General features: G+C 38.2%; 1 protein-coding gene across 5 annotated transcripts; it reads left to right on the top strand.

Annotated features, from left to right (window-relative positions):
* The first annotated feature begins 69,447 nt into the window (after positions 1-69,447).
* On the top strand, positions 69,448-269,833 carry Trpc4 (transient receptor potential cation channel subfamily C member 4). 5 transcript variants are annotated; one of them, XM_004660026.2, is made up of 12 exons: positions 71,167-71,364; positions 134,228-134,632; positions 169,270-169,788; positions 217,893-218,229; positions 234,178-234,317; positions 243,985-244,298; positions 251,657-251,852; positions 255,775-255,969; positions 265,904-265,945; positions 266,057-266,146; positions 268,412-268,538; positions 268,791-269,833. In XM_004660026.2, the coding sequence occupies exons 2-12, from the start codon at positions 134,255-134,257 to the stop codon at positions 269,111-269,113; spliced, it is 2,661 nt and encodes an 886-aa protein (XP_004660083.1). In that variant the 5' UTR covers positions 71,167-71,364; positions 134,228-134,254; the 3' UTR covers positions 269,114-269,833. The 5 variants fall into 5 exon arrangements, with proteins under 5 accessions (XP_045011220.1, XP_004660083.1, XP_004660081.1 ...); XM_045155285.1 differs by lacking the exon at positions 71,167-71,364 and adding an exon at positions 69,448-69,830 and having other exon boundaries at positions 268,412-269,833; XM_004660024.2 differs by having other exon boundaries at positions 268,412-269,833.
* The last annotated feature ends 18,525 nt before the right edge of the window (positions 269,834-288,358 follow it).

Here is a 288,358-nt window from a genome sequence, read left to right as displayed (position 1 = left end):
CAGAGATGTGGAAAACAAGTTGCCATAAAGGAATATGATTGCATGGCCCTCCTGTAGCAAAGACAACATAGGGAAGAAAACAGAATTTCCCTAAGTCTTAGTATTCCATGATGGATTCAAGACCATCCTACACTAACATACCTTACCTACGAGAAGGAATAATTAAGCAGCTTCATGGAACTGAAATTAGTCATAATAAACATCAATAGAAAGTTAAAAAAATAAAGAATACAGTTTCCTAACAGTATGGACCAAAAAGAGCTATACAAGTAAACTCAGGAAACAGGCAAAGATAAATTGCGCAAGAGGGCTCTGTCAGTGGAGCCAGCAGGAAAGAGAGGATAGTATGGGCTACTGACTACAGAAAACATCCCCAAACTTATAACAATATAACTTTTGGTTGAAATGAACCCAAGAAAAATAATCATAAAATAGTCTACATAAAATGTTATTAAAGAAATTTCAAAATATTATATATCAAGTATTATCATTTACTCAATTTCAAAAAAAGAATAAACCAGATACTGTAATTTTACTTAAACAATACATAGTCTCTCTATTTTTACTCATAGTATATGCATTTATTTAGATAGCCGATGGGAGAAAATGTCATGAGGTCCATATATCACATAGCTTCTATCTATACAGTGATCAAGTAAAAAGTGAGAGTGAAGATGTTTGCTAGTCATGGCCAATTATTAGTATTAACAGTTTTTTTGAAGAGAGAGACAGAGAGATAGGAGAGGTAAGAGAAATAGCAGGAGGAAATTTATTTTCATGGAGAATATTATTTTAATAATAGCAGACAAGGTAATTTTTACATCAGTCTCTTATTTTTTTTTTTCTAGTAAACTACCTGGCAACCTTCTTTTATGAAATTGGATTCTGAATAAACATCTTTTGGACATTGTAAATCAATTGCTCGTCTGTTTATTTCATAATGTGATATGCATTTTTATCCACTTTGCCTAGCTTGATTTGCTGTCATTCATTCTCCAGGTGTCAAGGGGGAAAGTGATGCTTACAGCACTCAGGTGTCATTGGGCTAGCAAATTAGCCTGCCAGCAATTCTACTAAGAGAGGGCAGCATCTGAGAACTTGAGTAATGGAAGATATAGCAATAATTCTGAGGCAGTCACTCTCTAATCTTTGTTGGCAGAGGCTTTAAAAACTGCTTAGAGAGTTAATTAGGCAAATTAAATTGGCTGACCCTATTGAGGGTGAGCCAGACCTGGACTGAGCCCTGGGCATAAACATTCGCATCCTCTCCCTCGTGCAAGGAGACACATTTCAGACCCTCTCTAATATGAGTAATACTCATATTTATTTAAATTAATTAAGGGCAAAAGAGTTTATCTTCAGATGAGTCACAGATAAAACAGCAGGAAAATCAACATGTAGTGAATTCTCTTTATATTATCTAGTCTTTTGTAAATTAGGCAAATATTCCTGAAGTACTGAAAGACATAAAATTATGCACATAGAAATGCATAGACAAATATAAAACTAAAGCATGCACATATGTGCATCATATTCATATATATAGTATGCAAATATATGTATGTTTGTATACGTATATATGTATATATGTATGTATGTATATATATATATAGTTTAAGAGAGAGAGAAGAGAGATGAGATAGAGAGAGAGAAAGAGAGAATGGGTATGGCAGGGCCTCCAGCCACTGCAAACGGACTCCAGACGCATGTGCCACCTTGTGCATCTGGCTTACTGGGGAATCGAACCTATGTCCTTTGGCTTTGTGGGTAAGTGCCTTAACCACTAAGCCATTTCCACAGCCCTGTATGTGTATATTTTGAGGTAACCTATGAGTTTATGCATATGTGGCATATATGTAATTACAATGTATACATGTCTGTGCAGGTATAGATGAACAAAGACAGCAGGAGAGAGTGAGAGTCTTAGCTAGTACCCATGAACAGTGTTATCTGTGGCCAATTATATGTAGATAATACATTTCTGCTATGGTCTGAAGGCTTGTACCCTCTCTGAATTCATATATTAAAGTCTAATCCCAAATGCAATGCTATTGGGAAGTTGGAACTTCAGAAAAGTGTTAGTCAAGGAAATCTGAGGAATGAGGGATCATCCTCCTCGTATGCCATGGGAAGATATAAGTATAAGGCTCCACCTACAAAGCAGATATCAGCCCTATCAGACAGCCAGTCTCTGCTCCCTTGATCTTGGACTTCCTACCATAAAGAATTGTAAGTACTAAGTTGTTATCATTTGTAAACTGTTCAGTCTTGCTGTGTTATAACAGCCTAATGTGACTATTTCCTTATTATCTAGTCACCACTATTCTTGACTATTTTCCCAGGATATGATGATATTAATAAAGTGCTCTCCTATGCTGGAAAGAGTGCTCAGTGGTTAAAGACATTTGTTTGCAAAGCCTGCCAGCCAGGGTTCAAATCTGTAGTACCCATGTTATGCCAAGTACACAAAGAAGTACCGGCATCTGGAGTTCATTTACAGTGGCAAGAGGCCCTGGAATGCCCATTCTCTCTGTATGTCTCTGTCTGTCTCTCTCTCTCTCTTTCTCAGCTCTCTTCTTGCTTACAAATAAATAAATAAATGAATAAAAATAAAGTAATATGCTGCAAAGATTACTTATGCTGTGTTAGTAAGCCTCACTTTAGATGATTGCCATCTAACAAAAATGTTAATTATTGGATTCCCTGAATTTTTTTTTTTAATATTCACTTCTAAGTCCAATTGTTTTGGGCACTACATTGGTATACTTGAAATGTAACTTGATTAAGAAACATGCAGTTATCATAATGTAATTCATGTATGAAGAGAAGTGCCTTCAGCTGGGCTCTGTCACCTATAGTGGCCCTGTCCAGTATCACGACAGTCTGTGGAATCTACCTCTGCTTCACCAGCCTTATAGCATGAAGAGCACTGACTGGTTCCAGAAGGTCTCTCAAGTGCCAAGAAAGAATCCTTATACAAATACCTATCTATTCAGTAATAGTTGGTCCAATGAGTCTTGCTTATAACATACATTGTAGGTGTGAATGTCAGTTGATTAACATGTCTGGAAAGTTGTGGAGAACTCTTGAGGCATTTTCAGATGTTAGTTAATTTGATAATCCTTTCACAGGTCTAAGAATCTGTCTCTGGAAAAGTAGACGCTATACATTGTAGTTCCACATCAATAGTCATTGTAATACTGTTTAAAATGTTCAATGTAAATAGGCACAATTGGAAAAAAATAGAAAACCATAAAATATCTATGTGATCAGACATCATTAAATAAAATGTAATGGGGGTGTTTATCTGTGTGTAATGATACGGGGAAATAGTAAATAATTGAACTAACACATGGAAAGGGAAAAATTATTTCTCATATTACATCCACACATATTCACAAATACATACCCAAATGTGTGCACACACAAGCCCACAGAGGACGGTCTGCTTTATTTACCTGTAAATTGGTGACTCTTTGTTTCTTCATCATTGCTTTCCTTCTGGGTTCATTTTTCGGTGAATGTATGACATTTGTGTAAACAGAAACTTTTTATGAAATAATAATACAAAAATCATGTTCATATGAACTGCTGTGTTTGCTTTTTGTTTATCTCCTTCTAACATGAACTATTTTAAGTGGAATAAAATGTGCAATGTCTCCTCTGGACCAGAAATACTCATATTCAGGTAAATAAAATCAGTTTTGAATAGTAATCAGCATTATTTTAGTAATTTAACCATTTTTTTGAAAAGGCTCAGAAATGAAATGACCTTTTCTAACTAAGTGCATGCAGGCATTGTCACAGGTAATGATGGTGTTATGTAAGCTCAGTTTCCACAGCATGTCTTCAAATGTGCATTCTACTAACTAGCAATTTTCCCAAACAGGTTTTTGGTTGTTTTTTTTTTTTTTTTTTAACTTTCCTATGCCACCGTTTTTCCGTTTTGTAAAGCTCTGATCATGGAGCCTCTCTGAGAAAGACTGCGTTCAGTTTGAGCTCAGTGGGTAACAAATGTTTGTTCGAGGACTGAATGTGCTTTTTACTCTGAGTATCACCATGTGCTTCCCTGCTTTGGAGTCATTTCCTCCAATTCAATGCAAATTCTTATAATTTTTTCCTTAGAAATAAATGCCATTAAATGTCCTATTTCTCTGCTGTATGTCAGGCACATGGTACTACACCATATGCCAGGGTTTTTTTTGTCAGAATTTTTTAAAAAATCTATTTAGCCAGAGATTAACTTCCAAATAGCCAAAGTAATGAGCTACAGAAGAGGCTGTAGTATGTGGCAGAGAAACTAGAAACAACAAGCAGATGTCTACCCACAACAGATATGCCATGGCCCTTCATCTCGGCGGCAGTGCCTGTTCTTGGCCATTGACTTCTTGCATGTAAATTGGAATACAACTATTTAATCCAAACTGCTATCATTATCACTTTTTGCATTTTAATCGTGACTGAATCTGACTTAGTGAGATTTCATATAAGAATGTAAAAGTTGATGTTTTCTTGGTAAAGGACTGCTAGGAGAAGTTCTCTTTTTCAAACTGGACAAAAATAACATTGTGCTTGCTAGAGGCCATTGAAAATGTCTTAAGATGGGCTGGAGGGATGGCTTAGCGGTTAAGGTATTTGCCTGCAAAGCCAAAGGACCTGGGTTTGATTCCCCAGGACCCATGTAAATCAAATGCACAAGGAGGCACCAGATTTATCAATCCCAAATCTATTAGTGATATTACAGAATGGTCACACACTTCAAGGGATTCCAGTCCTGGTCTTTTATCTGTTACACATCATCTTACCTAAGGATAAGTTGTTTACAGTGGCTGGAGGCCTGGGTGCACCCATTCTCTCTCTCTCTTTCTCTCTCTCTTCCTCTTTCTCTGTCAAATAAACAAATTAATTAAAAAAATTTTGCTACAAAATTATGAAAAGTCTTAAGATTTTAAACTATTTAACTAATTTTGACAGTACATGATATATCTTGATTACATTCACTCCCAATGTAATCTCGTGTTCTCCCCCCGCCCACTACTGCATACGTCCCACCTTCCCAGGGTCCTGCTACAGTGATGTCCTCTTCTTTCTTTCTTTTTCTTTCTTTCTTTCTTTCTTTCTTTCTTTCTTTCTTTCTTTCTTTTCTTTTCTTTTCTTTTCTTTTTTTTTTTTTTTTTCTTTTTGATGACTCGGTATGATTAGAATGTCTTGTGCCAGCAGGATTGGGAGAATTACACACTGGAGTACGTGCTTCTTATCAATGGCTAAACCACTGAAGACATTGTTTTTCAGTCTAGGTGTTTATTGAATTAATGTGTAAGGAAAGTTAGAGAACAGTAGATTAAGAAAACAATTAGAGGCCTGGAGAGATGGCTCAGCAGTTAAGGTGCTTGCATGCAAAGCCCAGTGACCAGAGTTTGATTCTCCAGTACCCACATAAAGTCAAGTGCACAAAGTGGCTCATGCATCTGGAGGTCCTTTGTGGTGGCTAGAGGCCCACGCACACCCATGCTCTCTGTCTGTTTCTCTTTATCTCTTTCTGCTTGCAAATAAATACATAAAAATATTTTTAAAACTTAAAAAGAAACCAATCAGAAATTTAAAAAATAATTATTTCATGGATGTTTTAAAGTTCTCATCTGCTCAGCAGTTAGAGACACTTGCTAGCAAAGCCTATTGGTCTGAGTTCAATCCCAGCACCTACATGAAGCCAGATACACAAACTGGAGCACGCACCTGAAGTTCATTTGCAGCAGCAAGTGGCTGTAGGGTGTCTCCCTTTCCATATCTCCTTTCTCACAAGTAAATAATAAGAAGAATAAAAATAAGTAAGATAAAATTCTCATTTATCTTCAAAAATGAAAGTTATGTGGTAAGCCTACCCTTAGGTAAGATGATGTGTAACAGATAAAAGACCAGGATTGGAATCCCTTGAAGTGTGTGACCATTCTGTAATATCTCTAATAGATTTGGGATTGATAAATCTGGTTAAGAAGTAGAACAACAAAGCAATAAAACCAGTGCTTCATTCCTACCACTCACTTCCAAGGGCAATCAAGTGAGTGAACTAAGGAAGACTTTGTTTTAGCAAACACTCCTGATGTTCGTCAAAGAGTTACTTTAAGTGTTTTACGAGTGTTAGCTCATTTAAGCATCATAACATTTCCATATTACAGATGAGGAAGCCAGTGAATAGAAGAGTTCTGTGACTTCATTGGGGTCAGAACTAGAAAGAGGTTGAAGAGGAATTAGAAACCACTATATGAGCTCCAGAGACCCTGGTATTTTCCTCACACTAGGCAGGGCCCCCTATTTATCTCCCCAGTGATCCCGACACAGTTCAAAGATCTCTACCGTTTCTACTGAGTGTTCAAAAGCGAACATCCCTAATCCTGTCATGGAATATCTACTACCTTGGAATTTATATTTTGAAGTTCTGTTTAAATTCTTATTTAAAGAGGAGACACATGATATAATATCCAACATTGAAAGATGTTTAAAAAATATTGCCTGTTTGATAAATGCAAAAACTCTCTAGAAATGTACAGTACCCCAGAGCCAACATCAGTCATTAATGTGCTTCAGAGACAATTATTTTACAACACTATTAAAGTAAGACTTTTGAGCGATGCAAGAACATGATGGGGGTGGAGAGTGATGGATGGATTCAAGATACCCTTTTATGATGTATTCTTTTATACTTAAGATTGTCTTGGCAATTTATTTTATAGTGGGTGGCTGACATGTATGAGATTAGAAGAGGTTATGGATGTTGGAAGACAACTGTATTCACCAAATCTTAATCCAAATATAAGCATTAGGAGTTGGGTCTGTGCAATGTCTTCCAATTGATAGTGACATGAATCCTGTGAAGACCAAAGAATAAAGTGAACCATGAACATTACACTGTTTCAAATATGCCCTGAGTTTCATTTTCATCACTTGCTTTCATTTAGGATTTTGGCATACTTCCCAAAGTTTACTTTTTGGCTGAGCTTTCTTAATCTACAGATTATGTGAATTAGAAGAATAATATGCCTCATATTTGTGAACGATGTTAAATATTTGGCTAAAACCTAGGATATGAGTCAGGCCCCCTGATAAGCCTTCACCCTGATATGCATTGAGTTCTTTCCCCAGCAGCACAGTCTGAGTGTGGATAATTCGCTGTGTCACCACAGAGGACGGACAGGGCAGGCTATGGAGTAATCTGCTTGATTGTACAGAGAATAGCTAGTAATTTTGCTTAGAAAGAATGTAGATTCAAAATAGCCCGTTTTGTTATTTCTTATAAACAGTGTTATAGATTCATATTTCCACAGATGTAATTTTTCCCTGCCACTAACCTTTTAAACAAACCAGTGCCCTCATACTCAGTGCAAGATTAAATGATTTCTTTCATTGCCAGATCAAATAATGTTTCCCTTAAAGTGCCTAATTCACTTCCAAAGATTCTATTGCCAAGTCATTTTTTTTTTTTATCCCTGTCAAGTCTAAAGCTCACAAGAATGGTTGTAATTTTGCATTTGGTGTTCCTCTGTCCAGGTTCATATGTCTGAAGGGTTATTAATTAAGGAGGCCAGGACAAATTCTTGGAATCATTCCATTATGTGACATTGAAGAAATTTATTGTACTTTAATTGGAGCTAAGGACTATCTGGTCAATCACATAAATGCATGAGGAACCAAAATAAAATCCTGCTGAAGTATTTGTGGACAAGAATAGAAGGTTAACACAGAACCGTCGGCACAAATAAATACCTCTCTGCTTGTGGATGGATAACTTGAAAAGACCACACCTTGAAAATATATCAAATAAGCCTAGCTTAACACCCTTGTGGGGCTACACCCAGCACTGCCGAGTGTGGCTTGTCTCTCAGGCAACTACATGCCTGATGACAAGCTGTGACTCTATTTCTATCCAACATTACAAAAAAAAAAAAAATCATTATATAGGTTTCCTGACTTGGAAAATGATTAAAATTCAAAATCTGCAGTATGGATTCTTCTGAATCCTTATCACTTTGTGCCATCAAACAGTCAAAGTAGTAAGTCAGAACAACTGTAAGTTGGGGAATCAAAAATATGCTTTATTTTTATTTAGTTACTTGTTGTTTTGGGTTATTTTCTTTTTCAGGTAGTGATTCGCTTTAGCTCAGACTGATTTGCAATTCACTCTGTAGCCTAAAGCTGACTTTGAACTCTCAGCCATCCTCCTACCTCAGCCTACCGAGTGCTGAGATTAATAGTACACATCACCATACCTGGCCTCCTCTGTATTTTTCCCCTTTGAAATTATTTCATTAAATTTTCAATGTACAACAGTTTGTTAACTCTATACATGCTCTTAAATTTTCCAAGGGAAAATGTTGTCACTATACACCATGATCCTGGCTAATAGCTTTTCAATATTTTGAGAAAAATCTTTAAAAAAAAAAGTTTCACCTGAAACTTACAAATTTAACATTATCGAAGAAGAGAATTTATGGACCTGTCCCTATTCTTTGGTGCTTTTTTCCCCCTCCCCAGAGGAAGAGTTTCTAAAGTTCTCTCCATTGCAGATTTGGTCATTTCAGCACCATTTCCCACAGCAGAGAGGAGGAAGTTCTCCATGGACAAACTTCAGGAAATCTGCACACAAGTCTGGCACTGCTACTTTTCCTCATCTGCATTGTATTTGTGGAATTTATATTAATGATAAGCTAGTGAGTAATATGAGCAAAGACAATATGCACAGTAGTTAAGCTCAGAGATTGCTCATCAAGCTCTGAAGAGGAAAGTAGGGTACTTTATGAAGTGTGAAGCACCAATATGCCCATCAGTACAGAGTACCAGGAGCTGCTACCTAACTGTGTAAGCTCTAAACAAAACATGAACTCATCATAAAAATACACCCACAATTATCTGTAGCCTCTTCCTTTTATATTATTAGCTACTCTCCAGCAAAGCAGCTTACCACTGGCAAAAACAGTGCCAGACACTTGTTTCTTATGTGACTGAACAGCTTAAAAGAATCTTAAAATTCAGTCTGCAAAAATCATCCAATGTGCACTTTTGTTGACAGTCTCTTTAGCCTATGTTGATTATTATGGCAAATGATACAATTAGAATAGCATTAAACTAATGGCTGACTATTTGAAGGAACTGCGTCATGATGTGCAAATGAAGATGATCGCTTCAAGACAGATCACAGCACACACTGATAGCACATAATTCTTGTTTTTTTTTCCTCTGCATTATACATTCAAGTACTCAGAGCAAACAATCTTCTCCCTGATATGAGTGGCAAGTAAAATCTTACTGTAAGGCAAATTTTCCAGATACTTAATGTACAATTCTCTATGTCCTAATTATTATTATTAATTATTATTATTATTTGTTTCTTCAAGGTACAGTCTCATTTTAACCCAGGCTGACCTGTAATTCAATATGTAGTCTCAGGATGGCCTTAAACTTGCAGTGATCCTCCTACCTCTGCCTCCCAAGTGCTGGGATTAAAGGCATGTGCCACCATGCCTGGCAAGATGATTATTATTTTATTTTTCAGAAACATTCATGTTTGGTAAAATCCTTCTGAACTGCATTTTACTTTTCCATGAATTTAGCTTATGATTATTGTATCTCATAGTCTATTTTAACTTTTAGAAGCTGTTCACTCTGGGTAAAATAAAATTTCAGGGGGCTGGAGCAATAGCTTATTAGTTAAGGCACTTGCCTGTGAAGCCAGAGGACCCAGGTCCAATTCCCCAGTACCCACTTAAGCCAGATGCATAAACTAGAGTTTGTTTACAGTGGCTAGAAGCCCCTGAACTAACTAACTCTCTCTCTCTCTCTCTCTCTCCCTCCCCTCTCTCTCTCTCTCTCTCTCTCCCCCCCTTCTTTCTCTCTGTGTCTCTTTCAAATAAATAAATAAATATCAAAATACTTCATATACAACATTATTAAGGAGTTGTATGAAGGAGGCAGAGCAACGCCATGACAGGCTTCCAGCAGGGTGGCACTGCCCTGACTAGGCCTAAGTTTCAAGCTCTGACCTAAGCAAAGGGCAACCGCCCTGACATATGGTCAGGAAAGATAACTGCCCAAGGGCCTGAGTCAGCCCCTAGACATGCCTGAGATTTGCCCAAGACTTGTCCCTTCTACTTTTCTGCTCCAGCCAATCAAAAGCATACAAATGTTATTGCTGCTTGCTTCACCAATCACAATGGAGGTTACCTAATCAGCCTGGAATTCCCCTAGCCCCGGCCAGCCTTAGGACCAATCAAAAGAATACAAGTACAGTTACTGTTCAAGCCAACCAATCATGTTAGAAATCCTCCCTTTTTTGTTTGAGCCCAAAAAAATCATCTCTTGGTTGCCATTTGGAGCTCTTGAATGGACCCACTGCATTGGTGAAGTCTGGAGCCCGAGCTTAAGCAGGAAATAAAGCTCTTTGCTGTTGCATACATGTCTGACTCATTTGGTGGTGTTTGGGAACTCCGCAATCTGGGCACAACATTTCCCAGTATGTAATGCACATTAGAAATGGAAATGTACTTTTACTAGTCTCTCAGATTTCTTTATTTCTTCTGGCGAGCAGCTGGTAGGTAGTCAGGTTCCTGCTGACAGTTCTGGTCTGCAGGAAATCCTCCTATCATTTCTCATAGCCTCTATCCACCATGGCATATACATAAAATTATTAATGTGATATAATCACTAATATGACCTAAAAATAATTTGTCGTCTGTGACAGTGTATTTAACTCACTTCCAAGCTCAGTGATCTCATTACTACTTATTAGGCTTCAGGAATGTTCCAGAAGCTTGAAATTGAGTCACAATCATATATTCAAGTCAGGGTGCTTCAATTTCCGATAGTAATAACTTACACAATCTAATTACAAGGCAAAGAAGTGTGTTTGAATATATAACTGATGTTATTGATTCTTGGAAGTGTAATTATGACTGTGGGTTTCCTTAGGATGAAGGTCAAAATATTCTGAAGATGCTAAATACTTGAATGGGAAGATCAAACATTGTAGGTTCCTTTCTAAAAAAAAATATATATATATATATATATATATATTTGCAAGCAGAGACAGATGAGAGAGAGAGGGTGAATGGGTGTGTCAGGGCCTCCAGCCACTGCAAACAAACTCCAGATACATGTGCCACCTTGGGCATCTGGCTTTACATGGACACTGGGAAATCAAACCCTGGTCATTAGGTTTTGCAGGCAAGCACCTTAACCACTCTTTTCTTCCCCTTGTAGATATTTTTCAAATCACAGAGACAAGAATATATTTACAAAATTAAATAAAAACCTCCATTTGCACAAGAAACTGTGATGATTCTCAAAATAATTACATCACAACATGCGGTAATTCATTGCATGACAAAGGCTGTGTAAACTCGGGTATTTTTTCCATCCTTACTCCAGATTTACATTTACCTTAGAAGCCCCAGAGAAGCCCTGAAGGGATTCCTGTGTTCCAAAGACAAGACAACTTATCAATTGCTCCAGAAAGTCTCTTATTTAAAAATTCTGACTTTTTGCTTCCAGGGCACACATACTAATTTCTACTCCATACACATCCTTTGTCTCACCAAGCTGAGACCTCAGAGCAATCCTCCCTACCTCCCCTTCTGAGTATTCTGACCCCGCTAAGGCCGTATCCTCCTCTCTGAGAAAGCTGCAGAAATTCGGACTTGTGAGATCCACACTTCCCCTATTCACCTCAAGGGACTTTAATTCCACAGTTATTTTTTCATTCTCCTAACCCTATTTTGTGAGGGAAAGAAGCTAAGCAATGTCTGCTAGATGTGGTCATATAGCTCTCATAAACAGTCTTGGCAAGCAGGTTCGTGAGAAGTGAGAAAATCATACGGTTTACTGAGTTCAAAAGAGAATGAGCAGTGAGGAAATGGGAACGGTAACTGAACTATTTCCAGAAACTTTGCTATAAATTGAAGCTAGAAAATAGGACAGAAACTGGAGGGAATGTGATTTACAGCATGTTCATATGGTGACAGGAACAATCCAAACAGAAGAAACAATAATGCTGGAGAGAATTTTAGAAATAAAGCAGGAGAAGCTGAGATAACAGGGTCAAGTTGAGGTTGTAGCCCTCCACAGGATTATGGAGTGTGTCCTATGTATGGTGACAAAGTAAGTAGGTGATGAGATGCTTTGCTGTAAAATGAGAAAATTCTCTTTATTTCTGATTTTTCAGATTTTACAAAAAAAATGTTAAATCTAAAGACATAAGAAAAAAGTATTAAAAATACAATGATATGGTGGAAAGATTGGTGGCTACGGTTTGGAACTAAGTTCAAATATCTCCTTTAGCATTCAGTCATTGCATGGTTGAAATAATATTCCTTAGACTTAATTCATCTCTCCTATGAAATAGAAATGTCATTCACATCCATTCTAAGTGTTCAGTCACTGCAGCGCATTTTGCTGCCTCCTGACAGAATTGTGTACATTTCCTCTGTCATCCTGGTCACCTGCTATGTACTGGCATATCAACCTCCTCATGAGAATCTATTGCTTACAAGGTAGATGGACGAAAACACCGGTCTGGTTTGTGCTTTCAAGCATTAGCATATTAGCACATAATCTGAATCATTAGTGAGGCAGTCTTGTTTTATTCCAGTTCTTTAGTAAAACAAACACACAAGCTCAGGATTTGTAGTTCAAGGACCTTTTCTGAACTCCACCCTCACTACAACTCAAGGCATAATAAAATATGATTGGCTAATATTAGCAAAATTTATATAATTTTGACGACTTATCAAGTCTTGCTGAAAACATATTAATACATTCAAATATTAATATACACTAGTAATTAAGAAGTATCAGTGTCCTTGTTTTACATATAAGAAAACAGAAGAAGAATGGGGGAGTGTTGTGGTCGTAAGCTCTACCCTGCCATGCCCCCCTTACAAACTAGATCTGTGAGTAGATGGAAGAGGAGAGTAGAAGTCTGTAGATGAGGGAGTAGATGCAAAAGGAATAAATTTCAGAACTTTGTGTTTATGATATGACTGGCTCTCACGTGGGCTTGAACATGAATCAGATTTGAAATACTACTTTTGCAAATCTCTTAAATAGTATGCAGAATATGAGCTCAGAGTGTGGTAATTACATAGCAGGAGTTTATAATTGGGGCAATCAGTAGAGTTTCATCATACTCTAAATATTCTTGGTAGCTGAAAAGGAAGTCTTGATAATAATAGATGCAATTTATTGAAAAGTTACTATGTGGCAGACACCAAGTTATAAGCTTGACACGTATTATCTTATTTAATCTGCACTAATTCTCTATTGCATTGTTGTCCCCATTTGAGAACAGTGGGTATCGTGTTCACTGTGAGCTGTGATTTAGCAGTGCTGAGACAAAGTCCTGGACCTACTTTTTGTGTTTTTTTGTTTTCCCATGATGAGGCACATTTTCCGAAGCTGCCATGTAAGATACAGGAGAGATCAGAAAGAACAAGCCAAACAAACACATGTTTTTCAAAGAATATTACTCAGGGCTCTCTTTATGAACCTGTTTGCTATTGTTAAAAACAAGAACACTAATAATTCCATCATGTCAGGTAGCGATGGGAACATACATGAGTTTGTATACAAGAAGTGTACAAGAAGCTCAGCAGAATATGAAACATTACTACTGTTAACATGGACTGTCATAAGTGTGTGGATATTTAATATATGAATGACATTTCTAAGTACATAGCTATTAAGATTCCTAAGACTAGAAAAGAAAGGAAAGCACAAAAAAGGAACAGATACCTCTGCTTATAAAAACAAATCCCTAAAACAAGTAATTTTTCACAGTCCTATCTGAGATGTGCAAAAACAGTTATCCCTTGGTAGCAGTGCAGAATGGGATTAAGAAATATTTATAAATACCACAGCCAAAGAATCTTCACATAGGAGAAAGAGTATAGCAGTGTTTGCACAGAGCCTTTACACATGTCTTCACCATACTTTAAACCACTTCTAAATTACCTACCATGCCCAATAAAAATGTAAATGTTATGCAAACAGTTGTATGGTATATAGAACAATGACAGTGAAAAATGTCTATGCATGTCCAATGCAGATTCAGTGATTTTTTTTTTGTTTCCACATATTTTTGATCTCCAGAGACAGAATCTGTAGCTACAAAAGACCAATGATACAAAGAATTGATTATTCATGTTGAAGAATAACCTAGTAAATTATTGTTTATGACTACAGATATTTAAAAGGGGTTTGTAATTATACTTATTGGTTTTCCTTGTTACAGAATAATCTAATGAAAGAGTAAGAATAATATTGTATCAGTACCCTATCTTCTTACATTACAAGAATATGCTGTTATGTATTACAGTGATTTTTTTATTCTCACTATGAGGAACTATTCCACCATAGGCTTAAGAGAAATAGCACCAATTGAAGAGAGACTTAAATCTCTGAAACCATGAGCCAAAACAAACCTTTTTCTGTATTCAGTTGAAAGTGAAGAATTTTTCTTATTCCTCAGTTATTTAGTCATAGCAAATTGACAGACAAGGAAAACAAAATTTAGAAAGATGTAGATCTTACCTGGCTGGCTCAGTAGTGTGACTTTATATCAGAATAGTGTCCAGCTCTCAAAGTAATGAATCAGTAAATATTCTTTTTTACTTTTGCATTTTTAAATGAATTTATTTTTTATTGACAACTTCCAAGATTGTAATCACTATCCCATGGTAATTCCCTCCCTCCCTCTATTTTCTCCTTTGAAACTCCACTCCACTCTCCATCATATTCCCCCCCCCCCCAGTCAGTTTCTCTTTTATTTTGATGTCATGATCTTTTCCTCCTATTATGATGGTTATGGATACCCAGGCCATTTTGTGTCCTACCCTTCCTTTGGCTCTTACCTTCTTTCTACAACCTCTTCCACAATGGACCCTGAGCCATTGAAGGTGTGCTTAAGGTATTTCAGTGCTAAGCACTCCTCTGTCACTTCTTCTAAGCACCATGGTGCCTTCTGAGCCATCCCAAGGTCACTGCCACTTAAAAAGTGAAAGTTCTCTAACCAAAAGTGAGGGTAGCATTAATATATGGGTATGAACATTAAGAGATGTGCTTACTGGACAGTTTGGTGAGCATAGTATATACATTTAGCCAGATAGCAGTAGATGTTACACCCCTGGGGCTCATGACTATCCCTGTTGTAGCTTTTCAGTATCAGGGATGTGTTTTCTCCCATGGAACAGTCCTCCAGTCAAATTAGAGGGAAGTTGGTTTCCCCTATAACAGATATGGCACTATTGCACCCATTTGCTCATTTGGCCTGGCTGGCCATATATAAGGCTTGCAGTGTCCACTGTTGAGTATCTTCACTGGTGATTTCTCTCTCTTCCATTGAACTACATACAGTGTGGACTTTTTTCCAGCTTTCTATCAGCTGGCTACATGGAGGTGGTTTCCAACTCAGCTCCAGCAGGATTTCTCAGTGACCTTGCAGCCCAAGTATGTGGAGTCTTTAGCAATATGGTCTTACCATCTATTCTGGTGGGAAACCAAAGGCCTTGGCAATGTCTTGTAATGTTTTGGGGGCTTCAGGGACCTCCCTGATCAACAACTTACTGGAAGGTATCCCATCCCTGGCACTGAAAATTTTCTAGTAACAATCTCTGGCTACTATGTGTTCCATTGTCCAAAAAATAGGTTTCCATATGACTTACTTATATCCTCATAGAGGCAAGAAGAAAACAGGAAAAACCTATCACCAACCACATTTCAGGTTATACTGAGGAGTGAAGTTCAAACACTGGAATAGAATTAATGATTATAGTAAAAGTAGTTTCATGCACCAAGTGATAAAAAATGATATAATTTATGAACCAAATAACTTCAGACTTTGGTGCATATAAAATGAAAGTTAACTAAAACTTCTAGAGGAAAACTAAGGACCATGCTTTAGGCTATAGGCATAGGCAAGAACTCTGAACAGAACTCCAAAAGCTCAGGAAATAGCCCAAAGTATTAAAGAATAAAATTAAAAGTTTCTGCACAACAAAAAGAACACCCTCAACAAAGTGAACAGACCTGGTTCGCCCTTGTACTTATGATTCTGTTGTCCCTTTCTCTTCCTCTCTCTAATAAATTAAAATTTAAAATAATAAAACACCAACAAATATAATAAAATGCCTATCACCATGTGGGCTAATGAAATGAATAGAGTGTTACCTAAAGAATAAATACATATGTACAACAGATAAGTTAAACCGTGTTCAAGGGGCTGGAGAAATGGCTTAGCAGTCCGGGTGTTTGCCTGTAAAGCCAAAGGACCCAGGTTCAATTCTCCAGAATCCACCCACATAAGCCAGATGTGCAAGGTGGTACATGCCCCTGGAATTCATTTACAGTGGCTGAAGGCCCTGATGCACCCATTCACCCTCTCTCTCTCTCTCTCTCTCTCTCTCTTTCTATCTCACTCTCTCAAATAAATAAAATAAAAAGCATTCAACATCCCTAGCCACCAAGAAAATGCAAATGAAACAACTACTGTGAGGACGCAGCATTGCTGGTGATGGTAGTACAAACTAGTACTGCCACTATGGAGGTGTCTCAAGAAGTTAGAATTAGAACTTGTATAGGATCCAGCTATGCCACTTCTGGACATACATCGTAAGAACCCTGCACTCTACCAGAGAGATACTTTTTTTTTTTTTTTCTTTTCAAGATAGGGTCTTGTTCTAACCCAGGCTGACCTAAAATTCACTATGTAGTCTCAGGGTGGCCTTGAACTCACTGTGATACTCCTACCTCTATCTCCTGAGTTCTGGGATTAAAGGTGTGTGCCACCATGCCTGGCTCAAGATACATGCTTATTGTAGCTCTGTTTATAATTACTAATAATTGGAATAAGCCGAGATGCCCACTGACAGATGAATGGATAATGAAAGCATGAAAATACATTCAATGGGATTCTATCCAGCTGTGTGGAAAATCAATTACAAAATTTTCAGGAAAATGGATGAATCTGGTGAAGTGTGACATAGACTCAGAAAGTGACATAAATGAAGTGACATAAACTCAGAAAGTTCAATTTTATATTTATATATCATATTTAATCTGATCTAAAAGCCTTAGTTTTTTTTTTTTTTTCAAGATAGGGTCTCACTCTGGCTCAGGCTGACCTAAAATTCACTATGTAGTCTCAGGGTGTCTTTGAACTCACTGTGATGATACTCCTACCTCTGCCTTCTGAGTGCTGGGATTACAGGTGTGCGCCATCACACGCTGCTCATGTACTTTCTATAATGACGTGCATGTAGGGAGGAATGTGAGGGCAAAATGTATAAAGTTAGAATCATGGTTGTAGGCAATGAAGACAGTGGAGATAATCGTTGGTTGGGATGGTGGCTTTCAAAATTTTTCTTGTGCCAGGGATTCTTGGAAGGCTCACTTAAGGGGGGGGGGCAGAACTTAAATTCCTAAATGTACACTTCTGGTAAGTTCCTAGGTGATACACACATTGCTGGTCCCCACAGCCACCAGCTCAGAATTACATGTGATCCATAGCAGGACAGGAAGCTGTGGGCTGGTCTATCAGTCTAGTGTCATTTTCTGCTTATTCTTTCATGGCATCCAAACAGGTGGCACCCTCAAATCCCCAGGAGGCTTCTTTATCTGTACACACTCTATTCAAGACATAGTAAATTCTACTGACCCTTTTGTTATAAGATTATTTTTCCCTGTATCCACGGGGATCTGGCATCTCTTCTTATCACATCCAGCAGATTTTAGAAGTGTCCATCTTTTTCTTTCAGCTTGATCACCACTAAATAGTTGCTTGCTTTGATTTTTTTGCCATATTTTTTGTGTGTGTACATGTGTGCATGCGTGTGCCAGGTTCTCTTTCCATTATAAACAGAATGCCAGATTCTTGTGTCAATTTTTGTGTCTCCCTTTATGTTAGTGGCTAGGGAATTGAAACCAGGTGGGAAGATTTTCAAGCAAGCACCTTTACACACTGAGTCAGCTCCCCAGACAGTACATTGATATATTTTATGGAAGTAATAATAGAATTAACTATATGCTTAATTGTATCACTAGAAGGGATAAAAATATAAATGTAATTAATAATAAATACAATTAAAGCTCATGTACGCCATCTGGTACACTGGAGACTGCATCTGCCATTCACTCACTATCAGCCACTGAGTTCTCCTGAGAGCATGATGAGGTGGCAAATCCAGTGTCATTTTACAGATTGAAAGCAGGTCATCAAAAGTAAGTGAACTGACCCAAATCGGTCACCAAGTAAGCATAAGGAACACCATTCAAAAGCAAGCACCTCGTAACTGAATGCAATTACCTCTCTAATTTTGTCTGATCAACAGTATCTGTTATCTTCTTTGTATTATGTTTTATATTTGCTAGATAATATGATTGAGAGAAATCACTTCTCAATAATAAAATGAGTCATTTACTATAATAGCCCCATAACAATGATACAGTTATAAGTTTAATTTCACACATGAGGAAATAACTGTAAAGGTTGATTCATGAGCTAGTTCCAGCTCACATGCCTGCTATGTGCAGAACGGAGATCTCCTTGGTTATGTTCATGAAGGGTCCACCCACAGCTCCAGTTGCTGCATTGTTTGCTGCTAAGGTGGGACACAGGTCAGCAGCTCATTATGCATTTCACGTTTTTTAATAAATCAAAGTGAATAATTATTTATAGGGAAAATTTATTTCATTTTAATTTGAAGTGAGGGTTAGGGGAAAATTTAAAAGATACCCAGCAGTTCCAATTTTCAAAATTGTATATTATGTAATTTTAAGACATTGTATTTTTCTAGCGTGGTTTGGTGGGCAAACTACTTCTAAGTTCATAGATTTCATTTTGTCTACGTACAAAATTGGTGAAAGTTTTCAATTAATTGAAAACACACACACATGTAATGATTCCATTTCTATCTTAATTTTAGTCTATAGTGAGTTGTGTTTTTTTGCATTTCATGATAATTTCATCGAGAAGCTATATTTTTTATAGAAAATACATGTTTTAAATATTTTATTTTTATTTATTTATTTGAGAGAGGGTAAGAGACAGAGAGAGAAAGAAAGAGAGAAAAAATAGGTGCTCCAGGGCTTCCAGCCACTGCGAATGAACTCCAGATGCATGCACCACCTTGTGCATCTAGCTTACATGGGTACTGATGAATTGAACCTGAAGTCCTTTGGCTTTGTAGGCAAGCACCTTATTCTCTAAGCTATCTCTCCAGCCCCTAGAAGATACACTTTTAATTGAACAAATGTGTTTCTTAAAACTAATAATGAACCAGCCTTATCATGAAGTTAGTTTCCTGACCTGATTACCAACATATTCATGTGGAAACAAAAGTAGGTTTGCCTCTTTAAAAGATTTTTTTTTAAAAATATTTACTTGAAGGCATTATTTATTCATTTATGTGAGAGAGGGGGAGAGAAAATGGGTGTACCAGAGGTTCTAGTCACTGTAAACAAACTCCAGATACATGCACCACCATGTGCATTTGGCTTATGTGAGTGCTGGGGAATCGAGCCTGAGTCCTTAGCTTTCACAGGCAAGTACCTTAACCACTAATCCATCTCTCCAGCCCTAGGTATACCTTTTAAAAATTGACTGAGGAAAGATGGTTCTTAGGCTTTAAAGGTCCCACAGGAAACCTCTTGGGCATTCTGCCACACAGCCTTTTCATGCTTACTTAACCACATTTTAATGCATGTACCACACCTAACAACCATTTCCTTCTACGGGAATCAGGAGAATTCCATGTTGAATTCAATCTTCAGAGCCTAGACTTGCTTGATTATTTACTAATGGGAGTCTGCTTTTTTTTTTTTTTTTTTTTTTTGAGGTAGGGTTTCACTCTGGCTCTGGAATTCACTATGGAGTCTCAGGGTGGCCTCGAACTCACAACAATCCTCCTACCTCTGCCTCCTGAGTGATGGGATTAAAGGTGTGCACCACCATGCCCGGCAATTTTGTTATTTTTGTCTAAACTCTAGTCAGTAACATAGTCCTTAGCATTTAATACATGCCTCTGGGGCTGGAGAGATGGCTTAGCGGTTAAGCGCTTGCCTGTGAAGCCTAAGGACCCCGGTTCGAGGCTCGGTTCCCCAGGTCCCACGTTAGCCAGATGCACAAGGGGGCGCACACGTCTGGAGTTCGTTTGCAGAGGCTGGAAGCCCTGGCGCGCCCATTCTCTCTCTCCCCCTCTATCTGTCTTTCTCTCTGTGTCTGTCACTCTCAAATAAATAAATAAATAAATAAAAATTTATAAAAAAAAATACATGCCTCTGATGTGTGGTTTTGAAATTTCCATGACAGAAGAAATTAGGGTGCTTGACAAAAATCTTTCAATATGTGAGCAAAGCTAGAGAGGGATAAGTAAGAACTTGGGGTTTCCATGAAAGGGGATTCTAAGGGTTCTAATCAGACCATATGAACTTCACCTTCAGGATCTCATTACCTCCCCAAAACTCCACCTCCTAGAAGTTCTACTCCATTAGCAACTATAGTGTTCACACATACATTCTGATGGAACAGAAACAATCATCCAGTGACGTGATGACATGATGTCAGTGATTTCATTTAGAATATGCAGTCTAGGGCTGGAGAGATGGCTTAGCGATTAAACGCTTGCCTGTGAAACCTGAGAACCCTGGTTCAAGGCTCGATTCTCCAGGACCCGCATTAGCCAGATGCACAAGGGGGCACATGCGTCTGGAGTTTGGTTTGCAGTGGCTGGAGGCCCTGGCACACCCATTCTCTCTATATATATCTGCCTCTTTCTCTCTCTCTCTGTCACTCTCAAATAAGTAAAAATAAACAAAAAAAAAATTTAAAAAAAGAATATGCAGTCTATTCATAAATTAAAAGTTCAAAAAGTGTAAGTGGAACTATGAAACCATTCCTTCCATCCTGGGGCCCACAAGTCTAGTCTGACACTTGATCCAACCCATGCATGTACAAAAATGCCCTTGATGGGGCTGGAGGGACGGGGTAGCGGTGAAGGAATTTGCCTACAAAGCCAAAGGACCCTGCTCAATTCCCCAGGACCCACATTAGCCAGAATTACAAGGGGGCACATGCATTTGGAGTGGCTGGAAGCCCTGGTGTGGCCATTCTTTCTCTCTCTTCCTCTCTTTCTCTGTCAAATAAATAAATAAAATACCTTTTTTTTTTAAAAAATGTCCTTGATCCATGCTGGTTTCTCCAAAAAGAGTAGGTAGTTTTTCAAGAGCTTTCTTATATGCACTGCAAAATATATGCATGTAACTTTTATTTTTATATTATTTTATTGAGAACTTTATTGCATAAACATATTGCACACTGGTCATGTCCACATCAGGTTATACACTTATGTTCCATTTCCTCTGCCCTTATTCCATTGAGGGTCCTCGTCAGTAGAGTTATCAGTAATCACTATGGGTTCATGAATGGACCACTCAGTCTGTTTACGGAACAATGCCTCAGAGTTCACCTTCCCACCCTATTGCTCTTACATTCTTTCCATCCCCCCTTCCACAATGTTCTCTGAGTCTTAGAGGGTGTGTTCTACGTCTCCTTTGGTGTTGAGCTCTCAAGCAGTCTCTGTTTTTTTTTTTTTTTTTTTAAGAGCTTTAAATCTCCTCAGTGTTTTCTGCTACCTCCTTGGAGGCAGTTTGCCAGCTAATGCTGACAGCAGCGCTCATATTTAATTCTCCAGTCCATCTGTAATGATTCCTGGGCCCTGGCAGGTATGATGAAGATGACACACCTCCTGCTAAGAATTTGACTTTCTAGTCTTGTCATAATGATGGCTCTTGGGTCTCTCTGGTATCAGTGCCATTTGTGCAAAGCAGATTCTCTAGTGAAGAGTGAGAACAGCACATATCAAAGGGGATAAACATCATCCTTTTGAATACTGTTTGATGGATATAACCTATTCTTTTAGAGAAAGGAAGGCAGGAGCTACACTCTCAAGTCTATGACATTCTAAGCCGTAGTCTTCTGACTTAGTTCTCAGTACCTAGTGTGAATTATCTCCCACTGAGCAGCACTTGCATCCAATGAGAGAGCAGGTGACTTCCCACATAGCCTTTGTGCCACTATTGCACAGGTGTGTACATTTTGCCTGGTTGGTTGGTTTTGTAGTTTGCACGGATCCACTGATGGGTCACGTTGTCGGGGACCTTTCTATCCCCGCAGCTCGCATAGCAATTTCCAGCACTATGGGTGCTAGCCAGTAGGGAGCTGGCTTCCATCTCATTGTCAGCATGGTATTTCACTGTCCTGTGACCACAGCCTTCGGTTTCTTCAGCAACCAGGTTTTACTATTAGATCTGGTGCTTTGACAATAGCCTGCATTGCTTTGTTGACCATGTGGGCCCACTCTGACTAACAGCTCGGGGTTGGGAGTAACTCAATTATGGGATTCGGTTTTACCGCAGTTGCCCAGTGATTTAGAATAAAGCTTGCTATGTCCTTTGGGTACATCTGTCCAAAGCTTGCCCCTTCTCTCTTACTACTTAATAACCAAGAGGAAGGATTCCATGGTGTTCATTCATGCCATCATTAGTTTTGTCTGTCTTTACCACCGTCTCCCTCCTTTACCATCTTCCTACTCTGTGTCTCTACTTGACAGTCAAGTGTCTCCTCTCTGGTGTTGTTCTATAATATGTAATAAATATGTAGAGTATGATAGATAAAATAATTCTGGGACAGATAATGAATTTTATCATATTTAGGTGTTTTTCAGTTTTACCAGTCAAAAACCATAAGAAATGTGTTTATGTAAATATACATTACCATTGAAACACATGTGACCATCTTAAAGTCAGATATGCACGATTAGTTTAAAAAAGAAAATGAAGCTGGGCACGCGCCTTTAATACCAGCACTTGGGAGGCAGAGGTAGGAGGATTGCCATGAGTTCGAGGCCGCCCTGAGACTCATTGGAGAATTCCAGGTCAGCCTGGGCTAGAGTGAGACCCTACTTAAAAAAAAAAAAAAGAAAGAAAGAAAATGAAAGGTTTACAGATTTCATGCACAAAGACAAAACATAAAAACCATTATCATGCACAATTATCTTAGATAAGGCTACATCCATGAAAAAAATGATCAAATATAAAATAATCTGGAGTAGAAAACTGAATTTTTTTCCTTGCATATGTTGAAGGAATGTTGAGGATAGACGAATACTAGCAAATCACAAATCAGAAAATTGGAAATCAATAGTAAAAGTAAATCCAAAGCTTTTAATATAAAGAAGTGGCTTAGATACCTTAAATCAAATATTCTGAAAGTAAAAGTAAGCTAGAAATTTTTTAAATAATCTAACAGAATGGGCACCTTAAATGAAATACTCTCAAGGCAAAAAAAAAAAAACAAAAAAAAAAAAAAACAGAAGAATAAGAATAGAATAAACAAGATCTTTACAATTTTCTCAGAATAAACCCAGGGACCAAGAGTCATTCAAGGAAATACTGAGCCTTAGAAGGAGCTCATCAACATCTACCCAAGTTCACTACAGAAGGCTGGGCACAAGTGCCCCTCTCTGGAACCTGGTACCATAGCAGGTTATTTCATCTTTACACTGGATTATCCCCAAATTTCCATGATTACGTTTCAGAAACAAATAACCGAAAAAAACCACTTATCTCAAAGATTACATGAGATATTTTATTTTATACAATTGTCTTATATAAATATATTTTATTTCTGGGTCAAGTGTGAGTGATCTGATCACCTTCCACAAGAGAGGCATGGCACAGATTCCAGGGTGCTTGTCGTGCCTTCTGCCATGTGAGATATAGCATTCCTCTCCCCGGAGATGCAGCCCAGCAGACCCTTCAGAGAGCAAACCCACAGCCTTGGTCAGTGCTGAGCCATGGAGACTTTACTTAGGAGGTCACAGGAAGACAGAAGAGAAGAGTGTCCCAAATATCCCAGCAACCAGCTCAAGTACATGTCCATGGGACAGCGACTTTCACCTCCAGCTGTTCTTCAGAGTCTTTTCTTGTCTCACTCTGTCTTCATGAACCCTGTCTTGCTTTCGAACATGATGCTTCTCCCTTGTTATGCACAGCTCTGGCATCTGCCTACCTTCTTAACCCAGGAATCCACAGCCTTCTGCAGGGATAGCAGCTCTCATGATGGAGAGCATTCTCCCAGCAAGAGAAACTTTTTTTTTTCTAAGTGTGCATATGCACACCTGAAATTACAGCACTCAGGTGGCTGAGGCTGGAGGATCCAGTAATTACCACTGGCCTGGGCTATGAGGTGAGCTCCAAGTCAGCAAAACCTATAAAGTGAGAACCATGGCTGGGTTATTTACAAACTGTAGAGATTGTATTTTGTGTTTACATTTCAGTTCTGTTGATCATTCTGTTTGTCCTCATGATGACGTCTGGTTTTGCCCATAAATATTACCTGCTGTGGGATTTGAACCAGGGAATGACCTTTCTTGTTTATGACACTTTTATATGCCACCTGAATATTCGCATGAGTGTTCTGTCACTCCCTATAGGAATGATGTGGAATGTGTAGATTGAATGACATAACATTGCCAATTTAAACAATATCACATGTTCAATCCATAAACAGGCATTTCTTTGCTTTAAATGGAATGTTCCTTCATTTATTTAAGAAATCTGTTGTAATTTTCATTGTATAAGTCTTGACCACTGTTTATTTATTGTTCATTTCTCGTTTTTAGAGAGAAAAGTACTTTGTTTAGTGTATTGCAAAGACAGCAGTGGGCAAGGAGGTAACAGAAGCATCACATGCCCAATTCTCTTTATTCTTATATACATTTTCTTAGTTTTATTTTTCAGAATGCTCACTCCTAGAACAGGAATATGTGATGGACTTATGCATGTTATTTTCTTCCTAGTTTTGTTGGATTTGCTCACTAGCAGTGAAAATCTAGTCTGGATTCTACAAGATTTTTCATGCATACTGTCAGGTAATCTAATTCATGTGGGTGGATAGCTGTGTTTCCCTCTGTATCTGAATCCTTTAATCTCTTTAATTATTTTTTGTTGTTGTTGTTGTTGCTTTTGGCCACTGCTAAGCCACTACTGACACCACCTACAGCCAGTGCTCTCTGTGTTCCTGCTCCTGGGCAGGCCTGACACCCTCTATCTGCAAGTTCCATGGGAAGCCCATCTCTACCAAGTCTGGGTAGGGTTTTCTGCAGCTAGACCTCCATAGCCCTGAGTCTCCAGGAAATGCTGGGGCCACAAGAAGATACTTGGCAATGTGAGATCATGGAGTCAAGTGCCTCCGCAGAACCTCTTTCAGGGGTGTTGCTCAAGGGAGCTCTTTTTCATGACGTCATAGGTAGGAAACAGCTATAAAAGTTACTTTTCCATTTAGGAGGACCTCATGCTCATTTTTCTATTATTGTGACATTTAACACAGAGGGTTCTGGCTGATACTCAGCTTTGCCCCTCACACTGTGCATGAAATGTTCCCTTGGACACTGCATCCAGAGCTGGAGGATGTTGACCTGATTCCAGAGGTGCCCTGGGACTGGCCCTAATGTGTAGCCAGGACATGTGAACACAGACCCTGGGAATTACTTATGGATACACATTCCTGTTATGCCTCAAAGCCACGACTCTCCCGTGAAGGTTCCCAGGTTGTAATTTTATTTGACAGCTCATTGGCATTTGAGAGGTGATGTAATCACAAAAAACTCTAACTTCAACAATGGACTAATTCATTGAAAAGTGCCTGTATGAATAGACTACTGCATGATAGGGTCTGGTAAGAGGAAGGAGCTTAAAGGAGTGTCTTAAGAGAACTTCTTTGTCTCTGGCCACTTCTGCTCCACCTTCTGCTGCTCCCAACTGCCACTGTGTGCGCAGCCTCCGTCTACACAACACTCTTGTTGCCATGACATTCTGCTTTACTAGACCCCAATAGCCATGGAACAAATCCGCCATTAACAACCATCTGAAGTCACAGGTCACACTAAACCTTTTCTCCTTTTTAAGTTCTCATCTTGCCTATTTTTCCAGAGAATCAGAGCTGACAACCCCAACACTAATAAACTTGCTGAGGACTGAGTAAGATGGGTCCCTGCCTATGGATAGATGAGGGCACCAGGCACAAGCAGAATGAGTCACAGCCCAGCCTGGGCTCTGGTGGTGAGAACAGTGGGCACATCACATAGCAACTCTTTCTGCAAGAAGCATGGATGCTCAAGCAGGTCTCAAGACATCTTGAGAGAGCCGAGAAAAGAGACTGGCTTGGGGCCTTTATGGCATGAATATCAGGAGAAGGGTTATGCACATAGATGCAGTCTTACTTTGGTTGCTTATCCCTCAAATGCCAATGGTGAAAACTCTGGGGCTTCATGACCAGCTATGGGACAGAAGATAAGAGGACATGAGTCTTAAAACTTGAGTAGTTAACTAATAAAGTAAGATGTGCCTCCCATTCTCCTCTCTCCTTTCCAGAACACCCTGATTGTACTTTTCCTCCCACTCCTAGGTTGAGAGTCTGGTCTTCTTTTGCCTCTGTGGCTACCTATGCAGTGACTGGGATTTCTCAGCTTATTTGAAGGCTCACAGATGGCATAGTGACAACTTCTTATGGGATTCCAGGAGCAACAGTAGCAAATTTGGGAGAGATAATAACCTAACAGAACTATTTCTCCTTCAAAAATAAGCTGTACTAGGGTACCCATGGCATGCATACAATATGAGGCATTGAAGCCAAAGAAAAGACATTCTGTCTCTAAGATTCAGGAACATTCTGAAAAAAAGTTGCTTAGAGAAGCATTAAGTAAACTTTCAATTACATTCCTGGAAGATTTGTTTAGAACATAGACTTGGATCTGTTTCAGCAATTTGAGAAAAATGAATAAAGATTTTCAAGCTCCTTTCTTACAGTCTATTGGACAAAAATATTCCTGCATGGACCCTTTCACAATTACATTGTTCCCACCACAGGCTCCTTGTCTTTCAGAATCCATCTAAGCATCTGGCTTCTGTACTGTTCATAAAAGAGCAAGACTGTGATCACTACCCTTGGATGTAAGACCCAATCCCTAATGACTCTGCAAGCACCTGTACCATCTTCCAGGTAGCCAATTGCTCTTGGTAGAGGACTAGGAATATCACAAGGTACCATGTTGTAGGTATGTTTTCCTTTGACCACGTTTCATGTCTCTGCCATTTCCTCCTATTAAATAATACATGTCAGAGCTATGAAAACCCATTCAGCATTGATGGTCCATTCTTGGAAGTGACCCAACACATCTTTAGGCTACATGCTTATGTAGGGTATTCATGTGGCCAAGGGGTTCTAAAGAGCCTGGGTCTGATCTGAGCCCCAGTGTCCTTTGAAAATGACCTGGAGAAGATTTGTGTATGTAGAGGTTCTGTGTCTGAGCATCAGGATTCTTGGAAAGCTTGACTTGGAGAAGGTGTCTGTGTCTTGCCCAAAGTCCTGTTTGTGGAGCCTGTTAACTCAGTAGTGTTGATGTTTCCTTTGAAATCTGATTTCCATCTTCACCCCTCATGGAAAACATCAGATGCACTGTCTAGATACCAGCTATAGACAAAGACTGAGGGTATTTCCCAAACACTGTGAGCAACTAATGTAAGCTTTTGGGGAAGCAGGGACTTCAACTGGTAAGGAATTTGAGTCTTGGCTCTGGATCAGCTAGGGCACGTAGTAAAACACATCCCACCATACAGACAGACATCCAGGAAATGGGTCATAACAGTAATCAACACCAAGCAATTAGTGTCTGACTTTGACACATCAAATGTACAATGATGTTGTAATCACTGTGAAAACCACTTCAACAACACCAGAAACCACAAAATTTCCTCCCAGAGGAACAGAGAGTGAAATGAGACAATTAAAAAAGAAACCTAAAACAGAATTTCAGTAATTGCAGGAATACTACTTGCTCTAAGTAATACATAACCATCCAGGCTGGATAAAAACACAATCTAATTCTATGTGTTTTATAAGGTGTATCTCTAACATATAAAGAAGGTGCAGAAAGCTTCAGAGAAAGTATGAAAAGAAGTTGCATATTACACACTAAGGAAAGCTAGATGTATCTGTGAATATTGCACAAATTATTTGTTAGGCTGAAATGTGTAACAAACCTTGTTAAGATCAAAAAATACTATATAATATTAAAATATTGTACTTTTAGAAAGATACAATGTTTTTAAGTTTAAACACAGAAAATTATGTCATCTAATGTTACAAATGTGTTGTTTTTTTTTTTTTTTTCCCTCAGAATAAAAACCTGAGTTTGGCTACCTCACATCTCCATTAAAGCCAAAGGCATCAGCTTGAAATGATAATTCTAGCACTGAGAAGGCCGAGATATGAGGATCCCTGGGGCTTGGTGATAGCTAGTCTAGCAAAGTTGATGAGTTTCAGGTTCAGTAAGACGCTTCTAAAGAATAATAAGGTGGAAATAATTGAGGAAGACCCCTGATGCCAACCTCTGGCTTACACACACACACGTCCAAATGCACTTAGGCACATGTGTACCTATACACATATAAAAACACATATGCACATGTATACACACCACACACACATGCAAAAATGAAGGGGAAAAACTATATGGAAAAAAAGTGTGATAGAAAATGGCAAAGTGATTTTTCCTAAATGTTCCATGCATGAATACAAAGACATTTGCCTAACCATGCTCAATTCATTATAGCTAAGAGCTGGAATCAACCCAGATGTCTAGCATAGGATGAATGGATAATGACATTGTGGTATATTTACACAATAGAATTCTACTCAGCAGTAAAAAATAAAAAATAAAAAAATAAAAACCACTTTATATACTGTAATAGAAAATGGGCAGAAGCTCTTTATATTAAAGCCTTTTTTTTTTCTTTCTAAGAAGTGGGTCTTCCCTCTGTCAATCTTGTCCTGTGTTTCAGAACCTCCTGTTACATGAAACACCTAATCCTTCATCACGCTTCCCATTGTATTTCACTCCCCTTTCCCATTTTCCCTAGCCCCTGACTTTGCATGTTCATCAGCCTAAGTTGTTTGTTTCATCTTCAAATGCTACTTAACTGAATCTAACCAAAAAAAATTTATAGCTTTTAAATGCCTACTTTATTAAAGCGCTGCTGAATTACATCATAGATTTAAAGACAAGACATTTTCAGATGGCTCCAAAAATGTGTAGAGAAATAGAATGACCTGTGCATTTTTTCCCTGAGTTGCTTGGGTGTGATCTTTGTGACAGAATGTCAATGTAAACTCAGACTAACAAATCCTAGAGACATTAATGTTCTTTTAATGTTTTAACCTGTTTTAATGCTTTCAAGGATGTTAAAATGGTTTAATCTATTTTCATGCCTTTACTTGTGTAGCAGACAGATTCAGGTTCGCTGAGATAAACTTCCAGAGCAGGCACAGTTATGGAGGAAGGGATATTTATTGAAGCTTACAGATCCAAGAGAAGTTCCATAATGGCAGAAGAAGCTGGCCTGCCTTTGCAGGCCCAAGCAGACAGAGAGAAGCACAAGCCTAAAGGTCAAAAGCCACAGCACACTTCAGGAACTCCAGCTTGGCACACTTTGCATATCTTTAGATTGAAATCGGGAAACCCATCACCACAATTTAAGATGCAAACTACAAACAAACAACTGAATATATTGGGGGCCATCTATTCTATTCAAACCACCACAACTTGCTTCACTGCTGGAGTGGCCCACAAATTATAAGAGATTAACTGTTAATTGTCTCTAAGACTACAGCTACAAGATTAACATACCAGAGTTCCTGCAGGTAGTGAGACCCCAGGAGATAAACCATGTCCTCACATCTCAGCCAAGGCCTAAATGAAACCACAGAGGATCTGGGGAGAAGAGTAAGGGTGCTGCTTCCATGGTGAGCTTGACAATCAGTGCCAGGGTGAAGGAGACAGATGTTGAGGAAATCCAGAGGCTCCTAAGAGCTCATCACTGATGTAGACTTAAAACACACTCACAAATGCTCATAGAATGTTGCAGAAGAGGGGGCTGAAAGATTGTAAGAGCCACAATTGGAATGTCATGCCCAGAGGCATTGCCTCCTCCCCTCCATAACTGACTGCTTCTCCCACAATGCATCCCCATGGGGGATACCAGCAACCCCACAGAGGAGGGCCAGGGCCACCAGCAGAATGGGGGCAGGGAGGAGGGAAAAAATGGCACTAACTCATGATGTATCCATACAAAGTGACATATATTTGTGTGTGTGTGTGTGTGTGTGTGTGTGCGCACGTGCGCGCGTGCATGTATAGTTTTCTAAAAAATCTAAACTGTTTTAGTTTAACAATAACCATGTTCCACTCTATTGTTAAGCTATGTATAACCAGTTTTAGCCAAGATTTTACTTAAGCAATTATCTTAGTCTGATCTCTCAAGCTTACTGCTTATATGCAAATTAATTCTCCAGGCATATTCCCTGCTTCCAGATGCAACCTTATACTCAAATAATCTTCATCTCAGAGAGATGGTCTCAAATTCTAATGCTCTGCTTCCAGCCTTCCCTGGATAATTGGTACCCACACAGGTATACTGACTAACTAATGACTTTTTCAAGCAAATTCCAAGATTTTATGCTGTCTTAATTACTTTCTCCTTATAGACACTTGTTAGATCAAATCAATTGACTTAGATTTGTTGGTAGGAATACTGTATCCAGGGCTGTCAAACTGTTCTGTCTATACTTAGAGCTGTTAGATACCTAAAAGGATAAGATATGCCTGCTTTCTATGTTCCAGATATGCCCTGCACTATCAGCCGGCAACTAAGCTTAAATGCCAAATAGAAAGACTTTATATCTTTGTTCCATTCTTTAAGTAGATCTGTTTTGTTAACCTGATATGCTCTGGAATTCTTTAACTAGATCCTTAATGTTCACCAAGTATACTCTGTACTCACACTTTTTTTTTCTCCTCCAAAACTAAGCTTATCAAGGTTATATCTTGTACTACTTTAACAAAAGGGATTATTTAAAACGCAAACTGCTCTATATCTCCTCCAGATCATAACCACTTGTTCCACCCAATGGTCTTCTTCTAAATTAGGCAGTACGTGACTTGCCTGTCTCCAAATTGCTCAAACAGTGGGCATGCTTTCCTCTAAAGGTATAGAAGTTAACAAATACATATTTTAGACAGAAACACCAAGATGTTATCATGCTTCTAATTGCTTCAGATAGCAACATTCTAAGTGCCTGCTGTCCCTCTATAAAACTGAGTAATTTTACATGTCTCTAAATATCACTAAGTCACATTGATAACTGCTAAATATAATACATGTGTCTCCTATTAAGATTTCACTTAAAGATACTCCTAAGTATAGTTGATTTTCTGGGTTTCTTTTCATTGTCCTCCAAGGCTTAGCCAATAAGCATAAAAACACCCCCAAACCCCTTGCTGCCCACTTCCAGCTTGAAGAAGCCAGATGTAGTGGATGTCAATTTTCCAAATTATTTGGGCCTCAGCTCTTAAAAGGAGACATTGATAGAGATACCAAGTTAGGCTCACAGGTCAAGAAAGACTAACTCACTTTCCTTTTATGGTAATAATATTAAAAATGGAGGAGTCATTCCCTTCCACCCACAGGGCTGATTCTAGAAATGTGTCCTTCTAAATTAAAAGTGTTTAGAGGACATTACTATTAAAGAATATTTAGTTCATTGAGATCACATTAGAGATAATATTAAATTCCACAATCAAAAATTCAAGTCTTATTAAATCTAATCCTACTTCTAAGATACTTTATACTTCTGCTGGTGCTCATGAAAGTTACAAATTGAACTCTAATAGTGTAAATTAAACCTTTATTGTAAGAAATGTAAGTACATGTTTTCCATTAGATCAAGCCCTGAGTGTGACTTTTGGTCCACAGCAATAAAATTTCTTTCCTAAAATATTGTTCTTACCAACTGAAGCCTCTAATAATCCCTGGCTAAGGTTATATCTAAATGCTTGCATGTTTCACCAGTGGGTAAATCTGCTATTGATTTGATATAATGCCTACCTCTCTACCCTTGGATATTGTTCTGATCACACACCATTTTGTGGTAGATAAAAATCTCACTTGTTTAATAATGTGTTCTTGGGCTTAGTGGTTAGGTGCTTGCCTGTGAAGCCTAAGGATCCCGGTTGGAGGCTCGGTTCCCCAGGTCCCACGTTAGCCAGATGCACAAGGGGGTGCACGCGTCTGGAGTTTGTTTGCAGAGGCTGGAAGCCCTGGCGCGCCCATTCTCTCTCTCTCTCTCTCTATCTGCCTCTTTCTTTCTCTCTGTCTGTTGCTCTCAAATAAATAAATAAAAATAAATGAAAATAAATAAATAAATAAAAATAATAATGTATTCTAATAGACAAAATTAGACATAATCATACAAAGTTCACAGTTCTTATGCCTATATAAGCTGACAAGAATAATCAAAGCCTTTAGCATTTCTAGCCTGATACCTTTTCACTAATTTTTCTAAAAATAGCTTGCAACAAGTAAAGGACTTTTATTTAATTATTAGTGTCTTAGTTCAATTAACTCCTTTTATCCAAGTTAATGCCTTCTTCCTTACTCCTACAGAGCTCCTTGTTTCCTCTCTTGAGTTGATACTTTCTGGCTTAGGTATAATATTTGTCTTTTGTGTCACCTGTAAATGTCATGTCACACACACAAAAGTCATATGGATGTAATGACTGGCTCAAAAGGGCTCATAGACTTAGTATGATCCAGGGAATAGTGGCTCTGGTCAACATTACTCTTCTGAAGAGCTGCTCCTAGGCCTGTCCAGCATCATCTGTCAGATCCTGAGAGGGAACTTCCAACCTACCTGGGATAACACCCTGTCTTGTGCACAAAGTGCAGTGTCATTTCTGGCAAAAAGGGGGAACTGAAGCTGTAATTTCTAAAAGCAACACCTATGCTAGTAGAAGTTCAAGTACTGTAGTTGTGGAAAATTAAATGCTGCCTGTCCAGAGCTAACCGATCATGGCCTGTGTGAACCCCATCGGATAGCTACTTTCCTGCCTTTCTGTTTGCGACTTGACAAGGATTTGACCGGCTGAGACACTCGTTGCTCTGCATTAGAATTCCCCTTGCTCTATTAACTTCAAAATAAACCTATGCATGTCTCTGAGATGTAATTCATTCTCATATACGGCAGGACTTCCCCATACCCACAACTCAGCCTTTTGTTTCCCTCTAACAGATTCAGTTATTGCCTCTTTAATAACCATTCTGTATTCATGGGCCCCTCTCTAGCCTCCTGTATTCCCAGATGCAGACATCTTTATACTGATAGATAGAGGCCCTAAAGCCCTTCAAGAAAAGACTGCAGCACAACTCCATCTCAGATGACCACTGTTCCCTGAGGCTTCTTGCCTACCCACTTGTTTCTTTATTTTATAACCAGAGATGCTGGAATATTAGTCTCTGAGCTCTCCCTCCCAAACTAGATTTAGGTTTCAAAAAGCTGTTCCTACCCCCTAAACTGAGTCTGCAGTCTGGAATCCTAATACTTTCTGTTATAGTAATTCTTAGGTCAGTCTGTGCCTGGATGAGAAGAGACAGCTCTTCCCTTGGAAACAAATACCTAGAAATCCAAAATGGAGATTAAAGTCCACCTTGTCACGACTTGGGATGGTATGGAATCTGTCATAATTTCCCATCTCCATTTGAAATGAGCACCGCATGCAGTGTCTGGATAACCCACACACAGTGGACTGGTGTAAGACCCTCTCTTCCCAGAAGACCTTAAAACCTTCTGTTTACTCTTTCTAGGATTCAGAGCTCCATTCCTGTTCTCTTTTGCTCTGAATCTTGCCAGCCTTCTCTGTTGGCATTAATAAAACTGTGGGACCCAAAAGAAATTTTCTTTGTGGTTTTCTAAATTCCGAACCTCACAATTTAGAACTACAGAAGATGCAATCATTGTAAGGATACATTCTCCGTATGTTTCTGTCTCAAAAATTTCAAAAGAATAAACCACATACTTCACACTAAAAATCAATGACAAAAATTACAGCTAGAAAACTCTCATTTGTAAATAGGGGTAGTACTTTCCTACAAAAAGAACAGGACATAAGGAAATAATTATGGAAATCAGAAAATATTTTAAAATTATGATTAAATATGAAATGTCAAATTTTCAGATGCAGTTAAAACCGTGCCTGGGAAAAAGTAAGACCGTTGTTGTTTAATGTCAAAAGAGTAGAGTCATAAAGTCTATAAGTATATATTAAAGTATATTTAAAGTATATATTAAAACCTAGAAAAATAAATAATAAAATCTAGTAGTTTAATGAAGATTGTTTACATAACTACTATACCAGAAATCCATGGTGAAAACCCATTTGCATCCACAGGAACATACTTTGTACTTTTGGCTGTAAATAAGTTGGATAAAACTGTCTTATTCATAATTCCAGCTAGGGGAAGGAACTAGTACTGAAAGACATAATGATCAATTCTGTCTATAACTGATGTTTAGGAAAAAGCACTTTTCTCTGTTTCAAACAGTCAAACACTGATTTGTGAGAGACAATATTAACCTAAACAGTCACTTTACAAAGTCATTTTGAGACTTGGGTTGAGGTGTTATATTCTGAGCACATGTTGTATTCATGAAAAACAAAAATATGGGAGAAACTTCTAAGAGAACCAGTATGTTGGGGACTTCAAGTAGCAACAAAGGATGCTGAAAATGTATGTTACTTTTACTTTGGTCAAATTTTTTATGAACCAATTTCTTAAAATTCTGTATATTCAGTCTTGGAATTAGGAATATCTGTATGGATAATACATAATTAAAAATGTAATTCTGAAATATTCAATAACTAAATTTGTTTTCTGGAAAACATCTAGTTTATTGCATCCAATTTACATATTACATTAATCTGGCAAACGTTCTAAAAACAGTGTTTAAGCTATTTTAGTTCTAGAACTTCTTTTGCTTTTCTTCAGAACATAAAAGAAATGTGATCTTATATTAACCTTACATAACTTCCTGTGAATTGTGCCTTATTAAACATTGTTCCTCATTTTATTAAACTGTTTTGTTGGAATCCAATTCTGTATTTTGAAAAAGTAGCATTTTATTTCTAAACAAGCATTTAGTTTTTTTACAAAAGGTCCAAAATCCTTATAATGCCTGTAATTGTTATATCATTGTTTGTCTGTTGAATTTATATAATATGCAAATCTATAAATTAAAAAAATAAACATATTAGATAAGATTCTTTCTGAGCAAGTTTGCAAAAGAAGAGGGAAATAAAGCCAAAAAAGTAGAAGGTTATAATAAAGCCAAGAAAAAGAACAAAGATAATGACTTTCAAAAATAAACAAAAATGAAGGACATAAAACATCAAAGACTGAATCCTTGGGAAAACTATTAAACTCAGAACACTCTGGCAAAAGTGGGAAGAGAAAGAAAAAAAAAAAAACATAAAGAACTGGAGAACTTGGCCAAACATTTCATGGATATTAAAGACAGAATGCATTCTATGCCAAAATATTGAAACGTCACATAAAGGAGATCAGATCATCTCAGCGTCAGAGCACAGGCTACCCCAGCTCTTATTAAGAAGGCGAGGCGACCATAGTGTATTTCACACTCCTTACTCACCTCATGCTGCGCTGGGAGCCTGGCAGACTGGGCAGACCACACAGCCGTGCCTTACACAGAGATCACAGGCAGAACTCAGCAGCACCCAGGATGTGGCTACTGTCTGGCAGGCACTGGAGAGCCGCAGGCCGCAGCTCCAAGCTGCCGACTCCCTGCTCTTTCCCCTCTGGACGGGTTCAGAAACATAACAGGCCATGTCTTCTCAGTGTCAAGGAGACGTTTTTAACCATGGTTGCTCTTGATCGTAGAGATTACTGTTGACCATTGGCACCCTCACGCCTGGTGCCACTGTGAATTGGAGTATCAGGAGGAGTGCGTGGCCTGCACTGCCAGCCTCCCCAGACTGATGGAGGGAACTGTTTTTGACTCGCTTTCATGTCTCCTTCAACACAGTAGTTAGACGCCCTGGGAGGTAGCGGATCCTTTGTAGGCTTGTGCTGTCTACCTTCCTGTGAGTCAGGAACGCAAGCTAGTTCTGCGGAACACACACTTCTTCCTCCTCATGGAGCACGCTGGCGTGTGAACACACGGGACGTGCTGGTCTTCTCACAGTATCTGGTGTGTGTGTCCCTGACTGAGAGGGCCTCCCCATGCCAGCAGCGTGTGGGCCAGAGAGGGGCCGGGTTGAAAGATCACACACAGGGAGAGCAGCGTTCAAATCCAGCCTCTGCTGTGCAAAGTCCAATGTGTCAGGGTCTCGCTGTCCTCTCTAGCACTGATCTGACTGCAATTGTGCTAGTAAAATCCTCTGAATTACATTAGAAACACACACACACACACACACACACACACACACACACACACACACAAACAGATACTTCTTCCTAGTCATTATAAAGACAAACCCCTAAACAGGATTTTTCATTTTCCACAATGCTATCTGAGGCATAAAATCAAGTCAAGGACAGTCATCCGTTGGTACTACTGAGGGATCAATTCCCAAAAGAGTTGTACACAACACAACCACAAATGTTCAGGTCTCATAGAAAGGACGTAGCAGTATTTGCACAGGACCTACACTCATTTCCTCCCCCTCTGTGAAAAATCTGTACCTGTAATACTTGACAACATGTAAATATTATGCAAATAGTTGTACTAGTTACAGAATAATGACAAGAATAAATCCCTATACATATTCAATACATATTTAATTGCTTTGCTTCCAAATATTTTTCCTCTCCAGAGAGAATCTGAAGCTACAAAAGACTAATGTTATAAAGAACTTATTATTCCTGTAGAAGAATAAACCAGTAATCTACTATTTGATTGCTATAGATATTTTGATCGTGTTTTTGCAAATATATTTTACTCATATCTGTTTTTCCATGTTTCGGAGTAATCCAATGAATGAGAAAGAAAATAATATTTAATCAATATCCTGTTTTACTTTACAAGAATATGCTGTTATACATTACAGAAACTTTTATTTTCATGATGCTTTATATATAAAGTATTCCTCAAATTTGGGTGAACCTTCTATAGAGAGTTTCCCAAGACACCATGAATTGAGATGTGGGACAGTAATTGTAAGACAAGTTAGCAAACTGATCATAAAAATGGATTTAATTGCAGAACATCACTATTTCTTTTTGACGTTCTAATCAACCATCCAAATTGCCAAATAAACACTCTGGATAGAATCCAGAGTGATATTGTAGCCAGTCTCAGCCCATCTTCTCATCACCTTTTCTCTATTGATTAATTTATTTTTTTGTTCTTTTTTTATTTTGAAAATTTATAGAAAAGTAATGTAGCTTCAAATATAGAATTGAAAGCAAGTCATGACTGTAAAAAGTGTTTAAGTGCACAGAAGTAATAAAACTATCTCCTTTCTAGTCAGTCAAGGACCTTGGCAGACAGAGACTTACACTCAATCCCTGTCTCCAAGAATGCACAGGCTCTCAAAAGTGGAACACAACATTTCTACTCACAATCTATTGGCAAAAATAAAGGCAGGTCTTGAAGAAAGTGAGATGCATAAATGTCTCCAATATTTGCCCACAAAATATTCATATACTTGGAGAAATGACCTTGATATAGCCTGTACCTATTCAGCAAAGCTGGTCTCTGCCCTCACTTGGATACCAAGGTGAGTTTCTTGGTGTAGTGGTCTCCAGCAAAGGAAATGGAAGTAAAGAGCTGTGCCTTCACACACCAGGCTCCCATATTTTATCTTCTTCAGTGGTAACAATCTTAGAATATTATTCATTTATATAGGCTATGTATTGCACAGTGTAGTTCAACAATGAAAAGAGTGGATCTCAAAGTTTTCATTATTTAAGAAATAATCTGAATCAGTGATCAAATTGTTAAAAGAGATGGGAACCCAGCTGCTGGCTCATGGTTTTGATTCCAATCCACCCCCCGCCTTTTTCTCTCCCTCTCAAATTTCAAATTCTCCTCAGCAACTATGAGACTGGATGTCATTTCAAACTTTCATATTAAATTTATACTTTAATATAGACTATGAATGAAATCCTGAAGGAGTCCCCAGTGAATGAAAACATTCATTTTATTTTCTTAATTTTCAATTTGTAAATAGGCAGGTGGCTAACAAAACCTCTTAAGGTGGGTGTGCTGGCACATGCTTGTGATGCCAGCACAGGGAGACTGAGGCAAGAGGAACAAAGTTTCAAGGCCAACCTGCACTACCCCGAGATGCTGTTTCAAACACAAGGAAATGGTAAAGCAAATAGAAGCACATCTCTCTAGATAAGGAGCATCTTGCCATTGTACAGTGAGGGAGTGTTACTGTTCTGGAACATATGTCTATGTTTTGCCTTAAGACAAAAATGTGATTTTACCTATGTGCACCAATTTCATTTCTGAGCAAAGAAGCTGAACAACAACAACAAAAAATCCTTGCAGTTGGGTGTGGTGGTGTATCCCAGCACTTGGAGGTAAGAGGTAAGAGGATTGCCATGAGTTCAAGGCCACCCTGAGAGTACAGAGTGAATTCCATGTCAGCCGGGGCTAGTGTGAAACCCTGATTATTATTTTTTTTTAATCCTTGTAGTGACAGCGACATGTTCATAAGGCCAGTAAGCAGCTGTTACTTCAATCAAAGGTGTACTATACATACATGCATACATACTTACTTACATACAAACACACACACACACACACACACACACACACACACACACTCCCAAATAAATAATATGAGCACTCAGAAAGGACTTTTTCAGTCATTGCCAGGCTGCTTTTCCTCTCAGCTAGTGGGCTGTTTCTAGAGAGGAGAAATTGTTCATTGTTGGTGGTCTACATTTGCAAGCCAGCATTCATTTCTCTGTTGGACCATGAATCATCTTCTTGATTGAGCTTGCTTTCTTCTGAAAACATTCACATGTGGCTTGCGGGGGAATATTCTCGGCCTGATAATGATATATGTCAAGAGGCAAAGTAGGATTACCTCTAAAGAAAGCAAAGGTGGGTGGACTAGGAGACCACTCACGCTCCCACACTCTGAAGAGGCCTGCCTCCTCCTGTGCTGTGCTGGCCAGCCCCGCCCCGCCCCCCCCCCCGTTTGCTCAAGGGGTCTTCAGGGGTGCTCCCATCCCCAAGCTCATGCTGTGCCTAACCCACCCCTATTTTCAGCCAAGTTCTTCAGATCAGAGTGAGATTCATGGAAGAATCTGAGAAGCAGTTTGTTAGCAGCATTTTTTGTACAGCAATTTATAAAAATCAGACCGTGACAACCTTTCAAGAGGCTCCCAGTGACCTTGGCACAAACTTGGCTCCTAAATCTTTACATTGTAAACAATGATGGAAAGAGGTTAGGATAATGGCAGTGAAGAAAGCCTGACATTATGTCTCCCCCAATACTGACTTAATTCTATTTCTCTACTTGAATATTCAAGAATTCATCCAACAACCAACAAAGGTATTACCTGTTGGATGTTAAGTATATATTCCTTAATATTTACTTTTAGCTTAACATCAATGGATTATTATACAAATTATTCATATTGCCAAATGTCACCTATTGTTTTCAGCATATTAATGAATTAAGATTCAATAGAAGAAAAAAATGAGCTTACTTAACACTTTCTTGGAACCAGAGAAATGGAATGATTACTTTCCAGCATTACTTGATTTCTTTATTATTTTTATTGTGGAGTGTTACATAAGGTTATTCTAATGCAAGTATATAATGTACATTAAGCACAACCCACTACCTTCCCTTTTCTCTTCCTCACCCTCACAGTAGTCCTTGCTCACCTCAACAGTGGTGCTTCTGCTTCCATATCATGGGTACACATATGATTTATATACCTATAAAGACCAGGATCCTCATGTGAGGGAAAATATGTGATATCTGTATTCTGAGAGTGATTTCTCTTAATATGATTATTTCTGTTTCATCCATTTTTGTCCAAATGACATTTCATTCTTTGGGGCTGAGCAAAATTCTACTGTGCATAGAATCCATGCTTTCTTTTTCCATTCCTCTATTGATGGACACTTAGGTTGTGTCAGTAAGTCAGCTCTTGTGCATAATGCTGCAAAAAGCATTGAGGGCCAAGAGTGGTGGCTCACACCTTTAATCCCAGCACTCAGTAGGCAGAGGTAGGAGGATCGCCATTAGTTTGAGGCCACTCTGAGACCACATAATGAATTCCAGGTCACCCTGGGCTAGAGCAAGACCCTACCTTGAAAAGAAACAAAACCCAAAAACACAAAACAAAACAAAAGCATTGATATACAAGTAATGTATCTCTATGACTGGTTGCTTTGGAATCTTTGGGGTAAATTCTCAGGAGGGTTATAGCTGGGTCTTAAATAAATTATGAATAGAAGGAGCATATATCACCATAAACAAAGCACATGTGACACACCTACAAGATTCATACTGTATGGAGAAAAACTGAAAACATAAGTTAGGAACAAAACAAGGCTGTCCACTTTGTCCACTCTCGTTCAATAGGGTGTTTGAAAGCTTAACATGAGCTGTAAGACAAGAGAAGTAAGTAAGAGGGGTATAAAATGACAAGAAGTAAAAGCATTGTTACTTGCTAATGCCATGATTCTATACATAGGAAACATAAGAGACCCTAAAAGATTCCACTAGCAAACTCTTTGATCTGGTATACACTTTCAGCAAAGTAACAGGATATAAAATTAACATACAAAAATCAATACCCTTCCTATATCAAATAACATGCTTAGGAAGAAATTTTAAAAAATGATCCCTTTCTCGAGGAAGAAATTTTTTAAAAATGATCCCTTTCTCAATTTTCACAAATAAAATAACCAGGAATAAGCCTAACCAAGGAAGTGCTTTGCTATCATTTTAACAAACACTTTTATTTTGAAATAATTTCAGACTAACATTGAACTGTACAAAATAATACAGTGATGATAAATTTTCAGTGTGAGGAACTCCCCATGATGGATTCTCTAGTGACAATGTCAAAGTCTTAAGAAATAAAACAAACAAAAACACGTTTAACAGTTCCGGAAATGACTCTAAGAGCAAGTGACAAAAGAAGAAGCCCCTAGTCACAAAAACCTAAAGAAAGTATTTGAGAAAGGCAAAAATCGACAGTATTTGAACTAACATCACTTTCTCCCACCGACCTTCCCACCTCAGAGAGGCAGAAGCCCTGTGTGAAAATGCTGCGGCCACTCCCAAGGGACTCTGCCATCCTTGCTGCCTGGTCCAGTGAGAGCCTCTCTTTCCAGGAAGAACAGGACTTTCTCACCTTGCATCCCGCTGTCAGATACCTATTGCCTCAGTTTGTCTACGGAGGCCTCTGGATCCTCTTCCTCCACCCAGGGCCCTTAAGGAAATGGCACTTTGTGTTACATGCGGTGTGCTGAGAAAATGAGAAGCTGCAAACGGCAGTCTCGGCCTGGGTATGATGACTCCTCGCTGACTGCTGTGTATCTTCACTTCCAGCCCTGGGCTCCAGAACCACCGATGTCACTGGGGAGCAGTGGGGGGGGGGGGCTTGCTCTTGTCCTCACCGCATGCTCCAGAGCTGTGTCAGAGATGAGTTCTGGCTACAGAAGCAAGCCAAAGCCCAGAGAGCTTGTAACCACACTCCTCCACCCACAAAATGAAAGGAACGTATTTGAAACACAGGACGGACATAGCCTGGGAATGCCTGCTAAAACTGGGCAGGTGACTGAGAAGGACAAGGTATGGCATCTCAAGAGAAGCACGCATTAGAGAATGGACGAGCCAGTGTGCAGGAGGGACCATAGGGTTGCAGAGCAGCCTGTTGCTACCTCCTACAGAGAGGACACCCGCGACAGACACAGAGGATGAAAGGAAGAAAAGCAAGTCCTCCTTTCCTTTTAAGACCCTAACTTCATAGGTGAGGACTGGGCCACTCAGAACCTAAGCCTCACAACACTGCATTGGCTGTTAAGTTTCAACATACAAATTGGAGGGAACAAACACTTTCAGATCACAGCAGAGAACAATTGGAAATAAAATAGCTTCATATAGTTTTATTACTTAAAGTGATTCCTATCAATAAAGTAATTCTCCCCCCCCCCCCACATCTTCCTCTCCTCTCTGAAACATGGCAGCATTTTGGTTATTCACATATAAATTTATTTCTCAACTTCTTTACACAAATTGCTTAAGAATTTACCACTGTAATTATTTAACAAAGCTGCTTTTTCATTTATAAATTATTTCACATATCAGTTTATAACAAAATGACTTGACCATATTTGCTGCATGAAATATTAGGTCACTAATCTTAGATCTGAGAAGGAGCCGCAGTATCTAGGGCTGAGGAGCCTATTTTGTGTTTCAGCTTTCCATTTCTATGAGGAAAATGCCCGAAATAACTGATAAAGAGAAAAGGTCTATTTTGGCCCAAAGGCTTGAATATTGCAATTTAAGACTGAAGGAATATCTGCTTTAGGTTTCTGATGGGCATGCTAGATACAAGTGATAAGAGCTCAGAGAAGTAGCATGGCCTCCATGTCCAAAGAGCAGAGACACAGGAGCAACGTGATGGAGTCCAACAGTCCCCTTTGAGGGCATACCCACAGTGACCTAAGGACCTTCTTCAGGGATCCTCCTGCTGAAGGTCCACAGCTTCTCTCAGTGACACCACCCTGGGGACCTGTTGGGCATATTTTCCCAGAACACAGAACCCTCAGGTAAGCTACTCCCCAAGCTAAGTTAAATGCCTTATTATGTCCCATTCAATTCGTTTTAATGTTTTTTATATTTAAATATTATTTGAATGAGAAACTAACAGGGTAAGTCAGAAATAGAGAGTCAAGGAACCTGACTAGATTTATTTTCTATTTAGTTATTTATTTGAGAGAAAAGGAGAAGGGTTTGGGGAGAATGGGCATGCTAGGGCATCTAGCCACTGCAAATGAACCCGAGAGGCATGGGTCACCTTCTGCATGTGGCTTACGTGGATATTGGGGAAGAAGATGTGTGACTCAGGATATCTTGGAAATGTCTTCAAAGTATCTATATAGATTTAAGGAACCCAATATGAGAAAACAGCACAGCTTTTGGTGTTTGATTGTCACAGGCAGTGCTCTGGTCATTTGTTCAGAATCCAGATTGTCACAAGTAGTACTAATGTTGTACATTCAGAAGCTGGGAAGAAAACACTACACTGGAGCAATTTCCAGAAGGAACGGCTTTGACCCAGGAACATCTGGTGAAACCCTTACAACCTCCAACTTTCCCTTAAAAACACTGAAGTATGATAGAGCCTAAGACAACACAATAAGCTGAAAATAGAGGTAAAGTCTACAATATGGGGATAATCATCAAGACATTACAATATTTAACTTGAAGACTCATAATATTAGGAACATGATCTTGGGAACCCTGTGTTAATGTCATCAAAGGTCCCTTAATGGAGATGTTGCAAAGCTGCAAAATTAGAAGTTTAGGAAGTCAGAATTCAGCCAATTCAGTTTCCTTTTCATTTTATTTTTCATAAATAAATATTTTCATTCCGGTGTGTGCATGTGCTCACATGACTGTGTACATGGGGTCTCTTGCCAGTGCAAACACTCACTAGACATATACACTCAGCTCGGCAAACATGCAGGTAATCACCAGCTGGGTCCTTCCTCCATCCTTGTCTCTGTTCCTACCAGCCCATCCACTCCTCCTCTGACTCTGACCCCTTGGGTGCTCTTCTTACAAGGATGGGTGATACAGGGTCCATTCGGACACACCAGTATAATCTCCCCATCTCCAAGCCCTTCAATTCATTGCAGCTATGACGTCTCTTTGGATATACAAGGTGAGACTCGTAGGTCCCAGGGATCAGAGCTTGATCATTCCTGTGGGCAAACGTTCTGCTGAATACTGTGACTATAGTGCAATTTCTCCGGTAATGATGTATCAGGAGTGACGCATGGCAGAAAGCAGTCCCCACACTAACAAAGCAGCCTTGATGATGTTTAATATCCATGGAATGAAGACATGCTTCTGTGGTGAACACAGACTTTGCAACTCTGAAATACAGATAGACAGTGAGCAGAAACTACAGGATTTTCCACCCTGGACATTTTTCTTCAGTTCTGTATTTTTCAGTCTCATGTCACTCCCCACTTAGTTGGCAGAAATTATTGTGAAACTCTTGAATTGATCTGGAGGTGAAATGTATATTTTCTTTTCTTAAACATTTGCAGAAACATTAACAATGTTTATGTTGGGGATCATTGTCCAAATGGTTAACACTCCAAAATGTCTCAAATCCAATTAATTGGGTTTGTTCTGACATTTACAGTTTGCAAATTAGTTCCTTTAAGAATGGTGTTGAAACAAAGAAAAAAACGACCCATGTCTGCCCCTGTGCCCTGGTTCTCTAAGGTTCTACAGGTTTGCTTAGGAGAATATATATATATATATATATATGTATGTATGTATATATATAATGCTGTTTCTTCTGTCTGCTTTTCTTCAATACAGAAATAAACATTTTTTCTTGCTTTTATAAATCCTCATGAGCTAAATGTGAAGTACTATGACAAAAATATGAACACTAGCTGTGTCTGTCGATAGCCTGATTTGTTCTGTTTCTATTAAATAAATACATCATTTCCCTCATGAGAAACAATCCTGGAAAGTCCCTTTGGGGTAGCTGGTTATAATCTGCCTAGGACATTGGGAAACTGAAATATGATGAGCACCCAACTGCAATGGGTCAAATTGTAGGAATTTAGCATCAGAGAGAGGGGTTAGCAATTAAAGTATTTGCTTGCAAAGCTAAAAGACCTAGGCTCAATACCCCAGGACCCATGTAAGCCAGATGCACATAGTGGTACATTCATTTGGAGTTCACTTACAGTGGCTGGAGTCTCTGGAGTGCCCATTGTCTCTTTCTCCCTCACTGTCTCTTTCTTTTTTTCTCTCTTTCTATGTGCCCCACCCCTCAAATAAGTAAATAAAATGTTGTTTTTCAAGAAAAACTCTGCAGGACTTTATACAGAGTGGAGAAGATGATGGTACTACTCTTCAGAGCTCGTCACCCAGTGGGGACTTCTGCAAGGAGAGACCATAGAGGTGAGCGTCTGTGGCCAATGTTCAGGTGTGACTCAGATAGATGGAAGTTCGGCAAAGCATGAGCTAACATGCATAGGAAAGGGGAATGCTTGTCTTACGTGCTTGGAGCATGGTGGTACCTGAGCAAGTTAGTGTGGGGAGCAGTGCAAGACTGCCTCTGTGGATAGGAGGCATCATGCAGGGGACTTCGGGCATTAGAAGCTCATCAAATCGTCTGGACCCTGATGAGTGATGAATGAGGAAGGACATGTGTGGCAGAGAGAGACGAGAAAGGGATAGAGAGAGAGACAGAAAGTGTTAGAGAGAGAGAGAGAAAGGCAGTGCTGAGTGAGCACAGTCTATGAACTGATAATTTTCTCCTGAAACAATTTTAAAAAGACTCAATGAGAAACTTTAGGTGCATGTTGAATCTCCCATTAGCTACTTAGTAAGGAAGTTAGTAGATATTTTTGAGCTGAAATATCAAGACGAATGCAGAGATTATTGTCCATTGGATGTTATATACCCTGTGCTCAGAATGTGAATTTCTACCTATCTTGCAAATAGCTCTGCAGTTAGAGGTGTTCAGATTCTTTTGAATGCATGTGTTTTCCTGGTGGAAGTTCATCGTGGGACATGCCTTGGAAGTAGTTGATTGTAATCTGCTTTTGACATTGAGAAACTGAAAAAAATTAGGGGCACTAAAGCAATTTTATGTCCATGGTAGACAAATGAAAGGAATAGAGTTACACAGGTAGATTTATGGTCTGGAAAAAGCTGTCATGAAATTGACGACAGCCATTTCTAGGACTGCCATCTTTGTTTTGACTGGTCTACTATTATACCAACATGGGTCTTTTCTTCTTCTTCTTTTTAAATATTTTCTATTCAGCATGCAGAAATTTAAGTATCATTCATTCCAGTATGGTCAAATATAATTTGATTTAGTTCTCATCCCTCCTCTCCTTACCTCTACGCCCCACAACTACCTAATTCCTCTCTCCCACAGAACAGTGGCAACTTTTTTTTTTTAAATCTTAAAATGACAGAATAAAATTGTATATGACATTGACCAAATCCTGTCAGAACAACTTTAACTCTACTATAAAGGAGCTATAAGTATCAGTGACATGTCTCATGAGCAGAGAGTTCTTGAGATCTGTCTTATCCATGCTTTCATAACTGCCATCTGCCTTGTTCCTTAATTGTCTGTGCTCTGTTGAAAAAGTGCTTGAGGCCAGCTGCAAGGCTGATGTGGTCATAAAGGCCACTGAGGACAGTTGGTTCAAAGCAGCATGGTAAGGAGAGTTAGTGAAAAGTCTGCTTTCAGCCAACAGCAAATCTTAGAAACTGCAACTTGATGGGTTACCCAGAATCCTTGGAAGACGAATTCTGCTCCTGGTTTTACCAATCTTTACCCATTGTGGCAATAAAGTGGCAGCTTCTTCAAGATGAGCAGTACATGTGACTTCTAAAGCATTACATCTGGACCCACAAGAGAATTCTGCTTTTAGAGTAACAACAAGTTAAATGAAAGCCCTCAAGGTTTTCTCTTCACCTCAGTGTGCTTTTAAGTTTTCTTTAGATTCATGAGCATATTGTGGTCTGACACTCCTGAAGAAGAGAGAGAACATACAACAGTATAGAGATAAGAATGCTCCTCAGGCTATTGCATTTCTATGGGACTAAATTCCCTCTAAACCATTTATCTTTTAAAACTATACAAGTTATCTTAAAAAATTAATGTCCTGAGACAAGAATTTACTTGAAAGATTCTCTATGACATACAGACATAAGTCATGTTCTTCAGCCATGAGAATATTCATGGGGATCAGATTGTGCCCACCTAAGTGCATCTCACTCACACAGGGTCCAAAACCTGGCCTGTGCCCTCGCTGGTAACATGTCCACTGTTAGCAAGGAAGGTTGTCCTTGAGTGACTCATAACATCCATTTTATCCTTTCCCCTTCTGTCGTGGAGGTATTGTAGGCTGAGTACCCTTAATCTAAAAATCCTCACAATGCTTTTATATCCAAACCTTTTGAGCACAGATATGACACAGGTGGAAAGAGAGTTCTAGACCTGAGCTAATAATTTAAGTTTCAGTAAAAGTTTAAAAAAGTAGCTTTCAGATTGGCTGTATAAGGTGCATATGAAAGGTAAATGCTTAAAGTTATTTCAAAATCTGAAAACTATCCAGACTATTCTGGTCTCAAGAATTTGAGATAAGGAATACTCAGCCTATGTGTTCAGAATGTAAGCTTAGAAAATTATACCAATTTACTCACTGTTATATCCTTGCTTATTCAGACCTCAGAATTATTTCCAGTGTGTTTCATTTTGACTTTGAAGATAGATCATAGATTTGGGTTTGCTAGAAACATTTTTCCCCCCTCTAAACTCATTTGCCTGAGGCCAGCTAAGAGCCCTATTCTTTCTTGGCCCGTCAAGTACTTCCACGCATACTAGGTTAACAGGTAACAAACAATGTTGTGTTTAGCATGTATCTTCTGCAAGGTTTCCTCTGGGGTTTGCTGATCATACTGGATGCTTCCCTGTGTTATGGGATGATGTAATATTTAAAAGCTTCTAAAAGACTCAAAGCACCTGGGGGAAATGTTATGCCATCTGGAACAATTTTGCTACAGAAGATAAGTGAAACTTTGTAATGTTGTTTGCACTATACTTTTATGTGCCCGTGGCTCCTACATGGGCAGGCAGGGATGTGTGTTCTGAATGGATGCACCCTTGGCTTGCTGATTATGACTGTGGTCTTCACATTCCCTTCCCCTTCCCACTCCTACCTCTATGGCAGTGAGGAAGCAGGTGGCAAGATCCAAAGCCTGTTTTGCCCGCATCTGTCTCTGCGACTTCTCAATCAGTTCTCAAGTATGAGAAGACAGCCAACACAAATCACAAGGCAGTCTCTTTCCTGAAGAGCTCTGGGAGGCCATGTCCACACCTCTCTCTTACTATCACTGGCTTAACCTGGTCTTAAGGAGATAATATTTCATTGAACCCACACTCAACAAGGAAAAGAGCTCTTTGAAAACTTTTGGGCAAAAAAATGATGTCATATTTCCCTTGCTAGTGAATGTGATAGTGGGTGGAACCAGGTTTAAGGGCTGACTGCTGTTTCCTCACTATGATGCCCTTCTATGGCTGCAAGCAGGCACTTGTGAAAACACACACACACAAACACACACACACACACAGCATGGCTGCTCAAGAGCCTGGTTCTTTCATGGGAGAGTATGCTGGGCTTCTTACTGCTTTTAAAGCATGCTCCCTGCCTCTGCTTACGACCTGCCTACAGCACATCATCACATGGATCATGATCAACTCCCTGACACCTTGTACAATGCCTCAGCCCTTCTCAAGATTTGTGCTAGAACACTGTGCAGTTTATAAAACTCCCTTTGACAATATGCAAATGGTAAATTAGAGTGACCGAAAATCCAAATCCTTTCCCTTTTTAAAAATTTATTTATTGACTTTTTGTAAAAAGGTTGTATACCTACCAAAACTAAACCCAGATGAGATAAATTACCGGACTAAAGCTAGATCATCAAATGAGATTGAAAAGTGCAAGTAAAATTCTCCCAACCAAAAAATAAAGTCCAAGTTGGGTGTGGTGGTTCATGCCTTTAATCCCAGCACTCTGGAGGCATAGGTAAGAGGATCGCCATGTGTTCAAGACCACCCTGAGACTACACAGTGCATCCCAGGTCAGCTTGGGCTAGAGCAAGACCCTACTTCAAAAAAAAAAAAAACCCAAAAAACAAAAAAAAAAAAACAAAACCATCAGGATTCACCACTGAGTTCTACTAAACTTTCATTGAAGAACTAGAATGAAAGCCAGTATTTCTCAAGTTACTCCAGGTAGCTTCTTTAAGTGTTTTGAGTATGCTGATATAAAACCAAGCCATATCTTATCCCATAAAAATTGATTTGATTTCTCATTTATTTGTCAGTAGCTGTCATGTAGGCTGGTGAACTCTTTTGAGTACCCATGCTAATTGTGAATGGTTATGAATGATTATGAAGAACTAAGGTTTATGTTTATATCATTTACTTTCCCCCTCTCTCTCCATATATAGTATTCAGCTGTATATAATCAGACATTTTAACAGGATAGGAGTTGAACTGAATCCAAGCAAGCATTGCCCTGCTTCACTAGTGCTAAAAAAGAAAAAGAAAAAAATTAAAAAGAGTAGGATTAATTAATTTTATCAGTTTACTATAGCAAGGAAAGGTTCTAGAAGAGGTTAGCATTTCTAATGGAAGGTGATTCTTAGAATTCCCCATCCAATGTGAAGAATATATTTATTGCCAGATAAAATAAAATAACAAGCAAACAGCCTGCTGAGGTACAGTTGTCATTTGTCTTACATCGACCTATTATTGTTCCTCATTGGCTGGAGGTTTAGCTCCTGATATTGGCTTTGACTCAATTGCTATGTTGTTGGGTTGTGCTCTTTGGTTAGGTAATAGGGCACTTACACATCAAGCTATGTAAAGAGTCCATGCTGGACCAGATTTTACAGCTTAAAGTACAAAGAGAATTTCAGGCCAAACTTAACATAGGAAATAACTAGCATTACTATTAGAATAATAAGGAAGTGATTAAGGAAATATTGTACCCATGTGGCAGATAGTCATGAGGTCATTCACAAGGATGGAAAAGCCTATAGACAAGGAAGACATGAACCTATAGCCCAAGGAACACCAGATCCTCTGGAAGCTAGGGAAGAGTTGCATAACAAGTTTTCTCCTGAAGAACTCAGAATGGACACATTCCATACCTCAGTCTCAAGCTTGGAACCATGTGAACTGTAAGATGATACATTTTTGTTAGGTTACCTAGTCAGTAACACTTTGCCAAAGCAACCTTAGTAAAGGAATAAACTTTATTTGATCATGATAGCATGTTAATCACCTATGAAACCTGATATTTTTATGTAGGAACTTTATCAAAACCTTTGCACACCTAATACATTTGCTTCATTCACTTTGATCTTTTCATTTGATAATCTTCATTATTTCCTGGTATGTAACAATCCTATGGTATTCTCTTTGTTCTGCTGCCCTTACATCAACATGGTCCATTTTCCCAGAGCAGTTTCAATGTTTCTGTTATCTGCCATTTTAGGTATGTTATAGAACATAGTTGTCTGCTAAATTTCTTTAATTTGAGAATTTCTTATGCTAATTCTTTTTTTTTTTATTGTATTGCTAGAACTTGCTATGTTATCTCAGGTCACGAGAGAAGATTTGGCATCTGGAATGCCTTGTGCACATTAACCGAGAGTCTCTTTCTTGTTCTTTAAACTGGAAGTAGATACTGATATGAGGGCCTCATAAGAAAAAATATATTTAAAAAGTGACTTGAGAACTTGCATTTTATAGATGCTTCTCAGTGTTTGCATGATTCAATAAAATTGTTCATGATGATTATTCTTCATGACTTACTGATGTTTCAAGGTGCATTCTAGGTGATGGCCTCTTCCCACACAGTCACAAGTTGCCACCGTACTTATCCCCTGACACAGCTGTACCTCTGTTATGGCACATAGAGCCTTGGGTTTTATATGGAAGTTTTCCCACTAAGATGTTATTCATTTGCAGGACAGGACTAAGCATTCTGTATTTATTTCTGGAACAATCTTAAGACAGAAGCAGAGAACATTAGAAAGGCATTATAATCAATGTTAATTACACGTTTCTTTCTTTGGCTTAATACAAATTCAAAAGAACATGCTTTCCCTGAAGCCCAGAGGCCATGTTATAAGGGTTCAAGCAGATAAAATTAAATCACTTCTAGAATTTATGCTACATCTTTTCTGAACATGGTAAAGCACCGCATTACACATTGTTTTGTCTGTTTTCTTGAAAGTTGTGCCTAGACAGTAAATGTTACAGATAAATTATTCCTGATTTAACATTTTAGTGACTTCCCAATGTAAGATGGCAAGTTGATGACCAAGTTTTAAATAAATACAGTCTGGCCTCACTGTAATGTGTAAAACAGCCAAGTAGAAAAACACAATTTCTAAAGAAGTGATGCTCCAAATTGTCATGAGAAACCAGGATGATGGGACCTACTCAGTGGAACAAGTCACTTGTGATCATTAGCCAACACATGCTTGTATATCAATGGCCATGTGAAGCCCTGCCAAAGTGCAACTGATTTAACTTTGCTTAATTTAGGATTGTCCAGAAGATTTAATTATGTGTTTCATGGCATATTTCTCTCCAAGCCTAACATGAAGTCAGTTTGAAGTGGGGAATGTTACAGCCAAGTAAGCCATGATAACATGGGAACATAATAGTAGACTCATAACCAGGTACATGATAATGGTACTGGAGCTATCGATGTTCCCTAGTAGGAGAAAGAAGGAAGGGTGACAAGAGCCTCAGCGGTATTCCACCTACTCACTCCCCTGTCCTCCTCCGTAGATGCAAATGTTCTCTGGGGAAGCTGGAGAATATAGGGAGGGGAAGGTTAACAATAAGGGGCACTCTTTGCTGCAGCTTCTATGAGGTTGCCATCCAGGATGGGGTGGGATTTTGAGGTGATACAGCTATCCTTGAGTTACCTATGCTTCTGTAAGTAACTCCTCACTCATGTGCCATAAGCTGCCCCAATAAACTCACTGGCTCACCAAAACTGGATTTTGCTACAATCATGCATTGGTCTGGCTTCTGACCCCTATATGGAGTATATACAAACATATGTGTTTACATTTTCCTAAGGAAGACTTTTACTACATAATGCTATGAAAGCTGTTTTCCTTGTACAACCTCATAATATTAAATAGGACTAGTAGGCAAGGAAAGTCACATTGAAAAACATCCTGCAATCTCTATAGTCTATTTGCTCTTATTTATTTTCTTTAATATTTTTACTTATTTGCAAGCAGTGAAAGCGAAAGAGGGGGCTGGAGGGATGGCTCAGTGGTTAAGGTGTTTGCCTGCAAAGACAAAGGACCCAGGTTCAATTTCTTAGGACCTACGTTAGCCAGATGCACAAGGTGATGCACCCTTCTGGAGTTTGTTTTCAGTGGCTGGAGGCCCTGGCATGCCCATTCTCTCTCTCTTTCACTCTCTCTCTCTCTCTCTCTCCCTCTTTCTCTCTGTCAAAAAAAAAAAAAGAAAGAAAGAGAGGAGAGAGAGAGAGAGGAGAGAGAAAGAGAAAGAATGGACATGTCAGGGTTTCTAGCTGCTGTAAACAAACTCCAGATGCATGTGCCATTGTGCATTTGACTTTACATGGGTACTGAGGAATCAAACCTGGGTCACTGGTTTTTGTAGGCAAGTGCCTTAACCACTGAGAATCTCTCCAGCCTTATTTATTTCGTCTGTTTCTACAGATCTTTGCTATCTGGGATCTTTTGTGCTTGCATGAATTTCTGTTTTTTTTTCCCCCAGTATGCCAATGCCAATTATTTCTAATCATACACAAAAAATATTCTAGAATATATGCCAAAATGGATGAATCTAGGCTTCTTAAATCCAATACACAATAAGCCTCCAAAACAGTACTGTTAGTCAACTGAAGTTTTCCATCCACACATGCACATATAAACTCAACACAGGAACACAAATTCAGGCACATGTGCACATAAGCTTCAAAAAGTACACAGGATACCACTCTAATTATGCATTATTACTCCTCAATACACTGATGTATTTTTATTAAATTATTTGGCTTGCAAAAAAAAGCGATGTTCCACCTGCATTTTAGAGATTATTCGTTCTGTACACAGCATTATGGTGGAAAGATGGTAGAACCCTGACCTCCCAGATTCAAATTACAGCTCTGACACTAGCTTAGGGCCTCAGACCAGACACCCCAATCTCTGTGCCTGCAATGGCCGAGCCTGATAAGAAAGATCCTAGTCCACAGGATGGTGGAGGAACTTGTAAAGATTGCCTATGTCATTTCACTTGATGCAAGGCAAGGGCTACCTAATGACTGGGTGTTCCTATTTTCTGTCTTTGTTCAAAGCTTCTCTATCATTTGCTGTCCTCTCCTGTGTCATCTACTCCAAGAGCTTCCCTTCCTTCATGGTGGAGATTTTAGTTTATTTATAGAAAACAGTCATTATTTCCTCAGAATGGCTTATTTAATAAGGTATATATATATATACACACACACATATACATATATCTGGGCATGGTGGTGCACTTCTTTAATCCCAGCACTTGGGAGGCTGAGGTAGGAGGATTGCTGTGAGTTCTAGGCCAGACAGAGACTACATAGAGAAGTTCAGGTTAGCCTGGGCTAGAGCGAGACCCTACCTCAAAAAAAAAAAAAAATTCTGAGAGCATAGATTATAATGAACAAGAATTACTTTATGCTGGAATATTTGACAAAGGTTACATACAGATATACAGATAACATCCCATTAAAATTAAGATCTTCATAAACCATGCATATAGCTTTTTCCTAGGAAAATCAATGCAGCTCAAGAAACTTAGGGGCTACAACCTGTTTTATCTGCAAATTCCTTGCAGCCACAACTTATGATCCAAAAGTACCATCCTACTTCTATGCAGGGAAGATTAAGTTTTTGTTGTGTGCTGTTAGCTTTGTGAAGTACAGTTTTCAGGTCACATCATATTGTTCTATCTCTGCAAGCATTGTCACATCCTATGTAGTGCATTAAGTTAGCAAAAATGGGTTTTATTATATAACCATCTGGTCCCCAGGTGGCTCTGGACACTACTGTCGCATAAAGTATTAAGTAGTGCAACTGATATTTAGTACTAAGAGACCCTTTAGGTCCCTGCAAGACCAGCAGTAAAGCCTCAATGATGAGTGATCTCATAAAGTGCCCCATTTTCCTTTCCTAGTGGGTGACTCCATTATTCTGCTTTCCTACTTTTTTATCCCCACTAGGATATGGCTAAGCCTAGATTTCTTTCTTTTTATTAAATCACTCAAAATAATATAGAGAAAACTTGTTGAAAAATACATTCAGATCTACAGGAGTAAAGAGGTCTTTATTTCTTAAGGGAAAAGGGTAATATCTTTTTTTTTTTTTTTTAAGTTGGCACAAGACATTTAGGTAACATTCTTTCTCGCCTGTTCAAGTACAATTTATTTTTTGTTGTTGTTGATTCCTCTACCTCCTTCCTCTTTTGTCCTTCCTTCCTCCGCCTTCCAGCTCATTGCTTTATGCTTACTTTTGGTGACGGTTTTATCTTTGTAAGCTTTACCCATGTTTCCCCTCATATATACATAATGCACATCTTGCAAGCTAAGACTTGCACTTCAGAGAGAACATGCAGCTTGGGTCTTTCTGAGTCTGAGTCAATATGATTCTTTCCACATCCATCCATTTTCCTGCAAATTTCATTTTTCTTTAATGCTAAATATAATTCCTTCTGGACCACCTTTTCATTACGGGCTCATCCGTCAATGGGCCTCTGGACTTATTCCAGATGCAGTGAACATGGACATGCCAGCCAGTATGTCTGTAGAGGAGTATGGAGCCCTTGGGGTTATACTCCTGGGAGTTGTATGCCTGGGTCTTACACAAGTTGTATTTCTAACATCTGAGACACCCCCATACTGACTTCCATAGTGGGTGTACTAGTTCGCACCCACACCAGCAGTGGATGAGGGCTCCTCTTTCCCTACATCCTTGCCAACATTGCCCGTTTACTTGGTAGTAGCCATTCTACTGGGCTAAGATGGTGTCTCAAAGTTGTTTTCATTTGAGGTGGAGAGATGGCTTAGCGGTTAAGCGCTTGCCTGTGAAGCTTGAGGACCCCGGTTCAAGGCTCGATTTCCCCAGGACCCACCTTAGACAGATGCACAAGGGGGTGCACGTGTCAGGAGTTTGTTTGCAGTGGCTGGAGGCCCTGGCATGCCCATTCTCTCTCTCTCTGCCTCTTTGTCTGTTGCTCTCAAATAAATAAAACTGAACAAAGATTTTTTTTAAAAAAAGTTGTTTTCATTTGTGATTCCCTGATGGCTAAGGATGTGGAACATTTTTTTAAAGTATTTGTCATTGCTTATTTCATTAGCCCATTTGGTGATTGGCAGATTTATTTTCTTGCTGTTTAATTTTTGCACTTATTTGTAAACTCTGATCCTTAGCCTACTCTCTGAAATATAAGTGGCAATATTTGATTCCCATTCTGTAGGCTGTTTCCTTTTTTGTTGTTTTGTTATTCAGAAACTTTTAAATTTTATGTAGTCCCATTTGTTGACTCTTTAATCTGTTTACTTTGCTACACTTTGTAATTTTTGTCTCAGTTTCTGCTCTTAATTTAGAATGCAATTAATAACTCATCTTTCTGTTTTTCTCTCTTTAAACATACAGTTTGCTGTTAATCATATGATCATTGTCTAACATGATCCCATTCTTGTGTCTTTTCTACCATAACAGAATTAAATAAAGCAATTTTCTAGAAAAAGTCTGCTGTCATTTTATTGTTTAACAAACCTGAGTGGAAACTCGTGGAATGTACTGAGCAAAGTGCAATTAGCTTGGCATTACTTTATATAGGATTATGCTTCCAGTTGAGAGTTAATTAGCTTTTATGATTGGAAAGAGACTTGAATTAAATACGTCTTTCAGAGCTTTTCACACAGCCACATGTGCTAGAAGTCAATATGATCTATTACTCTGCATGGTATATAAGATGGGCCCCTGTTCTTTGGTGTTAATTTAATAGCATAAACTAGAAGCTGGAAGATTGAACAAGGCTCAAGTGAATGCCGCCCCAGGGCTTCTGGGAAGTATATGTTAGTGCACAATAAGTCATTGCCATTTAAATGCTTCGATGTTTTTATGCAGAATAAATAGTTAGCTGTCTCTCTTAAGCTAAAAAGCTTACTTGGAGATTTAGATGATCGTGAGCCAATTACATTGATCACATTGCTACTGTGCGTGCTGCTTCTGAATTGCCATTAAGAAACCTGAGCTCAGACAAGGCCCACTGCTTTGTGTTAGCAGGAGACGATTATCCAACCAGAAGAAAATTTATCTTCTCATTTCCCATTTCTTTTGCCAAGGGCTGTTATTCACACTAAACCACTCCTCTATCTTTCAAATGAAAATGTGGATTGTTGCCATTAATGTATATTAAAGAAGTTTTCATAGGTCTGTTTATTTCAGTTGTTGATTTAAATCTATAAAATGTAAGTAAGGATGATTCTGACAATTTGCAGAGTAAAAATGTCTTCTAAATGGAACTAGATGGCTTGTGACTGCTGCATATCCAGAAAGATGCTTCACAGGCAAAGGATTATTTAACTCTTGGCTTCTCTTTTTGAAAAACCATGTTTTTCCCCTCTTTTATTCATCTCATTGAATATCAGCAATTGCTTGAGATGAGAAAATACATATTACTCTTTAAATAGAGAAGAAAAAATAACTTTGAAGTTTTTATTTTACAACGCTGCATGCAATTCCTTGCAATGCTCCAGAATAGACTCGATGGGTACAAAATTAAATAATGCAGGCCTTTTTTCTAGGCTGAGGACCTAAGCTGGAAATCAGTTAGGGTTCACACAGGGAATGACAATACTGATCTTTTGGCCCCAAATAAACCAAGATTGTTTGTTGTTCCTACATTCTTTTTTTTTTTTTATATGTGTGTGCATACTGCATGTATACACACACCAGGTTATCTTGCCAATGCAAACTCTTGTGCCTCAGGCTTTATGTGGAGGGCTGTGGTAATGGACTAGCAGACTTTTCGCGCAAGTACGTGTCACCGCTGATCCAGCTCACCAGCCCTTGTTGTTCTGACATTCTTAATGGAGACCTTAGAAAATGCTAAAAGGGAAGTGTTAGGAAGGAAAAGAAGCAATTAAATCTGGAATAAATGATCACAGATAAGAAACATTTATTAGGAGTCTTGTAACGCCCCTTCTCGCCTCCCACAGGCTTTTGCCTTTTCAATACTATTAGATTATAAAGCAAAACAATGGCAAGGTTTCAAATGAGTTAGAGTAGATAAACAAGAAGGCAATCCAACCCAAGGCAGAGGCTGGGCAAAGGAAGCCATGTGATCATGCTGTACGTTTCTTCATCACAGTTATTAAACCATTAAGGATGATATCCACATGACCGGTGACATCCCATTTCTAAGTTTCACAGCTGCCATCTACCCTAGGCTCATACATCAACTAGTATTTGATTTATTGCAGATACTCAGAGACACACATCCATCCACATTAGATACTGAGTCTAAATGGAAATCATTAGTCATGGTAACCAAAATAAATAAATGAATAAATATAAAATAGAAAAGAAACTTGGGAAAATTTTTATAATCTATATCAAATGTCACCAATCTGAATTCAAAAGAAAGCAAATGAAAAAGCCAAGCTTTCTTAAGAAGGCTAAAAGTGGGTCTCCAGGGTTCATTTTAAAAAACATTTTTTAGTAAGTTTTCATATATGTGCATGGTGTATTTTGATTATAATTTTCTTTCATTATATTTCTTTGTCCTCCTTGCCTAACTTCCTCATCTTTCCAATCAGTCCCTCTTCTATTTTGATGTCTATTTATCTCCATCCTTAGCCTCCATGTCATTCATGACAACCTATCAATGAATCCGATATTGTACAAGTCTTGTGTAGATGATGACAGTCACTCTGAGGTCACAAATGTAAAGGCCACTTCATGTTTGCAAGACAGTGTTCCAAAGGTCTCTTTCCCATCCTCTGGATCTTAACATCTTTGTACCCCATTTTCCTTGAGCCTCAGAGGGTGTGATGGCAATATATCATATAGTGCTGAGTTCCAATGCTCATTTTCTTTTATATCCTTTTTTTTTTTTTTTTCATTGTTGGTGCAAGCCCAACAGACTAGCCTTTTTATGGGAGAGAACAAGAGAGAGAGAGAGAGAGAATTGCATGCCAGGGCCTCAAGCAACTGCAATCAAACTTGAGACAAGTGTGCCTCCTTGTGCCCAGATGTGACCTTGCCCGGCTTGTGTTGCTGTGCATCTGTCTTATGTGGGACCTGGAAAGTCAAACACGAGTCCTTGAACTTTGCTGGCAAGTGCCTTAGCCACTAAGCCATCTCTCCTGCCCTGTTTTCATTATTTTAATTAATTAATTAATTTATTTATTTATTTATTTATGGGGGGGAATGTGACAGGTCCTTTATCCACTGCAAATGAACTCCAGAGCCATGCGCCACCACATGCATCTGGCTTGCATGGTTTCTGGGGAATTGAGCCTGGGTCCTTGGGTTTTGCAGGCAAGCACCTTAACCACTAAGCCATCTCTCCAGCCCCCGATGCTCATTTTCTTAAGGGAGACAAAGATCTGTAAAGGAAACTAGGAATTATGGAGGAGACATTAAAGATTTATTGTTTTAAGTAGTAGGGCAGGATGAAAGAAACACAGAAGCATGGGAGGTCTGCTTGATAGATTTAGGCAACACTTCTTCCAGAAGTTATTTATGGAGAGGGTTATTCTCAACCAACTAGTTCTGGAAGGATGCCAAGAGTACTGGCAATAGCCTGTATTGTTTTGGGGACCTCCTTGACTAAAAGCTCAGTTACCAAACCCCTAGCACTAGAAAAAATAAGTTCTTATTTAACATGGCTCTGAAAATTCAGTTAACCTGTGAAATTGGTTTTGTGTGGCTCAAAAATTCCTAACTATATTGGAATCTAGTATTTCACATGAATAACTTAGTTATTTTCTTAATATCTTTGTTCACATAAGCCCTCCATTGAAAAATTGTCTGCTTTGTCCTCCATCCATTTAAAAATATTGGCATCTGGGCCAGCAAGTTTTATGATAGGATTGTCGGTGAGTTGTCACTTTTCAGTTAATCCCCAAAAAATTTAGATGTAGACTTAGACAGTTAATGGATTTTGCCATTTAATAAATTATTTTAATTTAATGCCATTTGCTTGCGTTTATTTGGAACTGTTACATTTGTAAGCAAAACTGTGAGGTTATAAATTTTCTCCACAGCACCATCTATAGGTCCACTGTGCCTTCTTATGTCAGCCCATACCATTGCTTTCTCACCAAACTAGTTTACTATAAACAGTATTTTTGTGTGTCATTATTTTCTTATTTTAAACCCAGAAATTAATAAGTAACTGTTCTCAGTATTAATGACATGAATTTAACATTTCCAATAAGAGACTTAAGACCATTCTCTCAATGACTTTCTGGAAAGAGAGTAAAATATACAATATATATATATATATATATATATATATATATATATATATATATATATATATATATCCCCCCAGGTAGTCCCTTTATACATGATGCCAAATAGCTTTAAAATAAAATCATCATTACAAAATCTGAATAACTTTAAATTTTTAAACTTGAGTTCATTTTGTGTTGACTCTTATTTAAATTTTTTTCCTGCCTTTTAGGAATAATTCTGTAACACATAATTAGTGACCTTTCCTTTCCTGGAATTGTCTTCTGGTTACAACATTATAATTTGTTAGTCTCCATTTGTAAGAGCACATTAACCTTTGTATGAAATTTAAAAGATTTTCATGCTCCATAACCTGACTCCATATCTTTCTTATAAGTTGTTTGGCCTAACATATATAAGTGTAAAGCAGCTCCAAACGCTCCCTCACACAGCACAATTATAATAGAGAAACATCAATCAAGAGGCATTGCACAGGATATTTTACAACTTTTCCAAGCTTAAATCTTAAATGCATTTAAAATGCTTGCTTCCATATTTCAGTCATATCTGTGAAGAGCTCAGAGTCAAGAAGTAGTTTTAGGTCACACTGGGAAGGCACTGAAAAGTCATTAAAACAGAAGAAAGAGATTCTGAAATCTCGTACAGAGGTTGCAGGCCCCATGCAGAACTGTCAGTCACTAGTGATCACACCTCACAGCTGCGATGCTGAGTACTCATTTTTACATAGGCTTGTCCTAGTGCGAGCTGCTGCAGGACACTGCTCTTGGTCCTCCCAGATAGCATTTAGACTTCTCTGTTCTCACTCTGGTCTGTAGTTGACAGGTTGACGCTATCTTCTATTCATCTCAAAGCCCTGTGTCCTTGATCACTTCATAAACGATTAGGCTCACCCACTCTCTTTCCTTGCATAATTCATTAAAGAGCTGTTTTGGTATCTTCATTATGATACTATATTATGGATCCCCGGATATAAATTGTGTACTTCTTTTTTCTTTTCATGAACCAGAATTAAATGGCAACACCATGGAAGGCACACCATTCAAAAATCAGCGTTTTTCTTATATTATATGTTAATTAATAGTATTATATATTATTAAAAGAGTTTGAAGCTACAACAGCACATGATAGAAAAAATAACACTGGAATAAAATTTGAAAGCCAAAACGTGTGCTTAAGTAAGATGTAAATATACTTCAATGTAAGAAAGATAGGTTGAGCGATGGAAAGATTGCTCAGTGGCTAAAATGCCCGCAAAGCCTAATGACCTGATTGGATTCCCCAGTATCACATAAAGTCAGATGCACAAAATGGCACATATATATTAGAGTTTGTCTGCAGTGGCTTGGAGCCCCTGGCGTGTGCTCTCTCTGTTACCACTCTGTCTCTGTCTGCTTGAAAATAAAGAAGTAAAAGTAGCTTTTAGAAAAGAACAATAGTTTGATAGGGGAAAAAAAAAAGTATGTGTTTCTGTATATGTCAAGGATGTTTCACTTACTATGACAAGTAATCTCTATTGTCTACTTGATTGGATCAGGAATCAAGTCAGCGATACCTTTCTTGGGCAGGTCTATGATGGCATTTCCAAGAAGAATTAACTGCAGGGAGGAGACCTTCCCCCAGAGTGGGCCTTCAAATAAAGAGATTCCAGGAAATAGAGACCCCTGTTGCCTGGCTTCTCTTGATGCTTGCTGGTAAGTTCAACTACCTTGTGGTCCTTCTTTGTCATTGAAACCCAGTTTCATGAGGCTTTGAATAAGAGCTGATGACCAGTGGCTCTCCAGGGACCCTCGAGGCCATCAGCATCATGGTGACATTGCTCAGGCATTAGCCTCACGGACTGAGCAGCTACCATGTTCTCAGCCCCTTCAGTGTGCAGACAACAGCTATTTTTGGATTACTCTGCCTGTAACATGGAAGCTAATGTAGCAAATACCCTTTGTAATATGTATTTTGTCAGTTCTGTTACTCTATAAAACGCTGACAGACAACCAAAAGTTTGTGAAATGATCATGCTATTGCTTTGAAGTTGAGAAACCTGAAGCTTTCTAAGTTTAGTAAACAGGCTTAGACCACACAGCTTTAATAAACTCTATGCATGACACCTGACTTGAAGAGATGAATCCTTGTTATCTTTACAAATAGATTTTACAATGTACTGGCATTAGAATCCATTAGAAAATCAGCTATTGTCTTGAAATTCAACAGTCCAAGCACATCCTGATGCTCAGGAACTCCCACTAGGCACCCTTTGCATATCTTTAGATTGGAATGTCAAGCCCACCACCACACCTTAGGGCTGGACTACCCAGTGATGCCTCCTCCATCCAGGTGACTGGAAATCCAAGAAGTTTTAAATAAACTCCTGAATCTAAATGGGGGCCATTTATTCAAACTACTATAATGACCAAACTAAATATTTGTCTTCTTTCCATTTCTACCCTGAAATTATAATTTATAAAAGGAAATAATAACCCTATCAGTCAGACGCCTTAAGTAGCTTTTCATATTACTCAGCGGTAGAGCAGTGGGTCTAATCTGCAGTGATAGAGTGTTAGGAGTCAGGGCCTGTTGAGAGATGAAGTTAAGTCCCAAGCTCTCTAGTCTCACGGTGCTGTTATGGATAAAACTTGTGATGCAGGTTCTTTTTCTTCTTCTATTCTGCCGTAGCAGGATACACCCCCAGGACAGTGCAACATTCAATGTACCATCTTGGAAGCAGAGAGAACAGGCCTCAATATGCACACACCTTGATCTTAGACTTTTTAGCTTCTACAGCTGTGAATGATAAACTTCTTTAAAAATTACCAAGCCTCAAGTATTCTTTCATGGCAAAAGTAAGAAATAAAGCAAATAAAATAGAAAGTGCTCTCAGTGACCTCATTTGGACTAAAATATAACTAAAAATGCAAGTCTCTCTCAAATAATCTTAATTGAAGTCATCATGCTCTAGATATCACCTATGAAAGATTCATCAGTAAAAAGAAATAAGAGCTGGAGAGATGGATTAGTGGTTAAGCGCTTCTCTATGAAGCCTAGGGACTCTAGTTGGAGGCTTCATTTCCCAGGACCCACATAAGCCAGATACACAAGGTGGTGCATGTATCTCGAGTTCATTTGTAGTGGCTGGAGGCCCTGGCGCACCCATTCTCTCTTCCTTTCTGTTTCTTTCTTTCTCTATCTGTCCCTCTCTAATAAACAAATAAACAAAAATTTTAAAAATATACTAAAAAGAGATAAAAACCACAACAGAGATTAAAAGCTATGTATAACAAGCTTATTCATAATTTATATTCAGTAATATTTTAAGATGTCCTTATATTATCACAAAAGCTAACCTGATTTTCTTTATTTTTTCTGTGGACATCAGTAGTCTACACATACATATTAAAGAAGGAGAAGAAAATCTAATGCTGCATGATGCATTTTCATTGCAAAGGTTAAACCTTCCAGGGAGTGTGTCACATGCATTCAAAGAAATTAATATATCTCTGAGATTTTAAATGGAAACGAAATGTTTCTCTGAAAAACTTAGTTCCATTCTTTGAACAATGCTTCCAATGATGACTAAAACATTTATTTTGAAGCTGTAGGTAAAGGTCTGGAATTAACTTATTTCATGACATATACAGCAGAAAAGTTACATTTCTAAATGCCTTGATTTCATAGGATTTATAAATGATTATAGGGTAAATTTGTAAATTAAAATTTTTAACCAGTTTTCTTTTTTTCTGTATGTTTTATATTCTAACTAACCAAAGGAGTTTTTATAACTCAACACAAAGAAATCATAGACTTCACATTTTATATAGATTCTCTGTATGAATGGAACCTTGTGATATATCTTCAAATTTTTTCTCATTTGAGTTTGTAGACTAAAAAATCTACAGTTTATGGCCTTCATATTCAAATAAAAATTAATTAAAATCCTCAAGTGGAAGCAAGTACCAGTGTTTTAATAAAGATATATATGTTCCAGTATTCACATAAAATAGAAGTCTGTATGTATCAAAACCCACATTGAACCATGTTCCCTCCTTCACAAAGTAAAATCTATAATGTCCTATAAGTTTTCCCATGTGAATAAGTAAAACATATATATGTATATATATATGTGTGTGTGTGTGTGTGTGTGTGTTTTACATATATATATATATATATATATATATATATATATATATATATATATATATGGAGAGAGAGAGAGAGAGAGATGTATCTGATAATCTAAGCATGTTAGATAGAAATTCAGAAGCTAAGGATGGGTCTTTAGGTTGGGGTTGTTGACCAAGAAGATGCCCAGCTGTCTGCACTTGCCTAGGACTAAGGAGGCAAATGAAGACTTTTAGTCATAGAATGGTTGAGGTTCCCTTGTTCGAGATCACACTTATAGAAAGATAAATCCAAAATTCAAACCCAGCTGTTCTAACTCTAGAATACATGCCTGCCAACACTACAATATCAAACAAAAATCACAAGTCCAAAACCTCATAAAAGATAAGATATTGGCTTTCCTACTTCTGAGGGCAAAGGAATATATGTATGTTGAAATCCCAAAGTCATTTTATATGAATCAGAATTGAAGGTTAATTTGTGTCATTACTTCCCCTGGCATCGTGCTCTTTCCTCCCCCATGGGAGCAGGCTTTTCCAGCATACAGAGTAGAAGAGACAATCCAGGGCTGAATTGCTCTTTTAGTGCTGAGCTGCTTAAATTTACTCTTCACTCTGCTCAAAATCACTGAGAAATTGAAAACCTCCACTCCACTCTTGCAAGGATTCAATCAAAATAAGGCTTAACTTTTTTGAATTGACTCCATTTTATTAACATTTTTGGAAATATCTTCAATCTCTCTGAAAAGTCAAAAATCAAATACATATTGATCTAAGATTAAAAACCACATATAGTGCTTATGATGATTGGAACTACGTGCAATTGACATTCATCAATTTGTATTGAATTACATATAACTATATTAGACAGTTATCATATTTTTAGTTTTAAAATGAATATTCTATAATAGAATAATTATGTATTTTGTCCAACTAATGCAACCAGTGAGTTGCTAAGCTGCAATTCTAGCTAAATATCCCTGCATAATTGGTATCTTCACCACTGTATCATACTTGCCATTTCACCTACTTTAAAGGTCATTAGTTCAGTTGATGTACCTTTCATTGACAAACTGAAAACAAAATGCTGATCATTCATTAACATCCTATCATTGTTATCTACATGTCATTTCATTTCCTGACATATTATATTCAAGATTTTCAGGTAACAGAGAATCATTCCACTTAACATGCATTTATTTCCTCAGAAAATGAAATCTTCATTTCAAAAGCTTAAAATCACAGTTGAAGGTATAGGTTAGTGGTGAAATATTTGGCAAGCATATGAGAAAGCCCTATTTTCAATTCCCAGCACCTTCTCACCAAATAATAGTATAGAATCTTGGACATATGATTGTTAAAAAGATTAACTTTCTTTGATATTATGCAGTTTCCTCTTGTTTATAAAAAATGAGAATAGTGTTACATTAAAGGCCAGGTAAAATATTCCAGAATAAAATGTAATCTGATAGATAGCACCTTCACAGTTTCTCTTGAATTTCCACAAAAATTATGGCAGAAAAAAAGTGATTCCATAAGAATGCTGATTTGATATAAGACTAACTTGCTGTGTGGAGAGAATATGGAAGGGTTTACACTACTGTCACAGAGGCAAGATGGGTTGGAAAACAAAACTGATGTCATCCCAGTGCATTACTTTGGGAACTGTGTAAACCCTGTGCTCATGTGAGCAGTAGAAAGGTCCTTTCATCAGTTACATGATCTCCTTTCCCTTTAAGAAATAGTATGTATTATCTCCACTAGAATGTATTCAATATATATTAAGTAGATTTTCACACTAATTATGCCTGCTCTTGGAAGAAAATCATACTCTAGTATTTTCATTGTAGGTCAAGGAAGGTGCAGTAAGTGCCTGAATGTAAGTAAATGGGAGTGTGAGGAAGAATAGGCAAAAAAAAAAAAAAAAAAAAAAAAAAAAAATGAACTGCATATCAGCAAATGTCTTCAGGTTGGAGTGGATAATAAGAATACCTGAGCTCAGCAGCCTGTATTTGAGATAGAAATGTTTCATGTGTCATGTAGGATAGACTAGGAGAATGGGACAGGATGGTAAACAAATCAAGGATGAGCACTGTGAATTTTAATGTCAAGGTAACATTTATTAAGCATTAACATTTGGGCATCTTTGGTAAGGTAATTTTAGTGTCTTAGCTTATTTCAGCCTCTGTAACATCTGAACCCAATCAGTCATAGAACGAGGTGTCCAACACCAGCCTGAAAATGATGAGTAATTGGCAAGTAAATAAAAGGATAGGGAATGAAATAAATGGCAATTTGAGGCTAATTCATAGGAATGGCAGTACACATGGAATAGAATAGGAAGCTCAGATAAAGGCTTCAGCAAAATAATTTGGATTATCATCAACCTGTGACATTATCAATCAGTATGAAAAACAAATGGACTCATGATTCTCTATAATAAATAGTGCTGGCCGCCTATTTTTAACAGAGACTTTCATTTTCAGTTAATGCATCAGTGAAAGATTCCTGCATATGCTGTTAAATGTAATAGCAATGTTAAAGCAAAGCTGATCACCACTGTGTCTTGAATGTAAAACATTTTTGTCCTTATAAGAAGCCCATGAGATATGAACAACTTTATCAGTGTTTTAAAAGAAGATCATGCAAAGGGGAAAGTGTCAGAGGGGAGGGAGGGAATTACCATGGGATATTTTTTTTGTAATCATGGAAAATGTTAATAAAATTTAAAAAATTTTTTTTAAAAAAAGAAGAAGATCATGGTTCATACTAGTTTGGAAGCATTAACCAAGGTCACGGATTGGTGTGTTCTGTCAGCTCAGACTGCATATGCCCATAAATGAATCTTCAATTTTCAATATATCCTGACTGCCCATATTTTCCTCTATTTTTCAAGATGTTTTCAATCATCTTTCTGATGAAGCCAAATACTCTTCTAGTCATCTTTTACCCTTCTCAACCAACTCCTGCACATGAAATTCTGGTGGCTTGAACTTTCAAATGGATCTTGAGTCTACCCCCGCATCCTGGAAGTTCATTAGCACTGTATCTCCTGGTTTACTTCAGTAACTTTCTACTTGGGTTCCTAACTTCTGCTTTGGTGTCCTTTCTTTATTCTTATTATGACAACTAGACTATTCCTTAAAAGCATGGTTACCCCTCAGGTTCTTTCTTTCCCCACAGGCTGCTCTCCTATGTGAACACATAATCACCTCTCTAACTTCCAAATGCTTGCTCAGATGTTCCAAGGTTAATGAAGCCTACCTTAAAGACTTGCCAAAATTGCAACGTCTGTCACTGTTTATCTACTCAAAACTTCTTTAATCAATCACTAACATTTTATGTATTTATTTAATATATTTATTATGACTTAGTTTTCTTCAAAGGTATATGTTTTATAAGAATGTTCTATCTGATGTATATGCAGTAGTATAAAAAAAAGATGCCTCAAACGATTTGCTTTGAATGCTATAAACATTTGTTGAGTGAATTCTGGGACTGGAATGTCAAACATAGACAATATGATTTCAGGGCCATGTAATTAATGACTAAACCATTCACTTAAAATAATGATTTCCACGTGTGCTACTAAATCATTCAAAAATCATTCAAAAATAAGTAAACAAGTGAAGGAAGCAGTGTGGGAACATGAAGTCACTAAAATAAGTCATCAGAACTGTGACTGGATAATAGTTGTAAGAATCAAAGCTTTTTTTGAAAAAAAAAAATCTTGAGCTGGAGAGATAGCTTAGCTGTTAAGACATTTGCCTGCAAAGCTTAAGGACAGAGGTTTGATTCCCCAGTACCAATATGGTAGTTTAAACGTATGGCCCCCAATATATTTCAGATTGTATTAAAATTTGTAATTTAGATCTACAGCCACCTGGCTGGAGGAGGTGTCACTGGGCAAATCTTACGTTCTAGCCCTAAGGTGTGGTGATAGATTTGGAATTTTAGTTTAAAGCCATTAAAAGTGCCTGAGTTCTTTCTGGGTATGGGTTTAGACAGGTCATGGTGATGGACTGTGGTTTGCAGTAGAGACCCAAAGACGTTTAGATATACCAGGACTCTCTAAGGGCTACCATGGAGGCTATTGACTAGAAATAAACATTTTCTCTGGCTAATCAGCCTAAACTGAAGGGGCAAAATCAAAAAGTACAAAGACTCTCAGTCACTGGTTATAGCTAACTTAAATTACAGGTGTTTAATGTTCGCTTGATTGTTATTAAATTTACATTTTCCAGTTTCTCCTTGCTATGCCTAATAACAGTTAAAAATGTTTGCCTTGTGCCTTTATATGTTAAATGTACATAACTTGTTTTGATTTTACAAGATTCACAACTAAGAGACAATCTTAAATCTCAGGTAAGACTTGGATTTTAAAACTATCTTAAGTTGGTAATCACTGTAAAAATTGCACACGGAGCCTGAAGTCCATTATGAGAGGCCTCCAGTAAGCCCTTGCCCAGAGTGAGTGAGGGCCCCACTCAGAGAGTTGAAATGTGGCACAAACGCTGCAAAGACGTGCTCATTTTCCCCTATTTTTCCAAAAGACCATTGTTGTATATATGATCATATCACCATACACAAACATTTACCTATCAGAAAATATTATAGCAGTGGTGTTGTGTAGGCATGAATTTACAAAATGGAGTGTGTGTGTGTGTGTGTGTGTGTGTGTGTGTGTGTGAACGAGAGAGAGAGAGAGAGAGAGACTTTGCCTCTTCTAGTTTCTGGCAGAATGTGCTTCACACACTTTACACATGCTACATTCCAGCTCTTCAATGAATGATAATTGCAAAAGAAACTTGAAATTGATTTCTTAAGACAATTATTTTCCCAGTCTCAGGATATGTTTTGTGTATAAACAAGCATTACAGATAATTGTCTTAGTGCCATCAATTTTTTTTTGTTGTTGTTTTAGGGTTAGTTGTTTGTTGCTAATTTCAAAACAAGAGTACTCCTTTGTTTTCTTGAATCAGCTACTCTAACTAGATCCTTAATGAGCAAATAATATTTGATTGTAAATTTCTTTGACTTCAATGAATTGTGTTTTAAATGGAATGCAGGTTTGTGAAATGATGTAACTCTACTTTTAAATTGTTAAAACAGTTTTCTCTCACTGCTAATGTTATGCACTTCACTGGACTGCTTAAATACATTTCAATTTTTTGTAATTGCTGATCATTTTATGCATAACATGAATCAACAATCAGTAATCACATGAAACCATTACAAAGGAGGCTTTGGGATCACCAGAAAACTCTTATGTCCATGGAAATACAGCTGATGCATGCTCTGCTATTCTTATGCTTTTTAAAAATTGATTCATAGTCCTTCCTTAGCGAAAAAATAGGCAAAATTAATAAACCATCTACCACTGATATTGTTATTGAAAGGGCATTTACTATAAAGGTCCTATAAGAGGCAGAAGGGACACTTAATCTGCAAAGTCAAGTTCATCCTCTCTGAGTGGTGTGTTGTCAATAATCTCCTTTCTTTCACATCTTAATGCATGAGGAGGGGCTCCAGTCATCACAGCATAGGGAATCCTATCTACGAATGTTTAATTCTTAAAAATGCACACTCAAACATAATATGTATAGTTTTGCAGATAAAATATCCCATCAATTAATGGTTGCTCCACGTGTTTCTTAGACATTGATTGCTCATTGAGAAAACAGATTATTTTACGAAAAAATAAATTAAAGTACTTCAGTTCATATATCACATAAACACATTCTCACATATATTCTCATCTCAGGTAGTAAACGAGCTTAGATTTATTTAAAGTTTATTACCATGTCTACAGATAGATATGCTGTGTCAGGATATTTTATAAAGTCCATAGTTTAATACTAAGAACAGTAAAGAATGCTTAAAGATGTTTGTTAACGTAGGTGACAAAAAGTGAAAAGAGATTCAGAGAAGTAAAGAAAAATTGTTTTATGAGAGTCCCATAGGCCTCAAACAGGTTTGCTTAGGTAATCCAGATCTCAGTGTGTTGGAGGGATGTCCAGGAAGTCAGGCTCCTGCACATTTCGAGCAGCGGAGCCTTGACTAGGGAGAAAGAGGATCTGAGGAGTAACAGTGATTTAAAAGGAAAAACACATTGTGCCTGTCCCTCAAGTGGGTGAGAACGACGTGTCCCTCTGACAGCAGCCACCACTGCCAGGACCAAACAGCAACACCCTCATCTCATCTGAATTTCTGGACCCTGAGGCCGGGAATAAAACAAGAAGGGGAATTCTTTGGTTTTTGCACTCAGGAGTCTGCGTGTCGATGCTGGCTGGCTGGTTCATATTCTCCGCAGAATATTCCACCGAGTGGAACTGGTCCTTATGATTGGCACAACACCGCTTCCCAGCAGCTGTACCACCAAGCAGCCTGCCCGGGAGACCTTGGCCGCTATCTGTTGCTGGTGCGTCAAAGCGAGGAGGCTCCATTTGGCACGCGAGGGGTTGGAACTGGGGCGAGGGGCGTGCAGCTCACTCCAGGGCGCTCGGATCTTGAAACGAAATCCATTAGAAAAGGCAGAGTCGCGGGCGGCGTGGTGGTGGTGGTGGGGGGTGTTACAATCGCTCGGTCCCTAAGATTCCGCCTGGATGCCTCTATTTTTCAAATTGCCTTGTAAGCGTTTCCTCCGGGGGAACCGATCAAGCCGCCCCTGAGTGTGCGTGACAAGCTGGGGATTCCCGCGTGGTGGTTACAAGGAAGTTATTGCAAACTTTCCCTATGCACTTCTTCCCTGTAATGTTCGTGTATGAACCCCGCAGCCACTGACCCACGGATAACCTCATACACCGAATCCCCGGCGTAAGCGCGCACTCGCCAATTCGAGCGGCACACTGAAATTCACGCACGCACCTGCGGCCACCGAACCTGGCTCTCCCAGGCTGGCCGGCGACTCGGCTCTTAAGCTTTGGAAACTTGCTGATTTTCCTATGCCACTTGGAAAGCCTGAGCTGAGTGAGGGCGGGTGGAGCGCTGCGCCTCATCATTTATTCATCGCCACTGTCTGGATTGTGGACAGTCGCCGTGGCGAGCCGCATCCAAGCACTTGCAAGGGAAGTCTGACACCTTGCGGACGCGAGAGGGGATGCCAGGAGCCCCGGAGGGCCACGAGGGAGGGAGGGCACAGCCCTGAGAGTTGCTGGAGGTGGGAGTGAATTCCCTGCCATCCCTAACTGGCCCCCCTTCCCTTGGCCTCCTGGGTGCATGGGTGTTTGTTTACTAGGGTGGGAGCAAGGCTTTTCAGTGCTGGGTGCTGGCACAAAATCCAACCCCAGTCCCACATCCCTGCCTGAGCCAGTTTTGGAGGTGTGTCCGGCGCGGGCTTGGTCATCTTCATCATCCTCGACTTGGCAGGGTGGCAATGGGAGGGTGGTGACCTCCTCTGCCCACTGGCTGTCCTGGGCGGAGAGGTGGCGGCCGCTCTCCCGCCGCCGCGCGCGGTGGAGACCGAGCATCAGGTCCCCCTCCGCTGCCTCCCCGGAGCGCCGCGTGGGACGACGCGCATCTTCCTGGGCTGGAGCCGCTCGGCTGCGGGTGGGAAGGCGGGTGCCTTCCTCCTCGGGGCGCCTCGCCGTGGGCACGCCGACTTCACCCTGCGGGCTGCCCGGCTTGTCGGGGCGGGGTGGGCGAGGCGGTCCTCCCGGGGCGGGAGCTCACCTCCTCCACCCCCCCCCAGCCTACCCCCCCCCCGCCGCCACAGGCCCGGCCCTCCCCCGCCTCCCCTGCCTCCGCTCGCGAGCATCCTCACTCCGCCCAGTTCCGTGCCAGCTGCGTGGGCTCCGGCTTCGTGCGTTTTCCTTGGAATGCTCCAAAAGTCGCCGGCGACTACGGAAATCCCGTCGGGAATCTACAGGCTGTGTTTGACCCGGGGTACTGCGCCCGCGCCTCGCCTCGCCTTCCCCGGCCGGTGGGATCCCACCAACCCGATTGCAACTTTGCAGGTACGGAATGTAGCGGGAGGAGGTCCAGCGCCTCACCTCCCCTGCTGGCCTGTTCCCTAAGTTTCCCCGAGCCACGGGCAAGCCAGCCCCTTCCTGGGAGGAGGGTGTCTCGGGGGGTGGGGGGTGGCTAGATCCGAAGGGTCCTGCGCCTGGGCTTTTTTTTTTTTTTTTTTTTTTTTTTTACAAAACTGGGTTGAGGGGAACAGAAAATAGATTTGCGAGGCTTTCTGGGGCTGACCCATGCCAAAGGGGACTTAGGGGTCCTGTTGAGCTTCCCCCTGCGTCCGGCTTCCTAGCGGAGGACCCGGCGAGGAGCGAACCCCTGCTGTGACTTATATGGTAAACAAAGGCGCAGCCTCCAGCCACGGTGCTGAGAGCGCGGTTGTTCTCAGCCTCCCGTGCCTCGGGGAAGATGGGAATCTCGTGGTGTCCCGGGGCACAGAGCCAGCGAGCCCCTGTGGCTCTCTGGTCGCCCAGGCTGGGGCCGTGGAGGGAGGAAAGTGAGCGGTGTCCCGTGAGTCGATTCCCCTCTGCGTCACGTTCAGCCTCTGTCAAGACACACTTGCACCCAGGCTGCTGCGCTCCTAGCTCCACTGGCCAACGAGATTCTCCTCAAGCCAAGAGATCCTGTGGCTTGCTGGAGAAAACCTGCTGCGATTCGTGGCTCGACTTGTCACAGCTCGGTGGCCAGGGAGAAGAGAAGAGGCTGGAGTGCTGGGCACTGGGACTTTTGATCGGGGCCCGGTCCTGAGTTCGGTCCCCACCGTGGGGTATTCCCGTCGCAGGGCTTCGGAGGGAGGGAGGCCCTTCTCAGTGAAATTCCTTTGCTATAGAACGCTGCAAATTACTCCAGGAGTAAGCAACCAGGCCAAAGGAGACGGAAGAGAGAGGAGCAAGCCTGAGTTGTGCCATTAAAACGGAACCTAGAACAGACTTGTAAAACTAACACAACAGAAACCTCCAGGGCTCATAGCTTTTCTGGCTTGTCTGTCACAGTAATAGCAACGCACACATTTTACAAATTCTTTAAGGGAAAACGAGGCTTATTGGAGTCTTTTATTTTTTAAGTAAAATTCTTAAGACCGTGAGAGTAGAAGTTGGTGGATTATGTTAAGTCACTGAAACATCCTCTGTACTTAACATTGTATCTGTAATGCTTGCTCCCTTTTATTCAGCACAGTAGATGAGGAGGCACCCCATCTGGTGTAGTTAAGAGAAAAAAAAGTTTAGCTATTGGGGTAGCTATCAGAAATTCAAAATTTGTATCAAAATTCAGCATGACGTTGTTAAGGAAGCGTTTGAACGACTCTGAGTGGATGCCGAGCAAGGGCAAATGGTTTTTATGAAAGTGTGTGTGAGTGTGTTGATGCGGGTGGAAAGAGAAAGCATCCTCATTGTTTCCCAACAGGAGCCCTGCCTGTGGTAGAGCTCAGCTCAGAACTCAGACATCCCACAAACCCCTTCATTGTGGTCCCACGAACAAGAACGGAATTCAACAACAAAAGAATTGTAACAGGCAGGTGAGACTGATGCATTAAAGTGTCCTAATACTCATTGAGTGCGTAAATAAATACACAGTTGGGTAAATTTGATGAAAAGATTTCCAATTCCAAAATTAGAAAAGTTCTTCAGCGGGATTTTAAAGAGATAGGAGCATTCATCAAGTCATAAAGTACCTAAGCTAGACAAAGGAGAAGTATCTCTTTAAGAAAACCTGTCAGACATTGGCAGTGTTCCTAATATTCATTGAGATGGTTTTCCAATGAGTTGTGTATAGTAATTCTTGCTGAGCTAGGTTACCAATATTAATAAGCTTCACATTTTTTTTCTAATTTTATATGAGGTATTTTTCTATTGTATTTATTTTTAGGAGATCAAGATCAAAATGTGTAAAGCAGACTATTAAAAAGTTTGGCTTCTGAGTGAATTTTACAACCATTCGATTTATTAAAACAGCCAGAGACCAAACAACTTCTCATAGAACATAACCTAATCAATTCACACTTGCTATAAATATGAAATAGAAACATGCTTTTTATTTTCTCTGATGAGAGAAAAATGTAGGCTTTTCTTGTACTGTATATGCATTTCAAACTTTGAAAGTGGATAATTAGAACCAACATTCTCATCCAGGAAATTGAAGTTGAGTAAAATTGTCACAACATCTTATGCTAAATAACTTGTTATATCATTTGAGGACATATGGATATAAATTAGATGGGCTAATTTGAAGTGCTAGGATAATTGTGTCAACATTGGCACGAACTGGATGATATTAAGATTTTTACTTGGAATAATTAGCTTTAAAAATATCTGTTCCTGAACTCTAAGTTGAAAACAGGAACAACAGAATCATTGTTTTTCTTTTCTGATACCAAACAATAAAATCATCTGATCGTATGGCCAATTGCTATCAAATTACCATATTTTTATCATGATTCAATTTCTAATGAAAAGCAACTATTCACTTTAAAACACGATCTTTTTATCTCCACTAAATTGAAAAACAAAGCTTTCAAAATATACTTCGGTAGTATTCTGTCGTTACTCTTACATGTTTAATTGCTAAGATAATTTATGCTTATTCATTAAGGCAACATTATAATTAGCAACTGAAGATTCAAATAATCTTTTCCCTAATTAATGTAGGTGTTAGTTCAAAAATAAAGATATGCACATATTTGTTCAATAGTAAATTTATTAATAAGAGATTTTGTAAATGAAGACGGGTCTGTGAATGAGACTGGGAGGCAGTAGATAGGACCATACAGTGAGGCTGAATGTTTTCTCATGAATATATCATTGTTTGGCTGAAGGATGAAAATTTAGTCATTACATTTCCTTTTTTCTGAAATCACGAATGCCAACTGTTTGTGTGCTCAGATTCTGATGACACTGTGACTTCCTCAATTGTGTTGCCAGAGCTATTGACTCATCTAATACTCATGAAATCTCAACATGACCATTTACTGAAATGTTTGCTATTTAAATGAAATTGAGGAGACAACCTAAAATAAGCATCTGGTCTTACCACCTAACTTATTCTCCATCTCCTACTTTTCTTCCCTCCCAATAGATATTAAGACCCTGGCTCAGTTTAACTCAACTGTATTCGGGCACTTCTTTCCATCTTGTTATGAGGAATTACTTAAAATTAACTTTCTTCTCCCTGTGTTTTCTATTTCTGACACTTCCAGATGCACCAAGAATTCATATTTTAAGAATGATGAGAATATTTTCATCAGTGATAGACATATCATGGTTGTCTTATAAATGAACACACATGTAGACTCGATCGCTGTGAACATCAGTACAATAGCAACAAAAAAAGTCATTATAGAAACATGCATTTAGGGAAAAAAGATACTCATTAGAAAAAATGCTAAATGTTTAGAGATCCTTCTACTGAAAATATACTAGTTTAAAATTACCCTTTTCCATGAATTATTTGACAAACACAGAGGTGTTTTAAAGTTTTTGAACTACCTGAGATGCTTCTAAAAGTTTAGCTTAATTTAAGTAACACAAAAAACATAATATAGTATTTGCTGTACTGTAATAACTAAACTCTCCATGATGCCCTTTAATAATAGTCCATGTCTTTTTCTTTTCTTTTTTGAAAGTCATAAATGCCATAAGGTAAGTGTGTCTTTTTAAAAAAAAATGTATTTATTTATTTACTTACTTATTTGAGAGAAAGAAAGAGGTACCCAGAAAGAGAGAGAGTGGGGGAGGACGAGAATGGGTGTGCCTGCGCCTCTAGCCACTGCGAACTCCAGAGGCAAACATCACCTTGTGCATCTGTCTTACATGGGTACTGGGGAATCTAACCTGAGTCCATAGGCTTGGCATGCAAGCATCTTAACAGCTAAGCCATCTCTCCAGCCCAAAGTGCTTCTTTGGAGACAACAAAATATATACATAGGCACAGTTTTACACATAAAATTAGAATAACTTTAATGCTAATTCTAACATTAACTTTAAAATATGCTGTGAACAGCTTTATCTAGCACAATGCAATCTTTCTGAGAAATGGTTAGTGCAATGAAATGAATGATATGCATTCATTAAATTCTTCCTGTAATTTGCTATTATATATTTGAGAGATGTTGGAAAAGTTATCCTGAGTGACTTCTAACACCAAATGCTGATGTTTAATTAAGGTAGAGCAAAGGAAGATGAAAGAAGGAAGGGGGCAATATTTATAGATACAAATGATTATTAGCCATTGTGCCGGATACTTTTTATCTGAATATCTACTTTGCATCTGAAGTATTATTACTTTTAGCCAAAAATCTAAGCAATAATTAACTTTCAAACATCACAGTTCTACTTTAAGGTGAATCAATTATTTGACTCTATGTCGCCTTGATTCCAAAACCCACATTTTGTATTTGGCATGTGGTGCACACCTACAACATAAGCATTTGGTGTCTGAGGCAGAAGGATCATGATCTCAAGAGTAGCCTGAGCTACAGAGAAAGAGATTGTCTCAGAAGACCCAAAGAAAATGAAACAAACTTGAACTCTAAAGATCAGCTTTATTTCATTCTTGTGGCTTCTAAAATAAGATTAGTAATCTTTTAGCATGATTCATATCTTGGTTATATTCTTCCAACTCTTCATTTCTTTAATTTTTCAAATACTATAACATTAGGGCATAAATAACTGTTCCCTTCATGAGGAAAGAATTTGAAACAACATCCTATTAAGTAAAGCTCCTTCAGCCCTGAGGCTGAGTAGAGATGGGTGAACTGCTCGGGCTGCTTCCTTGTTCTTTTCATACTGATGACTGAGGATTGAATCCAGGGTTTTGCTCATGCTAAACATACTCCCCCAACAACCTTGGGATACACTCTAAGCCCTTTGTTTCCTTCTTATTCCTAAACATGCATGCAGTACTTATGGAATGGAACATCATGTTTTGGTGTTTGTTTTTTTTTTCCCCCCTAGGTAAGGTCTCACTATAGATCAGGTGAATCTGGAATTCACTATGTAGTATCAGGGATCCTCTTACCTCTCTACTTCCTGAGTGCTGGGATTAAAGGTATGTGCCACCACGCCCAGCAAAAATCACGTTTATTTTTATGAATAAAATTCAAAGATGATATTTTTCCATTAGTTAGAAGAGTACCATTTGTTAAACAAAAGTTTTCATTCAAAATTTATACCTTTAGTGACTAATAACATGTCTTTGTTTATTAAAAAATCATGTGAGGTTTATATTGCTTGCGATCAGTTATGTAGTGTGGTAACGGGAGCATTCTGGGGAGGTGACTCTGTGGTTAAAGGTGGTTGTGTGCAAGTCTTCTGACCTTTTTTTTTTTTTTTTTCCTGACTTGGGTTTGATTCTCTTCAGTGCTCACGTAAAGCTGGACCCAAAGTGGCACATGCATCTTTTATCCCAAAGAGTCTATGGCAATGGGAAGTGTAACCAGGAGAATTAGGAAGCTAGCAAGCAGCAGTGGGAAGACAGCCTGTCTCAAAAGACTGTGGAATGAGAGAAACACCCCGAGGTTGTCCTTGACCTCCATATATGTGCTATGGCACACGACGCATCATACACATGCACACATACATACACACACACATACACATACATGCACACAAATAAATAGCAAAAATAGAAAAAATGTTAAACTATGAAGAGTGCTTTTATTTCCTTCTGCTGAATTTTTAATTATTTTAATGACCCTTGGTATTCAATAACCCGTATGATAGCTTTCATTTAATAATATATTTTAATATTTGTTCAGATTTTCTAAACATATTACATACATTTGAAACTGATGCGATTATGTACAAATCTAATGAATATGTGTGTGTGTGTGTGTGACATCTATCCATTCAAGTATATATTGACCACATAGTAGTAAAAAACAAACAAACAAACAAACAAAAAAACCCTAAGGAACCAGTTGAGCAACCTGGAACATTCAGGCAGGCCTCTATCCACAAAGAATCACTTTGTCCTATGTGTTTATGGTCTAAATCTTCTCTAATCACTGAAGCCTCGTAAGTGTCCAAAACCAAGATTACTGACCCTGAAAGTTTTTCCCAGGTGTTGGAAGTAAAATTACAGACAGAGCCCTTGTTATACAGTCTGGTAGAATGAGTAAAGTCTGTCCTCAGCACTACACTGCCTTAAAAAAAAAAAAAATCAAGAGAATGCTCAAAACTGTATGACTTTGTCACTGGGTTAGAGTGGCATGAGTGCTGTTTGGTGATTGAGCATAACTCCTTATGTCATGCACTTATAGAGCCAAGCCATGCTTCTCAAGGCTGACCTTTAGCAGGTTTATGTATACAATGAAGCCAAGTTATACTAAATAGTGTTGCATTTACATGAATGGTGCAATAAGTACCATACTACTTCTTACAATACATAAATGATTTACCCATGGCTACTTGATATAACGTCAAGCCAGCCAGGTATTCTTCATATCTGTCAGAGAATTGGAAAAAAAAAAAAAACCTGACTAGTGATGCGCTTTCATTTAAATGCAGCTGTGTCGGAACACTTAAAGGGTTTTGTTCAACTCTTCTAGGGGAGAGGCTAGAAATGACAAGAAAATGGACAGATTACTTCTCAGGAATGTGTACTGAATGACAGAAAGACATTGACCCCCTCCAGGGGTCCTTTGATTCAGGTGCTCCCCCTAAGGTCGTGTTGAGGGTTCAACCTTTTAGTCTATCTTCCAGGATATAGGCTTCTTTGGTACCAGTGAAATTTGGGTTCAGTTTTAATTTTTATTTGTTTACTTTTTTGTTTTTGAGGTAGGGTCTTGCTATAGTCCAGACTGGCTTGAAATACACTATGTAGTCTCAGGGTGGCTTCTCACTCACAATGATCCACCTACCTCTGCCTTCCAAGTGCTAGGATTAGAGGCGTGCACCACCACACCTGGCTTGGGCTCAGTTTTCTGTCACCCCATCACTCTCCTCCCCCCAAGCCCTTCCCTTCTTATTGTCCAGGCCCTGACATGCCTATCACATATGGCAGCAACTCAAGCTGTTCCAGGTTAGGAGCCGCAGATGAGTGAGGCCATGTGATTGTGTGAGTTCACTGAGTGTGATCTGTTCCACATTAGACCACTTTTCTACAAGTTTCAATGTGTCATTTTTTTCTTGCTGCTGAGTAGAATTCCATTGTGTAGATATACAAAATCTTGGTTATCCACATGACCAATAATAGGCACCTGGGTTAATTCCAGGTCTTTTCTATTATTAATTGAACAGCTATAAACATGGTTGAGTAAATGATTCTGAACTGAGGCATAGCCTTTTAGGGTAAATGCCCAGTAAGGGAATAACAGGGTCTGTTGGTAACTCTAGATTCATCCTTTTCAGGAGTCTCTACATTGCTTTCCATAGTGATTGTATCACCCTATACTCCCACCAACAATGAATGAGGGGTTCCTATTTCTCCACATCCTGGCCAACATTTGTTTTCATTTGATTTTTTAATGTTTGCTATCCTGACTGGGGTAAGGTGGAATCTCACAGTTGTTTTAATTTGTATTCCCGTAATGGTTATGGATGTTGAACATTTTCTTCAGTGTGTGTTAGCCATTTGCAATTCTTCCTCTGAGAACTCTGAGTCCTCTGCCCCACTTTTGGAATGGGTTGTTTGATTTTTTTATTATTATTATTTCATTTTTGAGTTCTTTGTAGATTCTAGGTATTAGGCTCCTATCAGTGCTACAGCTGGCAAAGATTTTCTCCCATTCTGTGGGTAATCTATTGGCTCTGCTTATGATGTGTTTATGCAAAAGCTTTTTAGCTTCATGAGATCCCATTGGTTGAATATTTTTTTTTTAAATTTCCTGACCTACTGGAGTTTTGTTCAGGAAGTCTTTTCTCACTCCTATATCATGGAGAGGGCCTCCTACTTTTCCTTCCAGTAGGAATAGAGTTTTAGGTCTTATATTGAGGTCTTTAGCCCATTTGGACTTGAATTTTATGTATAGAGAGATGAGTGGATCTAGTTTCATTTTTCTACAAATGGTCATCCAATTTGTCCAACACCATTTGTTGAAGATGCTGTATTTTCCCCATTCTACACTATTGGCACCTTTGTCAAAGGTCAAGTAGCTGTAATTAGTTACTTGACCTAAGGTCTGGGTCTTTAATTCTGTTCCAATGGTCTATGTTTCTGTTCTTAGTGCCAGTACCAGGCTGTTTTTGTTACTATGGCTTTGTAATATAGCTTTAGGTCAGATATGGTGATACCTCCAGAGGTTTGTTTTCCCCCCATCCCTGAGGATATGTTTAGATATCCAAGGCTTACTGCCATTCTATATGAATATTCAGAACATTTTTAAATCTCCATTAAGAAAGATGCTGGTATTTTTACTGGAATTACATTAAACGTGCATATTGCTTTTGTTAGCATTGTCATGTTCACAATATTAATTCTACCTATCCAGGAGCATGGGAAGTCTTTCCAACTTTTCAAGCCCTCCTCAATTTCTTCCTTGAGTTCTTTTTTTAATGTTTTTATTATATATGTCTTTCAAACCCTTGGTTAGTGTTATTCCAAGGTATTTAATTTTTTCATTGTTGTTGTTGAAAATGGGACAGCTCACTGATTTCTTTCTCTGTATATTTGTCCTTTGCATATATAAAGGCTACTGATTTTTGGGCAATGATTTTGTATCCTGCCACTTTGTTGAAGAAATTTTTAACCTTCAGAAATTTTGAGATTGAGACTTTCAGGTCATTTATGTAGAGGATCATGTCATCTGCAAACAGGGCTAGCTTGACTTCTTCCTTTCCAATTTGAATCCCTTTTATTTCTTTCTCCTATCTTCGTAATTGAGCTAGTACTGTGTTGAGGAGCTGTGGTGAGAGTGGGCACCCCTGTCTTGTTCCCAATCTCAATGGGAACTCCTTGAGTCTTTCCCCATTAAGTCTTATTTGGGCTGTGGGTGCTTTATATATAGTCTTTATTGTGTTGAGATATAAACCCACCATGCTTATTCTTTCCAGTGTTTTGATCCTGAAGTGGTGGTGTATTCTGTTAAAAGTCTTCCCTGCATCAATTGAGATGATCAGGTGGTTCTTATGGTTAAATTCATTTATGTGGTATATTACTTTGATCAGTTTCCATATGTTGAGCCATCCCTGCATCCCTGGGATGAAGCCTGCTTGATCAAGTTGGATAATGCTTTTGATATATTATTGAATTTGGTTTGCAAGGATTTTTGCATCTTTGTTCATCAGGGATACAGGCCTAAGTTTTCTTTTCTTGCTGCATCTCTGTCTGGTTTTGGTATTAGGGTGATGCTAGTTTCATAAAAGGAGTTGGGGAGGATTCCCTGGGTTTCAATTATGTAAAACAGTTTGAGAAAAACTGGTTTCCATTCTTCAATGAAGGTCTGATAGACTTCGGCTGAGAAGCCATCTAGTCCTGGACTTTTCTTTTGGGGGAGGTTTTAGATGATGTTTTTGATCTCCATGGATGTGATATGTTTATTTAGGAGATTAATCTCCTCTGAGTTTAGATTTTATAGGTGGTATGTGTCTAGGGATTCATCCATTTCTTCCAGACTATCCAATTTTGTAGAGTAGAGGTTTTGGAAGTTTTCCTTGATGATTCTTCCAATTTCATGGATATCTGTTATGATATGTCCTTTTATCAATTCTGATCTTATTAATTTAAGGCTTTTCTTTTTTTTCTTGATCAAATCAGCCAGGGGTTTATTAATCTTGTGTATTTTTCCAAAGAACCAGCTCTTCATTTATTCCATTTTCTAATTGTTTTCTTAGTTTCTAATTCATTAATTTATGCTCTGATCTTGATTATTTCTTTCTGTCTGGAATTTTAGGGTTGGTTTCTTCTCATTTTTCCAGTGCCTTTAGGTAGACTGTTGGTTATTAATTTGATCTCTTTGTCTTTGCTATAAAGGCATTTAGCACTATGAATTTTTCTCTTAGGACTGCCTTCATTGTGTCACATAAGTTTTGGTAGGTTGTGTTTTCATTATCATTCAGTTTCAGGAACTTTACAGTTTCTTTTTTGCTTTCTTACACAACCCATTCATTGTTTAAAAGTGTGTTGTTTAGTCTCCAGGAGCTGGAGTTCTTGATGTGTCGCTTCTTGTTAATTACTAGTTTTAAAGTATTGTGACCTGATATGATGCAGGAATTTACTTCAATTTTCCTGAATTTGTGGAGGCACACTTTATGGCCTAATATATGTTCTATTCTGGAGAAGTTTTCTTAGGCTGCTGAGAAGAATGTGTATTCTTTAGATTTGGGGTAGAAAATTCTGTAGATGTCTGTTAGGTCTAGTTGATCTATTATGTTGTTGAACTCCATTGTTTCCCTACTTGGATGGTCTGTCTATTGATGATAGCGGAGTATTGAAGTTTCTGACTATGACAGTATTGCTGTTTATTTTTGTTTTGTTGTCAAGTAGATTTTATTTATAAACTGTGGTGCACCTGTGTTTGGCACATATAGATTTATGATTGTGATGTTCTCATGTTGGATCATTCCCTTGATGAGTAAGAAGTGGCCTTCTTTGGTCTTTTTGGTTACTTTTGCTTTGAAGTCTATTTTACCAGATATTAATGTAGCAATACATGCTTGGTTTTTTATTTCCATTTGCTCGGGATAACATTTTCCAACCTTTCACCCTGAGGAAGTGTCTGTCTTTAGTGGTGAAATGGGTTTATTGAAGATAGCAGATAGAAGGGTGCATTTTTTAAGCCTCCCTGATAACTTGTGTCTTTTGTTGGGTAAGTTAAGACCAATGATATTTAAGGTTATTATTGTGAGGTTTGAATTAATCCCTGCCATGATGAAGTGTCTTACGGGGTTTGGTGCTTTCTTGTGTTTTGTATTTTTTTGAGCGTGGTCTAGTTTTGGTTATGTGTTCTTGTTGGCTCTTGAGATTGGTTGTCTAACCCTTCTGTGTGGAGTATTCCCTCAACTATTCTCTGTAGGTTTGGCTCAGTGTTCATATAATCATAGAGTTGACTTCTTTATGGAAAATTTTCCTTTCACCACCTATAATGAGGCAATATTTTGCTGGGTAGAATAGCTTGCATTGGAAGCCATAGCCTTTTAGACTTTGAAGTGTTCCATTCCAGGCTCTTCTGGCTTTCAGGTTTTCCATCAAATAATCTGATGTAATTCTGATGGGATTGTCTCTGTATGCTGTGACCTGTTTCTCTCTTGCTTCTTTTAACACTCTTTGTTTTCATTTTAAGTGTTTTAACTATAATGCACCTTGGAGAGTTTCTTCTTTGGTCCTGTCTGTTTGGTGTTTTATGGGCTTCTTGTATCTGGATGGGCCTCTCTTTTGAGAGATTGGGAAAATTTTTTTTTCAAAAGTCTTATTGAATATGTTCTCTGTGTCTCTGGCCTGGTTTTCCTCTCCTTTTGGTATTCCCATGACCTGGATGATTTGGCATTTTAGAGTATCCCACAGTTCCCTCATATTCTGTTTATTTTTTGAGCTTAGCAAAGATTTTGTCCTCCTTATCAATTTCTTCTGTCTTGTTTTCCAGGTCAGAGGTTTTGTCTTCTACATGAAAATGTAGAATGTTGGTGAGGGGTTCTAGAGAGGTTTTTAGAAGCTCTATTTGATTTTTGTTTTCTGTTGTGCAATTTTGTATGATGTCCATCTCATTTTTGAGGTACGATTTCAGTTCAAGTTCTGATTTTCTTGATGCTTCCTGGAATTCACTCTTATATTTGATCAAGTCTTCATTAAGCTTAATCAATTACTTGTTGAGATCTTCCATTTCTTCACTCACCTTCAATTCATTAATATCTCTTTTGAGAGTTCTAACATTTTCTTCCATCAGGTTAAGCCTACTGTCAAAACCTGAATGCTCTAAGATATGATTCTGTTCAATCTCATTGATATGCTTGTTGGTTTTTTGATGGTTTGCTTCCAGTTCAGCAGTTCTTTTCACCTGTGTCTTATTGGTTGCTGTGTTTTCATTTTGGAATTGAGTTGCTATAGCTTTCTCAGTGATTTCATTGGAGGCTTCCATTGTAGGACTATAAATCTTTGGTGGAGATCTCTTAGGTTTTTGGCTTTTTTGCATTTTGGTCTATCCATTTTGGGAAGATGCTTTATCCTACAGAAGAGGAAGCAAGATTCTGTCCTTGTAGCTTCTTTGGAGGGTGTTCTGTTTTAAATGTGAATTGGACTGGTGTACTGGTGTACGATGGGATTATAACCACAGATGTGAAGATTGTAGAGATTGCAGGTACATCAAAAGTACCTGGGAGCTCTGGCCTACTCACTCCACTTGCATGTATGCTTTTGCACGCAGTGATCATAGGTTGGGGAACCAGGTGCCAGGAAGTTAAGAGAACCAGAGGCAAGAGGTAAGGTGGCCCGTGCATCCTCTGACTCAGGTGGATAGGGATGTAGGTACCCAGTGGCCAGTCAGGATACCAGAGCAAAAGGCCTGCTTCCATAGCCCCCGCAGGTACCAGGACTCCCCAAGCCAGGCTCTGTAAGACCTACTGGGACCAGGGAAATTGGAGGTGCCAGGGAACAGATATCTGGCCTACTCACCTCATGCCATGCCTACACACCTTATGGCACAGGCTACTGGGATCAGGTAACTCCAGAATTTTTCACTTCTTGAGTGTCATCATATTAAGTAATTGGAGGATCCACCTCTATGCCTCTGACATCTTCTGAAGTTAAGGAGAAAGAATATTTGAAGGCATGCGCCTGTGTGTGCTGGGTAAAAAGAAAGTGTTGGCAGAGGAAATAGACTCATTTGCTTATTGGGTTCATTTTAACCTCACAGCTTAACATTTTGATTTGCAATGTGCAATACTTGGAGAGCTGAACTGCATTTTCATTTAGCACTCCAACACGTTCTTGGAACAAAGTGAACCAGCAAATGATTTTGCCCTTTCATGAATAAAAGAATCTTTAATGAAAAAAGCATTTCATTATTAGAGTACTTATGATAAATATTTTCCCATCATGGAAAGTCATCAACAGTTTCAACTTGAAGAATAAAAACTGTTTGGGATCCTGCTGTACTTATCAATAAACCCAGGACTTAAAGCACGACTTGATAAAATACTGAAGGGCTTTCTTACCAGTATTTAAATTGGTATATACAAAAATGTTCTACAATCATTTATTTAAAAAATTCTCCTTTTAGAATAATATTTGATGGCAATAATTGCTGTCAGCAAAAACACAGGGGAGTTTTTAAAAATTATTATATGTCAGTCTCTACTTTCTTATAATGCGACTAATCTTAAGCATCAAAATATTATCTTCCTACCTTTAATATGCAAGTAGATTATGAGTCAAATATTTAAAGATTATTAATGAGTTTCTCTACTCAGAAAATGCAGTGCAATTCAGTTGACTTGAGGTGTTTCACAAGGTGTGACAGAATTTTTTTGATAATTTTATTCATAAATAAATACATATGAACCAGATACAGTGGCTGCTCAGAGGAGCTCATAACCCTTTGGTTCTCTTGCAACTTCAGTAATCTCCACTGCATACACTGAATCACTCCTTTCCTTGTGGATTGAGTTTTCAGATCGCTACTTAGTCCTGCATTTCAGGGGCTCCCTAATTGCTTGGGGACTTAAGGCAGAGGAGTTGCTGTCAACAGCTGCATGTTCCTCACTGCTTCCACCATGCCAAGCCCTTCCCAGCATGAGAGCATGACGGGGGTTTGTGTACATGAGCACCTAGTAAATTGCAATAAAGTTCATCTGGCCATAGTGAGATGTCACTGCTATTGAATTCTGTGGAACTCCACTCTTAGTTTTGTATTCTTTAGATTATAAACAATGAATGAAATACAATATTGCTACATTATTCCTTGGTGTGCAGGGGAGGGTACTTAGTCTCGTGCTTAAGGAAACAAACAAACAAAAAAAGATCCATTGTTTTCTTTGTTCCATTTTGAAGAGAAAATTATTACATGGTGGGGTTAAGGTTCCTAGCCAGTCTCATGCTCTGCATAAAAGTGAGTGCTCCCTGCAATCCTAAGGAAAACACTAAAACTTTCACTACCTGACTATTGTCATATATCTAAAATAGCAAAGTTCTCAAAATATACTACTTATATTGATGATGATAACTATAGTTAAGAGTTTATATTTTTAAGGTTAAGAATTTAGTCTTAATTTGTGTAATAAAAATATTCACTTTATTTTCTTGATGCTGCAGTATTTTGAGTGTTTCTCTAATTGCTTGAAATACATAGATGAGCTTAACCAAGACAAAATTGCTTATCTCTATGATTAGTGAGATATTTCATTTCTATTTTTTACCCAAGTAGATAAAGTAAATTGGAAGGACAATATATTTATCTTTGAAAGAATTAAACTTTCTTTGTTCCAGACACATACACATTGTATGTTGAAGGAAACTGTAGCTGAGTAGATTATTTTGTTCTCCATAAACAAGTATTACTATGTTGTATTTTCTATTTTAGCTTTCAAGTTAATTTTTAAAGACAATTCACATACTCTTTCCAGCAATCCTGCATTCCTACCTGTGCTGCTTGGTCTCACTAAGGGTTTGTTATGTTTGTGTACCTCTTTAGAGTATGTTGACAATAAATTTTGTTTTTATTGATGAATTTTCTATTTCTTATTTTAGTTATAACTTATTTTCACTAATTAAGGTATTCTGTGTTGAAATATTTTTTTCAATATATTTTGATATTCAATTGATATTTGACTTCCATAATTTCTGTTAAGAAATCAGCTATAGTTTGGACTTATTTAATTGCTTTTTTTAACTTTAAGTTGTTTTTATGTTTTCTATTAGCATTTATTGTAATCAGTGATAAAATAATTTTACCCACAGGGTATATTTTTTTATTTATACTACCAAAGTTTTATAGCACTTTTAAAATGTAGTTTGATATAGTTCACTATTTTTAGGAAATTCAATGCATTGTCTATGTTTCTCTCTGAGTTTCTTTTGGGTATTGTTATGGTGCTAACTTTCTATCCATAAACCTTCCCATCATTCTTTTATATCTGATGTTAAAACTATATTCTTGAGTTATTAACTTTAGTCATTGAGTTCTCATAGTGTTCATATATGATTCATTTACTTGTACTTTAGAGCCGTATTAAACTTTCCCTTGTGTTATCTATTTTATGAATATTCTTGGATCTCTCATTTACTTTAAAGTATGACACTGATTACTGAGAAGGTTATGTGCTTCTCTATTTTCTTATTATTTCCTTGGAATATTTCTTTCTTCTGAAGTTAAAGATAAAAAGGTCAAGAAGTAAAGCTTGTCTTTAGATAGGACATAGCCTATTATCATCTGGAATCTAGAAAAGGTGAGCAAGTCATTTTCACCTCTAGATTTGAGTGACTTGAAGCTGGATAGACTTTGCAGAACTATTTGTAGCCCTTTTTTTGACTCTGTTTCCATCCTATAGGATGCAGCTACCTGAGGACTTGACTGCTTATTGAAGCCACTTCAGGTGAAGGCTATGTTCATAGCTCCCTATTACTGCAACAAATGTCTGGGTTGTAAACAAAGAAGGATAAGATTTGTTTCGGTAGTTTCAGTCCATTATTGATAGGGCTGGTGGTTTAGACCAGTCACAGAGCATCATGGCAGGAACACAGAGCAGGGCAATCTTCTTAGCCCAGGTCCAGGAAGAAGAACAGAAAGTGGAGGAGATCCAGGCCCCAGAATCCTGGTTCACAGGCATACTGCCAATGACTTCAAGACCCCGCACTAGGTATTATCTCCTAAAGGTTTTGCCACTTGGAAAATACTCAAGATCTAAACTATACATCAAGGTATTAGAATAATAAATGTGGTCTTCTTGGCTTATTGTGAAATGAATTGCTGAACTCTTTGTTCTAATTTTCAGCAGTTTTCTGTCGTTTTTGGAGAAGCTTACAATTTTTAATAAATGCCTCAAGTGAAAACTTATTGAGTATGACATTTCCCTCTGCCTTCTCACCAGAATATTGGAACTTTGTGTTTCCTTTGTAAAAGCCAGGAGGGAAACATGCCTTGTTGAAGCTTATTTCTTCTCTTTGTGGTTTTTATCCTTCTAGAATTTTGGGTCTAGAGCCCTAGTTAACTCTGAAACTCTTCTTTAGGCAGAAACTTGCCTTTTTATTCCTATTTATCTAATTATTCTTATTATTTCCACAAAAAATGTGAGTCCACTACATATTATTTCATCATAGTCAGAAGTAGAAACCTTTTATAATTTTGACATGAATTTTAAAATACTTAATCTAGAGTTTTAAAATTGCATTCCTATGGTACAGTGTTGGTATATAATACAACTCACAGAGATGACTATAGTAATAACATAAAAAATAAGTCATTGTTTTTATTGTGAACAGAAATTTCATACATGAAAAATAATTTTTTTAACATGAGGAACTGAACAATTATTTTTCACATTTTTTTGTATAAAATAATTACTGAAAACAGCTATAATAATCTTGGATAAGCCAATTTGAATTAAGTTCCAATTAACATCTCTTTCTATGGAAGTAAACATCATGAACTAAACTAAAAGGTAGAGGTAATATAAAGAAAGCAATAGCAATTTGGTTTCTTTGTCATTGAGGTGAAAATTTTCAGGCCTGTGGTTTCCTGAGTAATCATCATTTCTCCCATGATGGGGTATTGGAAAGTTCTATGGCTCACTAGTATTGGTGGCAAAAGTATAACTGGTTATTATCAATACTGCCTAAGCCTTGATATACTACATTTCTTTAGAGAGTTTCTGAAAATATTCAATATTATATTGAAATCACATCAACTATGAATCAAGGTAGTAGTATACAAACTTGTCTCTCCATCATTCTCTCTGACTTTATCAGCAATATCATTACAACATATAATTTATATATATGACACATGTATTCTGATGATTCAAATCAGACTCTATTTGCACTGTGCGAAATATGATTTTCTTTTGCATGTTTGCTTATTGGCCATACCCACAACCCCCGCCCCCCATATATATGCTGCTATTTAAAAGTGTGTCACACAGATATAAGACTGTGTAAGGGGGCTACTATATTGCTTAAATAGATTTGACTATGGCTGCATTAAATGTTGTGTAGCCTTTTTCTCAACACTGATGCAACTAACATAGATTGTCAGGGCTAAACACTCAGTTGCTAGAGATACCAAGTTTCTTACACCATTTAGAAAAAACTTTGGACTATAATAGGGCCCTAGTATATGGCTTCCTCAGGAGACAGTAAGAAGTTAAGATACTGGACTCATTGCTGGTATTAATATCCCAGAAGGAAGGTTACACGAATGTTACTATCATTAGACTCAAATATGATGCCATGATCACAAATGGTCTTTAGCATTACACCTTCCACCATGGGTAGAAGTCTTCCACATGGCCATCAAGTATGTTTTCTCTAATCTTCAGCATAACCCCAGCTAAAGGTACATTTCCTTTCCAAGGTACAATCTGACTATCAATTCAAACTCATCCCAATTGTATGCTACAGTAGCTTGTGTTGGTGTGCTCCACAGTAGTATTCCTTATGTGAATGAGCCACATTTCCACATCAATTGTAACAACAACATGGACAACCTGAAAACTACAGTCATCCAGAAACTCACGTTACTGTTGAGACACCCTCCTATCAGTGACCTGGGTTTGTGTGGTTCCCTAAGCCTCCTTCCCAGGAAGTCATAGATGTCATTTAGCTGTGACACATCAGTTCTTGTCAGTGGTCTGTGGAGGGGTCTCAGCCATGCTCCAAGTACATCGGGAGGGGTGAAGGATAAACACACTTTCCCAATAGCTTCCTAGCACCATGTGAAGTGTGTCAGAGTTGTCATTTCCCATGACAGTCCTTGAAAACAAAGACCATTTTTGCAAATCTTTAGATCACAACCCAAAAGGATCATCTTATTTCTACTTTACATCTATAAAGATGCAGTTCCCTCAGTTCCCAATTCATCTTGAATTAGCGCTGCTTTTCTTTTCTATAGACGTTATAGATGTGCCAGAAAGCCACTATGGCACCTTTTCTAAATACTAGGGACCAAGTGTATCATATCATGAATACTTTGAGCTGCTTGAAGGATATCTGGATATTGATTTCCATAACATTATAATTAGCTCCCAACTGGATCTTTCTTTCATCAGCTGATAATATAAGTGTGTGTCATATTTCTGTGTGTGTGTGTGTGTGTGTGTGTGTGTGTGTGTGTGTGTGGTGTAGGAAATTCTAGTGGGTTCAAACTCTGGTCTTTCCATATAGATCACAATGTGCATCTACTCCCATCTGCTTTAGTTTTCTCTCTACTAAGACTATACCCACTTATAGACATCAAGATAGGCAATGAACAAATGACTAATTGAGGAATCTACATACCTGTCTTCCTTCATGGACTTTTCTCCCCATTTCTTCATCTCTCCTATGACTGCCATGGTGATCTGTGTATGATATTGATTTTAATTTCTCTCTATAAAGACTTTTGTCTCAAAACCTTTTATAGATAATAATGTGCACAATGAGTATTTTTAATTTTTAAAAAAATATTTTATTTTTGTTTATTTGAGAGAGGGGGGAGAGAGAGAGAGAAGGGAAAGAGGGAGATAGAGAGGAAGAGAATAGGCACTCCAGGACCTCCAGTAGCTGCAAACAAACTGCAGATGCATGTGCCACTTTGCATATCTGCCTCTATATAGGTCTTGGGGAATCAAACTTGGGTTTTCAGGCTGGTGCCTTAACCTCTAAACCATCTCTCCAGCCCCACAATTACTATTTTTTTTTAACAGACCTCAATTTTAATGCACAATTATGTAATGACAACAATTATAAGGCCTTCTGAATTAAATCTTCCTTAAGATGTTAAGTAGCTGAGTATTAAAATGCTGCTGAGCTTAATTTTCTCAAGTGCTTTGTGAGTTTGCACATAACTGATATAAGGTCGTCTCTGTAAACCTTTTAGTTTTGTTATGCCACCGGGTTGGAGCTTACAGTCACATTGCAATTACCCCACTATGAGCACCATGCCAAGTAGCCGGCTTCTGTCCATAATTGTGGGCTGATCAGGCAAAAGTATGGGACCTTTGATGAGCTCTCACAACTGCTTGGACTATATATATTTTACAACTTTTTATGAAAACAACAGATAAACAAGTATAGCTAGCATTTAATAAATGATTAGCCTTTGGTAGGTCTAGTGCTGAATGGCTTCTTGTATAACTAGCTTCATAACACCTATTATCACCCTTATTTTTTTAAAGAAACTAAACACATAAAGGCTTAGTTAGGATGGTTGGCTGTAGGAGAAGCATAGCCAAGGAGGCCCTGGGGAAGAGGCCCTGAGATTAAAGCACATGCTCCACTGCTACTGCCCCTGTGAGCCAACCTAAACCCTGCCTAAACCCCTGGACACCACTGGTGCAGGAAAGGAGCCAATAAAAAAGGGGCAACACATCGGGCTGGAGAGATGGCTTAGCGGTTAAACTCTTGCCTGTGAAGCCTGAGGGCCCTGGTTCGAGGCTCAATTCCCCAGGACTCATGTTAGCCAGATGCACAAGGGGGCGCATGCATCCAGAGTTCGTTTGCAGTGGCTGGAGGCCCTCGTGTGCACATTCTCTCTATATACATATCTGCCTCTTCCTCTCTCGGTCTGTCACTCTCAAATAAATAAATAAATATAAACCAAAATTTTTTTTTTTAAAAAAAGAAAGAAAGAAAAAGGGACAACACAATGCCAAACAAGGAAAGGACCAATGGGAAGCGGGGAAGGGGTATATAGAGATGCCTGTTTTCCTCAATAAAGGAGTCTTCTTTCAGCTTCTCTCCTGACTCTGGGAGTCTGTGTCGTTGACTCTGCACCTTCTTACCTAAACCCCCAAGAGCTGTTGGTGGTGGTGGGAGGGTCCAGCAACAGTAGACTAACTTTGCAGCTCACATATTTCCCAGGTATTTTAAGGCTTTCTAACAATTTCTAAAGTATTAACCTTTTAGAGATATTGGACTTAAGTACAGTTGTACAGTGCCTGGGGAATACTGTTTTTATTTCCTCCTTGTATTTCTTATCCTACTTATGAATGTACTATTTCAAAAAATTGCTAGAATTTCAATGTTTGTATCCTCAATCCCTCACCAAGACATTGAAATAGAACCCCTAAGATTATTGGATTTAGAGATAGGGAATTTTTAAAATATTTTTTGCTTATTTCTATTTATTTACTTGAGAGTGACTGACACAGAGAGAAAGGCAGATATATATAGAGAGAATGGGTGCACCAGGACCTCCAGCCACTGCAAATGAATTCCAGATGCATGGGCCCCCTTGTGCATCTGGCTAATGTGGGTCCTGGGGGATCGAACCTCTGAACCAGGGTTAAGCTTCACAGTTAAGCACTTAACCACTAAGCCATCTTTCCAGCCCTAGAGGTTAGGGATTATTGATGTCATTAGATCATCTGGGGATAAAGCTTTGTGAATATGATTAGGCCTTTAGTACAGAGGCCCTAGGGAACCCTCTTAACCCATCTCCAGTCTACAAAAATTGCAAAGAGGAAACATCATCTAAGTGCTAAGAAGCTAGTCCTTAGCAGAAACTGAACTTGCTGGTGCCTTCATCCCAGTCTTCAGAATATCCCAGTCTCCAGAACTGATAAAAAGAAATTTCTGCATTTTTTTAAATCACATCATCCCAAGAGGACAAAGATGGGACAAATCATCAAATCCTTCTCTTTCCCTTTACAGATATATTTTAAGACTTCAAATATATTTTCTAGCTTGCAGTTTATTTCCTGATTAATCTTTGGCTAGGCACCAGTCTTAAAAGTTAGAAATCACTAGTTGGATTTCTACATTTGTATTTTCTTTTTTTATTTATTGCGTGTCACATATGGCAAATTATATAATGTACACCTTTTTGAGAATGGTTCCTAGCTCTTAGCTTGTCTGAGATCCCTCCAAGAGCAGTCATTAGGATACATCAAACATTGGTTTCTTTTTTTTAAAAAAGATGAATATGCATGAGACATTGTGTGTTTAACCATCCACCACCTACTGAAGGTCATCTGGCACATTTTCATTCTGTTACCAATAAAGTTGTCATAACCACCTGAGTATAGGATGTCTTCATTCATCTGGGATACCTTCCCAGATTGCAAATACTGAATCATAACGTACTTTAAAGTTGTGTTTTTAATGAACTGATGTTTTCCTGCATGGCTGGACTGCATTAGGGTCTCACCAGCAATGCACAAATGATCCATGTTTTTCACTCCATCACCAGCAACATTAAGTAGTAATGCTCTCATCTTAAATTTCAGATATTCTTTTATTAGTAGTATTTGGTGGTATTAATATGTAATTTTAAAATCCCATAAATGCTGATGAGATTAGTTATCCTTTGGGATGTCTTTCTCCTCTCTTTGTATCACGTTTAATGAGGTGTCGCTTCTTGCCTTTAGTACATTGTCATTTCTGGTATGGATGTTTGAGAAGTTTTCATATATGATACATATTTATTATATATGCAGTTGGCAAATGTTTTCAATTGTGTAGCATGCTATTTTATATGGTTATCAAGGTCATATGAGGAAATACACTAATTTCATGATGTCCAACTTGTCAATATTGCTATCTCACACCATCTTTTCTTCTTCCCTTTTTTGGTGCTAGGGATTTAACCTACAACCTGAGGCATACTAGACAGACACTCAACCACTGAATGTCATAAACTTGATAATGTTAAACAAAATTAAAACACATGAAGATTGGAAAGTAAGAGTTACAATGAGAAGAAAACATTAAATCAAAATCTATGACTATTACTTTACAAATAACATTCTAAAATATGTAATAATTTTGACCAGATAACTATACTTGACAATTTTTACCTTAAAACATCTGAATTCCTTTTATGTATTTTTTTTTTCATGTGAATTCATATGATTCAACATAATACCAAAATAATTTCATGCTTCCCTCAGCATTAGAGAGAAGAGGTAGAGGAGAGATAGAGTGTAAAGTGAGCTAGGTCCTTATGACTCTAGCCAATAATGAACAGAAAACTGTTGAAAGAATCATATTTTAAAAATATTCCTATAAGAATACCCCTTACAGTGATCAAATAGTATACTAAATTTCTCTTTGTAGATCTCTAAATATTTTAACTAACAACACTGCACTCTTTTTTTCAACATATGCAGTAAAGAGTTCTTACTGTGACTGACCCTCCTCATTTGTATTTCTGACTCAAATGTGATTGTTTTGTAGGGAATTACCTTATGATGAAAGAATATTGTGGTTGACTGAGTGTGATTAGTGGCAACACTGCAGAGATAGGATGCCATCATTACACACTGTGATGACTCTTCATTGTCAACTTGACTGTGTTTAGAATCACCTAGGGTACACACCGTTAGGCATGTCTAAAATTGTATTTCCAGAGAGCATAAATGAGGAGGGAAGACTCAGCTGTCAATGTGGGTGGTGCCATTCCATGGATGAGGGTCCTGAATTCAGTAAAAAGGGGCAAAGGAGAAAGCCAAAGCAATGCCAGCATCTCCTGCTTTTTCAGTTCTGATCCATTGGTCTATGAGAAGTCTCAGGACATGCTTCATGAACCTCATGAACCTTAATGCCTCAGTACCATCACCTCAAGCCATAAGCCAAAATAAACTGTTCCCTCCTTAAATAGTTTTATATCAGTATTTTGTTACAGAAGTAAAAAGTAACTCAGGCATATGCTTTCATAATGACTGTTGTTTGAAATGTGTTACCCACTTCAGCTGTTTGTGAGAAAGTGATTAAAAACTTCCAGGTAACATGTTACATAGATTGTATATTGAATATCATTTACCACCTAAGTTAACTTTGTGTAATTATTTGCTGCCTCTCATCCTCATATGTCTTTCCTATAAATTGAGAATAAAAATACCTACATATTAGTGTAATTGAGATATTTCAAATAGTATAACACAATGCTTGGAATATAATAATAGTTCCTTACTAAATGTCAGGACTGTACCTAATGATTTACTGTTAAAACTTAACCATGAAAATTAAGTTATAGCTCACAAGCTGTTTCTAACTTGAATAATTCCAACTTCTACATAGAACTAGTATTTTCTATAATAACTAGAGATATAGGCTAACCCTGGATTCATGTTTTTGGCAAAATAAGAAATAGGGACCTAGCTTGATATCTCAATGGTTGAGTCCATGCCTAGCACACAGGAGAACTACAGTTTAATTCCCCCAGTCCTTCTTCCAAATAAAGGCATGGCATTTATCCTATCATAATTTAACTTATGCTTTCTAAAAGAAGAGGGATGTGGTCAGAGTACAATTTTATTTTATTTTACTTATTTATTTGCACGGAGAGAGAGAGAGATAGAAGAGAGACAGACAGACAGAGAAAGAAAGGGCATGCCAGGGCCTCTAGCCACTGAAAACAAACTCTAGATGCATGTGCCCCTTGTTCATCTGGCTAACGTGGGTCCTGGAGAACTGACCCTGGGTCCTATGGCTTTGCAGGCAAATGCCTTAACCACTAAGCAGTTTCTCCAGCCCCAGAGTACAGTTTTTGAGGCTAGGAATCATTTCAGCCTGTTGTGTGGCAGAGTGAGGATGCCTTGGAAGAGTAAGAACCGAAGGAGAAATGTGCATGGTGGCTCTCTAAGAGGGTGTGCATCATTAGAGGGTGTAAGGGCTCTCTGTCATGGAAGTTTCTAGGGATTCTACTCAGCACTTACTTCTGATAGCGATCAGTGTTCACTGAGCACATGCTACCTGTCAGACACAGTGAGTCATTTGTGTGCTTTACCTTATTTCATTATCACACTGCCTTTGTGAGATGGATTCAGTTAAGATCTGAACAAACAGTAGCTAAGGGCATGTATCAGACCTAGTGTAGTTGCCGTCTCAGTTTTGAGTCATCCTAGCCATGTCACCTTGAGTAGATTATTCAGTGCCTCAAAGATGCTGCTTCTATTAATGGAGAGTTTTTTTTTTATTAATTTTTATTTATTTTAAAGTGACAGACAGAGAAAGAAGCAGATAGAGAGAAAAAGAGAATGGGCACTCCAGGGTCTCCAACCACTGCAAACGAACTCCAGACACGTGCGCCCCCTTGTGCATCTGGCTAACGTGGGGTTCTGGGGAACCGAGCCTCGAAACGGGGTCCTTAGGCTACACAGGCAAGCGCTTAACCACTAAGCCATCTCTTCAGCCCAAGAGTATTTTTTTGATAATTCATAACAATAAACAAAGATTCAGAGTGCTGCAACAACTCATGCATTCAGAGAGTACCAATTTAGAACGTTTCTAGGTATTCTAGGCTTGCAGGTTGTTACCTTCCAAAAGTCTTTTTTATGTCTAGAACAATAAGGAGAGTTAAAAATGAGCTATGTGGAAGAATGAACTCCTGTTTGTACTTGTCTGTACGGGAGCATATTGCACACTTGATTCTAAGTGTCCTCCAAAGACTCGTGTGTTGGCTTGTTGAAGGCTTTGTCCTTGGCCGGTGATGCTTCTGGAAAGTGATGGAACTTTTGTTGGTCAAGAATAGAATACAGAAGTCAGGTCGATGTGGGGCGACTTTTCAGAGGATTGTGTGACTCCAGCTCATCCTGTTTTCCCTTTGCTTCCTAGCTGCTCTGAAGTGAGCCATACACTTCCCACAGATGTGTCCTTACCACCATCGGCTCAAGAGATTGTGCATTGAAATGTGAAACCATGAGACAAACCATTGTTTCCTCCTGATGACCTGTCTACCTTGGGCAACTTTTTGGTTCTCATTCAGAGAAAGCTGAATGACAATAAAAAAGGGTCATTGCTGTAGCTGTTCTTGACAGCGTGGTTCATGATTCTGTAGAGTTGCGTTGTGGAATGAGTTCAGGGAAGCCTGGAAGAGCAAACTGCAAATAACCCAGAAACCTATCAGTAAAATTGAGTGGGTGATTATGTGGGGGACTCTGAGGACCAGAATGCTTACGGGAATCCGACAGGAAAGGCTGTGCTTACGAGGATTCAATGGAAATTCATTGAGAATTGGACTAGAGGCCTGTGGTAGATTGGATAAGATGCCCCTATTAGCTGCAGCTGATGGTAATTTGAGAGGTGGATCCTTGCTGGAGGAGGTGTGTTGTTAGGGGGTGGGTTTAGGGGTTTTATAACCAGCTCTCCCTTGCCAGTGTTTGGTTGACTCTCCCGCTGCTGTTTTCTATGTGCTATGGCAGAGGTGTTGTCCAGGTTCTGATCATTTTGTGCCTACCCTGCCATCATGAAGCTTCCTCTGAAACTGTAAGCCAGAATAAACCCTTTCATCTTACCAGCAATTTTTTTTTTTTTTTTTTTTTTTTTTTTTTTTTGGTCCCAGCAATGCGAAAGTAGCTACAACAAGGCACTTCATGTCACATTCTGGCAAAGAACTTATCTACATTTTGGCAAAGAACTTATCTACATTTTGTCCAGGACGTGAAATTTTGTGGGACCCTAAGTTAAAGGTCATAGTTAATCTTGTGGAGAAATTTCAAGGCAGCAAAATGGTTATGCCATGGCATAGGTACTTATAGATTTATTTATTTTTTTTTTTTTTGCTTGTTTTTTCAAGGTAGGGTCTCACTGTGGTCCAGGCTGACCTGGACTTCACTGTGGAGTCTCAGGGTGGCCTTGAACTCATGGTGATCCTCCTACCTCTGCCTCCTGGGTGCTGGGATTAAAGGCATGCGCCACCACGCCTGCATGTATAGATTTTTAAATCCACATTTACAGTGAGAACCAGGCAAAAAGAAGAGCCAAAAGTTTTGAAAAGCTTGTAGTTCTGGAAGGAGAGAAGGGTATTTAAATTTTCAGCCAGGGAGAGTACAGTGGCCAAGAAGATCGGCTCCATTAAGAAGCCAATGAGTGTTTCCTCCCTTTAAGTTGTTCCTGTCAGGTAATTATTGGATAAGAAAGTCAACAACCAATACACATATGCCAGTCTGGATCCCATTATATTGAGATTCTAGGGCACAGCCCATTGATCTGGTACAGTACAAAGCCTGATTCCAAACCATTTTACAAAATGCTGAAGTACAAAGTCATTGATGTAGAATTAAAGTTGGTCCTAGGGTATCTTTTATTGATTTATTTTAATCATTGAGTGATCTGAGGTCATAATGCCTAGATAACTATTACATTGCCTGTAGTACTGAAACGTCTGCCATGGTTTCTTCTGTATTTATGTGTTTGTAACTAAGAACTTAGAATTTTCTACCTATTTGAAAAGAGAAAGTATCAACACGATTCAGTTGAGCTCAATTTATCTTTTGTCCCCAAGTGTTTCTGGAGCCACTCATGAGAATGGAAAGGTCAGCCAACCGAAGCAGATAAAAGTCACTAGGAACATTGAGAAGATAACTGTCAGTACAAAACAGACTTCCCAGAGGAAAACAGTGCTGGCATTTTTCATTTAGCTTTGTTTTCTTCCATCAGCAGTATGCAGCATATATAAGAAAAAAAAAAAAAAAAAAACCCCGATCCTGAAGTAATCAAGTGTGACAGAGAAACCAGTCAGTATCCCCTCAATGTGTTTATCTAAAAAGACCATTGTGGAAGCCAAGTCAAAGAGAGGAGTGAGAGCACTGAAAAGAAGAGCATGGAAGGAACACATTCTTGCATAGATGAGGATAAAGCCTATGGGAAAAATTTGGATTTGTATGCATTATGTAAAAACCTGCCTTAAGAAAAAAAAAATCTAAGTAGTCCAAATCAAATGAAAGTAAATCTGACTTCCAGTATTCAAAAACATCTGATTTTCCATAGAACAATAAGAATTAGGGTCGAGGGTTGGAGAAATGGCATAGTGGTTAAGGCACTTTCAGGCAAAGCCAAAGGCTTGGTCCGGTTGCCCAATACCTTCATAAAGCCAGATGCACAAAGTGGCACATGCATCTTGAGTCTGTTTGCAGTGGCTAGAGGCCCTGGTCTGCCCTTTCTCTCTCTCTCTCTCTTTTTCTCTCCTTCTCTCTCAAATAAATAAATAAAATATTTTAAAAAAGTAATTTGGGAGAAGGATGTGTAAGAGTAAGTTAAATGCTTTATTAATATCATACTTGGCTTATTGAAAATTGGATGGCTGTGTGAAACATAAATAATCCAATTTTTGTTGTAAGTGGAGTATTTGCTGATATTTATGTGGCATCTAAGACATGTAAGATATCATGTACATGTGAGACTTCCCCAGGGAAATTGGTCTAGACGCTATTTATGTTACAGTCTAGCAAATAGATGGGGTATATTTTGTTCATATTCTGAGACTATGGAATGCTGAGCTTAAATGAAACACAGTGCCCAATTTAGGAGAGGTCAGTTATCATCATTAGTGATAATTCTAAGTTTATAAATGTAAGTATAGCTGGATTTTTGAAATGTATAACCTGAGGTAAAATGTGAAGTATATTTTTAAACTACATATTTTATTTTTGTTTCTTTGTAAGCACAGAGAGAGAGGTAGGAGAAAGAGGGGGAGAGAGGGAGGGAGGGAGGGAAAGAGAGAGTATGGACACACCAGGGCCTCTTGCCACTGCAAACTGTGCGTATGGTGTCATGTGGGTACTGGGGATTTGAACCTGGGCCATCAGGTTTTGCAAGAAAGTACCTTTAAGCACTGAGCCATCTTAACAGCCCAAAATATATTATTTAAATTGCTAGTTATGGTCCAAATATGAATTGCCCCAAGAGTATTATGTATAGTACCCAGCTGGTGTTGCAATTTTGAGAGATCAGTCATAGCTGGAGAAAGTAACTTCTCATCAGAGATGGGTCCTTGAGGGTTTCTTGTCCTGACCCCTCTCTTTCTGCCTCCCTGAGCTGAAGAGGGCTTCTGCTGCATGTTCAGGCCACTGTGGTATTCTGTTCAAGTGCATGGGATCATATAACTGTGGACTTATGCCTCTAAAAGTCATCAGCCAAACAAACACTATGTTTTCAGGGGTTTTGCCACTGTGATGAGAGTCTGACTACCTCAGGAAGTTGATAAGCACAGATCGGTGTTATTGCTGTCATGAACTGACAATGTAGTTTCTAAGCTTTTGGTCCATGTTTTCCTGAGGAACTTGGAAATGTTTGTGAAGCAGGCTGAACGTTTACAGAATTCTATAATGGAGACTGATGGAGATTCCGGTAGAAGCCCAGAAGACTTGAATGGCGATAGACAGGAACACAGTTAAGGCTGTGCACTTGAAGCCTCACAGACAAATGAGAACTCTCCAGAGAAAGTGGTTGGAGACTATATATGTTACAATCTGGCAAACAAATTGTCCATATTCTGGGACTATGTGAGGCTGAGCTTAGATGTGACAGAGTACGCAACTCAATACAGAACATTTTTCAAAGACAGAATATAATGTAGTCTGTGGCATGGTTAGTAACAGTTGCCTTTAGACAGGTTTACAACAAGAACTAGAAACAAAAAGGAGAATGGAACAATGTTAAAAACATCTAAGTGGGCCAGTTGAAGAGAACCTTGTAAGTCATGGAGGAGAAGGAAGAGGTTTTTAAATCACCATTAAAGGCGGGGCATGGGTATTTCACTAGCATACCAGGAAATATGTTTTCAGGCCACTTGGGGTTCACAGCTGTAAATGTGCACATTTATTGGACTTTCCCTTAAAAAGAGGACACTGACCAGGCATCCTGCTTCCACGTATAAGAAAGTTTTTCATCATGTTCACATCAGAGGAACTCAGAGGCCACTAGAGTTATGGTCCAAGGGGGGCCCCAGCCACTACTTATGCTGGTGACCAACCTTGACATTATCTACACGTTGCTAGTTTTAACAGGGTCCAAAGCTGTAACAGGTACAAGGATATAGATTATTCCTACCATAATCCAAAGGATGCACTGAGAAGTCAGATAATGGGTTGTAGTAGTTTAGAATCCCTGGGAGCAGCCACTGAGAGGTCATTGCAAAAGCTGTGAGGGTGGAGCCTAAGTTTAGTGAGACCCTTGGAGATGCCACATGTACCAAGAAAAACCAGGGGCAATAAGCGGAGCCTACTACAAAACACTGGCTACTGTCGGCAGAGTGGCAAGAAGGCGACTATCCCAACCTGTTGGAACAGTAATCGATACGCCCCAGCTCTCAGACACGCAGCTGCGGGACTTAATGCCTGCCCTGCTGTGTTCCATTCTTGCTTTGGTCAACCCCTTCCTTTCTTTCACACCATTCCCTCCTGTTGAAAGGAAGTTGTTTGCTTTGCTTCATGGAGCACTGGAAGTATGTAACTTGCTTTTTAAATTTAATGGAGGCTCATAGGTAAGCGTCGCCTTGTGTCCCAGAAGAATATCAAAGTGAACTTAGAGCACTGTTGGAACTGAAGATTCTGAGAATATGTAAAGATAGAGAAAATGAATTGAATGTATTTTGTCTTATATGATGGCCCATGCATAAGTCTTTGCAATGTCTTTAAAATGCCACTATTTAGAGCTAGAGAGATGGCTCAGCAGTTAAAGGCACTTGCATACAAAGCCTGATGGCCTGGGTTCATTTACCTAGTACCCACGTAAAGCCAGATGCACAAAGCGATAGATGTGTCTGGAGTTTGTTTGCAGTGGCAGGAGGCCCTGGTACACCCATCCTCTCTCTCTCTCTCTCTCTCTCTCTCTCTCTCTCTCTCTCTCTCTCTCCCCTCTCTCCCTCCCTCCCTCCCTCCCTCCCTCTCTCTCTCTCTCTCTCTCTCTCTCTCTCTCTTTCTCTCTCTCTCCCTCTGCATATCTCTCTTAATATGAAGTATATCCCCCCCAGACTCATGCACTGAAGAATTAGACCCAGATAATAGTACTGCTATCTCTAGAAAGTGGAGCCTATCTGGAAGAAGTAGCTTGCTATGGAGGACCCTTTCTGTCCTCTCTAGAGACAAGCCTCCATAAAGCAAAGAAGCAGCTCCATCACAAATTCCCACCATTAGGATGTTCTAGGCCCAACTGAATGGAACCGAAGGGGGGAAAAATCCTCTGAAACCATAAGCCAAAGTCTCTTTTCTCCTAAGGTATATTTTCTGGTATATTGTCACAGTTACTCCTCCATTCTGTTAGGTCCCTCTTTATCCCATGCTGCAAACAAACAAACAAACAGACAGACAAAAATTCATTGATTTATTCAAGTAGTATAGTTCTGGTTTCCACAACTCAGTCTTACTCATTTCCTATTCTGTAAAAATCACCCCTTTGTTCAAAACAACATTTTTATAAGTTACAGGTACTAGGAAGATGTTGATCATTGAATGAATTAGCAGGCAAAGTTTTAATCATTAGAATATGTTGCAGTGGCTGTGAAGGCATTCTAGTACACCTCTATCAGGAAAATACCATATAAACATAATACATCAAAACTGAATATTGATCAATGATATACTTTAAAAAATGACCAATGCAAAAGGATGATCTTCTTCAATGGCTGTCTGTCTACCTTATAGTTTGAGACAGGGTCCCTCACTGGACCTAGAGCTTACCAGTTCAGCCCTAGTTGAATGTCCTAGTTGCCTTTTGTCTCAGTGTTCTTGAAAATAGGGTTGCAGTGTCTCACTGCACCTGGCTTTCTCAGGGATGGGGAGATCAAAATTCAGGTCCTTATGCTCCCGTGGAGAGCACTTTACCCTCTGCGCCCTCTCTCTGCCTCCTCACTCCCCTGCCCTCAAAAACTCTCTGAAGCTAAAGTACAAACTGGTAATGAAAAAGCTTAATGAAATGACAGTGGCCAGACGTGGTGGCGCATGCCTTTAATGCCAGCACTCGGGAGGCAGAGGTAGAAGGATCGCTGCGAGTTTGAGGCCACCCTGAGACTCCATAGTGAATTCCAGGTCAGCCTAGGTTAGAGTGAGACCTTACCTCGAAACAAACAAACAAACAAACAAACAAAAGACAGTGAGACTAACGCAATGAGATAGAAGAACTGAGGAAGGAAGTGAAAGTAGAAAAGGAGAGCAGTTACTAGGATTAGACAGAAGTACCACTGAAACAAAGAAATGGGAATTCTTAGAAAATGGAAAAATCTAAAATGTCAACAGCCTCAAATAAAAAGTTGACAAGGCTTAGATGCAAAAGAATAGATATAATACAAATACAAGGGTACAGCTATAGATGGATATGTGACCCTCCCCCCATATGAACTTGAATTCGGTGTGAGTGCTTCAAGCTTGCTTCAAATTAGAATCTCAACTTTCTAGTCTATCATCGTTAAAACAGCAGTATAGTATGGTTTGAAGCCAGTCTTTGCCCTGTCTCAAAATCTCAGTCTTTTCATTGGAGGTGTTTGCACATTTTAAGTCTTTGTTAGTTTTATTCAATAGTATTATTAATATTCTTGCTTAAGTACAAATTAATCATCTTGCCATTTGTTCATTCTTTGTTCCCTTTCTTCTTTCCTTGTTGCCTTTTAGATTAAATTTATCTGTAGTGATTTTTCTTTTTCCAGGTTTGTAGGCCTATAAGCAGTGATAGCCAGACAAGGCTTGCTTATCATGGGCAAGGCCCTAAGTTTGAATCACAGTACCACAACCAAAGAAATGAACAAGTAAAATGGTTATAGTTTCATTTTTGATTTAGCTATCTTAATTTATAAGTGTTTGTTGTATCTATGTATGGTGTTCAGAGTTATGTTACAGTGTGTTTATCTTGTGGGATGATTGAATCAAGTGTATCAATATATCAACTTATATCTTTATTATTTCCTTGGGGAAAGAATATCTGAAATCTACTTCTACCAATCATGTGTGCTGCATAGGAGATCACAGCAGTATATTTCTCTGCCTAGCTGAAACTATGTAACATTCAATGAATGACTTCCTTTTCCTTTCATACCAATGCCATCCACCAGCCACAACCTCTAGAAAAAATCATTCTGCTTCCTTCTGTGATGAGAAAATAAAATCCATCCTTTTGCTCTTTTGAAGAAACTCACCTCTCTCTCTCAAAGACAGACACTACCTAAAGTGGTTTGAATGTGAAGTGTACACCATAGCCTCACGTGTTTTTTGATTGTTTGGGTCCAGGAAGGTTGCAATTTGGTAGGTAGACCATTTCTGGAAGAAGTATGTCACTGGTGGTGGACCTTCAGGGTTATTAGTCAAATTTGGCAGTGTTAGCTAGCTCACTCTTGCTGCTACCTACTAGCGAATTTGTCGAGATGTAATAGCTAGCCTCAGTCTGCAATGCCATGATAAAAATTACCCCTTTTTAAGACTGTAAGCTGAAATAAACATTTTCCTCCCATATGCTGCTTTTGGCTGGGTGTTTTGTCCCAGCAATGAGAATTGCTCTATTAAAGTGAAAGGCTGGTAAAAGATATTCCGAGCAAATGGAAATAGGAAACATGGAGGTGTGATGATACTAGTGGCTGACAAAATGGACTTCAAACCAAAATCAATCATAAGAGATAAAGCCACTTCGCAGTGATCAAAGGAACAAGTAACCTAGAGGACACTAGTCCTAAGCATATATGCACAAAGCACACGTGAACCTAGTTTTGTAAAACAAAATCTACTAGATACAAAGTCAGAGATAAATCTCAACACAACAATACCCCACTATCACCAATGGACAGGTCAATAGAGACAGAAAATAAACAGATAAACAGTAGATTTAAGGAACACCATAGGTCAAACAAACCTAGCAGTGGCTGAAGGCCCTGGCATGCCCATTCTCTCTCTGTCTCTCTTCTCTCTATCTCTCTCTGCTTTTGTAAATTGTAAATAAAAATATAAAAAAGAGAGATTACTCTAATCAATAAAATTGGACACATTATAGCAAACATGAATGAGCATCATAAGAACATACTTTAAAAGCCTGTGTTTCACAAAATTGGAGAATTTAAAAGAGGTAAATAAATGTCTCAACAAGCACAACCTGACCAAGTTAAATGGAAAAGAGATAACTAATTTGAACATGGCTAGAGTGAGCAATGAACCTGAAGCAGAAATTAAAATTAAAAATCTCTTAATCATAAAAAACTTAAGTCCATACAAGTTTACCACAGAATTCTGTCAGACATTTATAAAAGATCTGAAACTTCAGATTACCTCATAAAATTAAGATGGAGGGGATATTCACTGACTCCTTCTACGAAGCCAGATTGCACTAATGGTGAAACCTGACAGAGACATTCAAAAAAGAGAAAAACTCTAGACCAGTATGCCTAATGAACAGAGAGCCAAAAATTCTCAATAAAATTCTTACCCACTGAAGAACATATAAAAATATCATCTACCTTATTCCAGTGTTTTACTGATTTTAATTCCTTTTGGTCATCTGCATTTCCTTCTGCCTGAAAGAATTCCTTTAATATTTCTCATGCCTACTGAAAATGAACAAATTGTGATATGTTTATTTTAATTTTCTTTTTTTTTTTGTTGTTTTGTTTTTTGAGGTAGGGTCTCACTCTGGCCCAGTCTGACTTGAAATTCACTATGGAGTCTCAGGGTGGCCTCGAACTTGGTGATCCTCATACCTCTGCCTCCCAAGTGCTGGGATTAAAGGCGTGCGCCACCACTCCCGGCTTATTTTTAAATTTTAATAACTTAATATAAATTATGTGAAATTTAGTCAGTCATAAAGCCCACCATCTTAAAGTATTAAATTCAATTCCTGGGCTGGAGAGATGGCTTAGCGGTTAAGCGCTTGCCTGTGAAGCCTAAGGACCCTGGTTCGAGGCTCGATTCCCCAGGACCCACGTTAGCCAGATGCACAAGGGGGCGCACGCGTCTGGAATTTGTTTGCAGTGGCTGGAAGCCCTGGTGTGCCCATTCTCTCTCTCTCTATCTGCCTCTTTCTCTCTGTGTCTGCCGCTCTCAAGTAAATAAATAAATAAAATTCAATTCCTATTACTATAGTCACACTATTGTAACCGCCAACTAATTTCAGGAAATTTTTATGACCACAAGAGGAAGTCTTATAGCCACAGGCTGTCATGACATAATCCAAGGCTCTCAGGATTGACGTCTGTACTTTCCTTGAGGGATTTATTATCTAGATATTAACACTTAGATCTTTGATCTATTTTGTGTAAAACTTTTTATAATGTGTGGAGTACAAGTCTAACCTCATGCATTTGTATGTGGATATCTAGTTATCCCAGAACCATTAATTGAAGGCTATATTTATCATTGAGTTCTCATAACATCTTTGTCAAATACAAATTGTTCAGGGGTACACACGTTTATTTCCATTACACATTAATTGTGTTCCATTGAAATACTTCTAACATCACTCCACTACATTTTTTGTTACTGTAGATTCTTAGTACATTTAGAAATCATGCAATGCAAGTCTTATAATTTTCTTTTAAAATAAGATTTGTTAGCTGGGTGTGTTGATGCACAGAGGTATGAGGAAGGCCATGAGTTCAAGGCCACCCTGAGAGTACATAGTGAATTCCAGGTCAGCCTGGATTAAATTGAGACTCTACCTAGAAAAAACAAAATAAATCAATAAAATAAAATAAAATTCATTGATTGTTCTCACTTTCTTAGATTTCTTATAAATTTGAGAATTGACTTGTCAATTTCTTTAAAAAAATGAGCTGAGATTTTAATACAGATAGCATAAAATCTAATTTTGCTTGTACTTTCATAGATACATTGGTACAATGATTTTTCTTACAATATGCCTGGATGTGGTACCAGGGTAATATCAACCTAGGTTGAGTTGAAAACTGTCTCTTCTACCTTCAGAAGTGCCAAGGGGGGTGTTGATCCATTACTTGTTTACGGAACTCATCGGTGAAGCCGCTTCTTGGTGGAAAGATTCAGGTTTCTGTTCTTTTCTTTTTGTTAAACAATTCATGTTTTTGCTCATTTATTTTTACTAACTTAGGACTTCAACTTTTTGTTATGAGTTCATGAAGACTTACTGTTGCTGTTGAAGTTATTTTGGTAGAAATGTTTTACTTTGTCTAGGTTATCTAATTTGTTGGCACACTTTTTAATGCTTTTTACTTTTATAAAATCAGTAGTCGAACCCCTTGTTGAATTATGGGTTTTCTAAGTTATGTATTCTTTTTCCTTTGTCAGTTTAGCTCTTGGTTTTGTGATTTTATTTATTTGCTCATCATTGTTTTATTTATTTATTTTGAGATGGGGTCTCACTCTAGCTCAGGCTGACTTAGAACTCACTCTGTAGTCCCAGGCTGGCCTTGAGCCACAGTGATCCTCCTACCTCTACCACCTAAGTGCTGGGATTAAAGATGTGCACCACCACACCCAGCCTTAAGCTTTGTGATCTTGAAACACAAACAACAAAACTCAAACAGCATCGTGTTTATTGATTCTCCCTATTGTTTTTCTCCTGTTTGCCTTCTGTTTTGTTTAGTTTTCTTATTTTTTTTTAGAACAGATGTTATATATTTTATTTTATTTTTATTTATTTATTTATTTGACAGAGAAAGAAGGAGAGAGAGCGGGTGCTCCAGGGCTTCCAGTCACTGCGAACAAACTCTGGACACTTGTGCCCCCTTGTGTATCTAGCTAGCGTGGGTCCTAGGGAATCGAACCTGGTTCCTTTGGCTTTGCAGGCAAGCACCTTAACCACTAAGCCATCCCTCCAGCCCTGGTTTTCTTATTTTTGTAGTTTATTAAGGAAAGGGTAGTGTATTAGCAGCTTTCTTTCTCTGTGACCAAAATACATGTCAGAGACACCTTAAAGGAGCAAAGGTTTATTTTGGGCTCTTGATTCCAGGGCTTCCCATTCAGTCCACTGTAGAAGGGAAGGATGCTGAGAGCAGCTCTTTGAGAGTAGTTCTGTGGAGGCCCTCAGAGCCTACGGCAAACAAGCTTCACACAGCAGCAGACAGGAAGCTATGTCACAACAGGGGAGACTATAACCCTCAGGGGCCCTGCATGGTGACCTGCCACCAGCAAGGCCCCTTCCACTATGGTATCAGAGTCTATGAAACAGTGTTGTGAGCTGGAGGGAGAGCATTCAAAACATGAGTCTCTGTGCATGGCATTTTAGATTCAAACCATAACTGTTAAGTTATCAATTTAGCACATTGTGTTTTAAATAGGCATTTACAAATACATGTTCTCTCCTAAGCACTGCTTGTCCTTCGAGCCATATGCTTTGGTATGCTATGCTTTCACTTAAATTCATTTCATTTCTTTTGATTTCTTCTTTTGAATATCTATTGAGTATTTAGGACTATGCCATTTAATCCATATGTATAAATACATACATGTATTTATTCATATATGTGTGTATGTATGAATCCCAAGAATTCTTCTGATTTCATTCCTTTGTGATTTTTTAAAATTTTATTTTAAAATACATTTAAGTGAGTATAAAGTTCTAGATTGACTCTTTTTCATTTGTTTCTATATTTTAGAGATATCACCCCTGTCTTCTAAGTAGCATTGTTTTTCAATAAGGAAGTTTTTGTTTCATCTTTGTTTCTGTTCGTGTGTTTTTGTATTAGTTCTACTTTTTTCCCAAGTATTTCTAATTCTTCCTTGACGTCGTCCTTCCAAGCTCAAATTAACAGCATAGTTGGGCGACAGGATGTGTGCCAGAGTTCACTGATGCTCTTTTATTTCTTAATTCTGCTTTTCTCTGTTGATTTGCATAATTTCTGTGACAATGACTTTAGGATTGGTACTTCCTCTTAGCATCATTCTGCCATTAATTTCATCCAGTACATTTTGTTTGTCACATATTATGATGATTTTTTTCAGGATTTCAGTTTCATCCTTCTTAAGATCTTCAGTGTCTCTACTTAACAGTTTGTTATTTGGTGTATAAAATATAATTATAAAAATTATTTTGGTATATTTTAATATCTCTTGCCAGTTCTAATATATTTATAAATTCTTGGTCAGTTTTGAGTCATTATAACCTTTCCTCATCCTAGGATATATTTCCCACCATATTTATATGCATAATAATCTTTGATTAGGTGATAGACATTTTATTTTGTTGGGTGCTCCATATTTTTACGTTCATATAAGCAATCTTGTGTTTGGTTCCACAGCACAGTTAAAATTTGTGGAACCAGCTGGATCTTACTGGATCTTGATTTAATAGCAGTTTTAGGCAAGCACTAATTGTCTCCTTGTATCAAAGCAGGGCCCTTTGTAGTCTACATAAAACCCCATGAATTATTAGGATTTCAGAGGCTGGCAGGAGTGAACAGCCACTACCTCTGACTCTGCCTGAGTGCTCAACAGTGTTCCTTTAAATCCTCTTGTATGATTCCTTCTGCCCCAGGTCTCAGGCAATGACTCATAGGTGTCCTGAGGAGTACTGTGCTGAGGAATAAATACTGTGGTGAGGAGTACCATGGTTTTGAAGAGTACTGCGCTGAATGTGGTGGAGGGCCCTCCAAAGACACCTAGATTCTCCCTTGTGCATCTACCACCTTTCTAGTACCCTTAGTCTGTGACGTCCAGCCCAGTGGCTCTGTCCAGATACCCACTCTCAGTTCTGACTCTGTAATGGACACATTGCCAGGCTCCTTAGGAGATGTTCTCACCTGTGTTACCACAGCCTTTCAGCAGGACCCTTGCCCTTCTGTGAGGTGAACATATTACTCCTGCCTGAGCATCCTCTGCACTGCCACTGTCACATATTCTCCTATTGGGTATCTTAAAATTTATTGTAGTGTTTTTACAGCACATATATCAGTGCCTTCATGGTTTAAACAAAACTCAGGAACTTTACTATGCAGAAAACTTTTTTTGGTAATTATCCTGTTCAAATATGGTAGCTAAGGCTGGAGTGATGGTTTAGTGGTTAAGGTACTACTTGTGAAGCCTAAGGACCCAGGTTCAATTTCCCAGGACCCACATAAGCCAGATGCATATGGTGGCACATGTGTCTGGATTTCATTTGCAGTGGTTGGAGACCCTGGTGCACCCATTCTTTCTGTCTACTTGCCTCTCTCTCTTTCTCTCTCATATAGTAGATAAATAAAAATTATATTAAAAAATGAAAATCTTAAAAAAATATGATAGCTCAAAGTTCATTGCAAAAAGTTAATGACCAAAACCACCACAGAAAAGGGATATAAAAATTAGAAAAGTAATAACGTTTTATATTGGCTAAGTTAAAGAATCTAAACTCTTTATCACATGTTTTGATTATTATAATCTGCATTTACTTAGGCTTATAAAGATTTATTCTCCTTCAAAGAGAGAAAATCCATCCTTGTGATCTTGTTCCTAACTCAGTACACTGCAACATGCGTGATTTTATCAGCTTGCTGTTTTGAGTGAGAGGAAAGTCAGTATTAAACTGTTAGAATCTCTACCAAAGCTTCCTACTCTATGTCTTTAAGTTTGCATGAACATACTGTCCATGACATATACTGGAAAACATAAGTCATCCCCCTTTAAAAGGAAAACCTAGTTCTGGAGAGATGGTTTAGCTGTTGATATGCTTGCCTGTCAAGCCTGAAGACCCATGTTCAACTCTCCAGATCCCACATTAACCAGATGCACAAACATGAGGCAAGTGTAAAGTCGTTCATGGCCATTAGGTGGCACAAGCATCTGGAGTTCAATTGCAGTAGTTGAGGCCCTAGCATGCCAATTCTCTATCTTTCCTCTCTCTCTTAGAAAGGAAGGAAGGAAGGAAGAAAGGAAGGAAGGAAGGAAGGAAGGAAGGAAGGAAGGAAGGAAGGAAGGAAGGAAGGAAGGAAGGAAGGAAGGAAGGAAGGAAATAAGGAAGGAAGGGAGGAAGGGAGGGAGGGAGGAAGGAAAGGGAAAACCTATGTGATATGTCTGTGAAAGTCTCACCCCTCACTCAATGGGGGTGGCATTTTCAGGCTGAGTTCTCTGTCACAGATTCTGAGAAGGAGATTGGGACATTTGTTCAGGAATACCTTCCATCTAATCTGCTGGAGGGGAGGAAGGGAAGCAGGACGGGTGGAGTCAGGAAGCTGTGATGCTGCTCCCAGTGTCTCATGATTTGGGACGTGGTGGCTGGCCTTTATACTCTTGAACCAACCACTTACTGCTGATAATCCCATCCCATGAGTTAGAGCCCTGGGCAGATGCTTCTCTATAGCTTATCCCATTAAAATATGGTAGCTCAGGCTGGAGTGATGGTTTAGTAGTTAAGGCACTACCTGTGAAGCCTAAGGAACCAGGTTCAATTTCCCAGTACCCACATAAGCCAGATGCACAAGGTGGCACATGTGTCTGGAGTTCATCTGCAGTGGAATCAGAGGTTAGAGCTGTTTTTGTCCATAACCATCAATTGACACAGCAGTGCCTTCCTTGAAAAGCATCAGTGTGGTCCACCCTTTGCCACAGTTAGCACAATCTCACCAGGGGTACTATTTCTGAATATTCTGTGTTCCCATTTTTTGCATTAGCCATTGTACTAGTTGCCATTTCTCCCACTCTGAATGACTTAGAAGTATTTACCAGTATGTCCTTATGAGATGAATATACTAGTGTTTTCCTTTTTTTTTTTTTGTTTGTTTCATTTAAGAGCTTTTAAAGGTGCCTGGCTTTTTGTCACTACAGTGAATCATTTCAATCTAACACTAAGACTGTAACTTAAAAGCACAGCTCTTAATACAGGGAACATTGTTTCCTTCCTAGTTGTGTTTCTTGCCTTCTTTAAATTCTAAAGAAGTCTTAGGCAAACAAAGGAGATAGGTAGGAGAAGAACAGTCTTTTTAGCACCTGTCAGAGTGATATGTGTGAAAAGCTCATTTCGAATATAAGTAAACACACATATTTGAATTCAACAATTTGCAACCCTTAGGCAAGACACTTTTTAAAAAAAATATTTTGTTTATGAGAGAGAGAGAGAATGGGTGCACCAGGGACTCTAGCCACTGCAAACAACCCCCACCCCCATCCACACACACACTATCTTGTGCCCTTTTATGTGGATACTAGGGAATTGAACCGGGGTCCTTAGGTTTCCAGGCAAGTGTCTTAACTGTTGAGCCAGCTTTCCAGACCTAGATGCTTTTTTTTTTTTTCTCTTGAAAGATCATTTCTTACTTGTTTCAGATACATCACTTACACAATGAAGAATAAGTGCTCATTGTTCATCCTGGAAAGATAAAAGATATGTATCTTTCTCTTAGTTTTTATTTCAGCATATCAATGCAGTGAGCAGATACTGAGCTAAGGGAAGCTATTCCCTTTATATATTATGGTACCTCCAGACCAGAGCCTTTTCCATAGCAAATTGGGGTGATCTAAAAAGAGAACCACACCCTGAAGCTTACAATGTTTCAAGTTGCTTAGTTTGCTTACTTTGCAGGAAACTATGAGGCTGGGGAGATGGCTCATTGGTTAAAGGTGCTTACTTGCAGAGCCTTCCTGCCAGGGTTCAATTCACTGGCTGTCCTCATAAAGCCAGATGGGCATTTATTTGCAAGGGCAAGAGAACACCATCCCCCACCCACATAAATCAAAACTAAACTAATTTTTATTGTGACTCAATTTAAATGCAATAAGGTAGAGTACTTGTCTGTCAGTCTCTTAAATCCAAATCATTACTATTATGATTTGTTATTATCATTTTGTTAGTGGAGGCAAAAATACAAAATGGCACTTTTAAATAGCCATATTTTATGGTGCTATTTAGTTTTTATAATTTTCCAATCTGGATACTGAAGTGGAATGTTGAAAATCACTCTGCCATAGGTAGGTATCTAGTGCTAACCCTCAAGGGCCTTCAGGAAAGGATGTGTACACTAAGAAGAATTCTTGCTCATGGTATCTCTGTGGGAGAAAGAAAGATGCGATAATGTGTGTTTGGATCCTGAAGTTCTTCTCATCTGTGGAGATTGATAGGGAAAAGAAAGATAGCACACAGAATAATGACATTATTTTTAGACAGCATCAGAGTATATCAGGTGCCCCAGAAATCATGTGATAGTTACCATGAGTAACTGCATGGAGACCATTGTAGTTAGGATTTTCCTTAGATGATTCTCTGAGAATAGGGACTTAAAACCCCCATTGTAAATGTGAGATGTTTTTCATGGATACAGGTGTAGTGAAGCACCACAGAATCTCCTGGAACAATTACAACAGAAAAACAGATTGTAGTTTGGTTTAACTTTTATCTTAGACATGGCAGTTATCTTGTTCCTTTTGATTTATACTGAAATGGAAGTGAACTCGTGGAAATCACACCAAGAAACGTATTCCAGTTGACAACAGTTCAGTGAATCAGATGTGAAGGCGGAGAGAGAAAGTTTGCTGCTGAGCAATGTATCATGATCTACACCTGTCATGCAGTTCTACGGATGCTGAGGTGGAGGATGGTTAGTTCAAATCCAGTCTAGGCTGCATCATGAGACCCTATTTTTAGAGGAGCAAAATAAACAAAATAATCATGTTCCACTGATTTCTGAGGTTTGGCGGTATTGCAGTCAGCGTCATTGTCATGTTGCTGGACAAATACACAACCAGAAGCCGCTTATGGAAGGACAGGGCTTATTTCAAGCTTACAGTATCTAGTGGCAACACCATCAAGGCAAAGGAAGTTTGAAGATAAAGAGTTGCCCTCAGCAGCAAGCTGTATGGTCAGAGCTCCAACTGCTTGCTCTCCATACACCTTAGGGCTGGACTCAAGAACCGCCACCAGTGACACAGCTCCCATAGCAAGGATCTTCCTGCTAGGGGCCTAAGGTACAAGCTCAATTTAAATAAAAGTCCTGAGTCTCTGGGGCCATGCACTCAAACTATCATAGTCAAACTACCACAGGCACTCTTAATTGTTTCCTATTCATAAATGCTAACCACTTTGGAAGGTTCAATCCACTGCTAAATTCACCACAATCATTCCATATTTTTTAGCCAGGAATGGCGGTGCGTGCCTTTACCCAGCACTCAGCAGGCAGAGGTAGGAGGATCATCAGGAGATTGAGGCCGGCATGGGACTACAGGCTGAGTTCCAAGTCAGTCTGGTTTAGAGAGAGACCCTACCTTGAAAATAAAAGAAAAAAAAAGAACCATTCCATATTTTGAATCTAAGAGGTATTTTGTCCTCATAAATGTCCATTAGGCTTATATTTGAACACATGAAACTAAATATTGGAATCATTTTTTTCTATAAAACTTCCAATTACCCAATTTTATGATGTGAACTTGCTGCTTCTGTAGTTTTTGTCTTATTCTGACTTTCCTCTCTGATTCTCCCCATTTTCATTTAGAAACACATTTTGTTGGTATTAAGAGAAGTGAGGGATTTTCCTTCAGTTAGGTGATGCTTCGGCAGTAGCATTTCTCCAGTTAAAGGCATCAAGGGGAACTCTTCACACAATGAAAAGTCAGAGAATGATGACCTTGATAGGCCAGTGGAGCCATTGGGAAATGGACCATGGTTTGCATGGAGACCCAGAGATGTTTTGGATATATCAGGACTGTAGAAGGGCTACCATGGAGTGCTGTTGGCTCAGGATGAAAGTTTTCTCCTCACTACTCAGCTCAGCTAGAGGGGAGTAATCTGGAGGCCATCAGCCACTGGTTATGGATATTAGACTTGAACTGCAGATGTTTGATGGTTGTTGAGTTTTCATTGGTCCAGTCTTTCCTTGTCATGCCTTATAGCTATTGGAAATGTTTACTCTGTGGCTTTGTATGTTGAAAATTTATAATTTGTCATGATTTTACAAAACTCAGAGCTAAGACAATTATACATACATACATACATACATACATACATACATACATATATATATATATACACACACACACACACACACACACACACACACACACACACACACATATAGGCCCAGGCCCCACCTAGCCAGGCATGAAGAATTTAATGCTTGTCAGAGACATTGCCCCATAAGTAGGAAAGAAATGCTTGGACTTATGCTTCAAGAAGTAATGGGTACTGAACGAAACCTTCCCCAGGAAAGGCTCGTGGAAGGCAGACAGGTGTGGTTCCATCAACACAAATGTTTTCTTGTTGTGTAAGAGGACATACAGTTCACTAATGCCAGGGAAAGTTTGCATTGTCCTGCTTCAGAATTAATCAGCATTAATTTAGATGCAACCCAAAGACAGTACAGACTGCCTCTTGTAAACCAAGTAATAGTGTTCATTAGTATACATGTAGTAGAAGTAGAAGAAGAAATGATAGGCACATATAAATAAGCTTCTGGTGGGAACAAGAAACAGTTCAGTGGGAGAGGGAAAAAGGCAGGTAAACAAGGTTGTATATGATCAAAATGTAATATGCATAATTGATAAAGAATTTTGTTTAAGACCAGCTCTCCATCTTCCATAGTTCCTTTTAGTTCCCACTGAAAAGCAACAGGGTACTGGTGTAATGCATGATTTCCCATCAGCTCCATCCTTACCAGGGAAATACCTTCACCTCTCAGTACTTCTAATCATGTTGCCCTTTTGGAGTGGTCAGAGTAAAGTGAGATAATATATTTGAAACACCTGACAGACTGACCAGAACATGCCAAGTTCCAGTGTGTATCTGCATTCCCTCAATGTCCTCTGAAAGTTCCTAATCCATTCCCTTCCCCAGAAGAGAGCATTTTCTCAGTACAAGCAGTATTTCTAAAACATCTCACTCATTAACAATGCCTCTGTAAGTTTTCACCTTTCCAGGCAGTTTTGACTGTTTATCTTATGGACGGTGTTCCTGGGAAGCCGCCCTCAGTTCACTAGAAGTTGTTATAATCCCACATCAGCAAGGTGGTCAACTGTACTTTCAGTGCCACTGGGCATACATCCCTAGGCATTTCTTCCAGGATGCCAGCAATACTAACCATCTTGAACACAGCAGGGAACCCCACTCCTTTCAGCCTTGGAGCCCTGGCTCGGCCTGCTTGCCTGAGCCGCAGTCCCTGCAGCCTTCTCAGGCTTCACCCTTTCCCTAAGCAGGAGCCCCAGTAGCAGTGAACGTCCAAGCAGTCCTGTTAGCGTTCCTCTCTTTCTACATTCCATCATGATATACAAGTCTAAAAACAGTTCACACGTCTGGCTTACTGGCTTAATGTAGGCTTTCAGCCTTTTTCTCTGCTACCCAGTAGCTACTCAGTGTGTATTTATTGAATAGACAGATGGAGAATTGCATGCTTTCAGGTGAAGGCTGATGTTCTTTAATGTGAGTCCTGGGGGCCAGAACTCATGTCCTCTTGCTTCTGTGACAAGCACTGCACCCAATGAGCCATCTCCAGAGGCTCTAAAACTTAAGGAATAGAAATGAAATGTGTGCTTGTTAAACTCCAACCTGCATTTAAATAGATACTTGATGGATGTCCTCGATAAATATGACAAATATTTTGAGAAAATAAGGATTCTCCCTCTAATAATCTGTTAGTCACTATTGTTCATGTGCTTTGGATTCTATGTAATCTGCTTTGGAATGGTCACTTCTTAGTCCAGAAATGTTTAATAGGAGCCATAATGTAAGGCTTCATCCGCTCTTGCAAATGACTCAGGTGAGTAATTTGATTAACTCATCCCCTTGACAAAGCAGAATCAGGTATTGCAGGGACATAGCAGGAATGTGGGGGCCTGCCCAGTGGTCCTTGCCACTAAGAGGCATATGATAATTTAGAGCAGGGGAGAAAGGAAGAAAATTAGTGAATTTAATGGTGAATATTAGTGCCCAGATAAGCTATTGCCACAGAGAAGGATGAGATATGAAGACAGAGAATGAAATCACCTGTGCCTGGAAGGAAGGGGCAGGCAATGTCCTCGAGACTGGGGACGCTTGGGTTGATGTTTGATTCAGTGGAGATAACCAGCTAGACTTAGTTGAGTTGGGCATAATCAAACCACCCTGCTGAGTAAGCTGCACCATGCTGCAGCCCTGGTTGTCTACAAACTGCTGACTTCCTGATTTCCTCAGGTCCTCTTTCTTGTGTGTCCATATGTAAGAACTTCCTTCCCCTCAACTCCCTCACAATGGGCAGGTTAAAATTTTCCTCTTTGTCAAGGAGAAAACATTTTTCGGAGTCCACCCAAAAAAAGTACTATTACAAAAAAGTCATTGGCCTTAAATATATCTCACCAACACCGATTATTGCACATTTCCCTAGAATTCTACACACATACACCACCTCTCCACAAGGAAAGAAAAAAATGTTCCACTCATCATAAACGTCACCATTACAATGTGTAATATATATTGAAATCTTTACAATATTGTTTTAGTGAATCTATTACTTATCAAATAACAATTTAATGGTACTCTTGTGTAAAACATTAATTGATTTCTGTACTCCATGATTCTTGTACTACTGACATATTGTGATTTGAAGGAGTATTTTTCATCATCATTAACATAATTAAAAGCTCTATGCATTTTTGTAAGAAATCTGGCTCAAACTTTGCATCTTTTATTCTACATCTTAATTAGTAGGTAGTTTTAGGAACTTTGAAAAAATATAATTGGTAAAGAAGAAGGGAAATGACCTAATTTTATTTTAGAAAATATGTTTGATCCAGAGATAATATTAATGGCCCCAGATATATAATATTATATAAGTGAATGATATAAATAACTGAAGATATAAGGGGATAAATTTCCCTAATAATGTAATTTAATAATGTAATTCCAAGTATACATTATAGGAGGAATGAGAGAATAACCATTAGAATGCAACAGTTGCAGGAAAAAAAAAATGAAAAATGCTGAAATCAGTGGACAGAATATTTGGAACCAGGATACTAGAATTGTCATAGAGTATCTCATTGCATATATTTATTGCCATGATGGCCATAATTTATGCAGCACCTCTTTAATGATCCTGCTTTCGCAGATGAAGCTCAGTTCCCCGATCTTGACAAAAAAAAAAAATGGACTAATTTATTTACTTCTATTAAATGAAAGAATGTGGAGGAAGCTTCCAGCCGCAAACTTGGCTTGTGTGATCAAGGTACTATCCCCAGAAAAATGTCATGTTACTGTCATACATTGATTCATTAAGCTGGCTGCATTTCCTTGGTAGCATCCTTCCCCAAATCCATAACCCGAATTCAATTATCGGAAGGATCAGAAAAACTTAAATAGAGGGAATCACTAATAAATACCTGGTGAGTATTCTTCAAAAGTATTAAGGTCATAAAAGAAGGAAAAATTTGAAGAGCTAAGATTGGAAAAAATTAAGGAGACACAATAACAAAATGCAATGTTATATCCTATGATGAATTGCATGTGTAAGGAAAATAAATAAAATATGTAATCCCAATAAAGTCTATAGTTAAGAGAATTACACCAATTCTTACTTGCACTTGAAGAATCATGCCTATAAGGGAACAAAATTGTGTGAAGCTAAGGGTACAGGGACCTCTCTGTTCTGTCTTTACAACAGTTTGGTACATCTAAATTTATTCCAAAATTAAAAAAAGAGAGAGAGAAAGAGATAGAAAGAAAACAGTGCAAACATTTTAAAGCTTGTTCCTAGCATAGATTAGACATTCAACAGCTATGTTTCAGATTTTGCTTATTTTTGCAGTGCAGAGGATGGAGCACACAGTGCTGCTCCACCGAGGGGCACCAGCACAACAAAGCCTTCCAAGTGAATACATCAATGCAGAGGACATTTTAATATTTTATCTACTTATTTGAAACAGAGACAGAGAGAATGGGCATGCCAAGGAATCCAGTCACTACAAACGAACTCCAGACGTATGTGCCACATGCATCTGGCTTATGTGGGTCCTGGAGAATCAAACCTGGGTCCTTTGGCTTTGTAGGCAAGTGCTTTAATAGCTAAGCCATCTCTCCAGCCCTCAGAGGAATTTTTTAATTTGTTATTGTTGTTTTGTTTTACATAGCCTATGAGTTTGTTTCTCATGGCCATGAACATGTACACTGGAAATAGCTTATGAAGAAAAGTGGTTTAATTCAGTTTTCAGTAGCAGAAGGTGGAGTCTATCATGGGGCAGAAAGCACTGCAAGCTGGAGTGGAAAGCAATGTAATACGAAATAGTAGAAAGAGAAAAAAGCAGTATGTGGAGACAAGATATGAAATTCTCAAGGCCTTCCCCCAGTGTCACACTTCCTCCTGCAAAGAACAGCCTCCCGAAGTTCCCACAATCTTCCTAAACAGTGCTACCCACTGGGGATCAAGTATTCAAACATGTGAGTCGAGGGGAAACATTTTACATTCAAACTACCACATTCCACTCTTGGCCCCCATAGAATTATGGTTATTTCATATGTAAATGGTTTCAGACCAACTTTAAAAGTCTCTGTAGTATTTACTAATCTCAACATTGTTTAGCAAAATAAAGCCTTATCTGAGAGTCAAGACTCAAGGCAGTCTCAACCATGAGTGCTGTAAAATCAGAATACAATTTGCATGCTTCCAATATGTAATGGCACAGAATTAACGTTCCCATTTTAAAAAGGGCCAAATGGGAGTACAGCAAGGAAGGATTGGCCCAAAATAAGGTTGAAGCCCAGCAGTTAAATTCTAAAATTTACAATTATATGTCCATAATATGCTACTCATTATGAAATAATCTGGACTCTAAAAGGCTCATGTCACTCCATCCCTCCAACTGTATTACCTGTGCATCTTCCTGGGTAGGATCTGCCCTGAGCCTGCAGTTTTACACAGTATATTTCCTATGGTCTTGACATTTTTAAAATCTTGGTCTATCAATTGAAATTTAGGGACCACCATCAGAGCTTCATGCAGTGGCTTCTTAGGGCCTCTTTGTAAGGATTTTAGCTCTGTCTCACCTTGCTTAGCCTCAGCAGCTCTCTGGAACCATGGTATAAATCTCTATGACCCATTCTACCTAGTATTTTCTGTTTTTCTAAAAGAAGTACCAAGTGGGCAATGTTGCCAAGTTCTGCTATGAGACTGGGATGAAGCCTGGGACCCAAGGAAAATAGGTGTAACCACTTCTGTACGCCAGCCTTGGGAAGGAGAGACTTAGTACTGCATTCTGCCTTGCATGCTTTTTAAAAGAATTTAAATTCTTAAATATAGATTCTTTGAGAGGTTGAATCTTGCCATGAGGGCATATATTTTATTATCCCAATGCTGAGCAGTTGGGTATCTTTAATGGTGGCAATATTTCTAACAATTACAGGCCAAGTGACTGTAGTTTCTGTGCCCATAATAATCAATTGGCTCACATAGTACTTTCTGCCTTAAACTTTATTTTTTTAATATGTTTCTTTCCCGTACTTTGTTCTCTTTTATCGTAGATCTGAATCACAGTAGCTAAGAGAAGGGAAGCCACATGCTCAATGTTATTCAGTCTTGAATTTTTTTCTGTCAAACACATTAGTCTATTATTTTTAAATTTATTTATTTATTTATTTATTTGAGAGCGAGAGACACAGAGAGAAAGACAGAGGGAGAGAGAGAGAATGGGCACGCCAGGGCTTCCAGCCTCTGCAAACGAACTCCAGACGCGTGCGCCCCCTTGTGCATCTGGCTAACGTGGGACCTGGGGAACTGAGCCTCGAACCGGGGTCCTTAGGCTTCACAGGCAAGCGCTTAACCGCTAAGCCATCTCTCCAGCCCAGTCTATTATTTTTAAACTTCACTTACGTTCTCAGGACATGGGCAGAATGTTGCCAAACTCTTTTACAGACTATTATGTGACTACCTCTAGCCAAGTTCCTGATAGAGTCCTTTTCCTCCGAAGCCTCATTGTGAACAGAACCTCTATAGTCTGCATTTCTCTTGGCCTGTGGTCTTTCAAACTCTCATTATTATGATTCATGAAGCTTGTAGTACAGCATTATTAAGTTTATCCTGTCCAAAGTTCTAAATATTTTGACATTCCTTCCATAATCCAGTTCCAAACACTAAGAATCACATGGAGAGGGGATATCATAGCAATGACCCCACTCCTGGTACCAGTTTTCTATATCAGTTACTTTCTCATTGCTGGAACAAAATTCTCAGCGAGAAACAGTTTATGGGAGGCAAAGGTTTTAATTCTAAAGGGTAGATACATGTGGAAGGGGGGACATAGCAGACCAGAGTGAGAAGCAGGTATCATATTGCTACAGCAGCAGATAGAAAGGAGAGAGAGTGAGAGAGAGAAAAAGAGAGAGAGAGAGAGAACAGCAGCAGCAGGCAAACACAGCCCAAAAAAAACAAAAACCTCTGAGGTCTACCCCAGTAACACTTTTTTACAACAAGGCTCACCTAAAGTTTATCCAATCTTCTCAAACAGTTCCACCAGCTAGGGGTTATGTATTAAAACACGTTAGGCTATGAGGGACATTATTAACTCAAACCACCACACAAAGTATTGAATTATCTTTATTGATTTATATATGATTCCAAATCTTCCTCTTTCCAAGCTATTTCCTTTAAAAATAGGTGCAGTTATAAGATTTTTAGTTTTTTCTTGTTTCTATTTTCTAAAATGAGCTTCTATTTTTCTCCCACTGAGATATTTTTTAATCATTCACAATCTGCCTCTGTGTTACCTCTCTGTGAAGCACCTTAATTACCTATAAATCTTCCTGAATGTTTTTATTTTAGCACTTATGATATTATACATTATGTGTTTTCTCAACACCTGTGTCAACTTGCTAGAAGGGAGAGTCACATCTTTATTTCTTTAATCCTACTGTCAATGCCTAATGATAGATATTGAATGAAATTCAATAAAGTGTAATCAGATGAGTAAATGGACTAAATTATTAACTATTCTATTTTAAGTTTTTACTAAGTTATATTTCACTTGACTATATTATATTTGGCTATGTACCATTGGATTAAAATTTCATGTCTATTTCTCTCTCTTTTATTCTTTAACTTAACAAATGCCCATAGAAAAGTTTCCTTTCATTAAACTCAATTTAACTTTCAGGAAATAAAAAGGAATTGATAACTACAAAGACATTAGATCATTTAGAAATAAATTAGGAAAGGGCAAGTTAAGCTCTGCATACATTGCAGGATGCCAAGGGCACTGTGTTCAGTAGCTGCTCATCCTTCAGCAGTTTATTTCCATTTATTAACATTTATAAACCAATGCCTGTTTACTGTGTTTACTTATTATATAACATGCAATATAATCATTGAAACAATTTTTAGTAAATGTCATATCTAATATTATAAGTATAATTATATACAAAGAATACTGTGGAATTTGCATAACAAAGTCCATTTTACCTATAAATACATATGTTCTTTCATCAGTAGATAATTATAACTAGAATATCAAGTATCTGCTTGCAAATAAGATACTATGTTGACACAATGATTAATAGATGGAATTGTGTTCTAACTTTAAATATGTGATGCCTACTGAGATTCTAAGAGGCGTCTAATATTATACTTCAGCATTCTAAATTTGAATGGGAAATAGAAAACCCATAAGGGATGTATCAATTACCAGTGCCCTCAGAAAACTAAATTTTATAATTTTAATAGATCATAAATTGTTTACAAAATTAATAAACCTAAGATGTTGTGGAATCATCTCTATTGGAAAGTAAATACATATTAGTAGTTTAATTTTTCCATTTTCCTTAAGGAAAATGGGTCCCCAAGAGGCACAGAAAAATAGCTAAAGTGTAAGAGCTGTTACTAACCAGTTGACATTTGGAAGGATGGTTCTACTATACGGGCCATGGCACTTCTGCATCCCTTAATTCAATACCTTAAATTACTATATGCCAACTCATAGAATAATAGGAGAGTTTTGACTTAAAGAAAATTATAGTTTAAATGAAGATTTGTTGGAAAATAAACTATTTTACTTAAATAATCTTATATTCACAAAGCACTCAGAAGTATAGTGTCTAAATAAAAATGTTGTCATCTTTACAGATAAAAACTGTTTCATGTATAGTCTTAACTATTTCGATGCCAATTGACTAAAGTAGCATTTGCATTACAAATTCGTGCCACATAGGATTAATTAATTTATGATCACATGGATTAGTGACTGTAGAAAGCAATGAACTCTCTTGATATCAGGCCCATTATAAGTTTGTATATAACCAAGTCACCTATGAAAGCTGTTTTAACCAGAAAACTAAATTGTAAAAGGTTCTAGGTGATGCTGAATTCCTTTGCATAAGATAACTCTGACAAAGAATGTACTAGAACTGGGGATTTGGCTCAGTTGGTAGAGTACTTGACTATTGATGCAGGATTTGGGGTTCAGGGAGGGCATGTGAACCCTGGTGTTTGGGTCCTTATCCAATTTTCGCAAAGAATTGGTAAAACAGACCAAAGCCCGGGTAAATTATGTTTTTTTTATTGTAGAAGGAATTAAGATCAAAGGAGGAAGTTAGCTGAAAGACTCAAGCCAAAGGAGAATGCTCCTCCTTGCACATCTGGAAATGGAGAGGGGAGATGGATGGACTCTCCATCAAAGAGAAAGCTCTGGAGAGCTAAAAAGGATCTGGAGGAAGCAATGCATGAGAGCCAAAAGGCCTCCTTCACAAAGAAGACCAGAGAGCATTAAGAAATAATAAAGGACCCCAAACAATATGCATGTAGGAGGCAAGCAGGAAAATGCCCAGGCAGAAGAAAGTACCACCTCCACCCCCAATGCAGCAAGGCTTGGAAGATGGAGGGAGAGAGAAAGAGAGAGAGAGACTTACACACTGGTATTCTGATGAAACAACAGGAAAATAAAAGAGAGAGCTTTCACACATGTTTTGGCTCTTTTATATGGATCATACATTTAATTAGGATGAGCATCATAATAAGATGCTGGTATGTAAGAGAAAGACCTGATCGATTGATAAACTCAAAAAGCTGACTCAGGAGGGGCCAGTACACCCAGGTGTGCTGAGCTGAGGAAGAAGTTACTGCCTGGGGTACTGCTTGCAGCCATCCTAGGTGACACTGGATCAGATGTATTTCCTAGTCCTTTCCAATTACTATAAAATAAATATATTTGAAAGTAGTACTCATAATGTTTTACCTGAATAGATAATGTGTTTGATAAACAGTTTTACTGAGAACCCCAGTGATATATAATGGTAAGATTACCAGTCTACAACAAAGTGTAGGCTGGATCAGAATATGCACACTTATAAATTCCAGAAAGATTTACCAAGCTTGATTCTGGGAAGATGGTTTGCTGTGCATGCATAAGGAAGTGAGTTTGAATCTCCAGCATCCATATAAAAGCTGGGTATATTGGCATGCATCTGTAATTCGACCCTGCAGAAGTCAAGAGAAGAGATCCCTCTGGCTTTCTGGCTAGCTTGTCTAGGTAAGTCTGTAAATTCTGGTATTGATGAGATCTCTGTCTCAAGAAAATAAAAGATACAAGAGTGGTATAGGCAGACACTGAATGCTGACCTGTGACCTACACATGCAAACGCACACATCTGCATGCCTGTGGGGCAGACCTGTGAGGTCTTTGCAGGTTATGCTTGCAGGAAGGATTAACTGAGGGAAGAGGACCTTCCTCTCAGAGTGACCAGCTCTTTTGGGGATGGTGGACTGTGTATAATGAAACTCCAAGAGAACACAGTCACTTTTTCACCTGACTTCCCGTGCAACTGCCTGGAGTGTGCTTTTAACCTAGCTGCCTTTACTACTCACTTGTGATTGTATCTACCCAGGTTCTGCTATTCTTCATGGGGATGGGAACCAAGTTTCATTAGCTTTCAAACATGGACTGAAGATTAATGCCACTCTAGTAATCCTCCAGGCTTCCAGTGCCAGATAGGGACTGCTGAGGCATTCAGCCTTGTAGACCGAGGTGCTATCAGGATCTTCAGAGCTCAGCCTACAGATAGCTATTGTTGGAAAGCTCAGCTTGTATCCTGTAAACTAATCGAATAAATCCTCTTTATAATACAGATTCATTCTATTGGATCTGTTCCCCCAGAGAAGTTAAACTAATACACTAACTATTTTCAGCTGTTACTCAGTTAAATTGACCCTGGTACTCAAATCCTTTCTATTACATTCCCTTCAAGTGTTGAACACTGCCAACAACAGGGAGAACAGTCTTCACGACTGGTCAGTTTTTCCACATGTTTTAGCACTTAAAGGTCACAGCTTTGTTGAGATGAAAACACAGGCTATAAATGTTGCCTGTTTGTTTGGTTCTAGCTTTTGGTGTCACGAAAAGCAATTCAAATACCATTTCAACATGAGAGTGCTATAAAATATTAAGCATAGCTAAAGGTTCATTTTAACAAAAAGACCTTTATTTTCTAATTAATGTGTGCTTAAGTTTTTCATTGAAATGTGTTGTGTTCTCATAAAAACTTATACATGAAAAACAACAGTATCACTGATTACCCATGTGTAACATTTTTTAAATTATGAATGAAGTTACATCCTTCTTAATATAGACTATTTGATCACTGTAGGTGCATTCTTAAATGTGTTTAAAAGTTGACCTGGACTGAGGCTGCAGAGATGGCTTAGTGGTTAAGGCAGATGCCTGAGAAGCCTAAGGACCCCAGTTTGATTCTTCAGGTCCCACATAAGCCAGATGCACATGGTGGCACATGCATCTGGAGTTCATTTGCAATGGCTAGAGGCCCTGGCATGCCTATTCTCACTCTTTCTCCTTCTCTAGGTCTCTAATAAATAAATAAATAAAAATAAAATCTTTAAAAAAAGTTGATCTGGACTGGATAGATGGATTAGTGGTTAAGGCGTTTGCCTGCCAAGCCAAAGGATCCCGGTTTTATTCTCCAGGATCCACGTAAGCCAGATGCAGAAGGAGCACATATATCTGGAATTCATTTGCAGTGGCTGGAGGCCCTGACATGGCCATTCTCTTTCCCTGTCTCTCTCTCTCTCTCTCTCTGCCTCTTTCTCTCTCTCAAATAAGTAAATAAATAAAATATATTTTTAAAAAGTTGATCTGTAATTACCACTTATCATGATATGATTATTTTTCCATGACAGTAAAATATAACTCATATTATTTCATTATCTGAACACATGTTATTAAATACATATTCCTCACTTCATTTAACAAACAGACAGCTTTTTTGTAAAACTTTTAATTCTCTATTTTTCCCAATGACAAACAATAGTCATGTTTGTTTTAGTGGATACATTATTTGCTTGTAAAATAATTTGAGTGTACATTGTTGGAAAAGCTATTCTTAGGTAAATAACTTGAACCTGTCTAAAGAGGAACACACTTATTTCCTTCCTTCTAAAAGCACACTGCCAGCAATATGCAAGAAGAATTTTCACTGTATTTTTATTTCTGGTTTTGTGTACTCATTTATCTGTAGTCTGATTACATTTAGCATGTAATATATTTTATCATACTGATAACCATCTCACTTTATAAATCAATGAAGTCAAAAGGTTTTAAAATGCCATTTGTCTTGGTATCTCTTATTCTCTGAGGAGCTGCTCACTTTATTGTTTGAGTCTTAGTGGTTTTTCTTTTCTATTGAGTAAACCCTGACATCTTAATTTTGAATAATTCCTCAATTATTTTTTTTTAATTTTGTGTATTAACACAATATTACGATTTTTTTCTTTAGTTGTAGATACAGTGTATACAGTCATGTTGGTTCCATCATTAGCCTGCTTCCTGTGTTCCCCCCTCCTCAGGGACACTCCTCATTGGGGAATATGGTGCATTGTGGGGGTAGCCATCAGTTATGGGTAAGAGGCAATGTCTCTGTGCATAATGACCTAACGTGTGGCTCTAACATTCTTTCCGTCGCCTCTTCCACAAATTTTCCTGAGCCATGTTGGGTTCATTTCTCATCTACTTCAGTGATGAGGTCTTTGGAGCCTCTGTGTTTCCAGATATCTGGTTTGGTAGGAATTGAGTATTCTCTGTGTCTATCTCCTTCACCCTTGTGTTGGTACCAGGTTCACCAAGGAAGCAGCACTCTTGCTCATTTCCTCATATACTCTTAGTTTCAGCTGGGGCCCTTTTGAGGTGTGATGGGCTGGTTTTCTTCTTAGAATCTGCATCCATTTGGAAAAAGAGAAGCAAATTCTCCAGTGGAGAATGAAGTTAACACCAGATAAATGGGATAACCTTTGTTTTCTTAGAGAGATGTAGGCCCTTCTTGTAGCCCATGTTTGGTGGAAGTTTGATAATGGAGAGCAGGGTCATTTTTAGATATGGTTCTGACTTGATTCCCAGCTCCAGCTATGGGTTCCATTCCACTGAGCAGATCAGTGAGCCAAATCAAGAGCAGTTGGTTACCCACCATGGCTGTGTGCCACTATTGCACTTGTGTGAGCATCACATCAGGTTGTTTGCTCCTGAGTAGTTTAGCCCATGAGTTTCTAGGACAGATGTGGGTCACTCTACCCCAGTCGCTCATGAGGCACCTTCTGGCACTAGACAGCTAACTGTCTGGAGACTGACTCTCTTCCAGATTCCAGTCAGGTCAGTCCATATTATGTACCAACAGCATATGGTGTCTTCAGCAGTAGGATCTTACCACTAACCTTTGCTGGGTCATCAAGTACTCTGACAGAAATCTGTCTTCTTTTGGGAAACCTTGTAGGTCTCTTTCATCAAGAGCTCATTGTGGATGATAGCCACATGATGGTACTGGGAGTTACAGATCAGTGCCCAAGAAGAGATGGAAGAAAAAGATAAGTAAGATAAAAGATATATAGAGAGAAACAGGAGAAGATTAAGGTTAGTCTTCGTCATATTCTCTCCAGGGCCTTGTGATTCAGGTGTTCCCTCAAACGGCCAGGTGAAGGTTCAGCCTTTTAGTCTGTCATTCAGGATGTAGAATTTCATGATACCATTGCCATTTGGGTCCAGTTTTGTGTCCCCCACTCCCACCCTTCCCCTCCCCTTCCACCCCACCCACCCTAAGTGAACTCACCCAATCACAGAAAGATAATCATCATATAGTCTCAGTCATCCACTGCTCCTAACCTGAATCTACCCGAGATGCTGTCGTACCTAATAAGCATCTTGAGGACTGTACACTATTAATAATTTTTAAATGCTGTGTATGCACAATTCTTTCTCACAAGCTCTTCATTGTTTTCCATCAGAATACTCTTCCATCACAAAAGAATGGACTCATATTTCTAGCATTTTGTTTATTCCAGCATTTACTATTAAGGCTATTTAGAGTCATATTTCCATAGATGCAGCAAATTATCCATTTCCAAAAGTTTTGAATTATTTCAACATCATTTATTAATTTTACACTATCTCAGTCTGATGTGGCTGCTTCTTCTGTCTCTGACTTTATCCATCTCTCACTCAGACTCTCCTGACCATCATTTACCATCACTGCCAGCAACAATAACAACAGCTAGAATTGAACCATATGGTATCTTCTTACCTCATCAGGAATCTGCTCAATGGTCTATTTCTTTAAAAGACATATATATGTATTAAAATTGTGTATATGGGGCTGGAGAGATGGCTGAGTAGTTAAGGTACTTTCCTGTGAAGCCCAAGGACCCAAGTTTGAATCTCCAGAACCCCTGTAAGCCAGACACACAGGGTGATACATGCATATAAGGTGGCACAGGACTCTGGAGTTTGATTTCAGTGGCTAGAGGCCCTAGCACACCTATTCTCTCTCTCATAAAATATTTTTTAAATGGGCTGGAGAGATGGCTTAGCAGTTAAGTGCTTGCCTGTGAAGCCTAAGGACCCTGGTTGGAGGCTCGATTTCCCAGGACCCATGTTAGCCAGATGCACAAGGGGGCACATGTGTCTAGAGTTCGTTTGCAGTGGCTGGAAGCCCTGGCATGCCCATTCTCTCTCTCTGTCTCTATCTGCCTCTTTCTCTCTCTGTCTGTCACTCTCAAATAAATAAATAAAAACAAAAAAAATTAAATTTTTTTAAATGTGTAGATATTCTCAAATTAAAGCATTTAATATTATTTTACTTATCATTTACTTATTATTATTAAAATATTTCTTTATTTCTGATTTGAATGAGAAACTCACTATTACAACCACACACACACACACACATACAGTTCAGAAACTAGAGGTCAGTTGTTGGCCTCATGAACTCTCAATGTGTTGATTCTCATGGAATACATTTTATTACTGAAAAAGTCATTTTGAACAAGGTTATTTTATCTTTCTTGTCTGTCAAGTAAAGTACTTATTTTCAAAATATTATGGTCTCTTAAGTCTCATGTAATAAATGCCTTTTAAGTAAAAGTCATCTTCTGCATTTGCCATCCTCTTCAATATCTGTAATAAAAATTTGGAGATTCAGGGGCTGGAGAGATGTCTCAGTGCTTAAAGGTACTTGCTTGCAAAGCCTGACATTCAGGGTTCAGTTTCCCAGTTCCCATATAAATACAGATACAGAAAGTGGCACATGCATCTGACATTCATTTGCATTGGAAAGAGGCCCTGTTGGGCCCATTCTCATTCTCTCTCTCTCTTCCCTTGGAAATGTGTAAAAAATATTTTTTAAGTGAGATATTTATGAGCTGTGGTGATGGTTCAACACTTAAAGACACTTGCTTGAAAAACTTGCCCTCCTGGGTTCAATTCCCTAGTACCCACAAAAATGCAGATGAACAAAGTGGGGCATTCATCTGGAGTTTGCAACAGCAAGAGGCCATACTTTTTTTTTCTCTGTCTCTCTCTCTCTTTATCTCTCTCGTAAATAACTTACATAAAAAATGAATATTTAAAAAATGGTACATTTGGTATTCAGCTTGAAGTTTCATCACCATTCAATCCTAAAGGACTTTAATTTTAAAAAATAAGTATAATCTTGATTTACTTCATTATATTCTATGATATACTCATATTTTAGTAAATGTTTTTGTTGCTGTTGCTACTTCATATCTGATTGTACAAAATGTGCAAATGAAACCTAAGCATGTGTGGTCATGTCCTGACAACAAATTCAAGGCATTATTTCTCATCGTGAGGTGACATCTGGAAACATGGCTTCTGATTGTGAGCTACAGTAGAGGAAGGAGGGGAAGTGGGGAAAAATAATTAGACTTTAGCAATGCTCACGAAAAATTGAGATTTCTATTAATTTCTTTACCTTTTTCTTGCTTGGAACACATTCATTATGCCCTTCTACTGCAGAAGTAATCATGTCCTCGTGCATTAGATTAATATAAATAACTAGAATGCTTTTGAGGGTTATTTTTATTTGCATAACATGTTGCCTAATTACAGCTTTCATACTTGGTAACATTTACAAAATCTCTCTTGGTAGTAGTGTCAAATTATAGCACTACTATTTCAAAAAATTATTTCAACATATTTATAGAAAATATATTTTAGACAAAAGCTAATACTTCAAGATTTGAGTTTTTAATCTATTTTTCCCATCCATTATCTCAATCTTTGAAACAAATCAGGGCAAGGGGCTATTTCATTTTTGATGTTATAAAGGGCATTGCAATGAAAAGATCTTTAACTTCAGTAACTTATGTGGGGAATATTTTTTTCTTGATCCAGAGAATTTATTTTGAAAGTGTGAAACCATAACCAGCTTTTATTACAACACTTCAGTCGGGGTGTTTTCAGCCCTCAGTCTCCTTTTCTTTCGCTGTTGCACAATTCTGCAGTTGCTGATAAGTGTGTCTGCTCAGGAGCTCCATCAGCCTTATCTGTACCCACTGACTGCTACTGAATTCAGACAGCACCATTTGAGAATGTTAAGCTTGAGGTTTTGCCCTTCTACTAGTAACTCTGCATCTGAATAATCACAAAGAACAAGGTTATATATTAAAATTTTAAATAAGCTCCTTTATTTTATTTCTTTGAAAATTTTACACACATGCACCCAAGTAATCTATTTCAATCATATTAGCACCCATTACACGCTCTTGTCCCCTTCCCACTCCTGCTGAACCTTTTTTCATCTCAACTAATCCTGCTTATTCTTTGATGTCTGGTTTTCATTTTACTTTATTATATTTTATTGATTCACTGAGTTTAATTAGGGCCGCTTGCATAAGAAAGTTTGGGAGCTGTTTTATTTATTTATTTTTTTTTTTTTACCAGAGCATGGGCAACTTAATAACCTACCTAAGTGACAGAGCACTGATGAGAATGTCTCTCTCTCCCCCAGGAACCATTAGCTGCCAATAACTCCTCCAGAAATGTTAGGACCACATGAGCCGCAGCACCATCAACAGCAGAATGTTGATGGGCCCAGGCTTGTGCAGGTAAAGTGCAGGCAACAAGAGTTTCTGTGAGTTCATGAGTACGAGAATGGCGTCACATCTACGAGACAGCATTCAACAGCACTCTTCACCATCGTCTAGCTCTTATATTCTTTCCACTGCCTATTCCACAATGGGTGCCGAGCCCTGGTGGCCATGAGTGAGTGATATAGACATCTTGTATAGGGCTGAATACTCAATAGTTAATTGTTCTCGGCACTTTGACTAGTAAGTAATGAGGTCTCTGAAGCAACCACAAATCACTGCAAAAAAAAATGTGTTATGACCAAATCTGCGAGCAGCACTAATCTATGGACATAAGCATGAAAATGAAGATGGATTGATGGGCACCGCATGTCCATTTAGCAAATACATAGCAATAGCTTCCCCATAAGGGTCTATGAACTCACCAGCCATGGGCTTTTTACTAGGCTTACAGTTCCAGCCAGGCATGAGTTCTTTCCCATGGAATGGGCCTCAAATCTAATCAGAAAGTAGCTGGTTGCCCCTGTAACAGACAAACTACTATTATTGCAACATCTTGTCTGGCTGGTCACTGGGATGTGTGGCGCATAACCGGGTAAGACTGTTGATCAGTTTTCTTTCTCTGCACAGTACCTCCCAGCACTATTAAAGCTAGCACCTGGGGAGGGAAGCGTCTAGATCAATTACAGCTGTGGATCCTGTAACTGAAGCAAGTGGTATCTTCGGGTACCATATTTATACCATATAGTTATGGTGGATAATCAAGGAACTGGAATTCTTTATAGTAACCTATGGCTTTTGAACTCTCCATGACATTTTAGGGTTGCCATCATAGCTCTCTTCCTTGACCCCCTTGTTGTGTTTTAATATTCCACTGTAAATGTTTGATTGAATTTATTTAATACATATACATTTTAACTGCATATCAGATCTATCCAGACTTCCTCAAGCAAATTCTTACCTTTTTTAAGGTGAAATATTGAAATAGATCAATAAAGGCTCTCTCTCAGCTTTGGTTTGTCTTCTCATTCCTTGATGTTTATTTCCTAATTCTATAGATGCAAAAGCAGGTTATGTGACATAATATTTTCTCATCAGTTGACCTCTGAAGTACAATGTTGAGGAGAATATGTCTTTCAGGATATCACTCTTAAAAGTGCACTTGAATAGGTTGTATTTTATAGAAGTTCACTGGATTGAATGAAAGAGAAATCTAATTTCTTTACCCCTCTCTTACTTCCCTTTATTCTTCAATATCTGTTTTCTACATTAATCTCTTATTATTATTGATATCTTCTATATTGAAAATGAGAAGTAAAATGATGTTCCTTGTCTAATTACTTCTTTGGTAGCATTATTAACACTATTAAGTAAAGGTAATAAAAATATTTTCCTATTCTCAAAACTGTTTCTCAATCTTAATGAATTGTTAGTTGACTAAATTTTGATATGCATGTGTATGATTTTGTATATATTTTAATTTTAAGCTGCATTTCAAGTATGATACATTTAAATGCTTATCTCACATAAAAATATGATTGATAAGAAACTTTGAAAACAACAATGATGCTTCTCTTATTCCAGAATAAGGTAAAACATCCTCAAAATATAATTAGTGTTCATCTGAGTAACCTGCATGCTTAAAATTAATAGATATAGATAATTTTCATACTTGGACAAAATACTAATTGTAACATGCCAACAAGGATCACATTATTAAATAAGGCTCATATACATTGATTCCTCTGCACAGATATTTGCAAACACATGATAAATAATCTAGATGCCAAAGGATAGAGCTTAACTACTTCATTAATGAAATCATGAATAATACAAAGCAATCTGAAAATAATCCATAGTTCTGAAACTGTTAAGAACAGATTAATTCACTCATAATATGATTATATTTATAAAGAAAAATTAATATGAATGTGTACATAATTAGTGTCTCATTTAATATACATATGTCATGTATACTTAAAAGCATAAGCATATTTTATTTAAAAATATCAAATAAATTAGTTGAAATAACAAGTCTAGAATTCAGAAGTAGGTGAAATAAAGGAATTGTATTCAAAATTCATGTACTTTTGCTGTAAATTTATATTACTAGGTTGAAACTATAAAGCATAACTTGCAGAGACATACTCATTTACAACTGTCTTCAGGTAAAATTATTTTTTCAGCTTCAACTGCATCTTTACTGTGACTTCCAGATAATAACTTTGATAATGAGTACATTCAAACTGATAGTTTATTTTCATCACATAGAGGGGTCAGAATTTTTAAAATAGCATTTTCATAACATACTCTCTCTGTTTAATCTTTTTTTTCCAAGTCTTTCATTCGAAAGTTCAACTATACAAACTCATCTTGATAATTAATATCATCAGTACACATCCTTTCTTCCTCAATAAATTCAGTAACAAACAAAAATAAAATAACATTCATTGGATTCAAAAAGCTAATTCACTGACAGTACTGTTTTAAAAATATTTTATTCATTTAGATGTAAGGAGAGAGACAGCGAGAGAGGAGGGAAAAAGAGAGACAATGGATGCACCAAGGACTCCAGCCACTGCAAGCAAACTTCAGATGCATTCACTACTTTGTGCATCTGGCTTTGCATGGGTACTGGGGGGCCAAATCTGGCATTGCAGGCAACCACCTTAACTGCTCAACCATCTCTCTAGTCCAGCAGTAGTACTATTAATTCATACTAACTTTGATGTAAATACTTAATATGAAGAATTGAAACAATGACAAATGAAAAATATTTTTCCAACATAATGATATTCTACAATCATAGAGTATTTTATTTTTTTAATGTATTATTGTTTCTTTATTAGAAAGAGAGAGTAAAAGAGAGAGGAGGGAGAGAGCGAGAATGGTCATGCCAGGGCCTCTAGCTACTGCAAATGAACTCTAGACACATGCACCACAGTGTGCATCTGGCTTATGTGGGATCTAGAGAATCAAATCCAGATCCTTAGGCTTCACAGGTAAGGACCTTAACCACTAAGCCATCTCTGCAGCCCTGGGTATTTTCATTATTAGAAAAATTGACATTGAATGGAATATTTGAATATGCCTGATCCAAATTTGAATCCTCAAAGATATGCCTTCTGGTTTTCAAAGTGCCTTGCTAGAAACAAGATAGGTAGGTAGGTAGGCAGGTAGATGATATATAGACAATAGATAGATAGGATAATGTTTTTCAGTAACTTCCAAAACTCTTAATAACTATCTAATTAATGTTACTTGTAATTTTTTAAAATTTTCTTTTGAAAGTAGGGTCCTACAATAGCTCAGGCTGAGCTGGAACTTACTCTGTAATCCCAGGTTGGCTTCAAACTCATGATGGTCCTCCTACCTCTGCCTCCTGAGTGCTGGGATTGAAAGTGTGTGCCACTATATCTGGCCCTTTTTTAAAAAAAAAAAAATATATATATATATATATATATATATATATATATATATTTACAAGGGGAAACAGAGAAGGGAGACGGGAAGAGAGAGAGAATGAGCATGCCAGGGCCTATAGCTCTGGTGAATGAACTCCAAGTACATGTACCATTCTGTGTTTCTGACATTATGTGGGTGCTGGAAACTGAACTTGCTTTCTAGGCAAGTGTCTTAACTGCTGAGACAACTCTCCAGCCCTTAATTGTAATTTTTAAGACAATTTCCCAGCTCTCTACCCCTTTTATTTATCATAGATTATGACTTTTAGCTTCTTTTTCCAGGTAACTGAGTAAAGATTGAATCTATTTCCATTGTTCAAGAAAATTATTTTTATCTTACATTAATGAATAAATAATAGTGTGTCATAGCAAGTTTTGTGCATAACCTAAAGAAAAGAAGCTAGCTCTAACCCTTTCATTTTCTATGTGCATTTTCAGAGATAAAGGCATAGTATGGCATGAAGCATGGCCCAGTTCTATTATAAAAGAAATGTCAACGCCCCATACAGAGACCGCATCCCACTAAGGATTGTCCGAGCCGAATCCGAACTCTCGCCATCAGAAAAAGCCTACTTGAATGCTGTTGAAAAGGGAGACTATGCAAGTGTCAAGAAGTCCCTTGAGGAAGCTGAGATTTATTTTAAAATCAATATTAATTGCATTGATCCTCTTGGAAGAACTGCTCTCCTTATTGCAATTGAAAATGAGAACTTGGAGCTCATTGAACTTCTGTTAAGCTTCAATGTCTATGTCGGCGATGCCTTGCTTCATGCTATCAGAAAAGAGGTTGTGGGAGCTGTGGAGCTATTGCTGAACCACAAAAAGCCTAGTGGAGAGAAACAGGTATGTGTTAAAGTGGTTCTTATTGTGCCTGTGGGATGTTTTGTTAGATGTTCTAATCCCCTGAAATTCTAATACAAGCATGAAATTCAGAACTGTTGTAAGAGAAAGCTACTATTAAACATATCTTTCATTTCCTACAACTGTAACCTCCTCTTGTACTTGAGCCCTGGCAGATCAGATACAATTGGGAGACCAGAGGAAAAATATATAGACTGCTCATAAATCATTGACATCTCAATGCAGTGTGCCACATATTACATTGTGGTTGAATATGTATGGGTGCTTTCTTTTAGTCTCTCATTTCTAACATTCTACGCTCTCAAATTGTAATTTGTTTGATTATTTTCCTATGTTACCCACTTGCTTGTTTCAGGTTTCTGCATTTTACTGCAAAGGTGAGTTATACCATCTGATTTTGATTGTCTGTTAGCACATACAGTCTTGTGAATTTTTTTTTTGGTTGTTTTTTGTTTTTTTGACGTAGGGTCTCATTCTAGCCTAGGCTGCCAGGCTGACCTGGAATTCACTATGGTGTCTCAAGGTGGCCTCGAACTCATGACGATCCTCCTACCTCTGCATCCCGAGTGCTGGGATTAAAGGTGGGCGCCACCATGCCCGGCTTCTTGTGGGTTGTTTTAAATTCATATTTCAAGAAATAAACAAAAAAAAATGGCTATTGGGTAGCAACTGATCCCTGACTATAGGCTATCAAATTTGCTAACAACAACAAAAAGTGAAGCTATAGCTCATTGCTGTGGACAGAAAAATAAATGGAAATGGCACAGAATCCCACAAGCAGTGTGGTATGTTTGTCTGTAATCCTGAGTTTTACCACAAAAGGAGTGGAGTAACTACAGACAGGAATGTGTCTTTGTGTAGGGGGTCTTTTGTTTGTTACTGCCCTGTGTCTCAAAATTACCTTGATCCTGTTGCTTTAAACCAAACTCTCCACTCCCATTACAATGGCTAACAGGTTACTTGCAAAAACATAGCCCATGCTACTGTGGTCAAAAATCTTTTAAAATAAAAATCTTATCAAATGTGTTACTGGAGTAACGGAAACTCCTGCCATATTTGATAATGCAAAATACCCTGTCTCTGGAAATGATAGATTATTAGGAGGTATTACAGTCTTTTAAAACTAGCTCTGCTGTGGCTACCCTTATCTTTGCTTTCCTATAGGACTTTTGTCAGGGTCTTTGCCATTATTGGGATGGGAACTGTAACTGACGATGTCCTTGTCTTTTGAAAAGCTTTCCTTGTTTTTGGTGCATTCTCACATGTTGTTGTCCTTCACACCTTCCTCTGCCCCAACCCCAAACTTTGATAAAGCGGCACTCCAAATAATAGTTCTCTGCTTTGCCACGTTCATATCATTTCATATATACTGTGGTTTACCTTGGTAGAGTGGACAAATATTATAGATAGGAAATTCTGCTCCTCCCATTGGTCCTTGAAAACTTGAGGACACCTAGATTGGAGTAGACAAATAGTAACAATATCTAAAGATATAGTGGCTATTATATGTTCACCACAGAGATTTGGGGGCCTAGACAAACATGGGTAGACATCTGTTTTGTGCATGTGTGTGAGGTTAAATGCTACTCCCCTAATGTTAACATTCTAGCCTGTATCAAAAATACCTGAGTGAAATCAATGGACTGGTGTGGTTTGGAACATGATTTCAATGATTGCAGTTCACAGCTGCATATGCTGAATCATAACAACATGGCAAAGAAGATGCCATTCATTTCATGGTGGCAAAGGAGCAAAAAAAAAAAAATAAATAAAAAAAAAGAGTAAAAGACATGGGTCAGGGAAGAACCATGCTCTTCAAGATCATGCCCTGAATGGTATACCTCCTCCAAATGGGCCCCAACTCCTAAAGTTTTTATCACTTCCCAATAGCCCACTAAGTTATGAACCCAGAAGTGAAATTATTCACGCAGGAAGTCAAAGCCCTCATGATCTGGTCACCTCCTAAAGGCCCCACCTCTGAATATTGCTAGAATAGATGCAAAGTTTCAACATGGAAGTTTCTGGGGTAACATTTAATAACCCAATCCATGACATTTAGTGACCTTGTGATCTCAAAATTACTTCTACGATCATAGCCTTGAAATATTTGGATTTTCTAATAACAATGTATTACATTGTATACTTGCTTATCATATGTCTATAAGCAACCACGAGTCAGATGTTGAGACTCTAGTTTGCAGTATTTTAGATTGCATGAAGTCTGTAGAACAAAATCGCTGCTATGTTTTACATGTTGTTGCTAAAGAATACCTTCATTATGTTTTCTAGAGATCTTTTGAGTGTCTCTTTAGACAATGACATTTGTGCTATCCAAAGAAATTTAGCGTCTGGAGAAGGTATCTGCCACTATGAGAGTGTTTGTTGGAAGGTGTTCAACTACTGAGTCTCACACGTAGGTCCTGGCTCCTTACAGACACTACATCTGGACCCTGATTATTAATAAAAAGCAGCAATGGTTTGCAATGTGCCAGGACTCTGAAGTATCCCAGACCAACTGTTGCTGGAAGATTTCTCTTATATTAGTCTGCTGGCCAGAAATTTCTTTTCTATTTGTGCATTCTAGAATTCCATATTGGTGAAGGAACAGAGAAACACACACACACACACACACACACACACGTCTTTTTATTTGAACTTTACACTTTATTTTATTTTATCTTATTTTTTGGTTTTTTCAAGTTAGGGTCTCATTCTAGCCTAGGCTGACCTGGAATTGACTATGGAGTCTCAGGGTGGCCTCGAACTCACGGCAATCCTCCTATCTCTGCTCCCCAACTGCTGGGATTAAAGGCGTGAGCCACCAAGCCCAGCTTGAACTTTACACTTTTGAAAGAGCAATCCTAGATCACCTCAGGGTTTCTCATATAGTATACAATGAAAATAAGGTTCTACTAATCTGAAATGTGTATAGTATATACAGTGTAGGAAATAAAAAGATATGGTCATGGCTCTGTTAAGCCTCATTCGTGCTTAGCTGTGTATCTGTTATATTCTTTTTTGTTGTTGTTGTTTGCTTTTGTTTATTGAGGTAGGGTCTCTCTCTAGCACAGGCTGACCTGGAATTCACTCTTTATTTTCACGCTGGCCTCAAACTCACGGTGATCCTCCTACCTCTGCCTCCTGAGTGCTGCGATTAAAGGTGTGCGCCACCACACCTGGCTCTAATGTGTAGCTCAGGCTGGCCTAGAACTCCTGATCCTGCTGCCTCTGCCTCTTCAGCAATATCCAACCAGCGTGCACCACCACATCCGGCTATCACATTCTTAGATAATGCATCACTTAGGCAAAGACAACATCTTCTGGACTGACAGTTTCTATATATCACTATGATATAGGCAACAAATATGTTACGAGAGAGGGAGAGAGAGAGAGAGAGAGAGAGAGAGAGAGAGAGAGAGGGAGGGAGGGAGGGAGAGAGAGAGAGAGGAGAGAGAGAGAGAGAGAGAGAGAGAGAGAGAGAGAGAGAGAGAGGGAGAGGGAGAGAGAGAGGGAGAGGGAGAGAATGGCCATCATGCCAGGGCTTCCTGTCCCTGCAAGCAAGCTCTAGATGCATGTGCCACTTTGTGCATCTGGCTTTATGTGGGAAATCAAACCTGTGCAATCAGGCTTTGCAAGCAAACACCTTTAACCACTAAACCATCTCTCCAGCCACAGCAAATATGTCTTAACAAGACATTTTTTCTCATGAAGGATAAGGCTTAGATAATATTTGTGATTGTAAAAAGCATTTTGTGTAATGAATCCAATTTACAGTTTTAAGGTTCATAGATGCACATTCATCCCCAAAGATTTTGAAACACATAGTTGATAATTTTATTGAGATTATTAGAGCCAAGTTTAAAATATGAAAATCATATTCTACTAAACACAATAAATATAACTTAAATTTTATAAGGAGGATATAAAATAAAACCATACAAATATAGTTATTACAGTTTGTACTAAGATCCTAAAATATGAGAACTGTGTACTAGAAATATATCATTTACAAATTTGTCATCTATTGTCTTTTTATGAAAATGGATGCAGCATTTGATGGCATATTCAAATCATGAGGACTGAGAGACGAATAATCTTGAGTACTTTAAAAAATATTTTTATTTTTCACTTACTAGAGATAGAGAGGTGAGGGAATGGGTACTCCAGGGCCTCTAGCCAATGCAAATGAATTCCAGATGCATATGTCATCTTATACATCTGGTTTATGTGGGTCCTGGTGAATCAAACCTGGGTCCTTTGGCTTTGCACGCAAGTGCCTTAACTGCTAAGCCATCCCTCTAGCCCTTGAGTACTTTTTAATTTTCTTTTGCTTGGTCTGCCAGGTTTAGTGTTGGATACTGGTGACAACATTCCTATTCTTGAGACAATGTGGTCCAATTATAGAGAGGAGACAAATACCATTGATATATGAATAAAGGCAGTCACAATGAATGTGGTGGAAGAAAATCCCTGTGATCGTTACAAAGTTGAAGTGACTAGATTGGATCCATGCACAGTAGTTATGGGTAAAAGACACAAGAGCAGGAGGGGAACTCAAAGGGAAAGAGGGGAATGTCTATGGTTTACACCTTGGGAAATATAACCACACTGATTGAAATAGACTGTGAAAAAATGCCTAGCAGACCAGATTGGGTATATTTAGTTTTAATTGAAGTTGATATGTGAGATAATTAGAAATATGGGATTTACTGGTGTCTGGAGGAGTTTATAGATGAAGTTGAGCACATCAAAGCAAGCAAACACTCTGACCTTTGCATCTTGCTTCCTGTCCTTGTTTAGATGTCTGTAGCTGTTAGTACATCAACTGACTTCCTCAAAGTCGTTTTCAGTGAAAAGATTTATTTCTTTTTCCAGATGAATAGGGAGGGCATAGGTGATCATGTATCTCCTTCCATATTTAATGTAGATCTTCAGTTTTGCATTTTTGGGTTTTCAAAAAAATTGCCATAAAAGTTAAAAGACCAATTTGCACAATGCAAAGTACAGATAACTTGCCGTACTCTACGCTATGTGTAAAGGTGGGACATTATGTGTTCTCAGGATCAGACTGTCCAGCTGGCATCATCACACTGCGATTTGCTCCTTCTCCTCCTCCTTCTTCTTAGTATTTTACTGAATTATCCTTCAAACTTTTTGTACTTTACCTTTCTTTTTTTTTTTTTTTTTTTGTTTTTGTTTTTCGATGTAGGGTCTCACTCTAGCCCAGGCTGACCTGGAATTCACTAGGGAGTCTCAGGGTGGCCTTGAACTCACAGCAATCCTTTTACCTCTGCCTCCCAAGTGCTGGGATTAAAGGCATGCGCCACCACGCCCGGCTGTGCTTTACCTTTCTGTCTCACAGGATATCTGAGGATGAATACTTAGTCTCTTCTTTTCAGTCCATTGGTTAGTTGACTTTTAACTGTTTCTAGCAGATAGCTTCAAAGGCCAGATGCGATTTCATTTTTCTGCTGCCGCAATCACTGTTTATCAAGGGTGAAGCCTGTCTCTCCAGTCCTCATGTACATCAGGGATTTTCACTCTCGCCATCCTCAGAATCAATGGCCAGGCCAGTTAGACCACTGGACCCTATTTGTGTAAGTTTGGGATTATATTCTGGAATTTGTATTTCTAACAAGTCTCCATTTGGGGAAGTTGAGATTTGTAGGACGCTGAAAACTGAAGGATACCTAAGCCTGGCTCCATTAGCTGAGATGAACTTGTTATACTACCTGGTTTTTCAGTGGTGTTCATTAATTCCCTTGATTATGATTAAGTCATATCTGGCATGAGAGTTTCCAAATTTTAGTAATATTTATATATTGCCCTTTCCTTTGGATAAAAGATATTGCAAGCTGGGCATGATGACACAAACCTTTAATCCCAGCACTTGGGAGGTAGGAGGATCACCTTTAATTTGAGGCCAGCCTGAGACTACATAGTGAATTTCAGACTACATAGTGAATTCCAACTACATAGTGAATTCCAGGTCAGCCTGGGTGAGATTAAGACCCTATCTGAAAGAGCTATAAGAAAGGTATTGCTATACGTCATGTATCATTTCAACAGTTAAGGTCCTGGGTGCATATTCATTGAACACATTTTTATCTTAAAACCCTGTTACAAAGCTGGGCATGGTGGCTCAGGCCTTTGATTTCAGCACTTAGTAGGCAGTGGTAGGAGGATAACTGTGAATTCAAGGCCTGTCTGGGACAAGAAAATGAATGCCAGGTCAGCCTGGGCTAGAGTGAAACCCTACTTTGGAAAAAAAAAAAAATCAATGACAATAATAATAACAAAAAAAAAGTATTACAAAGTATGTAAGGATTCTATAAGTGGGGCAGGTCTGAGAGATCATCTAACCCAATTGTTTGAAATTCAGCTTGCATAAAGTCAAAGCCAGCCATCAACCCTAATAGAGTCACCATAACGGTGATGGTGACAGCAGTGGCGATAATGACTGCTGTGGTAGTCTGTCGGCTTGCCAGTAGCTAGGGTAAGAACTTGACTCTTCCCTTGTTCTTATCCCGTTGTAATGTTTATATCACCCTATGAAGTTAGGTGCTATTTTTATCCACTGCTTAATGGATGGGGGAAGTGAAGGGACATAAAGTGTTCAGTGACAGTTCCCAGATCCGAAAAGCCAAGACATTTGCTGGACGCCATGGTCCCTGGGGAACCATCAAGTTCCTTGAGCTCTAGCTATGGCATAACTTTGAATCATTAGTTAATGATTCTAATTTAGTATATGAATTATACAGATTTGAATGGCCTTCTAGTTGTACATAGTCTGTATCATTTCCCCGAATGTTACAATGCTATCTTTAATTGAATTGTTCATTAAATCCTAATTGCAGTTCCACACATTCTTTGCCATCGTCATGGCCTGAAGGATAACACTGGGTCTGTAAATTGTGAAGCTCTGGGAAAGGATGTGCAGTGAATTGACAGAAAGGCTGACCTGCAGCTCTCTTCGCCACTTCCTAATTTGAGGAGTCTGTACGTCTCCCTGGGCATCCCTTGTATGGCTGTTAGTCAAGGTGATAATCTGCTTCTTAAAGTTCAGTGATTTCACATTTTCTACAGTTTTTTTTTAATATATATGAGGCAACGTGTGATGCCAACATAACATGTTACTGTTATAGCTATATTATGTCGTGATCTCTGTCTTCCTCCCGACATGTGAATATATTTATAACCCAAAATATGCTGAAACATAAAGCATTGGCAATTTACCTTCCAGATTACACGGCTGCTCAGTTCATTTGAAAAACATAATCACTGGAAGCAGAAAGCCGGCCAGGGGAGAGCACTGGGGAGCTTAATTCAGTCTGCTTTGTTCTTTCCATTCCTGTCATGTAGGCCATGCTTTCCTCTTTTCAGCAGATCTGCCAATACAATTTTTTAGCTTTAGCAGTATTCCCTATTATGGAATCAGAAAATCAAAGAGTGTGAAATGGAAGCTTGGTATTAGCATGTTAATTCAAAAGTACGTCCAAACCAGAGCTATACTGTTATATAAAAATGCCATTCTTTTTCCAGTTGAGATGGATGCTAATAAATATGCAAGTGGTTACTGGGCAGAGAACTGCTCTTTAAACACATATAATCTTATTTTTCAGTTTGGCTTAATTTACTTTCTTTTTCAAGAATCAAATATACCGCAAAGCTTCGCTTTTAACTCTCGCATTCATTGGATTTCCCTCACTTGGTTTTGGGACAAGTTGTTTACTTCTATAGTCTCGTCTATTTTATCTAGTGATTATTAAATTATGTATACCAGTACAGTGTCAAACTGTAAGTTCTTACACACTTGGAATCCTATGCAGAATGAGAGCTGGAGCTATTCTTCATGACTGGCCAAGTTGAATCTTCTCCTTTCCAGTTGTTCTCACTCTGTCCTGCCTTGGATCAAATCCTAGACACCGACTTTGCAAGTAGACAATGTCAGTCTGCATACAATAATAGTATAGGAGACTAACAGGAAAACCACAATTTGGGGACCGTCAGAATTCAAAGGGGAGAAAGAAAGAATATAGGGAAAATGTAAAGATGTCACTTCTCAAGCCAGATGCAGATGCTTATAATATGCCCAGGAAAGTAAATACTCAAAAATACTAATATTACGCCAGTTGTCCTTAGTTTCAGTTGGGCCCCTTCTGAGGTATGGCAAGGGTGATGTTTTCCTGTGAACTGGATACCAGCACAAAGGGGAAGGAGATCAATGCAGAGAAAAATCAACTCCTACCAAATCAGAGAGCCAGAGCCTCAGAGGCCCCCACCCAACACCTCAGCACTGAAGCAGACCAAAAATGAACCCAACATGGCTCAGGGAAATCTTGCGGGAGAGGGGGCGGAAAGAATGTCAGAGTTACATGTTGGGTCATGATTTTCAGAGACATTTATCATACTAATAACTGGGGGCTAACTCCACAATGCACGACCCATTTTCAATAACAAGGAGGGTCTAATGGGAGGGGGTAGACCACAGATGAGCCTAAATAATGGTACCAAACTGCCTGTATTTACTGAAAAGAAAACTAATAAATTAAATTAAAAAAATACTAATATTAAAAAAGTAATTTTTAATGTTTTGGGGCTAGGGCAATATCTCAGTGGATAAGAATGCTTGAATGTGCAAGCATGAAGACCTGAGTATAACTCCCAGTGAATGCACAAAAAGCCAAGCAGAGTTATGTATGCTTGTATATTTGTGTTCCTGGTGATGGCACACACACACACACACACACACACACACACATGCACAACATACACACACACACAAATGCTGCTAGTTTTCTCATCCCAAAACATTTGTCTCATTATAGAATGTAGCGAGACAAGTAAAATGCTAATATAAGAAATCAGTGTATGGAACCAACTAGCATATAAGGTCAGTAAATATCTCAAAGTTTAATTTTTTTATAATGAAAAGTAGTCTTAACAAGTACTTTAAAAGAATCTAAAAAAACACAAATTAATTATTCTTATTATCCCACAGCAAGGAATTAAAAGCTGCTTCAACATAGAGCATAGAGTGTTTAGTCGACTGGCAAAGGGCGATTGAGAGATCTAAATGCTAAATGAAGTAAATTTTGGAAGTTAAATTTTGCTACACTATTAATATGATAATGTAGCTTCAGCTGGTTCATAATTCTGGCTCATAGGATAACATGCCATTTAACCTCCTCAGTCACATTGAAGAGCAGTAATAATCCTTTGGAAACACCCTGTTGCTCTTTCCTCTCAGTTTAGCACAGGTTCTGTGAAAGTCAAAGTGTAGATTCTGTGGGAGCCCACAGAAGGGAGGGGACACTAGCCCACAAGAGGGGGAGGATTTTCAGTCCATTCTAAAAAATAAGATATGAAGCAAAATAAGAACTAGGGGTGGGGCAGTGCCTCAGTGGATGAAATGTTTGCCATGCCATAGGCATAGTGGCATCTGCCTGTAATCCTAACATTGGGGTAAGAGTCAGGGGCTCCCCGGGGCTGGCTGACTTGTCTAGCTGAATCAGTGAGCTCTAGTTTAAGCAAGAGATCCTGTCTAAAAGAATAAATTGGACAGCAATTGAAGAAGACACCCAATATCGACCTCTGATTTCTACAGAAGCTTGCAAACAGAGAGACACTTACACACACACACACACACACACACACACACACCCTAAACACAATCCACATGCAAACACACACATTTACCACCTCTCCCTCCCAACATACAGTGCTTCCAGCAGTAAAACGAAGCTCTAGGTGTCTATATATTTCTATTCCACAGTGTAGCATGAGAGGATCTCCTCAGGTTGTTGGCACAAAAACAGGAGTCATGTATATTTCTTGAGGGTAAGGGAGTGAGAAGAGTGAGGAGACTTAGAGGGAAAATGACTTTAGATATAAATCCTCCTTAAAATGTCAGGAAGCTCAGTTTGTGGTTGAGCCTTGATTGCCTCCTTTGTTGGAAGAGGGAGACTGGATCCCAGCCTTTGCTAGCAGATGGCTATGGAGAAGAGACAGTTAATGTCCAGAAGGCCTCCAAAGTGCATAGTGTATGTCAATAAGCCTCTTCTCCTTGATGCTGTAGAAACTTGCTGTATTCTTATACTCAAGCATCTGTACTTATTGACTTAAAGTTTATATATTCATTGAAGATGCTGTGGTGCTCAAAGCACACACTTTCCAATGTGGGCTTTAGGGTAAAACTTTTGGGGGTATTTATTATTAAATATCTACAATATATTAAAAATATCTTGGGGCTGGAGAGATGGCTTAGTGGTTAAGCGCTTGCCTGTGAAGCCTGAGGGCCCCGGTTCGAGGCTCGATTCCCCAGGACCCACGTTAGCCAGATGCACAAGGGGGCATAGGCATCTGGAGTTCATTTGCAGTGGCTAGAGGCCCTGGCGTGCCCATTCTCTCTCTCTCTCTCTCTCTCTCTCTCTCTCTCTTCCATTCTCAAATAAATAAATAAAATGAACAAAAAATATCTTGGTGGTACCAATTGTGCTATTTATATACTGAGTATGTCCATGACTAATAAAACGAATAAATAAATAAAAAGAATATAAGAGCCATGGGGCAGGAAGGAATATTCAGAGGTATATAGTCCTCCCCACAATGACGGACTGCAGTTCTCACAATTCACAATTACATGGTGAATACCAGCAATCCCAATAAAAGCTTTTTTTTTTTTTTTTTTTTTTAATTATCTTGGGGCTGGGTGTGGTGGCGCACGCCTTTAATCCAAGCACATGGGAGGCAGAGGTAGGAGGATCTCTGTGAGTTTGAGGCCACCCTGAGACTACATAGTGAATTCCAGGTGAGCCTGGACTACAGTGAAACCCTACCTCAAAAAACCAAATATGTTATATAATATATAGAGATATTATATATATTTGGGGAGAATGGACAGATGGCTTAGCGGTTGAGGTACTTGCCTGCTAACGCGTAAGGACCCAGGTTCAATTCCCCAGTACATAAGTAAGCAGATGCACAAGGTAGTATATTCATCTAGAGTTAAAATTTGCAATGCCTAAAGGCCCTGGAGTGCCCATTCTCCCTTTACCCCCCTCTCTCTCTAATTTATTCTCTCTCTTAAATAAATAAAATATTTTTAGAAAGTCTCTTGATTATATCTACAAACAATAACATGGTATTTCTGTGAACAATATAATAACTGAATCGCTTTATTAATTGTAGTAATTTGAAAACTAGCCACAGTGGTAATTATGTCATTTCATCATTATAATTAATTGAATACGTATGGTGCTAATAGTCATGGGAGTTATAAGACTCATGTTGTGAACAGAATGAGCTGTGGCTGTTTTTAACCGAACCCTTTCGCCCCACCATATTGTCATTCTGTCATTAGATGCAAATGAAAACTCTTATTGCTCTAGTGTCTGAAACATGAGCTAATGAGGGATTAGGCAGGGCAGACTATTAAGGTTTCTTTTCAAAAGTGTTTTTTAAAGCATTTGGAAAACGTTCTCATCTTCATTATAATTTACTTTTTTCCATGCATTTTCTCGATTGATTGATTTCTAGACACCAGTTTTCTACATCACTGTTTCTTGAATTATTTACTAGAAATGTCACCAAAAATCCCAGACTGTGTGCTTTGAGCACACAAGAGCTCATTGGCAGAATCAAGTGGAGTGTGAGGGCTTTGGTAACTGGGAAACAGTGATATAGCTGTAAATGTGTTTGCTAGTTGCATAACCTACTCCACCTTAAATGAAGTGATGGTGGGTGACAGGGTGGCTTGAACTTTGCAGGAACGTCACCTCTTTCATGTGTCACCTATTTGTAACCTTTCTTCCTGCTTTCCAGAATCTCTGATGGAATATATATATATAGTGAGAGAGAGATTTAAGTTTTGTCATTAAACAACATTAGTACAGCCACATTTTTGTGCAATAATGTCCTTAAATAAAGTAATAATTTAGACATTAGATTTTATATTCTATGTTTTTCCCACTCCCCTTAACCTCAGTGAATTTTTAATCTTTAATCACTGGTACACTTAGTACTTTTTTCAAAAAACATGCATAACTAGAAAAAAACCAAATAGGTACAGGTGAATTACAAACATAGATTATGTTTATCACAGCTACCACAGCTCAGGAGATAATGACTTTTTTGTTTTACCAACACTAGAGCAGTAAAATCTGAGACCATTCCACAAAAGTTCTTTATTTCTCACACTTATAAAAGAAAATTTAACTTAACCAAGTCATCATTAGTAGCTAAACTTAACTATTTGTCTCTTGGTAACTTCTGGGGTTTGTGTCCAGACCTCTTTTACATATTAAAACCTGTGGGTAATCAAGTTCCTTATAAATGATGGTATAGCATTTACATGCAACTGACATACTTCCTCCTTTATAAACTGGATCATCTCCATGTTAATGATAATACCTATTGTCTTTGGACCTGGCATATCCTCAAAGCCTGTATGTTCAAGATGTAGTTCTCAGTTTCTAGTGGAGCTGTGAGGTTGTGGAAACTTTAAGAGCTAAAGTTCAAGTGTTCATGAGAAGTCTTCAGGTTACTGGAGACCTACCCTTCCTCTCCACTCTCTCTTTCTCTTTCTTGTGGTGAGATGACACTCCCTTCTATCGTGATGTACTGCTTCACCTCAAGCTCAGACGAATACACCAACCAATCAAAGATTGAATCTCCCACACTGTAAGCCACAGTAGACCTTTTCTCTTTATATGTTTGTATATCAGGCATATCTGTCATAGTCACAGAAAAACAAAATAAAGTTTAATGAGATATTAATGTCACATTCACGGTTGTTATACTTTACTATTTGAGAAAGATGATAAGGAAAATGTCTGGGACAGAGGCATTTTATTTTATTTTTGTATTTATATTTATATTTATTTATTTGCAAGCACAGAGAGATCGAGAGAAGAGACACACAGAATGGGTACACCAGGACCTCCAGCTATTGCAAACAAACTTCATGCGCCACTTTGTGCATCTGGCTGTAGGTGGGTACTAGGGAATTAAACCCTGGTCCTGAGCTTCTGCAAGCAGGTACCTTAACTGCTGAGGCATCCCTCCAGCCCCAGAGGCATTTTAAAACGTTTTGTTTAATTTATTTTATCTTTTAGTACTGTATCATTTTCTTTATTAAGTAGAACTTTGTGTGAACACACCATGTTTTGGTACCATCCTTTCCCTCTTTCCTGCTTCCAGCCCACCTAGAGCCCTCCTCAGTGGGGTTGCAGTACTCTCCATGGGGTTGTGGATTATGACTTGGGAGAGCAGCAGTCAGTCACTGTGGGGGAGATGCAATGCCTCTGGATATTTATACCCACCCTGTGGCTCTTACAATCTTTCTGCCCCTTCTTAGGCAAAATTTTCTGAGCCTGAGTGGGTATGTGTGTGTGTGTTTTTTTAAGTTTATTTTAGGGGTAAGCTCCCAGCTGCTTCTGGATTTCTGCTTTACTACATCTTCCATGTCTATCTCCATCACCCTTGTGCAGGTTGATAGGCAACAGCACTCTTGCTCATCAATTCCCCTGTGGTTTCACCTGGGCCCTCCCGGCTGATGTGTGAGGGGTGGGTGGTTGATCTCCTCTGTTCTTGCCACCTTCTTTTTAAAAACAAAAACACGTTCTCCAATGGAGAGTGAGATCAGAATAGGCTGAACGGGATAAGCATTGTTAATTTAAAGAGATTTTGATGAGTGTAGCCTCTCATTTGGCCAAAAACTAGTAGGAGCTTTTCATGGAGATCATTATTTTGGTCTCCATAGGATTCTAGGTTGGTCACCAGCTCTAGCTATGAGCTCCTTTCCACTGAGCTAATCTCTGTGCCAGTCAGAAAGCAACTGGTTATCCACCTAGGCTGGGTGCCACCATTGCACAGGTGTGTACACCTTGTCATGGTGGTTGACTTTGTACAGCAGAGTCCCCTGCTTGCTCACAACATTATTGGCCATTTCCCCCCAGTAGCTCATGTAGCGCTTTCTAACACTATACTGGCCCAGCCATCTGGGAACTGTCTTCCTCCAAATTCCAGCCAGATCTCTCAGTGTTGTGCGTCAGCAGCACGTGGTGTCTTTAGCAGTAAGGTCATCCATTTGACCCCAGGCCAGTAATCAAGTGCTTGTCAGAAGCTTGTCTCGGTGGGATTTTGTTTTTATTAATTTTAAAATTTTTTTTATAATTAACAATTCCATAACTGTAAGCAATATCCCACGGTAATTCCTTCCCTTCCCCCACCTTCCCCTTTGAAACTCCACTCTCCATCATATCCCCTCCCCCTCTCAGTCAGTCTCTCTTTTATTTTGATGTCATCATCCGTTCCTCCTATTATGACGGTCTTGTGTAGGTAGTGACAGGCACTGTGAGGTCATGGATATCCAGGCCATTTTTGTGTCTTGTTTTGAGCACGTCACAGGTCTCTCTGATCAACAGCTCAGTGTGGGTTGTAACTGATTCTGGCACTGAGAGTTACAAGCCACAGCCAAATGCTTTAAGACCAGGACCCTTCTTACCAGAAAATCACTCATATTCCTATTAAGGGTCATATCTTTTTTCGGGGGGGAGGGACAATGACTTTCAATTGATGGTTGGTTGAATCCACAGAAACAGGAGGCCAATTGGGCTTCTCTGCCCTTCTCCCGTGCAGCTTCCATGTACCCAGTGCCAGCTTCTTACTGGCAGAGCGCCCCCTTACTGACTTTGGTAGCAGCCTTAAACACTTACCAAGCACTTGCCTAGCAAGCTGAATAATGTAGGTAAACATGTTAGGAACACATGCAGATAGCTGAGTATGGCACCAAATGAACTTTATTTTTAGAATGTATTTTCGCCGTTTATTTGATTGCTTTTGTTATAGCAAACTGTTATGGATGAGGAAATTGAAGCTCAGAGAGATTACATAACTTTCCCAAGAGAGATCTAAGTACCTTTTCTTGACTCGTGGTCTTTCCTCTTCCTTTGCCAAACATCCTGCGTTTCTGCTCTTCTCAGATCCGATAGTCTGAGTACTTGAGGTCACGCAACCACCTTGAAGTCAAAGTTGGCTTGTGAGCAGCAGAGGAGGATCTCAGCATGTCTGTGACTACAGAACTGTCCTGAAATTCCTTCAGCCAGAAGCTCCTAAGGAATCCTAAAAGCATTAACAAAACTTGCTATCTGGTTTCCTCCTAGATCGGTGTAGGAAGGGCCTGACTGTGCTACGGGAGACAGCGCTGGCACACCGAGACATTGCTAGCAAGAGGGAGGTGAGAATGGCACATTAGCAAGCACGCAGGAGATGAATGTCATGTCGAGCAGCGCACACGCTGGGGCTCCAGAGGAGGCCTGGCACAGCAGGGTGAGGGACGCTGCCAGGAGCTTGTTTCTGAACTAAGAGCTGAAAGCTGAGGCTGCAGAGACAGACACTGCCACCCATGCTGGAGGAAGGTACTCTAGAGGCAACACAAAACTCTGCCTCATCTGCATATGAGATGGATTATGAAAGACCAGCGGAGTTGAAGTGCCCAACAGTCTCTGCCATCTGATCCTGCAGACTACTGTGTCGAGACAGGTGCTACGGTCTATCCCTGTAACCAGGACACACACACGCACGCGTACACACACACACACACACACACACACACACACACACACCCCACTTATATGTACCAAAAATCACAGATGGAAGAGACCATAAAGGCAATCCAGTCCAATCACATACAGTGTTTATTGTTTGCTACCTATTCTTTTTCATAATGATTTTTTACTAACTATGAACTTTTACTGTACGAACAGATCATGTGTTTGTCTTACTCATCCCCTCTTTCCCACCTCTTTCCACTGATGGTCCTCCTCAATGGGATTATTGCTATTCTCCGTGGGGTTATGAATCAGATCGGTCACTTGCTGTGTGGAACAGTGTGTCAGGATACTTCCTTCCCACCTGTGGCTCTGAACAATCTTCCACCCCCTCTTCCACAATGTTCCCTGAGCTTTGGTGGGCATGTGAGAAGTCTACTTTAGTGTTGAGCTCTCTGCAACCTCTAGATGTCTGCTTTGATGAGATATGAGGGTCCTCATTGTGTATTCCATCCTCCCTGGAGCAGGTGCTCATGTTTAAATCACCACTTCCTCTGTGGTGTCTCCTGGTTCCTGGCAGATGTACTAGAGGTAGCTCGTCTCATGCTAAACATTTGGCTGTCTTTTTTTAAAAATATATTTCATTTATGCATTTGCAAACTGAGAGAGATAGAGACTGAGAGTGAATAGGGATGCCAGGGCCTCCAGCCACTGAAAACAAACTCCAGATGCATGCGCCCCCTTGTACATCTGGGTTATGTGGGTACGGGCACTGGGGAATCAAATCTGGATCCTTAGGATTCAAAGGCACATGCCTTAACTACCAAGACATCTCTCCAGAACCCCAACCCCCAGATATCTTTTCTTGATGTATTAATGGATCTGGGTTCTCTCAGGTTTTTTTCTGCTGTCTTTAAAAACAAAATACAACAAAACACAGATTCTACAGCCCTGATAGAGCAGCATGTATTAAAGGAGATAAGAGGCTCACTCATTTCTTCCTTCTTTACCTCAGCTACAGCTGAGCAACAAAGACAAAATCTCAACCCAGAGAGGAAAATAGTACTGAGCGAAATGTCTTAAGTGGAGTTCCATGCTTTGAATCTTAATTGTTCTCCAAAGGTCTTCATGTGGAAGGCTTGGCCCCCAGCTAATTCCCCAGCTAATGGTGCTACCCAGAGGTGGTGAAATCCTCAGAAAGTACATTGCAGCAAGTCAAATCACTTGGCATGTGCCCTTGGAGAAGATAACAACCCTGGCCCCCACTTTGTTTCTCTCTTTGCTTCCTAAGCTCTCAGCTTCTCTCTTCTCTGCATTCTCTGTATGATGTCCTACCCCAGCAACAGTCCACAGTAAGAAGACAAGTTACAATAGAATGAAATATTTGAAATCATGATCCCAGGTAAATAATGTCCTCCATTTGACTTGATTTTTTCAGGTATTTTTTCCACAATAAAAGAAAGCTGACAAACTGAGCAAAGGTTCACTAAGAAATCATTTATTCCTTCATTTATTCCATGTTTCAAAAATATCCGGCTTTACGTGACTACTAGGGAATTGAACCCAGGCTTCCAGGTTTTGAAACAGGCGCCTTAAAAGCTGATCCATTATTAGGCTGAGGAAAGGACACATCAAGTATATTGCATTTGATCCTTTTTAAACTAAATTTGGTGTCTGACCTGGAGGTTGTGTGTTAAATTATGTGTTCTAGAAATACTTATTCCGATGCATTTCTTGTAACACTCAGTGCTCAATTCTCTGAACCAAAAAGTAAAGAGCCAGTGTCCAAACTTGAAGTCAGAGAAAGATGGAAGAATCTGTTGATAGTACCCTCCTCGGACACACATTCCCACTGTTTACAGGAAACAGAACCTACCTTTTCCAGCTAGGAAGAAACTGAACCTTAGAAAAATAGAGAAAATTCACCAAAGATTACCAAGATTTTTTTTCTGAGTCAAGCCTAAAATGTATTTTTTGCCTACAATGAAATAAAATATCTATCACATTTATCATTTTAATTCCAGCCAAAATGTTTTTCACAGCGAGGAAATACAGTGAATATAAATTAATGTTGTAAGCTTTGCTTTCCCATTATAAAGAATGTGCATAATGGAAAAGTTAGATCTGTAATCCAGATGAAAGTGGGTTCATGCTCTAATTCCACCACTTACTACTTGGATGGCCCAATAATAATTATTTAACTTGAAACATAAACTTGTAATGGTGATTTCTCACATTTGTATTTAGGGTTAGAGTTGAAATGTTCCATGTGAAGTGATTTAATTTATTGCTGTTATCATCATGATCATTAATTCCAGAACTAAGTGTGCTAATTTGATCTATGCTTAAAGATTACCCTTTGTGCCATGCTTTTAAGTCATTGTGGCACAATAATTTAGAATGCAGGAAGCCATCTTTTGAAATCTGGGGACAGAGCCTCTAAGGACAGGCTTGGTAGGTATCCGTTTCATGATGAGGCAGTTAGTGAATCTCTGAGAAGTTGAATAGATACAAGAAACTTGGCCATGATCTCAAGGTATCTAAAAGCCAGGATAAAGGAAATATATGAGGCTTATAGGACTAAGTAAAGCTTAAATATAATCTAAACAGGCTATAAATCAATGAATTAAATGTGGTTTCTTTCATGATAAAGAAAAAAAAAGAAGGAAAAGCATGATGAAGGAAAACGACCAAGATGACCTCATAGTAAATGGAGTTTCCTCAATGGATATTTTAGGAAGTCAGATTCCAGAAGAGAAACCTAAAACACTGAAATTCTGAGCTGTGAGGCCAGTCAGTCTCTGTTCAACTGTCACTCACCTGTTCTCTCTTTTATTAAAAAAAAAAATTATTAAGGCTAAGTGGTTAGGACACTTGCCTGAAAAGCCTAAGAACTCATGTGTGAATCTCCAGGTCCCACATAAGCCAGTTGCTCAGTGATGCAAGCACGTAATGTCACACAAGTGCACAAGGAGGCACATGTGTCTGGAGTTCGTTTGCAGCAGTTGAAAGCCCTGGTACACCCATTGTCTCTCTCTCTCAAAATAAAATAATAAAAATTATTAGCATACAGCTGGACATGGTGGTGCACGCCTTTAATTCCAACACTCGGGAGGCAGAGATAGGTGGATCTCTATGAGTTCAAGGCCACCCTGAGACTGCATAGTGAGTTCTAGGTCAGCCTGGACTAGAGTGAGACCATATCTAGAAAATTTTCTAAAATAATTTATTAGCATACAAAGAATTAGGTTTCATTATGGTGCTCTCAATTCATTGTTTTGTTTCCCTTGACCCTTTCCTTCTCTCTCTTCATTCTTATACCACCTCCCAAATTACCCTCCTTTCTGCCATCATAGAACATGTTTTCTTTTGTCTTTTCTCTCTTCTTTTCATCTCTTATGCCCATTATCTCTTATCTTGAACACTAGTCTTTATTCAGTCTCATATATATATATGCGAGACTGAATTGGGTGTATCTCCAATCATCAAAAGCTAGAATCTGCATATGACAAAGAACATACAAATTTTGTCTTTCTGGGCTTGGGTTGCCTCATTTAGTATAATTGTTTTCCAATTCCATTTATTTTCCTTTACAGCTAAGCAAACCTCCCTTATATATGGACCATACTTTCATTCTCCAGTCTTCTGTCTATGGACATCTAGGTGGATTCCATTTCCTAGCTACTGTAAACAGAATAGCAATGAACATAGTATACAAGTATCTATGCTATCAGGCATAGAATCTTCTGTGTGTATTCCCAGAATGTGGAAAGACCTTTTCCCTCTATTCTTTTGGTGGTTATTGATATCTAAAATACATTAAGAACTGCAGAAACTAAACACCAAAAACTCCTCTGACAATGGGGCAATGAAGAGAAAATTCTCAGGAGAAGAAACAAATGGCCAACAGATATTTAAGAAAATGTTCATCATACTTAGCCATCAAAGAAATCCAAATTAAAACCTCTTTGAGATTATATCTCATATTAGTCATCAGTAAATCTAATGACAGCAAAATGCTGTTGAATTTGTGGGGAAAGAATTCTTCACTTTTGGTGGGAGTGTAAACTTGTATAGCCATTTTGGAAATCAGTGTGAATTTTTTCTCAGAAAGCTAAAAATTAAACTACCATATGACCCAGCTATATCTGTTCTCTCTTTTTTTAAAAAAGCTATTTTCTTTAGCAACATTAAATCATTCAACTTTGAATCAGATGAAGGTTACTTTGAGCATATATTTTTAAGGAAAATATTACTACCTGGTGAGTTTGGAGGCTTAAAATACACCATGCATTTGTTTTCAGCATGTCGTGAACTTGCACACTCCCAGACTATAAATTCTGTCTTCATTTTCCAGTAGAGTGCATCTTTTTTAACCTTGGCAATATTAGTAGAAGTTTTGTTTAAAAAATTGTAAAATTAAGAGTTTCTATACGGGCTGGAGAGATGGCTTAGCGGTTAAGTGCTTGCCTGTGAAGCCTAAAGACCCCAGTTTGAGGCTCGGTTCCCCAGGTCCCACGTTAGCCAGATGCACAAGGGGGCGCACGCGTCTGGAGTTCATTTGCAGTGGCTGGAAGCCCTGGCACATCCATTCTTTCTCCCTCTATCTGTCTTTCTCTCTATGTCTGTCGCTCTCAAATAAATAAATAAATAAATAAATAAATAAATAAATAAATAAATAAATAAATAAAGAGTTTCTATGAAATTGTTATACTTTTACCTGATTACTAAATGGTACAAATGCATTCTTAATGTCCCTTCATTCATATTAAGTATTACCAAAAGATGAGCAAAGTTGTGACTCACCATGCGAAATATATACATATCTATATACACAGATGTGTGTATTGTTTAAATCTACTTTTCTGTTGAAATCAGAGACAATACTGTCTTACGGTTACCATAAGGCTAGTATAATCCAATGATATTATTGTAAAAGTTATTTTACAATGTATAACTAGTATTCGAGCAGGAGTCATTTTAGATTGCCACAAACATGTTGCTTCAGCATTCAGCCATTCATATTTCTATACACATGCATACACACACACACACACACGCATACCACCTCTCACAGACATACATGATGAAGAGAAAAAGTCAGGAATTCTGGGGCTGGAATGTTGGCTTAGTGGTTAAGGCATTTGCCTGCAAAGCTAAAGGACCTCATTTCAATTCCCCAGGACCCATGTAAGCCAGATGCATAAGGGGGCGCATGTATCTGGAGTTGGTTTACAGTGGCTGGAGGCCTTGGTGCGCCCATTCTCTCTCTCCTCCTTTCTCTCTCTCAAGTAAATAAAGTTGAAAAAAAAAAAAAACCATTTTAAATGTCAGGAATTCTGACAATGGGTTGCTATAAGGACTTGCAAATTCCAAAATATTTCATTCTTGAATGTAATGATTTGCATTCACTGCTAAAGGAATTCAATAGAATTGAGAAGACATATGTCATCTCCCCTTCCTATGAGCATTCCTTAACATCAAATCAAAAATCCCCATAATGTTTTCTTTTCTTTTGAACAGAGTTAATATGTCAAAGGCGATCTATCCCTACCTAATGAACCCTAAAACCTGACTACGCAGTTAAAACTGGTTTTATTCTCATTGGCCCCACAAAATTCCTTGTTTTTCTAAGCATTATCTCTTAGAAAGTACCTGAGGAGAACCCTTTTCAAGTGACAGCTTATTTTTGAGGCATTCTAGTTTTACATCAGTTTTTTTTTTTTTTGAGGTAGGGTCTCACTCTAGCCCAGGCTGACCTGGAATTCGCTATGTAGTCACAGGGTGGTCCCAAACTCATGACAATTCTCCTATCTCTGCCTCCCAAGTGCTAGGATTGATGGCATGCATCACTATTCCTGGCTTTGTATCAGTAGTTTTCATCCTCATGACTAAATTTTTGTAATCTTTCTCTAAAATGCTAACCAGCCAGTACATCATGCACTGTTGTCTTAATTTATTTGTTAATTTTTCTTACAGGACAGTTTGTTCCTTGAATGTGTTTCCTCCTATGGTTAATATAATCAATAATACATAACTCTTAGATGTTTTTGATGCTGTATCCGGGTTTTTAGACATAAAACTGCTTTTCAGTCTGTTGTGCTGTGATGATGTTATAGGTTTAATCTCTTTAACACCTTAAGAATATCTGAACCAATTTAACCATTAGGCACCAGTTAAACTACAACCAAATATCCTTTCTTTCCACTGGCTACATAGTTGCATACATTCCATTCATATCTTAGATACTAAGTAGCAATTTGGAGATGGATAGGTAGAAGGATGAATAGTCATATTTTAAAAAAAATCACCATTGTGGTAGACAGTTGGCTTAGTGGTTAAGGCACTTGCCTATATAAGCCTAAGGACCCATTTAAAAAAAAAAATCATCATTGTGCTAGACAGTTAGCTTAGTGGTTAAGGCACTTGCCTATATAAGCCTAAGGACCCAGATTCAATTCCCCAATACCCATGTAAGCCAAATGCACAAGGTGGTGCATGCATCTGGAGTTTGTTTACAGTGGCAAGAGGCTCTGACACACCCATTCTGTCTGTCTGTCTCTCTCCTTTTCTCTCTTTCTCTCACTCTCGCATTAAAAAAAAAAAAAAAAGCAGATTGATAGTATGAAATCCTATGGTTCTATATTTGTTCATTCAGGTCAGTGCCCTACTTGAATGAATTAGTGCTGGGGCACAACAAACAATGTTGGGAGATAAAAATTATTTTATTTGGTTATTAAGATGTAAGCAACATTAATGTTCATCATAGCAAAAATGCTCACAGAAAGTAAAACCTGGAAAATAATTGAAATGACAAGGATAGGCAAAGTTGATTAATCTGTTTAATACATAATGATTTAAAAACAAACTACTATTTGTATGGATATATCATGTATGGATACCATCTTTTTCCTCCTCTCTGCCCCCATTCCACAGGGGGCTCTACTCATTGCAGTTGCTGGTATTCACCATAGGGCTATGGATTATGCATTGTGGGAGCGGCAGTCAGTTATTTCAGGGAGACAGTACCTCAGGGTATGACATCCCAACCTGTGACTCATAATCTTTCTGCCCCCTCTTCCACAAAACTTCCTCTGACCTTGGTGGGTCTGTTTTAAGGTTACTTCAGTGATGAGCTCTTAGGATCCTCTGGATTTCTGCCTTGGTAAGTGTTGAGTATCCTCAGCATCTGTCTCCTTCACCCTAACATTGAGAGTCAGGCTCACTATGGGAGCAGCATTCTTTCTCATCTCCCCACTTCCTCTGTGGTTTCAGCTGGTCCTTGACTGAGATGCCAGGGGTGGTTTTTCTCCTCTGGCCTTGTTGTCTTCTGAAAAAGAAAAACAGATTCCCCAGTGAAGAGGGAAGTCCGCATAGGTTAAATTGGGTTGGTGTTATTAATTTAGGGAGAGTTTGATGGATGTAACCCCTCTTCTAGGCAAATACTAGTGGGAGCTTGACAGTGGAGAGTGTAATTTTGTCTCCATAGGATTCAGTCCTGGTTCCCAGTTTCAGATATGGGTTCCTTTCCACTGAGCAGATCCCTTAGCCAATCAGAAAGCTCAATAACCAATGTTACTCACCAGTGTGGGTTAGGCTGTGTGCCACCATTGCACTGGTGTGTTCTCCTTGTCGGGCTGGTTTCTTCTGAGTAGCTTAGACCCCTGCTTGCTGTTGGCCACTTTCCCCCAGTAGCTCATGTAGCGCTTTGCAGCACTAGACAGACCAACTCTCTAGGGACTGGCTCTCTTCCTGATTCTAGCCAGGTCTCTCCATGTTCTGTGCTGGCAACATATGGTGCACACTGCTGTTTAAGTGGCATACAATTCTAATCTTGCATAATGTTTCTAAAACTGTGAAATACTATACCCTTCCCATAAAACGCAAAAAGACAATATGAGAAAGGAAAATTAGGTTCATTTTACTCAAAAACATAAATTGGAAAATATATTTTAAAAAGCTATAGAAATTCGCTACTGTGATAGAAAAGGGGAAACACGTGATTCCCACTAGAGATAAGTGAAAAACAGAATCAAAACATTTGATAGGGCTGGAGAGATGGCTTAGCAGTTAAGTGCTTGCTGGTGAAGCCTAAGAACCCTGGTTCGAGGCTCAATTCCCCAGGACCCATGTCAACCAGATGCACAAGGGGCCACACGCGTCTGGAGTTCATTTGCAGTGGCTGGAAGCCCTGGTGTACCTATACTCTCTCTCTGCCTCTTTCTCTCTCTGTCACTCTCAAATAAATAAATAAAAATAAGCAAAAAAATATTTGATAAAGTTTATATAAAAATAACAATACAAATACCTTAGAAATATAGGAATGCAACCAGCAAATAACATCCCTTATATCATTAAAATAATAACAGAAAGCTACTGCTTACAATATTCTTAATAGTGAAATATTATAAACATCTCTATTCTTTTCAGTAATTATGATTTTTCACTTTTAGCCCTCATTTAAAATTCAAACAGGAAGTATAAAAATATAAAGAAAGGAAGAAATGACCTATCCAGATCAAACAAAACATAGTTTGTGGATAATTTATTAACTTGAATAAGAAATCTTTGAAAGTCAGGCTGGAGAGATGGCTCAGCAGTTAAGTGCTTGCTTGCAAAGCCTGATAACTGGGGGTTTAATTCCCTGGTACTCACATAAAGCCAGATGTACAAAGTGGCTTGTGTGTCATTTATTACTGCAAATGAGGGCCTGTCCTGCTTTATGTGGGTAGTGAGGGGTTGAAACCCAGGTGGCAGGCTTTGCAAACAAGTGCCTTTTACCATATCTCACCAGTCCCTTCCAACACAATTTTTGAGATAGGGCCCTCCCTGAACCTAGAGTTTACCAATTCAGCTTGAAGTCCTAGGTAGCAAGTTCTAAGAATACTCTTTTCCCCACTAATTCTGTATACCGCATGGTCTTGCTTTTAGATAGTGTTGCAGTTAGGTTCTCATTGCTGGTAGAAATCACACAACCAAGAGCAGCTTGTGGGGAAAAAGAGGTTTATTTTGGCTTACAGGCTCGAGGGGGAAGCTCTACGATAGCAGGGGAAATGATGGCAAGAGCAGAGGGTGGACATCACACCCTGGCCAACATAAGGTAGACAATAGCAACAGGAAAGTGTGCTAAACACTGGCATGGGGAAACTGGCTATAACACCCATAAGCCCACTCCCAACAACACACTCCCTCCAGGAGGCATTAATTCCCAAATCTCCATCAGCTGGGAATCTAGCATTCAGAACATCTAAGTTTATGGGGGACACCTGAATCAAACCACCACAGGTAGAGATCCAAATTCAGGTCCTCATGTCTGTACAGCAAATGCAGTGCTTACTGTACCATCTCCCCAGCCTCCCCAATGCTATCTTTAAATCAATAAGCACCACTTCAGCCACATTCCTATGCCCGCATACAGAGATAATATTGTTGACTTGTGCACTGGAGTGGTTGGCTCAGTGATTAAGGTGTTTTGTCTCCAAAGCCTAACGACCTGGATTTGATTCCCCAGGACCCATATAAAGTCAGATGCACAAAGTGGAACATGTATCTGGAATTTGTTTGCAGTGGACAGAAGCCCTGGCATTCTCAAGTCTGTCTGTCTCTATTCTCTCTATCTCTCTGTCTGCTTGCAAATAAATACATAAAATATATTTTTTTAAATATTAAGTTGTACCTCCAAGACCATGAGTTCTTCTATGCTCCCCATATCTTAAGCCCTTATTCTAACCTTTCTTTAGGCCCTCACACCTTGTGATGTCACTTCTTTCATTGAAATCCAATAGTCCATTGTCATTGTGGCCTGTCGTTTATCACACAAGCATTCCCTCATTCCCTGCTACAGTTTGGATGCTTTCAGAAGCCCTGTGTGTTAGAAGCCTACTCACCATTTCATGAGGCAGTCACGAGGAAGTGGCACCTTTTACCGGTACAGCCAGTGATAGGTGCTAGGTTACTGGTGGTGTGCCCTTGCAAAGGATTATGGGGTGTGAGTTGACTATTTCTGATTCTTTAACATGAGATTCATGCACCACATGTTTTCCACCATAATGTGCCTCATAGGCACAAGCAACATGGCTAATTAGTTGTGGACTGAATTTTCCAAAACTCTAAATGAAAGAAAACCTTTCATCTTTTTAGAGTTGATCAGCCCAAGTATTTGTCACAGTAATAGAAACTGACCAAAACAGTCCTCAGTAATACTATCCAGCAAAATTCCATCTCTGGGTTAGCCTAGTCTCTGTCTCCTGGGTTTTGAAATGAGGCAGGCAGAGAAGGCTGAAGATGGGCACATAGCCATGCGGACTAGTTTCATGCTAAAGGCATGGCTGCTTCATTTTCAGTGAGGATTTGTATGTCTCCAGGATTTGTCCCCCACTTTCCTGAAATGTGCACCAAGACTATGAACTATCTCCCCTCCTTTCTCGTGATGCCCTTTGTTGTCTGTTCTACTGATGAAATCAATCTCAAGAGAACATCCACATGCCTCCTCCACCATGGCTGCCACCTACCTAAATATGTGCCTTAGCATTCCAGACTTCACACTTCCCATGTTCCTCTCCTACATCACTGTCTATTTTCTCAATACCCTTTACAGGTCCTTCCTCATCTTCTCAAAAACGAAATTTTGAAATGTCAGAGAGTTCAAGTTTCTAACCACTAGTTTCTGTCTGTACTCTTGCTAAATGGCATTCAGGCTCATGGCTTTAAATACTATTTGTATTCTGATAACTGTCGAATATAGAGCATATACTTTTTTCTAATATTATTTCCTATTTAAAATGGCAACACTAAGCCCTGAAGTAATCATGTCCCCCAGATGTCTTCTCCAGAAGTGCACTCAGTAAGCTGCAGCTCATCCATGACCTCCGGGTGTGATTCTTCATGTCGTGTCAATAGTGTTGCCATTAGCAACTTCTGCTGGCTTCTGACTTTGAGTTCAGATTGTCTCTTTTCACATTAGTCCATTCCAAATACAGAAGCCACACTGGTTCTGTTACAGGTGGTTATATGGGTGGTTCCATTACTCATAATGTCTCAATGCCTTTCCACCTCACTACACATTAAGAGCTGAAGTCCTCAAAGTGGCTTAAATTCCGTCTACTGTCATCACCTACTTTATTTGATGTTGACTTCTGTATGTGTCTACTGCTGTCACCTGGGCCAAAACCCTAAATGTGCTCATGCCCAGGATTTCTATACTTGCTGTTCCCTCTTCCTGGGCCAAAACCCTAAATGTGCTCATGCCTAGGATTTCTATATTTGCTGTTCCCTCTTCCAGAAATGTTCTAACCTTTGATACAAGCTTAGCTTGACCCTTTTCCCATTCTGTTTTGTTCTGCTCAGGTTGTCTCTCAGTAGTAATGCATCCTGTTTAGCCCACATACAGAAGCAATGTCTTCCCACCCTACACTAGTCATTTCTTCTACTTTAATTTCTCTATGACCTTTATAACTTGATGTTCTCCCATTTTTTTAATGTATTAATTCACTTGTTTACTCAGATTGTTTTTTTATTTTTTTTTCCTTTCACTATGGAATTGAAGTAGAATTAAGGTAAGGATTTTATCTGCTGTGTACACTGCTGTATTCCCAAAGGCTTAAAGGTTAATGATATAAAATAGGTTCTCTGGGCTACTATTTGTTGAGTAGTTGAAAATGTTTGTTGACTAGCTAGTCTAGACAAACTGCTGAGCTGAGGGACCTTGCCTCAATATAAGAGGTGGGGAGTGATTGAGGAAAACACCTGATGTCATCCTCAGGCCTCTATACACACACACACACACACGCACGTGTGCCCACACACACGTGTGCCCACACACATATAATCATGCATATCCACATGCACACCTATACTATACACACATACGCACTTATAAAACAATAACTAGGGGATGGGGAGATTGCTTATTGGTTATGGCACTTGCCTGCAGAGCTTAACAACCTGGGTTCCATTTCCCAGTACCCACCTAAGCCAGATGCACAAAGTAGTACAATGCATCTAGAGTTTGCAGTGGCTAGAGGCCCTGACATGCCCATACCTTCTCTCTCTCTCTCTCTGTTGTAGCGGGGGTGGAGGGGCGTCTGTATCTCTCTGCTTGCAAATATATATATAAAATAACTAAAAATTGAAAGAAACCTTGTCTTTATGAATACAATATTCAACCTTAGGTTGTCCCTTCCCTTCAGTCTATTTTACATATAAAAGCAATTTTAACATTTCTCTAGGTTTTTATCCAATATGAAATATTTCATGATTACCATTTAGGGATTGTGTATAGTAGTCCACAGTGAAGGAATAAATGCCATTTCGGGAGTGAGACAGATTACATTCTTAATAACAAAAAGCATACCTTCTAAATCTTGACATGCTTGCTTATGAAACGGGCCTTGCCAGAAAGTTATTGTTCTACCTTTCAGATGAATCAAGTGCTATAATTGGGACTGTGTTTATGTGAGGAGAAACAAATGAATCTGGCAAAACTGAACAAGACAGTTTTCTTCTCATTCTCCAAACTATCCCAGGACTGTCATGCAGCACTCGTACCTCACAGCTATTTAGCGTTTATCATAGAGATCAACAGGCTTTCACATTTCATTTTATCCCAAACCTGTAGGTATTAACACTGAAAAGTTCTTGATATATGTCCCCACAATTCTTATTCTATAATGAGAATATTTGAAATAAACGTTTACATTTGAAAATGGGTAAGTGCAAATGCAGATATGTTAACTGGCTTTGTCATGTTCCTGTAGCTAAAAGTGGTTGAGGCAGGAATTCATATCTTCTTACTCTTAGTGATTGAGAAAATCTCGGGATGTCACTGTTGTCTTAGCAAGAAAACATATAGTCTATTGAAGAACTTAGATTCCAGGGTCAGTCTACATGCATTTTTGTATAATCACAGACAAGCTCCTTTCTTCCCTAAGGCTTGTCACTCTCGTCTCTATAAAAACAGCATAATACGGGCTGGAGAGATGGCTCAGAGGTTAAGCGCTTGCCTGTGAAGCCTAAGGACCCTGGTTTGAGGCTCGGTTCCCCAGGTCCTGCGTTAGCCAGATGCACAAGGGGGCGCACACATCTGGAATTCGTTTGCAGAGGCTGGAAGCCCTGGCGCGCCCATTCTCTCTCTCCCTCTATCTGTCTTTCTCTCTGTGTCTGTCGCTCTCAAATAAATAAATAAAAAATTAAAAAAAAAACAGCATAATACTTGCCTCCAAAAATGATTTTTAGGATTGAATCACCATGGTTTGGCAAAGTCCAAATCACTTTAAAAGAGACTTTCAGGAAATGAGAGATACAGTGCATAAGATACAGTGGACCTCCTCACTGTTCTTACAGACTTCTTTTCTAAAAGTGTTTATTTCTCTCTTCTTCTGGAAAATTAATATTTTTTCTTCTTCTTGTCTCTGTTGATAGCTGTTTAATAGAAATGGAGTTTTATAAAGGGGTGTCAGGACATAAAATTGGTGAACTGTGTACTAAATGTTGTATTTGGATAAGAGGTAGGAAAAAATGGACAAACCAACTAGAAAATTATGAAAGATTGCTTGCTTCTGTGGTGATCAGGACACTGGATTTATGCTGAAGTGAGATCCAAAGTAGATGTGGTGAACATATCTGGCCTCCTGCTTTATAGCAGTCTTTGTTCACCAAGTGACATAGTTATGATAGAGTGAAATAATGCCAAGGGCATGTCTGGTATAAAGTAGAGTCTCAGCTAATGTTTAATGGAGCTAAAATAAGGAGCCTTTATATGAATAATTACACTGAAATTCTCCAGTATTAAACAGGAGACTTGGGGAGCATCCCTCCAAGAATGATGAATGCAGCATTCCTTCTATTTCAAATACTAAGCACTGTCATGCTTCACCCAAGGATGCATTCTTTGTTCAAATGTTTGCCTTTGGGGGCTAGGGAGATGGCTCAGTGGGTAAAGGTGCTTACTTATAAAATGTTTGTCCTTTGAAAAACATTCAGATTATCTCCAAACTTATATCATGACAAACAATCATGCAGTGTATCCATGGCTCGGGGACTGGAGGCTCTGTGTATATACCAACCTCCAAAGATGCTTAAAACTTATACCAAAGGCCAAAGTGTTTGTATATTAACAACACTATACTCTGTGAGCTTTAAATTGACTCAAAATTATTTATAATATCCAATGTAAAATAATGCTGTTTAATTAGTTCTAGTGATCATTGAAGTGACAATGGTAACATAAAGATTCGAATGTGCCAATGCAAACATGACTTTTAGGAATGTTCTCAGTATGTGTTTGGTTTAATCTAGATGCAGATAAGAGAAGTCACTGTGGAGAGAAATATTGTCACTGTGCCTGATATTATGCAAACAAGCGCCTTTAACCGCTGGGTCCTGTGTAGCTATTATGTGTGAGTTGTTCTCAGAGGTCAAAACTATGGATAATATGAGTATCAGGTACTCTCCACAAAGGATATGCTAATTTATGTTCCTCTAACGCACTAAGAATGAGAGCGTCTATCCCTACAGAACTTCACACTTGCCAATATGGAGGGAGAATAAATGTATGCCATTATCGTTCTAGTTTTGCTTTTTGTGAGTGTTAATATGAAAGATGATTTGCTTCATTTCTGACCTCTGATTTCCTTCTCTACAAAATATCTGTTTATAATTATCCATGCATCCATTGGGCTGCATATAGTTTCTTTAGATTTGTAGATACTCTGGGTAAAATAAATAGTAACTACCCTCCATATACTGGAAGTGTGTTTTACTGTCATGTTGTTCTCTGAGTTTGTCCGTGAGAGTTTTCAGCACTGAACTCAAGAACTGTGTAGTGACATATGCAGATTCCAAAGCAACGCTTCCTATCATGCCTAGAGCTCACCTCAGCCCTGAGGCTGGGCAGTTGCTCTTCCATTGTCTTCAAAAACTGTGTTGCATTTTCTTTTTTATATTTAAATACTTTCTCCACCTCAAATTTACTGTTATAAATTGAGTTAGAGGCCTAATTTTGTTTAGGTAGAAAACTGTTCCAGTACCAACAAATAAACTAACTGCTTTCCCACGAGAACAGAAATCCACTGTGTCACCCATGAAGTTGTTATATACAATCAGCAATGATAATTCCGACCAGAATGCTGCTCAGGTGATTCATGCTTCTTGCCATATTCTTGGATAAGATTCTGGTTCCTGAATTTTAGACATACGTATTAAAGAGATGTATATATACATACATATGCTTCCATATTAGCTAATACTATAATTTCACAAGTTTTGCAATAAATTGATTCCAATGAAATGAAATCGTGTTTGTTGCTTATGTTTTTAATAAAAAAAAGACAAATTATGATATTAAGTCTTCATTGCATAGTATCTCCTGATATTTGGTTATTATTCCCCATAGTAATATTTGAGATTGTCTCTTGGGTTTTATTTTTCCTTATTAACAACTACTATATGTTTTTCATCACATTAATACTATCAATTTTTCAGAATTTTATATATTACTTACATTGCAAATCTAGAGAAATATATTGGTTTTGTACACAATTGTTGTATTAAGCCTCACTAACATATCTAACTGAGAGTCCTTTGGTTTTACAAAGTACGTGATCTTATAAACCATTAGAGACAACTTTGTCCTATTTGTTATTTTTCTAAATTTTATTTTGATGTGTACAGTTAAATGAATTTAGAAGGTACAGTGGACACTTTTTATTCAGATATGTACGCATACTGTAATGATAGAATTAAGATATTTAGTATATCCACCACCTGATTCATTTGTAATTTCTTTGGGGGACAATGATTAAATTATTTGTTGGTCTTTCTTTTTGGAGGTATGGTCTCACTGTAGCCCAGGCTGACCTGTAATTCACTATGTAGTCTCAGGGTGGCCTTGAACTCAAGGTGATCCCCCAACCTCTGCCTCCCAAGTGCTGGGATTAAAGGCATGTGCCACCATGCCCAGATCCACTTAAATTTTTTGCTCTTTTCTTTCTTATTCTATAACTCTGGTGCTTTAAATACATTCTTTATTTCATATCTAATTAAGAGAAAGATTAGACTATGGATGATATTTTATGTCTTGGATGCACCAAATAATAATATGTGAGTAAATTTATTTTAATCAGTACAACCTATTTCAATATTAGAGAATATAAAGCAACAGATACTCTTAGATTAGCTCAATGTCATTTCAGGAAAACTTTCACTTAACATTTTTTTGCTTTAGCATGTTATATAATTCTATATTTGGGTAAGATATTATCTTCTAGATTTTAACACCTGTACCACAGATTGGTGTTTAGTCACTTTACAGTGAATTACTTGGGTGGCTCTGAGAATAGTAACTGCCTTCTGAGTTAATGGAGTCCCCATATATGTCAGTAACCTTTGGTTCTATGAGACATTAAAAATGATACAGTGAGAAGTGTGACTAATGTTTTGGTAAGGATGAGAAAAAGATGTGAAAAAAAAAACATTAATAAAGACTATATAAAAGGCCTTACTTCAAAATAAAAATATAGATACTAGTTGCATTTCAGGATACTTTTAATTGCCTTCTATTTAAGTTGTAGAATACTGGATGAAATGTAATTCAGTAATTTGTAGTTGCAATTCAGTGACTTGGATTTTTAAGTGATTAGAGTCTATCATTTACTTGTTAGCAATTTGGGCATGTTTTTCCATGCATGTTTGTTTGCTCAGATGTAAAACCTCCTTGTCTATGGATTTTACTGCAGCTAAAACAAGTGAAGTACAATGTGATTTTTATCTATAGAGCTATTCTCATGATGTTCACATCTTAATTATGAAAAATTGAAAATTTGAGAAACTTTGAAGTAAAGAAAATATATTTTCATCATAATAAAGACCGATTTTGGCCTATTTGTTTTGCATGTTATGCACACATGGTCCATCTGTATCTAAGGAAACTCAAGTGGAAAGACAATTGGTCTTCTTTTGAAGGTGTTGAATGACAGGAAGGAAAGGGAGTGAGACAGAGAAAAGCTAGAGAATGAAATGAAAATAGAGAATGGAAAGGGAGGAGAAAGCCTGTCTTCTGGGGTTTCTGAATGATTCTGAGAGTAGAGCTTCTATATTTAAACTTCTTTCAAGTCTGAGTGTTCAGCCCATAGCAGATTTGATAATCTGCTGATAAATGTTGCAGCCATGGACCCAAAATGGACAAGAGTCTCTGATTGACTGTTTTGATGACTCTCAGTATGTCCACCTTTCATATGTCACCAAATAGCTTGAGGGAACTTCTAACCTTACCATTATGTCCATAAAAATTGTTTGTTAATAAAAGTTTAATCTGAAGAGATGGAAATGCTAACTACTCTTTATCATTATATGTCTTATCAATTTACCAGACTAGACTACCCTGTTCAGCTTGATGGTTTTGAGATCAATCCCAGGGCCTTGTGCCTGCTGAGCAAACATTCTGTCACTGAGCTACATGCCCAGTGCCAAGACTTCATAGACTGACAGAAGTAAAGCAATAGTAACAGATCATTTTAAAAGTGACATTGGTTCTAAGTGGGCTAATAACTGGTGAAAGTAACCCATCCTGTCCTGACGCTGCTTTTAATCCAGACTGGCCTCTCCCTGCTTTTGCCTCACCCTCCCAAGAACTAGGATCACAGGAGTGAACCACCAAGCTTGGCCTCCGCTTCCGTCTCTGATTCGATTTATTCTACCACACCCTTCTGCCCTCTGCCTGCCTATCTTTTAGTCCACTTTCTGACCAAGTTGACATAGTCAGTCGCAGCTCCCAATTCTGTTGCTCCAATTATGCTTCAGAGTATAATAGTTGCCAGGCAGTTTCACCCATATACTACCATTCAACTGTTTAGTTCACCCTTCAAAAATATTACCAAAGTAACCGTGCGACTTAGAAAGTATCCACTGCATATCTTTGTATTTGTGCATTTGGCTCTAGGCTGTAAGCCAGTGACAAGTTTAAAATGAATAACTATGGCCATCAATTGCAATACAAAACGTAAAGAAATTATTCGCATTATCATTTAGTGCCCAGTTCTGGCACGGGAGCTTAAGACTGTGTTGGTGGCACCTGTTCTGGAAGCTTCCTGCTATCTCAACTCGAGGTAGAGAAGAAGGGGAACAAAAGGGCTCCATGCAGAAATGCACAAATAACCTGCGTTTTGACCCTCTACATTCCGACCATCCATCCACCCCTGCATTGTTCTACTCAGACCATATTGTAGGCAAGAAAATGCTCTAAAATAAAATTACATAGCATTAAAAGTAGTTACGGGGCTGGAGAGATGGCTTAGCAGTTAAGCACTTTTCTGTGAAGCCTAAGGACCCCGGTTCGAGGCTCGGTTCCCCAGGTCCCACGTTAGCCAGATGCACAAGGGGGCGCACGCGTCTGGAGTTCGTTTGCAGAGGCTGGAAGCCTGGCGCGCCCATTCTCTCTCTCTCCCTCTATCTGTCTTTCTCTCTGTGTCTGTCGCTCTCAAATAAATATAGAAAAAAAAAAAAGTAGTTACATATTTGAGAGGTACTTGCTAGTCATGGAGTATCTCTTGCCCTCTGCAAAATATGCTGGAAAGACAGATGCAGAGTGAACACATGAGGTTTCAACTTCTGCTCTAGGTGGAGGAAGGCAAAATACAGTGAAAACATATGAGGAGGGGAAAAACAAAAAACCAAAACATGGAGGAATTAAGGGAGGAGCCACACAGTTTTAAAACAAGTCTTATTTGTTTCAGAATACTTCCTGATTATTTAGGAAATCAACATCTGTGAGAAAGAAAAGCAAAGATAATCCACTAGAAAATCAGTTGGGAGTAAGAAAGGGTTTATCAAGTAAACAGTTTCCATAGCCACCTATTTTAAGATTAAAACAAAAGTGACATGTCAGATTGCATAAAGCGAGATGTGTTCTCATATTGGAAAGTTACCTTTTTTCTTGTTTTTGGAGAAAGGAATAGAATGTGCTTGTTCTGCAAAAGATTTATGATAAACTTGCTCAGCCCTGGTGTAATGTTATGTGGAATTCACAGGCTTCCAAAATGTTATTCCTCACCTCTGCTCTCTCCTTCTTCCCAGGTGCCGCCCATACTCCTCGATAAGCAGTTCTCCGAATTCACTCCAGACATCACACCCATCATTTTGGCAGCCCATACAAATAATTATGAGATAATAAAACTTTTGGTCCAGAAAGGTGTCTCAGTGCCCCGACCCCACGAGGTCCGCTGTAACTGTGTTGAATGCGTCTCCAGTTCAGACGTGGACAGCCTCAGGCACTCTCGCTCCAGGTTGAATATCTACAAGGCCCTGGCCAGCCCCTCTCTCATCGCACTCTCCAGCGAGGACCCATTCCTCACTGCCTTCCAGCTAAGTTGGGAGCTCCAGGAGCTGAGCAAGGTGGAGAATGAATTCAAGTCAGAGTATGAGGAGTTATCCCGACAGTGCAAACAATTTGCTAAGGACCTCCTAGACCAGACTAGAAGTTCCAGAGAGCTGGAAATCATTCTTAATTACCGAGATGACAATAGTCTGATTGAAGAACAAAGTGGAAATGATCTCGCAAGACTAAAATTAGCCATTAAGTACCGTCAGAAAGAGGTGAGTATTGCCAAACGCGATCCATCAAATGTGACAGAGTCTAACCCACCCCAAAGTAAATGCTATTCACAAAATCAGTGTTGCATTTTACAAGGTTTTTATTCACCTGTAAGTCAGTGGCTTTTGTTGCTTGCCAGATTGGTAATTACCACCACAATGAAGAGTGGTGATAAATGGTTCAATAATTGTTAATGGCTTTTGGCATCTGTGTTAAAACGCATACATTTACTTGTCATAAAAGTGAAACCTAATGAATTTTATAAACCCCAGCACAAGCATCTTGATTGCTATTTGTAAGTCTTGTAACTTTAGAGGGTCATGCAAAATCTCACTGAATTTTCTCATCTACTTGATGGATATAATTTTATACTATTTCATACATATGTATATATCCATTTGATACATTTTCTTTACGGGTCCATAGGAAGCATGAAAAGTGGGGGGGAGTTGAAGGCAAGTTATAGGCCATTATACTAAAATGCATTATTAGAAATTATTAATAAATGAAAAGTCTTTAGTCCAGTGGCAGATGAAACTACTACTTTTATTGCTATTTACAATGACAGTTTTGGAAGTTATAAATAAATGAAGTCATTGCATCTATTATACTTTGATAGCATGAAGTTAGATAATGTTATGGTCCTTGATTTGGAGGATCAGGTTTTAAGATCTCTTATCTCCTCATTTTTGATTGTTCTTTGAGGAGGGTCTTGTTAAGGGATTGGTTGGTTGGTAAGGGATTGGCTGCAAAAGTCATCTACTCATTTTTGATATGACCTTATGCATTATGAATGGAATAAAATTCCCAAGATGGGCTGGAGAGATGGCTCAGCGGTTAAGCGCTTGCCTGTGAAGCCTAAGGACCCCGGTTCGAGGCTCGGTTCCCCAGGTCCCACGTTAGCCAGATGCACAAGGGGGCGCACGCGTCTGGAGTTCGTTTGCAGAGGCTGGAAGCCCTGGCGCGCCCATTCTCTCTCTCTCCCTCTATCTGTCTTTCTCTCTGCGTCTGTCGCTCTCAAATAAATAAATAAAATTAAAAAAAAAAAAATTCCCAAGATATTTAAGCACAATGAAGAACAAGCAAGCAGTCTGCCTTTCTTACCTGTTAACTTCTCTGCAGTTATCCCCTCAGCCTGATTCTTTGCCAACACTGAGTATGGTCCTGTCATCATAGCTGATTGATCTCTGTCTTTTGCCCCAATAACTTTCTGAATACCAAGGGAAAATATTCTTAAATACTTTACTGTACTATAACTTCAACGATGTTAATCCACTAAAGTGTCTGAATTCTTATGAAAACAAAGTCCAAGACATATTTTATTATGAAAATTTTATATACTTATAAGTGTATATTTACTTAATTCATTGCACACATTTTGGTCATTTATTAATTTCTTCATTGATTATATTATGTAATTTATGTCTCATAAAACATATTCCAGGCAGTTTCCAGAGCATTTGGTCGTACATGAAGTCATGTTTCTTCTGCAGACCTTATCATATATGAGGAGACAACAACAAAATACATTGACCCATTAAATTGACCATTCAGGGCTGGAGAGATGGCTTAACAGTTAAGGCATTTGCCCAAAAAGCCAAAGAACCCAGGTTCAACTCTCCAGGACCCACATAAGCCAGATGCACAAGGTGGTACATGCATCTGGAGTTTGTTTGCAGTGGCTGGAGGCCCTAATGTGCCCATTCTTATCTGCCTCTCTCCCTCTCCCTCTTTCTGTCTCTCTCTCTCTATCATTCTACCTCCCTCTGTCTCTCAAATAAAATTAATTTTAAAACATATTTTTAAAAAATCAACCATTCACATTTAGCATTTGTTCTCAAGTTCTTTGCATACTTTATAAAGTAGCTCAGGTTTAAAATTTCTTAAACAAGAAGTCTAATATCTATTGAACAGTTTCAGTTTATGGTCAGGTTTGTCGAGAGAAAAGCAGCTAAAGGCATTTGACCATTTCTAGCATGCCTGTCAAGATGCCTGTACTTTTCTGTTATTGCAAAGCCATGATCTCAGAAGGTAATTAACGCCTGATAATATACCAAGATCAAGGAAGGGTAAGACATGGGGCAAAAAATAACTAGTAAGATTCTTTGAAAGAAAAGTTTTGATTTTAACATTTTTATTGAAAACTTTCATACATCTATATAATGTGTTTTCATCGTAATCCCCTCCTCTTGCTTCTTTTATCTCCTTTTCCTCATTTTCTTTCCATGGTAACCCTTCTTCTTTCCAGTTATTCCCTCTTCTATTTTGGTGCCTTCTTTTTGTCTTGCTCTCTGCCATAGTGCATGGCAAGGCATTGATGGGCCCAATGCAAGCCATGTGCAGGTAGCAACAGCTACGGTGAGATCATAACCATAGCACAGCTTCATGCTTATGTTCTTTGTAGCCCCTCTTCCATAATAGTGAAGAAAAATTGTCTAACATCCCATCTACTTTCTCTCCTTTCATCTTTTGAGATTTCAATAGAAAATAAAGCAGATGACAATAAATTCTTAGTTGTGGAAAATCCAGTATCACATAGCAAATTCCCCTGTTACTGACAATATTCACAAACAAAGCAAATTGATATTATTATTAAAAGATCAGGAATATAGCTTTATTCACATCAACATCTATGAAATTATATAAATTCTGTTTCTTGAAACATATTTCTAGATTATCCAGAAAATATTGACTTCAAATTATTTGATTTAAGAGTTTCTAGTTAGGCCATGTGCCATAGACAAAAAAAAATTCTGCCTTAGCCAAATGCCTTGCCTTACATCATTTTACCATGGGTGTTCTTTGGCTAGGTCTAAACAAATTTGAGGTTGTTTCTGGTATTTTTTTTTTTTTTCATGCTTAGAGACACTTTCACATCAGTTTGTATAGTAACTAAGTCATGGCCAGTCTTTAACGTTCATCTCTTTTCTCACCCCTCCTGGGAGCATTCACAGGAGTAAATCTTCTGTAATGGGTTTGTTTGGGGAGGTTCCTGAACCCCAAATCTTCCTCACTTCATTCTCATTTTCTGGAATAAAGACCCTCATTATATACAAAGCAAGGGGTTTCTCATAGGATTTTCATTACTTTGTCTGCTAACCTAATAGTAATCAAAAAATATTTAGAGAGTTAAAAGGTTGGCGGTTATATAAGGAATCTAACTAACCATTACCTTGAAGAATACTTTGCTTTCTTAAAAAAAAAAAAAAATCCACCAACTCTGGTTTGGTAGGTGTTGAGTATCCTCAGTGTCTACCTCCATTAACCTTGTGCTGATATCAGATTCACTAAGAAAGCAGCACCCTTGTTCGTTTCCCCAATTCCTCCGTGTTTCAGCTGGGGCTGGGGTGGAGTGAGCTGGGTCATTTATCTCCTCAGGTCCAGCTCCCATATGAAAAAGAGGAGCAGATTCTTCAGTGGAAAATGAAGTCATCCAGAGAACCAGAGACCTCTAAGTGCCCATCACTGAAGTAGACTTAAGATGTTCCCAACATGTCTCAGGGAATTGTGCAGAAGAGGGGGTGGAAAGATTGTCAGAGCCACAAATTGGGACATTTTTCACAGAGACATTGCCTCCCCACCCCCGTAATGCGTCACCCACAATTTTCATGGGGCCGACCTACATCCCCAATGAGGAAGACTTCTTCAGAAAAGAGACAGGGAGGAGGGAAAGGATGGTACCAACATGTGTTGTTTACATACAAAGTATGTCCATATCTAATTTTTTAAAATATGGAAAATAGCCACCATTATATATTTCTATACTGATTTGGTTTCTAATAATGCCTTCTCCTCTACACTGTGTATGTTAAGAACACTCCTGTCATTTTCTTCGCTCCTACTGCAGCACATGACATACAGAAGATTTGCAGGAGTGAATATCCCAGAAGGAAATTTCAGAATGTCTCAGTTCTAGACAGCTCCTTGCTTGCTTATTGCCTGATTACTCTGCAGTGTTAAAAGTAATAGTTATTCTATGAAGTCACATATTAAAACAAATTTTGCCAGAATTTGATTGCATATGTGTTCTGGCATTTCTGTGATATCCAAAAGGAAAGGCATGCATTAAGTGTATTCCATAGGTATTCTTACATTTTCATCATGTGTGGTTTTAATTCTAAACCTCTTTTAACACTAATGACACCATAGTTATATGAATCATGAGCTGATGAAACAAACATCATCTGTGGCAATGCAAGACATTAGGTTCCGGGTTGCATGTTAGCATAGTTTGTTATAAGGCAAATCTATTGTTTCCTGGTTATTTTGTGTGAGAATTCTGAGTCATGGAATATTAAATAGCATTTACTGTTCTGTTTTTAATTGAAGTTGGGGCCTAAATAAAAATTCAGATCTCAACTATAAAAACCGTAGTTCACTTTGGCCTTTTACTTATGTGTGCCAAACGATAATGCTTTAGGTCTCATTGTGAGATGCTAGAAGCCACCCAAAATAAATAGTGTTACGTGAAGCTGGACAAGATCATGCACCCCATATACCCAGTACAGATGGTCTTCCTGTGTATTAGGTCATAGTGAGGCATGACTGATGCATTTCTTAAACAAGAAACTTTTCCTTTGATCTCTGGCATGATTTTTGTACATGTAGAATTTATGGGAGTTAAAAATTATTTCTATGCTGACAATCCTAATATTTGTAAGATCTGACTACGTATAAAGACCTTATACATTCCTAAATATTTTTTACAGCAAAACTCTTACTTAGTTTCCAGTTTGCATGTTTAACATTGTGAAACACTAACTCAACCTCCAAGTAGATTATGCATTGACTAATGAAAAGCAGTGAAATCATTTATTTTGAAGGAAAGCATTATAGTTCAAGCTCCTTATAACTTTTTCAGATTGAAGTGAAAATATAATTTCTGTACAGTAAGTAGCATGTGTATATGTTTTTAATCTGCTTTCCCTTTCGCAGAGGTCTGACAGTGGCATTACAACATTACTATTAGCTAACCTGTGGTGCTAATCTGTGGTGCTAATCTGGGTTTTTGTCTTCTAAGTTAATAAGGCTGGTAAAGCACTTGAATATCCTGATGTCTTCCATAGCATGTGAACCAAAGTGATTTTAATATTGCTAAATTATATGTCTTTGAAGAGCCTCTGCTGAATCTAAGTTTGTGGTTTAAAGTGTCTTGATTTATTCAAAATTCTATTATCAAGAACTAAGACTGGGGACTGGGGAAATGGCTCAGTAAGTGAGATTGCTTGCTAAGCAAGTGTAGGATCCAGAGTTTGATCCTCAGAAACCATTTGAAAAACTTGGCAGGGGTTGGAGAGATGGCTTATCAGTTAAAGGTATTAGTTGGCAAAACCTGCCTGCCCTGGTTTGATTCCCCAATACCCACATAAAGCCAAATGCACAAAGTGGAACATGCATCAGGATTTCATTTGTAGTGACTGGAGGCCCTAACATGCCCATAATTTCACTGTGTCTTTATTGCCAAAAGAAAGTTGGCTCAGCAGTTATTATATTTGCTTAAAAAGTCTAAGGACCCAGATATGATTCTCCAGTACCCATGTACATCCAGAAGCACAAGGTGGCGCATGCATCAGGAGATTGTTTGCAGTGGCTAGAGGCTCTGGCGTGCCCATGTTCTATCTGCATCTCTCCCTGTCTCTCTTTCTCATAAATAAATAACACATTTAAAAAAAAATGTTTCATATTCTCTGCCAAAAATCTACTGAGCTGAAATCCCTAGAGATGCCGTTATGTAATTTTGATAGTAGTTGAGGGAAAATAAGGATTCTGTATACACACACCATAAGGATGTATCATTACCTAGCACTACCCTTAAGATATAAGTACAGACAACTCAAGGGAATATTGTATCTTGGCCTTTGCATAGAACCTTCAGTGATGTTGGTGAATTTTCTCTCTGAGATACAGTGGTTTCTGGTCGCTGCTCAGAAGCTAAGCAGAACCTATGCACTGATTGCAAGTAGCGCTGAAAAGTTAGTACTGTTAGACATTGGTGCTCATGGAATTTTACTTGGATCGAATCCGGTGTAGAGTCTGCACTGTATCTTTCACATTTTCTTGTTCCTGGTGAATACAGTTCCAACGGAACACAGACAATAGAATTTGGGGAACATGTCCCATGCTACAGAGAATTTGTCCCAGAAACAAATGATTCTTGTAGAAGAATACTAAAAATGGTAAAGAGAGCAAACCTAGGGACAAAAATGATGACAGATGGTTCATGGTATTTTCCTCCTTACCTGGGATTTTTCTTTTGCATTTTCTTTGACTCATTCTTATCAGCAAAGTTGGTAAACTAGGCATTTGACTTAGATTTGATATGATTTATTATGTTCTACTTTTATGTTTTAAACTATTTTGAAATTATATTTGTCTCTCTGACATCACCTTAAATAGCACTTTGTCTAGGGATCTTTCCTTTTAGATGTCCCCAAGACACAATTAATTATCACTTTCTCTTTTGTAGATCAACAGCATTGCTGCATTGGAAAGTTGATTTTCTTTTTCTTGTTTGTTTTCTAAGTGAACACCTTGCCTCTAAACAATAAGCTACCTTCTAGCCATTGTCCATATTGCTACTAAAGTTTTCTGCTTTTTATTTTATTTTATTTTGTTTTGTTTTATTTTATTTTATTTTAGCAAAGGTGAAGGGAGAACTCTTCCATCCTCATGGAAGTCAGTGGGTCACTATGAAGTTGAGCACGTGAGTTCTGTCAAGCATATCACAGCAACCACCACGAAAAGTACAAATGCTAGAACAAATGCCGGCCAGGACTTGTCTTCACGGCACGCCTCCTTAATCTTGTAGAACCTCTTTCTGCTCTCCTTACTGCCTGTCTGCCATCTTCGTCCTCCTTCCGTGGCAGCAAGATTGTAGCCTACCTAGCTGGCTGGCAGACGCCCTGCTCCTGCCTCACATTGCCAGGAATGATTCCCAGAGTTAGTGTGTATTTCTGGTGATAAAGTATATTTTATTTTGTATTTTTATTTATTTATTTGAAGTAGGTTCTCACCCTAACTCAGGCTGACCTGCAATTCACTATGTAGTCTCAGGGTGGGCTCGAATTCACGGCCGTCCTCCTACCTCTGCCTCCTACCTAAGTGCTGGGATTAAAGGCGTATGCCACCATGCCTGATCATGTATATCTTAATGGGAGTGGTTCTAAGTACTAGTTATACAAATAGTATTATTTCATGTTGCCTTGCTCCTGGTAACTTCTACAAGAGCAGGATGTAGACAGTGGTCGGGGAATGCCCCATACCGTGCACATTGTCTCAGACACAAATGAGTCTGTGATGTCCTCTTGAACAAATCATCCTTCACGTATCTGTTTTCTCAGGTCTAAAATGTGTTTCCTCCCAAAGGTCAGAAATTTCCCTGGGAATATTTGCCCATGAAAGAGTGGTTATTATGATGTATAATTAAGATTTTTGTTATTAGCAATGTTTTGGTCTCTCTCTTCACCAATACCCCCCCTCCATTCCAAAAAGCTAATCATGTGCAGGAAAATGCTTCACATCATCATTCTACTGGATGATAAACAGTGGGGAAAGTTGATGCCCTCATTCAGTATGTTAATGTTTGTGATAAGTATTCATCTATTCCTCATGGCTTGCATTTCCATTCTGAATATCAAAAGAAGTTGATCCTTCTTACTATTAGTATAATCAGTGCTCTGAGCCATTACATTTACATATACATTATCATCAAAAAAAAAAAAGATGATGTGGTAATTTTATCCCAGCCTCTAAGATTTTTAAATCTCTAAATCTCCCCATTATAGGCTTTCATAAGCAACTCACATATAGTGTCCTACACACCTGATTTTAACTTGTCCTCCTGAATATATTTTAATTGTATTTCAGGTAGTTACATATGCCCATTAAACCTGACTCCCCAGCTCAGAAACAGGACCCCCAGTATTCTAGCAGAACATACAGGAAGGCTAGTTGATATAAAACATACCACCAAGGCTCAGGGAATTTTGCAGAAGAGGACATGGAAAGATTGTAAGAGCCACAGGTTGGGATGTCATGCCCAGAGGCCTTGCAACCCCCCAATAACTGACTGCTGGTCCTACATGCAGGGAGGAGGGAAAAGATGCATCCATGCAGTATATGTGTGTGTGTGTGTGTGTGTGTGTATATATATGTTTATTTGGTTTTTTGAGATAGGGTCTCACTCTAGTCCAGGCTGATCTGGAATTCACTATGTCATCTCAGGGTGGTCTTGAATTCACAGCAATCCTCCAATCCTCCTACCTCTGCCTCCTAAGTGCTGGGATTAAAGGCATGCACCACCACACCTGGCCCAAAGTATGTTCATAACAACAACAAAGGGATTTTAATACACAAAACCATGCTAAGTTGTATAAATAAGCATGAGACCTATGAAAGGGGCTAAGAATCAACTTGCTTCTGGCTCACTTTTCTCTGCCGCTGCTCCGCAGCAGAGCACTAGCTAGTGAATCCGGAGTCCCTGCCTCTTAGCTCCTTCTGTGCACACACTCTCCCTGTTGCTACCAAAGGCAACGTGGATGGCAAATTCCCTGATGCTTCTCACAGTTCCTTCCTAAGGACCACACATTTCTGTGTCTGCCACTGTGTAATGGAGGAAGCAAGTGCTTGTCAGGACTTGTCAGGCAGCTGACATAACGATGACAGGTCATTAGGCATTTAATTTAACACTCAGTTTTTAGAGCTTGGAATTTAATCTCCAAGGGTTTCTTTACAGCTAATTAAAGGACACATAGCCACTTTCTCCTAATTCTTATCTAAACGCAGTTGCTAATTTTCTACATTGCACAGCAAAGTTTGAGATTGTATATGTCTCAAACAGCTGAGGAATTTATCCTTTTCCACTACCTTGATGAAAAAGTAACAGTTTTACATCCTATAACAAAAGGACCAAATCTTAGCAGATAAGTAGAAAAAAAATTAGGTAGTTTATTTCTGAAAAGGTGTATTTTCTTTATAGTCACAGACACAAATGTGGATGAGCAGTATTTTCAATGCAGGTTTTATTTGTTGTGAAAAACCTCAGGCTAATAGTATCTTTGAAGATGTTCCCTGTCTACTAGATGTGTTCTCTTGGTCCTCACATGAACTTCTTGTCTGTACAGCTTGGCGCCTGATCTGCTGGTCCTCATTGTTCAGATATCATCATTTACCCTGTCTGTATGAAGAACCATTTATCCTGTTTGTTTTGCACAGGTGTTCACATTAAGTGTGTATTTCCCTTGTCACTCATCACTGAACAAAGTTACTGGCTGCCACTTTTTTTGGATAGATGGATCCCAGCCTGCTTTCCTTGGAAAAGTAGAACAATATCATAGGTTTTCCTTTGGAAATTGATAAAACACAAACATTGTAGTTCTGCAAAAATGCTTGGTGGTTTTAACATCCAAACATCCACTTGATTTTTCTAATAGATTTTGCATAAGAAAGAAATTTTTAACCGTGCCTCGTCTGCATTTTTTTTCAAATGTTATTAGGTCAAAATATTCTAAATGGTGGTTATTTTATGTTTTAATAGGTTGAAGCAGAAATATATAGTAAAACTTGTGAATTGATAATACCTGTGTAATAATTTTGTGATTTGTCCTTCTGGCACTGAGTACTGAAGTTGTTACAGATGGCTTCTAGGTGGTCAAGAACAAGGTAATAGTCAGAATTTTTTTTTTTCTTTGCATTGTACTCTTTTCCCGTTACCGACATGTCAGCATCAGGGAGCAAAACAGCGGCACCTACTCTGCAGCAGCAGAAACTGAGCTTGGAACTTCCTCCTCCAGTACAACCTGAATCCATCTGCCAGGTGTTCCTTCCTCCTCCAGTGTGCCCTTAATCCCTCTGCCAGTGTGCACTGCATTTATATGCCAGAGGCCAGCTCCCTGTTTGCTCATAAACACTTGCTCTTCATTTTTCTACAGCCTCTTTTCAGTGTCAAATGATGGACACTATTGTCATTGTCATGGCATTCTCTAAAGCACAGGGATCTTTTCAGTCAGCTCTGAGCCATTAGCCTTGAAGTCTCTTCTCACTTCCTATTCTAAATCCTCCAGGGTAACCCCTAGGGTGACACTAGAAAGCTTATGGGGAGCTTCCAGGTCATGAACCCAGGAGGAAGCTGGTGGAGAGACTGGGTCTATCCGGGAGCTGCTAGAGAAGGACAGATACTGCTTTTCTTTATATCCAAGTCCATAAATGCTGGAGTGGCTATGTGATGCCAAAGACCCAGGGAGAAAAATGAGAAGACTGCATGCACTAGGCTTTCTGTGATTTCTTCCAGAGGTTTCCTGCAACTTAGAGCTTTAATCTTGTTTAGATAATAATGTAAAGTTTCTTAGATCTCCTTTCTTGGAGCCCAGGGAAACGGTTCTCAATTTTTCCTGAGGGATGTGTGTGTGTGTGTGTGTGTGTGTGTGTGTGTGTGTGTAAGAGGCTCAAGGAAGAGGAAGTACCTTAAGTTTCAGTGGAAAATTAGCAGTCATCTAGGCAAATCTGTAGGAAATAGATTCTGAGGAAGAAGCACTATGTAGCTTCATGGATAGCACTTTAACATCATCCATTCTTTCCTCCCCCAAATCTCATGGCCTCTGCTCTCATTTTGCCTTAACTGCCATCTGTGGGTGGCTCCTTTGTTGTACGTTGGCTTTATACACTCACCTTTTCAAGGGAGGTTTCCAGACCACACAATCAACCTAATTTGTATTCTCTTTCTACACCCATGCATTCATATCTCCCTCTACCTGCAACTGAGTATCATTTGCCTAGTCATGAGTATGATTGAATGCTGAGAATAGTTCATCACAGGGCATACTAAGTGCTAAATAAATCATTATACAATTGAGCTGGACAGAAATTTAGATTTAACAGAAAGAAGAGATCATAAATGCAAGAAACTCGGGTTTTACATACTGGCAAATTTGATTATGTCTTAAGTGTATGAGCTATCGTTATTAGCTTTTCAAACTTCTAAACTCGGGTTTTGTTTTGTTTTTCTGTCCTTTATGTCAAAGTTAAGGACAATTTCTAAGATTCTCATTCGAGAAATAAGAGAATCATTTCTGATTACACCCATTATCTCCAAAAGCTTGCTAGGGTAGGTGAGAGATGTGTGCTGAGCAGGGGTATTTATCCTGTGAAATCAAAGGCTGTCTTGGACACTTGCCTAGCTGAGAGACTAACATGCAAGGAACTCTTTCTGTGGCATGCAATGTTTGTCAAAAGAAGCTTCCCAGCTTCCATCTGAGCATTGTAAATTACCTGAGCTGCCTGAGTATCCTGAGGTCACCATCATGTAGAAGCAACTGGCAGACAGGCTTGCCAATAGTCTCACCAATACCAGTCCTGGATCCCTGCCCTGCCTGGCAGAACTTGTACAGAAGCTGTGCCATAACCTTCTCCTCTCACTCAGTACCCGCGCTCACTTTGGGCTAAGCCCTTCTCTATTGGGGCACTGCTCACTCACCTCTTTTGACATCGCATGGGGCAGAGAAATCAACAAGTTATGCCAGAGCCAACAAAATTATGAGATATAAGGAACTGTAATTGCTGTTTTAAGCTGCCAAATTCTGGAGCATGGATAATTAGAGCCCTTGTGTAATCAAAGCCTGTTAATTGGGTTTGTCAGTTATATTTCCCAAATCTTACCCTGTCTTCCAGCCATATCCTTCCTGCTTTGTTTTGAGTATGTATTGCTTACTTCTCCAGCTGTTCCAACAAATACCTGACAAAGGCAACTTAAGGAAGGAAAATATATATTTTTTGGTTTGCCATTCGAGGGGATCCATCATGGCAGAGGTGATATGGCAATGGGAGTGTGGGATGGCTGGTCACATTGTATCCACAATCAGGAAGCAGAGATTTGACTTGGTTTCTCCTTTTACATGCGGTTCAGTAGCTCCAGCCTATGGTAGGAATGGTGCTGTTCATTTAGGGTCAATGTTCTTCCCTCAAGTCACTTAATCCAGAAAACACGTAGAGGTTTGTCTTCATGGTGATCTAAATTTGGTCAGATTGACAACTGAGATTGACAACAGAGTCATAGCGTGTGTCACTCATTTCCTTAGTTCTATGACCCTCTTCCTATGTGAGTTCACTCCACTCCAGAATAGCTAGTACATTAACATTATCCAACCCAAAATCTTCCATTAGAACATAAAAAACATTGTCAGGCTGTTTGGGGGTAAATTCTGTAACATAATATGGCCCCTCAATCACTGCTCACTGCATAGTTCCGTGACCTCCGGTACATTCACATTGCTGCTATAACCACCACCACTATCATTTTTCAGTGATGCAAAGATCCCCTGTGTATCTACCTTGACCTTGGCTGCTTGATGGTGAGCATCATTCAACTTTCTGTCCTTGAATTTGATGAGACAGTGTGTGTAAATGAAATATTATAGTACTTTTTTTTGTGAATGGCTTGTTTCACTTAGCATGATATCTTCAAATGTCACCCATCTTGTAGTATGTATCAAAATCCCATGGGCTGGAGAGATTACTCAGTGGTTAAGGCACTTGCCTGCAAACCCTAAAGGCCCAGGTTTGACTCCCCAGTACGAATGCAAAGCCAGATGCACTAGGTGGTACATGCATCTGGAGTTTGTTTAGATTACAGTGGCTATAGGCCCTAATGAGCCCATTTACCCCCACACATACATACACATCTATATCTTTCTCTCTCTCTCTCAAATAAATAAATAAATAAATTTAAAATTTTTATTCCTTTCTGATATTGAATGATATTCCATAGTAAATACATATGTTACATTTTGTCTTCCATAACCAATGGTTATTTATGTGATTTTTAAAATTTTTTTTGGATTATTCTGAATACTCCTGGTATAGCATATTGTTTTTAAATATTAACCTAGTTCTCCATTCATTACTTTGTATGTTCATCAAGTCAGTAATCCAAGGTCACTAAGAGAGTATGTCATATGTGGATCCTGGCTGGTTGTCTTCCCTCGTCCCTTGTTCTTTGTGGACTTGCATTTTCTGCTCAGCTGTTTGAGAATTCTCCTATTTCCTCTCCTGTATTATGTTTTGTGCATGCTTCCCTAGTGTTTTGTGAGTTTGACATGCACCTCTTACCCCTGGTCACATTCCACTCTTTTCACAAGATTCGACCTCCCCTCCTAGGCTAGTTTAGGCTTTCCTTGTGGTTCAAGTACAGTTATTGCGATATATCATAACTCATTGTATTAGATCTCTCCTGCTATGAGACTGTGAACCCCTTGATGATAAGAACTGTGACCTTTATGTTGCTATGTTTAGCAAACACAATGTCACTGACACTTTTAGGAGCACATTGTGTTTCAAGAGTGTATGTTACCTTTTGTTTTTTTTTCTTCAAGTCAAAAATCTATTTTTATAATGCCTGGGTGACAGTCTTCCTAAGGGATTTTGTGTTACAAGGAGGACTTGACCATTTTCTTCATGGTTCTTTATGTATATACATAACTCTGGGAAATCTACAAGAAGATACTAGAAACACTGGATATTGGGGAGGTTCTCCTTCAATAATATTTAGGGAAATATGTAAAAATATAATTGCTATGTATAACTTACTTTACATTCTTATAATGAGAGAATTAGGTAATTAATTGTTGTATGTAAAGTTAGAGTGCTTTGAATTACATTGATTTATGTCATTTGATTGCCTATTTATTTTGATATTTATCTGTTCAAATGTAGCTGAAACTATTGTTAATTAGCATTGCTCCTTTCTAGAAGCTCCAGCAGGAAGCTGCAGTACTATTAAAGTAATGCAGATGGTGTTGAAGAAAACCACTTCAATTTCACTGATCCTATGTACTTTCTTATCTTTTCCATTATGGTTTTACTTTTGCTCTCTCATTTGTTCATGAACCACTGGTTACTGACAAGTCTCTGGCCCACACTGGAATATGCAAGAGGCAGCATTTGACTTTTTCAGAGTCTCCCTTAAGGAAGAATGGTTGTTCTCGCAAGATACCGACCAACATTTGTCTTGAAGCCAAGCCAGTAATGTGGTTTCTGCATGTGGCTAGACAGAGGTGTTAGGACTATGGTCAATCACTTCAGTGTAGACAGTGTGTGAATATGTAAGAAGGCCTGTCTTCCAAAGAGACTGGAGAACTCAGAAACCTAAAGAATACTAATAATGCCATAGCTAGTTAAATTTTAAATGTCAACATTTTTTCACTTATAATTAATTGGAGGAAAATCATCTGGGGCTAAATATTTTTTTTTAATTTTTTATTATTATTTATTTATTAATTTATTTGAGAGCGACAGACACAGAGGGAAAGACAGATAGAGGGAGAGAGAGAGAGAATGGGCGCACCAGGGCTTCCAGCCTCTGCAAACGAACTCCAGACGCATGCGCCCCCTTGTGCATCTGGCTAACGTGGGACCTGGGGAACCGAGCCTGGAACCAGGGTCCTTAGGCTTCACAGGCAAGCGCTTAACCGCTAAGCCATCTCTCCAGCCCTGGGGCTAAATATTTAACATGCTATATCACTGCCTTTTGAAACAAAATATCCATAATGTAGTTAACCTGAACTAACTCTGTACTTCAGATGGGTACCAGTTTTACTCCCTGCAGCCTCATTGTAATTGTAGGGCTTTGAGATATTCACATTCATAGCCACTGTTGCCTATTTGAAATTTTGGCATCATTATGTTCTGTTCACGACGTCGAAGCTGCATTGCTCATCTTTCCACCTTCAGCTGCATCTCCCTGCAGCCCAGCTGCTCTGCCTTTCATACCTATGTGCTTAGCCTCCCCCACTTTGGATTGAACAGCCCAGTAATAACTCCAGGTCAAAAGATAGAAGAAAGGTAAGGTTGTTTAGAACCGGAAAACTCATATATGAATAGATTACATGTTAACAATCTTAAAGACATCTCCTTTCCTTTCGTGGGCTTTAGAAAGATCAAGTTTGCACAAAGAACATTTCTGAGAATTTAAAATGAATGTTCATGGTAACTTTTAACAATCCAAACAATATATAGTTATTTCTATAGAGCTATAGGAAGCCTGTAGAACTTTTTTTCTTAGTTTTAAAACAGTGTTTAATTTTCTTGGAAATTACTAACAGATGTAAATGGGAGACATAGGACTCACATTTAAAGGATAATTTAATTACAATTAAAGTATAAAAAGAGGTTTTCTTCAAGTTTTTGAAATGCATTGTGATAATATATTTAACATGTAACAGAAGTGTTTAACATATAGTAAGTTACACAGCATGGAATAAAACACCCTAGTCTGACTCCAAATCTATCTGTGATGGGAAGAATACATTTTTTAAAATAGTCCTGACTTTCCTTGTCAGGTCATTTTTATGTTCATAATCGAAGATCTTTTTCACTGCTATATCTCATTTAAAACCAGAGATGGTCTTGGTTCACTGGCTGCCACTGGCTCTGTCATGGCCTCTGGGAGAGATGGTGTTTAATGGCTGCTTTTTGTCTTGAGTTTAAATATTCTATTGTGGTAAAGTACACACACACACACACATATGTGCCTATCTTAAAGTTAAGCAACACAATTTGCATTCACAGTATTGGGCAACCATCACCACCGTCAAGTCCTAAACACTTTTTAATCCTGCAAGACTTCATTCATTAAATAATAATTCATTTCTCTCCCCACCATTTCCTGAAAAGTATGTTCTTACTGTCTTTATAGTTTTTACAATTCTACACACTTCTTGTAAGTCAAATATTTGTCTTTCTGTAATTGATTATATCGCACAGACTTTATGCTCACATATTGTGGAATGTATCAGAATTTCCTTCCTTTTTAAGGCAGAACAATAATCCTTTTTGTACATATACCACATTTTCTTATCTACCCGCCCGACTGAAGGACACTTGGGATGATGAATAAGGGTATGACGGACAAATACTTCTTCAACAGCCTGCTTTCGGTTGTTCAGCATTTACCACTGGCATAATAGCTGGATCACATGGTGTCTGTTTTTGTATCTTCACCAAGCATCATGTTGTTTTCAACAGTGGCCATATAAATTTAAATTCAATACCAGGGCTGGAGAGACGGCTTAGCAGTTAAAGGCACTTGCTTGTGAAGACAAATGACCCAGATTCCATTTTCCAGGATCCACATAAGCCAGATACATAAGGTGGCACATGTGTCTGGAGTTTATTTACAGCAGCTAAAGGTCCTGGCATAGCTATTCTCTCCCTCTCTCTCTCTCTCTCTCTCTCTCTCTCTCTCTCTCTCTCTCTCTCTCTCCCTTTCTTTCTCTCTTTCTCTCTCTCCCCCTCTTTCTGTTTGTCTCTCAAATAAACAAAATAAATTTTAAAAATTTAAATTAAATAAATCAATCCAGTGCTAGCAATTTCTCCATACCTGCTAAAAGCAGTTGTCAACTGGCTTGAATCTTGTAGCTTTGACATCAGCCATTCTAATGAGCACAGGTTCCTTCATTGGTTGCACTGGCATTTTATTAATGATCATTGACACTGAGCATCTCTTCTTGTGTTTGTTCAACATTTGTATTTAAGTTCTTTGCCTACTTTTGAATCAGATTGTTGTATATTATTGCATATGTCATTGTTGAATTTCAGTAATTCTTTGTATATTTGTGAACACTGATGCCTCATCATATATTCAGGCTGATCTTACAATTTGCGAAAGTTTTATCCCATCCTATGAGCTGCTTTTGTGATGTGTGAAAACCCTCTTATGATGTATATATTTTCAAATTTTTATGAAGTATAATTTTTCTACTTTTCTTCTTTTCTTCTGCTTCTTTTATAAACATTTTAAATTCTAACATTACTTTTAATATTTATTTATTTGTTTATTTGAGAAAGAGGGAGGGAAACAGAGGGAAAGAGGGAGAGAATGGGTGCACCAGGGCCTCCATGCACACCCTTGTGCACCTGGCTTATATTGGTCCGGGGAATCCAGCCACGTCCTTTGGCTTCGCAGACAAGTGCCTAAACTGCTAAGCCATCCCTCCAGCCCTGCTTTCGGTTTATATACAAGCATTGTTCCCAAGCCTAATGCTAATTAGGAAGGTTGTACTCCATCTTTTCTTCTAAGAGTTGCAGGTCTTATGTTTATGTCTTCAGTCCATTTAGAATTAATTTTGTGCATAGTAAATGTCAGTCTTCATTTTTTTTTTTTTTTCATGCATATGTCTTGTTTACCCAGGGCCATTTGTTAGAAAGAACTTTTTCTTGGCACTCTGGTTAGAAATAATTAGATCACATGTGTTCATACTGGGTTCTATAATCTGTTTAATTATCCAAAATATCCATGATTAAATATGTTTTGAGATCAGAAAGGGTAGTTATAACCTTAAGCTTTGGTTTTTTTTTTTTTTTTTTTTTTTTTTGGATGGTTGTTTGGCTATTGGCTATTACTTGAGATTCTGTATGATATTGGGATTGATTTCTTTTTTAATTTACAAATTAAAAAATGTAGACTTTTTATAGAACTTTCGTTATGCCTATGTGTTGCTTTGGGTGTCTTTTTGTCATCTTAAAACTGTTATTATTCAGCCGGGTGTAGTGGCACATGCCTTTAATCCCAGAACTTGGGAGGCAGAGGTAGGAGGATCACCATGAGTTCAAGGCCACCCTGAGACTACAGAGTTAATTCCAGGTCAGCCTGGACCAGAGTGAGATCCTACCTCGAAAAACAAAAAACAAACAAACAAAACCCTGTTATTATTCAATACAGGATCATTGTTATGTTTGAAGTTATTAATTTCATTAGTTTCTTTTAGTAAATAATTTGTAGTTTCCATTGGCACACATTGTCCATTCTTGATTAAGGTAATTTTTAACATTAACTTCCTGCCCTTTAAAGTCAGGGAAGGATGGAAGACAAGCTTAATAACTGGAGACTACGCTGCACTCACACATGTGGAAGGAATACGTACTGTACACGACAGAGGAAAAAGAAAGGGTTTTCAATGCTTATACCACAAATAAATGATAAATATTGAAGAGATAGTTATTTTAACCTAAATTAAACAATGTACACATACATGAAGCCATCTCCTGGCAGGTACCCATCAGTATGTATATTTTTATCTAATACAAACAAATGAGATGTAAAAATGATCTGATGAGAGGTCTAAGGTGACATTAATGAAATATCAAGAAGAAAATGATATCGTTAGGAAGTAAAATATATAAGTAAAAGCAATACTGACCTTGTAAGATTCATGGAAAGATGATAAACAATGTATAACCATGGGAGAATGTATAAGTCACTTTTCTCATTCTGACAAAAAACACCTTCTGGGAAGGAGAATTTATTTTTGACTCATTGTTTGAGGGCATGCAGTCCATCATGGCAAGGAAGGACTTACTACAAGCGACTCCATGGTGGCAGATCTTTGATGGACCAGAAAGCAGAGAGCTTAAACTAGAATTAGGGACAGCCTATAGTAAACTAGAATCCCCAGTAAACTAGAATCAGGGACAGACTCTATACCCAGTGCCATTTCCAGCAACTCACTGCTTCCAGCTGGTTCCCACTTCAAAAAGATTCCACAACCTTCCCAACTAGTGCCAGTAGCTAGGGGTCAAATTTTCAAGCATATAGGAGACATTTCATATTTGTGGCATAATGAAGGCTACAGCAGGGGCTTAGCAAATGGAATACTGCAGTATTACCTTGTACATAGATTCATGTGGCCATTCTAAAATTGTTGTAGGAAAGATATTAATCTATGTTCTGCTATGGTAGCAATGTAAGTGCTAATATGGTAAAATCTTCCTTGAGAAACATTCTCTGCCTAAAGAGTCATAAATTAGAATAGTCTACAGCTTGCATTGTTTGTTATAATGGGAGATTTAAATGTTCAATGAGAAAATAAAACATTGAAATAAAATTCCTTAGAAACACATCTTTTTCCTAAATTATTCACAAATGAACCACCACAACAGTCTTTGAACATTTAGTTTTATTTTCAAAGATAAAACAATAGTTTTAGTATTCATCCAAAGCTATCTATCTCATCAGCCATTCCAGAATGCTTTCTTTTATAATGCTTATGGAAATAACAGTGAGGACAGGTGTAATGCATATCTGTTGGAGTTCTGCAACAAAAATAGCATAATCAGGGCTGGAGAGATGGCATAGTGGTGAAGGTGCTTGCCTAAGAAGCCTCAGGACCCAGGTTCAATTCCCAAGTACCCACGTAAGCCAGATGGACAAAGTGGCACATGCATCTGGAGTTCATTTTCAGTGGCTGGAGGTCCTGGCACACCCATTCTCTCTCTCTCTCCCTCTCTCTCTCTCATTCTGTCTCTCTCTCTCTTTCTGCCTCTTCCTTCCTTTCTCTCTCATTAATAACTAACTAAATAAAACAGTTTTTAAAAAATAGCATAATCTGAAGCCTAAAGATTCCTCTTTGAAAGACCTTTCAAAACTGATGTGAAACAGACTTTACGTGTCACTTCACAACATCCCACAGGGATATGTTACTTAATAGTCTGTTGTATCTTTTCAAAAATTAAAAGTTCAATAAATAAGTAAATTTGAATTCATTGCAGAATTTGGTAATCTTTTAGAGACAAGAGTGGCTATAGTTTGGCATAAAATGATCTCAGAGTCTCTAGAGTCTGGGTCACTGGCCTGCAGCACTGTTAGAGTTGGAAGAACTTTTAGGAGGTAAGCCTTCCGGAAGGTAATTCTACATATTGAGACCCTAGCTCCTTACTCTCTTTAGCCCCTTGTTCTCCTTTTTTCCATCCACCGTGATGTGAACACTGTCCTCCACTTTGCAAGTCTACAATGATGTCCTCACTCACCACAGGATCGAAAGCAATTCAGACATCTGACCGTGGACTGAAACCTCTGAAAAACAGCTAGAATAAACCTGTGCTCACGATGCCTTTCTTCAAGTTTTTCTTGGTTATTTTCTCACAGTGGTGGAAAGCTAAGTTACACAATAGTAATTTTTTTCAACCTTTAATAATGAACAACCATTTCCTCCTTTAGTAGTTATGATAAAAAGAGATGTACAAGCTGTCAATGAAGAGGTTTCTTTTTGTCGTTTAACTGCAACTAATCATAGTCTGGCTATTTATGTTTAGTCTCTGGAGTTAGAGGAAGAAGCAATGGCTCATTGTTTGGAATAGGTCCCCTAATATTCTCTTTCAAAATTCCAAATACCTCATAATAAATATTTTTCCAGGAGGTGGACAATTTTTTGTTGTTTGTTTTTTGCTCTCTTCTGTATAAGTGCTTTTGTAAGTCGCTGAGAAACCCTTAATGTTTACAGGTTAGACTCCATCAATCGTTGAATTGAGCAGTGTCCACATAGAGTATTAAATATGTATTCCTAAGGAGATGAAAATGAACTATATTCACAACATACAGAAGTAAAGTTCTAATTAGCAATATGGGACATATGTTTAAATAAAACTGATAAGTAAATCAATTTCTGAGTAAAACTTGCATAATATTCCATATGCTATGCAAACCATTCAATTATCTTTCATACCTGAATGAATCTGCCACAATATGGCTTTGGCATGTATATATTTATTTGATCATTTCTTTCCAGCATTTTAAATTCTGTTTTTTTGAAAAATCATAAAAATAAAAATAAATAAATGAATTCTGTTTCTTTTTTTTTTTTTCTTTCTTTCTTTCTTTTTTTTTTTTTAGGTAGAGTTTCACTAGCCCAGACTGACCTAGAATTCATTCTGTAGTCTCAGGATGGCCTGTAATCCTTGTACCTCTGCCTCCCGAGTGCTGGGATTAAAGGCGTGTGCCACCACACCTGGCTCATTATAATATTTTTCATGCATCTTTTTGTTACCCCTTCCCATCTATACATTTCTTAAATATTGATTTTCCCTATTTTTAAATTTGTAAACTTAGACAATACCACTTGGGTAACAGTTCTTTAAAAATATCTAATAAAAAATAAGCTAGGGCTAGGGTGATGGCTCTTTGGTTGGAGGTACTCGCTTGCAGAGCCTGTTGGTCTGAGTTTTCTTCCCCCAGTAGAGCCAGATGCAATAGTGCTGTACTCATCTGGTGTTCATTTGTGAGTGTGGTAGGCCCTGAGGCCCTCACACACATGTGCAAGTGTACACATACACATGCACATGAAGAGAAGATCTTTAAAAAATATATAATAGGACTGGAGAGATGGCTTAGTGGTTATGGTATTTGCCTATGAAGCCTAAGGATCCAGGTTCAATTCCTCAGTACCTCCATAAGCCAGATGTACACGGTGGTGCATGCATCTGGAGTTCATTTGCAGTGGCTGGAGGCCCTGGCATGCCCATCCTCTGTCTCTCTCTTTCTGTTTCTCTCTCTTTCTCAAATAAACGAATAACAAATGAAATGTTTTTAAAACAAATAAAATAAAATAATATTTTAGATTTGAGGGAAAGAAGAAAAAACAGCACCAGTGCTCAGCTTCTTGGACCTAATTACAGACAGACTCGGGCTCTCTAGAGTTATTAGCTTTAAGAATTATGAAAAGCTTTTACATTTTATTTTATGCAATGTAGTAGTTTATTTTTTCAAGGATGGCCTGTGTATTGGTCTGCTAGGGCTTTCTTAACAAGATACCACAGCACAGACTGAGTATTTTACAGAAAAATAATTTATTTTTAAATTGCAATAGACAGAAATCTCAGATCAATGTGCAGACAGGGTTTTGTTTTTCTTTTTTTTTCCTCCCTGAGACATCCCTCCTTGTTTTACAGGTGACTTCTCCCTGAAATTTACATTGTCTTAAGTGTGTACTTAATTTCACTTACCTCTGTAAAGACTCCAGCTACAATCACATCATGTTGTAAAGGGGATTAGGACTCAAACTATTTAATGCGAGATGGTCTGTAAGGCTAGTCTTCAGCCACATCACAACTGACAAAGTATTTGGTCAGGTTGAGCTTTTCCTTTGAATTCTAATTGAACTTCAGATACCCACCCTGCATATATTCTAGGTCCACATTACTGATAAACTCATATTTTTGTGGAAGATAAACCTATTCCCATCCCTGTCCCTTCAAACCATCCATATCTACAGTGTTAACTACAATGCTAATTTATTCAAATAAGTCTCTAGGGCTACCTACATAGCCTCTACCCTAACAGAAACTATTGACATCACAGACATGGAGATCTGCTTTGAAAGGTTTATCTCTGTTAAGCTCAATGACCAATAACCACTTCCGTGGAAGTTATCTTTGTCACAGCATGGAGGTCTGCCTTAACTGCAGTGTAGCAGAAGTCAGATATCCTCGGTGAAAAAGTTTATAGCAGCAGCTCTCAGTTTCACTCAGCAGAGCCACAGTCCTTACAGTGCCTGGAGGGCTTGAACACACAGTTCTCACTATTTTATTAGCTATATAACATACTGACGTGTTATGTGTTGTTTTTATTTTTGCTTTATTACCTAGTTTCTTCAGTCAGAAAGTAAACAATCCTGCGACATTTGTTCTTTTTTTTTTATTGCCAAATCTAAAGTGTCTAGAACATAGCTGTAACCTGGTAAATGAGTAGAGCACAGATTTGTTAATTAATCAAAAAAATGTATATCAGAGCTCTATTTCTCTTTACAGACATTGTCTTTGTACAGTAGTAACTTGGAAAAATAACACCATAAAAGTATAAGATGTTGATTATTGCCTTTCCTAAGGCACTAATCATGATTTAATTATGATTTTTTATATTAGTGATGCTATCTGGATTTGTTATTATGAGTAAAATTTTAAATTGGGACTATTTCACTATTTAATATAGTTTAATATTAATCATGAATGTTATTTAAGTGCTAATCTAAATTCTATGAGTGTATATAAAGCAGAAGCAGTACTCTACGTGTAGATCTAATAGCACTGCCTTCTGCTTTAATAGCTCTAAAGCTCATTTCTGATATCTCTACTTATTAGCTTTTTACTTTTTGTAAAAAAAAAAAAAAGTCTCCAATATGAACTATCTTAAATCTCTAAGGTAATTCACTGATAACAAGTAAGTTATTATTAACTTTTGAAAACTAGTTTGGAATATACTTCCCTGTTTGATTAATATGAAATGTTGTGGAGAAAAGAGTTTTTATCCTCAGGTGACCTCAGTTGTGTTTTGTTCTCCACCCACATGTGCTATCTTACCACCCTGTACATCTCCAGATCAGAGTGTGTGCATATGCAAATGTCTTCACACGAGGGATTTTATTATCTTCCCCACCAGACTTCTCTCTTAGTTATCTATACCAACCTAGAAAAACGAATATACAAAACCAAGATGATGTACCCAAGAGAAGCAGTTATGAAGAAAATAAACTTACAAAGGGCAGTGTAAAAATAAAAATGTTTTTTTTCCAGCTTCCTAGTTTAAAAATAGCTCCCTTGTTGAGGCTTGTAATGATTAAAAATAGCTCATAAGTAGAGATATGGTGTTTTTGTAAAATCTGTTTATCTGACATTTGATGTCAAAAATATTTAAGAGTCAACATTCATATTTCAGCAGCAATGTCTTACAAATCCCCACAGTAATCCTCCCACAAAAACACAGTATTAACCTCTTCTTGAAGACTGTATGTAGGGTTAAAGTTCAAATTCATTTTGAAAACCGATAACTCAGATACTTGACATTTTCTTCATAAAATTTTCTAGGAATTCAAAGCCATTGATCGTTTCATGTGCTATCTGTATAGGAAGAAACAGAACTGTGAAATAAAATGAGTGCCTTTGAAGTTGACACATTTTTAATGCTATAATTTTAAATTATGTTTAGAATTAAATTAGAATTCAAAATGAGACTTGACATGTTTAGTGGTGAGATGGAAATGTATATGCAGCCTATCATTTAAGCATTATTATTTAAGCATTCACTTATTTAGATTTGTCTGAGCTCCTTTTCTCCTTCCTGAAAAACTTGCTGATCATTAATGAGCTAATTCATATCTCCCCACTTAAAATTCTTATTTACCCTAGTGCTTAAATAAGTGTAAAGTGTAACCCAAGTATTTCCTTGTGAAAGAGACTAGGTTGCCGTTACAGTAACCTTACAACTACTTTGTCCTTAAAAAAAAAAAAACAAAAAAAAACCCACAGCATGTATTTCCTTCCTGTTAAATGATAAGTAGCTAGACAAAAGATTTCTTACTACTTTTAGCCTATAGAAATATACCTAAACTTTGCAAAAACAATATATTTAGTTCTAACCAGCATTTATCAAGCATATGGATTCTTTAAGAAGAACATACTTTTTTTTTTTTTGTAAAAACTAAGGAAGTATTAGGCAAGCCTTGGCCCCTGAGTTGGAGTTGGTTATGAAACCACATTCCCATGGTTCTCTGAGTCACTTTACTGCATGTCATAGTTTGGCAAGGATAAATCTTAGCCAGGAGCACAAACCTCCTTATACAGTTACAGGAGGAGAGATAGTCATTGACATGTGCCATTTCTGTGAATGACCGGAATACATCTCAACCGGCAGCTTTCCCAAAGATGGCCTCTGACACCTGGCCTAGAATTTTATTATCCAGGGTACAGTAAATTTTTCACAAGATGCAAATGGCCAGTGAAAGCAACATCTAAGTGAACTTGGTCAACTTGCTTTTCTCACTATAGAGTTGGAAAGCACATACAGAAGCATTTGCCAATTGTTTTGAGCCATGTGCCAGGCAAGTATCTGCATTAAAATAGGATAAAGAAAGAAAAACCTGTTACTGTGATGATAAGCACTTGAAAATTGTCCCTTTTCATTACTCAGTTAAAAAGGCAGTTGTTGATATACCATGCATTTTAAAGTGGAGTCTTCCTACCTGTGGAGCCTGTGCTCTTCAGTGCAGCATTTCATTACTTTCTCTGTAAGACAGATTTGCTACCCTTTAACCCGTTCCTTTACAAGTTTGCCGAGAGATATGTTGTTGGTACAGGACATATGCCTGTCTACTCTGTCACTTTCTGCTTTTACAATGTCAGGTGGTTCAGTTCTATTCAAGCAAAGATGCCAGACAGGGGCTGGAGAGATGGCTTAGCAGTTAGGCGCTTGCCTATGAAGCCTAAGGACCCTGGTCTGAGGCTCGATTCCCCAAGACCCACATTAGCCAGATGGGCAAGGGAGCGCATGCGTCTGGAGTCTGTTTGCAGTGGTTGGAGGCCCTGGCATGCCCCCTCTCTCTCTCTGTCTTTCTCTCTCTCTCTCTCTGTCTCTCTCTCTCTCTCTCTCTCTCCCACCTTCTCTCCCCTTCTGTCGCTCTCAAATAAATAAAAATAAACAAAAAATATTTTAAAAATACTTTAATTAAAAAAGATTGCAGACAGAGGTGGACACAACTCTAATTCTTTGGCAAACTAACATATTTTAGGAAAAGAGATAAGAATCACATTCCTTTTATTCTTTATTCATTCATATATGCCTTGGCTTATTTAAACCTTGTTGTAGATTCCTTCTTGAAGTTAGCACAAAGCATCTGGCCAAAACCAGCTTGTGGAAGGAAATGATTGATTTGGGCTTATAGACGCAAGGAGAAGTTCCATGATGGAAGGGGCCAACAGGGCATGAACAGAGGCTGGATATCACATCATGGCCAACATCTGGTAGACAACAACACCAGGAGAGAGTGGCACACACCAGCAAGTGGGAGCTGGCTATAATTCCTATACAGCTGGGGACCTGGCATTCAGGAAACATGAGTTTATCAGGGACACCTAATTCGCACCACCAAACCCCTCACTGAACAGATATGATTTGTTCCCATTTTCTCCAATAAATCTTAGACATCGATAATGCTGAATATTTTTCCTGCCCTGCTTAACAGTCTAACTGGGAGAATAAACTGAAAAATAATTGCATCATAAGATAAAAATAGGGAGCCATATAATAATGTCCAAAGGAAGCACACCTTATCTAAGTTTGTTACCAAAGCTGACTGGGAAAAGAAGTGTCTGAGTTTTTGAAGACATTTCTGACAGCGAGAGCATCGTGTGGGGTAAGTAGAGAGCAAAAGCATCAGTGATTTGAAACCCGAACACCAGGGTCAGCAGTATAAGGTAACCCTGGAGCGTGGTAAGCTTCCCAAAGTCAGGCTAGATGCTTCTTGAAAATTTCAGTTCTCATCCTAAAAAACTAAAAGAAATTTTCAACCTGAAATTCTTTTGCCTCAACCAACCAGCCAAGATTACAGGTCTGCACCACCAGATCTGGCTAAAACATTCTTTTTTTGTTTTTTTAAATAATACTTCCTGTAAGACTGATGGGACAGGAAGTAGACATAACCATTCTTCTTTGGAGAGACCATGCTGGCCACTCAGATAATGAGAGAGTCTGTGATGGTGTCAAGGATCCGTGAGCAGAAAGAAAAGAAAAGCCCTGTTGACCAAATAGTTCAGTGTCTTGGAACTGGGTGCTTCACTTCTGTTCCCTTCCATGCAATTCTTGCTCAAGTCAGCATTATTTATCTTGTGCCTTTTATTATCCTCACAAGAAGTATGGCAATGGTGCACAGTTATGTGAGGGGCATTAATTTCCACAATCGACAATTACTGAGTTGAGATTATACCTCACTTGGACTTCATTTTGTGATGTACTTCAATCACAAATTTGTACACCACAGCCCTAAGGTTCTAATCAGCAGTATATCTGATAGGGAGACAACTCTGCAGTCACTTCTAGAAAGGCCCCGCTGACGTCAGTGGGTGTCAGTTTCTGAGTTGTAGAACAAACATTTAAGGCTTGATGGTTTCTGTGTCTCCACCTGCGGCTTATGAAGAACGTCAAATTGTGGCGAATCCATCACCGAGTATGCATGTGTGAGCACCTGTGTGTCTTTTATTCTGCCTTTTCAAGCACATGCAGCCTCAGTGGTAGAAATAAACCTCTGAGATTTCTTTCTCTTCTGGGAAATAAAAGCAAATGAACGATCAGTGAGGTGTTTGCGATTCTGAGATCCCAGACATTGGCGAGGTGTGCGAGGCTGCAGGTCTCATCTTTCACGTCCTCCTGTTTGCTCTAGGTTCTCACCCATCTCGACACTTGTCATTAGGTGCTCTAAAGCTCTCTTTGGCAGAACTTCTCTTAGGAGCAGACACTAATGAAATACCCTGAAAGCAAAACTAAGCATTCAACTCCCCCCACCCCTGCTCTATAATCTAGCTAGAAGGAAAGTAATCTGACTTCCTGTTAGGTCCCTGACTGGCAGCCACTACAGTGCTCATTACATTTCAGAATAGAAAGTATTTACACCATTGATTGCTTATGGGTTGAGTGACAACCAGAAATGCGTGAGAGCAGATCTCATTCGTAAACAGGATGGTCTGGTTGCAAAGTATGGCCTAATGGCAGAAGTGTATGACTAGACATCCTCTATCAGTTACTTTCTCATTTCTGGGACAGAATATCCAACAACAAGTAGTTAAAGGGATGGTCTCACAATGCCAGCGGGAAGTGTGATTTATGGCAAGGAAGGTGTTGACAGACAGCGAGACCAGCATGTGGGGCACACCTATAACCTCAAGAGCCCCCCATCCCCCGTGACACACTTCCTTCTATAAGACCAACCCCCTCAAGATTCTACCAGCCTCGGGTTAAATATTCAAACACATGAACTTATGTGGGGACAGGTTTACATTCAAACCACCACACACCTCATTTTGAAATCTTACAGATACCCATTATTTAATCTTCTTTTAGCTCTATAGAGAAGAGAAACTAGAAAGGAGAGAGGAGAAGGGAAGTCTCATGTAAAGCTAAGTGGCTGCCCGCTTGTCAATCTTTGGAAGGAAGGGCAGCCAGGGAAACAGGTCTGCTCACACCCTTCTGGAGTAGACCTTTGTTTACCAGGTGCTGAAACAACAAATCTCCTGTTCTCCACATCCAATAGTGCATGAGCATCAAAGAGATTTCTTTTGAAATTCTAAAAGCTATCCATCATTCTATGACCCACAGAACACATGAGCTATGTTGTAAAATGCAGTAGCTACTGGCTACACAAGGCTGTTAGACACTTGATATACAGCTGTCCAAGCTGAGGTATAGAGGTAAAAGATGCCTTCTCAACACCAGAAGAAAATGTCAAAAAACAACTTTTTAAAAAATATTAAATCCTATATTCCAAAATAAAATTCTGTGCTTTACTTAAACTTACTTTTTTTTTTTAATTTTTTATTTATTTATTTGAGAGCGACAGACACAGAGAGAAAGACAGATAGAGGGAGAGAGAGAGAATGGGCGTGCCAGGGCTTCCAGCTCTGCAAACAAACTCCAGACGCGTGCGCCCCCTTGTGCATCTGGCTAACGTGGGACCTGGGGAGCCGAGCCTCGAACCGGAGTCCTTAGGCTTCACAGGCAAGCGCTTAACCGCTAAGCCATCTCTCCAGCCCTACTTTTTTTGTTTGTTTGTTTTCAAGGACTGCCCATACACTGACACTTCAAGTAATGTTTTCATTCTGTAGTTCTTGCCTCAATTTGCTTTCCCTATTTAATTAGTAATTCAACAACTTTGACAGATAGTCAATAATCTTGTTACTGATTCTTTTTTTTTTTAATTTAATTTATTAGTTTTCTTTTCAGCAAATACAGGCAGTTTGGTACCATTGTTTAGGCTCATCCATGATCTACCCCCTCCCATTGGACCCTCCTTGTTGATGTAAATGGTTCGTGCATTGTGGAGTTAGCCCACAGTTATTGGTACGATAAATGTCTCTGCATATCATGACCCAACATGTGACTCTGACATTCTTTCCGCCCCCTCTTCCACAAAATTTCCCTGAGCCATGTTGGGTTCATTTTTGGTCTGCTTCAGTGCTGAGGTGTTGGGGGCCTCTGAGGCTCTGGCTCTCTGATTTGGTAGGAGTTGATTTTTCTCTGTGTTGGTCTCCTTCCCCTTTGTGCTGGTATCTGGTTCATCAGGAAAATATCACCCTTGCTTGTTTCACCAATTGTCCTTAGTTTCAGTCAGGCCCCTTTTGAGGTATGTTGGGGCAGCTCTCTCCTTAGGATCTGCATCTATCTGAAAAAGAGAAGCAGATTCTCCAACGGAGAGTAAGTTAGCACCCAGAAAATTGAGATAACAATTACTTTTTTTATAGAGAGTTTGATACGTGTAGGCCCTCTTGTACCCCGTGATTGATGGTAGCTTGATATTGGAGAGTGGGCTTATGTTTGGGTATGGTTCTGACATGTTTCCCAGCTCCAGCTATGGGTCTCATACCACTGAGGGGATCAGTTAGCCAAATCAAGAGCAGTTGGTTCCCCCCCATGGCTGTGTGCCACTATTGCACTTATGTGGGCATCATATCAGGTTATTTGGTGCTAATTAGGTTAGACAATGAGTTGCTTGGACAGATACTGGTCATTTCCCCCAGTCGCCTATGTAGCACCTTCTGGCACTAGACATGCTGACTGTCTGGGGACTGACTCTCTCCTGGCTTCCAGCTGTGCCATTCCATTTTACGTGTCAGCTGCGTATGGAGTCTTCAGCAATAGGGTCTTACCACTGGCCTTTGGTGGGTCATCAAGTACTCTGACAGAAGTCTGTCATTGTTTTGGGAAACCTTGTAGGTTTCTCTGATCAAAAGCTCATTGTGGATGGTAGCCCCAAGCTGGAAGTGGGGGTTACAGATCAGTGCCCACTAAGAAATTGAGGAAAAACATAACTAATATACAAGAGTTAGAGAGAAGAGAGAGAGAGGGGAGAGAGGGAGAGGGAGGGAGGGAAGATGTAGAAGATTTAGGTTAGTTTTGATCCTACCCTCTCCAGTGTCTTGTGGTTCAGGTGTTTCCTGTAAGGGTCTAGTGAAGGTTCAGCCATTTGGTCTGTCTTATAGGAAGTAGAATTTTATGGTACCATTGCCGTTTGGGTCCAGATTACTGTTTTCCACCCTTCGATGCCCTCCCCAACTTTGACAGATAGTCAATAATCTTGTTACTGATTCTTAACTCTTTATTCCAGACAATGCCAACAGCAGTACTATGGGTTCTTTATGCTTAGTTAATGTCCTTTAGTGTGATTGACAGAGCCTTCTACTGTTTCGAAATCTGCAGTACCAGAAGTTAACCACCTCATAGATAATGAATGAGCACCTCATATCCTCAAGTCATAAATGGCTCTCAGTGCTTAACATGCAGCTGGTTTTTGTGGTCAGCACTGCAGGACACGGTGATGAACCATCTCAAATGCAGCTCTCCTGCCTAAGTTCTGCTGTTTTCCTGCCCTCGTACCTTCCTGGAGTGGAAAAGTTTATCTTGAATTTAGCTCCAGAGGAGGACATTCCCTTCCTTGGGAAGATTAACTTGTACAGACATGGTGGGAAATGATTGTGTTAAAAATAAAATAGTGAGACTATGTCAGTCCCAAGAAAGTATGTCATAAAAGATGTACTTGCCCTTTGCTATGAGCAATTCTTGATCACTCTGCTGAAAAAGTGATTTATTACCGAGATGCTGTTTGCTTTCATGGGGAAAGAAAATAAAAGTCTACTTGCCACTGTTTAAGAACTTGACTTCTTTATTTTCAACTCACTGAATACATGATTTACTGAGAGTTGGGACTTTTAAATCTGTCTGTCTGTCTGTCTGTCTGTCTGTCTATCTATCTATCTATCTATCTATCTATCTATCTATCTGTCTGTCTGTCTGTCTGTCTATCTATCTGTCTGTCTGTCTATGATGTACTATTCTTAAATTCTAGGAGTAGGTATGGTAAAATGCTGTTGTGATATTTTAAATTATTTTAGTATTACGGTATGGTGCCTATATAGTATCCAGAATCTGCATCATAGTTAAAGGTAAAAGTTCACACTGTCATCAGCTTTTGATGATGCTTTGGGTAAAGTAAAATTATCTCAACAGAAACATAAGTAAATATTTTGACTACATTTCTTCATATGTATGATGCACCAAAAACTGCATTATAAATGTTTGGAGGTAGTGATCCAGTTACCCACAGTCAGCAATAATATGTCTTGTTGATATGAAGCAGAGAGGTTCTGCTTGCTATCAAATGGACTTTTTACCACCAGGGAATTTGGCAAGAAATTCTTGAGCATTTGAAAGTCTCCTCACGACTTTCTTCTATTTCCCCTCAAAGTCTGTGTACAAAGAAAGAAAGACTGTATAGGAACAAAGAAAGTCTGTGTAGTTACAACTACCTACAATACTATTAAGATTCTAACCCCCCATTAACTATCATGTATAAAAGACCCTAGCTTGTTTGGTTTAAGAAATACATTCTTGGACTGGGGAGATAGCTTAGTAGTTAAGGCACTTGCCTGCAAAGGCTGAGGACCCACGTTCAACTCTGCAGGTCCCATGTAATCTAGACACACAAGGTGACACAAGTGTGCACGTGAACACAAGGTGATACACGTGTCTGGAGTTCTATTACAGTGGCTGGAGGTCCTGGTACACCCATTCTCAATCTCTTTCTCTCTCTCTCTCCCTCTATAAAAAAAAAAGGTCAGTCTGTTGAGCTTGTCTCAAAAGAAAGAAAGAAAAATAGAAAGAAAGAAGGATACTCTTATGACAGGTGAGAGAGCATGGGCTGTAAGGAACAGGTACCTGGGTTCTCTTCCTGTTCCCCAATAACTATAGAACAAGGGATCAGTCCCTCTGCTCTGAGACCTAAATTTCTGGCCTTTACTCTCCCTTTTGATTTCTCATGTACACGTGAAAACTTGTGACTGATCAGCTATAATTTTGTACTAATTCTTTCATCACATCAACAGACATTCCTAGCTAGTTGAAGTACCTAAGTACCACTGAAGGTATAAAAAAAAAAAAAAAAAAAAAAAAAAAAAAACAGAGATGCAATTTTGTGTATCCCAGGAGAGAAGAAATGCCTGGGCTGCTGTCTACCTCTGACACATTGAGAGAAGAGTTGGCAAAGACAGTGGGGATGGCAAGTAAAAGTTAATAAATTATGTCTATTTTCCAGGTTTGTTTTAGTATTTGCCTTAATCCTTACCTGTGTACCTCATTTAAGGCAGGGATTCTCACTCTGATATTCTTTTTCATACTCACCAAGGACTCCCAAGCTTCCTGGAAATTCTCCTGTCTCTACATTGCATCTTTCCATCAGTGTCAGCATGGTGGAATTATATAAGCCACCTGTCTAGATTGGGTGTGGTGACCAAACATGGCTACTCTAGCTTGAATTGCAAGTGTTTTATCCACTGAGCTATCTCCTCAGACCCTGCTTTGGGCTTTTACATCCAGAATTAATCCATATATACTCTATCCATGTTTTATGACATTAATTGATTAATTTGTTTATTTATGGCAGTGTTGAGGATTGAGCCCAGGGAGTTATGCATGCTAATCAGGCACTCTACCACTTAAGGACATAAGCAGCCCTTGTTTTTATGAGACAAAGTCTACAAAGATATAGCCCATGATTGTCTTGAACTAATAATCCTCCTGTCTCTGCCTTTCAAATACTGGGATTATTAGGCATGTACAATGGCTTCTTGTGATAGTTTAACACAACTATTTATAGGGAGTCTCAAGATTTCAATCAGTTTACATTGAAGATTCTTACAAGGTGGTAGGAAGGAGTTTGAGGATATGATATGCTTACATTTTTAAACAGATTGAGATTGAGTATTGATGATTCTAAGATGAAGCATGTAGTCTGCTTTAAGCTATCTGTATATTCTGTACTTGACATTAATATATCTGAATATTGTTTTGTAGAATACATTTGTGGTAGTTTATTTGTTTTTTTAAGTAGAAACTTTGTATGGACATATCATGTGTTGGTCCTGTCATTTTCCTCCTCCCAACATTTCATGGAGGACCCTCCTGAGGGAAATTGCTATTATTCCCCGGGGGGCTGTGGGTTATGAGATGTGAGAGTGGCAGTTATAAGACGGGGTAGAGGCAATGCCTCTGGACATTCCCCCCACTCTGTGGCTCTTACAATCTCTCTGCCCCCTTTCTCAAGAAATTCCCAGAGCCATGGTGAATGTGTTTCAAGTCTACTTCAGTGTTGTGCTCTCGGCAGCTTCTGGATTTTCTGCCCTGGTGCACTTTGGGTGTCTGTTTCACTTTCCTACATGTGACTATCCACTTTGATTACCACCGTTTGTTGAGGATGCTGCCTTTACTCTAGTGTATGTTGTTAGCTCCTTTGTCAAAGGTCAAGAGGCTGTAGTTGTTTGAACTAAGGGCTGGGTCTTTAATTCTGTTCCATTGGTCTGTATGTCTGTTTTTAGGTGAGTGCCATACTGTTTTTGTTACTATGACTTTGTAGTATAGCTTTAGATTTGTGTTGCAGTCAGGTTCGTATTGTTGTCAGAAATCACCTGACCAAAAGAAGCTTGTGAGACAAAGGTTTAATTTGGCTCACAGACTCAAGGGGAACTCCAGGATGGCAGGGGTAAACAATGGCATGAGCACAGGGTAAACATCACCTCCTGGCCAACATCAGGTGGACAACAGGAGCAGAAGAGTGTTCCAAACACTGGCAAGAGAAAACTGGTTATAATATCCATAAACTCACTCCCAGCAATCCATTGCCTTCATAATATGTTAATTCCCAAATCTCCATCAGCTGGGAAACTAGCATTCAGAACACCTAATTTTATGGGGACACCTGAATCAAACCACCACAATCCGCCCCTGACCTACATAAACTGATAACCATCCATGTAAAATACAATGCATTCAGTCCATCTTTAAAAGTTCCAATAGTTTTTATCAACCCTAATAATGTTCAATCATTTCCATAAGCCAAGATCTTTCAACTGAGCCATAATACTAAAAAATCTGCCTAAAACCCATGATAACACGTAACAAACACTCACAATGCAAAAAATGACATTGGGCATAGCAAAGAAATATTTAACTAATACAAGACTTAAACAGGAAAAACAGCAAACTCTGTAGCTACAAGTCCATCAACTCTAGTCAGTGAAAAATCTCCAAGTCTAATAATTCTAGCCAGCAACAAGTCTCTGGATTTCCAAATCCACCCTGCTCCCCAGCTAGGCTGCTCACAGTCATGGAAAACTTCATCTGGGGCCAGCAGCTTTCCTTAGCAGCCATCTTGTGGTCCCAGCATCTCCACTGTGTCTCCACTGTAACATAGTCCATCCACACGGCTCCATCAGGTCTCCATGTAGGCAATCTAGCAAACCTAATACACACTCCCCATGGCCAAAAACTCAAGACTGTGTTGCAAACTCAGTGACCTTATCTTTCATGCATTTCTTATACTCCATAATACCAGGTGGGGTGCCAGTTTGTTAATCCAGGTAGGAATAAAGCAAGCTTTGAACAATAGGACACTCCTTCAGCATTCAGTCCCCTTCAAAAGACTACATCCTTTCTGTTGTCCCAGGATAGGTCAGTAGGCCCAATCTCAATGGTTGCAATCTCTCAAACAATTGTAGCTTAACAGACAGCAATTTCAGCCCAAATATTTATTTTTTTCTGTGCCATATCCCCCTGCTCACATCAGTTCATTTCTACACAATGCAACCCTGTACAACTTCTCAGGATGCAGGCATAACAGCTAGCCTCTCACATCAACTGCTTCTATCCCAGTCCAGGCAATGCTCTTTCTCACCTTCACAAGTCATACCTCATAGTCCACAGTTCTTACTGCATGCAAGTCTTTCAACTCTGACCAGAATAGTTCATCAAGCTGTACTTACAGGACTGCAAGGTATCTCTTAGGCCAAGGTTTCAAATACTTCCACATTCCTCTTGAAAACCAGCTCCAAAAGACCAAAGCTAAACAGTCAGGTATCTAGCAGTAATGACCCCATTCTTTGGGACCAACTATGCTGTTGCAGTCAGGTACATGTCCCTGGCAGAAATCACCTGACCAAGAGGAACTTGTGGGAAAAATGTTTATTTTAGTTATAGACTTAAGGGGAAGCTCCATGGTGGCAGGGGAAAATGATGGCATGAGCAGAGGGTGGGCATCACCTTCTAACCAATATCACATAGACAACAGAAACAGGAGAATGTGCCAAACACTGGCAAGGGAAAACTTGCTATAATATCCATAAGCCTGCCCTCAACAATACACTGCCTCCAGGAGGTGTTAATTCCCAAATCTCCATCAGCTGGGAAACTAGCATTCAGAACACCTAAATTGATGGGGGACACATGAATCAAACAACACCAATTGGTTATTGTGATAACTCCAGAGGTAAAGAAATATCTCTGGAGTTATCACCATAACCAATAACCATAACTATCTGAGAATATTTTTGAATATCCAAGACTTTGTGCCATTCCCTGTAAATTTTAAGATTACTTTTTCTATCTCTGTGAAGAATGATGCTGGGATTTTTATTGGTATTGTGTTGAATCTGTATATTGCTTTTGGTAGAATTCCCATTTTTGTAATATTAATTATAATCTATCCAGTAACATTGGAATGTCTTTCCTTCTTCTCAAGTCTTCCTCAATTCTTTTCTCAAGTGTTTTTATGTTTTCAGTATATAGGTATTTCACATCCTTGGTTAGTGTTATTACTAGGTTATTTGACCATGAAGTGATATTGTAGTTTGTTGAATGTCTTCTCTATAGCTACTAAAATGATCATGTGGTTCTTCCTTATGTGGAGTATCACATTACTTTATTTCTGTATGTTGAACCATCCCTATATCCCTGGGATAGAATGAAGTCTGCTTAATCAAGGAGGATAATGTTTTTGATGTGTTGTTGAATTCACTTTGTGAGAATTTTATTCTGGACTTTATATATAAGTTTATCAGGGATACAGGTCTACAGTTTCATTTTTTGGTTGTACTTCTGTCTGGTTTTTGTACTGAGGTGATACTATCTTCATAGAAGGAGTTGAGGATCATTCCCTATTCTCTGATTATGTAAAAAAGCTTCAGAGAAAGTGGTGTTAGTTCTTCAATGAAGGTTTGATAGAATTTGGCTGAGAATTCATCAGATCTTGGATGACATTTCCTTTTGGTGAGGTTTATTATTATTATTATATTTTCAATCTCATTTGATATAATAGGTTTGTTTAGGAGATTTATCTGTTCTAGACTTAGTTGGGTATGTGGTATGTGTGTAGGAATTCCTATATTTCTTCCATCTTATCCAATTTTATGGATATATTATTGGAAATATTTCTGATGATTCTTTCAATTTCATTGATGTCTGTTGTAACTTCTTCCTTTTTATTTCTGACCTAGTTGATTTGAAACTTCCCTTTTATCCTGTTATCAAATTGGTCAGAGGTTAATCAATTTTGTTTACTTTTCAAAGAATCAGCTCTTAGTTTTATCAATTTTTAACTATTTTCATGGTTCCCAATTCATTAATTTCTTCTCTGATCTTAATTATTTCTTTCCATCTGGAACTTTTAGGGTTGAATTGTTCTTGTTTTTTAATGCCTTTTTGTGGATGATTAGGCTATTGATTTGAGACTATGTTTTTATTATGAAGGCAATTAGTACTGTAAATTTTCTCCTTAGGACTGCCTTCATTGTGTCCCATAAGTTTTGGAATATTATGTTTTCATTATTATTCAGTTCAAGAAATTTTTACGATTTCCTTTGATTTCTTCCTTGACTCATTCATTGTTTAATAGTATGCTTTTCAGTCTTTAGGAGCTGGTACAATTTCTTTTGTATCTCTTATTATTAATTTATAGGTTTGCCATATTGTGGTCTGATATGATACAGTAAGTTACAGCAAATTTCCTAAATTTCTGGAGGCATGTTTTATCCCCTAATATTTCATGTATTTTGGAGAAGATTCTGTGGGCTATGGAGAAGAATGTGTGTTCTATAGAGTTGGGATGGAATGTTCTGTAGGTGTCTGTTAGACCTAATTGATCTACAACATTGTTATGATCTATTATTTCCCTGTGGAATTTCTGCTTGGATCATTGGTCTCATGATGATAGTAGAGTATGAAGTCCCCTGCTGTGATGGTATTGTGATTTATCTGATTTGTTGTCAAGTAGATTTTACTTTATAAAATGTAGTATACCAGTGTTTGGTGAATATAGATTTATGATTGTGATGTCTTCTTGTTGAAGTGGTCTTTGTTGTCATTTTTTAATTAATGAATTAATTAATTTTATTATTATTATTTCTGGGGAAGGGGGTTAAAGGTAGGGTCTCACTCTAACCCAGGCTTACCTGGAATTCACTATGTAGTCTCAGGGAGGCCTTGAACTCATGACGATCCTCCTACCTCTGCCCCACAAATAATGGGATTAAAGGTATGGGCCACCATGCCTGGCTATCCTTTTTAATCATTTTTAGTGTAAAGCCTATTTTGTCAGTTACTGATGTAGCTACACCCACTTACTTCTATTTCAATTTGCTTGGAAAATAATTTTTCATCATTTGCCCCTAAGGAGGTATCTATCTTTAATGGCGAGGTAGGTTTCTTGAAGGCAGCAGATGGAATAGTCCATTTTTTCTGATCCATTCTATTAACTTGTGTCTTTTGATGAGTCAGTTAAGTGCAATACTCTTTTGTTATAACTGAGTTTTTACTTAATCCCTGCCATGCTGTAGAGTTTATGGGATTTGGTGATTTGAATGTTTTTTATGTCTTCTCTAATTTTGGTTATCATGTTTGTCCTCTTATAGGCTCTTGAGGTTGGTTTTTCAATTCTTCTGTGTGGAATATTCACTGAAGTATTCTCTGTAGGTTTGGCTTTGTATTCATATAATCATAGAGCTGGCTTTTGTCATAGAGAGTTTTCATTTCTCTAGCTCTTATTGGGTATAGTAATTTGTGTTGGGAGTCATAGGTTTTTGTTTGTTTGTTTGTTTTGTTTGTATTTTTTTTTTTTTTCGTATTTGAAGTACTCCATTCCAAGACCTTCTGGCTTTCCTGGTTTCCATTGGAAAATCTAACATAATGCTAATGGGATTGACTTTGTATATTTTGAGTTATTTCTCTCTTTCTGCCCTTAGCACTCTTTCTTTGTTTTCATTGACTAGAGTTTTAATTATGATGTGCCTTAGACAGTTTTTTCTTTGGCCCTGTGTGTTTGATGTTTTGACAGCTTCCTGTATCTGGATGGGCCTCTTTTTTGAGAAATTAGGAAAATTTTCTTCAATAATTTTGTTGAACATATTTTATATGACTCTGACCTGATTTCTTTCAATACTGGTATGACAATGATCCAGATTTTTGTTCATTTTAGGGTATTCCACAATTCCCTTGGATTCTGTTTGCATGTTTTTTTAAAGTTATCAGAATTTTTGAATTCCCAGTAAATTTCTTCTGTCTTGTCTTCCATCTCAGAGGTTCAATCTTCCATATGATTGACTCTCTTAGTGAGAGCTTCTATAGCAGCTTTTAAAAGCTCTATTTGATTTTTTAAGGTCCAATTTCTGGGAGAAGTTTGATTTTCTTGTTGCTCCCTGGAATTCATTCTTTTAATTTAACCATAACTTCATTAAGCTTTATCAGCTGGTTGCTGATATCTTCTATTTGTTGACTTACCTTCAATACCTTTATTTCTCTTTTGAGATCTGTCTGGTTTTCCTCAATTAAGTCAAGCCTAGTGAAAAAAGCTGTGTGCATTTCATTTATGTCAAGATTGGTTCTTGTTTCAAGTTCTGCCATGTGCTTGGTCAGGGTTTCACTGAATTTATGTGAAGCTTAGTGTGCTTTCATTTTTGAATTCAAGCTCTGTTCTGTTTTTATTGGAGACTTCCACTGCTAGGCAACCTTGGTGGAGATGTGGCAGTTTGTCTTTCTGGTCATTTTGTAGGTTTGTCTGTTTTTTTTTTTTTTTTTTTTTTTTTTTTTTTTTTTTATTTTGTAGGTTTGTCTGTGTTTTTTTTTTTTTCATTGGGGGGTCTACCCATCTCGGGGTAAAAGCTTTATTTTTATTAAGCAGGAAACAAGTGTTTCCCCTTGTAGGATCTTCAGTGAGTGCTCTGTTTTAGATCTGAGCCAGATTGGAGTGGGATGGGGTTACAACTGCAAATGCACATATTGTGGAGGTAGCAAGTTCATTAGCAACTCTTGGTTGGTGGCTGATATAAAAGCTGATTTGGAGGTCCAGAATATCTTCAGTGTGTGGTCACATCCATACCTTGCCTGTAGGGCTCAGAAGCAGTAACACTTGCCCTTACTCCCTCACTGTACCCCAGCTGAGCACATTGTGGAGGTGTATTGATATCTCCCTGAGTTTGCCAGATACTTTTTTTTTAATTAGTTATGGACATGCTTAGTATGTGAACAGCACAAATTGGTACCATCCTTTCCCTTACCCCTGACCCCCTCCAAAGTGACTCTCCTAGTTGGAGAATGCAGGTCATCCCCATGGAGATTGTGGCTCATGCATTGTGTGGGCAACCATCAGTTCTGGAGAAAAAACAATGTCTCTGTGCATAATGTCTCAACTTGTTGCTCTAACAATCTTTTTTCTCCCTCTTCTGTGAAATTCCCTGAACCATGTTGGGTATGTTTCAAGTCTACTTCACTGGTGGGCTCTTAGGAGCCTCTGGATCTCTGGGTAGGTATTGAGTGTCCTCAGTGTCTATCTACTTCACTGTTTTGCTGATATCATGTTCACCAAGAAAGCAGCACTCTTGCTCATTTCCCCAGTTACTCTATGGTTTTAGCTGGGGCCCTGGTGAAGTACGATGGGTCATTTCTCTTCTCAGATCCTGATTCTGTCTGAAAAAGAGAAACAAATTCTTCAATGGAGAATGAAGTCAGCACAGATTAAATGGGATAACAATTATTAGTTTACAGAGAATTTAATGGGTGTAGACCCTCTGGTAGCCCAAGATTAGTGGGAGCTTGATATTGGAAAGCAAACTCATTATTTGGATATGATTCTGACTTGATTCCCAGTTCCAGATATGGGTTACTTTCCACTGAGAAGATCTGTTAGTCAATCTAAGAGGAGTTGGTTACCCACCATGGCTGTGTGCCACTATTGTACTTGTGTAAGCATCACATCAGGTTGTTTGCTTCTGGGTAGCTTTGACCTCCAGTTGCTCAGACAGATGTCAGACACTTTCACCCAGTAGCTCATGTAGCACCTTATAGCACTAGATAGGCTAACTGTCTGGGGACTGGCTCTCTCCCAGATTCCAGCCATGTCTCTCTATGTTCTGTATCAACAGTATATGGTGTCCTCAGCAGTAGGGTCTTACCACTTTACTTTGGTGGGTAATAAAGTGCTCTGACAGAAGTCTGTCTTGTTTGGTGAAACCTTGTAGGTCTTTGATCAATAGTTCATTGTGGGTGCTAACCACATCCGGGGAGTATAATGGGGGTTATACAACAGTTCCAAGGGAAAAGAAAGAAAAAAAATAGAAAAAAGAAAGAAAGAAACAGGAAAAATTTAAGGTTAGGCTTCATCTCACCCTCTCCAGGGCCCTTAGATTCAGGTGTTCCCCTCAAGGTCCTTTTGAGGGTTCAACCTATTAGTCTATCTTCCAATATATAGGATTCCATGGCACCAGTTCCACTTGGGTCCAGTTTTGCCCCCCACACACACACCCTTACCCTCCTCTCAAGCCCTACCCTCCTTATTGTCCAGACCTCTAGATGCCTCTTAGGTATGTCAGCATCTTGGGCTGATCCAGGTTAGGAGCTACAAATGAATAAGACCATGCAACGCTTCAATTGTATTTCTGTGACTGTGTGAGTTTGTTGAGTAAGTTCGACCATTTTTCTAAAAATTTCATTTTCTCATTTTTTTCTATCTGCATGGGGGAGAGGAGAGAGAGAGAAAGAGAGAGAGAGAGAATGGGTGTGACAGGGCCTGTAGTCATTGCAAACAAATTTTAGATGCATGTACCACCTTATGTATCTAGCTTTATGTGGATATTAGGGATTAGAACCCAGGTCCTTTGGCTTTGCAATGTGTTTTCAATATAAATTTAATGTTGTTATTTTCTTTTTTTTTTTAATTTGATTTTCTGATTTGAGAGAGTGAGAGAAGGAGAGAGAGAGAGAGAAAATGGGCACACCAGGAGTATGCCACCATTGCCAGGGCCTTCAGCCACTGCAAATGAACTCCAGGCACATGTATCATCTTGAGCATCTGGCTTACATGGGTGCTAGGGAATCAAACTGAGGTCCTTTGGCTTTGCATGCAAATGCCTTAACTGCTAAGCCATTTCTCCAACCCCGAATGTTGTTATTTTCTTCTCGATTTTTTTTTTTTTCTCTCAATGTTTCTTCTCAATGTTCAAGGAGAGAAGATATTTAATGCTGGTTTGTCTTTCTTTCTAATTATACTTACATTAGATATTCATAGCTCTGCTTACTCAAACAACCAGATAGAGAAAAGAATTTCATTAGGACATAAGGAGGCTTAAAGCATATGAATGACACATCTGTCCTTTTTCATCAGTTTTTCTGGAATTAAAATATAAATCAGAGAATTGCTGGGGCTGTCTGACAAAGAATGGCAGCTTCTAGTTAAGGGAGAGACTCCATCTCCAGGAGTTATGCAAATAAGCAGCAGAGAATGTTAGCTGAAATTCTCCTCTGGTGTCCTCATGCATGCAACATGGAGTATGCACATCTCAACACACATGTACATACACCATACCATACATAGTCCTCCACTCTCACACAGAAGCATACTCAGCAAGATTTTGTATAGGTTAGAAGAAGAATTTAGAACCTAATGGGCTTATACAGAAAATAGACCAGTTTCTTGGTTTTGTTCTGAAATAATATCTGTATTATATATGTTGTTATCCCAAGATAGATGAACTAACGGGTGGTACCAAGGTGAAACAAAATACACACAGGAGAAAGTTAAGAGGATTTTGTAAGAAGCTTGATAACCAACTGCTCTCTGATTGGATCTGAGGCCCAATCCATGGAAGGGAATTCACTCACAGTAGCGAACACCTTGGACAAAAACTATGGCAGGGAAGGTCATGGAGGTTAACAGGGAAGCCATTACTGTTGGTTGACTGGAAGGATACAGTATGCCCATCAAATTCCCTTCTAATATTTATTAATCTTTTGTTGTTGTTTTTCGAATTAGGGTCTTGCTTTAACCCAAGCTGGCCTGAAATTCACTACATAGTCTCATGCCAGCTTTGAAATTGCAGCAATCCTCCTACCTATGCCTTCTGAATGCTGCAATTAAAGGCATACCCCACCATTGCCGGGCTCGTGCTGCCCTCACTTTTGTTCAGAGAAACTTTGTTTTGCAGATAATAGTAACTACTTGGTAGACTCAAGACCATTCAATGTGCTGAGAATAAGTGATGTTTGAGTGCCCAGTGCTAAATGAGACATAATTATTATGCTCTCCAAGGCTCACAGAATATTACAGAAGAGAGGGCAGAAAGAACATAAGATACAAAGGACAGGGAGCAATCAATACCTTGGAACACTGTTTTCTGCCTTCAGGTCCATAACTTCGTGGCCTCTCAGAGGCTGCCATTACTTCCACAAGACTGTCACAATATGGAGCTCATCAACATAGCAGCATGCATGATGAAGGTGGGCAAAAAAGCAGTCAAGATAAAGGAGGTTCTTACTTGTTGGAAATGAGTAGGCCAGTGGAAGAGAAAATGGCCAAAAAAAGGTCGTAGGAGGATATTTTGACCAACTTATATTTGTTCAAATATGATCATTTTAAATTAGGAAAAATTTAAAAAAAGGTTGGTAGCTGATTGCAGGTACATTATCCTCTGTAGCCCCAGAAAATAGGGATAGACTTGTTTTCTAATAGTGTCATTGAAAACAATAAATTGCACATATTTAGATCAGATACTTGATTAAATTTTCAGTCTCTCTCTCTCTCCCTCTCCAAAACTGCAGTTTTCATGAGCCCCAGCGATTCTCTGGTTTCTGACCCCACAAGACTAGGGCTACAGGCATGTATGGCTATATCCAACTGTTTTCTGCTTATATGGACACAGGGGACTTGAGCTCAGATGGTCTCAGGCCTTCTCAGTCCTTCTTGCTTGTGTGGCAAGAACATTTACTGGCTAAGCATCTCCTCAGCCCAATGCGTTATTTCTAGATGTGAGTAATCTTAGGTTGCATGAACATACTGTATGTTGCATACCCATTCATGTGAATATGGAAATTTGGGTTATTTCACTTTGTAACTCTTACAAACAAATCTAGTGTGTCATTCTTATGCAAATCTTTATGTGGGCAAGTCCTTGATTTATTTTAGATAGATTGTAAGTGTTAGAATGACAATACATGTTTAATTAAAGCAAGACAAGACTGGGCTGGAGAGATGCCTAGAAGTTAAAGGTGTTTGCTTGCAAGACATGATAGCCTGAGTTCCATTCCCCAGTACCCATGTAAAGCCAGATGCACAAGGTGGATCACACATCTGGAGTTTGTTTGCAGTGGCAACAGGCCAAGGCGTGCCCATTCTCTCTCTCTCTCTCTCTCTCTCTCTCTCTCTCTCTTTCTCTCTCTCTCTCTCTCTCTCTCTCACTCTTTCTCACTGTCTGCCTCCTCTCCCTCCTTTCCTCATACACATTTTAAAAATAATACAAGACTGAAAGCTAATTTCTGAAATAGTGACCACTATGTGTTGCATTTTGATGTATAAAAAATTCTGCCTCCACCACATCCCCCACAAGTGCCAAGTGTGCTGCTTCCTTGTAGGATCACTTTGCATTTCACTGATGCTGTGAGGTGTCCAGCATCTCCACGTATGATGACTGCCCTCTGTGTGTTTTACAATGGTGTCTGAGCAAATCCTGGTCCCTTTTTAGAAATATGAGTCCTTTGTTTTCTTGTTGTAATTGCACAGTCAAATGCCCAAAGAGAGGTTGAAAATTACAGTAAAGTTTGTTTATTGATGCCAGGGAGTCTGTAAATTTTAATGTACTCCATTAGAGGATGGAGAGAATCCATTCTCATCTATGTATGTATTGTGCCCCCCACAATTATGACACGCACAGGGAGTAAGCAGTATGAATCAACATTATTTAAAAGTTTACTTGTTCCTAGCCGGGCGTGGTGGTGCACACCTTTAATCCCAGCACTTGGGAGGCAGAGGTAGGAGGATCGTGAGTTCAAGGCCACCCTGAAACTACATAGTTAATTCCAGGTCAGCCTGGGCCAGAGTGAGACCCTACCTCAAAAAAAAAAACTAAAGAAAAAAAAAGTTTATTTGTTCCATTTTAACTGTCTGTGTGACATTCAAGTAGCAAGTTTCCATTAGGAAAAAAAAAATCTCTTGACAATTTAACCTTAAGGATAATATCAAACAAGGCAAAGCTATAATCGTCAAAGGTTTTTCTTTAAATTGGATATTCCTAGTACACATGACTACCCCTCCCCACCTCAGATGGTATGAAAATCCATATGCACATTTTTCTTTGTATCAGTGGAAATGTTCACTTTGCAGTTCTGGACCAGATTAAGGCTTCATATCTGTCATTTTTCAAGACAACACTGTTTTATGTTTTTGCAATTCCATTACATGAAAGCCATAACTCTAAAACAATAATATTAGTTTCTTGGGGCTGGCAAGATGGCTTAGCAGTTAAGGTGCCAGAAAAGCCAAAGGGCCCATGGTCAAGTCCCCAGGACCCACATAAAACCAGATGCACAAGGTGGTGCATGCATATGGAGTTTGCAGTGGCTAGAGGACCTGATGTGCCCATTCTCTCTCTCTTTCTCTCTCTCTCTCCTTCCCTCTCCTTCTTTCTCGCTCTCAAATTAATAAATGAAATATTTTTTTAAAAAACTAGTTTCTTCATTTGTTGCCTATCTAAAGAATACAATGTATTATGCCAATTAAAATAGAAGTATCTCCAGAAAGCCCTTTGGAAGATACAACTGTAGCAACAGACTGATATGTATGGTGGTATTAAGTATAGAATTATTTTTCAGATCATCTTCTGATCTCAATTCCTATATTTATAAAAAGTAATTTAGATTTAAATTCTGTATCTTCAGGATTTGGATTCCTGTGAATCAGTGATGCTATAAATACTGTTAAGATTAAGCTGAACGTTTTTAAAGGTTATTTATAATGAATGATAGGAAATTGTTGATGTATGTGTGTATGGATAGGCATGTGTGTTATGTGTGTATATACATTTTGTGTGTATGTGAATGTGGGCATGTGCATGAATTTCATGTGTATAGGGATCAAATGACAACTTTGAGGATGGATCCTTGCCTTCTGCCCTTTTGGGGGCAGGGTCTCTCACCGTTTGCTGTGGTACCACCAGGCTAACTGGGCCATGACCTTCTGGGCAGTTCTTCTTCTGCCCCTAACTCGCTTCTCACTCTAGTAGTGGGGGGGTACAAACACTACCTCCACAGACTCTGCCACCGGAATTCAGGTACCCGCTGAGTTATCTCCCCAGCCCTGGACATTTTCAAGTATTTTTCACTGCCTCTTTCATAAATGTATGACACAATTGGGAATTTACACAATTAAAATATTTGTGGATTTCAGTGTAATGGCAGGGGTCTTGCTGAAATGGTTCAACCTCTGTAGGAAGAGAAGAGGTTGAAATACTGAGTACCTGCAATGACACCACTTCTCCAAGTCCTGGGATGGTGCAGAAAATGATCTTTGTTCATATCTATTCTCCAGTAGAATGATGATTAGAGGAGGCAAGAGCTGCAGGCTCCCAGCTTCCTGATGATAAGATGATAGACATACTGAGGTAGTTCACTGGAGGGACCAGTAGCTTTGTCAAAGAGACAGATGACAGTTTTCTGAGGAAGTCCTCTGAGGGAAATGGAGTAAAGCTGAGTGCCCTCCAAATGACCCAAATCAAGAGAAATAGAGAAAGAAAGATCCAGATAAGAAGAAACATAGGACAAAATGAGGGAGGAAGGAATAAAGAAGGAAGGAGAGAAGGATGGTTATGATATAATCTATTTTAACAATTAAAGATTATGATTCCTGTAAAAAAAGAAGGTTTTAATTCTCTTAACCCTCAACCTTGTTACTGATTTAGTACTGTGAAATTAATTTTGCATGGAAAAATCTAATAATAGATACAATTTAGGGAATACTACTGTGATTGAGTAGTAGAAAGGAAACTTATAAAAACATGTTGAGAAAATTATGTTTATATTTATTCTTTCATTTTTTAAGCATGATCTTATGATGGAACCCAGACTAGCCGAGAACTTGCTGTGTAGCCAAAGCTGACCTTGAACTTCTAATCCTCCCGCCAGTACTTTTCAAGTGGTAGGATTACAGCCACGTGCTACCACACCTGGGTATATTTATAGTTATTCTCAAGAATTCTTTAAGGTTATCTCAGTCCTATGGTTACAGCATATTTGTAGGGAATTAATATACACATAGTGGACTGAGTATGTGTATGACAGCATTATATCTTGAGTCTTTCATAAGGTCCAATATATAAAAAGATTAACATTGTTAGAAAGTGGTGAAACCTACATACGTCATATGAGAGTTTTTAGAGTTTGGTCATTTACTTCACCCATTAGCATAATTTTAGTTATTGTGTGTTGCTTTCACCACCGTCTTCTCTGTTGAGTAAGCATACAGAGCAAGATGAAGAAAAGCTAATACTCATGTCATTGGTATCAAATGCTGACTTAAGCTGATCTGCTCCTTCGTCTTGTCCTCCCACTTCTCCTGCGGCACTCAGAGAAGACAGTCTTTTTGATTACCCAGGGACTGTTCACTTGGAAACCATCAAGGATATGAAATTTTAAAAAGTCAGGCCTGAGTCTTGCTTGAGTAAAGGAGGTCCATATGGCTGAGAACCGAAGAAATAGAATGGGATATGTGGGATGCCTGTGAACAAAACCAGTAGAGAAATTCTATTCAGATGCCAACAGAAATGTTCTTACAAGGCATTTAAATTTCTACTCCACTCGGCGATTCATAGGCATTCCTTAAACCTGATACTCATGTTCTGAACAACGTAGGCTGTTGCTATTCCACTATGACTTGCCTTGGATTACCTTCTCCCTTCTTCTGTCCAAACATGCTTGCTGAGACATATTCCCGGGCCATAGCATAGTAGAAAACTTCCTCCCATTCATATCATAGTGACTGAGTTGTCAATTCCAATGAGAATGATAGTGTCTAGAAAAATAATGGACAAGGAACTTATATGTTTCACAACCTGTTCCTCACATGTGACCTTGGATAAATTTAGAAACTTCTTTATTTGTGTGTGTGTGTTGTGAATGACTGCATATATGTGTGTTCACATACATGTATATGTGTGTGTATTGATGTGCATAGGAGCAAATGTTAGTGTTTAGATGTGCTTACATGTGGGTAGGAGGCCAGATGTTGACATCATGTGCCCTCCTTGGTGACTCCCCACCTTTTAAACTCGAGTTTCTCACTGACCCTAACTGATTCATTAAGAATAACTAACCACTGTGTCCTATATATCTTCATACCTCTGGTTCCCCAGCATTGAAAGTGAGGCACATGTCACATGGGTGCCAGAGATATGGACTCAGGTCCCCATACTTCTCTGGGGAGCACTTTACCCATTAAACCATCTTCCTTGTCTGATTTTCAAGATTTCTTACAATACTTTCTGTCATCATCCTCAAAATTATATAAGTGATATTTGTGTTTCATTTCAAACATATTTCTTGGGTGAATTAATGTCATGGTTTTGAAATGTTTTGTGAATGATAATTGATAATGTTTAGGAATTATTTCTACCACATTCACCTATGACAATTTACATTCTGTTGACCATTATATATCCCTACATATTTTCTATTGACTCAACCGAATAGAACATGTGCTTTTATAATGGTAAAATGATGTATTTATTATAGAAAATGTTAAAAGTCTCACTCAAGAATTAAAATAAAAATCAATAAACAAATGAGTTGTGACATAAACATTTTAATTTCACCATATATATATATATATATATATATATATATATATATATATATATATATATATATATATAAAATAAGACTGAAACATAGGAATATATACATATATGTATTCCTATGTTTCGCTTAATCAAGAATCAAGTGTAGCCACCATATTTTCACTTCAGTTGAATTTCAACAAGCACATAGCAACTGTGCCTAGGAGAAAACAGAATTTCAATATATGGGCTTGCTTCACAGGATTACTTAAAGCATTGATCACCTAACGACAACATTAAGTGTCCTTAAAAATTCTTCTCTGTTCTCACAGATGAATTGACGCCATTATATGTAACAAGGACTTTTTTTTCTGTCATTTTCCTTTCCTCTTAGTTTGTTGCCCAGCCAAACTGCCAACAGCTTCTTGCATCCCGCTGGTATGATGAATTCCCAGGCTGGAGGAGAAGACACTGGGCCGTTAAGATGGTGACATGTTTCATCATAGGACTTCTTTTTCCTGTCTTCTCTGTGTGCTACCTGATTGCTCCTAAAAGCCCACTTGGACTGTTCATCAGAAAGCCATTTATCAAGTTTATCTGCCACACAGCCTCCTATTTGACCTTTTTGTTCCTGTTGCTGCTTGCCTCTCAGCACATCGACAGGTCAGACTTGAACAGGCAAGGTCCACCACCAACCATCGTCGAGTGGATGATATTACCGTGGGTCCTGGGTAAATGTGTTACTATAGAAAATATAATAAAAACGTGTTACTTCCATGGAATTGTATTGCTCAGAAAGAATATTTTGTTAATGTTGGACATAACAGTACCTATAACTGTGGTAGCTCCAAGACTTAATCAATACAACTAGGCCATTACTTTGCAAACTCTCAAAAGGCAGTCTATAAAGGGAAGCTTGATGCTATAGGATTCCAGATTTTAATGACTTCAAACCCCGCAAATTACTTTCTGGGTTTATTTGTTTCTGTTTTAAAGCTTTTCAATATTTTATTACCATATATAATATGTTCTTTCCTGTGCTGAACTGAATCAAGATCCTTAGCATGAGCTATGAAAGGGTTTTGCCATTAGCTAATCTATCCCTCCCTTTAATTCTCTTAACTTGCTTTATAAAGATATGTATAGCTCACTCTGAAAAATTATGGTTTGGATATGTAAAGAAATTTCAACTATTTTTAAAGACTTACTTGAAATTTTTACAGTTAGAAAAATAGGAAATTTAACCATAGGCTATTTTCCAGCTATGTATATTTTTTATCATAGATACAGAATTATTTTAGCTCTTCCACATATCAGAGGAAAATAGGAATTTTTATTTACTGAAAAACCTTCTTTTTCATTCTTGTTGCTATTGTAGCCAGAGTTAAAATTTGCCTTGTAACTTTTTTCTGCATCCTACTGTAGTTTGCTGAGAAATCACATTTTCTCAGTTTAGCTCATCATCTTAAATCTTTGTGATATAATATCCATCTCATTAGAAAATATGACAAATTTTATATTCTCAAAAGATCTGTTCAGGTTAACTTCAAAACTGCTGAGGAGACTGTAAGTGAGGCAAAGCTTGAAGAAGAGAAGACAGTCTGAATATGACATAGATCACCGTTTTGATTCTAAAAGTTATAAACACTCTGGGTAACAGGAAGAAAAATTTCGTAGTTATAAGAGATCTGATGGTTTACATATGCCACTAATTTTTAATATATCTCAAGTATATAAATTGTGATCTTGCTTAAATTAAAATGAATATTTAGGTCAACAAGAAGCACCCTTTTCAAAAATAAATTTTGACATTACATTTAATACCAAAGAAAAAATTCCATTGCCTATTCTCACTTAAATTATGTAATTCACATGAGGAATGTATTTTTATATGATATTTTCTCATAAAAATTTGCTTTGAGCAAATTCTTATAGAAGAATTTAAGGCATTCTCTACCATTTATGGATAACTTAAATGCCTGAAAATCTAATTTCTCAAGTGGAATACACATTGCGTTTAGAAAAGAGTATTACAGATGCAGAGCCACATGCACATATGTGGGTTGTCCAGTCTTCATTCAATCAATGAAAGCACATTAAACACTTACAATACAGACAATGATTTGTGTTGTTGTGATATAAAAATCTAAAAAGCATTTGACTTATGGACCATGATTTTGTTTTTGTTTTTGTTGTTTGAGGTAGGGTTTCACTATTGCCCAGGCTGACCTGGAATTCACTATGTAGTATCAGGGTGGTCTTGAACTCACTGTGATTCTCCTACCTCTGCCTCCCGAGTGCTGAGATTAAAGTTGTGTGCCACCATGCTTGGCTATGGACCATACATTTTTCTGGAATTAATAGGTAATAAATTCATGATCACAGTGGTAGAAAATGTTAAGTATTGTATAAAAAAGTAGACATTACAAACTTTTGAACAACTTCTGCAATTAAAAATTATTGACTGCTTCCTATGTGTGAATTTTTTTCATTAGAATATTTCTTGAAAATTGGATGAAAGAAACCACATCCAAACCTCAGCTACATGGTTAATGTACAGATTTAATTCTGAGAATCATAATTCCAGCAGACTGGCCTATCTGCTATAAGCAACATTTTCTCAGTATATTTTGACTACAAAGAGTTAATTTATCTTGGAAGATTTAGATGAAAAGTTATTTCCTAGATAAAAACAAAATTCATGTGAAACATTATCTTGCTTAAACAATATGGCATGAGAAAAAGAGTGTTTATAAATCAAGTGGATTTGTTAACATAGTTAGTTTACTGTCCCCAATGCTTGTAAGTTTGAGTGCCTGGCATCTAAGACACAGTTCTAAGTTCTGTAGAAATGTGAGGATAAATGCTATGTGCTATGCCATGGGGCTGCTGTGGAAAAGGCACTGAACTTGAATACTTATGGCAGTCTATACCTCTCAGGGACTGTAAAATTGTGGACTATCACATAGTTTTAGGATTTTCAGTGTCTTCATCTTTACAATGAAGGATTTTGTAGTAGATGACTATAGTGGCTGCCGTCTTTAGGGAGAGAGTTACTGTTTTGATGAAGGGGCAGAGGGTGGGCAGAAATATTTCAACCTTTTAATCAAAAATGTGATCTAGGGTAAAAGGCAGGTCCTGATTTCATGACTGTACTCATCAGTCATCTATATTTCCTTACCCAGTCCTGTCAGCTGATATATGAACAACCTTGAGTTTCAGGACATTTAGATTTATAACAATAAGGCAGAGTGACATATGGAAATGATCAGGGTGTCCAAGCAAGTTAATTGTTATGACAGGTTAGAACTCTGTCTACAGATTTTTTTCAACTCTGCATGCATTGGCCTGTTTTAAACCCATATCACCTCTGTGAATGATGTGGTATTGTAATATATATTTATACTAAAGTCAGCTTTCTCGCATGCTTGAAGCTATCCCCAAACATGTGTACATGAGAAATGTTCATTCACACATCTCGTTTTGCTTACCCCTAAAAATATTTGTCTTATATATTTAAAGGATTTTTTTGGATGGAAAAGTTCTCCAAATTTAAGGCTTATCTTTTCCAACTAATCCTTTTTCACATTGTTAAACCAATGGCAGAATAGTATTTTATGTTTTCTCAACATCTTTCCTGTTAAAGTTCACCATGGTATTGACTACTGAAATTTAAATCTTTTCAGTATTAACTCTTTTTATAAAATGGTATACAATGGCTCTCATATCCCTGTGCAGTGACAAAATTAGTACATTGTAACTCCTCCAGCTGAGAAACCATTTGGATTAATTTTTCCCCAGACTTGCTTGTATTAAATGTTACGGACATTTCTATTGCCCCAGAGTATAGATATATCTTCATTAAAAAAATAAAATAAAACACTTCACAACTAGGAACACAGTTTTGAGTCTAGTCATCTTGATGTATAGTTCTGAGCCATGTGGTAAAAATAATCACATGTAATTCTGTTAGAACTCTCTCAGTAAATATGTAGGGCTATTCATCCAATTACCAATGTGTTTCTCAAATTGATCAGTTACCCATTTAAGTTGGGAAAATAATGAAATGTGTGATCAAATACTCCCATAGTTCTGGTGACAGAACTGGGTTTTCTAGAGAGCAGGACAGGCCACAGGACTGTAGCGGCACCATGCAAGGCCAGGTCTGGGTCTTCCAATGTTCTGATATACCAGTATTCAGGCTCTGGAATTATTCAGTTGGATTTTAACATGTAATGTTGGGGATATGGCACAGAATATTCATAGAAGAAACTCCTTTTTTACACTTACCTGGAAACTAAATGTATTTTTGTGTATAATGAACATATTGACAATGCATCTAGATAGTAGTAGTAGTTTTATCTCCAGCAGAGGTTGTTTCATTAGATAATATAGAATTAAATATAAGCAAACCCCCAAAACTTGACATTCTAGTTTACAGACCTTCTTACACCCTATTTGAATTTTTCCTCAATATATGTTAAAACTAAACTGTAGCAACAAAATGTGCGCCTTAGCTTTATTATTTTGCACAAAAGTGAATGTGTGTACATATGTGCACACACACACATGTGCACACACACACACACAAACACACAGTTGATATGTACACATGTAATCAACTTGACAAACATGAGATGCATCACATTTTTATAAAAGCAGTAGCACTTTGATGAAGGTTGGCATGTATTAACAGCAGAAGATGCTTTGCTCCCAAGAGGAAATGAAATGTCTGCTGAAGTGACTGGCATTACGACTGTGCCTAAGAATATGCCACGGTTAAACAGCATGTAAATCTATGCACAGTGAGAGTGATGATGAGAAGGGTGAACTGAGGAAAAGACGGAGCATAGGAAGAGATCTCAGCTGTGTTAAAAATAGGTCTTATTGAATTCCTGGGCATAACTAAGAACTGCTCGTAACATCCAGATCATCCGTCTTGCTGTAACACAGACTTATTTAGCAATCTTTCTTTAGCAACATTGGCTTCTCATTTACATGAGTTATTGTATATTTTATAGCTTAAAAGGTTGATATTAACAAGTCTGATAATTTTAACAGGTATGCCAACAGGAAAATATGGAAAGAAAAATGGCGTTTGAATTCTCATCTTGATATTTGTAGCAGCCAACCATCTATATCTATACATAATGTGTGGATGTGAATGTATGTACATATATATATATATATATATATATATATATATATACACACACATATATATTATATACATACATACATATATACATACATGTACATATATGCAGACATGTACATATATATGTTATCTCTATATATGCTTGTATATATATACATATATATATGTGTGTGAGTGTGTGTGTGTGTGTGTATATATATATACATACATATATATATATATATATATATATATATATATATATATGCACATACATACACACATTCACTCTTGATTTTGTGATCTTTTTTTTTTTTTTTTTTTTTTGGTGCTAGGGAATGAACCCAAGGCCTTGTGCATGCTAACCATGTGATCTACCACTGAGCTAAGCCTCCAGCCACCCAGTTTTCCATCTTTTCTCTAACAGTCACTAAGGTCCTATGGTTTCAAGCACTTATGCTTTTAGCCTAGTCCCTGCTTTATCTATCTCCTCAGGCAGCTACAAAAGATATTCTTTTAATTATAAAAAGCTAGCTTATAGCCTTTCCCCATTTTTGCCCCTGGCATAATGCTCAAATAATCTCAGAAAACATGGTTTCTTCACATACAGACTCAGACACAGGTACAGAATATCTAGCTATATTTTTAAAACAATAATCTAATATTCAAGGGCTTATTAATGTACATATACTTTTCTATCACTTTGCACTCCATGTGCACACAGTGAGAGGCCACAAAAGAACATCTGGTGTCCTCTGATATGGTTCCTCCACATTATTTTCTTGAGAAGTAGTCTCTTATTGAATCTAGAGCTGCAATTTTCTTTCACACTTGGCTGACCAGTGAGCTCAGAGAGTCTCATTCCCCACAGTCTCCACTTCCCACAGGACTAGGGTTACAAGTATGCATGACCATGCTCGATAGTTTATGTGGGTACCTAGCATCAGGCCCTCACCCGCACATATAGTGAAGTGTTTTTACCTGCTGGGCCATCTCCCTACCTTAAAGACACTTTTTATAGAGTTATACATACTCACAGGAAAATTCAGAGTATGGAATTTAAAGACTTATTGTGTCATGCGTATCCACATACTAATGCAGAGTAAGTGATTTGCTTTTTTTTTAAATTATTTATTTATTTATTTATTTGAGAGCGACAGACACAGAGAGAAAGACAGATAGAGGGAGAGAGAGAGAGAATGGGTGCGCCAGGGCTTCCAGCCTCTGCAAACGAACTCCAGACGCGTGCACCCCCTTGTGCATCTGGCTAACATGGGACCTGGGGAATCGAGCCTCGAACTAGGGTCCTTAGGCTTCACAGGCAAATGCTTAACCGCTAAGCCATCTCTCCAGCCCAGTGATATGCTTTTTAAAATATTTTATTTAGAGAGAGGAAAGACAGAAAGAGAGAGAAACAATGTGGATGTGTGTATATAGGGGATGCCCAGGACAATGTAAAGGGTTAAATGTAATTCATTGCCTGCATTTGTTTAATAAAAAGTATTCAGAACTTTATTTTAATTGGAAAGTTAATCTTTTTAGTTAAAATATTTAATTCACTCACCCAAAATATATATTTAGAAGTTACTGCTACTCCTTGCAAAGGTGATGTAAGCAATGGCTTTGGGTAGCATTTATTTTCCCATCTATGTAAAATTTCTATGCTTTAATATTAATGGAAAAATTTTTATTACTCAAACTCCTGTGAAAAGAATGTCATTGCATTGCTAGAACTTTCCATTTGGTTTTTAAGGAGCTATATTTTTTTATAAACTATCAGATAATCCAGAATTCTCAATTTGTACATTCTAATCTTAATCTAAAACTAACATGACATCCCTTTTTAGTAAATTTTGAAAGTATGTACTTCCTTAATTCTGTATTCCTACATATCATTCTAATGTCAAAATAATAATGTCAAAACTGTTATGGCTTAAGGGCTTTCCCAAAGTTTTCAAATTAAGGATGTGTATTCTGTTATATTCTCTGTTCAACTAAGGTGGTCATTCTTCATGGCTTCTGACAAATACGTGGGCACTGTGGACTTGTATGAGAAATTTGGATGCTGAGTTATCATCCTTGTTAGTTGATTTAGAAGCTGCAGTGGTCCTTTTAAAACACTCAAGATTACAATTCTGGAATCAATTTTCATGTAAATTTTGAGCTCATGTAACAATTGCTAGGAAGAAGGCTCACTGGATTCCAGTTGCAAAATATCTTTTCTTTGTCTGGCAAATCTCTAAGGTCACCCTAAATCAGGTGTTGCATCTTGTTACTTAGTGCTATCTCTATTAGATATCAATTTCTTAAAACTTTGAATTGTTAAAAAGTAGGCTCAGGGTTGGAGAGATTTCTCAGTGGTTAAGGCACTTGCCTTCAAAGCCAAAGGTTCTAGGCGTGATTCCCCAGGACTCATGTAAGCCAGATGCACAAGATGGCACATGCATCTAGAGTTCATTTGTACTGGCTGAAGGCCCTGGCATGCCGATTAAACTCTCTCTCTCTCTCTCTCTCTCTCTCTCTCTCTCTCTCTCTCTCTATATATATATATATATATATATATATATATATATATATATACACACACACACACATACATATATATATATGTATATATATATATGTATATGTATATATATTTCTCTCAAATAAATAAATAAATAAATAAGTAAAAAGTTACAACAATAAGTTAAAAGAAACATAGGCTCAGACTCAGTCCATTTTAAAACTTGAAACTTGTAATCAGCTTACTGATTTTTCTCCTCTCAATGAAGGCCTGGGACTTGTCTTAGAAAGCCAGAAATTATCTAGCTTTTGCTTCTGCTTCAGGGCCAATCTTGGGGTGGAGGAAAAAATATAAACTCTCTGCTCATTCCCATTGCTTCAGGGAAGAGGATGGCATGAGTCAAAGGCCTTCATTACCTGACTGATACCCTTGCCACACCTATATATTTATTGAGTGCTTTTCCTTTCTGGAGATCTATTCCCAAATGCCGGTGTAACAGACCCTGACGGCTGACTCTCCTGAAGGGCATTGTGGCCTCTACATTGAAGGGTGTGCTCACTCAGATTCAACTTTGCCTGACATCTTCTAGTCCCTTCACCCCAGTACCCACCAACCCCTCCCTACTGGGATTCTGTGGCTCTAACAAGTCCCTCTTTAGTTGGCCAGAGGATTTATGCTCAACTTCTTTTGCCTCATGCAGTGCTCCACCAAAACACCACAGAACCTGGCTTCTCAATGCTACCTCTACTTCATATCAACTTCTCGAAACTTTTAATTGTTAGGCAGTAGGCTCAGGCCATTTTAAAACTTGTAACCAAGCGGTTAAAAGTCAGGAAGTCAGGCTGCCACCAGCCACCCTAGTGACATGTCTCATGAATTCTCCATTTTGCATGATAAGCTTGGCCAGGGGAGAGATAACGCCAGTCAGTAGCCAAGGAATGTGGCCCAGCAAGGAGAAAAATACCAATTTCTTCTTGTGAAAATTCAGATTGAAAGATTTTCTTGGGGTCTTTCATTTGTATTAAGAATACACGGGCTGAATAGATAGCTTAGTGGTTAAGGCATGTGCCTGCAAAGCCTAAGGGCCCAGGTTTGATTCCCCAGAACCTACATATGCCAGATATACAAGGTGGCACATGCATCTTGAGTTCATCTGTAGTGACTAAAGACTCTGGCCCACCCATTTTTTTTTCTCTCTCTCTCCCTCCCTCGTTGGCTCAATCTGCATCTGTCTCTCAAATAAATGAATAAAATATTTAAAAAGAATAGAAGAGTAATTAACTTCATCTATCTTTGATATTTATTCTCCAATAACACAAAAACATCACTGTCATCCAAGAGTGTTTTCTCCTTCTGGTCATGGGATGAGGGGATAGGTGTTTGGTAATAGAAAGTGTTCTAGGATTTCTTTGTAGCCCTCAAAAAGGAAAATTGATAGTTCTTTTCTCCCCCAACTTTGCCTTCTGAAAGTGGACTTTATGGGCTCTTGTCTCCATCATAGCTTAGATTATAAGTACATGCTGAGACCATCAGAGCTGCCCTTAAACTCCGTTTCTCCTAGGGGTGTGGTATAATGCCACTCTCTGCTGTGGGAAATAACACAGTATCACAATTACTCTTTGAACAGAAAGACCTCTGACTGGAGACTCCTTCTTTCTTTCTTTATTTTTTTTTTTTTCCATTCTCCGATTTGAACAACAAAACAAAGCAAGGTTCCAGCAGGGAGAAATTCTCTGTGCTTTTACTTCCATTGATTGGGTGTGGCAGCGTGGTGCTGAGTGTTCTGTGAAGAGACTCTGAGGTCAGATCCCTGGCATCAGGGCTTGAATAACAGTCCCTTGGAAGTTGTTTGTTTTTTTTTTTTTGTACAAAGGTGGCTCACTCTTTATTTTGGTTTGTTATTTACTGAGTGTTTAAGTACCTCCAGCAAGATGGGCAAGGCCAGGTATCTCTTTTCAATTACACAGCTTTCACTTGAAACCTTGAAATCGAGGCTGGCAAATGTGGCGCGTGAGAACTGTTGGCTACCTCACATCCGCACAGCCAGCTTCTCTTCTCAGGGCAGGACACAAAAGATAGCACATGCATGCACCTGAGCGAAATAAATCAATAAAAATCTTCTAGCCACACCGAAGTGTTTTTTAAACAGAAGTTTTCTGACTATTTCCACTATATACTTTCAGCTCTTGGCCCCCACAGTCATGACATCAAGCTATGTAATTAAGCTTCCGCCATGACTCCAAGAAATCATGTCAGCTGTTTATAAACAGAAAGAGACATTTTGAAATGTTCCATTATGGGAACAGGACAAACACTCTATGACTCAAGCGCCCACAAGCTTTGTCCCTTTTGGCCCATTTTTAGTTACCATGAATAGTTGGCTGTTGGAAAGCGCTTTTCAGCTGGTTAAGAGCATTATCCCATTTTTCTAATGGCTGTTTGTTCAAAACTTCAGTGAATGCTCCCAGAAGTGATGAAACTTGCAATTTCCTGACATGATTGTAGCAGATAGAAATCAAACAGGTATGTGGTGACAAGAGTTTTATGAAATGATCTTCAATTTTGTGTTTTAAAAAAATCCAAAACATTACTCAGTAAACCTTGATTGTGAAATTTATCTACAGCTCAAGTTAGTTAAAAAGTAATGGCATGAGTTCCAAGTTTCATCAGAATCTTTGTTTTTATCCATTTTATGCTTTGCAAAAAGTAGAAGTAAAGTAAAATTTTTGTATGGTCAATTAATGTCACAACGAACTCCACAAAAGCAGGGCATATATCAGAAGTTTGAGCTTCTTAGAAAACATTTGAAGTTATCTAGTTAAAATTTCCCGTTGACATTTCATTTCCTTGGACCTTTCTCATAAGAAGAGGCTTCTCAGAAATTACAGAATTCTCAAGTTAAAATGTACCATTGCATTGAGCTCATTGCTGCTTTTTTTAAGATATATATATAAATTCATTTATTTGAGAGACAGAGGAAGAGGCAGATAGAGAGAATGGGCTCTCCTTGGCCTCCAGCCACTGCAAACAAACTCCACCTTGTGCCTCTGGCTTATGCAAGTACTGAGGAACTAAACCTGGTTTCTTAGTCTTCATAGGCAAGTGCCTTGACTGCAATACCATTTCTCCAGCCTTCATTGCTGCTTCTGGATAAATTCTTCTCCATGGGCTTCTTCTGATACCCAAAGCAATTAGCTCTAGTGCTTTTGTCCTGTATATAACTACTCACAGAATATTTGAAGTTACCTATTTTAGAGATTGTTAATATGCACATTTTGCTTTCCAGTTTGAGAGATGTGGGTACAGTGATAATGCAATTTATCTTCAAGAGGCAATAAACATTAATGTTCTGATGGCTTAGCAGGCACTTCAAAATCTGTTTCATTTTCTAGTACATATGAATTTGAAAGCAACTGGATCAGCAAGGCATCAAGATAGGATGAACTTTAGAGATTACATTTTTACTCATGCCAGCATTTCTTCAGAAGACAATTGAGGAAATACATCTTTGATTATGTCTTTCTATTCTTTTTGCATTAAGGGTACAATTTGTGCTTTCTGGGGTAAGTCTGCATCTGCTTATACCTGGAAGTTTTTAATCTCTCATGAAAGCTATTTTACTGATCAATTGTAATAAATTTGATAATATCAATGAGAAGAAATGATGTCTGAATGTCTATCTGATTAGAGTAGAATTCCTTTATTGAAGTACAATTAATCCAACATCTCTTTGACGTGTGACGTATGAAAGAGAAAGGTTAGATGATTTAGCTAAGGTTACAGAACCAATTCCTGCTTCACTGCAGGCTTGGGCCTCCCTCCTCTGACATGGTCTAGTTCTTATCACTAAATCTTCAGCTGAAGGTTAATTTGAAATGCATTTGTGGAAAACAGCAATTTTACAGGGAGACAGCACAAAGGATAAAGTGCTTGCTTTGCAAGTATGGAGACCTGAGTTTAATCCCCAGTGCCCACAAAAAAAAAAGATAGGGTAGCAACACACGCCAGTACTTGGAAGGTAGAGACAGGACAAGGGAGGAGCTTGCTGGCTAGCAAGTCTAGGCCAGTTGCTGAGCTCCACCCAGTGAGAGACTCTGTCTCCAAAAGTGGTAGACTGTGTTCCTGAGAACACCAAGAGTGTCCCTCTGGCCACACACTGGTGTCCTCACACACACAGGAACACAAATGCACAGTAGACACAAAAATTTGAGAAAATAAAATGGTCCGAGCATAGTGCTTTTAAGAGATTTGGATGTCTCGCTGGTCGCACTGCAGGAAGTGACACTGTCTCTTGAGGCTGTAATCCCCACATCAGCTGTGGCTGCTCTGTCTAAGAAGTAAACACACGTTTTGTGGAGAATTTATATAGCTAGTGATAGCTCTCACTAGTGAAGAAGCAGTATGTCAACTGTTCTTCCAAAGTTTTGTTCTGAGCATCTTCAAATATGCAGAAAATGTAAAATAAACATGTAGTAATAAATATATTTAATCAATGTATTACAATGCTATTTAGCTTTTCTCTTATTTCTACCTGTTCCTTTATCATTTCACCAATGTCAATCTCATAAATATTACTGTATTCATTCAAATTAAGTTATACTAATGTGCATTTAGGGGAAGGTGTACAGAGATCACATATGAACTCTGACATACAAGGACCAGCTCAAGGTCAGCAAACGTTGGCCCTCAATGTTATCTCTGTCCTGTGTCGATTGTTCGAAGTAGTGGCATCAAAGCAGAGCCATGTCCATTCACAATTGAAAAGCCCAAGTTACTTATTTTTGGGTCACTTACAGAATAAGTAATGTGATGATAGCTGAGGGTGTTTAAAAATGTCCTTTACTGGGCTGGAGAGATGGCTTAGCGGTTAAGCGCTTGCCTGTGAAGCCTAAGGACCCCGGTTCGAGGCTCGGTTCCCCAGGTCCCACGTTAGCCAGATGCACAAAGGGGTGCACGCGTCTGGAGTTCGTTTGCAGAGGCTGGAAGCCCTGGCGTGCCCATTCTCTCTCTCTCCCTCTATCTGTCTTTCTCTCTGTGTCTGTCGCTCTCAAATAAATAAATAAATAAATAAATAAATAAATTAAAAAAAAAAAAAAAAGTCCTTTACTGACCAGGCATGGTGGCACATGGGAGGCAGAGGTAGGAAGATCACCATGAGTTCAAAGCCACCCTGAGACTACAGAGTGAGTACCAGGTCAGCCTGGGCTAGATCAAAACCCAACCTCAAAAAGCCAAATTAAGCCGGGCGTGGTGGCACACGCCTTTAATCCCAGTACTCATGAGGCAAAGGTAGGAGGATCACTGAGTTTGAGGCCACCCTGAGAATCAGAGTGAATTCCAGGTCAGCCTGAGGTAGAGTGAGGCCCCACCTTGAAAAACAAACAAACAAACAAAAAAAGCCAAATTAAAATGTCCTTTATTTGACTGAAACATGTCTCTCATATTCAGACTTTGTTGAATGTGTCAATCTTCAGTACATACTAAATATTGTCCCAAGCTTTTTTATATCTGTTGATATTATCATACTTTTCAATGATCTGTTCAGGAGATGAGTTACATTGTTTCTTAAATGTGAAGCAACCTTGCATTGCTTGTCAAAATAATATTTGTCTGTCATTTATTATCATTTTATGTTTTGTTTTGCATATAAATTATGGCTCAAGTATCACTATATATCATCCTAAATATCACAATGTTTAATTGCTAATTTGAAAGAAGTTTCATATTCATAAAAACTTTTAGTAGTTTTTTTAAATATATTTTTATCTAAAATTTTTATTAATGTATAATTATATCTTAAGTAGTTTTCCCTGTTGCATTTTAAGAGTGTAATTAGCATTAATTCTTATAAAAATCTTTGAAAGAATTTACCATGAAGTCAAGAAGACTTGAGTTTTTCTGTTTTGAAATTTTACCAAAAATTAATATTCCTTAATAGATATAAGACCATTCAAGTTATTCTTGAATAAGCATATAAATTTATGTCTCTAAAAATATCCATTCCCCTTAATTTATGGAAGATGCAGCCAACAATCAAACTTACGGAACTTGCAGCCATTGATAAAACTCTTTTTTTTTTAATTTTTTTTGTTCATTTTTTATTTATTTATTTGAGAGTGACAGACACAGAGAGAAAGACAGATAGAGGGAGAGAGAGAGAATGGGCGCGCCAGGGCTTCCAGCCTCTGCAAACGAACTCCAGACGTGTGCGCACTCTTGTGCATCTGGCTAACGTGGGACCTGGGGAACCGAGCCTCGAACCGGGGTCCTTAGGCTTCACAGGCAAGCACTTAACCACTAAGCCATCTCTCCAGCCCGATAAAACTCTTTATTCTAGTCACATGTTTTCCTTGTTTTGACTCTAAGGTCTGCACTGACACTTCTTTACTGTCCGCTGTTAGTCATGTATATCTTTTCTCTTTCGTCTTGAAAGTCCTGGCTAGAGTTTTATCCATTTTATTGAATATTTCAAAGAACTAGATTTTGTTTTCATTGATTTTCCTGGTTTTTTATTCATATATTTTAAAAAAAAAAACAGTTTAAGAGACTTTCCCAGTGTTTATAAGCCTTTCATTTATCAAGTCCAACTCCAAAAGCATTGCTTAGGTGCCCTTCCAGAATCTCATGATGGCATGCTTCTAACTCCCCTCGCATCACCTATGCCAGTTCCATACGTCTGCTCTCATAGATACGTGATAAGACATCCATTGCTAGTGTGGCTCCAAGTCATCGAATAATTGTGTGAAGAACTCAAAATAATTAAAACTCTTGTGTATTGTTTGCATTCTGATAACTTCTAAAGGTAAAACTTCCTTTTTAAAAAAATCAATCTAAGTTTCTTTCTTGTATCATATAATTTCTACCTAAAAAAATCCTTCTGTATGTATTATGGCATTAGTCTGATTGTTATAAACAGTCTCATGTTTAATTGCCTGTAAAACATGAGTTCGTCTTCATTTGTTATAGGTATTTCTGCTAAGTTTAACATCCGGGTTTTCTTTATTTTTAAATATTTCCGGCAGTGTGAAGATGCATTTTATGACCTCCTGTCTTGTATAGTTTCTGGACAAAAGTTTGGTGTCTGTCTTGTGTGCACTTTTTATTTTATTTTTTAATTAATGCAAATTGTGGTTTTATTTTCTTGGTTGTCTTCAATATCTTTAATCTTCTGGTTTGGGCCGTGAAATATGACGCTGATCATTGTGTGGTTTGTGTGCGCTGCACTACTAACCCCAAGAGAACAGAGGGCTAGTGATAGGAGTGAGGAGCACGCCTGCTGGAAATGCAAAGCCCCTGGACTCAGGCACTTTGCTGTGGGAGAGAAGTGATGCAGTCAGGAGCTGAGCTAAGCTTTGCCTCGGCTTCCGTTCCAGGGCTCCACAGGCTTCTGTCTTTGATGCGAGGGGTATTCTAAGTGTTCCGATTTCACCCCCAACTTTTGAACTTGCCTGTGCACCCATGTGGAAAGGAGCTCTGTGTGAGCTCCTGTGTCAGCTTCTCCTGGTTACCTGGTGTCTGTTAGGCTGAAGATGGTGGGCCAGGGAGGAAAGACTGTTGTCCTCATTGAGAGTCCCCTGCCTCAGCTCTTGGATGGAGATTTCTCAGTGCTCCTCACTCTTCTTTCCATAGTAGTCAGACATTTGCAGGTCATAAACAAGACAGTTCCTTGTTCCTCCTCCAATTATGTGAAACCTCAAGAGGTGCTCTGGTAGACCTGGGGCCCAGGACTGTTTCTTGCCTCTCCGTGGGCATCCGTGTTTTCCTCCTTAAGAGAGAGAAGCCTCCTGGGTGGGGCTGTGGGTCTCCACACAGAAGCTGGCACTGTTCTCCAGGCTGGCTGTCTCCTGAGAGTGGGGAGGAGCCAGGCAGAAAGAAGACCCGGGCACAGGACCTCCACAAGGACATGTGCCTCCAGGGAGCTGCCTTTCAGTCCAGCTCAACTTGCAGTTTCAGGAGTTTAAGACTTGCTCCAACTCTTCTTTCCCGCTTCTTTGGTGCCAGTGTTTCTTACCCTGTAGAGTGGTTCTTTGCTTAGTTTTTTCTGTTTTTATGTTGTAGTGTGTGTATTGAGATTAAGACCCCTTGATTTTATATATATACCTTATGAAGATGTTCAATTTTTATTTTTTTAATTTCAATTATTTTTGGATTTGATATAGGGTCATTAATATTCTTCCTAACTTATACCATGCTCAGCAGTCACAAAACTTGGTATTTTACATGTTACATTTCAGACTACTGCTACCTTAGAGGAGGATCTTTGTTTACTTGTTTTAATGCTGTTATGATAATCATATTTAATCTTTTGATATTTACTGATTCTTGATAGTTTGCTGTCTCTCATTATTTGGCTCTAAAATAATACTATATATTTTAATAAGATTATGGAAATAAAATAATGACCTACATTGATATTATATAAGTATTCCATAGAATTTTATATTTTACATTATATTTAATATTTTCTGTTAAAGGTGACAATAAAAAGCAAGGGAACTTACATTTTCTCTTCTCATAGCTTTGAAGCAATTGCTAGGTATAAAATTTTAATAAATCCTCATGAGTGTTATAACTGCCCTTTCTTCAAGAATGATAGCAGATCTCTGAAACCACTAATTGCTTAAATAAACTCAACAAGATTACCTAGATGAAATAGGTAGTGCTTGCTAGATATACTATTTTATGACTGTTTCAGTCATTTTACCTTAGGAGAAAACGAGGTCTAAAATATTTGTTTATAAGAGAATGCTATGACACTTTGCACAAGGAAAATGGATAGTTAAATTATTTTAATTAATTTAATTATAATAATGGGCTTTTAAAGTATGTATGACATGCAGTGAAATTGACCTAACAATGCTTTCTAGAGTTAGTTTGGTGTCTTAAAAGATGCCTGGCACCCAATATTAGCTATATAAAGAGAAATTATATCAACTATGTATACATGATCTCTCACAACATTGGTATCTGTAATTGCATATCTCTTTTTCAGTAGTTTGAAAATCACACTTACAGTGAACTTTTCTATAATTGTAGGTTTTATATGGGGAGAAATTAAACAGATGTGGGATGGAGGACTTCAGGACTACATCCATGACTGGTGGAATCTAATGGATTTCGTGATGAACTCCTTATATTTAGCAACAATCTCCTTGAAGATTGTTGCCTTTGTCAAGGTAACTCATTTATATTGTCAATAAATCATAAAGTCCGATTATATCTTGAGTTGCTGTAGTTTTGTGGGGTTTTTTTGTGTTTTTTCAGTGTAGGGTCTTACGCTAGTCCAGGCTGACCTGGAATTCACTGTGGAGTCTCAGGCTGGCCTCAAACTCACAGCGATCCTCCTCCCTCTGCCTCCTGAGTGCTGGGATTAAAGGCGTGCGCCACTACGGCTGGTACGCTGTAGTTTTTATTTATAGTTAGTTAGACCTTTGTATGTGGTATTTGCAATCACATGATTTTATTTATAGACCTAAAATACAAATAAAATGCATACTCTATAATTACAAATTAAGTTTGAACAAGCAGTGAGAAGTTATCACCCAATTGTCTTGCCTTTAGGGCAAAATGGTGCCTCAAAATTACAATAGCTTCTCTAGTTCTATTTTTCTACTTCTGATGATATTCTACTTCAAGCACTGTTTAAATTTTGTCAACCAAAACCTGTTTTTATCAGTTATAACTAATAGATTAAATCTCATAGGCAGATCAAAATATTATTCTTTCAGAGCTTTGAAATTTTTATTTAATTTAAAATAACACAGTTTCATATAATTAGAGTAGAATACCATTTCTTTTTCCTTATCCTCTTCAACATGATGGTGTCTGAATTGCTTCCACCCACAACTCCCCCGGATTTTATACAACATCCATCTTTCCACAACTACATAATTTACATAAAACATTTTTGTTCTAAAATGACAATTGGGATTATTTTTGTACTTTGGGATACTTGTTTCAAAAGCATTATCTTGCCTTATTTTCTGCCTTTTATTTTGCCTCCTCCTTTTCTCCTTTTTTAAAAATATAATTTGTTTCAAAATGACTATTGAATTGATTTAAAAAACAAAAGTATCTGATTGAGTGCTGCATGAATAATGCATGTAACTTGATGATATGAATGAGAAAATTTTATTATGTGAGATCTTATCCATTTAGTCTCGTTCTAAAAATAGTGATCTAATTCTCCTTATGCAATATTCAGGTAGCTAGAAACACAACTTCCCAGACTTGGGAAGGCAATGGTTTCCAGCATTTGTTCAATTAAAATATGACTGATGCTCACCAACATACTGAGGAAAAAAAATATCCTGTTAATTTTATGGAATGCAAACTATTCCAAGAATTCAAAAATCATTTATTATTTTACCAATATATTAAACTGAATGACCTTGAAGAGTTACTAGTACCAAATAAGGTAGTTATTTATGAAAAAGAGATTGTGCATTGAAGCAGTAGACTGTTGGCATGTTTTGAATAGTGCACAGTTGTATGAACTCTCTCTCTCTCCTCTGCAATTATCCTTAGATATATTTATAATGTCACTCTGGACTCCCTTACACTACAGTCTAATGTGGAGGGCACTTTTGTGGTCCAATGCTATCACAAAAGTTCTAGGGAAAGATGATAGCTGTTCTTCTCAAACTTCCAGGTGCATAATAATCACCACAAGTGCTTGATAAAAGTTGGTTTCTCTTTTCTATACCCAAATTTTAAACTAGAAATATTATGATACCAGCTGAATTTAAAAATATATATATTTCTGAATTTAAAAAAATATATATTTCAGAGAGGTGGAGAGAAGACAGACAGAATGTGTGTACGGTGTCTCTAGCCGCTGTAAACAAATTCCAAATGCATGTGCCACCTTGTGCATCTGGATTTATGTAGGCACTGGGGGAATCTAACTCAGGTCATTAGTCTGTGCAGAAAGTACCTTAATTTCTAAGCTACTTCTCCAGAACAGATGACCTGAATTTGTATTTCTAACATATTCAAGGGATGTTGAAGTATTTAAAATAAACATCACATTTTGTTTTGGCTATTTTCTTTTTATTTTATTTTTACCTAACATTATATTAGCATACATTTATAGGGTTCAGTTTGATATGCCACTGGATGTATATAATATATAGCTATCAAATGAAGTTAATTATCACTTCCATTTATTTATCATTTCTTTATGTTTAGAGCTTTCCAGGACCTCTATTCTAGATCTTCATAAAATATGATAGGCTATAAACCTGTAAACCCTGTGTGTCATAGACATATTTTTAAATTTAAAATGGTCATATATATCATATATAACAGAATTCTGGAGGCTGGAAGTTTGAGGAAAAGTTGCTAGAATTAGTAGGTTCTTCCTGGCTTGCAGATAGTATCCTTTACAATGTGTTTGTTGAGTTGGATGGGGAGGAAAAATCTCAAGAGAAAAAGTAAGTACATAAGCTTTCTGTCCTTCTTGTGAGTATATTAATCCCATATGGGAGCCTAATCTCATTCATAACCTTGTTGATATTTAATTACATCACAAAGTTACCATTTCAAAATACCATCACACCAGGGACAGCAGTCATTAACACATAAATTTGGGGTAAAACACTACTTATTAAACAGCATCAATCCTTTTGCAGTCCATCTAGTTATGGGCAAGGAGAATATTTCCAAAATGAACACAAAAAAGCCTGTATTAGTCAGCTCTCTGTCACTATAACAAATACTTAAGGTTAACTCAATTAAAGGTTTATTTGTCTCCAAGTTTTGAAAGTTTCAGTTCATGATTAATTAATTCTGTTGCTTTGGGCCTGTAGGGAGACAATACCTTGTTGGAAGTTGATGGCAAGGCAAAACCATTATGACTGGCAACTGAAGAGAGAGAAACAGATAGGTTACACACAGTCCCTCTTACTGAACATCTCTCAGTAGACCCCATCTCCCATAAACACTTAATACCACTGTAAACTAGAGCTCAAGCTTGAATCCTTTGAGGGACATTGAGGGATCAGCCCTCCACCCCCCTTCCCACACCCAAACCATGGCTGAGATTGGACTGCAGATCCTCACTTCATGTGAGTAGATGTTTATAGCATTTCCCATTAGTGCTATTTGAAGCCAACTCCTGAAGTTATATATCAGATTCCTTTTCTGAATCATCAGAACAACAAACCGTAATAATAAAAACCCATGGAATGTTTGTGCAGATGAAATCAACAAGCATTTAATATCACATAAGAGGATCTAATATAAGCTTACAATAATTGCCTTAGGCTTGTATGCACAGTGAAATCATATTATAATGTGCAAAGGCAGAGAACGGACTTTACATGGCTTTAGTTTTCTCCTCCTTGAAGGCAAGATTTTACTGTGCTTCCTGTACTAGTTTGATGCCTTTGCATTTTACAGCTCATGTACTGTGGACATTTTAAAATTTTTTCTTCTAATACTTGGGAGTAACATTTGTCAATAACCTTTTTCTTTCTGCTATATGTGAGGGACTATTTCGTCAGGAGCTTGTTGATGCCTAGGAACATGTTAGATATTACTTTAGCCTCATTTGGTCTGGTTGATTCCTATATATATTTTTATATGTTTTATATTTCCAAATGGAGAACTTGTCCTTCATATTTACTTCAGTTGTTTGACAGGGATAATGAAATCTCTATCCCTTTTTGCTGTGTAATTTAAATATTTTTCAGCAACTAAAAATTATTATAAATAAAGCTGGGTGTGGTGGAGAACACCTTTAAACCCAGCACTCAGGAGGCAGACGTAGGAGGATTACCATGAATTCAAGGCCACCCTGAGACTACATAGTGAATTCCAGGTGAGCCTGGGATCTAGCTACCTCAAAAAATTATTATAAATAAAAACATTGTTTATAACAGTCATGATAAAGTTTTTACATCATCAGTCTTCTAAAGTTTCAGCTGCTTATTCCATTGATTCTTCCTCTTGTCAGATAAAAGGCTGGCTAAATATCGTTAATTCTGTCTGCTTTGTGATGTAGCCATAGCCTACTCCTCCAAATATGTTATCTTCTAAGATATGATTTAGTTCTATGGCAGAGAGCTATAGAGAGTTGAAACCTAGCTGTTTAATCTTAGAATTATCTACTAGAGGAGAATGTCCTATGCCTTCTGATTGTCTTCCACTACTTAATTTGCACACTTGCACAAAGAAAAAAAAATCTTTCATTTTGAAAACTACTCACTAAAATTAATGTGTACTTTCTATTGATTCTCATATGACAAATGTGCTAGATAGGTGTTGTTATAATATCAAATATCTGAGATAATCAACTGGCAAAGAGAAAAGGACAATTTTGACTTACAATTGTAGTGGGTGGGGAGGTTCAGTCTGTGATCAGCTGGTTCTCTGAGAACGCATCATGTCAAAGAGAATGTGGTACAGGGAACTATTCACCCTGTAACTGGGAAAGGAAAGCAGAAACCAGGGCCCCACTATCCCACTCAAGAACATTGTGCCCAGTGATGGGAATCCTCCCTGTAAACTCCCTTTTCACTCCCCCCCCCAAAAGTTTTGCCATCTCCCATTAAGAGCAAGCCAGAAGCTAAGGCTTTAACAAAAGGATCTTTAGGGGACATCCCAGACCCAACTCTAGCAACAAGTATTTTCATATTCTCTCTGTTGAAGTTTTCTTCATATTGATTGACTGGTTTTCATAAGTATGCATGAGCTCATAGAGGATATGAAGATGAGCTAACATACTTTCCTATATTGAGCTAACTTATTATCCAATGTTATGATTCAATCCATCTTCTTCTTTCGACACTCCTGCCAAGGTCTTCATGATTTGGAGCCAACTTCCTCACTATCTATTCTCACTGTTCCCAAACCCTCATTTTTACAGATGATTCATTTTCTGTAGATATCATGTCTTTGGATATGTCTGATTCTTCTAGAGTGGTTTGGGAGCTTCTGAAATGAATGTAGCATGCTCACAGAAGTTCAGCATGCCAAAACCCTAGACAAATTCTGCTCAGGATAAGGCTACTAGCAATACAAACACCCATAGGCTGTCTTATATATCTAACAAAAGAGCACTTCTTTTAGAAAGAAGCTCAGCACAAAGAAAGGCTTTGGGATATAATATCATGTTAGGGATCTAATAAAAAGAAAATAGTTGAATGAAGGAGCAAAAATGAGCTCAGTATTCTTAGAATAGCTGGATGTGTTTAGAATACCTCTGACTCTTTCTCTCAAGGATTATTCTACAACATTGGGATACCAGGTCTGGTGGTCATCAGCATCCTAAAACCCATCTATCTGCCTCTTCTCAAAAGAAAGGTGAGCAGGACTTGATTAAGTCTGTATTCTTCACAATAGTCTAGATCAATAGGAGGACATTTTCTTCCTGTATCACTACAGATCATAGTAAGCACTCACCATAGGGTGAATGAATTACTATCAGGTTAAAAGTCAAAAAGATTAGAATTTAAAATCTTCCTAAGCAAAGGGTCCAACATTCATGGAAAGGTATTTTCATAAGAATGTGCCAAACTATGTAAAACTATGGGGAATCACTAGTACTAAAAGTTTAAACCAGAATATTAGGTACCTACATGGGTTCAAGTGGCAGATTAATTTTAAGAGGACATTGGTTATCTGTGAGAAATACGAAATTAAAAATGTCATTTCCAGGACAATATAGTCGTGGATAATATTATTGCATGTCATGTTCTCATTTTCTTCTTTCTAAGACCATTTTGGAATAAATAAATGAGGAGATGAGGTTCAAAGGAGGTAGAAAATTGTTAGGAAGCTACCATCCTGACACCTGAGAAAAGACAGTGAGGCTATTAATGAGAAATAAGAACACAAATCATATTGGGGGGAATACTGGGTTTGTGGAAGAGCAGAGTTGAGGATGACCAGTAGATTTTGAACTGGGCAAGTTGTTACTTCCTGAAATCAATAGGCACAAATTGAATAAGATTTTTGCATATCAAATAATGATGAATTTTGCTTTCCAGTCTAAATTTGAGATATTTATGAGACACCCAAGGAGGAAAAATCAACCAGATCGTAGAATATAAAGTAGGACTATAAAGTAAGAAGTATGGGCTGGGATGTGGTATCGAGAATCATCACTGAAAATTGAAATCATGGAAAATATCTGGGGAGTGTTGAAGGAATGAGAAGCTGGGAACTCAAATGTAACATATAAGGGTGATGAGATACAGGGACAAGCAAGGTTTCTGAGATAACCCAGCACAGATGTAATGATGCAAAAATGAAAAATAGCTATATATTTTATACATCATTTTGTGATGAAACAAAAGTAAATTAAACTTCCAAATTAACATTCTAACAACTAATAGCAATATGCATGGAGAATACATATTATGGCAAAAATACTTTATATCCTAAAATTTTTTAAAGCACGGTCTGCAGGGTTTTTTTATTATTATTATTAAGTAGTATTAAGTAGAAATTTTGCACGGACAAATCATATGTTGGTACCATCATTTCTTTTCTCCCTGCTCCTAGTCCACTGAGCTCCCTCCTTGGTGGGATTGCTGGCATTCTCCATGGAGTTGTTGATTATGTGAGAGAGAGCAGCAGTCTGTCATTATTGTGGGGAGGGCTGTGTCTTTTGGCTATCCCCTCTCACCCTGTGGCTCTTACAATCATTCCTCCCCTCTTCTGCAAAGTTCCCTTGGTGAGTATGTTTTAATTCTACTTCAGCATTGAGCTCAGATCAGATCAGATCAGCTGTGGTGAATTCCGTGTATCCTCAGTGTCCATCTCCATGACCCGGGCACAGGTTTGTCAAGCTCGCCTTGGAAACAGCACACTTGCTCATCTGGCCAGTTCCTCTGCAGCTATTTTTATTACTTCATGAAACAATAATTTAAAAGCCAGGCGTGGTGGTGCACGCCCTTAATCCCAGCACTCGGGCGGCAGAGGTAGGTGGAGCACCATGAGTTCGAGACCACCCTGAGACTACATAGTGAATTCCAGGTCAGCTTGAGCCTCAGAAAACCAAACAACAACAACCATTAAAAAAATTAAAAATGGAAAACAATGATTTATTTTACTTATCAGTTGGTTTTTGAGACAGACTCACCATACAGGCCAGACTGACTTTGAACTCTCCATGTAGCTCATGCTGGCCTCCACTCACAGTGCTTCTGCTTCTGCATTCTGAGTGCTGGGATTTCAAGTGTGCACCACCAGTGCCTGGCTATAATTAGAAGCTTTAAAAAATGTGTAATATAAATGGTGGGAGAAAAGATTTTTTAAAAAAAAATAAGCTTAAAAGAGTGAAAGCAGGAGCTAATTGTTCAATGTTTATGTCTCTATTTATCCCTGACAGGAAACAAGGATTCTAGATCACAAAACAGACAAAATTATTGATTTATACTGCAGTCTTAGCATCAGCTCCCCATGTTACAATTCCCCAATGGGGGATATGATGAGAGTCAGATGTGCCCTGTGCACACTGGGCTTTCTACCACAGGAAGGAACATCAGAATTGTGAATCTCAGAATTTATATGATTCAGCAGAGCCAGCTGCCCATCATTCCCTGGAGAAGAAGAGAGGAAGACTTTAACTTCCTTAAGTAAATAAATGCTCTCTAGAGAGGCAAGGTTCCTAGGTTTATTATCCTGAGAATGTAAGCAGATGACTCCAGGGGAGACGCTTGCAGTCTCTCAGGAGTCTCTGTCTTTAACTTTTAAGGGTTGTTTGCCATTCAAACATCGTTTAACCCAGATACCAGCAATATTTTGCTCAGAAAGCCTTGACTGTGCATAACATGAACATATTCAGTAGTATTGTTTCCAAACAATTCCCACTAGACTCTGAACCCCAAATGGATTATTATGCTGGGGCAGAATCTCATGATTGAGAAGGCCTCCCCTTAGGTTTCTGTGAATCACAAGTGGGATAGCTCTCTGAAGGCTCTATGTACCGCAGGCCCATAGTAGAAATAAATTCCATTACAATAAGATGATGGATTCCACATCTCATTACCTTGAACTGGCGTGAAGCCTATAGTCAGACATATTCTCTCCTCTAGATTAGAAAGACTCTGAAAGATCTGACATCAAAATGACCCGTTTCTGTCCTTTTAAGTCCAGACAGAGTTCTTCTCTTCTCCCTTTCTCCTACAGTACTTTGTATTAATCTTAACTGCTGGTATGTACTTGATGACCTGCTTTAGGAATACTTGATGGTAGGAAATGTTTAAATATGCACTGTATATCATGTGCCATGTTAAATGTAGGAATTAAAAGAGGATAATTGTATCCTGAATAGTGCTTCCACTTTCAAATTGTGCACATTTTTGAGATGCAGTCTTAAGCTGTGAAAAAGATGGAGAATCTCACTTCTGGGTCCCCTCCAGGCTGCCGAGAGCGTTCTCTTTCACTCAGAGAATCTCCTTTGCTTTTGCTTTGCTCAAAAACAAAAAGGTTAAAAGAGAATTAACCATCACCACAGGGACAGTTGTTCTCTGATGAGCCCTTCAAGAGGGAACTAAAGGACTGGAGAACGGGAACTGGTCTTTGAAGGAGCTAATGGCATCATATTAGTGGAATTACGTGGAAAGACTAAGTGGATTGTTTAGTACCTCCAAAGTCTCACTATGATCGATAACATAAACATCTTGACTTTTTTCCTACATCTTTTATCACTAGCTATTTTATGGCTAAAAATGTTTAAGAACATTTATCTGGATTTAAAAAATAATAATTTTCTTCAAGTTCAACCTTGTTTGTTTTATAATGTCACTCAAGCAAGAGTGTAAGAATTGAATAAGATCAGGAGCTAGGGATTTTTTTTTTTCTCCCTAAAGAGATCTAAAAATAGTGTGTAGTAGTAAGGGGTTAACCTAGAAAGTTCTTGTCTTCTCTCCCAATACTCCATAAAGGAATGACAATATTATGATGGAATTAATATAGTGGGAGTCTCTCTTTCCCTTAGATTTAATGAAGTTATTAATTTTTAACTAATTTAATTTACTGTCCAGTTCTAATGCAGATTTAATTACATTTGTACTAGAATATTTCAAGGAGTATATTTGAGTCACATTTAAAGAAGATCCAGATTTATCTTCATAATACAAATGATGCACTTCATTGTGGTCTTTATATGGTTCAAAGTCAATGTAATTCAAACCTAACAGTTTAATTGTCTTACTTTTGAAATAATTAATGGTCCAAGTTTAAATTAGAAGTATTTTTCTCAGATTTCATATTTTTATAAGGAATTGAAAAAAATCACTTTTTTCTGTACATTAAGAAATAAATAAAATAACAATTCAGTTACCACTAATAAGATTTCCAAGTGATTCAGTTTACATGTAAGATACTCTGGACACCATAGCTGATGTTCATTCTCCTATTGAATACCATGCTTCCACGGTAACAGAAGAAGCTTGCTCCCCTCTTATGTGATCAGTGTCTTTTCAAGTCTGAAAGTGTGTCAGATACAAGGAGCATCATCGATTATTTTATTCAAAACTAGATCATTTTTCTTTGTAATAAGTGCTTTTTTGGTATCTTAGTATTGATACTTTTCTAAATATTATGTCACATATTTTTATTTCTATATGACATGTTCCTTTTACTACAGCTCATTTGGAAGTTCCAAAGTAGATGTAACCAATGTATTTTCAGCAACTACAAATGCAGCGGTGGCCCATAAGGCCTTCTCTTGTGTAGATTACTATGGCAGACGCCATCTTTGGATCTCTGAGGACATCAGCTTTGAGACAATCATCCACTGAGCTGGTTGGACCTCAAAAAGCACCATAGGTCTGGACATGTCATAGTTACAAGTGTATGCTTTACTTTGCCTGTTTTTGTTTTCTCCAGTACAGTGCTCTAAATCCACGAGAATCCTGGGACATGTGGCATCCTACTCTGGTGGCTGAGGCTTTATTTGCCATTGCAAACATCTTCAGTTCCCTGCGATTGATCTCACTGTTTACAGCAAATTCTCACCTGGGGCCTCTACAGATATCCCTCGGAAGAATGCTTCTAGACATTTTGAAGTTTCTGTTCATATACTGCCTTGTGTTGCTAGCATTTGCAAATGGTCTAAATCAGCTGTACTTCTATTATGAGGAAACGAAGGGGTTAAGCTGCAAGGGCATACGCTGTGAAAAACAAAATAATGCATTTTCCACGTAAGTTGGACACATATTTCTATTGTTAGTATTGGACAGAATTCAAAGCATACTGCATTACAAATCTGCAAGATCCAATAACAGATAGTTGCAAAAGAAATGGAGTGTTAATGCTATGCAAAATTCAGAAAGCAGAATTAACATAGCAGTGAATAGAAATAGATCCTCCTGACATTAAAACTAATATCAAGTACATGTATTTTAATTTCTATGTAAGTAATATTTTCTTTTGAATGACCTCATAAAAAGGAAAGCTGTATATCCTATTTTGAGAAGTGGAAGAATATAGGACACTTGTACTATTCAGTTTACAAGAACACTAAAAGATCATATATAAAATCAATATTATTATTTTTTATAAAAAAACAAGTATTTCAATGTGTTTTATTACAGTACTTTCACATGTCTTTTTTTCCTTTTATGATGCTAGAAACCCAAGCCCGCCCATTATTAGCATGTATATAAAATTCCATGCAATCTTGTGTCGGATAACTAATTACCCACCTCCACTGTCAACCGCTTTGAACTCTCATAAACAGGTTTGCCAGTAGCACAGGCTCCTAAGCACCGTGGCTGACACTCTGTAGCCTGGACTTCTAGGTCATTTCCTTCCTAAACATACAAACAAGCTGATCTTTAGCAGGCCAATTAGCAGATTAAGAAGCTGGCTGACATTTCTGTACAGAGCAGTTATATTTAGATGCATGCTCAGTTTGTAATGACTCCAAAAGCAAGACTTTACTTAGCATGTGTCCTCATATGTTGAATATATCATTAGTAAAGGCAGTAATATTTCAGCTGGGAGGAAATTTGTAATTTCACATAACCTAAATCACTTACAGCTAAAATGTTCTTATTGATTTAATCCCACATCTGCTTTGCTTTGATTCTGATATTTAAAACTCCACTTTAATTAACCAACATCTGTTTGTATGCACATAAATTTTTAATCCCACCCTTAGCTACTGAAGGCTTTTGGATTTGATACCAACCAGAGTCATAGGAAAGCACAAAATTATCTGATTTCCCTAGTCATTTTACCCTTGGTTCCCAATCTCTATCCTTCCATCTCAAGGAGGAGCTCTTCTGCCCAAACTGTTTGCTTGGTCTGTTCTTTTTATGAGCAGGAGGGAGATAATGACACTTCCTTCACCAACATCTTTGATCATGAGAAACAGGGTCATCTCAGTTTTTGTTGTTGTTGTTTATTTGTTTGTTGTGTTTTGATGGAGAGCCTTGCTACAGCCCAGGGTGACTTGGAATTCACTATGTAGTCTCATGCTGGCCTTGAACTCACAGCGATCCTCCTACCTCCTTGGCCTTCCCAGTGCTGGGATTAAAAGCATGTGCTACCATGCCTGGTGGCATCTCAGTTTTGATGGCTGGACTTACTATATCCTCCATCCCATTTGTGGGTTTTGCTATGGTAACTTGTTTAAGGTGATGAGGACCAGAAATTTACAATGATTCCATAGCAGTCATGTCTCTCTTTCCAAATAGGAATTATGCCTCTGCCACTTGCTGAATGTTGTCTGGTGGTCAGATGGCCATCTGCACTTCTTTCGCACGTGCCAGTCTTCACCTTTGCTACTGTGTAGTGTGTAGGAGGCAGCCTACTTGCCAAGATTACCACATGGGGGGGTGTTACCATATGCTTCTCCCTGCCCTAACCTTTATCTTTCAGACAGAACCTTCACATAGTACCTAAAACCATCACCTCTCTTGGTTCTCTTTAATTTAAGGAAACAATCTGGTCCAATGACCCAATCCTTCTGATCTATCTGGTTCTTCTGTAACAAAGCAATGTCTAGCACTTTCCAAGTCTGTTATGATTCCCTAAAACACCCAGACATTCCTTTGCTCCCAATTTTTTTAATAGTTTATTTGAGAGGGACAGAGAGAGAAAGAGAGAGAGAGAGAGAGAGAGAGAGAGAGAGAGAGAGAGAGAGGGAGAGAATGGGCGCGCCAGGTCCTCCAGCCACTGCAAAGGAACTCCAGATGCATGCGCCCCCTTGTGCATCTGGCTAATGTGGGTCCTGGGGAATCGAGCCTCAAACCGGGCTCCTTAGGCTTCACAGGCAAAGCATTTAACCACTAAGCCATCTCTCTAGACCCACAGTTTTTATTTCTTAGCAAAGATCACATATTATACATAAGCTCAAGGAGATTAAGTCTGTCTGATGTGAAATATCTAATATAAATTATAGTCCAAGATAACTAGATTGGATTGTGTGAAACATATTTTATTTTAGTCTGTAAGTAGCAATCGTTTCTTTCATAAACTTGACAAACAATAGATTATTGCATATCTCAAATATCACAGGCCAAAATCATGCAACTACAGAAAGATCAGGTGGTTAATTCAAATATATGTCCAATCCAAATATGTCTGCACATAAAAATTGATTTGTCTGCAATGATACTAAAAACTAAACAAATGCATATGAATGCTCCTTAATATTATTAAACAGAATGTGTTTTGCTTAAATTACTCAATCACTAGATGACCCTGTTTAGACCTCAATCATTGTGAGAGGGAAAATGGTGATTGCTTGTCACACCTCTTATCTATGTGTTATTTCTGTGTTCTTGGCCTTCAATTTTCCTTTTATAATATTGTATCTTACATCAATTTTGAACAATTTTCGTACTCTGCATTTCAGAAGTTAAAACAAAAATAAAACATACTTCACATAAAGTACTTACCAGTGCTTGCACCCATACAATATTCTAAAAAATGGTAACCACTCCTGTTTTATCATTATTATTTTGAGTAGAGTAGTAAGTCTAATTAAGTTCCTACTGCAAGGTTCAGGAGTGACTAAGACCACAGAGACCACTCGGAGGCAAAGATGGAAGATTTTATTCAGGGGGAAAACACGAGCATCCAGGACTGGCTGTCAAGAGTGGACCAGTCAGCATTGAGATCACAGATAGTGCCCTACATAGAGCTCTTTCAGTTGGGGGAAGGTGAGGAAGGGAAGGAACAGACCAGAAGTGACCAGGTGGGAGATAAGGGGCAGGAAACCTAGGCCTGGGGCATTGTTAGACAAGGAAGGGATAATGGCTGGGCAGTTCCTTAAGAAATGTGGATGACCCACTTCCTTATGTTTCTGCTGCCCGCCTGCTGTCCTCAGCGACTCCATTTTGTCCTGACCTGACACCTACCTCTTTGTCTCAGTGTATAAATGTTCGCTACAAATTTGAGCATTACATTCGGTAGCTGCCACTCAGGTCTTCCCTTCATCCAAGATACCCTAGAAAGAAATCTCTTCTCACCTCATTTGTTCTTCATTCATTGATTTAGCTAGACTAGCCAGAAAGCCCCCAGTACCCTCCGGTCTCACATCCCCAAGGCTGGGATCCCTGGCAATCATCACCACCCCAGCTTTTACGTGGGTCTGGGGATCTGAACTCAGGTCATCATCCTTGCCTAGAAGGCTGTTTACTGACTAAACCCTCTCCTCTGCCCATGGTTTTGTCTTTTCTTTTTTTGGATCTGCCCTATTTCCAAAACGATCTTTCTAGACCAGAATCAGAGGCTGCACTGATCATAGTACCAAATGGTTTCTCTTTCTTATCATATTATTCAGCCACATTCCTTAGCTTGTCCTCAGACTGTTAACAGTTTCCCACTTGCCTCCTTATCTTTCTTTCTTTGTTTCTTTTTTTTTTTTTTTTTTTGAGGTAGGGTTTTACTCTAGTCCAGGCTGACCTGGAATTCACTATATAATCTCAAGGTGGCCTCGAACTCACAGTGATCCTCCTACCTCTGCCTCCCAAGTGCTGGGATTAAAGGCGTGCGCCACCACACCCAGAATTGTCTCCTGTTCTAGTTCCATTTTTTTCAGTATCATAATAACACTACGCCTTGACATGAACAAACTATGAGTCCCCTAGTATGGCATTTTCTTTGTTCAATCCTAGAACTCTACTTGTTTGGCACTATTTGCAAAGTTGATTCTTTCTTTTAGATCCGATATCAATCAGAGGAGCCTTATCCGAGATGTCATCCTTGTTCCTCTACCTTTTGTGAGAGCCTACTGAGAATAGGCTATTATCTCTGTATTTTCTTTTCTTCCTTTTTTCTGCCAACAAAAAGATATATAACTCTTGGCTCCTTTCAGGTTCCGGATAGTTTTCTTGTTAACAGGGGAAGAACTTGTTTGTCATTGAAAAAAAAAAAAACACCAAACACAGAAATTGCTCTATGCACAAGTTTAAGCTAAGAGCCCCCACTGAAGCAATCTCTTGTGAAGGGAAAGTGTGAGCTCACTGTGACAGGCGTGGTCTCATTTAGCAAGCTCTTTTGTGCTTATTGGAGCTGAATTCCTAAGGGTGGTATCTGGCCAGCTAAGTCCATGCTTAACTTATTTTACTCCTGCTCTCCTGGTTGTTAAACATAGACACAGTATTAAGACGGGTCGTGTGTTAATGTATGTTTGCTCATCATTTTAGTCTCGGGAGCGGGGGAAACTTTGCAGCTGTGGAACACATTTCCTTTTCACTTTTTCAGTTCCTCTAGTTGAAAATATTTAACCAGGGAATAGGCTCCTTTAAAAAGTAACAGGTGGAAAAAAAAAATATTCAAAAGGGAAACAAATAACATGTTACCTTTAGGAAAAGTCCTCAGTCCATACAAGATTAGTCTTCAGTTGGGACTTCAACCCAGATTTTGTACCGAGTGTCACTTAATTAGGTTGTGGCATTATCTGGGAAACTACAGTTCCTCTCACTCACACAACAGTCTCCTAAAGGCATGCCAAGATGCCATGCACTAATGATTCTTGCATTTATGGGCAAAGCTAGTCTCTATAGATTTGAGAATCACTAATTATCAAAATATTTCTGGAGGGCCGGGCATAGTGGCGCATGCCTTTAATCCCAGCACTCGGGAGGCAGAGGTAGGAGGATCACCGTGAGTTCGAGGCCACCCTGAGACTCCATAGTGAATTCCAGGTCAGCCTGGGCTAAAGTGAGACCCTACCTCGAAAAACCAAAAGAAAAAAATATTTCTGGAAGTAATAGCTTTGAAATGTTAACCTACACAGAATTTTTAAACATCCAATAAAGGAATGATTCAATTAGAAATAGCTTAGCACCAGGCTCTTCATTCACCCTAAAAATAAATATATTTTAGATAGGTGAAATTATTCTCTAAATGCCATCAGTGATTTATACCAATGAATGAGGAAAAAAAAAATAAAGCCTTAAGTTAATCACAAAGTTTTATTTCAAATTTCTCCTAATTAAATTTTAATTTTTAAATGTCTGTCAATTTTTGCCAAAGGATGGGCAAATAGCCCTGAGTAATTAGTTCTTATTTAGACAAAAGCAAGTTGTTAACTAGTCAACCATAACCATCCATGTATTTGGCATCATTGTTTTTATTATGCTTCTATTTGAAAAAACAACTCTATGACATTTATGTGTTAGTGATTTATATGAATTATTATTTAATTTATGTTCTGTATTGTGTAACATTTTCTAAACTGGTTTATTCGAGCCAGAGGCAAACCAGCTGAAACGTGTGTGTGCGTGTGTACACATGCACATATACACACATTATAGATGGTTGATAGGTAGATGATAGATGATAGATAATCATACTAAGAATATATACTATTTGGAAAGAAAGTATTTGAGTTATTTCTTACTCAATCTAAAGGGTGCTTAAAAAGTTAATACAAATAAAGGACCTTTGCTCTTAGGCCAAATTTATTTTTTCCTGAGAAATTTTCAAATAATAAACTGTAGCGGCCTTTATCTATTTGGGGTCAGTTAGTTGTATGACTCTCAGTGTTAATCTTGAAGTGGCTGATATCCACGCTGGCCTTTGTGACTTCAGCAGTGCATGCAGCCCATCTTAGATTGTGACCAAATTCGATCTGCTCAGAACCTTATTATAAATATGTTTCATAATTTGACTGTCTAAATTTAAGTAAAATTGATTTTCATTTCCCAGAATGATTTGTTCCATTCAACTAAAACTATGAAATGATTTTCTTTTGTAAAAGCAATAAATTTGGGGAAAGCCAGCTCTAAATGGTAGCTTAGATATATGGTTAGACTTTCTTGGTTACGTGGGCTGGAAATATATATGGCTTAATTGAAGTCACAGGCATTCTTTTATAGGAATCAGGTACTGAACTGGGGCCCTTAGCTTCTGTGAGTTAGCACTGATCATAATAAGGGTGGAGTTTAGAGCAGCCCTAGCTTCAGTAAGAGCAGTCTACACAAAAATGGACCTGGAGAATTTACTGTGCATCTGCTTCGGTGTGAATCTGATATTCCCTAAAGACAGAAGTTCTCCCTCCTCACCCTTACATGAATGAAAAGGCTTTTGCCTTGTTTTTACAATATAGTTTATATTACATAGTTTATTTTACTCATTAACAATGAGTAAAATTTTTACCACATTTTATATTATTTTAACATAGTATATTAATCCTGTTGAAACAAATAATTTGCATGCAGTTCACTCTCAGATTAGCCAAATTAGAGGAAAATACCCTTTCAATGAAGCCACTAGAGCTCATTTGTTGGCTAGAATAAATAATATGTGCCATGATATAAAAAAAGAAAAACATCAATTTTTATTATCTAAATTGCTTTGCTTTCTTATAGTATGTACTAGGTGCAATTTAAATTGTAATTGTGGGAATCTATAAATATATTTTGTTAAAAATAATCCTGTTAACAACCCAAAACAAACTAGGTGAAAGAGTTGTCTTTAGGATATAACACCTAATACATATTCCTTGGGGGCTGATAAATCAACAAACCTTCTATGAACACAAGCAAAACAGGAAATATTGATTTATGAGCCGTTTTTTCTCTGATGCAGCTATTGGTGACCCCCATTGTGCAGAGCAGAGACAATGACAGGTGACTTAGTGAATCACAAAAAATATGTTATGTATATTAATAATGAACTTTATATAATTTACATTTTATAATCTACTTTATTATTACTGTTTCAGGATTTCCCCACCATTGGAGAAAGCAAAATAAATAAATAAATAAATCTTTATCCAAACAGTCATCTAAAAAATTTGGATCCCTTGTTTATGCATGCTCTAGAAAATTGGATGCAGCTTTCAATTCTGCTGCAAAAATGGATTATAAAATTAAGCATATGTGCTAGTCTGTTAAAATTAACCTTAATTATTATATTAAGTTTAAATGTGAATTGTCCTAAAAGGTTTTTGCCACTGATATATATATATATATATGTGTGTGTGTGTAGATTTTTGCCACTGGAATACATATATATGGTGTTAACAACATGTACTGCTGTACCTTATTATATAATGGTTCAATATGGCTATTAGTATCATTTTTTTAATTTATTCCAGGTTATTTGAGACACTGCAGTCCCTGTTTTGGTCAATATTTGGACTCATCAATTTGTATGTGACCAATGTGAAAGCACAGCATGAATTTACTGAGTTTGTTGGGGCCACCATGTTCGGGACGTACAACGTCATCTCTCTGGTGGTCCTGCTCAACATGTTAATAGCCATGATGAATAACTCTTACCAACTCATTGCTGTAAGTTGACTGACCTTGCTTGTAACTCAATAGTCCTCCTACAATGTGTTGTTCCTAGCTATATTCCATCTGATTATTCTAGGAAATAAAATATCATTGGTCATTGATGAGAGAGATAAGCATTGTAACAAGTTAATTTGAAATATAAACAGCTTATGTCATAAGTGGCTGTATATTCATCTATTTTGTGATATTGTGTATAGCTATGAAAATAAACTGAGTCTGCCTTGTGAGGGAGTCACTCCCAATAGCAAGCAATTGATGAGGGACAGCATAGAAGCAAGTGGTTCATCCAGTTTCAGTGCCATTGGGCTCTGCACTGTCTGTGTCCCTATCACCTGCCACCTTTACATAAGCAAACTTACATCAGGTTGACCAGATAAAACAAAAAGCCCAGACCTAAATCTAACAGAGAGAAAACCCTTAAGATTTTCAGTTTCCTAAGGCTTAGAAAGAGCAATAGAAAAGTAGACATGACTTTCTGAGCAGAATATAAGATACAGTACACATTTATTTTAAACTCTGGATTATAGATAATTCGACATAATTTACTTACTCCTTCATTAACTCAGGACAGGTATGGTGGCTCCCACTTATAATCACAGAGTAAATTAGGCCTGGGCAGGAGGATTAGTTTGAGTTCAAAATCAGCCTGTGATACTTAATGAATTCCAAGAAAGTCTGGGCCATAATGTGAAAACCTGTTTCAAAAGAAACACAAATACCTGCCCCCCGCCAAATAAAAGTTCTTACAATTAGCTATTGATCTTATTGAGCAGGTACTCTTTCAAGTACTGGCCAAAGTACTAGAAACACTGCAATACATGAGACAGACCAAGTTCTTAACTCACTTGTACTTATATAGTGGACTATGTCTGTAACCAATTGAAACAAAATTCTATTGTACTGGAATAACATACATATATTAAATCTTTCATATTTATACCTTAGCAGAATCAGAGATTTTTTTCATATATAACAGCAATTATATCTTTGGTTCTACAATAATTTCTGAAATAGTACGTTTTTGTTGTTTTTTTTTTTTTTTTCCCCTACCAATGCTAGGAATTTTACTTAACTTGTTTTTATGGAGGCAAATTTTTCTAATGTGATACCTGTCATTGAGGTTGGTGAGACAGTTCAACACTCAATGGCTCTTGCTTGCAAATCCTGCCAGTCTGGGTTCAATTCCCCAGCTACCCACATAAAGACAGATGGGTGTTTGATTGTAGCAGCAATGGACCTGCCATGAACATGCACACATGCACATACAACTGAATATTTTTTAGAGATATTTGCCGCCAATGAAAAACTAAGATGCTAGAATTCATTACTTGCTCATCAATTCACTGATTCACAGATTAAAGTATTCACAGTGCATAATAATTCCTCTGGCTCTGACTACTCCTAGAACTTGAAGGTGAATGTCCAAATTTGTACATGGATATAATGAGCTTCTCTTAAATACCTGATAGTGGGAGATTTTTATAGATATTCTCCCATATATTTGTTTCAGAAGTTTTGTGTTCCTTTAGTTAGTATATTTCTAAAATTTGGACTCCATTTTCCAGAGTAACAAAAGCTTAGAAAGCCTCTTTGGATTCTGTAAAATATTCAATGCCCAAATTTCATCACGAAGAGAACATTGGGCTAGGGAGATGGCTTAGTGGGTAAGAGCACTTGCTGCACAAGATTGAGAATCTGAGTAAGATCGCTATAACATTGCTTTTAAAGCCATGGTCTGTAGAGATGGACCAGAGTGAGACCCTACCTCAAAAAACCAAAAAAAAAAAAAAAAAAAAGAAAAGAAAAGAAAAGAAAACTTGATAGATGTCAAGATGAAGCAATAATGTAGGTTCAAACTAAGCTTCCATACTACTCATATTTTTATTAATCACAAATTTTGTATCTATTTAGCATATACCAGAAATATACTTTATTTTTAGAGATAAAAATATCTAAAATATAATTTCTCTTAATAAAAACTATAATAAGGACAGAAACAGATGCACAATGTGGCACATATGTCTGTAGTTTGTTTGCAGTGGCTAGAGGCCCTGGTGTGCCCATTCTTTCTCCGTCTCTCTTTCTCTCAAATAAATAAATTAAAAAAATATATTTTTTAAAGGCAGACTTCCAAAGAGAGTGACTCTTAAACTAGCTCTTAAATGTTGAGTAAGAGTTGACAGGTGAGTGAGGAAAGCTGATTTAGTCATCACCAGCTTGGAGCTTTTTCATCTCCATGTTATCTAGGCACTGTCGGCTATCCTGTCGCTTTTTAGACGCATATAACAAAGGACGTGCCTGGGCATCAGTATCAATAGAAGAGCATCACAAAGCCAAGAGGACTTTTACATTGTGGCAGAGAAGCAGTGAGTCAGGAGCTACTTTATGAAAGTGCCTGCCTTCCTCTTCTCTTGTGCCAGAATCCTGAGTACCCTTCCCTATGACTTAGCAAAAAAAGGTACTTCTGGTTGCGAATACAGCAATGTCGGCCAGAATCGATGTGTGCTCAGAAGAAAGGGAAAAGTTAGAGGAGGAAATAAAATGAGTGAAAAATAGGAAAATGGTTAGATATGGTGACTCTTGTCAAAAAGCAATTTGTGTAGTGTCTATAGTAAAACTGTCATTGTATCTCTCACACACACACACACACACACACACACACACGCATGTATGCATGCACACACACAGCAGCACACAGGCAATTTATAAAATATGAGCAGGATTTGAACCTGCCCTCCTTCTTTCAGATATGGGATTTCTTTTTAATACTAATTAGTTACAGTGAAATATTTTGAATTTTTCAAATGCATGATGCCCAGCTTCTATCACCTCCTATTTCTAAGACTTTCTGCTTACATCAGATTTATGGCTAATTTAAGAGGAGACTTGTTACACTAGGTCTGCCACAAATGCTCCACAGCGTCCCAGGGAGGTCAGTCAATTGAAATGAGTAATGCGCTTACAGTCTCAAGGTTGTGGTTAGACACTGACAGTGCCTGGCTGGTGACATCTGGCTAAGGGGATGTAATGGAAATCCTATTTTTCTTTTCTTTTCTTTTTCTTTGGAATAGAGAAAGGTTTTACTCTGGTTTACAGCTTAAGAAAGGACACAGTTTGTCATGGCTGTGAGGCTTTGGCAGCAAGAGCGTGAAGCAGCTGGTCTTATGGTGTCCACAGTCAAGAAGGAGACAGGAAATGAGATCAAACTCACTTCCACGAGCAAGGCTTCACCTCCTAGTGGTCCAGCAACCTGCCTAAACACTGCCACCAGTCAGAAACCAAGCGCTCAAACACACAAACCTATGGGGTCACTTTACATTCAAACTACAACACAGTGGTACAGCAAGATCAAAGGCTAGTTCTATTTTTAGTTTTTTGAGGGACATTCATACTGATTTATATAAGGGCTATACAGGTTAAGATCCCTATGAAAAATGTATGAGTTCTGGGGCCCTATTGTATGTGGTTGAACTTCTCTATGAATTTGCATCTATTGTTTGAAGGTAGCCAAGATGAATCATGTGCAAACATATCCAGTAAAACCTTCCTGGCAGCATCACAGACTAAGCTGTGAGCATCTTTAGCATTTATGCAGCTGGACAAGGCCTTGGGTAAGATGCAAAGCCATGATTCTGGCCATAAACTACTGAAACTGGGATGAGAGTCAAATGGACCAGAGACGAAGCTTGTCTTTGAGCTGTAACTAATCACTGAGGTCTCTCTAGCACACATCTTTAGATGTGTGTTTCACTGAAGAAAGAGGAATGAATAGTGATCAGTACAAAAGCTGACTCCATACAAGGTTTAGAAGCCAGCTCCAGGACTTAGTAAGGAAAATTCCAGGTTCTCTGGAAGGTTATTGTGCCTTATAATTAATTGAGGAATTTGTCAGCAATTGTCCTGTTCTTCTGACCAGGATCATGCAGATATAGAGTGGAAATTTGCTCGAACCAAGCTCTGGATGAGCTATTTTGAAGAAGGAGGTACTCTGCCTACCCCATTCAACGTCATCCCAAGCCCAAAGTCCCTCTGGTATCTGATCAAGTGGTTATGGACACACCTGTGCAAGAAAAAGATGAGAAGAAAGCCAGAAAGCTTTGGAACCATAGGGGTAAGAACACAACATGTCTTTCTTCTTTGTGTCATGTAGTTGACTGGCACTTTACTGAATAAGGGTTTACCATTTGCTCTTTTGTTCTTATTTTGTTTTCCATGGACTTTAATTACACATTTCTCATGTCCAAGGCACCCAGGGTAGCTAGGACTTTACAAACTTCTCTTCTGAATGGACGTCACTGCCACCTTAGTAGCAGCCACTTACTTCAAAGAGCCTCCAACTACTGCTAATTAAGCCTTGGGTATACAGCTCTCTTGTAGCATACTGAATTTTAGCTCTTCACACAATTCCAGCAACAGAGCACGCATGTGTGGCAGAGCTAACTCATGGGTCTTTATCCACCTGGACTGTAGGGCCCATAGGGGAGGATAGATATCTTGGTTAAGTCATATCCCTGGTGCCTTCCATTGGATCATGTACAGCACACAAACACCACTGACGGGATTGAAGGGATATGATGTCTTAAGTATGCTGTGACAACTGTCACCTGCGACTTGAGTATGTGTTCAAATGTTCAAGTTCCTCCACTCTCAATTTTATTAAATGCCAAAAAATACATTATAAAACATTGATGACTGTTGCCATCTTTTTCATATACTTGATGATTATCTTTTTAACCTTTCTTTTTGTCAAAGATATATTTGAAAAAAAAATTCCAGCAGAAAATATAGTCTTGGTTTCTGTTTCAACCAAACCTTTGACCTAGAAGAAGTCATTGTCCAGGCTTTTCCTACTTTGTTTTCTAATTTCCAATATTCTCATAACAATCACTGGGAATAAATGCACTAATATCCATTAGTCACTTTGACTTTTTCAGAGAAATTTCTTTGGAGGTATTTTCAAATATATTTTTTTATATTTGAAAGTGGCTTGAGTAATATTATATATTTAATCAAAATATTAGTTTGTTTAATTTCACCTGTGACTATTGAACACGTGTCAAGCACTTCTTCCTTTCTTCAACCCCACACTCACCAGGCATTGTAACTAACTTTACATGGGGCTGTCTCCCGCTGAGTGGGGCATGGTGTTTGCTCTCATCCTAGTAACCATTCTAGTTCTAAAGTTCAATTGACGAGATTGCAAATAGAGATGGTCAGGAGAGGAAAGCACATTCATTAATATACACTATTATTTCTGTTCTTGGAGAACTGTAGTCTGAAAATACATTATCATGTTACCTGATTATGAAAACTTAATACTAGTATATGAACTTTATCTCTGACATTAGGAAGGAGTGGGTTATTACTTTCCAAATGTTGATTTGTCTGCTGAACTTGTTGAGATTCAAATTATCAAAACAGGTTGCAGACTACGTGCATTGACAGAATAACCCTCCTGCACCAAGTGAGCAGTTACTGCTTGGGCTCCATGTGCCAGTAAGGGAGCGAGAGCCTGAAGAACGAAAGGTACAAACGCATGGGAGACGGAGCAAGTTGCATTATAATGGACATCATGTAACTGTATTATAGGGCGCATCATGAAACACACTGAACATTGTAATATAGTCATATGTGAGCTGTGGTGAGACAATGTGAGAAATCATTGATGCTGTGCTCCAGAGAGGTGCAGAAAGGTTTCTGGGGTACCAAACTCCAGCTTAGTCCCTTCTGGATCAAAGCGCTAACTGCACTGTACATTATTCTAAAGTTCCTACAATTTTAATAGATATTTGAAGTAAAGCACTAATGATTAATGTTACTTTCACCTGCCATTCTTTACATTTTATTATGATTTTAAAGAAGAAAAGCCAATTCACCAAAGAAACTGGTCTGTCATGTTTCTCTTTTAGGCAACAGCAGAGAGAATATTGAATTGTAAGTGCCCTTAAAAGTTTTTTTGAAAATATCATGCTTCCCCCTAATGCTATACCGTATTCACCTAGAAGGTCCACAAAGAGTGGACTGACTTCCAAGTCTCTCCTAAGATCCTCAGTACTGACTACACATTAGAATTGTATTGCCATCTGTATTAGTCAGCCCCACACTGCTGATGAATCTGCAAACCAGATATAGTTTATAGGAGGAAGGGATTTGTTTGAAGCTTACAGATCCAGGGGGAGTTCCACAATGGCAGAAGAAGCCAGTCCCCCGTACACAGAGCTATGCAGAGAGAAAAACCAGCAGCAGCACCATAAGCAAGCATTCTCTGGGAACTCCCATGACACACCCTACCCTAGAAGGAATCTGCCTGCTAGGGTCAGGAGCTGCAAACTCATTTTTAATAACACCTGCATCTACTAGGTGACTTAGATTCAAAGTACACACCATCTCTCTTAGATGCAAGGAATGTCTTGAAGTTCAATTAGACTAACATCTAGGTACCTGAACCCTGCCTAACTTTTAAGATCAGACACGATTGGGCACTTTCACAATGGTATGGCCATAGACTCCATTGCATTTTCCATTAGAAGAACAATTCCAGTTTTTCAGAGGAAGACAGTAAATGATGTATGTCACTGAGTTTTCTAAATATTACTCTTCCCAAACACCATTTTTTGATGTCTCTATTTTTAAATTTAAATCTTCTCCAGTCTAATACACAGCAAGTTAATTTGAAATTAATTGACCACAACCCCATTTCTTTTTCCTTTACAACATACATTTTACTAACCTTTGACAGTAGAGTTTTTGATGTTTTGTGAATTTATGCCAAGCCCGATAAATATTCTGTGTCATTTCTCCCTCCCCCAACTTCTTTTTATCCTCAGGCCTCCTGTATCCTGCAGGCTAGGGCCTTGATTGGGAACCGCTACAGTCAAATTCAATAATGTCTGAATTTACTCTTTCTGTGGGCTACATTTCCAGAATGAGGACATAACATTTTGGTTTTTATAGTCGGAGTTGTATTATTTTTTTATGTATGTGTTATTTCTATGGGAATAAATAATGCTTTGTTTGTAAAGAAGCTCACTTTAACACAACAAAAATATCAGTTTAGATACAAGTATCTGGAAACTTAGATCAAAAAGAAAATGATGTTGCCATGAATTCATTCATATTTGGTTATCTTCATGATTGGCTATGGTATTAGTTATACAAAGGTGACACTGAAAGGCTAATGACAATTACTTTGCTAAGCCAAAGTATGCCTTGATGTAGATCCTTACACTCTAAAAGAAGCATAATTTAATTTCACCATTTTCTGGTTTTGCAAGGAAGGGTCTAACTCTATCCCAGACTGACTTGGAACTCAAGTCAAGTCAAGTTAGTGTGGCCTTGAAGTCACAGTGATCCTTCTACCTCTGCCTCCCGAGTTCTGGGATTAAAAATGTATCACCACGCCCTAATTTCACCATATTCTTTACAGAAGAACCTTAAACATAACTTGTTTACTTTTCCCATTTCCCAGGACCCCTTAGGAACATGTGGTGCAAGTTGGGAAAAAAGGGGTGGGCTAAATCTTCTGTTTCCCAAAGTACTGGTCTTCTTATTGGCCTGTTTCCTTAGAAAGTCTGATGAGAACAAAATGCCTTCCATGTTGTATATATATCTTTCTTTTATTGTTTCCTCAAAAGCTTTTAGAAAGCCTATCATGGTACTGTTAGGGTCCAATGTCCTAAAGCCCTGGTTTCCAGAAGCTGGATTCCATCTTGTTCTGCCTGCAGCTTATTTACATTCATGCCTATTGTGGTACTGTTAGAGTCCAAAGTCCTGAAGCCCTGCTTTCCAGAAGCTGAATTCCATCTTGTTCTGACTGCAGCTTACTTACATCCATGCTGTGCTACTGAAACAGAAAATTGGAATTCAACTAGAGATCATTACATTTTTTAAAGCACCCTCTCTGACCTTCCCACTTGTGGCTCACTTAATGATTCTTGTCACTTAGCCGCGGTGCGCATGTTACACATCTGGTCCTTCAGTGCCCATTCCCTGAAAGCCTAAACCATAGCTCTGCAAGGGTGCCACCTGGGTCATTCTCCAGGAGCCCATTACTGCTGATCTGATCTTGCAATTCCTGCTTCCTTTCAATACTGACACAATAGCACTGAAAACTCATCAACTCGGTCTTTTTAACCTTAGACTTCCTGTAATGAATGATTAAGATTTTCTGTAAATTAATCTTTCACTTGACTCTTTTATGCAAGATAACATAAATGAGGTAGAAATGTCCTATTGAACATGACATTTCTGATAGAAAATGAACTCATTATTGAGAGATGGCTTTTCTCTGGACAATCATGAAAATCCCACTGAAGTGGCAGTTACAGAGAGTACAATAATCAAATTAGAAACAAGTTCTGACCTGTGATTTTTTTTTACCTTATTTATTTAATGTATTTATTTATTCATTTCTTTTTTTCTTGATGCCTTTCCTTGTAGGAAAGCACAGGCCCACAAAGTTTAGTATATACTAGAAAAATCTATATCTCTTCCATCTTGGAACGTTAATAAAAAAAAAATCCTATTAAAAAATGCATCTGGATCTATCTCAGCTTTGTAAAATAAAGACCAAACTTTGTGCTTGTTGCTGAAAAGGTTCAGATGCATTTAATTAATGTACAAAGAATCTAATTCAATACTCACTCCAATGTGTTTAATTAACATGAAACATTTTTAATGCCATGGGCCAGGTTTCTAAATGGAATGCTTAATAGGTCAACATTCTGAACTAGAAAAATACTCTCTTGGAAAATAATTTTAATTTAATAGTTTTAACGATGATGATATTTTCCACTTTCTCATATTCTTGTTAGTACATAGTAAGAAAGACAAGAGATACGTTATGGAGTCACTAGGCCTGATCCATCCATCCCTAGGATGCAGGTAGAATATTCATTCCTAGTCAGTTGCCACAGAAATCTGCTTAGTTAAGTCAGTCAGTACAAGCGAGTCAGAGTGCGTACTTCACTTTCCCACTGCCTACCATTTGCAAAAGGAAAATGCTGACCATGCGGGCCTCTGCCTCCATTTTTAGTGTTAACTTGTCAAAATTTTCATGACTCTTGGTAGGCCTAAATGCAATGTGTACAGATGAGAGAGTAGTTGTCTATAATAACTCTAGGACCCCTGCTTACTTCTGTAAGCTTTGCTGGCAGGATATTTTCATTACATATGTTTTTCCATATGGAGATGTATAAGAATTACCTGCTTGATATTTTTAATATTCCACTAATAAATATTGATTTGACAAGATGGTATTCAAGCATTTGCATCATTAATTTCATATGCTTGGAAAGCATGTTTGTAAAGAGCGCTGCATGTTAGAGTGTTGCAGGAAGTGTGTTTATATAGAATACATAGATCATTTGTAACAGAGGCAGACTGTAGTTTTTGAAGAAAGGATCCCATCTTGCAAGGACCCCTTGCTGTTTATGTTTAAAGGAAAAGAAACAGCAGGTTGCATCCTTAAAAGGATTCACTGAGCAGAGCAAAGACTAAAAAGCATAATTCATGGACTGGAAATCATTGAAAGAAAAAAAAAAAAAAACAGAGTGGAAATGACACTGATCATTGGCTGTAGGGAATCGGCTATGTGCAGAGAGCCTGACATGCCAGAGAGGACCTGGAGAGAACTGGAGCTAAGAAGCCAGCAGATGTCACAACCACCTCCCCAGAGCCCTTTCTCCTATCTGCAGACCTGACACTTCTGCTGAAACCCGACTTCCCCGCAGCAGCAGAGGCTTCCACTCATTTGTCTTCTTCCTTACCTGTAGATCCGCGCTCCCTATGCCATCGCCCCACCTGAACAAATCAAGGGCAACCTGCAAGCTGTGGGCTATGCTAATGTGACATAGAGCTACACCCCCAGCCCCTGTCTAGAATGCCACCCTCCTAAGGATCATTTCTCACACAAACCAGCAACTTCTGAGATTATTTACAAAGGAAAGTGCCAACTTCATGCATACTTTCCCAAAAGATTGTTTCTAGACACATCTTTGTTCATGGGGTCCATTTTTCCTATCATATACAACTGGTAATCAGTCTAATTTAAAAGGAAATAAAGAGTTTGAGATGCAACTCTCAATACTGAAGTAGCATGAAAGGAATCAAATTAACCCACCTAAATAGGTACTTTTTAATGACATTGCCACTTGTTACATATTATAAACATATATTGGTCCATTCTTCAGTGTTTGGTCTTTTCCGGTGATATTTATGATATAATTCCTTCCCTGAAGATAATAAAGCATGCTCAAACTCAGCTGACTATTACCCAATAGAAAAGTTACAAGTATATCAAGCACATTGATGCATACTGTATTATATAATATTTAATGTTATCACCAATCATTAATTGTCAAAAATACTGTCTATTCCAAAATGTGTGCATTAAGAGTTGAATTGTTCCCTCTCCCTATCTCTCCCTCTCTCTCAAATAAACAAATCCTAACCTTAGTACTTGAGAATGTTGTACTCATAATTAGTTAAGCTGAGGTCATACTAGAATACGGTTTTTGTAGGAACATGGCTATGTAGAGACACAGCATTACCAGGAGAGCACTGAGTGAGGATCTTCCCACAGAGTAAGGGAATGCAATCGCCAGTCAAGGACCACAGTAGCCATGACCAAACATTAGTAAGCTCATTTCCTCCCTGGCGCTGCTGCCCGATGCCTGGCATAGAAGTTAAATCTTGTTCTCATGTCATGAGACTAGTCAAAAACTCAGGTGTCAATAACCATGGAATTACTAACGTCTTGATAACGTGTCCCTATAACCGGTCTTGCACAAGCCCTGGCAAGTTTGCTCACCTGATTCCAATCTTCTCACGCAACTGTCTCTCATGTATCAAAATCCTGTGACTCTTCAAGTCCAAACAGTAGCTTCTTTCCTCAGTAAAATGTAACCTCCTCCTCCTGCTCTGTCCGCACATAACACAGTTCCCATGTGCTTAGTGTTCGATTTCCATCTTCTGTGGCCCTTCATGTATGCCATCACCTTACAGACTACAATACATTAGTGTGTCTTTTACTTAAGTGTGCTTTATTCATCTTAGGTTCTTGCAGACCACTGAAAGAATGTATATGTGAGCATTTCTCATATCTTAAATTGGCTGTAAAAGCTAGAAGCCGCTATATAGTAACAAAAGAAAGTTCACAGAGGAGCAGCAGATATGCAATGTCATGCAGAAATGTTCACTGAAATTTTGAACTCCCATAAGAGACAAGTGGTACTGAGTATGTATTAATCTATACATGGTCAGTAGAACCATCCTCTCTCTTACGTTACATTTAAATGCAAACTTCCGACTCCTCTCTTTATCCAAAGCTAAAGGCATACAATGAAATGCTCTTCGCATGCATAAAGTAACATGAAAATCCCACAAAGAAGAAACATTACATTATAGCTAAACTCCTTTACTTCCTCAGAAGTAATTCTGAGATGGGCCAGCTTATGCAGCTTTCTACCTCAAGAATATTTTAAGATATGGAAATTGCATTATTAATTGGAAAATGATAAAATGGAAGGATTATGGAAACTAGCAGAAGAGACAGAGGTCTTACATAAGATCTCTAGTCTCATTTAATACTCAAAATTAGCATGCCTTCATTTTCACCTGGAAAGCATAAAAAGGTTGAGTCATTTTTTATTTATTTATTTATTTATTTGAGAGCAACACAGAGAGAGAAAAAGAGGCAGAGAGAGAGAGAGGATGGGCATGCCAGGGCCTCCAGCCACTGCAAATGAACTCCAGACGCGTGCGCCCCCTTGTGCATCTGGTTAGGTTCAGTCAATTTTAAATGCAGAAATAAGCCTTAAGTCCATGTTCTCAATATTATACCAAACTCCCTCCAAAAGGTGGAATGTAGGAAAAGGCAGGCAGACTGATAATAGGGAATAAAACAATGCCCATACTACAGTGGGAATGAGAGAAAGGGAACTAGAAAGATGAAGAGTGCAAAGTTTTATGTCTATCATTTGGTAAGTGGATTGCATTGTTTTATTTTACTTTCAGCATTCAGGAGATGATTAACTTATTCATTCCTATTTCCTAGTCAGGACACTGAACTTCAGTTGGCTGATATAATATCTTAAAAATATAAATACTTTTTTATATCATTACCACAGAGATGCAGAAAATAAACAGCTGCTAAGAAGTAATTAAGCAATTAATTCCATAAGCTTAGCCTATAGAAAGTAATCTCTGAAAATTACATAGAAGATTTTTTTTCCATTTTATGCCCTTTTTATGTAAAACTCTTCAGTTTTTAAAAATTTCCCGAGAATAATAAATTATGGTTTACACTATGATCTTTGATCCTTTTCATATATGATTTAAGATTTTAAGTATGAATATTTCTATGGAAAGAAAGACTGTGCCATTTTAGTACTAAAATATATCATAATCATTTTTTACTTACTACTGATAGCTCTCTGGTTCTGTCAGTTTTAGTTTTGTGCTAAAGAAATCTAAAGCTTACACATGACTTAAACTTGTATAGAATTTTTAAAGTATTTTAAAGCAGAATAGTGCGATCAAATTTTAGTATTTTTGTTCAAGTAACTCCACAAAGATGAGGAAGGTCTGTTTCTTTCAAGAAGTGCTTTTGGTCTTCGATTTGAGCTGAACTGTATCTTAGCAGGAGGCAAACATCCCCATCTGGTGGCCCAGACATAAAATATTCTAATTTTTTTATTGTTTCTAATCTCCTATTTTTTAAACTAATGCCTTAATCATATTGAAAATGTGTTTCACATGCAAAAATGAACATTTAAAATAATTAGTGGCTTTAAGAATCAAACCATTGCCTCATCTTATTCTACGAGTCACCTTGGATCTTGAAACACAAATCACTTCTTATGGACAGTAGAATAGCATTGCTCTGTATATCTGTCAAGAGATGTATTATTTGATTCTCTTTAAAACCTCTTTTCACAGGGAAACATGCACAACTCTTAAAAATTCTATTTTATCATCCTGTGATTAAGTATTTAGTAAGAAACAAGATCAAAAGCCTCATTTGTAACCAAGACATATTATACCATTTTCTTCTCAAAATATACCAAATTAATTATTTTATTATAGAAGTGGTGTTATTCTAGATTGATTTTGGATTTAAGAGCCAATACTGCTGTTTATTTGAAATGCAAACATGAGAGTATGATAGAAAGATTTTCCTAATGTTTTTAGATACTTTTGAAGCAGAAAATATAAAATGCCTCATTTGTTATTCAACTCACTTCATAATGAACTTTCCCTATCATTAACCATCTTTTCCCCATTGTGTACTACAAAATTGCTATCTTTTTTTTTTTTTTTTTTTAATTGTAGCTGACAGTGTGAGTGGAGTCTACAGGTGTGGCTCAGGGGTATTGATTGGGCTTGCCTGGCATGCTCATTGAAGGCCCTGGGTTCCATTTCCACTCCTCAAAAAAAAAAAAAAAAAAAAAAAAAAAGGTAGCTGCAACTCACATCCACTTAAAAAAATGATAAGCTTAACTAACATTATGTATTTTTTTTATTTTATTACATCCACTCGTTTGACTAGAACAAGTATCTCTTCTTAAAGGATACGTGATTGGAATTATTGTTGGACATTCACTGCCCACTAAGATCTCTGATTGCACTTTTCAACCTTCATTAACTGCTAGATTCTTCCATGTTGATATTGTGAAATGATTTTGTCCTCGTTGGATATTGTACTGCTATTGCCTATCTCTACCTCGGCCTTATTTCCAGGGACTGTGTGTGTGGGTAGACTATGATAGGGTAATTCTCTGCCATCCTGCAAGCAATACCAGAACCTCATTCCTACCAGTGTTAATATATTGTATGTTAAGGGCTCTACAGGGTGTATGTGTGGTTCTGGTTCATTCATGTAACATTGGCATTAATGTGGCACATCTTTGGGACTATTGCCCATGTGTCTAAGTAAAACACCTACCTTGAAGAGTAAAGGAGAAAAAGAACATTCTTGTTTTTTTTTTTTAAAGAATAATAACATAGCAATATAACCAGAAAGGAAATGTCCCTTTCCTTTTCAGAGACGGGCTGCTGACAATTTACGACGACATCACCAGTATCAAGTAAGTATTCCTTGTATTATGTCTTAGATTTGCATTAGAATAAAACAGAACACTGGATAAGGACAGAAAGCCCATTCCTGCATTGAATACTGTTGTTCCGAATTGTCTCAGGAAGTGATGAGGAACCTGGTGAAGCGGTACGTGGCAGCCATGATCAGAGATGCAAAGACTGAGGAAGGCTTGACTGAAGAGAACTTTAAGGTAACTGCTTCCTCCTCATCATGAGAGGCAGGCTCTGCAGAATTGGGAGCTGCATCAGCTCTCTGTTCCAGCAGGCTTGTGTGCCTTGTCTTCTGTGTTTATTTATTTAAGTTTTAATTAAAGTTCCATTGAATGTCACAAAAAAGCAGAGGAAAGAAAGAGGGCTAGAGAGATGACTTAGCAGGTAAGGCACTTGCCTGCGAAGCCTAAGAACGCATGCTTGGATCTCCAGGTCTCTTGTAACCAGATGCACAGCGATGATGCAAGCGCAATGCTGCACATGCGCAGAAGGGGGCACACATCTGGAGTTCGTTCACAGGGGCTAAAGGCCTTGGTGTGCCCATTCTCTCTTTCTCTCCCCTTCTCTCTCTCTCTCTCTAAGATAAAAATAAAAAACAAACAAAAAAGAAAGAGCAGCAAGTTGGGAAATTTCTTCACAAAATAAGTTGTTTTGAAATGAGATCAGCTTAACCCAAAATGTCAAAGGACTTACTTGGTGGCAAGGAAAATCCCAGTGCCTAGTGGCTCTCTGACTCACTAATCCCAGCCACGCTCTGCTGAGGGATCTTAGTGTTTGATATTTCAGTCGGATTTCTAAATCTGGAACATTTAATAAGGAACATGCCAGCAACAGAAGTCTTCTTGGTCTTCTGCACCGTTGTGGTGTCACAGATGTAAGGTTTAGTTTATTTGTAATTTCCTTAGTCTTTGTACTTGAGTTGCTATCTTCAAATATCTGTCAGACAAAAGAAAAAGTAGAATATATAGTAAATCTGGATGTAAATTGATTTTCTAATTCTGAAAGACCATTTAGAGATTTTTGGAAGAATGCTTTAAAGCTCTTATAGATAAAACCAAATTAAATGGAAAATATTTGAGAGCTTTATAGAAATAGCAGCTATTTTGATAGAGGAGGAATAAAAGATGTGCATCCAATTGTGTAAGAAGGTAGGTGAATTACAAAACTTGTAACAAAAATTGTAAACTAAGTTCAAAAAAAAAAAAAACCCACATTATTTTACAACCTTAAATCCAAGTCACAAAGATGGAAAATTCACTTTGCCCCCAAAGGCAAGTTGGAGGGAGCAGCCGTTAAGAAGGCTGCCTTTACATAGTCAAGACGGAGAATGGCTACCCAAATGGACGTCTAGAACTCTAGGGAAAGCGAGGTGTGAAGCAGGGCCTGGATACAGCCATGCAGGGGCTGGGGCAAGGCCGTGGCCAAGGTGCTAAATAACTGAACGTCTCTCAGAAGGGCACGATCTAGTTTTTTTTTTTAATTTATTTTATTTAGTTTTAGTTTTTTGAGATAGGGTCTCATTCTAGGCCAGGCTGACCTGGAATTCACTCTGTAGTCTCAGGGTGGCCTCAAACTCACAGCGATCCTCCTACCTCTGCCTCCCGAGTGCTGGGATTAAAGGTGTGCACCACCATACCCGGCTGCTTTATTTGATTTTGATTATCTTTTGGGATATAAAAAAGAAATATGTCAACACTCCAAACAACATATCCCTGATGGTGTAGAGGCCATGACAGCAGATGATGCTTTGCAGAGGCAAGAGAAGCTACAGTCCCAAAGAAATGGACAGCTCACTTAGTTACATGGTGCTGGGAAGGATGATGACTCCTGTTTCTTGTCCATCACAGGCTGAAAGTTTTCTTATCTGCATTACTGACTTTTCTCATTGTGATGACAAAACCCTGAAGAAAAGGGAGTTAGAAAAGGAAAAGATATAGATATAGATATAGATATAGATATAGATATAGATATAGATAGATATATAGATATATTATTTGGGCACTTGGTCTCAGAGCGGTCAGCTTACCAGGGCCGAGGGCAGGCTGGAGCACGCAGCTCACAGCGTGGCATTTAGTAGCACAACAAAGAAAGTACAGGAAAAGGACCAAAGCAAGAGAGATGACCCCCTCACCCCCACCAAAGGCATGCTCTTAAAAACCCACCTTACCTACTTAGGTCTCGCCTCCTACTTTCCACCACCTCTGAATAATGCCTTCATACCATGGGTCCCTTATGAGATCCATCCGTTCATTAACTGTCTGGCTGTACCTCAGTTCAGTCAGGAAATGACCAGGCCTCAAAAATGACACTAAGCCCTAGAGAGAGACCTGGTGGTTCGAAACAACATCAGAGTAGAACAGATCCCTAATCCCCAAGAGCAGTGGGAATATGACAGATATATATGAAATTATGTGGCCATGCTTCCTTAAGTCACAACCTAATGTGTCACTTTAAATTTCATCCAGGAGCTAAAGCAAGACATTTCTAGTTTCCGCTTCGAAGTTCTGGGTTTACTCCGCGGAAGCAAGCTCTCTACAATCCAGGCAGCCAATGCCACGAACTCCGCCGACTCCGACAAGAGTGATAGCGAAGGTAATAGCAAGGACAAGAAAAAGAATCTCAGCCTTTTTGATTTAACCACCCTGATTCACCCGAGGTCAGCAGCAATTGCCTCCGAGAGACATAACATAAGCAATGGCTCCGCCCTGGTGGTGCAGGAGCCACCCAGGGAGAAGCAGAGGAAAGTGAATTTTGTGGCTGATATCAAAAACTTCGGGTTGTTTCATAGACGATCGAAACAAAACACTGCTGAGCAAAATGCAAACCAAATCTTCTCTGTTTCAGAAGAAGTTGCTCGTCAACAGGCGGCAGGACCACTTGAGAGAAATATCCAACTGGAATCCAGAGGATTAGCCACACGGGGTGACCTGGGCATCCCTGGTCTCAGTGAACAGTGTGTGTTAGTAGACCATAGAGAAAGGAACACGGACTCCTTGGGTTTCCAGGTAGGCAAGAGAGTGTCCTCGTTCGAGTCAGACAAGGTGGTGGTGGAGGACACTGTCCCCATGATTCCAAAGGAGAAGTACTCTAAGGACGAGGGTTCCAGCATAGACTATGACTCCAGCCTCAACGACAGCCATGAAGATTATGTGACCACCAGATTGTGATGCTTGAAGAAGGGGACGTTTACTGTACCTATATATAATATATATACATATATAAATATATATACATATCTATATATATATTTGCCATTGTGTTCAGGGTGGGGAAAATGTTTAAAAAAATTGAATTAGCAAATGCTAGCTTACACATTCTAGCATTTACCAACTGTGGCATATTAGCCTGTAATATGTTTAAAACAAAGCAAAAGCCAACAAGAACCCTTCTGTTTTGTAGCCTGCTTTTGCTTCCACGGTTTATTTTACAATTGTTTTTGTTAATGAATAAATGCACCTTGTATTCTTGAACTGTTGCAATAACCTACGGAAAATTTTTAGCAATCTTTTTCAATTAAAACAAATGCAATTTATTCCATGTGGTTAGTTGGCTCTTATAATAGATATTTTTATATGCAAAAGTGTATATTGAAATATTAGACTCTAGACATTTTTTCATATGTGGGGGGATCTCTAGAGGTGATTGCTCACTGAGAACTTTCATTCAGGCCTACAGTTTGACTTTAATAAACAATTATTACCAAACATTTCTTAAGAATATGTAAATAAATATAGGACATACTTAAAGCAAGTAAACGTTCTTCTCACTGGGTCTTGTTCCAACCATTTACGAAAACAAAAATCAGGTGCAGTTTGTAGATTTTTAGGCTATTCTTTCCATAAGAGAAATGTTTGTCTTAATAAATTTTGATGACTGGTGATTTTTAATGGCATGTTGTCCTAATAAAGCTCACATCTCCATTTAAAAAAAAATAAAACAAAACTACTTTAGGTTCAACTGTTTATCAGTACAAAAATGAGCCTTTGTGAATAGCTGAGTGTCAAAAATATTCCCACAGTACTCAGTAAAAAGACAATAATGAGTTCAAATTGCCTGGCACTTAAGCAAAGTAACTGGGTTGCACACTCCTAATAGCCAGATGAAAACGAACTTGCGCCGTTCACTTTCAACATGTGCTAAGTTGAATTCTAATAAGCTCAACGACACAATATTGTTGTTAACTTAAAAGTAAAAAAGACTAGTGGTTTCTGTTTTCTTTCCTTGTGTGAATGGTAGATATTTCTCTAAAATTAAAATTTTGAAAAAAAATCATTAATTTTCTCAATAAATAGAGTATACACATTTCCTTATGGGGGCAGTTCAATTCCTTGTTTCTTCTGTTGCTTTCCAGGTGGCATAGCTGATATTACATTCATTCACTGAGCTCTTCCAAGGAAAGAATTCACACATAATATAAAAATGGTATTGATAACTTCTTAAGGTTTAAATTTTATTTCTTCTGCCTTATGAAGTCGCCACAGTGTTTCTTGCCACATGCCATTCAGATTTATCTCAAGTCAATAGAAAAGTAAAGAGTCTGTTTTCCTTCAGAAATTGCCTCAGTACACACAGAAATTGCATAATTTACCAGTGATCCAAAACAGGATCACGTTATAAAACTCAGTTACTTATCCCCTTGCATGAGAGACAAGATGCTGCTGCAGTCATGTGAGCAGAGCTTCTGCGTGTTTATCGAGACTAAAACATTCGCCCTGTTCCACAGCAGCTGCTCTTCCTCTTCCATCCCAGGAAACAGAGCCGAGGAACTAACCTAAGGTAGTTCCATCAGAAATGCAGCTGTGGCGTAGCCTGCAGGGCCCTGCCCTTCAACATTGCGCTGCCCGCCAAACATCAGCACCAAGAAACAGTGTTACCTACAGGAATTACTACTGCCCATCCTGAAATCCTGTATTTTGGAGCAATGAGTTTACTAACATCCATCAATGTGAGTCTCTTCTTAGAAAGCAAGAACCATGCACTAATTAAAGATTGCTGTGTTTGATTCTTTAGATCCAAATACATCCAAGAAGTTAGATTTTTTTTTTTTTTTTTTTTTTTACGTATTTGTGGTGTGGGTTCTCAGCTTTTTACTTGAAATATTAGATAGTAGTTTGAGGAAGCTCAGAGACAGTGCACTGCTGCTCCTTCTCAAATCTGCTTCATCCTGGACACTTGGGAGTGGCTGAGATGCTTGAAGAAATCAAACCTAATTAACATAGGTGTGGTGTCAAGCACATCTTTACTTTCAGCATACTAGAACCCAGAGTAATAAACTCCAGGGCTACCAAAAGACCCAAATAGTCAGGAAAAGAGAAAATTATAAGCTTGTTTAAATATTTGGGATATTTCCATTGATTTTCTTTGCCTGTGTTGCCTGTATGATGTACTTTCAAATAATGACCCTATAAGTCACCATTACACATGCCTTATTAGAATTCAATTTCAAATCCCACCTGTCCTTCTAGAAATCACCAACAGTAGGGCTGGGGAGATGGTTTAACTGTTAAGCACTTGCCTGTGAAGCCTAAGGACCCCAGTTCGAGGCTCAATTCCCCAGGACCCACGTTAGCCAGATGCACAAGGTGGTACACGCGTCTGGAGTTCCTTTGCAGTGGCTAGAGGCCCTGGCACGTCCATTCTCTCTCTCTCTCTTTCTCTCTCTGCCTTTTTCACTCTCTGTCACTCTCAAATAAATAAAAATAAACAAAAAAATTATAAAAATCACCAACAGTAATAAAATCAACAAAGCCTTTTTTCCCCTCTGGAATTTCTTTGAAGCATGTTGAAATGCTGGTATTTTCCACACGAGTATGATGATTACAGAGGTATCAATGGGGAGCAGGTAACACCATGCTTTTCAATGTCTCAGGGATAATGGTTCTCACAGCAAGTGTCAACGGCAGATGCATTATAAGTATTAACAAATGCCCTAGAAATATTTTTTCTTGTAAATATGTGGCAATATTGTGTAGAAATTAATATGATTAATAAGGATAGAATGTGAACAACAAGAAAACAGTGGGATTTCAGGCAAAAGAAATTGTATGTTTGAGTGAATAATTTGGTATTTTCTTCCATTATGATTAATATTTCTGTCCATAGATATTCCTGACACTGCAAAAAGGTTTAAAAATCACCTTCCAGGGCTGTAGAGATGGCTTAGCGGTTAAGCGCTTGCCTGTGAAGCCTAAGGACCCTGGTCCGAGGCTTGATTTTCCAGGACCCACGTTAGCCAGATGCACAAGGGGCACATGCATCTGGAATTCATTTGCACTGGCTGGAAGCCCTGGCACACCCATTCTTTCTCTCTCTCTCTCTCTCTGTCTCTTCCTCTCTCTGTCACTCTCAGATAAATAAAATTAATTAATTAATTAATTAAATAAATATTCTCTCTCTCTCTTTCTCTGCTTTTTTCTCTCTCTGTCACTCTCAAATAAATAACTAAAAATGAACAAATGTTTTTTAAAATCACCTTCCATTGGTATAAATTATATTTTTTATGTTTCATTCCTCCTTGATCTTAAAACTGTTTTTACTTTTTATCCTGAGTTATGTAAAGGATTGTGTGGAAAATCCAATTGAACATTAATAGACTTGAGATTAAATTTACATTTCATTTATCACAGGCTTGTCTTAGAAGTCCCATTTTCCAGAATATGTGCTATGAAGATGTGCTCGCCATTTATGATAAATATTATCTTGAATTTTCTATATTAATAAATCTACATTAACTTCAGTAAAAAAAAAACTAGCTATTTAAGGAAATGTAGGCAATTATTTTGTAAAATGATGAATCATTATTCAAAGTGATTACCTTCATAATGTATCTATCTGCTTCATGAGTTGCATATGTACATATCAAATTTTCTTAAGTTATGTATTTTATTTACTGGCTGGTGATTAAACTACTGCAAAACTTATTCACCTTCTTGGCTTGGCACACATCATAGATTGACCTATTTCAGTGATCAAACACACAGGTGTTAACGACACAATGTTATGGGTAGCTTTTGGAGAGTAACAAAAGAAATAGATGGAAAGTCAAGGTAGTAAAAGGTTTGATGTTATCCTCAAGGAAGCAGTGTTAATAAACTAACAAATGCAGAGGGGCATATAAGTAGTGATCGCATAAAAATGTCTTCTGCTGCTTGTTAACAACCCTAGAGAATTCTGGGATTTAGTTGAGCTCACCTTATGTCTCTGGTGCTGAGATGTATCCTCTTCTAGTCATTGTGATACTTTGTGCCTGTAGCCAAATCTTGCACACTGTGTATGCTGCCTGCCCTCCTGAACATCCTTCAAACCCAGCACAACCACCCCATTGCTCTCTAAATAATGTTTACAATGGCTCAAATTTCAACAAAACCACCACTCTGAAAATTATTTCTCCCTATTTTTTTCTGTCCATCCAGTCTCCAAAATTCGGAGCAGCCAATTAACTTAGATTTTAGCGATGTTCTACACATATACAGCTGTATCCTTAGATTGAATTTTAGAAATATCATTGTAATAACTTCATAATGTAGCATATTATATTTTATTCAGATATATCACCCTATGTGTTACTTTGCTTCATTTTTAAATTTAAGTATTTAAACAATATTAGATGAGCTTTCCATAGATAAATAGGGAAGTGAAGTCTTGGAATATTTATGGTAGCTTTAGCCAACTGCTCAGTGGTTGAGTTGAATCTTAAGCAAATATATACAACAACACAACTCTACCTAGATATTTGGAGACATTAAGCCCTAGAACTTTGGCTAACAAGTTTTTCTTGTGGGAATTTTGTCATTTATTGCTCTTTGTTGAAGTAGAATACATCTAAAGTCATCCAAGCTTTGCAAAAGTAAAATTCAAAATATATACCATCTTCCTTTTTGCTTTCAAACAACATTGTCTTAATAGGCTTTCTACATATGTTTTCGTACTGTTTCCTAAAACATCCATTGTTCATTCCCTTTGAATATGGATTTTTGGGGAACATCCTATATGTACACGGTTGTTCATAAAATATATGTTACAGTATGAAGGCCTCTCAGCTCGAGAGTGAAAAGCTGAAGCAAGATGCAACTCTGTGAGACCTGGGGCTGATCCAGCCCTATGTCTGCATCAGCAGATCCTGACTGTCTGTTCCAGTGAAACTCACCTGTTCAAACCTGTGGCTTTCTCTGGAGCTGTGCTGCCCAGTCAAGCAGCTCCTATCTGCACAGCGCTCGATACACTTGGGGTGAGATGAAGCCAGTATGAATTGAGATGTGCTGTGATAAAAAAACGCCAAGTTTCAGAGAGAGAGACTCCTTGTGAAAGTCATTTAGACAATCTAATGAATAGTTTATGCTGACTACATGTTAAACTTTCATTTTAGTGCAAGTGACAAGATGATATTAATTGAATGAGTTTTTACTCCTCTGATGGCATAATGAGAATGTTGAAAACTACATGAGTAGCTAGCATTTGTACTTGAAATACTTCCTTACTGTGTAGGACTGTCCTGAAACATTGATGTTGCTTTACTCATATTATTTTCATCATTTAATTAAATAGGTAAAATTTAAATGTTTAACTACACAAAAAATTAACATGTCTCAAGTGAAATTTTTAGCCTTTCATGATTCCCAATTTCCTTGTGTATTCACTGATTATTTACTAATTTTCCAATATTTGTTTTGTCTTTGCAGAAGTAATAATAAGTAAATGTGTGTATATATGTGTATATACATGCAGGCTATGGTTTTGTTTTATTTATTATGGGAAGAATGGGTTCTTTTCATACTTATAACTTGATAACTGTTTTCATTGAGCAGTAAAACATGAAAAAAATTCTAAATTATTTTATGATAACAAAGCATTTTAATATATTCAAAGATGCTTCTTCTTTAGGTACTTAAGTACAGAAACATATTCACATGCTAATTTTTAACACCATGACAGGAGCACTACCTAATGGCAAGCAGCAGAGGATGGATCACAAAGCACTTCTGAAAGGCGAAAGTATTATTTCTTTTGTGTTTTCATGACCCTGTAGGGCTCTCTTTTTCCCAGTGGTTGACTGTTGATACCATAGCATGACTTCTATAAAAGAGTTACTGGTTTACGGTGCCAGCACCACGTCTCAGCATTATTCTGTCTCACACAGCAAACTTTGGCAATTCTGAAGTTCCTTGAGCTATTTATGGTTTCATATTGCTCTTTTCCCTAGCATTTGAAAGCACTGCTATTCCATGCTTTATGTAAGAATTGTACCAAAATGTTATTATGTAAGTTTTCTTTAATCCAGTGATTAAATTAATTGCAACTAACTTACTTTATGGTATCATTTAGGTCCAATTGTTTCAATAACTTTGTTTTTCCTTAAAATTATCCAAGCTTGTCAGTAATGATCCTGCTTTCCCATCTGGAAATAGAAGATAATCTATGTTGATATGCTTTCCGGGTACCAATGTGTTTTTAGACATTTATTCCCTGAAAATAATGTACTGGGTTCACTAAACATCCAGAATGCAACTGCCCTGTGCTTTAGGGGAAGGCAGGAATTGGTGCATTTTCATCTTTCCACAGCTGATGAGAGGTGACTGCAAGTAAGCCACTTCGTGTCATTAAAGGCACTCTCTGGTATTTGAAATTTCTGTATGAAAATGTTCCATCTGTCTCCAAAATAAGAAACTAAGATAACTTACCTTTCTAAAGATAGAGGTATTAGTAATTAGAAAAGTGAAAATGTAAACAAACAACCAAAAAAAGTCAAAGGCACAATAACATATGCATGTTATTTCTTACATTTTAGTCATTTAAATATTTTAATCTTGAGAACACTGCACCTTCATATGAAATTAATGATTCAGAAAGGTCTTGTACAGCATTTGTCTTTTCCCTCATGGAAACATCTTTCACAACAATAGTATATTATCACAGGATATATATTTATCATATATCTAGATAGATAGATAGATAGATATCCTGGGAATATATATATGGAGGGGGGGGGGCTTACTTATCTCATGTTATTTTCCATAGTTTTACATGAGCTGTATATGTTTAGTTTTGCAGAATGTTATCGAATGCTTGGTGTCTGTAACCAGAACCATAATCAAGGTTCAGAAAGTTTGCCTCAGCACAAGATTCCTGGTACTGTTCTTTATCATCCTACCCATTTTCTATTTCAGACCCCATCTACTCATTCCTAACCTTCCATAATCATCACATCCTTCTATATTTTAATAATTTTGCTATTTCCTAGCAAAATATTGGCCAATGGTATGTACTTGAATTGTGGTGTATAGCCTATGGTAGTTGAATGTATGTCACCTGATAGACACTGGTGTTTTATTAAAACTAGAATTTCCAGCCAGTTGGCTGGAGAAGGTACCACTGGGGATGGATCTGATTTCTAGCCCAAAGGCACACAGAAGAGTCTGAGCTCTGCTAGGGTCCCTGCCCTTTGCTGCTGGCTTTGTGTTTGCTACCTGGCTTGCTTGCTTGCTTGCTTGTGGTGCTGATTTGGTACTCTTATCCTCCCTGTTCCTGCTCCCCTTTGACCTGTGAAAGGAGCCCAGTCTCTTCTGACATTGTGAAACTTCCTATGGATCTGCAAGCCTGAACTAAACCCCATTCCTTCCATAAACTATGTCTCTTTGGAAGTTCATCCCAGCAACATGAAAGCTGTCCACAACACAGCCTTTTAGACATTAGTGTTTTTCAGTAATAATTTTCTCTGAAGATGTTTTTTTCAATTTGTTACACATGCAAATTGTTTCTTCCTGTTTATTTCTCAGAATGAGTATGATAGGGTGCATTTGACTCATTATTCATTGGCAGATATCCAGACTGTTTCTTCTCTGGGGTTATTACAAATGAAATTGCTCTGAACATCTATTTACTTGTCATTTTGTGAGTAGAAGTTTAATTTCTTTGGAGCAAGAGTGCCAGATTCGTATATATAGATTCGTGACATGATAGAACAGATTTGTAGTATAATAGTTGAATGCTTAGATATTTATTTATTTGTATATTTGAATGCTTTGTTTTATAAAAAAATGGGTAATAGGCATTCTAGTGTGCTATACTCTTTTGCATACAACATATGAATCATTCAATTTCCCTTCATTTTGCTAGTATGTGGTACCATTGCCAAGATTTATCTTTCCCATTCTGATAGTTACATAATCATCAGTAGTTTGTTGTGGTTTTAATTTGCATTTTCTTTTTTTTTTTAATTTTTATTTATTTATTTATTTGAGAGTGACAGACACAGAGAGAAGGACAGATAGAGGGAGAGAGAGAGAATGGGCGCGCCAGGGCTTCCAGCCTCTGCAAACGAACTCCAGACGCGTGCACCCCCTTGTGCATCTGGCTAACGTGGGACCTGGGGAACCGAGCCTCGAACCGGGGTCCTTAGGCTTCACAGGCAAGCATTTAACCGCTAAGCCATCTCTCCAGCCCATTAATTTGCATTTTCTTAATAGATTATGATTTTACTCATCATTTCTTGTGATTACCAATATTTTTTTATATGTTACCATACTGAAATGTGTGTTCATGTCTATATATTTGTATTGAGACTTTTTATTCTTGTCCCCTAGGGATTGATTCATTGTTGTATACATGAATTATAAATATTTTCTCCAAGTTTGTAACTTGTCTTTTAATCCTCTAAGAAGAGTCCATCACAAAGCAAGGTTTTTGAATTTTGGTCATTTAATTTTTCAGTCTTTTTGTGGAAATTCTGGGAACCTTTTGCTGGACATAGTTCATAAACATTCTATCTCCTATGGTTAATTTTTACCTAAAAGGTTTCTGTTTTGTGTTTAATCATATTATTTTACTTCCTTCTTTTCTTCTAAGTACTTTGAGTAGCATATAAACAGATCTATGGAAGAAAAAGTTGGCTTAGGGAATGGGATCACAAACATATGCATGGAGAAAATAGAAAGGAGAATGTTGACAGGTACATATGGAGGAAGTGAAGTTGAGGGAAAGACTGGAAAAGTAAATGATCCTGATGAAATATAAACTTAACAGGTTACCAAATTGTAGTTAAACTGCTGGAATTATAAAGAATTAACAAAATGAATTCTCAATTCATCTTTTTTTCTAAACCAGATAGAAAAGACATTTCCCCAATAAGGATGGGCAATATCAACTTTTATGGGACTAAATGCCAGAAACCTGTAAGTTAATAATCAATAAATCATAACTAAATACATAATTAAATACATAAATTTCAAAAACATGTCATAGTTTATACCTTGACTGTCCCCCAAAGGACTCTGTTAAAAGACTGGTTGCTAGCCTTCAGGAAATATCAAAACTGGCAAGTAAACCCTAATGAAAGGAAGTTAGAATTTGCGATATACTTGTGAAGGAAATACTAGGACCCAGGCCTCTTCCTGTGCATTTTGTGTTCCCTATTAGGTAAGCAGCTTTTCTACCATGCCACGCCCCACCTGCCATTATACAGTGCTTTACCACAGGCCATAAAATAACAAAGCCACTAGACCATGGCTAAAGCCATAAGACAATGTTAACTATTCTCTGTTGTTTTTCTCTGGCATTTTATCACAACCAAGAATGGAAAATTAGCACAACTTTCTTCATGTAATTCAGTAAGCATTTGGAAATGTCTTGGAATACTAAGGTGTACCCTGCATTTCCCAGCAAAGTCAATGTCTTTGCAGCTGGTATACAAGTGTCATCAAAACTGCAAGCCATCTGCTTAAAATACTTTTGGGCTTTATCAGTAGTGCAACCACAACAAAGGAAAAGAGCGATTTGAATAAGAAAGAATGGCAATGCAATTTACGGATTTAAATTTAATCAAACAAACTAGAATAATGCAATTATAATCTTAGAAATTATGCATGAATCATCAAACAAAACACTTTATAGTACACATCAAAAATATACCTGTGTAATGATAAAGAGATTGGTGTAAAATACCAATGTTAATCTAAATCACTTCAGAGACCTTCATGAGAAAACTACCTCTAATATCTATAAAATGTAGACTGGAATTTTGGCCTTGTTATAAAACATCATATCATAGTCTTTTTTGTTCTGGTGGAAGTATAGCAATTACTTAATCAACAGAAGCAATTAGAATTCTCTGCTAAAAATAAATCTGTCACATTATAAAGTATGAGGTTGGAAAATAAAATTTGATTTTTAAGATGGCCTGAGTCTCTAGTTTTTCTTCTAGTTTGTTTCATTCTGCATTTCCTCTTAACATAGTATATGTAGCCTTTCTCTTCCTTGGGGTATAAAACAACCATAATTCTGTTGCCATCCTGGAGCAAGGACAACCTTGGGCAATTGTCATGGCAGCAACCTAAGTTAAGCCAATTAGAGACCCATTGTTCATGAAAATGTTCAAGGACCTCCAGTGAAAGAAAGGGAGAATGGTCACAGGACTTTCATTTGCCATTCCAGCCATTCCTCTCTCTTGTCCCCACCCCTCTACCAATTACTCATGACCTCTCAGAAGTTGACCCTGTATAGAGAAAGTAAAAGGTTGGGGCTGGAGAGATGGCTTAGCAGTTAAGCGCTTGCCTGTGAAGTCTAAGGACCATGGTTCGAGGCTCAATTCCCCAGGACCCACGTAAGCCAGATGCACAAGCTGGCACATGCATCTGGAGTTCATTTGCAGGGGCTGGAGGCCCTGGCATACCCATTCTCTGTCTCTGTCTCTCTCCCTCTCCCTCTTTCTCTCTCTGACACTCTCAAATAAATAAATAAAAATAAACAAAAAAATAAAAGAATGTAGAAGGTTAACTGAAAGCATCAGGACTCTATGAGAAAGCTTTTGTAAAGTGATCATTAATGATGGAAAGGGACTTTCCAGTGATGCAATGGTTTTTGAGTCACCCATGTTCCTGGAAGTAACCCTTAGCTATCACACACATTCCTGAAAGTAAGTCCAATAAACTCATCAGTTCACCAAGCTAGACTTGGGTCTAATTGTTTCTTCGGTCTGTCATTGATACCCTATCAGGACTGAAGAAATTCTTTTTTTTTTTTTTTTTTTTTTTTTACATTTCCCAAGAAAAGTCATACAATACCACCAAATCACCAAATTCATATTCACTCTATGGTGCACGATAGGATAAAGAGAAAAAGGATCTCTAAAGGGAGCTCACACAGTCAAATCTGGAAAGTCTTACATGTCACATTGTAGGAGATTAGAAATATGGTATTATTCACACAGCTGAGGCTTATATATTCTAGAGACCACAAATACTTTTCCTCATCAAACACCAAGCCAAGTGAAAAGAAAATACTTTGTTAAATGAGGTATTTTATTTTCATTTTCTTTGAGTTGGAATGTAATAAATAAAGAAAAGGCAATGTTTTCTCATGCTTAGAATAAATCAATTGATATGCTACATTTCCCGTTAGCACCTTCATACATTTTATGCTGCAACTTGATAAATTGACTTTTGTAGCAATTGTCCTTTCATCCAAAAAAAAAAAAAAAATACTGACTAAGCCTGCATTTTTGTGACAGGCATTGTAAAGCATATTGAGATTAAAATAATAAAACAACAACAACAAAAAAAAACCTATTGAGTTAAACCCAAGGCTAATTCCCTGGAAACAACAGTTAAGCATAACAATCAACATGTTGTTCCCTGGGAAGGTTTAGAATAGACACCTCTACCAGCATTAAACACAGAAAACAAGAGAAGTCTGTCAGTCCGGATGGATGACAGTTATTCCGGAGTTGATCTTAATCTCGGGCAAAAGTGGATGTCATGAAATACTTTCATGTAGGAACTTGTCATAAAGAAATACACTTGAAGAACAAATTGAAGGAGATGGAGAAATAGTCATCACATTCACAGGTCGAAATTTAAAAAGACATGTGTCGTTTCAATTCTGAAGTATCTTGTTGGGTTATAAATCCTCTCTTTCTCTCTCTCTCCCTCCCCCCCCTCATGTATGTTCATGACATGTGTGGGTTCCTATGGGTGAGTGCTTGTGCACATGGGCCACAGTGCACATGTGGAGGTCAAAGGACAACCTTGGATGTCAGGACTAACTTCTCACTTGTTTGAGGCAGGGTCTGTTGTTCACTACTGCTTACACATGCTAGCTGACCACAGACTTCTGGCATTTGCCCAGTTCTGCCTTCTACCTGATGTAGGTGCACTGAGTTGCTACCATGCCCCACTGCGTCCAGCTTCATGTGGACTCTGGGGGTCTGAGCTTGAACTGTCCTGCTTATACAGGAAACACTTTTCCCACTGAGGCATCCTCCCAGACCAATGCTTGGGTTTCTATTCATTGGTCTTGAATATTGTAACCTCCAATCTGCAGGTAATAAATATGGAATTAATTTTCTAAAGCAAAGTGAAGCAATACAAACCTAATTGTGTTTATAGTTGCATTTTAAAACTGTATGTTTTATACTTAATGACAGGGAAATTTCTCCCTACTACTAATCCACTTAAGAATATCTTATTTGATTGCTTTATTGAGATGTGCAAAAGCACACAATTCTTTCAGGTATTTAATTCAATATTATTTTAGTGTATTTATGGGTATATTCACTCATTAGCACATCAAATTTACAATTGTCTCACAAAAGAACCTATATTCTGACTATTGTTATATGAAGCTTCCATCTTAGCCCTTTCCAGCCATAAACAGACATTTATTTCTAATCTATCACTAAAGATTTCCTAATTTATATGGGTGAGAACATTTGTGTGGTTTTTTTCTGAGTGGCTTTATTCACTAAGCATGCTTTCAGGTTCATCAGTACTTCCTGTATTTTTACAGGCAAATAACATCTCTTCTGTGGACATACCAAATTTTGTTTAGTTTATCCATGTGCCTGTAAATGGGCATTTGAGATATTTTCATATTTTACATAATGTGAATAATGCTACTATAAACATCTGTACAAAATGTTTTATTTGGATGTATATATTTTTTTTGGATAAATACCTGTGTGTGTGTATGTTGCTGGGTCATGTAATAACCCTATGTTTAATTATTTTAGGAACTACCAAACTAGTTTGCACAGTGGGTGTATCATGTTATATTCCCAACAACAGTGCATGATATTAGAATTTTCCAACATCCTCACCAAGACTGATTTTTTTGATCTACTGAGTCCAGCCATACACCAGTGGCTATGAAGTGATGTCTAATGTGCTTTTGGTTTGTCTTTCCATGAGCACAATGAAGCCAAGTGTTTCTTGCTCTGTTTATTGGACATTATTATAACTTTTCTTTATAGAGAGCTTTTCAGGTTCTTTGATAAATCACCTTAAACTTGGGTTATTTGACTTTTTCTACTGTATTTTAAGAGTTTTTTTATAGATTGTAGATTCAACTCCCTTGTTAGATAGGTGACTTGTAAATATTTCCCCTTTGAAAAAATATACATTTTCTTTTTTCCTTTCTTTCTTTTCTTCTTTCTTAACTTTCTTGATGGTGCCCTGTGAAACTTAGAGATTTGTTAAAAAATATTTACAGATTTCAGTTTACTCATTTTGTTTTTGTTGCTTACACTATAGTAAAGTCATGAATATTTTCTGTTAAAATATCACATGTTCATAGTTTTAGGTCTTACATTAAGGTCTTTTAGCATTTTTGAGTAACCTTATAAGGGAAAGCTCTAGCTTTATTGTTTCATATGAGGCTGTCTTCTTATATGCTTAAAGGACTATTATTTTCTCACTGAATGGTCCAGCTGTAGAAAGAGTAGATGACAAAGAAAATTTAACATTAATGGTAATTTTCTAACAAAGAAATAAAGCAGGATGTTTCTAGTATACTTCAAGACTTCCAAAACTAGCTTCTCCAAGTTCCTGGTGAATTTTAGAGTGAAAACATTGTTTATGTCACTGTCCTGTCTGACAAAAATCAGCCTCCTGTGTTTCTGAGGGAATAGTAATTCCCAGTTGAGAAGGTATTATTTGGAAACTTATTCTATTGTTATTAATAGTAGTAGCATTATTTAGAAACATATTATTTAGACAACAGGTTTATGTAGAAAATCATTCTAACCAGACATCCTAAATTAGGGCAGATTTTTTTTTTTAACATGGAAAGTAATAACTGAAAGCAACAGTATCTAGAGAAATGTTGCTAAAGACAAATGCAGATCAACCAATGACAGCACAGTGTTATGAGTTTTATTCAAAGGGGGTCATGGAGTTAAGAATGTAGTTCAGTAGCAGGCTTCTTACCTAGCACGACTGAAGCCCTGGTTTAAATAGCAAAGTCACGAGCTAGAAAGATGGTTCAGCGGTTAAGAACTTCCTGCACAAGCATGAGGTCCTTAGGATTCATATAAACAGCTGGTCATGGCCAGGCAAGACTGTAGTCCCAGTCTGGTAGGGAGGCAGAGATACAAGAATCACAGGTGATCTCCAAACAACAGCAAGCTCTGAGATCAGTGAAAAGACTCCTGCTCAAAAGAGAAGAGTGATGGACCAGGACACTGAACTGAACGTTCCACCTGGACCACTGCAGGTAGGCTCACCCAGCTGAGCCCACCCTGGCAGGCAGACATTCATGCATGAGTATCACCGCATACACACACGCACACATACACACACCACAGTAAACACACACACATACACACAGCACAATAAACACATGAATAAGGTGGGACAAGCTAAATTCTACCTTACAATTGTTATGTCAATTTGCAAAAGTCAAGTTTGTCTAAAAATTTCCCTTGGCAGATGCATGTTCATTTGCTGTTCCTCCCTGTACTTTTTTTTGGCTCATCTTCTCCCAGATAGTTTCTTATCTTGCTCACTGTTGTGTTCCCAGTTCCTAAAAAAGTGCCTGGGCTATTGAGGCACACCTAGTAAAGTATATGAAACATTTTCTCATGCTATCAGTTCATGTTCCCAATTTCCTCTCTCAACAAGTCAAAGAGTAGGAACAGTCACCTACAATTTCTCAACAGCATACCTCAACAGCATCCTTACCAAAAAAAAAAATCTCACAAAGTCATGAAGGAACCAAATCAAAATCCATTTTTTACATTAATTATTGCCAGAAGATTTTTTTTCACGCCTTTGTTTTGAGAGAGTGAGAGCAAAGAGAGAGGCAATTGGCATGCCAGGGTCTTAGCTACTGCCATAGAACTCCAGATGCTTGTTCCTCCTATTGTGCTACTTGGCTTGCCTCACCTTTGTGTATCTGGCTTACGTGGGATCTGCAGAGAGATCAAACATGGTTCCTTTGGCTTCACAAGCAAGCCCCTTAGCCACTAAGTCATCTCTCCAGCCCTTACATGTTTTTTTTAAGGTAATCCATTGTCAATGAATAATGAAAAGATTTGATTTTTAAAATTTTACTCAAAGTCAAATGCCATATTTGTGGACTATGATGTGATTTAACATATGTATTTCATTTCAGAGATAGAATGAGGAAAAAAGATGAGCAACACAGAGGGGGAAGGAGAACGGGGGGGGCAGGAAGAAGAGAAAAGAGAAAGAAGGAAGAGAAGAGCATGTCCTGGGTACGCATTCATTTCAGCGTAATGTTCACAGACTCCAATACTTAAACCCCACTGTCATTCTCAAAGCTGATGGTCATGAGGTTTTTATTATTTCTATAAGTAACCCACAGCTAATAAATTGTGGAGCTGGGATTTAAACTTGAATACTTTTAATTGTGAAACTTTGCTCTTCTAAATAAGATGATTGTTGACAAGAAGAATGAAATAAGATAGGAAGATTATATTCCTTTCCAAGTAGAACCCAGGCTGATTATGATAACATATCATTTGGGCTGATTTCATAGTCACAGTACATGGAGAGACATAAAGTACGTTTTGTTCTTTTTCGCAAGCCTCCAAAATTCTGTTAGTTGGAGTTGTACTGTTTTCATTTACATTGATAACATATTAAAATAAGTGAATGTGGAAATTTTTCATACTAAACTATTATCACTTAAACATATAATCATAGTTAATTATTTCTTCTCACTTTTGAGAATCTGTCAATTTTTCATCCTATATATGCAAACAAAAGGAAGACATTTTCTCATTGGACATGCCAATGTAGACTCAACATTAAGCTCTAAAAAAATCAGCCTTAAATTTACCCCAGGCATTATCCGTGCAATGAAAAACAGAGTACAGCAAGTACATTATTTTTTTAATTTTTTTTTGTTGTAGTTCATTTTTTATTTATTTATTTGAGAGTGACAGACACAGGGAGAAAGACAAATAGAGGGAGAGAGAGAGAATGGGTGTGCCAGGGCTTCCAGCCACTGCAAACGAACTCCAGACGCATGCGCCCCCTTGTGCATCTGGCTAACGTGGGACCTGGGGAACCAAGCCTCGAACCGGGGTCCTTAGGCTTCACAGGCAAGCGATTAACCGCTAAGCCATCTCTCCAGCACAGCAAGTACATTTTTAATGAAAGATTTATTTGAATTCTTGCTTTTTCATTTAGTAGCAGCAAAACTATTTTCACAGGCTCTGCCTACTCAAACTTCACATCTGACCTGCCTTTCGTGAGCCTCCATCTGTGTCCTTCCGATTCATGTCACCACAAACAGTAATCATGGCAGACTCAGATAAATGCTTATTATTTGATTATTGGGTCAGTGATGTGAATAATTGCATCAAATGAAAAGTCAAAAGCTACAGAAGCCAAAATCACCCTTGTGTTCAAAATTACAGAGAAGGAGGAAGAGAGGTGAAGGAGAGAAGCAGGGAGAGAAAGTGTGTATGACAGGCAAACAGGACATGCTGAGAGAAAACTGCAATACTGCAGACTTAAGCCGTACTTTATCATTGTAACATTGTCTTGACAAAGGTTAAGCAAATAAATTTAAGCTGAGAGCAAACTTAAATGTTACTTTTTATGTACCAAATCTCTAAAGATTTTTGATGCCAAGTTTTTTGTTTTGTTTTGTGTTTTGCCTATCAAAAACATAATGATCAATGTATTCTTGCCATATCTAGGGTAGGGTGAGTTCAGCCATGGAACAGAACTGGTTATGGACAGTGGAAAGAGTGGCAGCTAAGTACACATAAACTTGGTCAATTTCTCTCTGTGGTTGCTGCTGTTTCCTGTCTTCCTTCCTTTGCACTGAGTTATTCATCCTCAGGAATAATGCTGGTCACTCCCTCATGTCAGAATGCTCGTTGACCTAAACGAGATAGGAAAATAACAGCAACTTCCACTGTGTTAACTCTTCCCACACAAGCAATTGCAACAGTATCACTTTCCTTCCAACTTTTCACCCTCTGTTAAGAGGCAGGGGGCATTTGTGCAGAGTTTTCCAGTCCCAAATCCTGTGCTCCTGGGTATGGAAGATGAAGGCAAGAGCTACCTCCTTCATTCAGAAACACAGAACCCTGGGAATAACTTCAAACCAGTGCTGACCATCGAACATCATCTCTCCACTGAGGCTGTGCACTCACAGGTGGGGAAACCACAGCCTACTTCTAATAGAATCAATCACATTAACCTTAATCCAGAAATGGCAGTTCTTCCCCTCAGATGAAAATCATCAATGGCAACATGTTCAGGTGGCAACATAAGCCACCCTAGTAGAATTAAGATCTCGTCTCACTGTTTATTCACACTATCAACTTCTCTGTATGGCTATTAATATTAGATTCAATGTGAAAACTTGTAGCATATAATTCCAGCACTATAGAACTTTTGCATGTATTGATTCTGTATTATTTTCAAAATAATATGTATTATTATTTGCATAATACAGACGAAAAAAGTTCCAAATGATTGCAGTTATTACTGTCATTAGTGGGTAGAACTGTGCAAGGATTCAACAGCTTGTTTTGAGGAATATATTCTTTACTTCTGAAATGCCACATACCCTGTGTATTAAAAATAAGCTCCCTTTGTCTTTTACATACTGCACACTCTCTCACTTTCAGTCCTTCTCTGCTATGTCTAGGTTTGCCAATAGGAATGTAAGGTTACAACGGGATAGTGCTCACAGTAAACAAAGTCACAGAAACTCATGAAGGACCATATGATGCTTCTTTCTCTGTGGGTTCAGTGGAGATTCCATTCGGGGTTTTTCAATTTATTCGATAACCTCACCAATACTAATCAGTTGAATCAATGTTAACCTTCTCCTTTCCTCTCCATTATAGAGATTGTTATAATGCAACACAGGTATTCTCAGTCCACTTGTTTTTTGGTATTATAAAACATTCATTGGCATGCAGGTTCCTTCATCATCTGAAAATGTTTCTTTAACTAATAAAAATGTGACTACCACCTCTAAAATTATTTCATTCCATTTGTTCAGTAATATTTTGATTGATGTACATCTAAAAGGCATAGCTATTTATAAACGTTATTTGCCAAACTGACAAATAATCATTGGTATTTCAAACATGCAACAAGAAAAATACAAAACATATTTTTAATATTTTTTCCTCAGAGGAAGATATGAAATTTGTTATCTCATTTTAATCACTAGTAAAGTATAGTAGTAAAGTATAGTCTTCCCCACTATTCTAATTTTGAAGGTCAGTGAGTAAAATGACATTAGGTTTACAAAATTAAATGACAAATTAAAAATGTAAGTAACCCACTGGGTGTGATGTCACATGCCTTTAATCCCAGAACTCAGGAGGCAGAAGCAGAGGATTGCCATGAGACTATATAGTGAATTCCAGGTCAATTTGAGCTAGAGTGAGACCCTATCTTGAAAAAACAAACAACAACAACAATATATATATATATATATATATATACATACACATATATATATATATATATATATATATATATATATATATATATATACACACACATATATATGAAATCAAAAAACAACAACAAAAAAATCTAAGTAACCCTGAAGAGTAGGAGTTTCTGGATTTCTAAACCAACATCACATGATTAGTCTTAAGAAACTGACATAGGAAATGGCAACTAGTGATGACTCACTGTTATGTTTTAGATATGCCTGTATATCATGTTATGTAAGATTTGGTTTGGATTAGTTAAATCTGATGTACCTGGTTGCCATAATTTCATGCCACCTAAAGATATGTATGTAGTAGGACAGGCCTGATATTTATGTGAAGTCATATTTTAGGTTGACTATAATGTAAAATGAAGATTACTCTGTCTTCTTCTACAACATGTCAGAGTGAGTCCTACTGAGCACCAGTGGCCATTGAAATAATCTAACACACTTGGATCCATTTTTTATAATGTTTTTTTCAAATTAAATTTGTTTTGATCAGCTGAAGTTCATATAAAAATCATGAGCCCATGTTATCATTCTATCATCTGTTGGTTAGACTAATTATTCTATAATAACTTCAACATAAATTTTTATTGCTTAGCCATAAAAGGAAGGTGCCCGTGGTACCTCACTTGCTGAATTATGAGGATTAACTGAAATTGAATGTTTGAAAATGCTTTGGGATGCAAAATATACATGGT

The sequence above is a fragment of the Jaculus jaculus genome, chromosome 7 (genome assembly GCF_020740685.1).
Source record: "Jaculus jaculus isolate mJacJac1 chromosome 7, mJacJac1.mat.Y.cur, whole genome shotgun sequence".
Taxonomy (NCBI): Eukaryota; Metazoa; Chordata; class Mammalia; order Rodentia; family Dipodidae; genus Jaculus; species Jaculus jaculus.
The sequence above is the reverse complement of the archived record's forward strand: the minus strand, read 5'-3'. Positions and strand labels throughout refer to the sequence as shown.

What these genes read in the sequence shown, in the direction of transcription:
- Trpc4 (XM_045155285.1), top strand. Translation starts at nt 134,255, where the DNA reads ATGGCCCAGTTCTATTATAAAAGAAATGTCAACGCCCCATACAGAGAC. An exon ending in CAAAATAATGCATTTTCCAC is followed by an intron (nt 244,299 to 251,656) that starts GTAAGTTGGACA and finishes AATTTATTCCAG; the next exon opens with GTTATTTGAGACACTGCAGT. An exon ending in AAAGCTTTGGAACCATAGGG is followed by an intron (nt 255,970 to 265,903) that starts GTAAGAACACAA and finishes TTTCCTTTTCAG; the next exon opens with AGACGGGCTGCTGACAATTT.